At 37.5% G+C, this 288,358-nt stretch overlaps 4 protein-coding genes, 1 long non-coding RNA gene and 2 other non-coding genes across 7 annotated transcripts; 3 read left to right on the top strand and 4 right to left on the bottom strand.

Annotated features, from left to right (window-relative positions):
• Window positions 1-48,494: 48,494 nt before the first annotated feature.
• On the top strand, window positions 48,495-49,857 carry LOC134658457 (uncharacterized). Its single transcript, XM_063514138.1, has 2 exons — window positions 48,495-48,582; window positions 49,219-49,857. The coding sequence occupies exons 1-2, from the start codon at window positions 48,547-48,549 to the stop codon at window positions 49,801-49,803; spliced, it is 621 nt and encodes a 206-aa protein (XP_063370208.1). The 5' UTR covers window positions 48,495-48,546; the 3' UTR covers window positions 49,804-49,857.
• Window positions 49,858-68,845: 18,988 nt separating this feature from the next.
• Window positions 68,846-221,773, bottom strand: LOC134658410 (uncharacterized). The gene is made up of 3 exons (XR_010097700.1): window positions 221,497-221,773; window positions 183,081-183,354; window positions 68,846-69,230 (listed from the first exon to the last, which is right to left on the bottom strand). It is a non-coding gene; the product is annotated as an uncharacterized LOC134658410 (long non-coding RNA).
• Trnat-agu (transfer RNA threonine (anticodon AGU)) lies at window positions 101,642-101,714 on the bottom strand. The gene has a single exon. It is a non-coding gene; the product is annotated as a tRNA-Thr (tRNA).
• Window positions 186,364-186,436, bottom strand: Trnad-auc (transfer RNA aspartic acid (anticodon AUC)). The gene has a single exon. It is a non-coding gene; the product is annotated as a tRNA-Asp (tRNA).
• Window positions 221,774-226,469: 4,696 nt separating the features above from the next.
• Window positions 226,470-229,472, top strand: LOC134658468 (uncharacterized). The gene is made up of 5 exons (XM_063514150.1): window positions 226,470-226,478; window positions 227,118-227,268; window positions 227,501-227,595; window positions 228,137-228,223; window positions 228,935-229,472. The coding sequence occupies exons 1-5, from the start codon at window positions 226,470-226,472 to the stop codon at window positions 229,262-229,264; spliced, it is 672 nt and encodes a 223-aa protein (XP_063370220.1). The 3' UTR covers window positions 229,265-229,472.
• A 19,335-nt stretch (window positions 229,473-248,807) lies between these two features.
• On the bottom strand, window positions 248,808-252,040 carry LOC134658377 (zinc finger BED domain-containing protein 4-like). Its single transcript, XM_063514049.1, has one exon. The coding sequence runs from the start codon at window positions 251,089-251,091 to the stop codon at window positions 249,157-249,159; it is 1,935 nt and encodes a 644-aa protein (XP_063370119.1). The 5' UTR covers window positions 251,092-252,040; the 3' UTR covers window positions 248,808-249,156.
• A 9,361-nt stretch (window positions 252,041-261,401) lies between these two features.
• LOC134658406 (potassium channel subfamily K member 9-like) lies at window positions 261,402-282,378 on the top strand. The gene is made up of 10 exons (XM_063514089.1): window positions 261,402-262,059; window positions 264,768-265,199; window positions 271,581-271,736; window positions 273,502-273,628; window positions 273,891-274,081; window positions 274,705-274,892; window positions 276,302-276,404; window positions 277,510-277,521; window positions 280,047-280,134; window positions 281,632-282,378. The coding sequence occupies exons 2-10, from the start codon at window positions 265,073-265,075 to the stop codon at window positions 282,356-282,358; spliced, it is 1,719 nt and encodes a 572-aa protein (XP_063370159.1). The 5' UTR covers window positions 261,402-262,059; window positions 264,768-265,072; the 3' UTR covers window positions 282,359-282,378.
• Window positions 282,379-288,358: the final 5,980 nt, after the last annotated feature.

Below are 288,358 nucleotides of genomic sequence, written 5' to 3'. Positions count from 1 at the left end.
GGGTTAAGCGGTTAAAGCGTTAACCCAGTGTCAAATTGTACTGGTACTCTAAGTTTAATCGGTTAACCCCGGGTTAGTGGAATGGTGCAAGTGGGCCTTAGTAAGATTAAGAGTCTATTTATATAAAGCAATATTGAAATGGGTACAGCATAAGTCATAACAAATAATTATAACAATAATACAATTAGCAAGAATATTTCTTTACAAAACTGAATCGTCGAAATATGACTCGGACTAAATATAATGTGCTTATTTGAATTACATCATCGGTAAGTTATTTTAGTCGTATATTCTAAGAAACCCGCATACAATACCTATAGCTTCATATATTTGTATACAAGAATGCTTTGCAAACAATATGCTGTTTTTGTTACATGAATGCATGTTCTGCCTCACTTGGCATGCAAAACTTACACTAAGTAATACATTTAGCCTAGGTTTACGATAACATTAAATTTCTATAACTAATAATTCGATAATTAGGAAGCTAAGAAAATTATTATTATACAAAATTACAAATTTAAAATATTATTAGCCATACAATTTCTCGAAATATTCCTGCAAGGAGTAAGGTCTGTTTAGTAAATAACATTTTAACCTTTTTCTACTCCAGCACTTAAATGTGTCAATTAAATGACTGACAGTGATATCTAAAGCAATGTCATTTGAATGCTTTGTCTATAGGCAGCAGTCATCTTATGAGTATAATACAACTGCTTTATTTTTTTTAAAGATACAAGTTCCGATCATCTTGATTGAAAGAGGTATGTTTTCATTTACAATAATAACTCTTTTTTTTTTAATAATAACTCTCTTTTTTTTAATAATAACTCTTTTTTTTTAATAATAACTCTTTTTTTTTTTTTTTTGCTGCAGCTGTCATAGAAAAAGTAATGTATGCAACAGCTCATAATTGGTTCTTAAAATTCTCGGGTCTTTTTTTACAAAACTCGACTACGTCTCGTTTTGTAACTTCGACCCTTGAATTTTAAGAACCCTTATTATATCACTGTTGCATAAACTACTATTTCCTTTTCGTTCTTTATACTATTAATAAGTATAATAGTTTGCTATTATCCAGGTAGTTCTAAAATGTAAGGGCAGACGGTGAAAAATAAAATAGGCAATATATTTAGTTGAAGCAAAGAGAATAGAGTGTAAGGTAAATTCTCTTTGGTTAACCTTTTCGACGCCGTGTCAAACACAAAAGCTGTCACGCTGACGCCACGTCATTGAAATGTCAAAACTGAAGTTGAACTTTATGCATATGCACGTAGGTCTATGTTGCTCTGTGGTCTGTGACCGATTAATCGGTCTTTGGCGTTGAACCTACGGTGCGGATATATCGGTCATTGGCGACCAAAAGTTTAATGTGAGATTTCCTTTAAATAGGTATGGAAATCGATGTTCTAAGGGTCATTTTGTATTTGTATTAAGTATTCATTTGCTGAACATGGCTTTACAATGGTAAGTATACATTACAATAATATATTTTAGTTTAGTGTTTTAGTTTTGCCTGTGTTTGAGTCACAAGTAAAATCATGAATTGTTTTAAAGTACAAAAGTTTTCTTGTATCTAAGGCCTTGAACCTGTTAACATGGAAACACAGAAATGGCTAGACTGTGATGCGGAAGTATTCGTTGTCATCGGGTAAGTCTCGGTAGCTCAGTTGGCAGAGCGATGGGCTAGCGACCAGTCGCGAGTCTAGCTTGAGACAGTGAGTTTTCCACTTTTTCTTTTTTATAAGCATTATGGATTGACACCGTTGGGAATTAGTCAGCATTATGGTTATAATACAACACGCGACTAGGACAACACGTGGAAAACATTTACATATTATTACAATTTATTTATAGGTAATTATGTAATAGGTACTTACAATGTTGGAGAGGAGGCGTGGCGGACGATAAGGAAACGCAACCAGCTTTGTGCTATGAGCTGATTTGTATTGTGTTGTTGTTTTTTTTTTCGACATATTTTGATAAAACTTAGGTAAATTTGGAGGACTAATTCGGCCGGAATAGATACGAAATCTCAATTTGGGACAAAAAAGTAAGGTTAATTGTGACTACGGGATAACTATGGCTGGCTGTTTGTTACACTAAAGGGGCCCACTGATTAACAGTCCGCCGGACGATATCGGCCTGTCAGTTAGAACAAAAATTTGACAGTTCCGAACAACTGACAGGCCGATATCGTCCGGCGGACTGGTAATCAGTGGGTCCGTTAAGTAATGTTATGCCAATAACACGTAAGCTTTAGCCGTTAGTGCTGATTGATTGAAATAAATAAATGGAATGAAATGAAACACATTGGAAGCGCTGGTGGCCTAGCGGTAAGAGCGTGTGACTTGCAATCTGGAGGTCGCAGGTTCGAACCCCGGCTCGTACCAATGAATTTTTCGGAACTTAATTATGTACGAAATATCATTTGATATTTACCATCATCGCTTTTCGGTGAAGGAAAACATCGTGAGGAAACCGGACTAATCCCAATACGGGCCTAGTTTACCCTCTGGGTTGGAAGGTCAGATGGCAGTCGCTTTCGTAAAAACTAGTGCCTACGCCAATTACTGGGATTAGTTGCCAAGCGGACCCCAGGCTCCTATGAGCCGTGGTAAAATGCCGGGACAACGCGAGGAAGAAGAAGAAGAAATGAAACACATTGATTAAGGTATATTACGAGTTCATAGTACTAACCGCAAGAAGCAGTATTTAAAATTTAAAATTCGCTTAAATCACGGTTTAACATCAAATCCCGTTACGTACGTCGTACATACCAATACAGCGGTCAAATAAGGCGAGAATCACGCGTAGCGGAGAATGATATATAATAAGTAATATTTTCAAGGATTACCATCAAATCGTGTTACAAGCTCAGTGGGTGATATAAATCACAAAATTAGTACACCATCCCGTTAGAACTGCGCCGAGGTTTGAAAATTGGATTTAGTAAATATCTAAACCTTCATAATATTTGAATAAATATGAAATGGAAATATGATATGCATGAAAATTCAATGCGCTTTATTTGTATGAAAATTAACGCTAATACCTTATTGAAAGATGAGTAAAAATTCTTTCCGTTGTCGTGCTGCTTTAAAATCAAACACATGTTTTTTGTATAGGGTGAGTTGCGGTCGAACCGAGCGATTTTTTTATAAACTTTTTGAACTGTAGGTATTTTTTTTAAATTCGATATTTACATATTTTTAAGCCCCATTTCACCTTACGGGACCCACACGTGTTGGATATTGTAATTCAGCATAAACCGCTAAGCATTAGCACGGCATCCCGTTACGTTACGTAAGAGCACGTGCGCCCGCGCACGTTGCTGCTCGCGTGCGTCGTAATTGCAGCGAGGGACGAGGGGGGGTTGATAAGATAAGATAAGAAGGATATTAGTGTACACAAATAATTTTGCGGCTTTTTTTAACACGCACTTAATGATTTTACGTCCAAATTATTGGGCTAATCAAACGATTTAATCAATGCAAACTTGAAGGTTCTACTAAGACTAAGAGAAAATGTGGACACGTTCTATCTTCATTAACTTTTCGGCTTAATTTAAAATGTATACCTATGCAGATTTGATTGTTTACTCGGACCATAAGGGCTTTTATCTATTATCAAGGAAATAAAATCAATCTAATTGTAGTTAGATATTTTTACGGACCTCCGAATCTTCCTAAGGAGCTGTGCGTATAATTAAAAAAATCTTTGTGTAGGTAAATAAATGTTAGTGCTTATTATGAAATTTCGGTTCTGAATTGTTTTACTAAATATGTGTTATTTTCATCACAATTTCACCAGAATTTTTAAAAGACAATAAGTACTTATGCATTATTTCTTTCTTTGGAGCTCTTAACTATTTAACCCATTATAGACTAGCGGTACCATATGGTACCATTTATTTACGACTTTTATTTTCGCGTGATTAGCCAAATTGCGACGCGTAAGACGGGCTCTTGTTGGCGAAAGTTGATCTAGGAGACATAACGCTGCCGATTGTTAACCTAAAACAGTACTTATTTACATCAGTTGCGTGTGATTGAAGGTCAAAGTAGGTGCATCGCAAATTTCGCGGAAAAATGTTTACGCCGTTCAAGTAAGTTACAATATTTGGTTTACTAACAGATAAATAACGAATGTTATTGCAAAATCGTTTAATTTAGTAACATTGCTTTAGTTTAATTTATTTAACTAGTGCCGTTAGGTATAAATATTATAACTACCGCGTGTTAAAGTTACTGGTACCGTACGGGATCGCTAGGCGATTCCCGTGCGATATTTTCGTCAACCTTTCGTTTTTTATCTATTAAGTAGTTTTATTGTTTTTAGTAATACACGATAGTGATTTGACATTTTATCGAAAGATCAAGATGAAGTATTATTTAATAATCATATTGTATCGTTTTTTATAAAGTTTTGTCATATTTTAGATGCAGTGTACACGAGGCATTGGCAATTTTAGAGGATAATGAGGACATTGAGGCTGTATAATTTATATTGAACCTCCAGATCCCGCCATCGCTTCCGATGAAGATTCAGGCGAAGAAGATGCTGGTGCTTTAATAAATAATTTGAGCGGCAGACAACTCAACGCCCCATGTGAAGTTGTATTGCGTCAGTCCACACGACCGCGTCGGTCATGCCGCAATAAGAATACCGTATCTAGATACAAGAAGATGGAGAAGACAAGGGACTAAGAGGCCGCAGCAACAGCGTTTCTAGAGGTACAGTTAGATCACATAGTCGTGGACGGAGCCGAGGACGGGGGCGAGGCCAAGGATGAAATCGAAATGTGATGTAGGATTATGTGCTGCATGCAACTACCAATTTCATGTAAAGTAAAGTATTTTTTGTAACGTCTCGGAAGCTCATTTATTAAATAATTATAGTAAAACATACGGACTGTATGTTATTAAGTTGCAACCGAAGAGGCTGATTTATTAAATAAATAATATAAACATATTTGTACTCTTATTAATTTCATAGTATTTCCAAATTTTTACCTCAGTACGTGCCTAGCGGTCCCATATGGTACCAGCGTTTTTTTTCAAAACGAAAGGTCTCAAAAAAAATTTATTACTAAAACTTCGTTACATATGCTCTAATAAAGAACATATTAAAAAATCACAAAAATTGGACACCTCGAAAAAACTCAGTCTATAATGGATTAACTAATTTTAATCCCTTTCTTAAAAGCTGATTATTCTCTCACTAATGTCGTTAAAATGGACTGTCATCGTTTTAAATAACATGAATTAAGTATATTAATATTTTCTTCGGTTACCGCGATAGTTACCTACTCATGAAATAAAACTATTAAAACGCCACAAATATCACCCGTTGACCACGACCCCTGTAAAGGGTTCCAAATGTAGTATAAATTCAATATGCGCGATATATAATCCGTTTTAATAGTTTTATTTCAAGTATAATATTCTTTATTTTGCACTAACCAAAACGTTTTTCCCAATCTCTCCATCAGTTTATCCTTAGCTAGCTTAATTTCTAGTAACTTTTACATCTCCAGTTTACATGACAGCTAACCATGATCTTGCAAAATTAGCGCATAATAAATCTAGTGCGCAGCGCGGTGCATGCGCGGGCGCGTGTGGCCAATAATAGCGAGCGCAACGCGCGCGCTGTTGCGCAACGATCAAGTTCATGGCGCATGCGCGGCTGTTTACTATTAAAGGGCGTATGCGAGAGTATTAAACGTGCGGTCAGCGACGGAAATACTATAGTTGGTCAAACCAAATTGTTAGTAAAAAAAGAACAACACTGACAGTTTGTCCATAAGCCAGTACCATTTTACGTGGGGATTCTGACTGCCCCGAACTAGTAGCTTGTTGCTGCGTTACAGACTAACGGCGTTATTCATAAACGTCTGCCAAGTTAATCAGCTGATGATCGTCGTTTGTCCCTCTCTATGGCATAACGACAGATAGGGACAAACGATGACCATCAACTGATTAAGTTAGGAGCCGTTTATGAATAACGCCATATATATTTTTTTCAACCACGTTGTCGCTACTTCGTTAGCGCTGGCGCTGCCACCAGTAGGTACAAACAAGTCACGTAGCCAACGCTAATGCTCCGTAGCGATCGAAACGCAACTGTCACTGTCGCACTAATATGGAAGAGTGATAGAGAGACACAAAGCGTTTCGTTGTCGAAGCGATAGCGATTGCTTCTATTCTATAAATTCTAGCATATACAGTTCACACTCACACTTTGTTAACATAACTGTAAGGCGTTTAGTTTTCGACTACAGCGAGTAAGGGATAATGTATCAAGGGTCTGCCTGAAAACCAGCGTTGTAGTAAATAATTAAATATACTGCAACATTATGATGAGGCAAGCTCCTATTTAACACTCATGAATATTTCTCCCTTAGATGTACAACTCAATTTCTTAGTTTTTAAGTCTAAATTTAAGGTTTATCTGTAAAAATATGTTACACTATCTGTTAACTCTGCAACTTCATGTGATGTTGAATAAAACTTTTCTATGTCTATGTCTATGTCGATTGTCGCCTTGGCTAGGCGGGTCAAAAAGAATACTGTGTTCACGTCTTTCCTGTAGACATACATAAGAGTTAAGGGCTATAAAGGTTAATTTTCGTATTTAATCCTTATCCACGTGAAAAGGTTCTCCTTTTATTTAGAGAACTATGATAAAATCATTACTTACATGCCCGTCAAGCTGTTAACTATTGCCCACAGACGTGAACACAGTATTCTTTTTGACCCAGGCCAGCTGTGTCCCTCCGAAAATCATCGCTTGTTGAAGCCTTGCACCTGATAAACTCGCTCCTCGAATCGGCATCAGCACCAACCAAACTGTGATGTGTTTGCGAGTGGACGGTTGGATGAAAAATACCTAATGTCCTACTTTTCCTAGGAGAATGTCCTATTTTTCATTGCAAGCATGTTGCATCATATGCAATTTTATTGTGCAGTTATCATGGGACGCATGCCAAAGCGTAAACGTGCCGTAAGTGTTTTAAACACGTGAGAACTACTATGTAGTAAGTGCTGTCCTTGAAGATAAGGATACTAAATGTATATTTAGTACATTAGACGTTATTCATTTATTTATTTTTAACTTTATTGCACAATATAATTACTTACTAAAAATGGCGGAATGTCCATAATGAAACATGCATATTGCAACATATCTAACAATTAAATGTCAATCTGAACTTGATCTGCTAGCCCCGTGACTCATTGTAACGGTTAAGGAACTGGTTCACCGCCTTATTTAGTGCTTACGTAACTGTTCAGTATGTAAAGACTATCTGTGCTAATAGATATTCAAGACTATACAATATGTACGAGGGCTGTTTGATAAGTACCCGTTTTCCAAATGTATTAATATCACGGGCCGAAAATATGTATACAATCGTTTTAAGCCATTTTTCAGAGGTGGGAAAATTTTAAAAAAAAACAGCATTCTTTTGTTTTTTTCTCATTTGACAGCGATTCAGTGAAAGCGTGAACTTAAAATTGTGAAAATGGAGAAAGAGCAGTATCGGTCTGTAATTAGATTCTTGTTTTTGGAAGGAAAAACATGTGATGAAATAAAAGTAAGAATGCAAGCGGTTTACCATGAATGTGCTCCTTCTATGACAACCGTCAGATACTGGTTTAACGAGTTTAAGCGGGGGAGAACAACCGTCTTTGATGAGGATCGCCCAGGCCGCCCAATTGAGGTGACTACAGACGATATGGTTAAGAAAATTGAAAATATTGTTTTAGCCGACCGCCGAATTGAACTTCGAGAAATCGCTGATGCTGTAAATGTTCCAATCGAGCGGGTACAAAACATATTAGAAGAAAAATTGGGTATGAAGACAGTATCGGCGAGGTGGGTGCCGCGTTTACTCACGGAGGAGCAAAAACGGAACCGACTGACTATTTCGGAGCAGTGTTTGGCCGTGTTCAAACGTAACCCGAAGGAGTTTCTGCGTCGTTTCGTGACCGTAGACGAAACGTGGGTCACCACTACCCCCCGGAAATGAAAGGGCAGTCGAAGCAGTGGATTTTACCGGGTGAACCTGCGCGAAAGATAGCAAAAATCGTTCCATCGGCTGGAAAGGTCATGGCGACCGTTTTTTGGGATTCGCAGGGTATTATACATATTGAGTTCTTAGAAAAGGGGAAAACGATAACAGGGCAGTACTATGCCAATTTATTGGATGAATTTGACGCTGGGTTGAAGGACAAACGACCCCATTTAAAAAATAAAAAAGTACTGTCTCATCACGACAACGCACCAGCTCATTCGTCTAGAGTTGTGATGGCTAAATTAACACAATTACGCTACGCCCTATTGCCTTACCCCCCGTATTCTCCAGATTTGACCCCATGCGATTTATTTTTGTTTCCCAACCTGAAAAAATGGCTCGGTGGTAAGCGATTTGGATCAAATGACGAAGTCATTGCCGCCACAGAGGCCTATTTTAATGACTTTCCGAAATCATACTTTTTGGATGGTTTATTGAAGCTTGAATATAGGTGGAACAAGTGTATAGAGTTAAAAGGAGACTATGAAGAAAAATAAATGCATATAAACAAAAACAACTGATTATTTTTTTCATAAACGGGTACTTATCAAACAGCCCTCGTACCTATCCATAGGGATTGGGTACACTGTGCGATAACAATGCAAATAAGTATTGTGACTTGTGTCAAATATCTTTGCACAAGCACTCATGACGGGACTCATCTTCCTCGCGTTGTACCGGCATTTTGCCACGGCTCATGGGAGCCTGGGGTCCGCTTGGCAACTAATCCCAGTAATTGGCGTGGGCACTAGTTTTTACGAAAGCGACTGCCATCTGACCTTCCAACCCAGAGGGGAAACTAGGCCCGTATTGGGATTAGTCCGGTTTCCTCACGATGTTTTCCTTCACCGAAAAGCGACTGGTAAATATCAAATGATATTTCGTACATAAGTTCCGAAAAACTCATTGGTAAGAGCCGGGGTTCGAACCCGCGACCTCCGGATTGCAAGTCGCACGCTCTTACCGCTAGGCCCAGCGCTTCTTCGCACTAATGACGGGACTAATGTTGAGTAAATTTTAACTGTAAATGCCTAATGTCAGATGTTACCTATATACAGTCATCATCATCATCAGCCTACTCTCGTCCACTGCTGGACATAGGCCTCTCCTAGGAAATAGGAATAGGAGAGACCTATATACAGTCAGCAGCAGAAATTGCTAAGTGGACGAGGTGTTCAAAATTACCTTGACACGCTCTTATTCTCTTATGAATAAAGTCGCGTCAAGATAATTTTGAACTCCTGGCCCGCCTAGCAACTTCTGCTGCCGACTGTACCTACTCGTACTTGCCAACTTTTCCCTATAAAAGTTATAAAATATGGCAGGTTAGAACTTTGCTTATATTTATTAATATTAAAACTCATTAGAATTATACTCATAAACATTGCATTAGAACAGCATTTTCCAAACTTTTGAGTCGCGTTTGAGTGGGATTAAATATTAGCAACAACACTTTTTAGGGTTCCGTAGCCAAATAGCAAAAAACGGAACCCTTATGGATTCGTCATGTCTGTCTGTCTATCTGTCTGCCCGTCCGTATGTCACAGCCACTTTTTTCCGAAACTATAGGAACTATACTGTTGAAACTTGATAAGTAGATGTATTATGTGAACCGCATTAAGATTTTCACACAAAAATAGAAAATAAAAAACAATAAATTTTGGGGGTTCCCCATACTTAGAACTGAAACTCAAAACATTTTTTTTCAATGAAACCATACGTGATAGGTCTTCAAAAATGATATTGAGGTTTTAATATATTTTTTTTCTAAACTGAATAGTTTGAAGCATCATGATGATGTACATTACCATGCAAACTTCCACCGAAAATTGATTTGAACGAGATCTAGTAAGTAGTTTCTTTTAATACGTCATAAATTACGGAACCCTTCATGGGCGAGTCCGACTCGCACTTGACCGCTTTTTATTAAATCGGTGAACAATGAACATGTCTATAATTCGTACATAACAATAATCTATTCTGATTACATACGACTACTTTGTATGTCTATCCTCTATAAATATCTAGCCTCTACCGTGACCCGCATGGCTCCACGGAAGCGAGCGAAGGTCCCGACATTGGACCTCATCGATGTTGGCCGTGAGACCCTGCTGTAGTCGCTAGAATAAGGGACAGATCTCCACTTATATTGGTTTAATAATACCATAGACTAGGAATCCTCTAGACTGAGTTTAGAGCAATTATTTCATGAAACCGATGCTGCCAAAAATACGGGGGTGCGGGGGGACGAGATGAGCGAATCCCGTGCCGTGATTGGTCCGTTCAAAGACACGGACCAATCACGGCACGGGATTGACTCGAAGATGGAGTAAAATTACCGTATGAGGGGTTAGCGTTACTATGTTCAGTCTAGAGGATGTCTTGTCTGTGAATAATACATATATTATTTCCGTTTAAACTATAGTCCAAATCGTTCAACTATGGTCCAAAACTAACTCGAATATGAACGAAAAGATATTTTAGTTTAAAGCCAAATATTTTAATAAAAGTCAAAAATTACTCAGTGAACACCGAAAAGAATATTGGTATTGATAAAAAAATAGGTTCATGTTGAACTTGTGGACCATATTTGTAGTAAGTACAGGGGCCTATTTCACGAACGGTATTAGACTAATATTATTAGTGTATTGCCGTGGTAACCCATACGACTTGACAGTTCGTGGACTAATAATATTAGTCTAATACCGTTCGAGAAATAGGCCCCTGGACTATATACATTTACATAGTTGGGTGGTTAAACGGCAGTATATTAAAATACATGTGCGGTCATTTTCCCAATGATAAACCACACCATCATCATCATATGTGAAAGACGTTCGGTGCTGAATCTATAGATACGCTTCTAGTATATCCACATTCTTCTACTGCGTCCTCTGGCCTGAGGCCCATTTCTCGAACGGTTTTAGATTAATATTATTAGTCCACGGACAGTCAAGTCGTATGGGTTACCATGGCAACACACTAATAATATTAGTCTAATACCGTTCGAGTAATAGGCCCCTGATTGCTCAGTATAGTATGGGATCTATGGTGTCTACAATAATGAGTGTTTAGTATTCGTAGTAACGGGTCCATTAGCGCGAGCGCACAAGGCTGCGCAAGCGCTTGCATAACAATGTCCGCGCATTTCCTTACTTCCCGTAACACACACATATATAAAAGGACATAACAGACAAGATTATTGATGTATGTTAGGCTCGTGATTAGGAAAAGAATACATCTTATCTTACCTTTAAACGAGCAATTCTTGTATAGATATATATTTATATTAGGTATATTTCGCGGATGAAAAATCGATGTAAGTAGCTAATTCTTATGTCTGGGAAAACGCGTATTTTTGAGTTTTTATGAGTTTTCCGAACATAGCTCGGTTCCCCAGATATTTTTCATAAAAACACATATATCTTTTGGACGTTTTGGTCAGTAATAAGTAAATACTAATAGAGCAGTTATGCAGCAACTTGTAGCATTTCTTCTTGTCAAATCACAAGCATCTTTCGTACTTTTTAATCAGTACCTACTTATTAGAAAGAGACACATGGCTAGTTTATCTCGCGAGATCACCGTACACACTATTCGAAACATCAACTTTACCGTCATCTTCAGCATCATCATATCAGCCTTTTATCGCCAACTGCTGAGCATAGGCCTCTTCGAGTACGCCACTTATCCCGGTCCTGAGCCAATCTCATCCAGAAGTGTCCCGCAATCTTCCGAATATCGTTCACCCAACGAGCCAACGGACGCCAGGCACTCCTTGCGTCTGTAAGCGGCCATCACTCCGTTATTATTTTGGCCTACCTGCCATCACTCTGCCTGGCAACATGTCCCGCCCAGCTCCATTTAAGTTTGGTAATGAAATACCTATCCGACGTCTTGCACCTTTACCGTATAAAATATTAAGCACCATTATGTAATAACATTTCAATACGAATAACAGAACCCTATAACTCATGAATGATTTTCTCATTAACCCCCAGCTACCGCTCACCATTTTCCTGTATTTTATAAGGTTACTAAGCATTACCTATTCAATTATACCAATTTAACTTTCATCACAATTATTTAATAATGAACTCTAAGGACCATGATATAGGTGCGTAGCGAATTGAACTAATAAGATGGAAGGGTAAGAGGAAATGCGTTATATATTGTTATGCAAGGTACGCGTGGCCTTCTGAGTGATCTTGTAGCCGCCGTGAGGGATTTTTCCCTTTTTATATTAATAACATGGTGATCGATCGATTTGGCATCTGGCATTGGCCTGAAGTCATGAGATAATCTAAAAAAACCTTCTGCGATTTCGTTTATTGATTTTCTAGATTTAAACAATGACATAGGAAAAGAATGTGACATTTTGATTTTGAAGACGTATTTTATATAATTAAAGAACCAGCGAGAAATACGAGTTTATTTTAATAGACATACAATCCACTAAATTTTTGGTCCTTAACGACAACTCGCAAAAATTAAATTCATCAAACGGCAGGCAGAGCTAAAAATGGGAATACAAACATATTAACTACAAAGTGTTTAAAATTACCTCCATTTTTTGTAAGCTAAAAAAGGTCCCTGAAGCCAATATAACAATGTGCGTCCAGTAAGTTTATTTTTGACCGAGTGTACTTTTTTACCTTTTACCATTTAACTCGGGCACGTGAAGTCTACGCGGCCGCCACGTGAACCACGTGATGCTAATATTAGAGACCGTAGTAGGGTGGGTTCCTGTAGGTGTAGGTTGTAGAGATAGGTTAGAGAGTCGAGAACATGACAAAACCAGTGTCTGTACACTGGTTTTGTCAAGTTCTCGACTCTCTCTGCCGTATTCGAACTTCAAGATATTCACAAGAGACGACACGTACTAGATCCATTCTAGATACGTTATAGTTTAGATTTCAACTAGTTCTCTTTTGTAGCGCAATTCGAGAAATCAATGTCACTTTTACGTTAGATAGAATTAGAATATCTATTAGATGTGAATTGGATCTCTAAGCCATATCTTGTGGAAATCGTTCAAGAGTATCTCCAGAATCGTGCAAATGTCAAATTTGACAGGTTAGATCTTAAACATATCGTTATCGTATCTTGGTGAAGTCTAAAAGATATCTAATAATGTCTATTTCAAAATCAGAATCGGGCTCACACTCCGTGATTGTTGGGCCATTTAGGGTTCTAGCTTAGATGAGCGTTTCTTTCATATTTTGGCATTTTTATATATTGTGAAATTTTTGCCACTTTGTGTTATTTCTACTCATAATCACTAGCTCTTTCGATCGTGATGGGATAATAAAATGTCTTAGAGTTTGTTCCTATTGTGTTACCATTTCCCAATATTATTAAATTGTACAACAGGACTTAATCACGTATCTAAGTTTTAAGATTTACCTCCGACGTTTCGAGGACGGCGTTGTCTTGGCGTTGTTTGTGGACGGTCTCGGAGAAGACTGGCTTAAGTTGACATCAGCATCTTCTAACCGCGCGAGTTTTTCGAACTATCCGCACTTCGTCTTGTTTATCAGCTTGAACGTTTTGCGCACTATTAGGGATATCACGTTGACACACAACACTAACGATATTCGATTTATCGACTGTTGATATTCCTTTACGCTTACAAATTTACTAATGACTGGATTCCATGTGGATATCTTGAAACCGTCGTCCCGATTGAAATTACTGTTTTTATTTATTTCAAATGGCTTCCCGTACTTTCCTGCTGTAGAAATGACGATCCGTGGAAAGGATTTTAGGGTTATGCAGCTCAATCCAGTGGTTTGGTCCTGACTCCAGTAAATGCTCAGCCACGGCAGACTTGTTCACCTGACGATTTACGATGACACCGTCCTCGAAACGTCGGAGGTAAATCTTAAAACTTAGATACGCGATTAAGTCCCGTTGTACAATTTAATAATGTGTAAAAATCGTGAAAGTTTAAATCAGTGTCATTTCCCCATACTTATCCTTTGTATGGCGGTAACAAAAAGGAAAGTTTAAAAATTTATGGAAATTTTAGGACACTTTTTTTTCTCCTATAGGGATAAAAAGGACTCGCGATCCTGACTAGAAATAACACAAAAGTGGCAAAAAATATATAAAAGTGGCAATAAAAAAAGGAAACTCTCAGCTATGACCCTAAATGTAAAGTTACTGGATATAATTTTTAAAGTCATGAACCTTCTTTCTGTAGTCGGTTAAAATCCCGTAACTTCAACTTCAAACTTCAACCTCGACATTCATTCAGCAAATAGGCCACAAGGGCACTTTTACACGACCACATTGAATTTACATACAAGCAATAAAAAAAAATACATCAACAATTATAAAATACAACTAACAGCAACTACCAAATCAAACTAACGTATTACAATTACTAAGGGCCACTTGCACCATCCCACTAACCCGGGGTTTAGCGGTTAAAGCGTTAACCAAGTGTCAAATTGTACTGGAAACATGGTAACTCCAGGTTTAATCGGTTAACCCCAGGTTAGTGGAATGGTGCAAGTGGCACTTAGAGATGTAACAACAAAATGAAGAGGACCACCAGGGGGGCGACGGTCTGGCCGGCCGCAGCAACGTTGGGCTGATGACCTAACCCAGGCTGTGCGAAAGCAATGGCTGTCAATAGCTTTAGACAGAAGCAAATGGATTGAGTTGGAGGAGGCCTTCACCCAAAGAGGGGTTCACCACTAAGCACAGGACAATTAAATTTAAAACACAATTATGTAAACAAAACTTAGTGAGAATAAATGGCTTTTATATTTTATTTATTTTTTAAGGTCTCCTAATATCGTATAACATAAAAAAAACTATAATAATATTATTAAATTATACAACGGGACTTAAATAATAATCGTGTAATGTGTAAAAATCGTGAAAGTTTAAATCAGTGTTATAATAATATTATTTAAAAAAACAGATAGGTACATGGACTGGACACTTATTTAGAAGAGTAAATGGGACCAATTGCACGAACCCAATGCATCATCAAAATAAATAGTATTAAGTAGTTTTAGGTAGTAGTTTTGACTATTCTTTTACATATTGTACACTAACATAGATATAGGTAGTTCAATTATATATTTTGTACTAACACTATGGGTTCTATGCCTGAAATAAATGATTTCAATTTCAATTCCAAAATGTCTCTAAGTGTCCGAACTATAAGATAACACAGTTTATCGAATTATCCTTAGAGATGTATAGGGTCTCCAAGAGTCAGAATTCTGCACACATAACCTTGAAGTGAAGACTGGATTGGTCGGTACGGCGACGAAACGTGGCTCGTCCGCGGGTTCACGTGCCTTTACGTAACGCTCACGTTCCGGCGCGGAGACGACCCGAGAGAGTTCACTTATTAGAATTGCCTGTTAATACTTACCTAGTTTACGCCGCATCCTCAGCCGAAAGCCTCAAAATATGCGGCACTAGGTAGTAGCTACATATTTGCGGCGTTTGGGGTGGAAACCCTGGGGCCATGGGGACCTAGCGCGCGTAGCCTCTATGAGGAGCTGTCAAAGCGCCTTATAGAGGCATCTGGTGACCAGAGGGCTGGCCAATATTTTGCCCAGCGGATCAGCATTGCCATCCAGCGGGGCAATGCGGCCAGCCTTCTGGGTGCAACCACGACCTAGGCCAAATTTTTTATTTATAAGTTTGTACCTATTTTAAGTGTCTTTATTAAATAAATATAGTTTAAGAAATACAACAAATATTTGCATGTTGTTTGTGGATGGTTGAATTAGGAGAAACTTTATATATATATAGCAACTGTAATCTGACCCTATTCACGCAAATAAATTTAATCATTTATGATTTAACCTTGGCAGGGCACACTGTGGCCTGATGCGGCTTTTTCGAAGTCGAATTGCGAGTGTGATGGTTTCACAAAAATAATGTAGGTACTAACCACTACTTTACCATAGATCAATAATGCATGACTCATGATAGACCTGGCCGGGCCCGGGCCGAGGCGTCCAACATGTTATCTTCTATGATGGGTGATCGGTGATCAAGTGGTGCTTTACATAGAAAACGAAACTCCGGAAGCTACGGCCCGGTATACATTGATTTTGGTCGGATCAAAAACTACGTTATTAAGTTCGACTCACGCTTGACTGCACATTTCTAATAGTTTTTCCTGACATCTATTAGGTAAATAAGTATTTTGTGTATTTTTTCAAAATTTTAGACCCAGTAGTTTTAGAGATAAACGGGGGGCGGGGAATGGTCGGACAGACAGATAGACAGACAAACGAGTGATCCTATAAGGGTTCCGGTTTTTCCTTTTGAGTTACGGAACCCTAAAACGGTAAAAACAACTGCGCTCTCTCGGCGCTTCTCTCTGCCCGTGGCCAATTTCAGTATTTACCTACGTACAGCAAGTGTAGTGTATTTGTACATATGTCTGTATGATGATGTAATAATATCGATTACTGATAATGGTTAATGTTATAATTACCTATATTAATTTATCGTTAGGGTTCTAAAGGTTAATTATTGTTACTGAACATTTATGAATTATAATATAATTTAAGTAATATATTTAAGTGTTAGTAAATGATGATGATGATGATGATGATCCTTCCGGCCGATTTCTGCCATGGCGATGTGGGGTGGCCCTTAAGGCGCAAGTGTAAGGCCTGAGTGGATGCTCGAAGCGGAGCGTTCGGCGGGGCGTGCAGCGTGGCGTCGAGCTCCCAAGTGATTTGAGCACCGTGCACTAAGGCCGCTCCTATACGTTTGCATTTGTTTAACATGCACGCCCCGCCCCGCTGCACGCCCAACTCGAGCGTCCACTCAGGCTTTATACTAAGGCCTGAGTGGACGCTCGTAATGCAGTTGCAGCCGACATCCAAAATTTTAAAGTATTTTTCAAACTTGATGGGTACGCTGATACATAGGTGTCATTTCAATACAATTTTGCGTGATTTGGCCTTTTCAGGTTAAAATTATATGAAGACGACACCAAAAATAGTATATATAGTTTGTCAAAGGAATGTCTCATTTCAAACATAGACAGAGAGAATCATATTTTCTTTGTCTTTCACTAGTACTAGCACCCAAGAGAAAAGGATGAGTATTGATTTTTTTGTTCTTATTTACTGACAAATTGGTTTGACCAACTATAATAGAGGTGCAGTGTCGTTACCCTGGTCACACTGATGGTTATATTCGAAAACGTGATTCAGCCTCTCGCTCCCACAATGTGAATACAAAGGTTTTCAGCCTAGCCTTCAGTAAGGCAGACATACACGTGACAACAGACGTCACGTTCCGTAAGGGCGGATTCACACTGGTCACGACTGGCATTATATAAAGCTGACCGATTTAGCTTTGGACTCGGAGTTTATAGGGTCAACGTGCGTGGGACGTTTCAATCCGAGGTTGTAGTTCTGACCCCGCACAGTTGTTTTTTTTTATTTATTTTTTATATTATAAATGGGCTTACTTAATATGGCCACAGATTAGCCGAGACGAAGACATGGCCTACGATCCATCGGAGCGAGCCTGCCCAGAAGGTGCCTGTTCACCCTTCATTTGAAGGTCAAGGTTGCCGGGTTATATGAGCTCGGAAATATAGACGCCGGCAAGGAATTCCATTCCTTGGCAGTGCGCATAAGAAACGAGGAAGCAATGCGCTTCGTGCGAATTGGTGGAATATCTACCGAGTACGGATGGTAGTTACGTTAAATATTAACCAACACAATAATTCTAAAAGGCCTAAATTCTTTTCACACAGGCCTATTCGGATTTTATTAACAGGTTATCAATTAGATCTAGATTAGTTATGGATCTGATCTGTCAGTTGGGAGATTTGGGATTAGGTCGCCAGGTATAGGTAATCCAGAATTTACCACTAAGAGCTGTGCTGTGCGAGGATAGTCAATTGAAATGTTTCTATTGGTTCATGACAAACATCCCTCGCTACGCATGACGCACATCTCTGGTGGAAACGCAGCCTAAAAGAGCTCAGGTTCCACTATTGGTATCCAAACCTCATAAATTATTGCAAGCACTGGTTATTGCGTAACTTGTTATCATATAACATATTACAAGCCAGATGGCTTCCTATTCTAATATCTAATGATAATTCAACCATAAGTTCCAAGAAACTCTTTCGAACTCACGTCTTTCAATATGGAAGCCGCACGCCAATTCCCGGAAACTTTCAGTCTGACGTCAACGCGGTATGGCAATGCTAAGGTAGGATAAGGTTAGGTAAGGCACGCTAAGCCGTCACCACCACCTAAAAACGTTAAGGGCCGACGTCAATTCTCACATTTTCCCCAACAATTACATATAAAATCTTACAACAGGTTTCAGCCACTTCAACTCAACACGGTGTGGCAACGCTAAGGTAAGCTAAGGTTAGGTAAGACAGGCTAAGCCGTCACCACCGCTCTAGAACGTTCAGGGCCTTCCGGGCCTTCTGACGTCAACCCTCACATTTTCCACAACGATTACGTAGGGAAACTTACAACAGAGCAGAACACGTGAACGCGACACGGGACTGCCTCACGTTACCCGACTTAGGGAGGGTTGGTTGAGTTCTCATTGGTGGGAGAGTCCGGGCGAATTCACGGAACGTAACCAAGAATGTAAGACTGCCAATCAAAAAGTACTTACTACTTATTTAGAAGAAGAAATGTACCCATAGATAGATGGGCATTTTCATTTAACTGTGCACCTTAAAGCGCGACTTAAGTCGTGTTTTAGTAACGTCTAACCGTTACATTCCTGACAAAATGTATGGGATCTGACATTGACCGTCCGTTATGTTTCGTTTGGAAATTTCTATAAGCGATTGTCACTTGACCGCAGGCCTATTATGGATGTCTTTATCCACGTGACAAAATATCCGTCACTTTTTAACAGAGCGCGATTGAAATTGACGGATATACCGTTTTATCACGCTGTCACGTAGACAGAACGACCATCATATCCGTACGGTCTCCAATTCTTAACCTAGACGATAATACAGGTACAGATTAGCAAAGGTATCTGTCAGATTGACAGATTCTAAAGTATACCTACTCGTACTACTTTAGACGATCTCGAGGCGGGCAAAGAAAATTTGTGGTAAGTTTCTTCTACCACGTAATTGCGATGGGTAATCGCTTTAAGTGGGGTTGTAAACATTCATAGCTTTTGAAATATTACTTCGCAATGTAACAAATGATAGCTTACTCATTGAATAAAACACATTACCTAAAACATAGTAATCTATAGAGAGAGAAAAGTAAGTACTACGTTTATAAGAAAATATGACCTGAAAATATGAATGAAAGAATAAATGCTTAATAAAAGATATACAGAAAATAATTTTCACTCGAACTCTGCTAGTCAATGCAATGTCAACCTTGGTTATAACACTCGTTATATAAGTGTAATGCGAATTATAACGACTGTCAAACGCAGACCGGCCCTCGTGGACGTACGGGTAGTTATGAGGTTTCCATGACCGGGTGTGTATTACTAATTTTATAGTATCGTTTGCATCATGTTCAGAACATGAACTGTACGCGGGATACAGAACATTATGTACCACTGTACGGCTACCATCAGTTTGGTACTGACATAAACGCCGTCGAGAACGTAATTTACTTTCTATACATCTCGCTCGTACTCGCATATTATAGTGCAAAAGAGATGTATAGAAAGTAAATTACGTTCTCGATAGCGTAAATGTCAGTTTTGACACTGTCAGTGACTCATGGTACGGGCTCTAGTATACATTACTACATTTCATTCGATAGCGTGACGTGACGTAAGTCTTGTTTTGTATGAGATTTTGAGTTTCCAAAACGTTCCGCTTGGCGCGCTGTCCAAAATCTCATATAAAATGAGACAACGCAAACGCGTACGTCAGTCACGCTGAATGAAATTTACACTAGGGGTTCTGTTCTGGGACAATTCCAATGGCCTTCTATAGCGTTGTCGATATAGTGGCCTTTTGTACGAAGCAGGAGGTCTCGGGTTCAAGTTCAAATCCTGGTAAGGGCATTTCATCAGATGGTCAAATGCGGTTATTTTTTCGCAGGTGAAACATTGATTATTCATTGTAAATAGACCCAGCCTAGAGCCCGGGGGATGGGGTCCATGTCCCCCATGACCCCCTCGATCCGCCTATGGTTATAGCAAATGTTATGCACTAGTAATTACACCATATGAACATAATGATTAATGACAATTAAAAATTGCATTTTGTTTAACAATATATTTTCAAGCGTGTTTAAAAGGGGCCCACTGATTAACAGTCCGCCGGATGGTATTGGCCTGTCAGTTGTTCGGAACTGTAAAATTTTTGTTCTAACTGACAAGCCGACACCGTCCGGCGGACTGTTAATCAGTGGGCCCCTTTACTCGAAACTATGCATGTATAGATTCTGAGAGTTAAACGACAACTTTCTAGGTCAACTAACGACATCTAGGTGATCGAGTCTTCACCCCAGTTACCTAACTTCAGCGTGGAATAGACTGTATACTGTACTAGACAGAGAAGGTTAAGTCAGGTTCGCACTGCACGTGAGGAGGGCGGACTGTCACGTTCCTAAGGGTGGGTTCACATTACGACACTCGTTATATAAAATAATGGTCGATATTCGAGTTCTTGTGGCTTCTAAGTGTATGTGTAAGATTACGGGGAGTATATATGATTGCCAATATTGCAATATAATTATTAGCTCGAGCTAAGGCTCTACATATTTGTAAATATAGCTGAAGATTCGAAAGTGCTTGTTGCTAGGGCTACGTATCTTTGCTAAAACTCTTTGCCTCCTTTAATAATTATTATCGAAGGATAATAATAAAATTATCATCATAATACTTTGGTTACGTTAATGATTCGTAATATTTATTATGAAAAATGATTTTTAAATATGTTTGTACAGCTTGCCTCCAATTTGCTTGTTATTGAAGAATATGAGTAAATACGCGGTCACGTTTTCACAAGAAAAACAATAAAGGCCAAGCGTGAATACTCGCTAGTTGTTAGTAAAATACTGACTTAAAAAAGGGGAACTTAAATGGGTAATTTGTTTGGAAATTTAAGAAGATTCAAGTATCAGAATTCTTGCAATTTAAAGAGAGGTGAATGAATTTATATATAAACACAATATTATATATAAACGAATATAAAGATTTTTTGTCTAATTATATACAAAAAAACTGCTTCACTACGTGTGACAGTGACAGCCATTGGGAAACTCAATCGTTAACTGTATTTTTCCATACAAAGTTGCCCATACCATGGACCATGGGCAACTTTGTATGGAGCCTGGTTCAAAAACCAACAGAAATAAGAGTTAGGTCATTCTATAGGAATTTCTATGTACTACATTTCGTTCTATGGGCACCAAACGGAATTCCATTGCAGAACTGATATATTGGTATTTTAGTCTACCCTTATTACCTAGGCAATAGAGCTTCAGTGTGCCGGCTATGTATGTAATGTGAAATATTGAGGTTACGGTACGTGAGGGTATATATAATGAAAATTAGCTGTATGTTTATAAATATAAGGGTTTAATCAGAATATTGATCTTTGTAGCCCTTAACTTTGGTTATTTCCACAGTGATCTAAATTGATGCCTAGTATGGCCCAAAACCTTTTTGTTATACTTTCTTTGCCTACGGAATCCTAAATATTTCGTATGGAAACAGTTGTTTGAACACAACATCGCTCGGATTTCTACGTCGTGAGGTAACTGACACGTGAGCAACCCACGTTGCTCCATGACACTTGTTACGGTAACGTGATGTTTAACCTAGACCCAATACTGAGTAGAAAAAAAAGTAGAAATTACAATATCAAACGCTAAAGTAAAACAATTGAAGCTTGAAAGTGAAAAGTAAAGCATAATTATATCAAGCTTCGAAATAAATTAAAAGTGGAAAAATTCACTGTCTTGGGTGGGACTTGAACCCACGACCACTGGATCACTAGTACAGTGCACTGCCATCTGAGCTACCAAGACCGTACCCAATTCAGCGAATATTTCCACCATATAATATGAGCCCTAGGGAGGCTCATAATTATATCATTAAAACTATGAAAATACTTCTTTCAAACCCATCTTTATTATGATGTCTGATAAAAACGATAAAAAACTCTTTTCATATTAATTTAACTACTGTCAAAAAATTCTTTGAGACGCATTTTATGTAACATTATCATTTCTAACGTATTTTGCATCATTGTACCATAACCTATTTGTACATATTTTTATTTTATATTTGTAAACAATTTGTATCGATTTAAATTATTTGACACAATTAAGTAAACACAACCACAGACAGACTAGCACAGGCATAGAGCAGAGTTCGCTGCATTCGATGTCGCAAGCAACCTTGCACCGCGCATTGCTGCAACTCTTGCGCAGCCTAAACTCAGCTTTTGAGGTTATGTTGCTGCTTAGCTGGTTTATCTGGCTAGATTAGTAGTTAATGTTTAATCTTCGTACCTACCCATTCATGGAAATAGATAGTGGTTCTTATAATTGCTGATTTTAAACTATGAAATTATAAGACTCAATTCGGCTTACAAGTAATTTTTTTTTATAGTAAGTATAATAACTATTCGTCTATGATTAATTGATTATACCTAAAGACAATCCCTCAATATAATGTAGGTCATCGGACGTGAATGAAAAATGTGTTGATTCTTATCTATTTAAATAAACTCAGATGATAGATTAGATTAAGTTAGTTAATGAGATGAGATAGGAAAGCTATAAAAGCTATAAAAAGTCGGTGCTTAATGGTCATTAAATTAATTTACACGGGATTTTGGAATTGACATTATATGCCGTGAGCATAGATTAGTATTATGTGCCGTGAGTAGATCACAGAATTGGATCATTTCATGAAATGCCATTTTAGAATTTCACTTAGTGTCATGGCTTCCAACCTCCGTGGCGACCTGACATAGACCAACTGACTGACTGGCTGTCTGACATACATATTTGGAACTACGGACATTTAAATTTAAAATTAGACATGACAACGACACGACAAAATAAGATCAGTTCACGACGGACAGCCACCAAGACCTGACAGACTGTTCACTTAGGTTTCACTTTTTCATGATGTGACCAAGAATATCTGGCTACATTATATATACCTAAGTATATAGGTACACAAGATATACTTAGATTTTCAAAGGCCGTACGTAATACTGAAAAACAATCCGTCAAGTAAAATAAAGCACTAAGATAATTAATCTTTTAATCAATTTCTAACCTTCGCAAACACCATCACAGCTACGCAAATGTATCTTGGTCTTACTTATAAATAAATAGAATTATGTAAATAAACAAGGACTCATGCCATGAAATTATGTATTAAAAAAGGCTTTCCGACAGGATCAGCAATAACTAAATGAAAAAAAGTGGGATTCGTCATCGCCTGGCTGAGACAAATACTACTGTTTTGATACCAATAAAACACCAAATGTAAACGAAATTTCAATAAACATTCGCAACTCATTATTGGCTATCGCAATTATTTGCAAGCCAGATCAATTACAATACCGTTTCGTTGAGCAAGTTACCGTAACGCAACCCTTGCGTTACCGTTACCTCATTCGTTATGGTTGTCCTTGGCGTTACGTTTCTATATTTTGACATGATAATGTAAGCTGGCCTGACGGTGGGTAGGTTACTATATTTTTGTACCTAGCCATATATTACATTATACAGCACAAATAAATTTACAAAACACAATAACAATAAATTAACATACCAACACATTATTAAATAAATTAAATTATACAATTAAATAAAATTAAATACAATTTTTTTTGTACTATACTTTTGTTTTGTTTCGTGTAGTTGAAGTAGGTACCTAACTGTAAATACATATGTAAAAAAAACTTAACACTTGTAGCCAGACTGAGAGTAGGTACTTAAGGTGAATCTTTACGAACTTTAGCACTTATGATATTTATTAAATAAGGTAGGAGTTTAGATAGTTTAGGTGAAGGCGATCTATCATGACATACAAAAATGTAGTTTTTTATTTTTACATAAATTATGTCTAAATCAAATAAAAATCATAAATTAGTATTAATAGTATAACTATATTTATGATTTTTACAAAGATGATTTTTTTATTCAAATATTCAGCTTATTTTAAATAGATAATAAAAAGAATTGCTTGATTTAAGCTAAGCCAGTCTGTGCGATGCTGCCACCTGTTTCGGTGGAGGCAAATATCGGGAGGAAACCGGAATAATCCCAAGAAGGACTTAGTTTCCCCTCTGAATTGGAAGGACAGATGGCAGTCGCTTTCCTAAATGCTACGCCAATTCTTGGGATTAGTTGCCAAGCGGAGCTGGGACAACGCGAGGAAGCTGCTGATACAGCCACCTGTTTCGTCCAAAGTGGTCAAGTCCTTTGCATCTCATCTCTCAAACAAGAGCACAGGAAACAGCAATTTCAAATTGTCTAATTAATCACCAGTGATCGTTAATTTTCCAGCAATTTTTATGCAGCATTGTTGGTTAAAAGCATCTCTATGCCCTATTCTAAGCGGAATAGATAATTAGGGTTAATAACAGTAATATTAACCTTAACCAATCCTCTCCCTAGAAAAAAATTTAAGAATATCCTTTATTTTTACTATGCTGCACCAAAATTGCTGGAAAATTAACGATCACTGTTAATCACCTCATTAAACATTAACACCGCTTTATTAACCGCGATCGATCATGCGCCCTGCGCCCGCGCATGCTTGTCGCAAGCGGTGGAAATGCAATAGGCGCGGTGGCGAAACGGCTCCGGAAGGTCTGTAGCCCGTTCAACGAAACACAGTGCACCGTTTAACCATTTTTAGAGATCATTTGAGTAATTTGCTTTTTTTTTATATTGTAAATGGCCACAGACTATCCGAGGCGAAGACGTGGCCTACGATGGAGCGAGCCTGCCCAGAAGGTGCCTGTTCACCTTTGATTTGAAGGTTGCCGGGTTATATGAGCTCGGAAATATAGACGCCGGCAAGAAATTCCATTCCTGGCTAAATGCAATTATTATTATTTATTAAGCAGGCAGGCAGTTGATATAACTGATAATGCCTGTATCCAGACCAGAGTCATCAACAGAGTTTTCCGTGTTGAGTAGAATTTTCATTGTGCTTATCTAATTTAGTTGTAATAAATTTTAACAGATAATATACAGCCAATGAGGGTTGACTGCTGAACTTACCTTCAATATAGGTAGGTACCTATAATAAGGTCTAGTCTAGGTATAAGAACTCTGTGCCGATTTGCGCTATGCGCTAGATCCCCTAAGGCCCACTTGCATCATCCTACTAACCCGGGGTTAAGTGGCTAAACCTATACCTAGTATGAAATTGTACTAGTAACCATGGTAACTCCAGGTTTAACCGGTTAACCCCGGGTTAGTGGAATAGTGCAAGCGGGTCTAAAGGTACAGATAAATTACATTTATGGTCGCTTTCATCCTATGCCGCTGGCCTAGTCGGTCTCGGTGCAGAATGTACTTTAGGCGGACTCTATTAGATATATAAATTAAAAATATTATATACATAATATATAATAATAATAATAATGTGAGCCTATATGCGTCCCACTGCTGGGCACAGGCCTCCTCTCATGCGCGAGAGGGCTTGGGCTATAGTCCCCACGCTAGCCCAATGCGGATTGGGGACTTCACATACACCTTTGAATTTCTTCGCAGATGTATGCAGGTTTCCTAACGATGTTTGTTAAATATCAAATGATATTTCGTACATAAGTTCCGAAAAACTCATTGGTACGAGCCAGGATTTGAACCCGCGACCTCCAGATTGAAAGTCGGACGTCATATCCACTCGGCCACCACCGCTTTATACATAATTTACAAAAACCCTATCCATTAGGTACATGAGTACATAAGATGAAATTGCCATCGGCCCTCAAGTTACGACACAAAAAAATTTACTTTGTGGAAGAGCCAGTTTTTTTTGTCAGTAACGTACGGTGTTGTACCTTTTTCAGCCATACGGACTATGCTACTTATATGTATATTTATCATGTATGAAGTAACTGAACGTAAGCGCGTGTCAACATAGCTGCGGAACTGTTTCGTCATATATGTATGTTGCCAGTTGCGAATAACGCCGATGTGGCGAAAAACTTTTATGAACTAATCGCAGGACGTAGTTACGACGGTTTTGTAACTTATTGTCTATGCGCATTTATTTATGAACGATTAGGTAGCAATCAGTTCCTTAATTCCGTTAGTGTTTTATTGTATTGTACGATTGTTTGGCTACTGATAACTATAACAACTTTGACTGTAGTTTAATCACATCACGTACGCGGCACGCGTGCGGAATACGTACCTATACTTAAGTTACACTCATGGACCTAGAATATTACGGACGGACTGTCACCTAAGACAAACTGTGACACTGCAATGGCGGCCGGTTTGGATGTGTGCGTGTAGACGAGTGTTACCATGTAACACAAATTCTCCCCTAATGGTGAAACAATTATTTTTAATATCGTCCTAGTTTTTTTTAATTTAAAATAAAAAATTAGGACAGTTTTACGTTAGACAATAAAAAAGGTGTGTACGTATCTGATTTTATAGGTCTTGAAAATGCGCAATATTGCACAATTATTTTGTGCAAACATTATTTTCAATACCTAATGATATTTAGCATCGTAATGAAATCAGTTCGTCATGTTTTTTTAATTTATACATTTAACTTGAAACATATCTGGTTTTCAACAAAAAAATTATAATACATAACAAACGAACGTTAAGTATCGCTCCTTAGTATCGGGAAATTACCATACCGACCTAGTTTGAAATGCACAATCAATAATTTAACCATTTACCTAAATGATCTCTTAATAAATAATGATTTAATAAGAAGGGTATCAATTACCCTACTTTCGGGAAATTACCCTATTCATGTTACTGGTCACACTCCTGTTTTGCAGTTTGATAATTTATAAACAACAAATTATCGTGATTTTACGTACTATTTGATAAACTTAAGTATGAAAAGTTATTCCGTGACTTTTTTTTCTTTCGATCGGTACAATTCTAGCAGGATTTAACTACGCATGCCGGCATATTTTATATTTTTCTTCGACATGTTTACTTCAATGACGTTTCGATTCGTCTGACGGCAAACTGGTGGATGTGGGCTGTCAATGTGTGTGTGTCACGCGTAAATACTTAGAAACTGGTGGATGTTGGAATCACAGCTGTGTTGTAAGCGAAACTCTGTCCGTAATATTATAGGTTCATGGTTACACTACAGAAAAACAACAATTATTATTTTATTTCAAATCTTGCTTCTAATTATCAGATCTGTATTCTACGCATCTTATTTGGTAAATCTTATGCTTAATGCCCCACAGTCCTCACGATACAGGGCTATAACCGCGAAAATCGAAGTTCGCAAATTGCGGGCATTTTTCTCTGTCACTCTAATTACGCCTTCATTGGAGTAAAAGAGAAAGATCCCCGCAATTTGCGAATAACGGTTTTCGCTACCCTCTGCCTCGACCTAGTGTGAGGGCTATTGTGTGTTCTAAGAAGCTGTTGTACATATTCTGTAGTTAATTTTAATTTAATTACTAAGGTCTCATGTCATGTCAATTTGGAAAATAAATATTAGTATTTGTAACTAATAGGATGCGCAACATATCACTTGTAATTTACGTCCCTTAAGGAATTTAAAGCATAGATAATATAGCCCCGTAAAGTTATTTGTTTGTCGTAATGACTGCTGTTTCTGAAAATTAAAACGCTTTATTACAGGTACCTAGGTACAAATAAACGTAAAATAACTTAAATGTCCCATGCCTAAAGGGTCTTTACTAAAATCAAGGCGAGTCAAGGCGACGCTGTTCTTTTTACACCTGCAGTATAGGTCAACTACACGCAGAAGGCTTACAACGTTACAACGCTCTACGCGTGCAATATAACAATGCCTACAGGGTTCTGATGGAGTTGCCTCGTTTCTGTAGCGCCTCGGGGATGTTTGCCGATGCCGGAATAGATGGATTCCATGCCATCATGCGAAAGAGGTGTGCTTCAACCCTGAGCAGGATACGGGACAGCCCCAATAGAATCCTGGGCATTGTATCAGAGGCGTGGGACGGCCCCCTAATGAGGCACTGGCTTTTTTTGCATGCGCCAGTTCCTTATGTACCGGGTCATAGGTTAAGTTAATTTTGTTTTATTTTGTTATTTTATTTTTTAGTTTTATATAATATTAACCTTAACTTTAAGTTTAGTAATAATTATACTAACCCCGATGGACTTTATGTCTGAAATAAATGCTTTTTTTATGTTACATTGTTCACCTATAAGTATATCGTCTAAAACTTACTGACAATTATCTGAATAACCCGTATCATTCACTCATGGAAATGGCTCTACAAAAACTAAAGCTGAACAATAATATACTAATAACCCGTCTCACAGTAATTAGTGTTTAGTGTTGAAACGCTATGCAATGGCCGCGGTGACAGAACTGAGACCATTACGACATTTTAATAACGCTGGGAAAACTGTACCAGTTCTTGAATGATTTATAACAAACGTCATTATTACACATGCAGTGTATTTTATGGCTCCTCTACACGATGGGCCAACGCCGGCCACTCCAAGGGACGCAGCCATGCGGTAGAATGAGATAGCAATATCACTTGCTCCCTCTAACGCATAAATGCGTCCCTTGGAGTGGCCGGCGTTGGCCCATCGTGAAGAGGAGCCATTAAGAGCAGATAGCCGACAACTGGCAACATTTTCTATAGAATTAATTGATATTTTTTATTATTCCAGGATTTTCATGAATTTTAGGGTGAGACCATATTTATTATTTGAAATATGAAGACCATTCAAATTCATAGTCTCCGTGAAACATAGGACTTAGGAGTAAATATGTACTAGAACATGCTAATCCCATAAATACCTACACAACGTACGTTTCAACGTAGTAGTAATTACAGATGTGCAAATTGAGGAAAGTTCCAAAAAATGTTTTTCATTTTAACGGAATATTTTGATCCCCATACAAAAATTAGAGAAGTTTCGAGTTTTTTCAATGTGGAAATTTCGCAATTACGGAAACTTTCCGCCGACACATAACTATGTAGTGAAATAGCACTAAAACCATCTACAATTAGCTACCCAATAACCACCACCACCACAGTGGTTATTACAACATTTTGGGGGCGTACTTAGTTCAAACTGAGAAATCTTGACGAATTTGAGAACATTTCTCAGTTTCAAGTAGGCCCCCAAAATAGAATTTATAATTTAATTTAATTTATTTAATAATGTATATGTAGCTATTTTAAATTGTTTAATATAATATATGTGATGTTTGAATTCATAATTATTTAAGTTGTATGTTAATTTATTGTGTTTGTGTTTTTGTAAATTTATTTGTGTTGCATGTTAAACTATGTTATATGACTTATATGGATACCCTGTCCGAAATAAAAACTTTTAAATTTTTTTAATTTTAAAATGTTGTATTTTTTGTACAACCCTCACAAAGTTGATAATATTATTAGCTGTGGTACCATAAAGCTTATTATGTCGTCAAACATTTATTTATAAATAAATATATTAATATAAAATATTAGCAATCACACTGTAAATACCAGCTTCATTCATTCCTTCAGCCTTGGTGTAGTAAGTTAAACATTACCGCGCATTACCACAGCCAGCGCCTGCGCAACCGGCTATATGTAGCCGCAGTTGGTTAACTCACGATTTGAGGTGGTTAATGGTTGACACATCGTGATCGTCTTCGGTTCATCTTAGTGGAGATTTAACCCTGAGGCGGTTAATGAACGCTAGTTGTCCATATAGTACTTTTTATTCAATCAAATACTGGCTACTTGGTCGAGCAAATCTTGTCAGTAGAAAAAGGCGGTATATTTGAAAAATTGCGGGTTAGCAACACTACATTTGAATTGTTCGAAAATCGCGTGTCATTTATATCTTTTTCTACTCTCGTACTTTTATTTGTCATTTAAAGAGTCGTGCACACACCTTTAAAGTTTAAACCCCTACCTTACAGTTGTCAAGGCAAGTCTTTAGTCTATTCCCCAAAAAAGAATTTGTGCATACACGCAGTATCTTTTTGGCGATTTTACGATACTTCGTGTAATGACCACTTAAAAAATATTGAATGAAATACAGTGTTGCCAACCTTATTTTAAATATCATCTCTGACAAATAAGTGAACCATAGACATGTTTTTTTTTAATTTCATTCATTCATTCATTCTTTTCCCGCCCGTACCCTCCATTTTTTCTACTTCTTTAATTAAAAATATTTGTTAAATTTACAATTTTATTTCAATGTGCTTGGTCGTAGAAAAGGTATTGTATGCAACGTTGTTTAACTGAGTCAAAAAATACTCGTGGCGTCTTTATAACGCCACTCACCTTTTTTGACTTCTCTTAAACAACGGTTGCATAAAATACTATATCTGTGGAATGTGGAACTGTTTTGTTTACATTTCATCGTTACTGCTTTTGGTTCGTTTCCTAGGGATACCATACTTTAGTTTGCTTTACATTGCTACTGACATATCCCAGCTTGACAGACTATAATTTTAGAGTCGTGATCATGTCAATAATGTATTAAGATGGCCACTTAGAAGCTCGTATCAAAACCAGTTCAGGGCCGTAACAATTACTTAAATCCGAATCGGGCTCCTGATATAAATTAACGATAAATTAATGCAATATGAAATAAGTTTTACTAGGTCAGTTTCATTACACTGCAAAGCCTAAAACACACCTTTAAAACAGTATCTCACACAGTTTCTTTAATTTGAAATATTTGAATCTACTGCAGGTATTCAAATTCAAAAACCGGCCAAGTGCGAGTCGGACTCGCGCACGGAGGGTTCCGCGCCATAAACAAAAAATAGAGCAAAACAAGCAAAAAAACGGTCACCCATCCAAGTACTGACTCCGCCCGATGTTGCTAAACTTCGGTCAAAAATCACGTTTGTTGTATGGGAGCACCACTTAAAACTTTATTTTATTCTGTTTTTAGTATTTGTTGTTATAGCGGCAACAGAAATACATCATCTGTGAAAATTTCGACTGTCTAGCTATCACGGTTCGTGAGATACAGCCTGGTGACAGACGGACGGACGGACGGACAGCGGAGTCTTAGTAATAGGGTCCCGTTTTTACCCTTTGGGTACGGAACCCTAAAACCCGGCTAAATGCGGGTCGGACTATCTATTGTTTTTACACGACTGCTTTTTAGTATTTGTTGTTTTAGCGGCAACAGAAATACATCATCTGTGAAAATTTCAACTGTCTAGCTATCACGGTTCATGAGATACATCCTGGTGACAGACAGACGGACCATTTTATTTGGGTAGGAATCCTAAAAACGGACCCCTTATAGATTACTCGTGTGCTTGTCTTCATAGCCGCTATAGGTACTTACGAGTACCTATACTTTTAAATCTTCTAATGCAATAAAATTCAAGTAGGTAGATAAGTATAATTTGCCCTTTAGCAAAGGTAAGCCGATCCTGACCTCATTCTCATTGCAGTGCAGTTACTGAGGGCGTCTGTTATATAGTGTAGGGGAGGGCGGGGCTAGATGTTCCGGGTTTTATAAAATATAAAATTGCGGTATTAAAACAGTGTGATTACATTATGGCTTGAGCTATTTTAAGGAATAATTATAAAGTTAGTTACAGTTAGTGTTAAGTTATAGAAGTTATAAAGTTAGTTAGTTAGTTATTTTGTTTATCGTTAATCAGTTTTCTAACCAGAACATTTTATGAGATCGGTCGGAACGGAACAACTAACCTCGCTATAGGGCGGGTTGTTCTGTCGAATCAATGGTTCTCCTCTCGGCTCCTGCAGTGACATAGTATCCTAACCTTTCGCGACAAATATCATACGAATCGCTCTGTTTCTTACTTGTATGTATGCATGTAGGTATGTCACTTTATTGCCCATAAACAGGTTTACATAAAACGAATAAAACAAAACAAAAATAAAACTGTTATTTACAAAAGCGAACTTATCCCTAAAAGGGATTTCCAGCTAACCTTTGAGAAAATTCGAAAGGATCAAACACTAACAGGTGAAAGACGATTTTAATACTTCCGTTCCTACTCTCATCGGAACAACTTACCCTGACGGCACTTTTAGCCCCGATCTCCCCTAGTCACATTACAGCTGGGGGTGTGTGTGGTGTAGTCACATGTTAGTCAACGCGTTACATAAGCTGCTCTTCACCTTGTGATGCAACGTGTCAAGGTACGGTGACGCAAGCGTTGCAATATGAAATGGTTTTGCAGCTCTTATGGCGGTAATACTACTGTCAATGTTATGTCAGTAAGTAATTAATACAATAAAGAGAGTATCAGCCATTTCTTCTTTAAAGAAATACGTCACTTTTGACATTTGTTTGACACTGACATATCCGATCCATATCGTTTCAATATCTAATATTTGACGTATCTTAAAGTTCGAATATGGCTGTATGTCAGTATATGCATGGCAGAGTAAATTGCTTATTTTGTGTAGTAATAGGTACCCTAACAAATATTTTGAAATAAATGTGTAGTTCGTCCATGCGAACTCTGCACCTTGGCTGCGTTAGCGTAGAACAGGTGGCCACACCTACTTGTACCTAACCAAGATGACAATCATTGATATTTATGTATTCAAATCAGGTTGTTGGGCTTGACATATAGTTAATCAGACTGAGTGAGTGAGTTTTTGAAGATGTTTAGGAAAAATCATTAATTAGACAGGTCCATTCTAAGAACTCCACTAACAGCTGACAGATTCATAGCACCTCTACATATTTGTTGCTATCCATCACAGAAGGGTCCTGAGAATTCAAGTGCAATATCGACCTTTTTATCTAAAACAGGAATTTTGATAGAATGGTTCTTATTGCACATGAAGCATAAGGACCCTTCTCTGATGGAAAGCCACATTCAGTCAAAAGTATTCTCTTTAACTCGGTATATCTATCACCAACACTTCCCAGGCTTAGTTCTGATGTAACGCTCCGTCAAGGTCCACCGTGATGCGAGCGTTGCAACAGTTGATCTGCTCTTGTAAGAACATAATGAACTGCAGGCCTAGCACATGAGATAGACTACCCGTCCCTCTTTGATTAACACAGTTAGATAAAGACGGGTAGTCTATCTCGCCGTGAGATACTGTCGCGCCAATCGTGTGCTAGGCCGGCTGATGTAGTTATTGCATACCAGGTTGCTCTCATAAAATTTCAGAGGTGAGGTTATGAATGTGATTTGGATTTGTTAATGATATGTCAGTGTCAAACCTAACGTTTCTGGTTGAAGAAATGTCTGGACAGCTGAGCATAACAAATCGTGTGATGTTTTCATGAATCTAGCTTTCAACTCGTTTCATAAACCTTCATATTTTAATGTATTTCATTATGTAGCAGTCACATAAACTACTATTATCTAGAAGTCAAGGTCACATTAACCAAACACAACATAAGCAATCATAACATTGCGCACACTCGTTTCGCTTCGTCGATCAAGCAAACTGAAGATGGCGAAAACCTGCTGCCAGTGGAATGTAAGACAATAGCCCTTGACATGGTGAATGTGTGTTTTATTCGTCAATTGCCATTTTAACTGGAAGAAATTAAGGTCAATTAGATTAGGCTACTTAGGTTAGGTTACATTATTTTACAATATATATTATTTTATTTTATTTTGGTCATAACTCACAAACTAAGGACTGTATCGTTTACTATAACCTAGCGACCCACCCCGGCACTTTGCACGGATTAACAAATTATACATAAACCTTCCTCTTGAATCACTCTATCTATTAAAAAAACCGCATCAAAATCCGTTGCGTAGTTTTAAAGATCTAAGCATACATACGGACAGGCAGACAGCGGGAAGCGACTTTGTTTTATACTATGTAGTGATACAACTTAGCCATTATTTTTGTTGGTGTAACATTTTTATCTAAAAATATACATGTGTTATATACTACGTGCTTTAATAAGGTACACATTTCGTCCTCCCCGACGTAAATTATGGTTTAGACAAAATTTAGGTACTCAATTTCAGTCAGTCTTCAGTCCAAAAAGTAGGTGAAAATACGATAGTAAAAGATTATGATGCTATACACCTGTGTACCGCGTTTATTGTCGGATTATTTTGACTCAGAATGAAAGACATGAAAGTGTTAACGTCCTTAACCCTTTCGCCACCGTAACCGTATTAAGTTATTACCCACTCATTAGCGTATTGTGTGTAACGGTTACACCGAGCTTGCATAACTTGCACTGGCTTGACGTAAGTGTTGCGGAATCGTGTCAAGGTGAGATGCAATTGAAGAGCTTTTGAAGCTATTTGTCTACACGCCACTCACTCAAGGTCATATTAGGCCTGCAGCACACGAGGCGTAGGCGTGAGAGTCGCGTGTAACATTAGGCGTAGAGTTTGTAGGGCTAAGATGGCCGGCTCTTTATCATTTGACGGCTGTCACGTTCTAACAAATATGTAAGTGTGAAAGTGACGCAAATAAAAATGCGGCCATGATAGCTAGTCTGGGCACCAAGCGTCGCGCAAGCGTGATCGTTTTGTTTGTATATACAAGTTCTACACGCTTACGCCTGTCGTAATGGCGACAGAGATCTCACGCTACGCTACGACTACGCGTTAAAATCAACTGTTATTTTTATAGTTGGGTTGGTTTCATAGAAAAACTGGTTCAGTGTGTCCACAAGTACACATTTTTTTATTGTTCCGTTTGTTTGTCTGACTAACGGTCATAATCATAAGGTTAAATATTGAATACCTACCTTAACCCTTCAAGTGGTACGAACTAGCTTACAATTACGTCAATTAAATTTGAAATTTAAGTTCCAACACGACTAAAATTCAAGTTCCAACAACTCAAAGATGACGTAGGTAGAATTAGACCAAGAAAAGTCTGCAACTATTTTAATAGCACACGCAGTGCAAGTGTTATATATACGTCATCATTGCATAGAAGTCTGACGTTTAAAATAACACTTGCACTACGTACGTGTGCTATCTAAATCGTTGCAGACTTTTCTTGGTTTAACCACAGAATAAGTAATAGTATTATCATACAGAACGGACACGCACCGCCCCGCCCCGATTCGGATTACCTCGCCCGCGACAGGCCGCGACATGAATGTGTGCGTAAGTCGCTCTACTGAGAACATGTCAGGATTCCGTCAGAAACTCAATGACGCGTGTACAGACGTGCCGCGCACACATATAAACGCAAATCATTATTGATGTATGGCGTGTCCGCCCTGTGGTTTAACTCTAGCTATACGCCACTTGATGGAATATTTATAATATCGATCTGTACAACGCTGGCAGAGCGATGCATTCACTGAACTCGTATCCATTGCTCTCACCTTGACACAGTATCCTTTGTTACGTCATTCTTCAGCCAATTAGCAAGTCGCTACATTGTCAGTCTTTCTTTAATACCCTCTCTTCGAAATTAGTCAAATCGTCGTTCGAATATAACAACATGTTAAAGACAGCCATATTCGAACTTTAAGATACGTCAAATATTAGATATCTATTAGACATCACCAAGATATGTCAGTGTCAAACAAGTGTCAAAAGTGACGTTTCTTCAAACAAAAACGTCAATTTTGACACTTGTTTGACACTGACATATCTTGATGATGTCTAATAGATATCTAATAGATATCTCTGGCACAAGGATAACCTTTAAGTACAGCCATCAGATACATCGGAGCGCCCAAGGCGCTCACAAACATCTAAACACGCCTTTATTGTCAAGGCGTTAGAGTGCATGTTCAGATATTTTTGGGCACCTCGGCCGCTCCGACCTGATGGCGACTGTACAAATAGGTATGCTTAGGGTTTGCAATCCGGATCCGAAATGTATGAAATTATCCGGATCTGGATCCGGATCCGCGGATCTTCCCATACATTTCGGATCCGTCGTGCAAACCCTAGGTATGCTTGTTGTGAGTCGCCGTTCACGCTATCGGAGCAATAGTTGACAATAAGATCGATTGCAGCGTAACCTTGACACGGTGTTCATCGCAACCAGTTGAAGTTACATCACATTTCAGCTGCAAGCTTTATTGTGAAAGTGTTACAGAAAACGACATGTATTTATGATCTCTGGCACAAGGGTAACCTTTAACCACCTTTGGCCATCTGATACATCGGAGCCGCCAAGACGCTCACAAATATCTGAACACCTCTATTGTCAAGGGATTAGTGGATGTTCATGGCTCTGTAACAGGTTACATTCGTGTGGTGATTGTTCATCGCAACGAGCTAAGTCACAATTCAGGGTCAAGTTTTATTGTGAAAGTGACAGAATACAGGACATTGGAGTAGGCGTTATGGTATAGGGGTGTGGTCTACAACCACCAGGGCGGCGCCACTGTCTATTAATGAACTGACGGATGGAACCATATTGTCCTTTTTAGGGTTCCGTCAAAGGGTCAAAACTATTACTAATACTTCGCTGTCCGTCTAGTTGTCTGTCTGTCTGTCTGTCCGTCTTTCTGTCCGTCTGTCTGTCACCAGGCTGTATCTCATGAACCGTGATAGCTTGGCAGATAAAATTTTCACAGATGATGTGTATCTGTTGCCGCTATAACAACAAATACTAAGAGGCTAAGACCATAGGCCATACTGCCTCGTCTTCGGAGAGACCATATTGTCCTTCACCAATCGCCCACAAATAATAACCATTACTTAACATTTCGTTATTTATAATCGTCGCTCACATAATGTCATAATTGGATTACGCTTGTATGTCAAGGTGAGCCAATAACGATGCGATGCACTATCAGAGATAGGCGAGATTTGGGAGCGTCTGATAACGTTTGTAGGCTGGTGTCACAATTTGGTTAGATAGCCCAGATTGTTACTTTATTTAATACTAACGACCCGCCCCGGCTTCGCACGGGTTAACAAATTATACAGAAACCTAGGAAGGTTTCTGATAGAGTGATTCAAGAGGACTTGAATCACTCTATCTAAAAAACCGCATCAAAATCCGTTGCGTAGTTTTAAAGATCTAAGCATACAGACAGACAGACAGACAGACAGCGGGAAGCGACTTTGTTTTATACTATGTAGTGAACGGCAATGAGAAAAAGGTAAGCATGAAGTGCTTACTCCACATAAAGATAAAAACCTTTTTTGCCTGTGGAGCCGATGGTCCTGGGTTCGAATCCCGGTAATGGCATTTATTTGTGTGATAAACACAAATATTTGTTCCTGAGTCATGATTGTTTCCTATGTAAACATATAAGTATGTATTTATCTATATAAGTATGTATATCGTCGCCTAGCACCCATAGTACAAGCTTTGCTTAGTTTGGGGCTAGGTTGATCTGTGTAAGGCCCCCTGATATTTTTATAATAAATCTTATTCAGTTCGATGCAATTTAAATCATATTTAATTGGAACAGAGTTGAATTTGTTTTGTTTCGTTGAATTGTAAAAAAGGACAAAATCAACTCTATATCCTACACAGGTACAAATTTCAGTAGCAGATTTTGACTTGGAATTATAACTAACACTTATTATTAAGGTATAATTAGGCATAATAGGAGTTTGTTTACTCTACAATCGTCCGCTCCCGGACACTTTTGGTTTGCAGACAAACATTATAAACTTTATAAAGATTTTTTTACGTTTTTGTGAATCAACATAGTCATCATCACTATAGCTTAATTATTGTCATATTAATCATATAATTTTAGTACTTTAGCTTTACTATTACATATTTAATTTTACAGCGCATTGGCGCCCCTAGAAGTAATGCTGTAAAATTAGTAAAATTACCCCTGAATAAATATCAAATTATGGGTTCAGTAATACTTTAAGTTGTATTATTTTATCCAAAGGTTTCATAAGAATTTTTTTCTTTCTTAAAAGTAATAATATTATATTAGTATTTAATTATCATTACAAATCTACGGAACCTTCACCCCGCCGCCCGCCCGCCGCTTGCCCAATATTTTTCTAATCGAAACAAGATTTAGCGCGCGCTCTTTCAAAACGAACGTTCTAAAATTAACTAACCCACCGTTGTAACCTGACCTCCCCCCCTCCCCCTAACACCCGTAGCTCCTAACCCCCCGCGCGTTTCAATACACTCCCACGGATCAATCTACACTGGATATAATAGTAATGTACTGTGTTATGCAATTGTAGTGACCTTAAAATCTTACGTAATGACTCCTGGAGACATTCCCAAACTGAATTAGACTTTAAATCGGCTAAATAAGGTCGTATTTCGATTGTGTTTGGACGTATGATAGAGAATTAGGTTAGCTAAACTGTTGAAATATTGTGTTGAGTACGAGTGGTACTAAATATCGAATTATTACCGTTATGAGAACATTATTAGGTGGTTAGCTTTGTTTAGTGAGGTTTTAGTTGGAGCATGGTGTTCGTTTTTAGTTAGCTTGTTTAGCTTTAATGTTAGTGGGATTTTAGCAGGATCTTTCGATTCGTTTGTTGACGTATTTCCAAAAATGGTGAAGTAATTTGACAGATTTTTTTATCATATCTGCTGGTAATACAGGCCGGATATAATCAATCAATCAATCAATCAATATCATTTATTTGCAAGAATACTTAATAATTATTATAGTTACAGGATGTTCTTGTAGAAAATTGTACAGTATTCTATCGTAATTAAACGATACGCAAATTTTATAGTAACGTTAATTATTAGTCTAGCACAGTAGTTTTAGTAGCAACAGTTAAATTAGAGCTGATTTAGGTATACTTCTCGTGGAAATTAAAGTTTTTTTTTGTGTTTGGTTACTGAGGAGTTTATAAGTCAAATATTTTTTTAAAGATGCATAAACGCATACTAAATTGGTTTTTGACCCATTTAAATTAGTCAAAAACATATTTATTACCTACGTTTCAGGTTCTGCTCGTTCGAGGTGCGCGCGCGGCGGCCGCTGCTAGTAAACATCGCGATGACTTCTAGCCGACGGGCAGGGCCGGATTAAGCATGTCGGGGCCCCTAGGCAGTGCAATGCTCGGGGCCCCCTTACAGTTAATTCTGCATACATAAGTTTAGTTGTTCAGTACAGGGAAGCAAGTTTGCGGTTTTAATTTCATCCTTCAGGTGTCGGTTGAGCCGATCCGAACATGCCGAACGATGTCTTTTTCGCTCTTGCGTGGACATAAAGGTTTTTTATATTAGTTTATGCTGATTCCTCCTTGCGTCCAGTGTGGGGAGAGCTCTTTTTTTCTCAATAAGTAGTTAAATATTTTGCTAGGCTGAACAGCGATTGTCCGACCATACGAGCCACATGATTAAAATTAACCTAATAGTAACTATTTTACATGTATTTAAATGATTATTCATTAACCAGTCAAACTAGCATGTAAGTACAGGGTAAATGGGAAAAGCAATCAAAATCGCGAGCGCAGCGAGCGCGAAATTTTTTGTGAAAAAATTGTGTAAGCGTGTTAAAAAAGCCTAAAAATCCGAATTTACCCAGTGAGGCGAGCTTTCATGCGAGGTCAAAGCCGTGCTTCAGGGTAAGCTCAGCTAGATCACAGACGCCAACCAATGTCCATTGTATTAAAAAGCGAGACCGCAGGCCAAGCTTGGCGCAGCGAGGCCAAAGGCTAAGCTGAAGAAGAGATTTGGTAGACGAATCAAAAATTGAGGTAAAAAGTGAGGCTGAAGGTCGAGCTCAGCAATCTCCACATTACTGAACAAGCCTGAAGCGTACTTATAACCAGCGAGGTGAGCTTTCATGCGAGGCAAAAGGCCAAGCTTCTGAAATCAATGTTTATATTTGTTAAAAAGCGACGCCGAAGGTCGAGCTGTAAGAAAGCAGCGCTCTGATACGAATCAATCGTGAAATGTTACTCAACAATAATATATGTGTCATACAAGAGTTACTCGGAGGGCCGAAGTTTCATTAATGAGGTTTTAGGCAATTTAGGCCCTCGGGAGCCTGAAATTCGAGCTCGATTTACAGACTTTAAAAGCTATAAAATAACATAATTTACATAATCATGTGATGATTGTGTGTCTGAGAAACTGATATTGGACATTAGGTAATAAGTAGGTACCATAAAAAAATATTTATGAATTTTGGCCATATGAAAAACATTTTTTTTTGGCGCGCTCGGGGCCGCCGGGGCCCTCTAGCCGAGGCGGGGCCCCCTAGCCAAGGCGGGGCCCATAGGCAGTTGCCTACTCTGCCTTAGGGTTAATCCGGCCCTGCCGACGGGTGTGGTATTTTGGCGGTTCCGTGGGAATCTGTCGAACTTGAGTATTATACCTATTCATTGGTAATATGTAACTGTATATCAGACTCTTGTCTCGGTGGCCACTTCCGAGCTTTTACAAAAAAGGTAAGCGCCGAAAGGGAATTTAGCGCAGTAGCGCCTCCACATCACTTAAACACTAGGTTCTAAAAACATGTTCGCCGATTATTCCACTTACCCTAACCACTGCGTTTTCATCTCTATTCCCAAAACTTAAAGTCCAACTTCGATTAACACCCCGTACATACCATAGGAGTCAGTACGTCGTGATACTTTGCCATTATCCCATTTCCCAGCCATATTCCAAGGAGAGACTAACAGTTGAAATGCGACTTCAGCGTTTAAGAGTAAGGTGCATATTTACTTGAGAGGCTGCAGTACAGTATGCACTGGAATACTTATATTGAGGACATAAGGCAGTGTATTCCGAACGCTTGTGTAGTACAGGCTTACAGGGGAATGTAGTTCTTGGGAGATCCAGCGTAAAATTAACTCTAATGTACGATTCACACCGACCTAATTATATATGTACTATAGGCCCCGTGCAGGAACTATAGGGGGCAGCATAGGAGCTGTCAGATTTTTGGGGCAGAAAGGAAAGAACAGGAAAGAAAGAAGAGTGAGAACTTGTATGTGTGTAAGCTTGTTGTGAGGAGGGAGTGTAAAGTGTGTAAATAAGATCTAAGGATGTAATGAATGTAAAAGTTTGTTAGATTTGATTTGATGACTCGAACCTTCGTTTAACCACTCTAGCGCGAGCTTGGTAAGCCATAGAAATAACAGGAGAATGATGAACTTAAATGACTCGGTCCGGGTACAATTTGTTATAGATACCTGAGGGCTCAGCACGGTTCCATTTTTATCGACTATCACTTAGCCCGTCACTTTCGCACTTACTTACTTGTTAGAACGTGACAGGCATGGTGACAAACGATAAAAATACGACCGTGCTACTAGGGCTGTGTGAAGAGACCATTAGAGTATTGTGGTGTATAAATGAAGTTGGCCTTTGAACAATTTATCTAATGTACCGATTTGCTATTTAGTTTGACTCTATGCATTTAAATATACCGGTCATCAATGAACTTTGGCTGATAGGTATAAGTTGAAATAATAATGTTTTTAATTTTTTTAATTTAGGTAATTATTTTTAGGTTAGTTAGTTAAAAATAGGTTGTAATATTATTATTTTTACTATACGAGGTTTGTAAATGATCCATGTAATTTTTTATTGTATTTTAAACGTTTTATCTGCAATTTTGATTTTTATAACATATACATTACAGAACGCAGTTGAGCGTTTTCCAAAAAAAAGTGTACATTTCATTCATGTCTTCAAAATATTGACTTCTTGGGGTCATTTTACTCAGAATCATTTGTACATTCACGCCTCATACATAAAAAAATGTGTCCCAAAATTTTGCGTCACATTCATACAAATAAAAAAAATTCATACAAGAATGTGACGATCAGGAAAGGAAATTTTTGGACACATTTTTTTATGTATGAGGCGTGAATGTACAAATGATTCTGAGTAAAATGAGCCCAAGAAGTCAATATTTTGAAGACATGAATGACATGTACACATAGATGGTAGTATTTCTATAGATGTGGCCTACCGCGTGCCCCCGTAAGGGATAGACATAGATGACGTCACAAACCCGGGGATACCATATAGTTAAAAATTACCCCAATATTATCAAATATTGGGGTAATTTTAATCACGTTCGCGAGTTGTTCGCCTACGTAAAACGCAGTGATAAATAAAATATCAATGGGCCAATTTTCTTTTTTTTTTATTTATTTAGAAAACAAACAGCCTTTTACAAATAAGTCTTACAAAAATGACTAAAAATAGGCCTAAAGTTTCATACGTTACTAAGTTGACTATTACAATGAAAAGTAAATAGGTTACTTAATTATAAATTACCCGTAGGTATAGTTGTGAGTACAACACGCAAATAAAGTAAGAAAACAATGCAAAATGCATATTTTGTTTACTAGTAATTGAAACAATTTTTCAATTACTAGTAAACAAAATATGCCGAACTTTACTCTTGAAAACGGACAAACTATGAACAAAAATGTCTATATCATTAAGCGATTCATTATACATATTACAAGTACGCCTAAAGAAAGGATTTTTAGCATACTGTGTGCCACAGGTAGAAATAGAAAAGGTAGGTTTTCGTAATATGCTTTGAGCATATTCGGCAGTTTTGCGTCGGTGTCCAGTTTCTCCTTCCGGTTGCTAAAATCCATTTAGCACGCGTGCCTGCATCTTGTGGAAATCTGGAGGTAATAAACGAAATATTCATTTTGTAATCTGTCACTCTTATTGCAAAATTAAGAATTAGTGCCTGCAGCATATCAATTAGATTCTCTGAGTCGTGGCAAAACCCCCTATAACGTTAGAAAGAATCCGTAATGCTTAAATAAATATAATTTACATTCTAATTTAAACACAGTTCAATTTTATTGTTCGTATATGTCCAGTTCTACAGCAAAATTATTTATAAAAATGTTATTAAAATACAAAATACCCGAATTTTGGGGTAATTGTATGCATCACGGGCTGGTATCCCTCGAATAATAGCAATGCGACTAAATTGAATACACGTTATTAAAAGGGTGACGGCTTACTGTCAATATGCGTACGTAATTTGGTCGGTTAATTAGCAGGAAATATTTATAGGTTAATTTTTTTACCCGAGTTATTATTTACTGTAAATGCTTTTTCTACTCAGATTTTAATTGATATAGATTGTAGGATGCTGTTACTAAGCATGATAATGTGACCGAAGTATAAAATATTGTATTTACCTGTGAAATGTTACGTTGTCCTGTTTTTGCCGGCAGTCACTTGTACAGCGCAAAACTGAGCAATTCACCATATTTGTTGAATTATTAAGTACTACTACATGCACACGAAACACTGATTTCAATATTTTTCCTGATAATCTTTGCACTGTTCATATGTTTCACACCAATTTGACGTTTACGCATTGTTTGTATCCCACCATAAACTACGGTGGGGAATAAAAAAATATGAGACTGTGACAAAGACAAACAATAATAGCGCTTTCTCTGCTATTCCTAGTGAAAGATACATAAGACTATCCCGTTCTGTCAGTTATCCCCACCACTCATGCCATGCCCTCGCATGTACACTTTTTTTGGAAAACGCTAAGTTATTTTTGGTAAAAAACGCCTGCAAATGTCAGAAATATTTCAGTCACCTAAAAAGTAATCAATGATATTATTGAATATGGCTATTGAATATTTTCTTGAATGCTATTAGTCCTGTTAATAATGAGTCGTGTACAAACACCAATACTCCTAACTGTACATCAGTGGACCTTATTACAAAAGGCATAAGGTCCACCGATGTACAGTGTGGGCGATGATATCGAAGTAGAGCAGTGGGCCGCAGACAACACGACAAGCATAACATGGATACGACATGCAAAAGTCATTAGTAAATATACTTGGTCAAGCAGATCTTGTCAGTAGAAAAAGGCGGCAAATTTGAAAAATTTAGGCGCGAAGAGATAATCTTCCTATAGAAAACTTGAATTTCGCGCCTTTTTCTACTGACAAGATTTGCTTGACCATCTATGTTTTCTTATCATAAAAATTGTTATGTTTAATACTTTTTGTACTCGTCAGTTGACATGTGACAGCCCAGGAGTTGCAAAAGTTCTTAGGCTGCCAAAGGTTGGTAGCTGCTAAGGTACTGTATGCCACTGCCAGGTATTGAATCACATTACTATTAAAATTCCCTTCAAATTGTACTCATATTATTAACTGATACAGACAATTGGGTTTAAGGGACATGTTGATATCATGACCTGTTGCCATCATTTCGTGCGCCTTGAGCCGACTTGAGTCTCATTTTTAGCCATTTTATCGCTTTGATGTAGGGTAATTCCGGGGTAGTTGGCCATAGTTTTTTTAGAACGCGATAAAAAAATAAGTTTACATGTAATTAAAGAAATCTTTATTTCTTCATAAACTTTGATTAATTGACTTTCGAAAATGGAACAAACAAAAAATTATTTCTATTGCGATCAGCCTGAAAAAATGTTTCAAAAAAAATTTACAATTGGCCATCTCTCCCGAGGTGTCCAGGAGTGATGACCATACCATTACAGGAGAGACGGCCATGCCATAACTCTTAATTTTGGTATTGTTTATTTTTAATTTTTATTTCTCAAGTCCCTTTTCTTCTCAAGACCCCGTTTAGCCCACCAAATACCAGCAAACAGCACACTCAATGCAATCATGGAGGAGAAGAGGCTCGTGATATTTTTTCCCACACCTGCAATAGTTATCTTTCAAAATTAACTCCATTTTCCTTTTTTATTCGTTATCATGCATAGGGGGGCATCGTCACTGCTATATGATAACCTTGGGAATACCTAATTCGTGATAGATACATCTTCATCACTGTGTGCCTTCACGGCCATATGGCCATAATACCCCAACTTGAACTGGCCATCTCTCCTTTTTTTCCGGGGGCGAAGACCACGCCTAAAATCAAAACAAGTTGAGACTCGAGCTTCATTCTTATTCAGGTTAGAACAAAACTACAACCGTATACTTTGCACCAAAAGCAAATAACACCATTAGAATAAGACACTAGCATCACCACCATGTAAAATATGAACCCTCTAAAAAATATTTGCACTAGTCAAAACAATCAACAAGGATTTTATGTACTGCTACATTTTTTTACTCCAAAAATTTGGGCATATCTTTGCTCCCAAGCATGACGTGAAGCGTACTAAACAAGAACTAGTGACATCTAGCCATCAGAACCATGAAATATTTCGATGGGCAATCTCGCCCTTAGGGCCATCTACCCCGGAATTACCCTAATTTTAAGTGTGAAACTCGAACTTATCAAAAAACCTGAATCTTGTCAAGCGAAGCAATAATTCGACTACGCGATAACCCGTTTCAAATGACTTTAGCAGTCGTTTCCTCCTCATGGAGTTGATCCTCATATACAATTTTCCATCATAACAGAATGTTCTGTTGGCGGCAGATCCATAATAGCACTACCTTCGAGTCCCGTTACGTTGCAGTGGCGCACAAGCACATCCCTGAGATGCTGCGCTAGGGTTGCCCCTCGATGAGTTATTCATAGACAGTGTTTTAGTATGAAGAAATTTCAGTTTAGGGAGTAGTTCAACTGGTGGATTTATAAGTAGGTAAGGGTCTTAGAACCCATTTCTTGAAAGCTTTTTATGTAGGTATAGATTTCTTTCCGATAAAATGAGGTAAAACGACTTCTAGTTGTATTAAAAGTTAAAAACTTATATGAAATAAGCCACTAGTATTTCTAGATATAACGTGTTTGCATACAGAAATTTTGAATTTTGACTGTAATTTCTAATATCTTTCATGATTGTTCCGTTGTGACCCAGCGCTATTGAAAAGGATAGTATTATAACTTCAGTCACCACTTGGTACTGTACACATGCAATTATGTAGCATGTGGCAGTGGCAGCCCTAGTGCATCCGGCTGGGAGTGGGTAAGCGGGTTATGTCACGCGGGAACGAGGTTACTGCCAAGGTGGATCACGCGGCACAGACAGACGGGTTTACATAACGTATACACAGAGAAAAGAACAGTACAGTAAATTTTATTTATGTACCATTTCCCGCTGCTGCAATCTACACAGTAGGTACGCTGTTAGAGGACATCGCAAGTAACAATCCGAGTAATGGATGCCTCACTTTCGACCGGGCCGACCGGGCCGTGTCCGGGCCGGGGCTTCCGGAGCTTACTTTTGTATGATAGATGACAGGTGATCACGTGTTGCTTTCCATAGACAACGAAGCTCCGGAAGCTCCGGCCTGGACACGGCCCGGTCAAACGTGAGTCATCCTTTAGTATTGTTACTGAACTTGAATACTGAGAAGTGAGAATTATCTACACTTAACCAGGCGTGTCTCACTCCGCGATTTCGTCGCTTTGCTACAGGTAGCTAAAAGTACATCCGTTCGGCCCCAATTTTGGGGAAAGCCATAAGCCGCGCGTGGCACTGTCGCCACCTAGCGGCCATATCTGTGCTGATCGTGACAGAAGCGTTTTGTTAGAGAGTCTTCTGTACTTAGTACTATTATTTATTGTGACTTAACACCTTTATTTGCACGTGCGAAGCTTACTTGACGTATCATCTAATTAATATCTAATAAAGTTTAAATTTTGAAGGTTCTAATGCCACTCAGATATAGGTAGTAGGTACTTGAAGGGCATTTCTATTTAAAGTTGTACCCTTGAGTTTTTCGCATGTCCCCTTGCATTTTTTGCGATTTACTCTTAAGACGATTTTTTTAACTGGACAAATGTTTTTTATTGAAATATATTATATGGACACATCATTTATTAAGTTTAATGCTCAATAAATCACTTTTTTCTTACTTAAAATCAGGTTTTTAGATATGATAAAAACACCCCGTAGTACTGTCCCCTTCACCGACTTCAACTTTTGATGGACTTTTACACATATTTTTTCTATGAAGGCATCACCAAGTAATGCATTCCTGGCATAGTTTAAATGTTGAAAAATGTGTAATTGATGAAAAACAGCCTTAAAAACTTCAATAACAGGGTCTAAATTCGATAAAACCGTTCTCCCGCCGAAATCGCGAATCGGACATAGTCCGGGTTGGTTACGCAGTTTTCGCCAAGTAGCGAAATATTTTTTACCAACATTTTAGGTTTTATTTTATCCTGGCAAACCTGTGACCACAGATAAAGCTTATTCAAACGTTAAATTTGATTTGAAACGGTCAAAATCGCGACCATCGTGACCTGCTGTTGTTGACATGTAATTTTACTCAATATTTTGTCCGTTTTGTTCAAGAGTTTATGCAGCTTAAACATTAAGTAACTGAAATACTGTTTATATTAAATAAAACTATGTCTCATACAGTTATTTGTCAAGTAAATAAGTTGAATATTGTGGTTAGTTTTGTATTATTTTGAATATATTTAATTCTGGCCCAGACAAATCGTTACGTCCGTTTGGTAACAATTTGAAGCGTAACATATAGCCGGACTAGAAAAATGTAACCAAACGGACACAGTAAAGTCGCACGCACATTGAGTATATGTAGTTTTTACCGTGACTTTGTCTGTACTTATTTAATTCATGTGCAATTAATAAGTAATATTTTATGAAGTAATATTAAGTTTTTTTATGTTTAAAACTCTATCTACTGATTTTAGTACATATATTGTAGTCCTTTTTTTATTCACTGAGTATTTGTGTAAATTTTTGATTATTGTGATCTCGTCTTTACTTTATCCATTAAGTTACATGGGTGTCCATTTGGAAATGTCCCCTTGTTTTCAAAAGTATTTTTATTGTTTATTTAATGTTTAAAAGCTAAAATATTTATTTTTTTTGACAATAATCACATGTTTTGTTAATTCTAATGATTGTTATTCGTCACATGGCAGTAATACCAATAACTATTTAATAAACCTAAAAATAAGGTACGATTTGGGGTCACCTCGTAACCAAACCACCAAAAGTTCCCTTTTATGAAAAATGTTGGTTCTTAATCGGTCAATGATGATTGTTTTTAGTTTGTTTATTAACAGTTCTAAGCTTTGAACATAAAAACATTTGCTTCAAGTATGTCGTTTATTTACTACATCAAAAACCATTTGTAACCAAACGGACCACAAAAAACCTGCCTCATCCTATTAAATATTAATTTTAACTGGTTTATCCTAAAAATATGACGATTCTCTTTGGTGTTTGGTAAACTAGAATATATTTACTCATATAATTACATGAAAAAGTACCAAATAATGCAAAATATATTTTCAACTCGTCAATTGAGTCATGGTACAACTTTAAATAGAAATGCCCTGAAACGATGCAGTTTGCGATATTGCAAAGCATTCGCAATTTATTATTGCCAAAATTTGTACGTGTTTATAAAAGAAAAGATAATATATTTTCGGGAAGTGTGAAGACATGCATACGAAAATATTTGGAAAATTGGATATAAAGTGATTGGATCGACACTGGACATCAGTAGAACAAACTACATTAAACTGTACTTGGATATCAGTAATTGATCATTCATCAAATCAAATCAATTTTAGTGACACAATGAAGTTGATGAATTGCATTTCATTTTTAACACTGGTAAGTATCTCTAAAATGTGTTATGTACAGTCGCCATCAGATATATCGGAGCGGCCAAGGTGTTCACAATGTCTGAACACGCACTCTAACACCTTGACAATAGAGGCGTGTTCAGATATTTATGAGCGCCTTGACCGCTCCGATATATATGATGGCGACTGTACATACGGAATAATTTTTTAAGGGTAAAATAATTTTAACCTCCCCACAAAATTATATTCTATTTTAATTTGTCTCTCCTGTTGTAAGAAAATAAGGAAATTGCTGGACTATTCCAGCAATTTCCTATGAAAAAAAAATGAAAAAAGTTTATTGTATAAATTTAGACATACAGTAAATCACGTCCCTGTGTCCTGATCTAGGAAACCCTGTGTTACAGGACCCAGTTTCGTTACTTATACTAGTTTCTTAATCTATATATTGGTAGGTACAAATTGTACAGAGAGTTACACTGAAACTTACAGATAGCTATGCCTCTTTTAACATATATATTATTTTTATTTGTGAACTGCATGTGTACAAATGTCTATCTACAAACAAAATCTTGGATCTATATACAAACAAGAGACTTGAAGAACTTTTGTTTCCTTTGACTTTGTTCGATCCATTTGTAATTAACTTTTTTTTCCCCATCAGATAACATATATCGCAGCGATCCCTCAACCTGATACAAATATCCAAATACAACATTACGACGGCCCCGTCTACCTGGGCACTCCACCACCAAACTTCTGTCCCTTCTGTAACTCTATAATTAAACCAGAGGCAAAAGAATGTGAGAATACACCAGAAATCTGTCCCCAAGTCTATGGAAACACCTACGAAAACGAACCTTATGGTATAACTATATCTTCAGATGCAACAGATCCGTGTGAAAATGACAAAATAGCGCTTGGTAAGATCAATTTGGGAGAAAACTGCAAACCTATGCTACATACGTCAATCCATAATATTCCAGTGACTTGTAAATATGGAACGGGGATTGGAAATACTTGGTCACCGCATGGAACTTCTCTGTTGTCGAATTACCTTCCTATAAACACGGCGTGCCAAAATACTTGTCAAGTACCGATACTCACGTACGGTAACAGTGGTAACAGTGGTACGGGTAACAGTGATGAGCCGGTACTTGTTCCGCAGAAGTTTATGTACTCGCTGATACTCGATGGCGAGGTTGGTACCAATCAGAAGGGGTGCGATAGCAGGATGTATTATTATTGAGTTTGTTAAGAATTTATTAGTATTTTTTGCTTGTTCAGAGTTCCAAATTACTTTTAGGATGTCATATAAAGTGTGGTTTACGTATTGTTTAATAAAATGTCTAATATCTAACACAATAATACGTATTTTTTATTTACAAACTAACCTATAACTTGAATCTAGCTTACATTAAATGGGGTACAGTTAACAAGAGATTTTTAGCTAAAATTATTTTATATACTTACCTATCACAATATAAGCAAAGCCCTATTCATATCTATATAAAAAAAAAACATAGCATAAAACAAAGTCGCTTCCCTCTCTGTACATATGTATGCTTAGATCTTTAAAACTACGAAACGGATTTTGATGCGGTTTTTTTAATAGATAGAGTGATTCAAGAGGAAGGTTTATGTATAATTTGTTAACCCGTGCGAAGCCGGGGCAGGTCGCTATCGCTAGTTAATCATAAAAGCAGACATAAGTAAGCTATTTGTATCTGTTAAATAATTTCATTTGTTATTGAACTAAATGTTTTATTCTTTATTATGCATTAAACCCTTATATTTCCCAGTAATGCAGAACCTACTCATTCACATGCCTAAATTCAGCAAACGACGTACATTTCGTGCAATCCTAAATGCATTTTGCAAGCGGCAATAAATTGCAGTGTTTTGCAAACCTTACGACACGGTGAAGCCTCTTTTGTTAATTCGCCATAAGGTAGATTTAAAATTCTTCTACCTTAATAAATAGCTGCTTAATATGTTTTTTTCTCTGATAACGTCTCTGACGAACGGTCGGATGATTTTTTTTAAGAACGAAAATGTCAAAATGATCTCTCTGAGTTGAGTTTTAAAAGCAAATGAGAAAAAAAATAGATTACAATAGATTGCGGAAGTTTGACCTAATATAAATATCCCATGGCCTGTTTTTTTACCTACCTACACTCCTGCAGACATATGTGACGTTATCTATGAAAAGGGACCTTATTGTCGATGGCGGTTACGCCATTATTAACGATGCTCCGATATAAATACAATGCCGCGCGACGCTGTGCGGCGTAAGCGCCATCGACAATAAGGTCCCTTTTCATAGATAATGCCTCATATGGCGTTATTCATAATTGTCTGTCAAATCTAACATACCGTTGATAATTAGTGAATCCCTCTGTCGTTTTGACATTTCTGCTTATTAAGATTTTGACAATCGTCTGAAACCGGTTACTAAGTTTTATGAATACTGAACTGTCTATACATGCATTCATGAAATGTGCCCAGCAATGGTACGTTCACAAGCTCTGTTAATACTGATACAGAGTCATTCTACCTTTCCAATTTGCTCCCGCCATCTAATTCTGCTCACCAGGTTTTATTTGGACATCTTTCAATCAGCCGCTCGATGGAGCGTGCGAAAAGCGAGTTGCAGTTTATTTGTCGTTAATTAATTGTATTAGGTACTTACTGACACAGAAGCTACCCAATGTTAATTGTTTATACAAGATTTCTACACTTAAGAAGAATGAAAACGGGTTACATGGTGTACCTACATTCTTTTTGACTTTATCCTTCATCCTTTTATCATGAAGAGCGTAAGGCCAATGTGGCTAATTCCGTCATAGGGATTATTCCGTCCACGAGCGTAGGTATGTTTCTTTGATTTTCAATCGTAGGAAAAATAAACCATCTGCTTTTGATTGCTGAAACTAAACTATTTAGCTTCAGTACACTTACACCCATTTAGCTGTGAAAACAAATGGCTATTTCGTAATTGATACTATAAGTAAAATGGTTTATATTAATTTTTAACAAGCAGAAACGTCTGCGAACGATACTCTAGCGCTCTGCCAACTGAGCCACCAAGACCTCATCCATATCCTGCGAATCTTTCCACGATATGGGACTATTTAAGACCTACGTAATCACTTTGCAAAATATTATGACTAACATTGAATAAATGCATTATGTCATCCAATTAAAAAAATATATGTTCAAATTCAAATTCAAATTCAAAAATGTCTTATTTGCAAACATAGGTAGTACATACAGTGATGGTAATCTTATAATAAGTGGTGTCGCTATATTTGACCAACAGGCATGCAAAAAACATATGTAGAAATGATTAAAATTTTAAGCATATTGTTGTGTGTTGTGTATATGTGTGTCACAGAAAACTGCACAATGTAGATGAAAGAAGATAATACAACAAAGAAACGAGCATGCCAAGAATACATTTACGTATTTCTCTAGATAATACCTAGGTCTCAGCAGCCAAGGTGACTAAGGTATCCAAGGTTCGATTCCAGACTTCCTGTCTGCATGTAAATTAACCTTTATTCAACCGACTAAATAGTTACGTAATTAAATTATAAAATCTTTGTAAAAAAATTACGTCAATTGAATGATTGCAAGGCACAGCCGGTGCTGTATCTACTTTCAGATAATATATAAGAAACTGTCTTCGAAAAACATGTCTGTAGATGCCTGAAAATAGTGCAAAAAAAAGTTAGTAGTAAGTAGTAGTAAAACATTTTATTGTACAAAAATTTGAACAAAACAAGAAAAATAACATTATTCGTCATTCGTCAGTTAGACGCATATAGGTAATTTATTTATGCTACACAAAATATTATACACACTTAGTATTTACGTGTAAAAAAATAAAATTGTTGGCATTCTAATGGGTATAAGGAATGTAGTAACTTTTATTTATAAAACTTTTAGGTTTATACCAGAACCTGGAATATCAATACTTGGACGCCTTATTTATTTTATTCCGAGTAAGTAATAAAATGTAATATTTGTCTTTTTATTTATGTATGTAAATAGTATTTTTGTTTTTTAATAGGGGTAATTTGTTAGGTACGCACACTGTGACAATGTCGAAATACGAAGCGCGCGCCTAAAAGCAACGTATAAGTACCATTACTTTTTAGCGCGCACTGATAGCACCAACATTTTCTAATAAGCAAATCCTAGATAAGGGCTCAAATTGTATGAAATGTCGAAACCGGTCCCTGGCATTTATCCCATTGGCCAACGAATGGAAAGGAGCAGTGCCTTGACACGTTCCTTTCCTAACGCGAGACATTCGGGTGTCGCAACGTTGCGCTCCGCTGGCGTATCCTTGAGCCTTGCGTAACGTTACCTCATGGAACGGGCCCTTAGCTGATAGATACACAATGTTGCGCGAATGGGTAAAGTGTGTCAGGATTGTGCTTTGAGCGGGAATAACGTTGATGATCGACTAATCGAGTCAGTGTTAGTCCAGTATTACAACTATGGTCCACAAGTTTAATCCGTACCAACCTATTAAAATCGTTTACATTGGTAAACGATTTTAGGTACCTACCTTCCGTCCTACCGTCCTACCGTCCGTCTTTTTGGCGCTGCCAAAGCCTTTTCTCCCATTTATGAAAATATTTTGCCTTAGAACTGGGACATTCAAATAATATTAGTCATATAAATTGTGTTACCTCGCCTTGAAATAAAGAAATAAATAAATAACGAAGATTTTCGACTTAACTTTAGACTATAGTTGGGAGCTTTTGGACTATAGTTGAGTGAAACCACTCGTAATTGTTGGCGTATTAAATTTTCACAAATTTTGGTTTGATCTCTTTCGCTGGTGGATATCACATACAAAATGTTTATGGAAAAGGAACGTCAGGTCATCCGGATGAAGTTTAAAACGGCATCAACTTGGATTGGATCAAACCCAATTGTTGGACCATTTACTGACGTCAGGATTTTAGTGCCATATAAAAACGTCAGGGAATGATTGAAAATATTTCTTATTTTCCCCACGCTTGTATGGTGAAACAGTCGTCCACTTTCCTCTTAACATAAAACATTGACATTATAGATGAAACATCTATTTTATACCTACGCTTCATGTATGTTTGTTTGTTAATTGCGTCACAGGGAAAAAAGCATGATCGTTGGGAGTTTTGAGTTTGATAAATACTTCCTTTGAGGAACGAGAGCGGATATTAGGCAATGAGCACTGGAAAATACCGACCGCCATCGCCAGTAACGGTGCGGTAATTCAGTGAGATGGCGTTGTTCAACATTACCACTTACGTACTGTGTGGCTACCACCAGTTTGGCACTAACATAAACGCCATCGAGAACGTAATTTACTTTCTATGCATCGAGATGTATAGAACAGTACATTACATACCTAGGGAGGTGAATTCGTAAATGCTCTAGATCGCAGGTTTTGTGACCCGAACCGAAGGTGAAGGCCATAAATATGCGATTTGGGGCTTTACGAAGTACCGCCCGTGGTTTGTATAAAGTTTTACGTCTTGCCTTGGCCAGGAAGTGAAATTTTCTTCTCGCGTAGCGGGAAGAAAATCCCACTTACGGGCCTAGGGTGACGTATAGTAAATTACGTTCTCGATAGCGTACATGTCAGTTTTGACACTGTCAGTGACTCATGGTACGGGCTCTTGAGACATCCTTAATATTGCCCATCAGCAACCAAATAATCTGGCTCGAAAAAGTAGTACCTAATACTGAAATAAGCTTTTTTAACCTTTTAACCGCCAGCAATTTTTGATCGAGCGTGCTCGTGTCGCCACCGACAGTAATTGTACCACGCAGAGTAAGGTTGGCATAGTTACGGGAGTTATACATGTGCTGTAAAAACCAAATCAGATCTTTGTCTTATTTATCAGACTGTGGCGAAATGAGCTGGATATGTAATGTCTTATATATCAGACTCTGGCGGTTAAGAGCCAACAGAGTGGTCATTTCTCCATACAAACGTACTCGACTGTTTCCTCCGTGGGTTTTGAAGCTAGAGCAATGATTTTTTTTAACACAGATTAATATTGTCAATATCTGTGTCGGACCGTTTTGATTTTTTTGATATTTTTGTTTTTTAAGGCGCTAGAGCCCTTCAAGAATGGCCAAAATGGCCTAATTGACTATGCCGCAATGAGAGGCGTGGTATTCAAAACTGATATCAATTAGCCAAAAAAGCAAAACGGTCCGACACAGATAATTTCATAATCATTTAGATTTCCAAATTTGGTTACGATTGGTTAAGTTTTGGAGGAGGAAACAGTCGAGTACGAAACCTCGATATTTGAGATTTTTACGCAGGATTTTTCGCCTTGTCCTTATCGCACTAGTTTTAGGAGCCGCTTCCGTTAGCGAGACGGGTATATTTACCTAAAATATTTAAATCTCAGCTCCTGTTGGCTCTTAAAGGGTTAAAGTGTAGACGTGAACCGCTGTATGGTAAAAAAAATATAATCCTCTTCGCCGTGACCGACGAGGGCGACTCCTCCGACTGTTCTTAATCAGGAACATGGAATGTTCTAATATTACTTGGTAAAAAATGCATAGATATGCTATTGCATATACCTACTGTACTATTGCATATAGGTAATGTCTATGGTTTAAATTTACATTATTTATCCATTAAAATGTGTAATTGACTTATGAGTCTATCCTCGTGCCGCCCACCATACAAAATTATAGCCAAGGAAGTTTGAATCTTGTTGTATTTTCAATTGGGTTGAATTTCTTTTGTTCGAAAAATTTACGAGACAAATGAAATGCTACCTACTTTGTTTTTAATTAAGGTTGATATTCCATCGAAACTGAGTGTACATACTAATGTACATTGGGCGGCATGAGGATAAACATATGTATATATAGGTACGTATATAATTATATGAGTCGATTCGGCTTAAAATATCTAAAACATTACTTAAACATAATCAACATTTGTGCAGCTGCACCAGCGCCAAGTGCCATATCAGTCGTATACCATAATGTCGTGTCGTAACGTAACCGAACAGTACTGACGCAACCGCTCAATTGATAGATTGACAACAGAAGGATGTCCTGGGCTGTGTCGTAACTTTAGTCCCATCTGTGGTATATAAGGTATATACCTATCACTTACGGCCCGGTATAGTCTGTGCGGAAAGAAAAGAGTCGTGGATTGTATGGGGCCCAATACATTCCACGAATCTTCTCTTTCCGAACACACTCTACGAACTTTAGGATACAATATCTTCGTGACCGAGCACATATAAAAACTCGAAAATGTGCGTTTTCCCAGAGATAAGACCTAGCTAGATCGATTTTTCGACCCCGAAAACCCCCATATCGCAAATTTCATCAAAATCGTTAGAGCCGTTTCCGAGATCCCCGAAATACATATATATAAATAAATAAATATACAAGAATTGCTCGTTTAAAGGTATTAGATTAGATTAGATAGATGGATAGATTAGATTTTACGTCAAATATTACGTCTAGATACGATATGGATTAGATATGATATTTAGTGACAAAAGTGGCAAATTTGTTTGAAGTTTCGGGCCGTTATTCGGGTTTGTGTAGCTTGAAGGTAATAAGAGCCAACAGGAGTGGTCATTTCTCCATACAAACGTACTCGACTGTTTCCTCCGTGGGTTTGATTTTTTTGATATTTTTGTTTTTTAAGGCGCTATAGCCCTTCAAAAATAGCCAAATTGGCCTAATTGACTATGCCGCAATGAGAGGCGTGGTATTCAAAACTGATACCAATTAGCCAAACAATCAAAACGTTCCGACACAGATAATTTCATAATCATTTAGATTTCCAAATTTGGTTACGATTGGTTAAGTTTTGGAGGAGGAAACAGTCGAGTACGAAACCTCGATTTTTAAGATTTTTACGCAGGATTTTTCGCCTTGTCCTTATCGCACTAGTTTTAGGAGCCGCTTTCGTTAGCGAGACGCTTATATTTACCTAAAATATTTAAATCTCAGCTCCTGTTTCGTCATAAAGTAGAAAAAATACATCTTTGAATTGATCTTTGTAAACATGTTACTTGTTTACCTATCAATACGTTGCTAACAGAAGATTAACTTCACATAAAACTTCCAAAGTTTCAACATAGGTAATTTTCTATTCAGGGGTTTTTTCAGGGGAGCCGACGCCATGGAGAGGCTTGTTGTTCAGTACGGTTACCATCAGTTTGTCACTGACATAAACGCCGTCGAGAACGTAATTTACTTTCTATACATCTCGCTCGCACTCGCATATTCGTGCAAACGGGATGTATAGAAAGTAAATTACGTTCTCGACGACGTTTATGTCAGTGACAAACTGATGGTAACCGTACAGAACGCAACTTATGCTAGACCGCCAGGGCAGAGTGGGTGGCACAAGACCCAGATTGCGGCCCTCAAATGCGATGGACCGACCAAGTTAAAAATCTCACCTTTAAATCTGTGCGTGCGGAATGCAGGAAATAGAGAAGCATGGCGGGAAATAACGAAAAAAGCCGTACAACGACCCCAATGACCACGACTGCTCTGACTAGAGGATCCGACTGAGAAGAAGAAGAGAATTTCTATTAACGTAATAATATACGTATTTCCATATAAATTGCAAAAAATATACCTCCTCAGATTACATACCTATTTATCTTATCTATTAACTTTTTCTATGCTAGACGAACGATCCTCGATCTAAAGATAAAAAGATAACTATAACTATGGCGATAAAGATAGCGAAATCTATCAGAAGCCAACTTGGGTACAAGTATCAAATTTTTAAATATGTTTTTACTGTTTGAGTGGCGTTTATCGATATATGATTGTCATCTTGGCTACGACCCTAGGTAACACTAGAATAACATTGCTTAACCTTTTTGACGCCGTGTCAAACAGAAAAGCTGTCACGCTGACGCCACGTCACCGAAGTGTCGAAACTGAAATTGAACTTTATGCATATGCACGTAGGTCTATGTTGCTCTGTGGTCTGTGACCGATTAATCGGTCTTTGGCGTTGAACCTACGGTGCGGATATATCAGTCATTGGCGACCAAAAGGTTAATATGTAATTAAAACAAATGAAATACACAACAATGGAGCACGCGGCTTCCACTAAATCAAACACATAACCTTTGTACCAAAATGCACGACTCAATATACAAACATTATACTATATCATTCATTTTACCATTCAAAATTCAGTCTTACTCCGACGATATAAGGTCCTCATCCATTGTTATGATACGGTATCTAAAGTTAGAGTATCGGTTATATGTTATATCACGGAGTTACGTAACGTGCGTTATCTGTGTGTGTGATGATAACACACTTGTGAGGAGGGTCGCGAAAACTGTGGATTTGGGTCGTTTGGTGGCCTATTTCATCATCAAATTCTGGGTCATGCTAATAAGACTTTTTGAAATTATTTGATAGTTTTCGTCCAGTTTTTAGATTATTTAGGTAAGCCTCAAAATTTCCTACTATGCAAAAAATCTGGTTTGAAAATGTAGTAGGTAATTGTTGCTTTTGCCTCAAGCAACAATTTTATTTTAAGAATTATTTATTTACAGGGTGGCTAAAAATAACTGCATTCCCGTTGCCAGGGAGGTTTTGGGATAATACTGAGCAACTAAGCTTTTACTATGGGACCAACCCCGAAATCTCGAAAAAAAAATTGTCTGTTTCATACATTTTGGCTGGTCCATTTTGTATGGGAGGGTAACATTTTTTACTGCGATTTCAGGGTTGGTCCCATAGTAAAAGTGCGAAAGAGAAGAGTCGTGACATGTATTGGGCCCATACATTCCACTACACTTCTCTTTCCGCACAAACTCTAATATTAGACTAATATCGTTCGAGAAATGGGCCCCTAGGCTAATTTGAAGTATGGCTAAATGTGTCATCATCGGTTTTAGTGCAAAGTACTTTAAAAAAAACACGTTGATATCCGGTGAGTCCATCTGATGGGGAAACACATGTGGCCATTTTATAAGGTGTGAGATCTGTGGAAAAATTACGAACTATTTATAAGTGGTTGACCAATTCGTTGAAATTGCTTTTATAAATAGCGTTTTGTAGACATAACACGAAATACTGATAAATGTATTATTGTAGTACGAATTTGTATACTGCTTATTTATAGGTTGCCTAGCGCCTTGGTTAACTCTGAAAGATAGTTTAAAGATACTATTAAATATGAGCATTATTTTCTATATCATTTTTAGTAGGTAATGAATAAAGTTATGTAAAAATGTTAGGTACAATCACCAATTCACCACATAACAACTGGGTAAGTAGTCGTTTTATCTATTCAGTTGCTACACGCGTGATAACACACAGACAGACACGGGCTGGCGTGTCTCACTCCGCGATTTCGTCGCTTTGCTACAGGTAGCTAAAAGTACATCCGTTTGGCCCCAATTTTGGGGAAAGCCATAAGCCGCGCGAGTCGCGCGCGAGAACGCAACTCATGCTAGACCGCCAGATGTGATAATACTAGTGTTGGCGACTGGCTGGCGTGCGACCTCTTTTATACCTTTTTAATTTGTATTTTCTAATTCGAATCCTTGTCGATGTCAGTCTGCCTGTCACCGTACGTGTTACTAATATCATCCTTTGCGTTTGGTTTTATTTATTTAAATACATAATCATATCAATCTACGAGTTTCCATCATCTCCATAATACAGCAGTCCACCCCAGTAGCTATCATTTTGGTCCTTTTATTTCATCAGCCATTTTATCAGGCGCGGCTTGACTACTCTCGCCAATAGGCCAGTAGATACAGTGAGTAGTGTATAGTTGGTCAAACCAAATTGTCAGTAACTAAGAACAAAAAAACTATAATTATCCTTTTCTTTTGGATGCTAGTACTCGTGTAAGACAAAGATAGTATGATTATCTCTGTCTATGTTTGAAATGAGACAGTCCTTTGACACATCACACACTATATAAGGTGTCCCAAGAAGTAGTGATATACTGAAGCTGGGAGGTAGAGGACCTAGAGGGCTATCTGAATCACCCCCATGTATGTTCCGCGATTTTTCGTATTTTCGGAGTTATGATTTTTTTTTAATTTTTCACCTATCGCCGAGTACGATGAGATTTTTATTTATGGTGACGTGAATTATTGCGGTAGATGCTTGATTTTTTTTTGTGTGCTAAGCTGATAGATAGGCCAATTCAGTATGGTAACATTTACTATCGTTAGATCTCTGAATGGAATTAAAAAAAAATTTAATGCCAAGAAAGATAAAATTACCCAGTATGTTTTATTTTTCTAAGCGCCCTTGAAGTTGTGAACATACCATACTGAATTGGCCTATCTATCAGCGTAGCACAAAAAAAAAATCAAGCATCTACCGCAATAATTCACGTCACCATAAATAAAAATCTGATCGTACTCGGCGATAGGTGAAAAATTAAAAAAAATCATAACTCCGAAAATACGAAAAATCGCGGAACATACATGGGGGTGATTCAGATAGCCCTCTAGGTCCTCTACCTCCCAGCTTCAGTATATCACTACTTCTTGGGACACCTTATATAGTGTGTGATGTGTCAAAGGACTGTCTCATTTCAAACATAGACAGAGATAATCATACTATCTTTGTCTTACACGAGTACTAGCATCCAAAAGAAAAGGATAATTATAGTTTTTTTGTTCTTAGTTACTGACAATTTGGTTTGACCAACTATTCAGATAGCCCTCTAGGTCCTTTACCTCCCAGCTAGGGTTTGAGATCCGGATATCCGGATATCCGAAATATCCGGATATCCGTCAAATCTAAGATCCGGATCCAACGTCTCATAGGATCCGGATATTTCGGATCTCACGGATCCGTTAAATTTTGCTTTGGTCGCGTTATTGGTACGCGATAACGTCATAAAATAAATACAAATATTGCTTAAACTAAACAGCAGTAACAGTAACAGTATTAAAACGAGCTACCTGCATGCCTCCTGACTGGAATAAGGGTAAATATTTGTATGTTTTAAAGTAATTGTTATCAGGTTTTCGCTCAGTCGCCTTTGGGTCGTCTACCTGGAACATCATTAGTGCTTGTGCGTGTTGTTATCAGTTACTTTTTTGTGTTATCGTGTCGGTTCCCAGTCTTCTGTTAACATAAATAACATGTGCTTGATGTGCTGCTGAGTAACTAATATTGATATTTTTTTCTCGTTATTAAGAAGCTGTAGCCCAAATTTCTTAATTTCCCGAAACTTTTGTAGTAATTTTACATTATTTTGCAGTAATTAACTGGATTTATATATACCTATAATGGAAGATTGTTGTAATGGGGACTGAATAAATGAGTTAGACATTTTTCTCAGTCGAACGACTGAAGGTATAGCTATTTTACCAAGGTAAAGGAAGTACGTTTTTTAATAGTATAAATTATATCACACCACACCGGTATAAAATAATAAAAGTACATAAATGTAACTTTTTCTCCATTTTCTATTTTGTGAGCTTATAATGGCAAATTTAAGAAAAAACGCCGAAGTTAAAGCGATGTTTTTAGGCACCTTTAGAATTAATTCTTCTGAGCAGATATATAGAAATAAATTTGCTTTAATTATTTCATTTTTGGCGTTTTCGGTTACAAATCGACTATGGCCTCCTAAAAAAATGCATAATATTATTAATAGGAATACCTAATTAAGACTACACTGAATATCTTATTATACATATTTATATCGTTTTGAGATAATAATAATTATTATTAATAATTGTAATTAACTAAAATATGAACATTTTACTAGCTGTTCCTTGTATGTAAGTTGTAAATTTCGTCACCTTTCTTGATACAGATCCGTATTATCCGAATTATCCGGATATCCGGATCCGTCAAATTTTAATATCCGAAATATCCGGATCCGAAAAATTGACGGATCTTGCAAACCCTACTCCCAGCTTCAGTATATCACTACTTCTTGGGACACCCTGTATGTGCCTAATTAACTAGTTAACTTTAAGTTATAGTTTTATTTGAGACTCAAGTACTGAAAAAAATCACTTGCTCCCTCCCTCTCTAACGCATAAATGCGTCCCTTGGAGTGGCCGGCGCTGGCCCATCGTGTAGGGGAGCCATAAATAGCACCACGCCGGCGGCAATATTGGCAAGGTGCGAAGTCGGTGGAGGGGGAAGTGGCGCTGATCGTCACAAACACAGGTAATCTTATGGAATGTCCGCCATTAGTACTAGCGGCAGCCGCTTGAACTAATTTTACTCCATAAGATTTAACGTAGAAAGTCCGCCAAAATGACGGCAGCACCAGTCGTGCACCTAGCGAATAGACTCGTGGTAACTATTACTGCATAATTATGCAAGAACTATAAATAGACTACCCACTTCCAAAAGGTCTTATCAACACCACTGTCTATGTGACATATGACCTTTTACATTTTACGGTAATCTCCGTGACTAGTATTAAGCGAGGTCCTCCGGAACTGATACTCGACGTGATGTAGTCAAGGCGAAATCAATAGAACAGGAAATGACGAAAAGGACAGTTTGATATATTCACTTCAGTAATTGTTTTTAGGGTTCCAGAGTCAAGTAAGAACCCTTGTAATAGGACACTTTAACCCTTAAATGCATGATTTTTTTCTTTTTGCCCGAAATTAATATATGTGTTATATAATTGTTTGCTGATTATGGGAAAAATGGGAAAAAAGTTATAACATCGATTTTCACTGCGAAATCAGTGTTAGAAGTTGCATAGGCTAAATCATATTTGTGTAAATATATAATTTTCAGTAAGAGATATAGGTATGATAAATCCTACTATCATCAGAATGGTACACTATTTGTGATACACCTATAATAGAGTTTTTAAATACATAGAAAATAATTACAAAACCCAAAAAAAACATCCAAAATCACATACTAAAAATCATCAAATTCTGGATTTTTTCAAATTTTCCGACATTTCGTCTTAAAACGAATGTAATTTTTATAAATTAAAATATTGCGTAAAGGGTATAGCCGGATAAGCATGGCCCAACTGCCCTTAGCGAAAAAAAGAATTTCCTTTTACTGGATTATTAACCTATATATAAGTAGTGCTTTCACCAAATATTAAGCCTCAAATGCTTCAGATTTAAAAAAAATGCAAAAAAAGAAAAATAATTTTTATTTTATTACAGCCAAAGTACTAATCCGATTTCTTTGTAATTTGGGTATGTTGTATATACAATTAAGGTCGGTTTCTGAAAAAAATAATATTGAATTATCTTTTAAAATAATAGTAAAAAATTTAGATAAAAAATTTCAGAAAAATAAAAAAAATACATGCGAGATAGCGACAGTTATCAAATTTACATATTTTATGTAGAATTTAATAATGTTTAACATATTTTTTTTTTTTCAAAAATTAAATCCGGGATTAACAGTGTTAAAAACTCGAATTTGTAACATCCCATAATACCTTCTCGTCGGAATTTAAGGTAAAAACAATGAAACTATATCGCGGTAGACCCGTTTGTGTAATTAAACCCTTGTAATGCCTGACCAGCATTATATATATGATCATTGTCAATAGAGGGCGCTGATCATATATTCCTGGTCAGGCTTTAGATACTGTCGGCCTGTGTCAGTGTGTCAAATGTGACGTTTCTTAAAACAAAAACGTCACTTTTGACACTGACACATCTAATCCATATCGTTTCTAGATCGATTAATTACCGTATCGTAAAGTTCGAATCGGGCAGTGTCTTTCTGTCCATCCTTGGCTTGAAATACTTAGTTGTGTCAATCACACTGCCAAAGTGACAAAATAAAATTAAGAAATAATATTTTTTAAGTTTCGTCCCGTACCTATACATACATATTGGCCTATTGAGAAATGAAGTAGTTTATTTTTTGGCTTTAACTATACTAGTATTTATGGTGTGGTCTCGTTGCCGTAGCCGTCCTAAAATGCTTGTACTGTTAAAATCATCCTCCCAAACCATAATAAAACGATGCACAATTCGAACATAAACACACATAGGTTATATATACATACACAAGTAAATCATAACAGTAGTAACGGCGTAAACTTGACTAACAATAGTGTATCGAAACACTTATGCAAGCCGTGGCGCAAGTTTAGATACGAAACTGGGGCAGGTGCCGCTCCGCAGCGACGAATTCTAGAGTCCACATTTATACTTATAAGCCGCTCGCGCAAGTCGCGCAGGATATTGCAAAAACAAACACAGTAGGTAATAGAAAAAGGCACAAACTTATGGACGTTTGTGGGTTGGGACAGTGAATATAATTTAGAAATTAATACAGAAAAATAACACGACTTTAAAACATCCGTTCTATTTCCGAATTACAACTAGCAAAATATATAATTGAAATTTATAATAAGCTTCCTAATAATATCAAGCTATTGGATGATTTAGAATTTAAGACAAGATTAACAAAATTGCTTTAGGAGTCGGGTTTGCAATCCGGATCCGGAATGTATGAAATTATCTGGATCTGGATCCGGATCCGCGGATCTTCCCATACATTTCGGATCCGTCGTGCAAACACTATTTAGGAGCATTGTTTCAACAGAGGTAGTGCATAATTATTTTCCGTCGTACTTTTACGGAAACGTACGAATATGTCTTCCTATTTCAGTCAGTCTTGGTACAAAAAGTACTGAGGTTGATTGAAGTAGCATGACAAATACGAACGTTTCCGAGAAAATTCGAAGGAAAACAATTATGCAGTACGTCTGTACTCTGTTATATGGAAATGTAAATAATTTAAAGTATTAATTTTTATGTTCTTTGTTGTTCCGAGCTTAGTTAACTTGTGTGTATATGAGATATTTTATATTACTACGTCAAAGAAGAATAAGTGTGTGGGTTGGTTCGTTTTATATGATAGCTACCTCCTGTGGCTAATGGCTTATGAATGACAGTAAGTCGGAGAATAATAAACTGGGGTGAGTGCCGCTTAACAGCGTCGAATGTCATAAACAAATCAAAAAAATACAAATTACATTATGACTTCACGAATTGACTTCATTAATAGTTCCAAGGACGCTTCAGCATTCCTGAGTTATAATTAGTTATATTTTATGTATAAAAACTTTATTTGGTCATGTATATTGTATTACATTTGTTATTTAATAGATTATCTAAGTACCTACTTATATTCGCCACGGCCAATCATGTGTAGTGTAATAAGTAAGTGGTATAACCATTCATTGCGATAAAATGAATGAAATTAATCTTAAGGTACCTACCGTTCAGATTCAGACTACCTGCTGCTACAGTATCGCGGCACGATATTTACTGACGCAAATGTCAAAATTGACATTGATGTCCGTATTGTTAACATTTGCGGCGGCACCAACCTCGCACCGCCTGACTGCAGAGGCAATGCTGGTGTACTTGTGGAATAGAGCTACTGACAATAAGTACTTTTTTCATATAATTTCCATTTCGGGAGAAAACGCCCCTAACTGTTAATAAATCACTAGATTTTGATGTCGATCGCTTCAGCATAATATATTCTAGATTTATAGGTTTAGCTTTTTTTGTATTTTGAAACGCATAAACCTAGTTTTTCATTGTGTCAATGACATACTAAAACATGATGGAGAACAGAAAATATTTATAAGTGGAAAAACATTTTCTCTTTTTGTATGGACAAGTAAGTAAGTGGTATACTTCCCTCTTAAGGATGACTCACGTTAGACTGGACCATGTCCGGGCCGAAGCTTCGTTTTCTATGGAAAACAACACGTGATTACCGGTAATCTGTCATAGAAAAGTAAGCGCCGGAAGCTCCGGCCCGGACATGGCCCGGTCTAACGTGAGTCATCCTTTAAGCGTTATCATCTACAGCAACCGGTGGCGGTCACAGGTTAACTCTTCTTGCTTTTCGCACTATAAATACTTTATTTGCTCTTTACTACGTGAACTGTGTATAGGTATTTACTTAATTTGTCAAGAATTTGGCAAACTGCAGTGTCGTAAGGAATTGCCAAGCAAATGGCAGGCTGAAGGCCGCAGTTGCATCAAATCTACAATTTGATATCGTGGCGCAACCGAGATTAGAGAATATGCAAGTTTTTGTGGGCCCGATTCGGATTTTGAACTAGACATCTATTAGATATCTATTAGACATCACCAAGACACGACAACGATATTTTTAAGATCTAGCCTGTCAAATTTGACATATCCTTGATTCTGGAGATACTCTTGAACGATTTCGACGATGTCTAAAACGTCTCGTTATGTATTTTTAGATCACAAAACGATTTTGAAACGCTCTTAATACAAAAAAAAAGTGTACATTGTAAAAGTGACATTGGTTGCCCGAATTGAGCTGCAAAAGATGTCTAGTTGAAATCTAAACTACCAAGTATCTAGTACATATCGTATAGTTCTCTTCTCTAGAACGGATCTTGTTTTCCGAATACCGCGGTGTATCACGTCTGTGTTGCAACTTGCAATAGGGTAACTACGTTGACATGGCGACCCGAAGGACCGGAGGACAAGTGACATCGATAGAAAACGCCAATCAAAAGGAGGATGGCCAGATTCACGGCAGATTTGTATGGACTCTGGCCTAGAAACCAATAATGACAAGCCATATAACATTGGAAAGGTTTTTTTTTATTTTCTACAATTTTTTGTATGGCGGGAAATCTCGAATCGCTGTGTGAAAAAAGCCTGTAAAGCGATACAAAAACTCAAAAAAACCTACACGCTTCAGCTCAAACTACTTTTATGCCTCGATATTTTTTTTCACACAAAGATTTGGGACTACCTGTCGTAGTAAAACTTTTAGTAATTAGAATAAGCTATCCAATGACATATCGCTTGTCCTTATTGGTCATATAGACAAATTAGCCCACCCTCCTTTAAATGACATCTTGGCCTACCTATCCAAGATGACAATCGCTGATAGAAAATGCCCATCGATTAAATAAAGTATGGAAATATTCATGTCACTTTTCATAGCAACCGTCATCCCGATACATTTTTCGTTTCTTTTGAACTTTGGAGACTTATTCTGATTATTATAAACAGATTTGTATTGTTATAAATTTGATCTGGGTTGCTGTGCCATTACTCGTAATTTTTAGCTTGGGTTTAGGTTAGTATTTGTCCTGCGGGCGCAGCACGGTTCCATTTTCATCGCATATCACTATGCGCGTCCCTTTCGCACTTACATACTTGTTAGAACGTGACAGGCATGGTGATAAGCGATAAAAACGTGACCGTGCTAAGCCGCCTGATCGTTTACATGTTAACCTAAAAATGTGACTAACTTCAATTTGATTCGTTTCTCTCGGGTTTTTTTCCTAAGTTTACTACATATGCATTTTAGCTGACGTAAATTATCAATACAACATCCATTAGAATCAACTGAGACTCATTACCGAGCCGCGAATGAATAATGAATGAATGAACGAAATAGGTCAAACGTTCGTTCGTTGCGTAAGAAGACCCCATTCTGGAGACTTGTTGAACATAGTGTTACCAGTATCTAGGTACGAGAAATATCGTGAAATTGGATCCTGTCCATATGATACATTATAATAATAACATATTATAGTTTAATAGATAGAAAAAAAGATGCTCAATATACGGTATAGGTAAAACGATAGATTTCATAAAATATTAATTATAGGAATGTAGTTAGGTTGACTGCGACACTTTCTAATTCCAATCTAACTGACGGTTCCACTCAGGATGCCATCTCATTTCGGGCTGTCCTCCGAATCAGCCAGGAACCAATCCATTCAAGAAGCTGTTCAGGTCATTCAAATAAAAGTCACTGTATCGCAGTCAAACACACTCAAGCATAGACTACCTATTTCAATACTTACCATTCCATCAAACGCAGCCGTCATAAATCATAATAGACGGTCTGCGACAAATAAATAAATATTAAACGTTCCCTGCGGCATGCAAAAACCTTTACCTAAAATTCAGTGCGTTACGAGGCCTAATTCGCCCCGTAGTGGTTTACACCGTGGTGCGTTACGGGTATAAAAGTGCCCCGTACACCCAAGTCTGTTAAAACGGCTATAAAGTCCTGAAATATTATATTATGTAATTTATTTTTTGACAAGTTTGAAGACTATTAAATTACCTACGTCAAGTTCGCTTCGCATGTAGACACGATAAAAACACATGAAAATATATAGAAATGAAATCACGGGGTTATTTTCACCCCGTATCGCACTAAAATTGAAAACCTACGGGGCTTATCAAACCCCGTAACGCACATACCTTAGTTATGTCGATAAATCAATAGTGATGGGAAATAAAACAAACGATATCTTAGTGTTTACTAATATCAAAAATTAGATATAGTTTTTCAGGTTGAAACCTAAAGTTTTAATAATAAAAACGTCACTTTCCGACACACCATGTCTGGAACTCATTGGTGTCAAAATTGATTTCTGAGCAGCAGTCAACAATACGTAACATTCGGTGATATGATATGTCGTGAAGTATATTAGTTGTTCTAAACTATACCAATTGTTAACTACATTGTTTTTGCAATGAGACTATTCTAGCATGCCTCTCGAACGCATTATTTTTAATTTGCCGATAAAAACTCTTGCAATGATGACTGCACTAGTGACTCTGTGGCCATAACCCCGTACGGGCCAGCTAAAGTCTGTACGGGGTTCACTGGAACCCGTATCGCACTAGAAAGCATTTTTTGGTCCCTGGTCGGTACGGGGTTCCTGTGACCTCGTATATTTTGAATATATCACTTGGTTATACTTTTGATAAGAAACTCAAAACTATATTTGTCTTTATCGTAGTCATAAAAATAACCAAGATACAGCTTCCGCACCAGCGAGTAAGACACGATTTTTAGCCTCCGCACTGAATGATGACATCGAACGGGGTTCAAAAGCCTCCGTAAGCCCGTAACGCAGTGAACGTGTTAAAGGACATTCTTTACACATATATTGACTAAGTCCCACAATAAGCTCAAGAAGGCTTGTGTTGTAGGTAGGGACTCAGACAACGATATAATATATGTAAGATACAAATATTTCAATACATAATAAACACCCGTGACTCAGGAACAGATATCTGTAACAACATTATTTCCATTAAACTGACTTTTCTCTATTCTAGCCGCAGTCCTAACACATCGCGGATTCACCAGAAACATTCTTAAACTGTCTTTTTAGGGTTCCGTAGCCAAATGGCAAAAAACGGAACCCTTATAGATTCGTTATGTCTGTCTGTCTGTCTGTCTGTCTGTCCGTCCGTATGTCACAGCCACTTTTCTCCGAAACTATAAGAACTATACTGTTGAAACTTTGTAAGTAGATGTATTCTGTGAACCGCATTAAAATTTTCACACAAAAATAGAAATTTTGGGGGTTCCCCATACTTAGAACTGAAACTCAATTTTTTTTTCATCAAACCCATACGTGTGGGGTATTTATGGATAGGTCTTCAAAAATGATATTGAGGTTTCATATATCATTTTTTTCTAAACTGAATAGTTTGCGCGAGAGACACTTCCAAAGTGGTAAAATGTGTCCCCCCCCCCCCCTGTAACTTCTAAAATAAGAGAATGATAAAACTAAAAAAAATATACGATGTACAGTACCATGTAAACTTCCACCGAAAATTAGTTTGAACGAGATCTAGTAAGTAGTTTTTTTTTTAATACGTCATAAATCGCCTAAATACGGAACCCTTCATGGGCGAGTCCGACTCGCACTTCGCTTTTTTTTATTATATAGGAGGCAAACGAGCAGACGGATCACCTGATGGTAAGCGATTACCGCCGCCCATGGACACCCGTAACACCAGAAGGGTTGCAAGCGCGTTGCCAACCTTTAAGATGGGAGTACGCCCTTTTCTTGAAGGTTTGAAGGTCGTATCGGTCCGGAAATACCGCAGTCAAGAAAAATCCATACGTCTGGTAACCCCTTTGTACATAATGCAAGTTCCATTGTGCCGAACATATGTTTATTGGGTAATTTGCGTGTAATTGTGTTCAATGAGGAATGAATAACATTCAGCAGTGATCTATTTTAGCCATGTGTCAAATTTCATAATCGTCTTTAGATGGCGATATCGCTGAGGCACCTGTTAGGTAGTTTGATGTGAAATATGTCTATTAAAATTTAAATTTTGTAACTTGTAAGTAAGAAATGAAAGGGAACATTTATGGTCATTATTTTGTTCTAAATCTCGAATACGTATTAATAGGTAAGGTGTTCGTTTCACCGTAAAAAGAAATCTTAGCCTTATCGGAATAAGGAATATTACTATTCCTTTACTGCAATTAATTTAAAGTACTATATAGCAATCAAGTAAAAAAAGCTTCATAAAAAGTATTAGATTTATAATTAAGTTTATAACAGCGATTCAATATGAAAATGTTAGTTTATGCTGATGAATTGTCACTAATTTATCTGGGGATATTTCATTAGCTTTAAAAAATGTAAATAAATAAATAATAAATCTGTTCTGTATCTAACCACCACGCGGGTGTCTGCACACAGCCAATATCGGATATACGAGGGCTGTTTGATAAGTACCCGTTTATGAAAAAAATAATCAGTTGTTTTTGTTTATATGCATTTATTTTTCTTCATAGTCTCCTTTTAACTCTATACACTTGTTCCACCTATATTCAAGCTTCAATAAACCATCCAAAAAGTATGATTTCGGAAAGTCATTAAAATAGGCCTCTGTGGCGGCAATGACTTCGTCATTTGATCCAAATCGCTTACCACCGAGCCATTTTTTCAGGTTGGGAAACAAAAATAAATCGCATGGGGTCAAATCTGGAGAATACGGGGGGTAAGGCAATAGGGCGTAGCGTAATTGTGTTAATTTAGCCATCACAACTCTAGACGAATGAGCTGGTGCGTTGTCGTGATGAGACAGTACTTTTTTATTTTTTAAATGGGGTCGTTTGTCCTTCAACCCAGCGTCAAATTCATCCAATAAATTGGCATAGTACTGCCCTGTTATCGTTTTCCCCTTTTCTAAGAACTCAATATGTATAATACCCTGCGAATCCCAAAAAACGGTCGCCATGACCTTTCCAGCCGATGGAACGATTTTTGCTATCTTTCGCGCAGGTTCACCCGGTAAAATCCACTGCTTCGACTGCCCTTTCATTTCCGGGGGGTAGTGGTGACCCACGTTTCGTCTACGGTCACGAAATGACGCAGAAACTCCTTCGGGTTACGTTTGAACACGGCCAAACACTGCTCCGAAGTAGTCAGTCGGTTCCGTTTTTGCTCCTCCGTGAGTAAACGCGGCACCCACCTCGCCGATACTGTCTTCATACCCAATTTTTCTTCTAATATGTTTTGTACCCGCTCGATTGGAACATTTACAGCATCAACGATTTCTCGAAGTTCAATTCGGCGGTCGGCTAAAACGATATTTTCAATTTTCTTAACCATATCGTCTGTAGTCACCTCAATTGGGCGGCCTGGGCGATCCTCATCAAAGACGGTTGTTCTCCCCCGCTTAAACTCGTTAAACCAGTATCTGACGGTTGTCATAGAAGGAGCACATTCATGGTAAACCGCTTGCATTCTTACTTTTATTTCATCACATGTTTTTCCTTCCAAAAACAAGAATCTAATTACAGACCGATACTGCTCTTTCTCCATTTTCACAATTTTAAGTTCACGCTTTCACTGAATCGCTGTCAAATGAGAAAAAAACAAAAGAATGCTGTTTTTTTTTTAAATTTTCCCACCTCTGAAAATTTAAATCTTCTCGGGGCAGAGGTGTAGGGTTGGAGCCGGTCTACCTAGCTTTATTTGACGTTCATAAGCGCATTGTAATTATGCCTACTTGAATAAACTATCTTTTATCTTATCTAATGGCTTAAAACGATTTTATACATATTTTCGGCCCGTGATATTAATATATTTGGAAAACGGGTACTTATCAAACAGCCCTCGTATTTATGATTACACATCATTCGTGGTAATACTGGTAATGCAATTTTAATTATAACTCATTTATTTAAACCTATACATAATTAAATTAATCGAAACACTATGTAACTAGCATTACTCATGGAAGTTTTAGGTTTTTACACCTTATTTATAGATTGTTAGTAGTCACAATTCGAAGTGATGATCATTATGTAAAAAGTATTGACAGTGTTTTCATAAATATATATGTAGGTACGTATTGATTTCCCGTAAGTTACGAGTATGACATATAACTTGAATTACCTACATTGTTTACTATAATATGGCTGAACGTTACATTGCCTTGAATAATCACTTAAATTTAATGACTATGCAACTAAAAAACTAATTAATAAAATTTTTAAATATGATTTCTAAAGGTGCTTGTATTATACTGTCCGGCCAAGTTAAGTCTGCATCTACTTCCCAAGCGGAGAGTAGAAACTTTACAATAAACGTCAAATTTCAATGAAAATATATGACATCATACGGGTCTGGCAATTTTTGGTAGCTCAGATGTTACTGGTACTCCGAGAGGTCGCGATTTCTAATTGGCCTGTTAGAACGTGACGTCCAGCGTCAACCAGCGACCAAGGCCTAACTTTTAGAACGTGCTGACGCTATACGCAGCGGACAGCAGCGTCAACCGGCGACCAAGGCCTAACTTTTCCCCCGTCTAATGTTTATTTTAAAAACTCCCTTCAGCAGGCAATGTATCCGTTTCCAAGTTTAGCGCAGACAGACGATAAAGACCGTGAGCGCAAAAAGGCCGTGAATCAAGCAAAAAGGTCGTGAGTCAAGCAAAAAGGCCGTGAGTTAAAAAAAAAAGGACGTTAAGACGACGCCGGCGCACAAGGGAGGAATCAAGGACACTGGTTTATTCTCGGAGGACTTGGATGTCTTGAATCGCTGTACTTCATGTTATGTTTGGAAGATAAGTATTTTACGCAGAGTATACACCTCTGCGTAAAATACTTATCTTATACGAAGGCAAGTGATGGTTAGTGGGGTTTAAAATCCATATCCAAATTTATCATACCATGTTACCACACTGTTTTTAAAACGTTAAAACTAAGGGTAACATTCCATTTCTGACCGCAGCTGCACTACTGGTACTGAACGCGTCGCTGTTACTGTCAATTTCCATAGTAAAATGAACAGTAGTGCAGCTGCGGTTGGAAATGGACTGTCACCTTAAGGAGCACAAAGCACGAACAACGCGTCTCCGTTTCAGCTGGCCTGCTGGGGCCCGTTTCTCAAAAGCTTGTAACTTATAATACAACTGGTAGTCCCTTTCTAACAAAAGCTGTCAAAAACTGACATCCGCTTGTATTACAAGTTACAAGCTTTTTAGAAACATCCCCAGTGCCCTCTTTATCAAAAGCTTGTAACTTGTAATATAAGTGTCAGTCCCATTTTGACTTCCACTTGTATTACAAGTTTCAAGCTTTTGATAAACGGGCCACAGGTCTCCTCTACAGGTTGCATTTCTCAACCGATTCTCATAAAATGGCGAAGCGAAATTCGCTAGCGTACTGCGCGTGCGCTAAAATACACTCCGATAAGATAAGTACAATTCAATATAATTCAGACAAATTTGTAACCGTGCTAGTATTAAGTTTTTAGTACCTACTCGTACAATCTTGATCTCATTTCTAAAGCTCGTGGGGAAATTTGTAACCGTACTAGTATTAAGTTTTTCGTACCAACAATCTTGATCTAATTTCTAAAGCTCTTTGCGAGAACTATAAAGATACCATCCCACACATGGGTTGGTTGAACCTAACAAAACAAACGCGTTGCATAACGAGCTGAGTCAGCCGTCGTCGCGCCGAGTGAGTCAGCCTTGACTGCAAAATGTGCGAGGATACAGACAGAATAGATAGATTACCGCATACACCGTGGTAAATTGAATCATTTATTAAGAGCCCATCGACGTGCACAGTGTGGCGCTAGTGTGTACTACACACTAGCGCCACTGCTAAATAATCGTGATTATTTCAATTTAACGAAAGATATTTAAAAAACGGGGGGTTTTATATACTCAAAACAAAAACGGCCGTTTTAACTTTGGACGCATAGATTGACGAATCCAGCAACATAGAAACTAGTTTGATGTATTCAAAAGGTACTTTAATACAACATGCAGTACGTAGCGGCCCCTTTTTTGAAATATATTTCGTTAAATTTAAATAATCACGATTATTTAGCAGTGGCGCTAGTGTGCACGTTGATGGGCTCCTAAGAGCAGGTTAAAGTAAAATTTAATTGTAGTTTTTATATTGAATTATTAAACTACACGGAAATTAGACTATATTTGCAAGGGCAGGCTCCAACCAAAACCTTAAAGCAGTGGTTCTTAACCTGGGGGTAATTACCCCCGTGGGGGTAAAACTGGTATTTTACGGGGGTAATAAGCTAACCTAATATATCAATACAACAAACGTACACGTTTAATTTTTTTATTAACATTGGGAGGAGGAGGAAAACAAAATTAGAAATGTTTAAAAAAGGCCCCTACTATCGATGCATACTCGTAGCAAACAAACTACCCGAAAAAATAATAACCGAAATTGAAGACAACGTGTTCAAAAGGGAACTGAAAAATTTATTGCTAAAAAAATGCTATTATTCCATAGACGAGTACCTGAATGATGAATCATTGCCTAAATAAAATAAAATAATAATTAAATAAACAATTACATAATAATAACTTATAATGATAATTGAAATTAAATATACCTACCTATAATATTATATAATGAATGAATAATAAATCGATGAATTGAATATATTTAATGCTAATTTGTTAATGAATGATAAATTGAATAAATATTCTTAATGCTAATTTATTAATGAATGATGAATTGAATTAAACATTCTTAATGCTAATTTATTAATGATACTATGGAAGTGTATTTAGAAACAAATTAATAATAATAAATCAATGGTACCTATCAAAAATCATACCCAGATAAGTAATTAATGTAATAACATAAGTATAAAATAATAAATATTAGCTTTTAATCTTATGCCTTGAACATAAGTACCAAAATGCGTTATTTTAAATTATGTACCTACACATGTGCCTGCACTGCACCTCCTAGTTATAGTTTAGTTTTAAGAAACATTTGCTGTGCCCTAACAGGGTTCATGTGTGAACTTACCCTGATGTAATATCTGTCCTGTACTCGTACCACATGATTATTATGCAATAAATTATGAATTATGAATTATGAATTATGAATTATGAGGAGGGGTAAAATCAGGTTCCCTAGTTAGTCATAGGGGTAACCGGACTGAAAAGGTTAGGAACCACTGCCCTATAGGATGAAAGTTGGCTCGATGTAAAGAAATCACAAAAACATGTCTAATTTGCATGCTGCAATTATAGTTTCAGACTTATCGAGGTAAATCCCGCGCGATCACCAAATCCACATCGCAAGTTTCACGCGGTGCGCCATATCATTTGTTCGTTTCTAATTTCCTGGCTTTACATTATTAAACATTTGCCCTTAATAACATCCTAATATTAACGACCGGTCTTAATTGTTCATTTATTATATTTAAACTGTACCTACACTCTCACACAAATACATACTTATGTTATATGAATATCAGCAAAAGAAACAAGACGCATTCTCCGTGTGATCTTCTGTTAAGCTGGAGACATTTCGTTTCGAGACTGACCTAAATTAGTGCCGACGGACAAAGGACACTTATTTGTTTCAGTTTTTCACATGATTTATTTGCAAGTATTCTGAGGTTACCCTAACCCCCTCGAAGTCTGCATGTGGGTTTAATTATTAGTACTGCCGATTCTGTTGTAAATAATTGTTATGATTTTGATACGACCTTGAGTCATGTCAATGCGCATGTCTAACGCGCACCAATAAGTGCGAGCGAGATGCCTGTGTATCTAAGTACGTATACCGTCGCCTATTATAAGCTTTGCGTAGCTTAGTGCTAGGACGCGGTCGATCGATCGTATGCTTGTTTGCCACCTATGTGGTATAAAAAAATCTGTGTAAGATTGTCTCTACTGTTTTTTTACTCTTTCTAGACGATAGCTATTTTCTTACTAATGAAAAAAGCGGACCTAATAAAGATCTACAGCTCAATTGCAATGTACACTGATATCGGAATGATATCTAAATTATGTCAAATCATGAAGATATCGTGCATTTCGATCGTATTTGTCCGTGCAAGGCGCGTGCGAATCGCATGATAACTAAATGACACCATTCTGATGTCATTCTGATGTTTGACTTGGTCTGCTATGCACCACCAGAGGTCATTGACCTCGTGCAGAAAAACTGATCTCGACATGCGGTAGAGCTAAAATAAACTGTCAAAGAATCAAAACAAACAAACTGAGACGGTTAAGTCATCGGCTGATTCATCTGTCTGGACTCAGCTTAAGCCAATGTACTGTAAAAAAAAAATACTAGGTATGTATTATGTACACAAATCGACAACCATTGTGCGTGAAACGAGGTAGCGCTACCCCAGCTCCTCCACAAAACCTAACAAAGTCTTCAGGTTCCTAACTGCCTTCTTGTGTGCACGCATTCTATAATGTACAAGATTGCCTGTTAAATACTCGTACCACGAGTGCGACCAAAATCGGAATGATGTCAAGTGTTATTGAAAGTATTGAATTCAGAAATAATATGTGATTGTGTATATTATTTGCTTTTGTAACAGTACTTACCTATATTCGATATTAAACTTTCGTGAGACATATTTTAAACTGTTTAGACGACAACGGTTTCACTCAGTTGATTTTTAGTCGCTATTTGCGACATGTTTCGGGCCCTTCGGGGGTCCTTCCTTCAAGTAAGTGAAACCGTTGCCGTGTAAGCAGTACCTATATTGACTATATTCCAAGATATAGTCACCCACCGTATCCCCTGAATACAGCTTTTGAAGTCCTAAAGTCCGCTAACCTTGCGTTTTGGTACATTCAAGCAATCGTCAACGTCGTATCATAACAAGGGCAAACATTATCAAATTGTCAACATAGAATCGGCAACATTGTGTCTAAATATTAAATAGAATAAAAAAAAATATTCTTGCCAAATACAGTAATAACACGAATGTAAATTAATTTGCCATTATTTGTTAGCATTACTTTGCCAATTACTTTTGTTTTTGGCGATCAAAAGGTTAATATAATTCTGCATTGTACGGAAATAAGCCTATTGTTTTGACCGTGATCACAATTTGGGTGGTTAATATGCATCATTCTTAGAAACCTCAATGACAGAACACTCTCAGTGTCACTCGCATATCTCACAAAATCCGGAGTGGTATTAAGAACCTTATTCAATGGGAATAAAGAGGATATTCTCGAGAAAGATCTTGCGATGTAAAATGTCCATTGGATGATACAACCGGAAGGGTGATGTCAGTTAGGTACATATTGGTCCTATGTAAATGTGTTGTGTCTTCTTATTAATTTGCTATATATACTACCACCGCTTACTATGGTGTGCAAGCAATAGGGTATTTAACTGCATTTAAAATAAATTATTTCACACCATGCATGAAATAAAGCACCAGATAATTATTAGAAAACATAGATAGCAGTTATTTTTAAACACAAGTTCTATTTAATAAATCGGATAGAAATATAAAAAGTAGGCGAGTTGACCGCGACGTCACGATGTAATGTTTCATATAAATTCCATATTAGCAAATCGTTTTGACAGTTCTAAAAAAGAAACCGATTTGACTAGTAGGAAAATACCCTATTTCCGACAGTCGAAAACGGCGGCATATTTAAAAAAAATAGGCGCAAAATGTCGGTCTCCACATAGAAAATATGATACCTATAGCATTTTTTTTATACTGATTAAAGTAGGTAAATATATATATGTATCTTACTATGTACTTATAAGAAAGGACGAAGAACAAGTGTTTTTACGTCGGTACCTCAATTTATCCTTTCGTGGCAGGAATCAATCCTCAGAAGAACAAACTACTATAGTTCGTTTTTTTTAGCATTAGAAATAAGGTAAACAATCTTGATGTGTCTTTTAATTGAAAACACACATTTTAAAAATAAGTTACGGCAAATATGTAACAATTATGAATCTAATACGATCATTTATATTCTTCTGCTTTCATAAGTAATAGTTACTGATTTTTAAAAAGCGTTTTTCAATTAAAAAACATGTCAAGATCGCTTACCTTCTTTCAAGTTCTTTCTAATGCTAAAAAAAAACGAACTATGTATAAGCTATCTAGGCTTTGCCAGGGACACCAACGTGCAACGTTCCTAAACCTCATGAAGAATAAAGCTTGCAACATAGGTACAGTCAGCAGCAGAAGTTGCTAAGCGGGCCAGGTGTTCAAAATGATCTTGACGCTACTTTATTGTTAATAGAATAAGGGCGTGTCAAGGTAATTTTGAACACCTCGCCCGCTTAGCAACTTCTGCTGCTTACTGTACTCAACAAGTAATCCAGATTATTATTATGAAAATGAGCTTATTTTGAATGAGTCATACCTTAATTCCCTTTAAGCCGTATATGCCTTTTGGGGTGTGTGTCACCCTTACTAAAAAGGGTTGAGTAATAGGGAAAACCGGCCGAACAAGTGAATCGAGGGTTTTTCGTAATTTTGCGTCAAGCGACAGAAAATGGGAAAGGGATGAAACGCTGATGTATCAGAAAAATATAGTAGGTTAATCTCCTACCTATGCGTTGGTAAGAGAAAATTAAATGAAAACCTGACCTTCAAATCAGGGGTGAACAGGCAGCACCTTCTGGGCAGGCTCGCTCCATCGTAGGCCACGTCTTCGCCTCGGCTAGTCTGTGGCCATGAGTAAGCCCATTTATAATTAAAAAAAATTAAAATGTTTTCAAAGAGCGTCCCATACCTAATATTTTTCTAGTAAGTACTTAACTTATCTGTCTTTTGCTGACTTAACACAATCGTGAGGTCGCAATTCGGAACAAACTATAAGAAGTTAAGTAACCAAACAATACACAGAATCATTTCCAACAAAAGAAAATTTTAAAATGGACAAATATCTCCATAAACGGGCCATACACTGCAGTTAGGTGAAATTATTAGGGTCATGAGTACACTGAAATTGGGGACTTTAAAACGTCTGTTTGAACCCTTATCAACAGTCATTTATTTTATTAAGAATTAGCGACCCGCCCGGTTTCGTACGGATTAACAAATTATACATAAACCTTCCTCTTGAATCACTCTATCTATTAAAAAGCGGCCAAGTGCGATTCGGACTCGCCCATGAAGGGTTCCGTATTTAGGGGATTTATGACACATAAAAAAAACTACTTACCAGATCTCGTAAAAACCAATTTTCGGTGGAAGTTTTCATGGTAATGTACATCATATATTTTTTTTAGTTTTATCATTCTCTTATTTTAGAAGTTACAGGGGAGGGGACACACATTTTACCACTTTGGAAGTATCTCTCGGGCAAACTATTCAGTTTAGAAAAAAATGAAAAATGATATGTGGCCCGAACCGAAGGTGAGGGCCATAAATATGCGATCTGGGGCTTTACGAATTACCGCCCGTGGTTTGTCTAAAGTTTTACGTCTTGCCTTGGCCACGAAGTGAGATTTTCTCCTCGCGTAGCGGGGAGAAAATCCCACTTACGGGCCTAGGGTGACGTAATAGTTATTTGTACAACAAGAGATCAAAGTTTGATATTTCTTCGAGTGCTTATTTTGACTATTTTGAGTCCCGAGCTAGCGAAAGATTCTATACTAGATTCACGAGCGTAGCGAGTGAACCTAATTTAGAATCTTGAGCGTAGTAAGGGACTCAAAAGCGCACGAGATGTAAATAACTTTGATCTCGTGTAGTTCACAAAACTTTTCACCTCAGCAGTAGAGAACATATTAGAGAACCCGAAAAATGTATTCCTTCTTCATCACTTACCTCTATTCACTCATGGTTGCTTAAGATATACCAACAATTAAGTTTTCACCTCAGCAGCTCGAACAAGGGTACTTTACTACTTAAAAACAGTGAGCAAAATCGCATTTTGCTCACTGAGTCAGCAAAATTGCATTTTGCTCATTTTGTCTCACTCAGTGAGCAAAATGCGATTTTGCTTGTTCGAGCTGCTGAGGTGAAAAAATATTTGTCAAAGTAGGTATTATTGGGCCATGCTGTTAATCTTAAAATTAGAGTTTCTTCAAAGATATGGCAGGTTATTACATATAGGTACCTAAGTCGCATGCACTATCGATTCAGGTCTCAGACAGCCTCGGTCTAGACTTCGATTCCAGGAAGGGTCGGAATTATTCATAACTCGTTCATATTGCGTCATCGCCTTACCGCTTTAAAATACCTTATGTTTAATATGATAAATACTATATTGCGGTGGCAATTTATTTAGATAGTAAGTACCTACAATGTTTATGATACGATAACCTTGTTAAAACTGAAGGACGTTTAAAGTTATTTAACGTTTTTAGGGTTCCGTACCCAAAGGGTAAAAACGGAACCATATTACTTAGACTCCACTGTCCGTCTGTCTGTCACCAGGCTGTATCTCATGAACCGTGATAGCTAGACAGTTGAAATTTTCACAGATGATGTATTTCTGTTGCCGCTATAACAACAAATACTAAAAACAGAATAAAGTAAATATTTAAGTGTGGCTCCCATACAACAAACGAGATATTTTTTACCTTTTTTTTTGTGGAATGGTACGGAACCCTTCGTGCGCGAGTCCGGCTCGCACTTGGCCGGTTTTTTTATTGCATGTTATGCTTGCAGTTCTTGTTGTATTGTATATGACACCGTAAGATTGTGAACCCGTTAGTTTAATTAATTAAGTACCTAAGTAAATATTACCATCCCACTTTAACATTATTATTAATATTATTCTATTATTGCTAACTACCACGTGAATTCCTTGAAAATGGCGCCGAGATACAATTAAACTAAATTCGCATAAACAACAAACGTGGACCATTGCACGTACACGCTTTATTAATGACATAATAGCTATTAATACAGTCAGCAGCAGAAGTTGCTAAGCTGGCGAAGTGTTCAAAATTGCCTTGACACGCTCTTATTCTCTTAACAATAAAGTCACTTCAAGATCATTTTGAACACCAACTTCTGCTGCTGACTGTACATGCTATTATATGGGGCATTATCTGTGAAAAGGGACCTTATTGTCGATGGCGCTTACGCCGCACAGCTTCGCGAGGCATTGTATTTATATCGGAGCATCGTTAATAATGGCGTAAGCGCCATCGACATTAAGGTCCCTTTTCATAGATAACGTCATATATACTATCTTGCCGCCTGTTGTTTACCTCTGCTTGTGTTTCTGTTTTCTTTTTGTATTGTTTTCTTTTATTGAGGTGTGCAGTAAAGAGTATTTGTATTGTATTGTATTATTTGTATTGTATCTTGAATTAGCAACGATAATTTCTAAAGAATCAGCGAAGCAAGTTGATCGAAGCGACCAAACTCAGATTCGCCACAGAACAAGTAGAATGGCGATGCGAGCAGGGTACGTGTCGCCGCCTCTTTAATATGTTCTGTGAGATTCGCCCTAGGGCCCCGACAAGCCCTAATTTGAATCTCAATGTTACCAAACTAAATGACAAGACATCATAGATTAATTGACCGAGCGCTAAGCCGTATCCAGACGAGCTGGGCAAATCGACCGATTTGATCAGGAAAATAATTGGCGCCAATCTCATGTAGCGTCCACACGTACACAATTTAATCACCTATTTGCATTCCATAGATACTATTAACTTTTTTGCGTCCGCACCTACTGATTTGATCGGGGAATCAAATTGGCGTTTGCGTCCGCACGGCCTGATTCGATCGGACAATTTCATCAGATTGGCGAAAAATTGTCTCGTCTGGACTCCACTTTAGCGAAAAAAGCGAAGGAGACCCCCTTACATCTCGGGGGAAAAATCCTTTCGTATGTCCGGACGTTCTGCAGGTCGCATTTCTTAACCGATTCTCGTGAAATTTTGTGAGTAGGTTCGGTAGTTAGATAGATTTTTTCTATCGTTTCGTTTTTTGGAAAATGTTCTAAATGGTGGAAATTTGCATAAAGGACTGAAGTGCCAGTAGAGTCTAATGGCACTTTAATCCATTTTGAGTTCGTTGTGATAATAACTCAACGAAGTAAGTAATTTTTATTCTCACATTTTTAAGCTTGAAGAATGAAGCTTATCGCGAGGTCTACCGCTCATAGACCTTGAACTTTATTTAAAAAAAAAAGTAGTAAGTTCCAAAATACATGTCTACAAACATTTTACATGACAGCTAATCCATATAAAAATTAACTGTCATAAGGACCACCAGAATTATAGTCGCCCTTACCATAATACCATTTAATAATACAAGTCTGTAATTTAAGGTCAATGACCCGCAAGGTGACCGCGACCTGCCCTACCAGACAGTCCATGGTTTGATTCCCAGAAAGCATAATAGGACTACTATACTAAAACCGGGTCCGGGAACTTTAAACATCGTATTCACTAAAGTCTTTTTAATTTGGAACAGGCCGCTTCAGTGGTGGGACAAAAAATATAAGTCGTGTAAGGGTTCCTACACAGATATTGACACTAAATAGATCACCAAAATGCGCTCATATCGCGTGCTAGCGGAGCAGATCACATTTACGGTCTTATCAAATTAATTATGCCTTTACATGAACGTAAGCTCTGACGGTCATTACAGTAATGCGTTTTAGGTTTGATTTAAGTCAAATTTATATTGTATTTTATAGTGCCTGATTATTTTTTTCAAGCTATTTATGAACTTAGAAAGTGATTTTTTTATGCATTTTTGTAGGACTACGAGTATTCGGACTACATCTGAAATTCCAATATGAGTAAAAATGATTTTAGGCAAAAAAAATCCCAAGGTTCCAAAATTAGTTCGATATTCCGATGTTCTATTATACGTGAGTGGTAGTCAAAAATTGTGGGTTCAAACCTCCGTTGTCCTATAAAGACAAGAAAAATCCTTCTTGGAAAAAAAATGCAAAAATAAATTCTATCAGACGCGAGGTAAAGTTTTAAAACGCAGGTCCTCTAGTTATTTACGAGAATATCACATGTAATAAAATATAAATGAATTATGAAAAATGTTCATACAAAACCTACCTTGAGTGCGCTAGTTACTTCAACAGAAAAGTAAAAGTCCTGCACATTTTTTATTTAGATCACTCTCTTTGTGGTATCTATTTAGATACATATCTGTGAAGTCCTGGTACGATCTACGATTTAATAAGCGTAGACTCTAGGCCGTGGGATACTTCAAAACGTGCCATTTGACAGGTCTATTTGGTAACGGCTAACCGCTAACCTAACCTAACCTAACCAAGGTTTGGTTAGTTCACGGAAATTATGATTATGTCATGATATAATAGGCAGATAGGTATACAAAAGTTATAAAAAGAGGTTCGTTTTGTAAGGATATTTATTAATAACCGGTTTTCTATTACTGTGATTTAACGCGGCAAAACGTGCTAAACATATACACAGCCTATTTTCGAATTTTGATATGTAGTAAGCAAAAAAGACTTAGGCTCATAAAAAAATTGCTAATAACAAAACAACTTTACTTTAAAATAATTTTCATTTCTTTACTTAAATTAGCCGTAGAAAAGGCTAACGCAAAATTTTAGTTTTATTATTCAATTATACGCGTTTTTAGCATTTTTTTTTGGAGAACGATTTTTTCTGCTCTATCCAGCACAAACCAGTTTAAACCAACGATTTTTAACAACCACACACGAAGTGATATTATTCAAAGAGTATTTTTGTTAAACGATACCAAAACGAATTAGAATTCCAAAAACCAGCTACCGCTACACAAACAAAAGATATCTAAGGCCCATTAGTCCGTCCTGGCCTTGCCCTTGAAAGACCTTAGGGCCCCAGGCACCTTGGGGTCATTACCCCCGTTGCATCACGAAGACTGCACAAAGAATGCATGAAACACTTATGTATAAAGTATTTTTGCTAACGTAAGGATGATTCAACGAGATGAGTTTTTGTCCAGTCGCCATCAGATATATCGGAGCGACCAAGGTGCTCACAAATATCTGAACACGCCTCTAATGTATGGGCGTTAGAGTGCGTGTTCAGATATTTTTGAGCACCTTGGCTGCTCCGATATATGTGATGGCGACTGTCCAAAATGTCGGCGAGGTTTGTGAGCCGATAGGAATTCCTTTATTCAATGCCGCTTTTTAAAAACTAGGAAACTTTGTAACATTGATTTATGTGATTGTCCTTCAAATTTATTTGTCTACCAATTTACATTATTTAATAAAAATATTGTTCCGCGAATTTCGAAGTTGGTTAATATTTTTCCTCAAGAACTGAGAAATATACTTAGGTATATATGTATATCACTCAGAGTGTATGTGGAATATAAAAAGTATTTTCTACTTGACACAATGAATTTTACTACGAGATATAAATAATAAAATGTCTATAATAATATATTAAATAGCCCCTTAAAGTTCGGCTCCTGAAGTCTACTGCATTTTAATTTAATAAGTATATAAAGTTTTTTGAACACCCTCCATTTTAGAATCTGTCTCACAGGTCCAAAAGCATCCGAATTCACCGACCAAAATCGCATAAGTAAAGAAAACAAAAAACGATTGCGCAAGCGTTGAACGAACGGCCGCACAAGGTGACCTGAGGGCCTACCGTAAAATGGGGTGAGTAGGGTCAAAACTGAAATTCAAACCTCGATAACATTTTATTTTTACATATGAAAACTGAATGGTGTATATAATAAGTGTTCCGGACGTTTGTATTTTAGTTTTTATTTTATTTTGGGTACCTAGTTCCATTTCATAACTTTGACGATAAAGAGGAAAACCCACCTCACCCCGTAGTGCCTCGTATTTGGGGTGAGAGGGGTTTTCATACAAAGGTGATTTTGGAAGATTGTTGGATCGATTTTTTTTATTATGCGTATTACTATAGCTCCATTTTAAATTGGAATACATTATTTTTGTAGCAGTAGCCTTAAAATCCCTTCTCACCCCCCTCGCAAACCTTCTCTCCCCATTCATAACCCACCTCTCCCCGCGAAACCTACTCACCCCGTTTTACGGTACTGCGAGTATCGCGAAACCCTTAGTTCGTTCTATTTGCCTCTCTATAACTCAATATAAGAGTGATTTGTATAAATTGTTATTTTATAAATATGATTAATTACGGTTTTTAAATATTAAGTACACACACTATTATTTATATATTATTATTATTTATTAAGTACGCAGTAAGTAGTAAGTAGTATTACGCGACAAAATAAGCAAAAGAGGAAAATTACCTATCACTTGTGACAACCTAGTTACAGTAGTAGTTATTAAGTCCCGTCGTTGTAAATAATAATGAGTAAAAATCGTATTTGTAGGGCATATATTTAATATCCAACTCATTCATTACTGACCTAACACTTTTCCTTATAGCAATTAATATATGTTTACATGTATCCACGAAATATTTATGTCATTTCCCGTTACTGCTCAAACCGCAAAAGATAACCCTTTTTCAGCCAAACAATAATAACATTCAGAATTAAGAGGACATACGATTCACCATTTTAATTAATTATTTCATTGGCTTGGAATTCAGTTAATTAAATATAATTATGTCATATGTCATTGATTCTGCGAAGGGATTTATAATTGGGGACGCGCATATTGTTTGTTGTTTTAGGTCGCCACTGCTAAATAATCGTGATTATTTAAATTTAACGAAATATATTTAAAAAGGGCGCTACGTACTGTATCTTGTATTAAAGTACCTTTTGAATACATCAAATTAGTTTCTATGTTGCTGGATTCGTCAATCTATGCGTCCAAAGTTAAAACGGCCGTTTTTGTTTTGAGTTTATAGATTGACGAATCCGGCAACATAGGAACTAGTTTGATGCCCCCTTTTTTTAAATTTCTTTCGTTAAATTGAAATAATCACAATTATTTAGCAGTGGCGCTAGTGTGCACGTTGATGGGTCCTTAACTAAGTATTATTAATATCCTCCTAGCCTAGTCGGTAGCGACTCTTCCTACTAAGTAGGAGTCACGGGGTCGAATCCTAAGGGGCCACCGCGAAAACCGAAATTCGCAAATTGCGGGGATCTTTCTCTTTTCCTCTTATGAAGGCGTACTTAGAGTGACAGAGAAAAATGCCCGCAATTTGCGAACTTCTATTTTCACGGTTATAGCCCGGTTATAGCGCGGTTATAATCGGTGTTTAGTTAGCTAAGACGTACTCTATTTACATGTACGAGGGGCGTTCAAAATATTCTCGGTATTGATATCTTACAACCTCTTCTAAAATTTCTTTCGTTACTGGCCGCTAAGGTTTATTCATTGACATTAAAAAAAAGTATAATTCGAACCGAGATGTTCTTTTGTTTTTCTGCAATTGCTGAACAAACATGAACATCATGTGGGAATTGACAATGTTAACTAAATTAGAACATCGATGCGTGATAAAATTCTTGACAAAACAGGGTAAAAATCAAAAAACCATAAAAGAGGAAATGGATTGTGTTTACCGTGAGTCTGCTCCTTCTTTATCTACCATTCAAAAGTGGTCAAGCGAGTTTAAACGTGGAAGGGAGAGTGTTGAAGACGACCCTAGACCTGGCCGGCCTGTAGTAGCTACTTCACAAGAAAATATTGATAAAGTGGAAAAACTTATATTGGAAGATGGTCAAGTGAAGGTAAAATCTATAGCACAAGTAACCAATCTCTCTATTGGTACCGTACATGATATTATCCATGACCATCTTAATATGTCAAAAGTAAGTGCAAGATGGGTTCCGCGAATGCTGACTCGGCTTCAAAAAGACATGCGTGTAGCTTGTTGTTCCGATTTTATTGACCTGTGCGGTGAAAATCCTGATGAGGTGCTGCAAAGAATAGTTACTGGAGATGAAACCTGGGTTCATCATTATGACCCAGAGAGTAAACAAGAGTCCATGCAGTGGCACATTAAGGGTTCAGCTCATCCCAAGAAATTCAAGGTCATCCCTTCAGCTGGCAAGGTCATGGCCACGATATTTTGGGATTGTGAAGGAGTATTACTGATCGATTATAAAGAAAAAGGTGTAAATATCACAGGACAGTACTACGCTAACATTCTACGTCAATTAAAGGATGCAATCAAAGAAAAGAGGCGAGGAAAGTTAACCAAAGGTGTTATGCTTCTGCATGACAACGCCCCCGTCCATACTGCTCATATTGCCAAGGCAGCTATTGTTGAATGTGGGTTTGAAACTGTTACTCACCCACCGTATAGTCCGGACTTAGCCCCCAGCGACTTCTTTTTGTTCCCCAATCTTAAAAAGGATCTGCGTGGAAATAAATTTTCCGATGATGAAGCATTGAAGGCGGCAGTGGAGGAGCATTTTTACACCAAAGATAAAAAATATTTTTATGCAGGATTAAAAAAAATAATTGATCGATCTTTTAAGTGTATGAACATAGGGGGGGAGTATATTGAAAAATAAAAATATCAAACTTTTCGTACTTGTTTGTTTTCATTCTCATACCGAGAATATTTTGAACACCCCTCGTATGTTGCATACATAATACTTAAAATCCTGGACATAACAGCAGACAGAACCACGTCGCAAAATAATGTTGTTTACACGGGAACGATTCAGATGAATCACAGAATAAGTAATAGTACGAGTATTATCATACAGAACGGACACGCACCGCCCCGCCCCGACTCGGATTACCTCGCCCGCGAATGACCGCGACATGAATGTGTGCGTAAGTCGCTCTACTATGAGATTCCGTCAGGATTCCGTCAGAAACTCAATGACGCGTGTACAGACGTGCCGCGCACACATATAAACGCAAATCATTTTTGATGTATGGCATGTCCGCCCTGTGGCTGAATTTCGATACGACTTTCCGCATAGTGACGTAAGTATTTCGGTTGTACTATACTAATTAGTGCTGAAATAATTGCATAATAATTTACTGATAACCACCACAATTGTACATTTTATATGTAAAGAGCGCTTATCAATAACAGGGTTTATTTTGCGTATTAATGTAGGTACTGAGTTGAAAACAATAGCAGATGTTGTACCTAATATGTATTTTAAAAAATTCGTGATTAGGTGTGATGTCAATATAACATCAACAATACACTTGTTTGTTTGTAGATATGTTCATAATTATTTTTAAACCGATAAGTAGGAACCTGTATATAATTTTGCACAGATCGACCTAGCTATCCCACGATAAACTTAATAAGGCTTATATTGTGACGTGTACTGACGATATACATATAAAGTATGGATATAACTATATAAATACTTATATACATAGAAAACATCCATAACTCAGGATCAAATATTTGTGAATAGACACACAAATAAATGCCCTTACCAGGATTCGAACCAGGGACACCCTGCTTCGTAGGCAGAGTCACTACTCACTACTGACTAGGCCAGCCTCCTAGAAATATATTGTATTGTTCAAATATGTAAAGTTCCATTTTCACTAGATTTTTTTATTAATATGTTCACCGGTAGGTATAGGTACTACTTTTTGCACTGGGTACATAAAGTATAAGTGTATATGTAAATCTATTTAATTATAGTATATTTATGTAAGTTTATTACCGTTAGTATATTATTATATTATTCATCGCTATTATTTGTTTTAAGTTATCTATTCTGTTTTTTTTTTGTTTAGTGCCTGCACCTACTGTTTCTGTTTAGCTAGATGGTTGACTGGTAGAATATGCCTGTAGGCATTAAGTCCGCCATTTGCACTTTATTTGTTATATTGTGGCGTAAAGTTATAATAAATAGGTAAATAAATAAATTCTCTTGGGAGGTGAAAATGGGGTTGAAAGTTTTAACAACTTTGCAGATGAAGTCTAATGCAGGGATGTTGCGGATGCGGATGCGGGTATTTAAAGGCTCACAGCTGCGGACGCGGATGCGGATGCGGATGTCAAGATAGGTACATAAAAAAACGTCAAATATTACATTTTAGTAATTTTTATTTCAAAAAACCGGCCAAGTGCGAGTCGGACTCGCGTTCCAAGGGTTCCGTACATTAAGTCCCACTCACGCTTGACTGCTAATAGGTTTTTTTGGCTAATGACTAAATTACCTAGCAGTCTAGCACTTACGCCGATGCTAAGACGTTCCTGTACCGACCTGTTCCACACCCGCATCCGCATTAAACTCCGCATCGATGCCGATGCGGATGCAGATGCGGATGTTGAAAATAATGCGGAAGTTCCGCGGTTGCGGATGCGGATGCGGATGCGGATATTCGCAACATCCCTGGTCTAATGTATCCTCAAAACGAATTATCGGGCACAATGCCAACTAAATATTTAATTTATACTAAGTGCTAATAAATTTTATTATGAATCGTAGGCAATTTAGAGTGCATCGCACTAAACGTCTGCTTGCGCTGACCTTGTCATGGGGTCGCCAACCACTTCAAGGGCTTTTAGTTATTTTGCAGGAGCGTTATTCTGAAACCAAAAGTCAAATATAATATTTTTCAAATATTTTTACTAAACAAAATTATCTCGAAATACGCATTAATACAAGTATTTGTTTTGTAAGGGGCAAAGTTGTTGCTTATTTAAGTGCTAATATTGAGCACGCAAGGGATGCCAAAATTGAACCACGAACGTAGGTAGCAAGTGGTAAGAGAAGTGAAATCTTCAACGTTACGAGGGCACGAAGTTTAAATAAACTTTGCTACCTAATGTTATTACCTAAATATTTATCATCCAAAATCATCATTTAAAATTTAATTCCACTAACACGAGGTACCAATTCAAAACTTACCTATAAGCCTTATTGAGCTTACGATTTGTCTAAGTATCTGTCCTTATAAGTAATTTTTTTTTAATGTTGATATTATTATTTCTGTTTTTCGTTAAAACAAATATTTAATACACCGTCACCTGATTGGTCCACGTTTGTTCAACTGCAGTAACCTTGCCGTGGGGTCGCCGGCCAAGTCAAGGGCTTGACGTAACTGCAGTTATGGGTTACGGTGACCTTTTGGGACTGCGGTCAGTGCCTGTTCCCTAAAATAAACGTAAAATTATTATTTTGTTTGCACAATATGCTAACGAATTTTAGAGGTAAATTAGTATTTTTAGTACCTATATTGGCAAGGTGAGCAGTCGGTGGAGGGGGTAGTGGCGCTGATCGTCACAAACACAGGTAATCTTATGGAATGTCTGACATTAGTACTAGCGGCAGCCGCTTGAACTAATTTTACTCCATAAGATTTAACGTAGAAAGTCTGCCAAAATGAGGGCAGCAGCAGTCGTGCACCTAGCGAATACCTACTTCTTAATTGTTCATGGACTAAGATATCTTTAACTAAAATATTATGATAAACACTAAAACACTATCGCCAATAATAATATAATTGACATAACATTTTAAGTAAACAATTGTTTTTAAACGTCTTTATTCAGAACTTTATGGCAACTGTATTCCATGGGACTATTTAAGAGGTCGATTATGCTGTTAAACAAAAAAGACATTTAGATTAATTAATTAAAAAGTAATTTTATTTGTTCCCTATGTTCTAAATTGTCAATATAATTATATTTTACTACTACTAAGTTATTAGTCACTATTACGTTATTAGTCATAAATATAAATGTCTAAAGAAAAAAGTGACATAATTTTTTCCATGTATTACATCATACGCTGTTAAACGAAAACCCCCTGCATGACAGAGAGGGCGCAGTGTGCCCTTGACTAGGCCACCGACCCCACGACAAGGTTAGCCCGCTATTTAATAAGACGCATGTTTCTAGAACAATGTAAGTTTTAGGCCCTTTAAGCATTTTTTTTTTCATTATAGCATGCAACATTTAGTATTTACTAAGGCAGAAGCCTTTTCTACTATAGGTACTCTTAGTACCTAGTAATAGTGCGCAAGATGCCATTGGTAAGTTTTGCAGTAGCGTAAGTGTTGCCCAAGTATGAATTGTTTTTGGTTAATTAGTAGATAGATATTTTCGAAGTTACCAGGGCACCTTATGGCGTTAGCAATAGAGATAACAATAGGGTTTCAACCATAGTATTTTCAATCCCTATAGCTAGCGTGACAGGACCATGACACGATGTCATCTCCATATAATTAATAACCTAAAAACATCAAATTTCGCAATGTATTGAAATGAAATATGTCAGCGTATCCATCGATTAAAAAAAAATACTGTACTGGCCGTTAACCTGACTAGCACTGGACGTGTTAGACAAAAAAAATTGAATGATTGCAAAAGTAATTGGTGTAAAGTTATTTTAAATCGATCTAGATTTAAAATAACTTTACACCAATTACTTTTGCAATCATTCCATTTTTTTTGTCTAACAAATGTTCAACAATCGCAAACTAGCTTGTAGTTTCGCATATTTATTGGCAAGTTGAATTAAATTGTCGTAAAAAGTGGTATAGCAAGTTTCTAGGGCAGATGGTTGAGAAGCCTCTTTAATACGACACGGATACGATACGACTTACTATAAGGATACGAATAATCGTATCTGTCATTATAATATTTGTTCATGCAAACATGTACATTATAAAATGTGTTCATGCAATTTTGTAGCTCGCTGAACGACCTTATCGGAGGGCTCAAAAGTATGTGCAAAGAGAAATTGGCCTACTTACTGTGACTATAAATGAGTGTGCAAGAAAAATTACACACACATGTAGTAAATACTTGCTTATGAGTACTTAGAATAGTCAAGTTAATAAATAATCACCTGAACTTTTTTACTGCACTGGTTCAATATGAGCTCTACTATACGTTATCCTGCGACTAAAATCTTTAAGATGTTTAGTAAATTGAAAGAAATAAAAAACCATTTATATATTTTTTTTTCAATTCCCACTTAGACTGACCCACTGCATATTAATTTGTTTGCAGGGGGGTTAACTATCTCTGCAGCTGACTTACTTAAAATACTAAGTGATGATTTAAATCGCGGTTAAAAATATTCCGCCCCTCAAACGCATAAATTAACACGGAACGTTTACATTGGACACATTAATGTTAAAAACGTATATGTAAATACAAAAAAAACATCCTCTTTTTTTACTTCTCTTTTAAAAAGGATTTCATGTGTTTCATATACTTTTATATTTTAATGAGTTTTCGTTACTAAGTCGAAATTCGCAGTAATCTTTTTATATGTAACGACATGCATACCACTTCAAAAATCGTTAAATATAAACGTCGCCGGTTCCTGATTGCGTAGTTTAACAGTACTACGCCAGGTGCATTGCGGACAACTTAAAATAGCATATTTTGTAATAAAAATGTCCCATGTGCACATGCGACCTATACTCACATACGACATTGTGACTTTCACATCGCGAATGAGATCCATAAAATAGCAAAGTCATAAGTGTCTATGGGATTTACGGACGCATATGATTGTGTTGTTTTAAATTGGATAGTAAATTGCAATTAACGACAACCTGGTTGTTATACCGAGTAAAAGAATTTTGTTTAAGTGGCTACGTAATAATAATAAGATTAATACGGAGTCAGCTTTAACTACACCACACCTAAACAGATCTTATTTCCAGCCTTTAATGCTGTGAAATGAGTATCATACCTCATACCACAATTTTCCCCTAGGCAAAATAATTATGTGGTTTTCCATGAAAATAAAACCGTCTTCAAAAGTAGTGTACCTACAGAACTCACCAATATATTAACTTAATAACAATCATAATTATACAGTAAAATCACCCTATTATAGTCTAAAATCTTCAAACTAATGGTGCAAAATAAACACAAATATCTTCGGTCACGTATTACTATTATTGAGATGTCATAGTACCTATAATACCATGGCAACATTGACGTATATCTCAGGACGGGCCTTACGGGCACTAAATATGGTACTAGTTCAGCGGCGTCACTCACGAATTCGAGCCAAAAGTGCAGTCTAACGCAACTAGTTGCGACCAATCGCGCGCGTGATGCGAACTCATCGACTAATCGCGTTGTAGCGGTGTTACACTGCTGTACTGGCCCTATTCATGCTCCATTCTTATTGCCTGTAAGGCAGTGTTGGCCGAAACGTTAATGCAATTGAAAATATTGGCCATTAACCATTATAAATTGAACCGTAAACTGTAATCGTCCGTTACGGTTTAAGGTTCAATTTATAATGGGTTAATGGCCAACATTTTCAATTGCATTAACGTTTCGGCCAACACTGCTGTAAGGCCAGTCCTGTACGGATATGATGGTCGTTCTTGTCTACGTGACAGCGTGATAAAACGGTGTCCGTCACTTTCTTTCCCACGGTGTTAAACAGTGACAGTTATTTTATCACGTGGATAAAGATGGATAAAGCTATCCATAATAGGCTGGCTGAGATATACGTTAATGCATGGCAAAATATCTTTATAAACGGCAGAAAAAAATACAACAAAACAAAAAAGAACATCGGTATTTACACTTAATTAGTTACCTATTGAACTTGTAGAGTCTACAAGTTCAATAGGTAACTATAGTCCAGTGGTCTACAATGTAGACCATAGTTGTAGTACTGGACTATAGTTGCGTGCTTTTACGATACGTATAAAATAAGCCATAAACAATAATAATAGCACTAAGTTAATTATTCCTACATATTTTAATAGGTTACTAATTGCCTATCAATGTTCTATTTCGTACTGCAAAGTAAAACGTTGTATGTAAAATGAAACGCATACCAATGAAGACTGCGTAGGAAGATCTAATTAGTATAATATCGAACCGGTTTAGGACCATATATGATTACCACATTAACCTAATCCCGCATCCTGCTGAATAAGCGTGTTATAGCAGTCTTCTAAACGTGTTACAGCAAATCGATCACACAGGTGCATCTAAAAACAAGGAAGCATAAAGACGTAAGTGGCAATGCCGCAAGTGAATTTATGCCTAACTACTTTGAGGTTATGATATATAATTGAATGAGATGAAAAGGCATATAGGGCTTGTATGTTGTATGTTAAATGTATTTTTATGTTAGTAGGATTGTCGGTTAACTGTAGTCTGCCAGGTGTCTGAGCTGACATTATCAACCGGTTATCGGTTTTTAAGGAATATAGTCGTATGTGAATTGAAGTTGGATGCAGATACGACTTTGTCCAAAAAGGAGCTGAAACTCGTATGTACATTAAGATATAAATTTAATAAATATGTGCATGATTATCTGGCTATACTTATTACATATTGTAACGATAAAAACTATATCTTGTGACTTGTGAACGACCAAATTATGAAAAGAAATAAACTGCCCAACCACCGACGACAACAACGTGGTTTAAAAGAAAAAAAATAACATATCGTCGTCATTTCAGAAATGTGATAACTTACATAATGTCTGAAATACCACTTAGTAATACCACTAGCTGTATATATCTTGTTTGTGTATGCCTTAATATCGAAATTGTATATTGGACATAATAATAAAATCATGTTGCTCCACATGTTTCAGTAAACCTATAATAGCGATGTAACATTCATTCACACTTTCATTTCATTCACCCAAAGATGAATGAAATCACCATTCGAATTATGGTTTCAAATCAAAACAAAATACTGTCACGTTACTTCACACGCCACAAAACTATGTAACTATCCATTCACCCATTCGTTCAATGTTTACAAACTAACAATTCGTTCACCTGTGACCCCTTGTTGAATAAGACACGCGTACCTATCAATAGATATGTTTCACAATTACCAATATGGCGTGCTCAACAGGCTCCAAAGGTAAGTTACGTAATTGAGTTACAAAGGTTGTAAGTAAGTAATAAAGCTTCCAACTATGTTCCAAAATTAACTTGAACATCTTCGTTTCGGTGGATATATTATTAAAATGTAATAATATGGCTAAATACCTATTTTTATAGATAAAAAAACCGCAAACTAAGCCAAATATAACATTTGTAGGTACTTCATTACGTTATTGTTAAGAGAATAAGAGGGCGTCAAGATAATTTTGAACACCTCGCCCGCTTAGCAACTTCTGCTGCTGACTGTACTGCAGGCGTATGATGGATGGCTTTATCCACGTGATAAAACAACCGTCACTTTTTAAAACCGACCGATTGAAAGTGACATCGCTTTTATCACGCTGTCACGTAGATAAAAGGCGACCATCATATCCGTACTGGACTATTATTTGGGTCGTTTTACTTAGTATTTAAATAGTAATTATCAAATTGCCCAATAGGTGATAGACATTATGTAAAGTGCCCGAGCAATTTAATTATTTGAATAGTAATTATCAAATTGCCCAATAGGTGATAGGCATTATGTAAAATGCCCGGGCAATTTAATTAATTATCAAATTGCCATCTCATATTGGTTATTTTTCATAATGCCCGGGCACTATGAAAAATGCCCGATTCATCACTTGGTCCATAACCTACATATATTAAATACCTTTTATATATTTTGAAGATTAACAATAGTTTTCATGTAGCAATCCGTTTTCCTGCAGACAATAAGCAGCACATATTAGAAGTTTTATAATAAAATGCACCTCGGATTTGAAGTCTAGACTATTCGACCGGTCTGCGTTTTATACAACGTAGTATGCACTCGATAATGATGTCTACGATTACATTTTAGGACACACAGTCATGTGTGTCTAATCTTGTAATCCATACTAATATTATAAATGCGAAAGTGTGTCTGTCTGTTACCTATTCACGCTTAAACCGCTGAACCGATTTAGTCTAAATGTGGTATGGAGATAGTTTTAGTCCCGGGGAAGGACATAGGGTAGTTTTTATCCCAGAAATCATCCTTTAAGGGGGTGAAAAAGGGGGGGGGGGTGGAGTTTGTACGGGGAATCGATAAAAAGCAGATTGGATCAAAAGTAATTCTATTCTATTCTAATAAGATCATTCAGAAGAAAATAACAAAAGGATGCCGCCATCTTATTTCTATAACGTTGAAAGTCTGCGACACTTAAGTCGTTTTAATGGAATATGTTAAAGTACCGCAACGCATTGTGCACGCTCCGTAACTGACACACAAACACACAAACATACAGATCATATCGCGTGGGTACACCCTACTTACATCACAAAGTAAGGCATGGTCTTAACTAGACTGACATATGTTTGCAACAACTTATTACTTATTGGCTAGATCTGATGGCTTCATCCATGTGATAAAATAACCGTAAATTTTTAAAACCGAATATTGAAAGTAACTGACATCGCTTTTATCACGCTGTCACATAGACAAGAACGACCATCATATCCGTACTGGAGGCCTGTTTAAAACTTATAATTCGTGAAACGACATTAAATAAGCTCAAGTGAAAAAGTTTTTTTGCTGACAGTTTTGTTTCAGTTAAATTATTGTACCTAAATTAAATGTTTAAGGACATTTTTCTAAAGACGTGTTTAAAGACTTGAAAAATATTCGGAAAATATTTTGTCAACGTATTTAATGGGTCGTCCCTTTAAATATATCACCTTAAAAAAATGTGCACTATGTAGATATGTACCTAAGTCTAAGAACTAACATTAAAAATTAATTACTGTACAAAAAGTTATCGGGTCCATGCTACATTATTCTCAGCCACAATATAAGGCCGGGCGCAGACGGCCAATGATTTAGACGCTTTGTTGTCTGGCGCGACAATCGATGCCAGACGAACACTAACGCACTCTTAATTCACAAAACGTTGTAACTACACATACAGGGTGTTATTGGTTTTGAGGCTCTGCTTAGTGCAGAAATCTTTTATATACGGAATAGAAAAGATTAGCTCACATTTATAGACGGGTCTATCGCGAAAAGGTAATAAAACAAATTTCGCGATAGACCCGTCTATAAAAATGTGAGTTAATCTTTTCTATTCCGTATATTTTACCTCTCGCTCAAAATTCTATAAAAAGGTCACCCATTCCATTATAATTTGAATATTTATCTATTTAGTAAAATCACCAATTGCATTGTCTTGCGTTTTGATGTCAGAGTGGCAAGAGGTTAAGATCGTTCGTCGTTCGTTAAATTTCGATTCCATGATTAAATAGATTTTTTAGTCAATCCATTGTTAATTTTTTTTTTTTTAAATGCGGAAATTCTATGGTGCTAAGACCATTGTGAGTTCACTGTGATAACGACTCAACGAACTAAGTATTTTTTACTTTTACATTATCTAAGCTTAACACAAGGTCTAAAGCTCACGGAGCTTATAATATTAACAGTTTTAAACTTAAGACTGCATGCGCTGACTTGTTAATAATATAGCCTGATCCCCAAGAAAAGACGCACCCGGTTTTCTACAAAAAATCGTGCTTTCATAGGTAATGCAAACACTGTTTCAATATAAAAACGTCGTAAGTATCTAAGAGTTCCATACACTGTTACTGCGTTCTGTGTTCTATAATGGTAATGCAGCGACACACCTTAGTTAGACAATGTGACGTTGCGTCTGCCTTTAATGTACCTAATGAAATTAAGAAAATGGCTGTGTTATTCGACTTTAGATAAGACCCCCAGACATGTTTTTATAATGTTTTGGTAGGTACCTGAAGTGATAGACAGTATTAGGTATTAAGGCAAATTTAATTTAAACAAAGTTTTTTAGAAATACGCGTTCTTGTTTAAGAACAAAACATGGACGTAGTATAATTAAATCCGTAATATAAGTTTACCTAGAAATATTACGATGTATTGTTGCTAATATTATAATAAATTCGAATATTGGTCGCACTTATCTAATCGACATTATGTTTCTTGCAATCACGCGGTATTAAAAAGTGACGCTTATTTTATCACAATTATCACATGGATAACGACATCAGCACGACATTGATGTGATATTGACAAATTCACGTTTAAAGTCGACAAAAATCAATTCATAAACTGATTAAAACATAATAATTTGCTAGTCAATCAGTGCTACATTATACTTACTTGCGTATTTTTGCACGCAATAATTACCTAATATTACCGCCTGCCTACGCCGAAAATAAATAAATGTGCGATAAAGAGTTGTGTTATGCGTCATTTCTTAGCATTTCATTTGGGAAAATAGTGTCACATGATTCGGGTTTATCACGTCATAAACACAACGCTTTACAGACTGCTATCATCAACAAACTAACAGAGACTAATTTATAAATATTCAAGACGGACAATCGCCATACAACACCACGTTCCACGCGTGCATTTTTACTATTTTTCTATTTAGTTTTTATGGGTAGAGTCTGTGCGGAAAGAGAAGAGTCGTGGAATCGATGGAATGTAGCTATATGGGGCCCAGTACATTCCACGACTCTTCTCTTTCCGAACAAACTCTATAAAATCTGTTACCATAACTATTATGGGTTCTACGTAAAGTCCGTTTTCTTTACCGTTGTCATATCCGCACAAAAATCAAAGCATAATAAAGGCATTTAAGATAATAATATTTTCTTATTCAATGGCGCAATCTTTTCTCAAGGCTTAAAATGCTTTATTTATCCTTTAAATTTACTTTTGGGGCTCTAACAGCAATCAGTCAAGTCCAATTTTATGTTATAAATAGCAGTAACGTGTCATTTTTCATACGTAAATACATACCTAAAATGTAGGTAATAGGTAAATATATTTTCATTTCTCATGCTCTGAAAAAGGGTCATTGTTGTTCTAAAAGGTGTGCAGAAAATGATACGTTTCTGCACTAGAGCATTTTACGTTCAAAGTAGGTTTTTTTGTTATTTTACGATAAGCCATTGAAATTAGGGTTTAAATGGATTTGTTATTCATTTTCTATTTTGCTATTTAACTACCCATTACGGTTCTCGCGGCGTTGGCGCGCGGGTCTTCAGTATTAGTCTTCATTATTTACTAGTCTATATATTTATGCTAATATTGTAACAAAAGATAGGTAAGTTATGTAAAAAATTAGCAAATTACACGATCACGCGTGACGTGCAGTCTTATCAGCATTAATATTATCGTCCGTCGACCCCGCGATACCCTACTTTACGTTTTTATTGCATTTACGTAACACATTTCGTGCCGAATTTAATTTAATGACAGTGATAAGAGTTAATTGTACTTATGTATGTGGGTTGCGATTGTGTAAGGGGTTTAGTGAACTGGTAAATGTAATTTAATAATAACAAAGGCTAGTGAATGTTTCTACTCGTCTTCAGACCGACAACATCCACAAAACACCATGTCCCTCATCGGTAATTTATCACATTGTAGAAACGCGATTTTTTAATCGTCGGATTTTATATTAAATGTCACAAAATCTCACCATATTTTTTTTTCGGGTAAATGAAAATTTGATAAAATGAAACATCGTAAATTGAATCCTTAGTGTAAATTTCATTCGATAACATAACGAACATTTTTGTACGGGGTTTTGTGAATAAGGAAGCTAATTTCCTCGAGGTTCAAAACCAGCTACGGCCTAATTTACAGCAGTTTGAACACCAAACATTCTATCCAACTAGGGAACAAATCAAATATTTTGATTTAGGTTTTAAGTAGTCACACTCCTATATATAAATTATAAAGCGAAATAGATATCATACACGAAAGAAAAAGTGACCAAGTCTACCGGTAGACTTGGTTACTGTTTCTTTGGTGTATGATATCTATTTCGCTTTATAACTAAATATTCTAACACCTACATTTCCGATGACCTCTCGTTAACATTTTTAAGTCTTCTGCACTAGGCTTCACGAAGCATCATCGCGTCTAACTGCCGTATTCGAACTTCAAAATATTCACAAGAGACGACACGTACTAGATCTATTCTAGATACGTTATAGTTTAGATTTCAACTAGTTCTCTTTTGCAGCGCAATTCGGGCAAACAGTGTCACTTTTACGATAGATCGTGTTAGATATCTATTAGATGTGAATTAGATCTCTAAGTAATATCTTGTGGAAATCGTTCAAGAGTATCTCCAGAATCGCGCAAATGTCAAATTTGACAGGTTAGATCTTAAACATATCGTTATCGTATCTTGGCGATGTCTAAAAGATATCTAACAGATGTCTATTTCAAAATCCGAATCGGGCCCTAAGGCTCTAACGTTAAAGGTTGAAGTAAAATTGATTTTTCTTTTGTTAAAAGGAAGCTTCGTTCCTTGATTAAACACTAATGAGCCCTAACTTACAACAGTTAAAACACTAACACCTAAATTCCCGATCGTTGACCTCCCATTAAAACACGCGATAATAATTCGTCAACGCCTACGGGGTCATTGACCGATATCGCTACGCGCTACGGCCGTTGACTGGAGCGTAGACCCTCTACGGCGCAGGGGGTCTATTCTCGTAAGGCTGACAACGAATTAGAATTAGAATACTATCTCTACTACACCTCGTTGAAATGTCCTTTTACTGGGAATGGTATAAATCCGAACTAAAATTATAAATGCGAAAGTCACTCTGTCTCCCTCTGTTATTACTTCACGCTTAACCTTTTCCACGCCGTGTCAAACACAAAAGCTGTCACTCAGACGCCACATCATTGAAGTGTCAAAACTGAAGTTGAACTTTAAGTATATGCACGTAGGTCGATGTTGCTCTGTGGTCTGTGACCGATTAATCGGTCTTTGGCGTTGACGCTACGGTGCGGATATATCGGTCATTGGCGTCCAAAAGGTTAAACCGCTAAACCGATTTAGAAGAAATTTGGTATGAAGATAGTTTGTGGCTCAAGGAAGAACATAGGAGGTTTTTTAACAATCATCATCATCATTATCACCATCATTCTATTATATCATCGTTTATCAACTTGGCTATATGCCTAGGCCTATTCTGGACACATCTTAAATACATTGAATATGAATAGAATTGTTGTACGCAGTATGGATGCCATACAAATATTTTTTAGTCGTCATATCTAAATTTACCCTCTTCAAGGAACTCATGTCATTTATTTCCTGGTTTTTAGGGTTCCGTACCTCAAAAGGAAAAAACGGAACCCTTATTAGATCACTCTTGCGTCTGTCTGTCTGTCCAACGACCCCCCCCCCCCCCCCTTATCTCCGAAACTACTGTATCTATAATTTTGAAAAATACACAAAATAGTTCTTTCATTTCCTATGGTTTTTAGGATACCGTACCTCAAAAGGAAAAAAACGGAATCCTTATAAGATCACTCGTGCATCTGTTTGTCTGTCTGTCTGTCTGTCCGTCCATTCGTCTACTCGGTTTAAAATTTTGAAAACCTACATTGTACATTGTTTTTGTTTTGTTTGTTTAGATGCCAGGAAAACCTATTAGAAATGTGCACTCAAGCGTGAGTCGGACTTAATGTATCATCATCATCATTGGCCTTTGCGTCTGTTGCAGACGATTTATGGTATAACACCGGAGAGACACCGTTCTTGGTGGCTGAATAGATCCATCCCATCCCATCCGCCATCCGGTCACCTTTAGCGTCGTCATCTAAGGCCCACTTGTACCACCACTAACCAGGGGTTTAGCGGTTAAACCGTTAACCTAATGTCAATTTGTACCTACTGGTAACCCCCCAATAGAAATCTGTTATTTTATGGTAACTCCAGGTTTAACCGGTTAACCCCGCGTTAGTGGAATGGTGCAAGCGCTAAGCGACATTCGAAAACTCATTCAATTGTTTTCCGTGAAAAAGTTTTTTTTATACCACATCGGTGGCAAACAAGCATACGGGCCGCCTGATGGTAAGCAGTCACCGTAGCCTATGGACGCCTGTAACTCCAGAGGTGTTACATCCGCGTTGCCGACCTTTTTAAAAACCTGTACACTCCTTTTTTGAAGAACCCCATACTGTAGACCCTCGGGAAAACCTCGGAAGGAAGCTCATTCCACAGGCGGAACGTCCGCGGAAGGAAATTCCTCTTAAACCGCACAGTAAAGTTTGAAAGGTTCAAACGTCACTTACGGTTGTTCCACTCGCAGTGTGCATTTGGGAATTACTAGTGAACGACCCCGGGGCTAATTGCACCGAATTTATGGCCCCCGGGCCGTTACCCGGCGGGGTAACGATCCCGGTGTCATCGGGATTCATGTCTCCTGAGATAGGCTTTTACACGACAGTTTGGGAACCACTGGCTATTAAGCTTCGAAATTAAAAGTGGAAAAATTCACTGTCTTGGGTGGGACTTGAACCCACGACCACTGGATCACTAGTACAGTGCTCTTCCATCTGAGCTACCAAGACCGTACCCAATTCAGCGAATATTTCCACCATATATGAGCCCTAGGGAGGCTCTTAGCGACATCTACCGCAAGAGTACTACACTTCTTAAACGGCTACCAGAGTTCCAAATCACTGGCTATGTTTGTAATTTTTAACACATTCACCGACGCTGCGCTAGTACCTAGCCGATAATATTGGTTTCCAAGTATGTAGCGAAAATGCTTTGTACAGCAAATTACTAAATTACAGGGCCTCGGCCTAGACCCGGTCCGTTCTAGCGTAAGTCATCCTGTTGTCCAAAGGGGATACCTTTGGACAACCGCTTCTCTATACAAACGAATTTCTGTAACATCCCGCATCTTATTGCACTTTAAATGTTCCTAATTCTGACTTTTCATATTTTTTCTTTGCGCCACCTATATTCTAATTCTTTTGTCTCCGACACCCAAAGGTTGTCTGGAAGAGATCGCTCTTAAGCCATAAGACCGCCTGTTGTTACCTCTATTGTCTTTGTTTATGTTATTGTACATTTATTGTAAACTACGTGTATGTGAGGTGTGCAACAAAGAGTATTGTATTGTATTGTATTGTATTGTATTGTATAATAATGAAAAAAAAAACGATTGATGGGTTGTGTGAAAGAGGATATGAGAAAGAAAGGAGTGAGTGCTAAGGTGACGCAAGATAGAGGAGAATGGAAGAGAAAAACATTTTGTGCCGACCCCACATAACGTGGGATAAGGGCAGGAGGAAGAAGAAGGTATGTATAATCATAGAGAAAAAAATACATAGAGTGCTCACCCCATACATCAGTTTTAGTACCAAAAAGACTATTAGCATCTAGCATCGAGTAGCGGAACTATCAGTACTGCTACTTGACAATAGATGTAGCACCAACCGGAAAGTCTTATCTCAACAGCATAAGACTTTCCGGTCGGTGCTACATGTATTGTCAAGTAGCAGTACTGATAGTTCCGCTACTCGATGCTAGATGTAGACACTGAAATTAATAGTCTGAACTGATGTATGGAGTGAGCACTCTCGTCTTACTATATTTCTCTATGGTATAATGAGCCCTAGAGTCGGGTGTCGGGTCAGGGTCATCAACCTGTTTGGGGTGCATCGAGCCTTCGGTTTCTTTCAGACAAGGGAACGAACTTTCCTTTTCTATGACACAGGACAGGATTGGGCGGATAAATCTGTAGACAGCTGTATTTGACGTTCACGTATATTTTGTGTTTTTACGACTGAGCTTAAAGTAACTGTGGTAAGTACAAATTTTTAAATTAAAGAGAAAAGTCACCCATTTTTTCACTTAAAATTTTTTTTAGCTCTTTTTTTTATCAATTCAAGGGATATTTATTTCTTGGTAATATTGGTACATTCTTAAACTTGCTGTGGGACTTAGTCAATCTGTGTAAGAATGTCCTATAATATTTATTTATTTATTTATAATTAGACCTAAACTCAAAGCTTAGAAAGTTACTGCAATGATTAAAAAAACTTTCGAAAGGGTCCAAGCCCCCAAATCCGCGCCCTCCAAACTTTCAAGGCAGCATCCGACGGGGCGTCGACCCCGTCTGTACGCACACATGCAGCCACTTGTTGACACGAAGATTTAAGACTGTCCCATGAGGCAACTGACTTGCTGTTTTACTCATATGTCAATAAATCGAGTGGAGAATCGTTTACAGTATGCCGTTTTTCCGGCAGCGTCAGGGCCGTCAGGAGCAACTTAGCAAGAGTAGTTAGTGTTTACGAGTACACTATAGGTACCTGTAAGATTAAGACTACTGTGAGGTAGTTTATCGGGTAGCAGTCGGACCGGCAGCAGCGTCAGGAGCAAGTACAGTAGAATCCGCTTATAATGACATCGAAGGGAAGAGACAAACGTCATACTAAGCGGATGTCATATAAAGCATAGTTGTACAACTTCTTATTTTTGTTAAGTTTTCTGAATTAATCTCAAATTCCTTTGTGAGAGATGAGTCTTATTAAACTTGTAACAAATATCAACTTGTTACCGAGGATCAAAATTAAAATACCTTACACACCACGAACGCACCAATCGTCCTCGCAGGGAAAGACGTGGTGACGGCCACGAAAACCAGCCAATGTGTCATTATAACCGGACATTATTTCATGGAAATAGGATTTTTAGGTCATAGTAAGCGATTTGTCACTATAAGCGAAGTCATCTTATCCGAATTTGTCACAAAGAATTTTCTATGAAAACCAAACTTCGCACAGTAATTACGTCATAGTAAGCGGTTGGTCAGTATAAGCGGAGTCATAATAAACGGATTCTACTGTAACTACTCGTTGCAAGAACATTGAGTGCTTACATTGCTTACTCTATGCCAGTAAGATTAAGACTACTGCCAGAGGCGGTTTTCGGGCGGCAGTTCAAGGGCCGTCAGGGAAAGCGTCAACTATAATTTCCTGGCTTCACACCCACTCTTAACACAGATCTACCATTGCAGTACCTCGCGCGCTACATTGTAGGTCAAAGGTCATTTACCAAGATTGAGTTTACCCCCGAGCACTCCCACGCGTCCTCAACGTATTTAGTGAACCCTGGCAAAAGGCGTAGTGGCGGGTTTGATTAGATTTTTAACATTTTTAACAAACGAGTACCTCAGAGAAGTGTGAATAAACCAACTAAGATCACCATAAGCTTGCTTATTTTGTGACAATTGAGCACCTAACTTATCAGCCTTTGTACATAGAGAAAAATAATGAAGTCTTGTCATGGTCTTGTCTAAAGTATCATCCAGTTAGCGTTATTAAAAAAACACTTTCATCTACCCTCGAAACTGAGATAACTTTTTACCCGGCTTAATTTATTTCATAGTTAGGGAACCTTAAAAAAACCCCTTTACTTTGGGGAATAGTTACTAACAAGAAAGTATCAAGTGAACCGTAAAATTGAAACTTGAATAAATATCCTGATGTCGACGAAATAAGGACAGCTTTTTAAGGTCCTTTATATCTTATACCTTTAATACCTTTAAACGAGCAATTCTTGTTTATTTATATATATATATATATTTCGGGGATCTCGGAAACGGCTCTAACGATTTCGATGAAATTTGCTATATGGGGGTTTTCGGGGGCGAAAAATCGATCTAGCTAGGTCTTATCTCTGGAAAAACGCTCATTTTTGAGTTTTTTATATGTTTTCCGAGCAAAGCTCGGTCTCCCAGATATTAATTATATAACTGTAACATAAGTACGAGAAAAGTGTCGGTACAAAAAAAATCTGTATTCGAATTCAAACTTCACTAGCATTACTGTTGCAGGCATTAACATTGATTTTAACAGTTCCTGCAACAATGCAGTCCACAGCATTGCTGAGCAGATTACTGCAGTACTGCGCTGGTGCAGTTTGAATCGGAATGTCACCTTTAGGTACAATGTTGTCTAACGCACACATTACACGGATGAGCTTATTTCCGAAAGGTCGCCGACCCGCGCCCGCGGGAGGGTTAAACGACATTTTATTTCGTCGGCTGATGAGGCAATACCTAACTTATTTATTGTGGGTACAGTCAACAGTTAATTTAAAAATAAAACTGAAACTAATCTAGAATTAATAATAAATTGATGTTCCAAAATTAGGATGCTACGGAGTAAATTAGTTCCACAATTTATGCTAAACAAAATCATTTCCTCAAGATGAGAAAATAAATAGTTTTTATTATTAACTTTTCCAATAATAAAACTACCGAAAAACGTGGCATTATAAATTTGATGGGAGCCATTTTTTGAACTGCCAAGTTGTGTAAAGTTGGCGTGATAGGCTACAATCAGAATAGGTAAACCTCTTAGTTCTTCACACTATTTTAAAATGTATTAATAATTCGTCAAATCATTACAAATAATTACAGCTTTAATTCCAATTGGAATGTTTTCAAAATTGCTCCCCCACGTCACGTAAGATCGACCGGACATGTGTATTTTACCTTTGAGAATAGACCGTCCTAACCTTTTCTACCAACCATAAAGTAAACAATATTTCCAGTATAATCTACATTCTTTACAAAAGACTTAAGTCTCATCACTTTTCAAATGCATTTACGACGTTTTGAAAAATAATCTGAAAAACATTTCGTCAAAAATCTGAATTCTTCAAAAATACTTAAGCCTTATCACTTTCCTAAGGCATTTACGATCTTTTGAAAAATAATCCAGTTGAACCCAACAGATGTTCCTGATGCTTCCTATAAAATCGTGGATATTTTGAACCTTAACGCGCAAGTGATAAAGGTTAGTTTATAGGATTAGGCACGTGAATCACGAGACCCAATAAACACATGAAATCAAATCATTTTGTTTTTATGACCGTCGCAAATACTTTAGTAGAGTTAGTGGTTTTTAGATCTGACTTCGATAGGTTAAGTTAGTGTACCTATTACTAGACTTAGGTATTTAAAATTACTAAAAAGTGTCCAGTAGTTCTAAGGTTGATTGGAAGATTTCGATTTTTAGCCGCTAACAATTTTTTATCATCATTGTTTGATCCTCCTAATAATCTTCGCTACCTATTCTATAAGTTTTATAAAACTCAATCTGTTAACGCTACCCTCAATATTCATAATGGAAGCGGCCCTCTTTGTTCGAAACCACCCAGACTTATTCTCGATAAAACCGAAAACGTCAAAAATTTATTGTTTATTTTTCTATTTTTGTGTGAAAATCTTAATACGGTTCACAGAATACATCTACTTAATAAGTTTCAACAGTATAGTTCTTATAGTTTCGGAGAAAAGTGACTGTGACATACGGACGGACAGACGGATATACAGACAGACATGACGAATCTATAAGGGTTCCGTTTTTTGCCATTTGGCTACGGAACCGTAAAAATGGGCCACAATATAATTTTATTTCAATTTTCAATAAAATTCCGGACAGTATCAAACTTGAACCAAGTGACAAATTATTTAAAAATAAATTAAAAGACATGTTAATTCACAAATGCTACTACTCACTTGAGGAGTTTTTAAATGATGACGGAGTAAAATAGCACAAATACTTAAAATACGTCAAACTTAATTTGTTGTGACATTTAATTTTAAATTATTGCATGAAATGTTAATGTATGGAATGTTATTTAATTTTATCTTTTATTTAATTTTACCATGTTATTATTATTTGACTATTTCTTTTTTACACACTGATTACGATAGATATGTTATGAAATGTTTTATAGGTAGTAGATAATAAGCTAAATATTGTGTGCCCTAACAGGGTGTCATGAATTGACCAACTTAACTGTAACATCTTATTATGTAATTTATGTTCATGACTATGCAATAAATGAAATATGAAATAAGTGTGCAAGTCTATCAAGTTAAAATAAAAAGACAAGTTTATCTCAAGAAATCATCGTTCTTGATCCAAATTACTATCAAGAATTAAAAGAGTAAATATTAGAGTGTATTAATTATTACATTAGTGGTACTCGTAGTACCTACCTACGCCTAATACGCACTTAAGTAACAACAAAGATCGAATTTGTGAGTCACCCTTAGTGTAAGGCCTGAGTAGACGTTCGAAGCGGAGCGTTCGGCGGGGCGTGCAGCGTGGCGTCGGGGTTAGCAGTAATTTGAGCAGCGTGCACTAAGGCAGCTCCTATACGCTTGCATTTGTTTAACATGCACGCCGCACGCCCCGCCCCGCTGCACGCCCAACTCGAGCGTCCACTCAGGCCTTACACTTATCCAATGATATCACTAAACCTTATAAAACAACTGTCCGTCTGTATGTTCGCGATAAACTTAAAAACTACAGAACGGATTTTCATGCGGTTTTCACTCATCAATAGAGTGATTCTTGAGGTTTACCCGTGCGAAGCCGGGGTGGGTCGCTAGTAATAACTATAGATAGGTTATACTTTTACATACCTACATAAGGAGCACAAAAAATACTTCCACATTTATTTCATTATCTTCGAAGAAATCAGTTATTTTTGATTAATTTTCGCATTCTCGCATCTTTGTCATACTCGTTATTAAAACATAAGCTTGTCTCTCTCTGGGCTTGTTTCTGTGTGCGTGAGCTTGTTAGCGCGTGCACATTTCTCGCTTGCCTAGGGGCGACTAGAGGCAACTTGTACAATTTGTACAAGTTAAGCGCTTTAATAAGTTAAACTACTAATATATTATGGAAAAGTTTCTGAAATAAATAATTATTTTATTGTATTTAATATTTTGTAATGCCTAGATAACCTATCTTTAGTAATAATATCATTGGCATTATCTTCATAAATCTACTTTGACATTGCCATGCCGGGGTTTTTAACTTGAGTACTAAGAAACGTTTGTTTTGACTGCATTCTGTTTTGTAAATTTGTAGATAAGAATTATCTAAGATCTATATTTAGATTGTAAAAAGATAGTCGCAATTACAGACGAGGATCAATAGTCTGTTGTCCTTAGGATTTATTTTTAAAGATAATACGCAGTAAGGGAATATTATACCCGTACTACGTGACCTATATTTATAATTGTTTACCTGTTCAGTAAAAAAGCATAGGAACTACCTATAAAAACTCTAATTTATACTTTCAAGATTTTTACTTATTCCAACGTTTCAAGGACGGCGTTGTCCCGTGGTCTCGGAGAAGACTGGCTAAAGTTGACATCAACATCTTCTAGCAGCGCTAGTTTTTAAAACTACCCGCACTTGGTCTTGTTTAATGACTTGAACAACGCCATCCTCAAAGCGTCGGAGGTAAATTTAAAATTTAATTTCAAGCGATTAAGTCCCGTCAAACATCATCATACATCAACATTTATTCAGCATATAGGCCACAAGGGCAACTTTTACACGTCAACATAATTTACATACACGCAAATAATACCGTCCGTTTGAGAATAATACCTAATCAAATAAAAACTTCCAGACCAGACCAAAGTTACACAATTAAACAATTACCTATTTACCTTTTTATGACAATAAAGATAAGCCGAGTCTGTCTGCGCGTAGGTCTGTCTGTGTGGAGCAACGGCCGCTCGCCCTTGCACCGACCGCCTCTTATGTAAAGCCAATGCACGCGACGCGGCTCCATTGTGCAATCCGGCACGATTGATTGATTGATTGATTATTTATTCATAAAACATAATGTTTTACATGTCAAATAAGGTACATAAACAATTTATACACTAGATCTTACGTAGATAAGTATTTAACACGTACATAGGTACTAATTTACTTCTGCATGCATGACGAATGCACCAAAGATATTAAGAGCCCATCAACGTGCACACTAGCGCCACTGCTAAATAATCGTGATTATTTCAATTTAACGAAAGATATTTAAAAAAAGGGGGCCGCTACGAGTACGTACGTAGACGTATCCGATGTGCACAGGCCTAAAGTTACAAAAATAAAACGGGTCCCTTTTTTACAGTGAGAAGAATGACGTCATAGCACCCACCAATCCAATGGGAATGCGCGCTAATCCGGCTGCGCCCGCGTTCGTCAGATCATCGCTGATTTTATCTCATTACCGATGCAAACAAATAAAAGAAGGTAACGTATTGCCTTAAAGGAATGCAGGCATTCAAACGAATATACCTACATAACGTAATTATGTGTTAAATCTTAGGTACAGTTAGGTGCAAAAATATTAGTAATATTATGTAAAAAACTAGTGCCTACGTAAATTCTTGGGTTTAGTTGTCAAGCGGACCCCAGGCTCCCATGAGCCGTGGCAAAATACCGGGATAACGCGAGGAAGATGATGATTACCTATGTAAACGAAATAATTCTTATATTCTAAGAATAACATTGTCAAAGAGTCTAGAAAGTGACTAATAGATGCATGACCAGTTTTAAAAACGTTCTTGGGCTATTAATGTGAAAATCAACATTGGTGATAATCCATCGTAATGAAGAAGAGATGTAAATTATGTAAAACCGATGCTATTGGTTGATTCCCGCACGTCTCCTCGCATCTCCACCTTTAGAATATAATAGAATTATAAAATAAGAACTTATGTCCTATTAAACCTTGTAACATTTGCATACTGTTTAAAACAGTTAGAAAAGGTGAAACAATATTTTACACTAACACATGTAATATTTACCCTTTTTTTGCAAATAAATTATTGTTTGTTTGTTTGTTTGTTTGTCAGCGGAAAAGCAGCCTAAATAGTCAATTTTCTCTCGGAAAGCAACATAAAGTAAAATGGATCTTTTGAAGATCACAAAATGATGGCATTGTACATTTTTATCCTCCAACCTCTAGCCGCCCAAAGACCTATAAAAAGGTCTCCTATTCCATCGTATTTAGTTCATTTTGACAAATCAATTTTTGTGGATGGCTACAGGTTTAGAAGTCGGTTCTCTTTTATCAAAGATTTTGACTTGCTAGATTTTATTTTATATTTTTTTAGCGACCCGCCCCGGCTTTGCACGGGTTAACAAATTATACATAAACCTTCCTCTTGAATCGCTCTATCTATTAAAAAAAAACCGCATCAAAATCCGTTGCGTAGTTTTAAAGATCTAAGCATAGGTACATACAGACAGAGAGTGGGAAGCGACTTTGTTTTATACTATGTAGTGATAGGTAGGTACACAACTTTTTAAGGTAATGCGACTTTCCTGTAGACATTATAAAATGTAATAAACGGGCTTTAAGTTTATTTTTCGTTCTTTATCCTTTGGATGACGAAAAATTTGGACAATTGTAACCAAATCGTTAACTTTTGTAATGTCCATAGAAAAGAGCCCATTTTTCCCGAGCGTTTTTGACTCATGTCTACAAATGTTTTGCAGGTCTAAATTGGAACTCCTCGGCTGATGTCGCCTGCTTGTAACGTAAATTGTTTAATAATGCATCAGAAACAAAACAAGACCTTGGTACAACATGTGCCAACGTTGATGAAACTTCCTGCTTACGTTACAAGTTCGGACGACTCCTTTATGACATGATAATTATAAACGTCTAATGCATTTTAGCAAGAGAATCAAGGTCTACGGCTTTAAGGGGCTAGGGAGGATATAATTGTCAACATGTGCCATCATCCGGGTCTCTATTGTTGTTAATAGCCGTTTGCCTAATGTTAGATTTTACTGTAGTTATCTGTGTACAAATGTACTAGACAAATGTGGAAGAGCGGGGCTTCCTGTCACAGGCATTATACATACTTACTAGGAAGTCCCAACCATGACAGTGCTATGTTGTATCTTGTATCATGTAATGAAATAAATGCTTTTTGTTTTTTTTTTTTTTTTTTTATTGTTTCCCATAAAGTTTTATAAGTAAGTCATATTAATGTTAAGTTTGTCCGCATTTTCGTTAGCCATATTTTGGTTTTTCTCAGAACCGCGTAACTTTTCAGGATTGCCATAAAACAAACCTAACCTAACCTATCTATAGGATAACCTTACGAAAATCTTGAAAAGTAATCGGTTTCAGAATTATGGCTAATGATAATCTGACAATCATTACGTTATGACTTTCAATAATTATGTCAAACAAAGTGATCCGGCCATCATCCCTATCCGTTAGCGTTTCATAATTTTATTATAAACTAAATGTGGCTTTCCATTAGAGAAGGGCCCTTATGCTTCATCTGCAATAAGGACGTTTCTATCGGAATTTCTGTTGGAATTTCAGATGTAAACGTCCTTATTGCACTTGAAGAAAAAGTGATGGCTGAAGAAGCAGTGATGAATGTTTGAGGTTTTGTGAGATGGATGCACGTCCTTCTTAAAATGTACCAATTATTTATTTTTAGATGTTAATATTGTGATTTGTGGTGAATTGTATATTGTTTTCTTTTTCTTTTGATATTCTGTTTAAGTTAGCGTGGTTTGGTATTTTTACTATTATGCTGTGTAACTTGTTTTGAAATAAATAAATAAATAAGGACCCTACTGGAAAGCCACAAATAGTTTAATTTTCCAAGAATTAAGATTCCGGAATCCCATTTAAATTACGTTTTCCGCATCGTACCAAATAGCATTGATGTAAAGTCACGGTCAACGCGGTGATATTTCTGAGAGTTTCTGGACGCGGTCCAAAGATGGCGGGAAACGGGAAATAGTTACGAAATGGTGACTACCACAAGAAGTTACAATGAAATGCCACCGTCATTCTCTGAGTAATGTTTGTTGATTTGGGAAAATTGGGATAGCTAAAGTTTCCTCGTGTGCATACAAAATTTGAATCGGAATGTCCTTGCCAAAGATATATTTCAAAGAAGATAGACGTTTAGGCGAATATACTGAAGGATAAAGGCTATATGATATTCCAAAATTATACTTTGGACCTTATTCCAACTTCGGCACTTTTTTGTAAAAAAAGAAAAATATTTCATATTTTTGTTAATTCATTTAATTTTTTTTTCTTTAAATAATTTCAATTAGGTTGTCAGGAAAACTGTTAGCTTAGCACCCCTGCGTAGGGTTGCCAACCCGACTATATTATATAATATTTTACTATATTTTGGCTCTCTGTACTATATATTTTTGGAAAAATATATAGTACGCTAAAATACTATATTTCCGATTAAACGTATGTTTAGTATTTTATCTAAAAGTACTATATTTTTTGAAATGGTACTATATTTTTGATGCCTTATTCTGGAAAATACTATATTAAAAAAATAGTTGGCAACCCTACGTGCAGATTTGTATTACCTACTTTTTTATATAACTATGTAGATAGTACATATTAATGATGCTTTCGCGTTTTTTGTGAACTTCGCCGCTCCCGTCTAGAAACGCGCATCCAAAAAACACACAGACATAATTATTGACATATTTTATCCATATTTTATCATGTTTTTACCTTGCACTAAGCTTGCACTTAATGCTAAAAGAGTTAATGACTAACACATTAAGATATCACAAAAACAAAGGAAAAAATAGCAATTTATCAGTTACTCAATAAAACAGTCGTTAACGTTAGCACTGACCAGTTACAATACATTGTTCAAAACAACATTATTATAAAGATATTATAACATCGACTTATTTTAATCGAACACACACACACACACAAAGATGTCCTTCCTTGCAGGATGTGTCCACAAGCACACATGTCTCGACACGGCGTAAACATAAATTTCCTGAAACTGCTTCAATGTGTGCGTACCGACAATATACCTATTTAGAGATGCGGTTCTTTTTACTACACATTCTAACGCGAAAAACAGAAATTTTCCTTAAACACTAAAAACGCGATAATATTATAAAGAAACTGTTTACATAATTACATACATTAGATGTTTTTGAGGCAAAAAAGCTCACACATTATATTGCATGTGTTAGTGCAGACTGCAGCTTACAACAGTATGCACCGTCTGCGTTAGTTAGTGTGTGTGCACCCTTTTCGTCTCGACAAACTCCCATTACATTTCACAGAAATCTCGACAGCCCTAACACGGAGACATAAAGCTCAATTTTGAAGGAATCTTTCTTTTTTAACGGCATAAGGATATTGTCTAGTTCTTATTTTGAATCGAATGCCCGTGTGCATACACGGCGGGGCGTTGCGTGTGCCCCGTGCGTGTTATGCATGTGTTGCATCTTTGTTTATGTGTGTGTTCACCTTGAAATGCGCCAGTTCTTTGTGCAATGGGTTATTCGGTTAATGGCACCAAGAGAGTCAATGGCGCGATGCGCGGAGCGTCAGCAGATAAAAGAATGTTAATGCATATGAATATGGGCCCGATTCGGATTTTGAAATAGACATCTGTTAGATATCTTTGATGGCTCCTCTACACGATGGGCCAACGCCGGCCACTCCAAGGGACGCATTTATGCGTTAGAGGGAGCAAGTGATATTGCTATCTCATTCTACCGCATGGCTGCGTCCCTTGGAGTGGCCGGCGTTGGCCCATCGTGTAGAGGAGCCATTAGACATCGCCAAGATACGATATGTTTAAGATCTAACCTGTCAAATTTGGCATTTGCGCGATTCTGGAGATACTCTTGAACGATTTCCACAAGATATGGCTATATCCAATTCACATCTAATAGATATCTAACTCTATCTAACGTAAAAGTGACATTGGTTGCCCGAATTGCGCTGCAATAGAGAACTAGTTGAAATCTAAACTATAACGTATCTAGAATGGATCTCGTACGTGTCGTCTCTTGTGAATATCTTGAAGTTCGAATACGGCAGTATGTCTGTGTGGGTCACTGGCTGGGTCTTAATGGTGTAGGGTGAGTGAACTTTGCTTTTAAGGTTTTTCCTTGTTGGCTATTCTTCGATGATACCTAATTTGGAAGGTTTCGATTTTCCTCTATCCTTGATCAGTAAGAATGAGTCTACTTGGCATGCAATTAAAGGGAAGACTCTTTTATTTCGTTTGCATTTTAAGTATTGATTGAAATAAAAAAAAAATCGCACCCTACTGAAAAAAAAAATTATGAGATTTTGTTCTTTTTAATTTCATTTTATTACGTACGTACATAATTAAACGTTTACACAATTGATTTTTATAGATTCCATTAGAATGTAGGTAGATTTTAATAATATGTATGCTAGTTATAAGGCATTTAATAATAGTTGCCTGAAAATAAAGATTTTCATTTACATTTCATTTTATTTAAAAGACAGTCATTCAGATCACGATAATCGACAAATATTAAACTCTTTATTGGATATCTCGATACAACATAAAACATAAACACTACTATTAAACACAGCAACGATCAATGATCTACCGGGGATCTATAGATCGTGCTGTCGGTACGCGCTCGAAATACCGCGCTGGTTGGGGCAGGTCCGGTCCCGTAACCGCCGGGTTACTTTAACCAGCGCACGCGCAACGCGATACTGCGGGCCCGATTCTGATTTTGAAACAAACATCTAGGTATTAGATATCTTTTAGACATCACCAAGATACGATAACGATATTTTTAAAATATAACCTGTCAAATTTGACAATTCCACGATTCTGGAGATACTCTTGAACGATTTCCACAAGATATTATTACGATATTTTAACGTAAAAGTGACATTTGTTGCCCGAATTGAGCTGCAAAAGAGAACTAGTTGAAATCTAAACTACAACGTATCTAGTACATATCGTATCGTTCTCTAGTCTAGAACGGATCTTGTTTTCCGAATACCGCGGTGTAGCTCTACCGTTTAACTGAGTAAGTTGGTAAGAAGTTATATGATCAGCTCCATGGTTGAAGGCTTAAAAGCTGATTTGTACGACCCTTTAAAGCACAAATAAATAAATAAATAAATAAATAAATATTATGGAACAATCTTGCACAAATCGACCTAGTCCCACAGTAAGCTCATAATGGCTCGGCTTGTGTTGTGGGTACTAGACGACGATATATATTATAATATATAGATACATATAAGTACTTAAATACATAGAAAACATCCATAACTAAGGAACAAATATTTGTGATGAACACACAAATAAATGCCCTTACCGGGATTCGAACCCGGGACCTCCAGCTTCGTAGGCAGGGTCACTACCCACTACGAGGCCGTTAAACAAATAAACAAATATAGCAATAGATAATTAATAAATAAAGAATAAAATAATTTTACATTCTACCGATAATTTTTTATGCATTATTTTTTAAAGTATACCGTAGTAAGTAGCAATCTCAGCAATCAGCATATACTTAAACATTTGAATGCTACCATCATTTTAATTTTATTTTCACTTCTCATGCTCAAAAAGTGCACCTTTATGTCGTGCGTAGACGACATAAAATCGCATTTTATGCTCTAGAGCATAAAAGTAAAATTTTCTTCTAAGACTAAGGTAATCGGTCTCAACAGCCAAACAGTTAAAACATATTGCACAATTTTACTGAGCAATAAAATTGTGTAGATGACAAAACTTGTTATATTATTTTATTTTTGCTACAATTTATTAGAAATCCGTATTTTCTGTCATTAAATCGATTCGAGTCGATTATCGTTCATAAATGCTCCGAAATGTTTGACTTGGCATAAAACCAAGCGTCTGAATCTCTGATCACATGTTGAAAATTAAAAAAAAAAATTAAAAAGTTAGTTGGCGGGAATTGGTTATGTATTATGTTCTTTCGCTTTATGACAATTTCGTGGTGTAAATTGCCGTGAAAAATATAATTTTCCTCGCAATCGAAGTGAAAAGCAGAGTGTACAACAAGGGCATAAAAAAATTGCCTCGGGTAAAAATGGGTCACTTTATGCCCTTGTTGTACAATCTACTATTTTTGAATTGCTTGTATCAAGATGACTTACACTTTGCGCCAAAAAAAGTTGCAACGAAATTTATAGTTTCTCAGAAATTGGCAAAAAGAATAAATATCTTTGTTGTGACAACTCTGAAACAGACTACAATCAATTTACTCAGCCGTATGTAAAAAAAAAACAATTTCAAGGTCTTAAAACACTTTTAATTGACAGCTGGCTAGTCCGGTGCACACGCATAATATTCACAAAATGTACAAACCGTGCTCTTATCTTTCTGTTTCACTCCAATGAAGGTGTAATTAGAGTGACAGAGACAGATGCCCGCAATTTGCGAACTTCGATTTTCGCGGTTATAGCCCAGACCAGATATCATGGTCGCATTTTTATCACCTGTCATGCCATGCGTCACTTTCGCACTTACATATTTGTTAGAACGTGACAGCCATGGTGACAAATGATAAAGAGCCGGCCATCTTAGCCCTACAGACTCCCAGAGCATAAAATGGCGTATTACGCGGGAAATCGCATTAACTGTGATGATATCAAGAGTCATACGAACCCGCCGCCAAAAGCCGCTTCCATACAATTGAAGTTACGTTCGAATTTTTTTAAACGACATGTTTGAATTACATGAAGTTTGGCATGAACATTGACGTAAAATTGTTATACAAAGAAAATAGAGCAAGTAGAAGATTTGTACCTATGTAATCAACTGCATTACTTTTGCGACGTTACTGCTGCGGCCTTGACAGATTAAACGAATGTGACGGATTGAACAAATGTGACAGATTGAACGAATGTGACGAACTGAACTAATGTGACGGATTGAACTTCATAATCGCGGCAGTTGCAGTAATGCGGCGGCGAACGTTACTCATTTTATCAAGGAAATTGAGAGATACAGCGACGATATCAACGCCACTGCAGCAATTTCGCAACAGTAATGCAGCTGCAGTTGTCATAACCTCTAATCTCCCATACATTTAAATTGCCAAGACAAATACAATTTTGATTTGTGAAACTAATGATTCAAATTGGAATGGCACGCTAGACCTTTTTATAGGTCTCTGGGCAGCGTGAGTTAAGAATGTAAGGTAAACTGGTGCTCACCCCAGTACATGTCATCTTGAAACTTATGTCATTGTCAATAGAGATGACAGCGCCGGGGGGGTTGCCACTGCTGGCCGGCGCCAGCGTGGTGGCCACGAGGATGACCACCTCTATAAAAAATCGCAAAGGCAACCTGAGGGGGTGGAACCCGGGGTTTTTCTATCTCCTCCCGGCGTGGAGATTGTCATGAGGGACCAGTGTGTGGTGTCGCCCTGCATACTACCTTCGAGAGGGGGAGCTTCGGCTCCAGGGGTCCAAGGAGGGGACAGCTTCGGCTGTCGGCAGCAGGCGGTGTTCGCGGTGGAATGCTCTGCCGTCCCGTGTCACCGCCACCATTACTGCGAGACGGGCAAACCGTGGAGGGTTTAGTCGGTATTTGGCCCCTTGGCCACGAGTCCGACATATCCGTCCTAGTTCCCCGGCTAGGCGGAATGCCTAAATGCATTACTCCACGTAATAAAAAAAAAGGGTGTCCTCTATTAGGGCATATACATTTACCTTACTTGTTGTTGAATGTAAACTTGGATAGGTACTGAGAATTATCTACAAAAAGGTAGAATCCGATGCCAAATCGTGCGGCGTAGATGTCGGCGTCATCGCAAAAGTATCAGTTCTGGGAAAAGTATTTTAAAAGGTCACTCGTTTTGTTTCCATGAATATAGTTTTTGAAAACAAAAATGGGTGTATTGGCTACTATCCAAAGATACATTTAAAAGGTAATAATTTGGAAAAAGGGCTAAGTATATTTAAAATCTATACTTAATAGTTATATTAGCTATTAGAGAATGGCAAGTTCAGTAAGGTGCAGAGATTTAACTGACCCTTGCTAACAAGTTTCTATGCAGGGGGGTCAGTTATCTCTGCAGCATACCTACTGTACTTACCATTTTCTTATATAGCTTTATAAAAACTGTAGGTGTACTGTTTTACTGAACTACACGCGTCGCATGCGTCTTTTCATGCTGACTGTACTCATAAATAAATCCAGATATTTAAGTATTTATTTAAGCCATTTAATTCCTTAATAAAAAATATACATATTTAATTATTAACTTAAACAATAATACCTACATTATTAAATCAAATTAAATATTTAATAATTAAGATATTTAAGTATAAGTGCGTACCTATAATATACGTACTATACGTAGGTATTTAATTATATGCACTGTACAAAAAAAAAAAAAAACAGGAAATTATCGTAAAAAATTGCCTTTATTAACGTCTAAAAATGTCGACAGTCGTCGCAAACGAGGCTTGTTTGATAATTTCAACCTTTAAAAAGACTTTACTGAAAATGGCGTCGCTGCGCAGTCGCCCCTAAGATCCACCCCACACTAGCGTCGTCCGAGCGTCGGCGTCTAGCCAACCCCATGGCTGCTGCTCGACGCAACGTTGGCGCACGTGTCGGCCTGGCCAAGGTGACAATCGCTATCGCTTCGCCATCGAATCGCTTTGTGTCTCTCAATCACTCTTCCATATTATTGTGACAGTGACAGTTGCGTTTCGTTCGCTAAGTAGCGTTAGCGATTGGCATGTTGTCTACGGGGCCGCGCCCTATCCAAGGTAACAATCGCTATCGCTTCGCCATCGAATCTCTTTATTGTGTCCCTCTATCACTCTTCCATATAGGTGTGACAGTGACAGTTGCGTTTCGTTCGCCACGGAGCGTTAGCGATTAGCATGTTGTCACTGAGCCTGCGCAGAGACGCCATATTCCATAGCGCTGACTAGACGCCAACGCTCAAAGACGCTAGTGTGGGGTAGACCTTAGTTCACGCATCCTTGCATGCGATAGCATATTTAATATATAAAAATACTTGTAGGTCTCCTACACCGTCTGAGCATTAAAATAAACTCGTCACACATACAGATAAGAGTGTATTTTTATCATCCGGCCCATTAATGTCCACAAACAGAAACAGAAGTGTTGGCAAACCATAATCTCTGTTACGAAAGAAAAAATTGGAGCAAGGAGACAAAGAGATGTGGCGGTAATACAATATTATTATATCAAATAGTTAAAAACATATTAAAACTTGAGAAAAAGTAGGTGTTGAGCATCGCGTTGTAGCAAAAAAAATCTACAAAATGTATGACTTCTACTGTTTTCCGATTTTCTTGCCCTTCAATGAGTGATAGTAAATAGGTATCGGACCAAGCCCACTCTGCACAAAGTTTAATAACAAAGTGTGGTAGTGTCGGCATAAACGTAAATTTTCTATGAAAATACTTTTACAGTACCGTAAAACGAGGTGACTTTAGGAAATTTTGGGGATACTTTGATAGTTTTAAAACTGCCACTAAATTATCATTATTCATTATTTTCTCGAACTGTTCGTGTAACAAGTTAGATTATTATACATACTTGTTTACCTACTACTAAAACATCCGAATAAAAATATGTAACGGCTGAAAAACTGAAATATCGAAGTCGCCCCTGCATTTGAAAGTCACCCCGGTTTACGGTACATATGGCCCTATTTTCACGCACTAGTGCGTAAAATAGCACTTTTCGTGCGATGTCAAAAGTTTAAAGGGCCATATGTACTGTAAAACGTTGTTCGATACACGTGCGAATAGGTAATTCGCAACTCGTGTCGATTTAAAACACTCCCTTCGGTCGTGTTTTAATTTATCGCCACTCGTTTCGAATTTCCTCTTTTTCGCACTTGTATCGAAATTAACTATTATTATGGCACTCTGCAATGCACAGAGTAGAGTAGCTATGTATGTATGTACCTATTCAAGCTAACCAAAACAACGAACAACAACAAACTCTTATTTATAAATAAGTATGTATAATTACTGCTTTTTGAGTTTTAACAGGTAATTATCTGGTTCATAATATGTAGGTAAGTATCTATTTTTAAACGCACGTCGCGTCGTCTCATCACGTTACTCATATTAGTATGAACGGAATGTTCTAAGTATTTGATCTCATTAACTAATGATCTTGTAAACATTCACTTGTTATTAATTAATAAAAAGGAAGGCATTTTTAATAATTATTTTTGTTCCAGTAAACTTAAGAGCGGGCTAATGCATAGTTTTTATATTGAATTTTACACGTTTTAATCAAGTAGGGCCAATGCCGTGAATATAATAACAGGAAAACTAAACTATATTTGCAAGGACAGACTCCAACTAAAAATAGTGATATAGCCCAGGGATCTGAAGAGCCAAATTTTAAAAAGACACCTATTTTTTCAGAAAAAAACGCGCGGAAAAAATATCTTAAAAGTATCTTCCATCACAAGATAAGCGCGGCGCACCATATCTTTCGTTTTTTCAAATTTTCTAGCTCTACGCCCCCTCTTAACAGGTATCTAGTATAAAGAATTCATAACCGATACGAAAAAATTGCCATTTGTTGGCATTCGATTCTATTAAAATGCAAGTCCAGTGTCTCTACAAGTGTACCTATAATTCAACTCCGTAATAAAACAGAAAAAAATGTTTGAAGCGTGTTTTACTATATTAATTACTGTTAATTAATTAATGAGTTATGAAATTGTAACGCACATAATCTTTATTCTTTATTTCATTATAGTCATTTTCATAATATCTACTGTATAAGGTGTTACAAACATAAAACTGTAGGTACATGACACCCTGCAAGGGCACACAATATTATTGTCCTTAAAGGTCTCTGCCCACTACACCGTATCATACCATGACCGTGCTATGAACGTATCAGGCACGGAATGTAACGCGACACGGACTACTATGCCCACTACACCGTGTCTACATCGTTTCATATCCGTGCATAACGGGTTTAGTGCCCGTAGTAACTGCGTATCATCCCCATAGCATCCGCCTATAATCCCCGTAGCATCCGCGTTTCATGCCCTTAGTACCCATTTGCGAGAGCCAGATTCATCAGAAAGAGCAAGCGAATGGTTATTATACTGGCAAGAGCGAGCAACAGATACGGCAACCCTTATAACGGGCCTAGAACGGTCACCATACGCGGTTGTAACCCGTATGCTCACCGTTTCGCCGCCTGCACGCACCGTTCTGGCAACGTTGTGTGCCATGCACGGAGCGTTTCGGCACCGGCAAAATATCCTCGCCGACAATTTTTGACAGTCCGTGCATGGCACGCTACGGTCGGTGAGGGAACGGGCTAGTGGGCATATTCTCATACTTTTTAATACAAAGATATTTTTTTGCCTGACACGTTCATAGCACGGTCATAGTATGATACGGTGTAGTGGGCAGAGACCTTAAGACTAAAAACATATAATTATGTACATAATTATAATACATTTTAGGTACTTAATTAAATAATTAGATATAATACCTAAACACGTTATTTTACATCGTAATATCAATAATCAAAACAAACATGTATTTTTATTCGCAACAGCGATAAGAGCCATAACATCGCAATCGGTAATAACAATAACTCAATCGCAAAACAATGATTGCGATGATTTACCGCCACACTGACCTTGCGCACTGTGGAATGTACTGACGCCATTTTGAATAATACAATTACAACTCAATGACGAATTAATTAATTTTTACAAGGAGGCAAGCTCCTGGGCTAGGGTGTCCCTTCTTTTACGAATTTCAGAAATAAATAACGCATAACCCCTAAATCAGATTCTTTTATCCCAAAACACACTGTAAAAATCAGGTCATTCCTGTAAGTAACTGTAACCCGTGCCGACTCTCATGAGATTTTCCCGTACAATGTATGAAAATGGCTTTTTTTTCTTTTTTTTTCATATCGATTTTGTATAATATTGCACAATCTCGATGCGAACACAAAACCAATGAAAAATTATCAAATTAGTGTCTGGTCAAATTTCTCCATAGTAATTTGTATGGGAATTTCAGTTGTAAGTCGGCACGGGTTCTTGTTTGTGGTACAGGAATATCCTGAAAAGAAAATCAGGGTGTTTTGGAGTAGTATCGTTATATTTAGGGGGTATGCGTTTTGAATTTTAAAAATCGTAAAATAAGGGACACCCTAACCTGGGCCCCGTTTCTCAAAAGCTCGTAACTTGTAATACAAGCGGATGTCACTTTTTGACATCTTTTGTTAGAAAGGGACTTCCTCTTGCATTACAAGTTACAAACTTTTGAGAAACGGGCCCCTGGTAGGTACACAAGTGGAAAAATATGGGCGCATACAACTTACTCAAAAATATGTCCCATAGTTCTTAATGCGCTGACATAAGAGGTATAGTATAGGACATATTTTTGAGTATGATTAGAGCACCCATTTTTTATACTTGACTGTACCTAAGCAATTATCGTCGCCCATGGACACCTGCAACACCTGAAGGAAGAAGATGGACAGGACAATATTTGGGGGTGGGGGGGATAAAGATATTAGTTTAGTTTAGTTTATTTATTTATAAAATAATAATTTTACACGTCACATTAAAAATAGGTACATATATCACAATTATTAATAGTAAATGAGGGCTAATTGCAAATATGGGGCAAATGCAACTATGTACTCCAATAATACAAGAAGTGAGTGGAGCTAGAAGAGCCACTTATGGGTCAACTCTCTTTTATGACTAGCGGAAGTCTGCCATGAATATAAATAGCTGACTTCCTTTATTCTTAGAGTAGGTACTAGCATTCGCCTCATAGTTGCAAATGTTGCAATAGTTCTGGCCGACCTTACTTCGTTATTCTGTTCCTACGGACCACTAATATCCAAAAGAAGTACCTACCTAGGGTGATACATACTGGAACCCTATGAGTAGGGTTTGCACGACGGATCCGAAATGTATGCGAATATCCGCGGATCCGGATCCAGATCCGGATAATTTCATACATTTCGGATCCGAATTGCAAACCCACAGACACAGAGCATTAGGGCGATTGTGCACTACAATGAATTTTACTGTCCGGCAGTCCGAGTTTTTACGGTCCGATATGGCACGCCATTGAATGTATATAGTAGCTTGTGCACTAGACGTAATTTTACCGTCCGACATTTTACTTTTCCCCATTCCGGACAGTTTTTTTCCGGTCCGAGATGACAGCCATGAAAAACGTGTTTATGCTTGTGCACTGCGTCTGGAATTAGTATAATTCATGACTTGGCCGAGCGGGGGCGGGCCTCTCTTTTAGTAAAAAGACGGACAAGTGCACAAGCCAATCATCCGTTTTTTTCATGACACTGCGCCGCACCTGCGAGTAAAAAGACGGACAAGTGCACAAGCCAATCATCCGTTTTTTTATGCCATATCGGACCATGAAAATTCGGACTGCCGGACAGTAAAATTCATTGTAGTGCACAATCGCCCTTACGGCCCAAAGAATCTGGAATTTCCTGGATTCAACGGGCATTAGTAGTGAACTTTAAAGGGCCGTCACAATAGATCACAGCTTGGTCGAAGTGGCATTCAAAGCCCCACAACACCCCCGATAATAATAATACGAGTATTTGATTTGACTGTTTTTTATCTTGTTTTTTAATCCTTAATTATAGTATGTATTTTATAAATATGTGGTAATTTATATATGTTTTATTTATTTATGTAATTTATAAGTATAGTTTGCTTTTTTTTTAATTCACTCAATATATTTTCTCTCTCTGCACCAATTGAAGGTATCTCTGTTTGGCCCTATGGTTGACTGGTAGAGAATGCCATTTGGCATTAAGCCCGCCATTTGTACATTGTTGTATATATTTTGTGCAATAAAGTTTAAATAAAATAAAAATAAAATAATCCATACATCTTATGATTAATTCGGCCCTTGATTTGACTCTTTCTTTCTAGAAAAACTTTTCTTGTGTACGACTAATTATTAAAATTAAAAGTCACGTGCTATGCTTTTACTAAGTTGCTTATCTTTTTCTTCATACCAGCAGCGAAGAATTCTGAAAAAAGATAAAACAAGGAGATAAAAAAGGTCCTTGCCAGCCAAGAGTAAACACGCTTCATGCCTTGAGCGACAATACAATGAAGTCATATAGACTTAGCATATAGACTGACCTAATCCGCCTGTAATCTTTACAACAAAGAGTAAGTGCATATTTCGCAATACAATGTTATTCGAGACATGATGGTAAATAAAAAATGTTATTTTGTACGAGTATTTATTATTGTAAACATGTTTTTTCCATATCAAAGAACTTACCTTTTGTACTTAGAGTTATTTAATTAAAGCCTGATCAAGATTATACTTTGTTGCTTAAGTGTAAATTATAATTAATGAATGGTTTGGTCCATCATATTTGCTTGCTTAAGGCTTTCTCAGTCGGCATTATACTTGTAAGATGATTAGATACTGTAACTTCTAGATCGTATACTTTTTTGTACCCAAAGCGTAAAACCGGGACCCTATTACTAAGACTCCACTGTCCGTCTGTCTGTCTCTCATCAGGCTCTCATGAACCGTGAAATTTTCACAGATGATGTATTTCTGTTGCCGCTATAACAACAAATACTAAAAACAGAATAAAATAAATATTTAAGTGGGGCTCCCATACAACAGCGTGATTTTTAGGGTTCCGTAGCCAAATGGCAAAAAACGGAACCCTTATAGATTCGTCATGTCTGTCTGTCTGTCTGTCCGTCTGTCCGTCTGTCTGTCCGTCCGTATGTCACAGCCACTTTTCTCCGAAACTATAAGAACTATACTGTTGAAACTTGGTAAGTAGATGTATTCTGTGAACCGCATTAAGATTTTCACACAAAAATAGAAAAAAAACAATAAATTTTTGGGGTTCCCCATACTTCGAACTGAAACTCAAAAATTTTTTTTTCATCAAACCTATACGTGTGGGGTATCTATGGATAGGTCTTCAAAAATGATATTGAGGTTTCTAACATCATTTTTTTCTAAACTGAATAGTTTGCGCGAGAGACACTTCCAAAGTGGTAAAATGTGTGTCCCCCCCCCTGTAACTTCTAAAATAAGAAAATGATAAAACTAAAAAAAATATATGATGTACATTACCATGTAAACTTCCACCGAAAATTGGTTTGAACGAGATCTAGTAAGTAGTTTTTTTTTTATACGTCTTAAATCGCCTAAATACGGAACCCTTCATGGGCGAGTCCGACTCGCACTTGGCCGCTTTTTGTTTGCTCTTATAGTACGGAGTGGTACGAAACCTTTCGTGCGCGAGTCCGATTCGCACTTGTCCAGTTTTTTTACAATATGTTGTCTTTTGTTTTTGTTTTTACTGATCTAAATCCGACTGTTTTTTTCAACCTGTCTTTACATAGGTCGTCGATCGGTTAACGCGTCTGCGATCTCAGTGCCCTTGGTGTCTGATGCCCTGCCTCGTTGCTTTGCCTGCTTGTGACAAACATTGGGTCACTGTTTAAATAAGGGTTTAAGGAACTTGTGTTGCAATCGCGACTTTAGGGCGTTTTCACACTATCCGGTATCCTGTTTGCACGACGGATCTGAAATGTATGGGAAGATCTGCGGATCCGGATCCAGATCCGGATAATTTCATACATTTCGGATCCGGATTGCAAACCCTACCGGTATCCAATGTCGGATCCTTGGAGAATGAAAGATCTCTAGCCTCCTAACCTAAGACCCTGCGTACAAATTTTTGTACATATTCCAAATTCTATTTTGAACTTTTATTGTGTAACTAATGTTTCCAAATTCAAGAACAAAATTGCTTCTGAGTCTCAGGAGGCTAGAGTGCTCTGACTGAGCACAACATTTTGAGTTATCGCGGTTTGAAAAGAACGATGTACATAACTAACAATATAGTTTTCGTTTTTAAAGTGCGAAAAAAAGGAGTTATATACAGAAGTAACAGAAGCTGCAACAAACAGTACATTGGGAGCTCTACATTTTGAGATTAGAATCTCATTTTCGAAAAAAATTGACTAGCCATGTTCTTTCCGTGTAAGGTCAACCGAGGTAAATGCGTCACTTGAGATAAATTTATGCGTCATTTAAAGATTTCTTCTAATCGGAACATATTATTATATTATAGCCGTCTGCATTAAAAGTTCAGTGACCACACTTCAAAGAGAGAGGGTTGCAATACTTCTAAAATGTTCCGTTTAGGAGAAATCTTTAAAAGACGCCCTCAAGTGACGCATTTACCTCGGTTGACCTTACCCTTTATTTACTATGCTATTAGGTGATTCGTCTGCTTGTTTGCCACCTATATCATAATAAAACTATATTTTACGCAGCATTAAGAGTCAACACATTGATAAAAACTAGGTCACAAGTGTTGTCCGAGTAAACAAAGACACCCTTAACACAATGACCCACTTTTGATAAAAATGAGCGAACCACGATAAAGTTTGTGTAATTTTACATAATCGAGAACGAAGATAGTTTATCTTTGAGTGTATTACGATATTTGTGTCAATTTTTGTAGGCCAGTCCATGAAGAAATATCGTTGAAATTGAAACGCAGTTGCCTAAATCACCGTCATAAGTGTCACAACACACTACAGTCAATCCAGGTAGAAATATCATATTGATGAAAGGCCTAACAGGAACCGAACATACACTGATATCTAACTGATATCATTATATTTCCGTACTTGTCCGTACATGTATAGGCGCGGGCGAGACGCACAATAACTAAATAATATGAATCAAATATTATTCTAATATCAGTGTACCTATTTACGTTCCACTTGGCCTGTATGAAGGATACTCATTAAGAGGAATTATTCATTAAGAGGAAAGAGAACTAAATCACGTGACAGCTTAAATTAATTATAAATTCGAATAATAAAACGTTAGTAACCAGCAAGTGATCCTACAAACTGTTATAACTACTATGACTAGTGGCTCTGTGAGCTGTAGACCTCGCGAGCAGAGCTTAAAACTGAATAAATGTATGGCAAAAATATTTATTAGAATATAGGTATAGTACATGTAATATAAACAAAAAATTAAAAACTACATAAAGCTACAAACAAAAATTAAACGAATACGCTTAACCCGCGCTTGATAAATAAAAAATACGAAATTTTTCATTTTTTCAAAATAAAAAATAAAATAAAAAACAACGATACGAAATTTAAGTATAAAAAAAAATACAAAAAGTTATGTAGCAGTATACAATTACTGGGGATGGAACCAGGGACCTGCCGATGCAAACAAAAAAAGCGAACGTTTGCAAAATACGCCATTATAGTTCTTACTAAAGCTGACGAAATTTAGCTACTCATTCTCAAGTAAAAACTAAATATCTAAATACCGCCAAAACCAGCGATACAATTTTTCTGAATTTTTGGCCATTTAATCTATAAACATATCTCAAAAAGAAAAAAACTCTTATGATACCGATACGACTATTTGTTTAGGCGGGAGCTATCACGACTCCGCCATTTTGAAAAAATTCCAAAAACCGGATCGACAAAATTTTTTTATTTAGTCATAGAATTCGATCACAAAATTTCACAAAAATCGGTTAAGAATTGCGACCTGTAGAGGAGAACATCCGGACATACAAAAGCAAAATGCCCGAGTCAAAACGTAGACCTTCGCTACGCTTCGGTCAAAAATAAATCATTTATAAATACTCTCTGATGATGACATTTCATAAGTTAATACAGCTAAGAGTTATAAATAAATAATCCTTTAGGGCTTGAGCTACATATCTTGCCTTATTAAGGACCTAGTGCTATGTAATGCCACTTTTTGATGTCATTGCAATATTGTCCTGTTTAAGAGACCAGTGAATAAAAATAACTTTATGAAATGAAGTCCATAGATAGAGTTGGCTGATCCAAGACCAGCTTTTTTATGATGAAAGATATGATTGCCTTGATAAAATAAGTACAGCTATATTTATTTTAGTATTAAATCATCTATGCTATGTATCGTGCTGAGTAAGTACCCTTATGGCTTAGTTGGAGCCTAACATTTGTTTAATTTACATCCTTCCTAACGCCATTCGTACATGGCGACCCTAGTGTTAGCGAAAGTTTTAGCGTTATAAAAGTAATCATCAATATTTTTAATATTTGTCTGATGTTGTTGTTGTTGTTTCTTGTCACATTTTTGTTTGATAGTACAAACTTAACCGAAACCGAACCTACTTATACGACGACCTTTACAAAAATCATGAATACCATAAGTAAAATATCAAACAAAAAAAACGCCAGGTTGCCTAGATATCCAGGGCGTTAGTTGCGCAAGCTAGTAGTTATTTGTTTTACAAGGGGACAAAGTTGTTGTTTAACCGCTCGTGCTAATATTGATACCCGAGCAAGCGAAAGACTCTAAAATTGAAATTCGAAAAATGGAATCTTGAGCGTTGCAAAGGTTTCAAAGCACGAGGGTTAAACAAAATTTGCCCCCGAGTGAAACACAACATTTTTCACCACACCAACCCGAAGCAAATATTAAATGTAAAATATCAAACCAAATCAAATCCAAATGAATGTTGTTAAATATTTATCATCCAAAATCATCATTTAAAAGTCAATTCTACCAGCAAACATAAGAAAACAACTCAAAATTTGCATTTGATTACTTTGCCTCACATGTGAATAAAATGCAACTTTGCTATCAGTTTTGAAGTGCAAAGTAAGCCTTTCTGAGCTGGTGTGGTGAAAAGAATTTTCTTTAGTACATATGACGCCTATTTCAGTTAAAATTACAAAATTGAAGGACACCTAATAAAAGCTTCATTGTATTTAGCCAAATGACCATAAAGAGTATAAGTAATGTACTAAAGTATCATTGAATTAGGTCCAGTAAGTATTGCGTGATTGGCTTCCGTCCAGGACTAGACAACAATGTCGGTTCTGTCGTAATATTTGTCCATTCGACACCGAATTCATTAGAATCGCTTACACAATATCCTATAATTAGTTACTTTGATGTATTTAGTGTCTTTTATAAACATTATACAAATTCTAGGCAATTAAAAATTAGGCTTAATGTCAAGACATTATTTGCCATTTTTATAGGTACCTACCTACCGTACCGTTACCGTTTAAAATATATAACCTGATTATTTGGGTAGAGTAAGCAGTTGGTAGGTACCTAGGTATAGTAAGTACCTAGGTACCTAGGTACTGTTAACATATTAGTTCAATTTTCTTGATATTCAGATGTTTGAAGGGTAGTTTAATTTACCCTCCACGGCAAAATTGGACAGTTTCACTGTGGTGTTAAAAAGCACCATGCAGAAAAGTAAACTTTAGACTGCTTTGGTGCACATGCTAAACTACGCAAATCAAATCAAATGTATTTTGGGATCATTAAACACGACCGAAGAGAGTGTTTTATATTGACACGAATTTCCTATTCGCACGTGTATCGTACAACGTTTTACAGTACATATGGCACTTTAAACTTTCAACATACGCACGGAAAGTGCTCTTTCCCGCACCATATCGGGAAAGTAGCACCATATGTAGGGTCAGTTGTCGAACATTGAAACAATCGTACACAGTGAAACTTTGCGATATCTCGGAAACTAGGTGTTATCAGCTAGTGCCGTCTGTCAAGCAAGGGCAGGCTCAAGGACCCCCAGCACCTCCCCAATACGCGAGCGCGCCTCGGAGAAGGAGCACGTTGCTACGAGCGTTATTGTGAATTCGTGTGACAAAAGTAATATTTTTCATTTATGTTTCGCAATTTTTTACCAAGATATAGAGTCTAGTTTGGCGTTATTTAATTTTTTGTTGTGTTCTATGTGTATTAAAGTTACTTTAGAGCTAAATATTTTTAAATTTCTTTTACTCTTTGGTGCAGTTTTTTTTAATTGTTTCAAAAAACACCCCCTAGTCTCACAATGAAACATAATTATGTAGTAAACAATGAAACATGATGTTCACTGAACACCAGTATTAGTACACAATGAAACAAACTCATTATTTTTTAATTAATTAAAGACTATGTGCGAAATTTGTGAAATTAAAATACCATGAAAATTGATAATAATTTGTCTATCATATGACAAAATATAAGATACTTAACTTTAGAAATGGCTGAGATAGGATAGTTTATATGTTGAATGTTTCATTGATGGCAAGGTTAAGGTCACATGTCTAACATTGAAACAGTCGTTTATAATCACTATGTTGCAAGAAAGTGTATGATATCAAGCATGGAGATGCTTAAAACCCTCCCTCGTCCACCTAGTTGGCAATCATGCTCCGTGGACAAAAAAAGGCGCCTTTGAAACTTAGGTGTGCGTACAATGAAACAAGTCTTTCGCTTTTAGATATTTCAGCAATCTTATGACGATTCCATATTTTGGAAACCTTTTAAATAACAAATTTCAGCCTACCACTATTTTCTCCTTTCCTTTCTCATTAATTGATTGAAAGGATGTATGTATTCATGTAACTTATTTATTACAACGTTTCAATGTTTATTAAGGATGTTTCATGGTAGACTATATATATTACACCTGTTTCACTGTAAAAATTAGTGTTTCATTGAAACATGCACAAGTACATAATGAAACAAAACTCATTTTTCAAAAAAAGCTTTATAATACAGAAACTGTTAAAAATAAGTAGAAACCAAGAACGCCATATGATAGCCAAATAAATTTTTTATCTTCATACGAAATATCACACTCATAACTTTAAAAACACCAGAGATAGGAAGGCTTAAACTTTTAGTGTTTCATTGATCAACAACTAACCCTACTGTAAAACATTATAAAAACAACTATTTGGTCTAAACGCTCCACTGTAGGAGGTCCATGTTACCAAAAACTTATATCAATTCTTGTAAACTAATTTAAAGCAATCGAAACATCAAAGCGTCAAAAATAACCGCACATTAATTTCGCAAATGAAGTGGGCGATAAAAATGTCAGTTAAATATAATCCGCAGATATAAATCCAGATAAAATGATGGGGGCAAAGATCTGGAGTCCTTGAACCAATGCCCTTGCAAACGCGCTCGCTGTAAATACTGATCAATATCTGTAGTACCCAGGAGCTCCATTCTACACTGAAATAAAGAATTAGACGAACACATTGAGTTATTTGCAAAATAACTGAAGTTAAGTAATAAAATGCTGAGACAACGCGAGGATGCAGAAGAAGTAATTGTTTTGGTCTGGTTTTGATACGATCTTGACGACCTTCTTGGCGATTGGCGCGCATCTCACGCACGGAGTTCACTTTATTTCACATACCTACACCAACCGACGTGAGCAAATCCTCAAGGTCATATCAAAACAAAATCAAAACCATTACAAATCTGAATCGGGCACCCGATGCATTACACAAAAGTCTTTATTTTGACAAAATGTCTTTGAAAAGCATTGGTTATTGAATCCACTCGTATTCTTTTTTAATATGAGTAAAAAGTTAAAAACGTCAGGTCAAGAGTAGGCGTTGGCTTGGGTGGATCTATGAAAAAAAATCTTCATCTCGACTTTTAATTTTTTTGTGAAGGAAATCAGACAAACATGCACTTAACGCATATGTCTATATTGAATCACAGAGTATCACGATCCAAGTTTCTTTGTCATTTAGCAGTTTCGCCAGTTGTGTCACTAGACCTTGAACATCGCCCTTTTGAAGACCAGCGTGCAACGAACTTTCCGAACGGCCCGATCGATATATTTTGGTTAGAATTGCGCAGTTTGGAAATTGCGTTGTAGCGTTTATTTTTATTGGATAGATTCGGTGACTATTTTTTTGTTTATGAAATTGACGAATTGCGCAATGATATGCAATTACCGTCGACCTACAACACCAGAAAGGCTACAAGTGCGTTCCCGGCTTTAAAATGAGAATACGGTTTTTAAGAGGGTTTGAAGGTCGTATATTGGCGACAATTCATTACACTGGAGAAATGCACAGAGGACTAACGGCCCGATTCGGATTTTGTAATAGACATCTGTTAGATATCTTTTAGACATCGCCAAGATACGATAACGATATGTTTAAGATCTAACCTGTCAAATTTGACATTTCCGCGATTCTGGAGATACTCTTGAACGATTTCCGGAAGATATTACTTAGAGATCTAATTCACATCTAACAGATATCTAACACGATCTATCGTAAAAGTGACATTGGTTGCCCGAATTGCGCTGCAAAAGAGAACTAGTTGAAATCTAAACTATAACGTATCTAGAATGGATCTAGTACGTGTCATCTCTTGTGAATATCTTGAAGTTCGAATACGGCAGTGGCAGTGAATCATTTAATCCAATCCATCTGTTTTTTCAAGGTTTTAATCTATTGCGCGCAAAATTGAATTAAAAGAATGTACTTAAACCATACATTACTGCATTTATTATATAGTTGGTGATACCAAATTTGTCAGTAAATAAGAACAAAAAAAACTATACTCATCCTTATCCTTTGAGTGCTAGTACTAGTACAAAAAAAGATAATATGATTCTCTCCGTCTGTTTGAAATGAGACAGTCCTTTGACTAACTATAGGTACTTACATCTCGAATCGTCTACGCCCGGCTACCAAAGAGACCAAAACGTTGCCTTACATAGTAGAACTCTCCAGAGCGTGATTCACTCCTGAGCGATTTCCGCCGCGCCAGCCGTTCTAAATTTAAAATGGAACCCCTTTTCGAAAATGGAATAAAATCCGGCGCGTGCATCCTCTCATTATTTTAGACACACCGTAAATGGAGTAAGTTGGAAATACCAGATTTCAAATTAAGATAAAATTTGATTCATTTCAGAGGATAGCTTTGAGCCTACATCGACATTTAAAAAAAACTGCAAAAAAATATTGATATTGGTTTCTTCTTTTTACAATTTGCTTCTATTTTTTGAGCCATATTTTATAACTGATTTGCCAGCGCTAACATCGAATCTTTTGGATTTTTTACGGCTATTTTATTGACATTTCGAATTGCAAATGCAAATACGCCTAAGTATTTATTGAACCATAAACATAATACGCAATAAAATGGGTCATCAAAATAATTTAATTTTAAAACAGTAAAAACTAAAAGTGGCCAGTACCTACGTAAAATAGACAACCTTTTTCAAAAACCACGCAACTAAATTCCATTGCGCATACACGAGTAACCTTCAAAAGCTCGTAACCAGTTAACCCGTGCTATTTCAACCTCAACCGTTTATTTAATGAGTTAAGGTTTAATTTGTATTGTTGGTTAAAGTTGCGTGTATAGGGCGGTGACCTGACAAGGCCGTCAACGCATCGCCATGCAGATGGCGAGTGTCGCGTTCAAAACGCTGCGACCGCAAAGAAATCCAGTTTAAGTCTGGTCTATGATTCAACATAGTTTTAACTGCTGCAGAGGTCAAGCTACAGTAGTTTATCAAAGTGAGGTGTGTCTGGTGAATGAGATAGCAGCTTGATTGTGTTAAATATTACCTTGTTGCGTAGGTAAGTACTTTAAATTTAAAAAGATGCAGACTATGCGTTGAGACCAAGGTGACGTTACAAAAACCCCACAAGGCGTAAAGCCTTGTGGGGTTTTTTTTATGAGACGATGAAATGGCTACAACTTGGGAACATATCAAATCATTTTTAATAAACGTTTTAAGTACCTAATCACGCTACTATATAAATTATAAACCGAAATATATGTCATATCCTAAGTGTCATTCAATAGAACTTGCTAACTATGTAAACAAAAGTTACTAGTAAATTGACATTCAGTGTCAATTTTAGTATGGCGGTTTGTTTACATAGTTAGCAAGTTCTATTGAATGGCACTTTATAGAAAAAGTGACCAAACCCACCAGTGGCCGAGGCCGCAATCGAACCGGCGGCGTCAGCTAACGCGGCTAACGACGACACACAGGCGTAGGCGTGAACATACAGGCTAATTCGAACGTACCACTGACATCAGAATGACATCTAATCTAACTCAGTTATCATGCATTTCGCTCATACTTTTCGGTATATGCATTGGCGCGGAAGAGACACAAGATGACTAAATAACATGATTCAAATATCATTCTGATGTGAGTGTAAGTACGTTGAATTTGGCCGACCGAAACCAAGTATTTTGCCAAAACCAACCTTCGGCCGAAACATGATTTTTATGCTGAAATCTGCCAAAACCGAAACTAGTTAGGAATTTTCAACAGCGCGCAAAACGGAAAATTTAGGAAACTCAACATGACACTTAAAAACGCGTACGTCACGTCGCGCTATCGAATGACGTGTCTGTCCGCCTAGGGGCCTACCAAAAAGAGGAAAGAGGCCTCTGCTTGAGCTTCGTATTGGCAATGTGCGAAGTCGGTGGAGGGGGAAGTGGCGCTGATCGTCACAAACACAGGTAATCTTATGGAATGTCCGATATTAGTACTAGCGGCAGCCGCTTGAACTAATTTTACTCCATAAGATTTAACGTAGAAAGTCCGACAAAATGAGGGCAGCACCAGTCGTGCACGTAGCGAATTGGTTGAACTGAGAACGAGCAGGCTGTGAGAATAACAGAGGTGCACGCAACAAAATTAAGATGGCGACGGCCGTGAACCTGCAGCTAAATATACGCGTCATCCGGTGCAGCAGAGTAGTGATACAGACGCGGCAAACTTAGTGTAAGGCCTGAGTGGACGCTCGAGTTGGGCGTGCAGCGGGGCGGGGCGTGCGGCGTGCATGTTAAACAAATGCAAGCGTATAGGAGCGGCCTTAATGCACGCTTCTCAAATCACTTGTGAGCCCGACGCCACGCTACACGCCCCGCCGAATGCTCCGTTTCAAGCGTCCACTCCTGAGTGCACAGACTCTACCACACAGACTCTACCAATACTAAGTGTAAGGCCTGCCTTACACTTAGTACTTAGTATTGGTAGAGTCTGTGCGGAAAGAGAAGAGTCGTGGAATGTATGGCCCAATACATTCCAGGACTCTTCTCTTTCCGAACAGACTCTAAATAATTGAGCGTTCTCTAAACAGAACTCAAGTCTCTTTTAAAAACTCTGGTCTCTAGCAAATTGAAAAGAACGCAAGCTCTCGCTAATTATCTACAGGCAAGCTAAGTACTTATTTTTTCTGTTTTTGGTTTTATAGGTATCTACCAAGTAGGTAGTAGGTATAGGTAGTACCTACATACCTATGTGCCTATACCAGGCGTGGCTCACTCCGCGATTTCGTCGCTTTGCTACAGGTAGCTAAAAGTACATCCGATCCAATTTTGGGGCTAGCCATAAGCCGCGCGTGGCGCTGTCGCCACCTAGCGGCCATATCTGTGCTGATCGTAACAGACGCGTTTTGTTAGAGAGTGAGTCTTCTGTACCTAGTACTATTATTTATTCTGTGCCTATACCGACTACTGAGTCTCTCTACAGATAAGTGTCATGTCTACGCTATTCTCGCAGTGTCAGTTCCAACCCCAGCCGTCGTCCGTGTAAACGAGCGATTGTTAAACCTCACTGACTCCTCATAAATACCTATCATACTGAACCACAGGGTTATTTCAATCCTGGTCGGTACTACGCATCATAAGTAGTTACAGTCACGCTCCGTCATTTAGGGTTCTAGCTAAATTGGACATTTCATAGCGTAAGTATGGATCAACCAATTTAGCTAGAACCCTAAATGGCGTAACAATCCCGTGAGGTGGCTGTACCTATCTACCATTCGCTAGTAACTTAACAATAATAGATCAGAACCCCTAATGTAAATTTCATTCGATAGCGTGACGTGACGTACCTACGCGTTTGCGTTAGTAATAAGTTTAATTTTGTATGGGATTTCGAACACCCAGGTAGCAAATTGACGTCAGCGACGCACAGGCGACGTCATTTATAGGTCATAATAAGGTCGGTCATTTATTCGTCGAGAATAGACGTTTTACTGACGTCCATTTGGGGTCACTATCAGGACGTACCTTTTTGTCACAAAATTGACGTTTTAATGACGTCTATTTAGGGTCACTATCAGGACGTACTATTTTAGTCACAAAGTTGACGTTTCACTGACGTCTATTAGGGGTCACTATCAGGACGTACCTTTTTGGTCACAAACAAGACGTTTCAGTGACGTCTATTTGGGGTCACTATCAGGACGTACCTTTTTGTTCACAAATACGACGTATCACTGACGTCTATTTGGGGTCACTATCAGGACGTACTATTTTAGTCACAAAGTTGACGTTTCACTTACGTGTATTTGGGGTCACTATCAGGACGTACCTTTTTGGTCACAAATACGACGTTTCACTGACGTCTATTTGGGGTCACTATCAGGACGTACCATTTTAGTCTAAAGTTGACGTTTCACTGACGTCTATTTGGGGTCACTGTCAGGATGTACATTTTTGGTCACAAACATGACGTTTCAGTGACGTCTATTTGGAGTCACTATCAGGACGTACCTTTCACATAATTCATTTATAGATTATGGTTATTTTTGTTGGCAATTAACTCTAAAATATTTGTAAAATTATTTGGAATAACATGTTTGTAATATTTTGCATTAAAATTCACAATTTAGCAAATGTAAAATTTTGTTGTTATAGAAAATTTATTACCAAATAAGTCAAGAGATGGCGCTTTGTTCCCAACGCGTCTGTTCTACAACGCGGTGTTAAGATTTTTCCGGGCTTATATATAAGGTTCGAGGAACAATAGGTCGTCAATTCAAAAGCATTAGTGAGTGTTGTACAGTGTACAGTAGTGTAAATAGTAAATGAAGTGGTAGTTTTATACAGTGTTATTTTTGAACCTCGTACATGGTCCTTCGAACCGGATAGTTGGCTATTCGGTCTTAGGATTCGACAGCAGAGCGCGTTACTCCAATTTCTTGGCTGCCCTAATACGTACGGCCCAGTAACGTCCCTATGAATTCAGTATATGACGTCACTCCAACGTCAGTGGCTGCCCTAATATGTACGGCCCAGTAACGTCCCTATGAAGTCAGTATATGACGTCAGTATTACGTCTGTAAACTGACGTCTTGAGGCTGTGACAAATTGACGTCATCTGCTGGGACCCCCCGACGTCAAGAAATGACGTCTCTTACGTCGAGCAGTACCGTAAACGGACGTCATAATGACGTATAAATGCTACCTGGGCAGCGTGCAGCGCGCCAAGCGGGACGTCTTGGAAACTCAAAATCCCATACATAATTATATATAGAACAATTAGAGTGTAGCAAATATTTAGTTTTGGACGAGAAAGATAGATATATATATCCTTAATTGGAAAAGCACTCCAGGGCGGTAGATACTTTTAGCGCTACTACTGACGCAGACTATAAATACATATTAAAATTAAATATCATTAATTATCAGGCAACTAAGGCCCATAGATACATACCTTACAAACTAACAAACAATAATAAAAATCTTACAAGCTAAAAAATATTTCAGCTACACGGTGGTTTTCTGTTCTGGTACATATGTATGTACCTACATCAAATCTTACAAATATTACTTCTTCTAGAAAACATATCAACAATTACATGAAAAAATACAGTTTCTTGTAATAGAATAGGACAATGCCATGTAGAAAATGCGATACAATAATAAACCATGTGGACAAATATCCAAGTATTATGTTTATTACATTGCGTATGAACGATGAGAAATTTTGTATGCTTATTGCAACATTTTTATTTTATATTTAAATGGATATACTTACAATATATTTGCAAGTGTTTATTGTTTATTTTTATGAGCTACTTAGTATGTAACTACTTTGAATATGGAGACTACTATGATCTAACTACGCCTCTTTTTGCAGTCATATAAAAAATACAACTTTGCAAGTAAACTTACTTAAGTAACGTTAATATTTTATTTAGGTACTTACTCGTACTACCTACTCCTGCACTTACCTATCCTTTATAAAGTGTCAAACATCTTCACTCGTCTCTAAAACCCCAGCAACTCGCTAGTCTATATAAATAAAATTGTAATAATTAAGTACATCCAATAAAATGTCAACTATACGATCTCAACTAAAGAATTCTAGAATTCCTTGTGCAACTAGTTCCCATACCAGAGACAAGTAAAAAATAAGGTATGTCATAAAGTCACGTACGTCACCAATGTTGCAGATTAGCGCTACTTAATGTGACAATTGTATTGTACCTATACTATATTTTACTTTCTGAGAGTATTAAAACAGATAACTTTTTATGCCTACAATCTCTGTTAGTGCCGTAGGTGTAGTTATAGTGTCTCTTACAGTGCTGCTATATACCACAATAATAATGCATGCTAATATAATACATAGTTACAAGCTGTTGTTTTTGAATAGCATACCTCAGTTACATTTTACATTACAACTGACCATTACATTTTGCCCTAAACTGCTAACAAAGTCGTAATCTATGAAGGATTGCGCCGTCAAACATATTGCCGGCTAAATGAACTATGCAAAATTCGTAGGTAGGACGCAGATTTAAAATCAACATTAACATAATTTATACCCTAGATACATTAATTGTTGATGGCGGGTGGTTTTTACATGCAGATTAACAGTTCCTATTTCCACCTGTCTTCCCAAACGGAACAAAACAAAAATCCAAGATGGCGCGTTTTAAAGGTTAACAATTACGTTGAACCTCAGAAGTGGGTAACATTGAAGAGTTCGTTGGTATTACCTGCGTGCGCTTCCTGGCTACGGAGGCCGCCATCTTGGTTTTTTGACGTTTATTTTTGACGCGCTTTTGTTTAACGACGCGTTCAGAAATGGTAAGGACGTTGTTTATTTGTCAGATGCGTTATGTATCGAATTGCAAAACTGCTTTACAAACCTGTGTCTTTGACTGTGTATCTGGCATAAGAATGCTCTTGGTGCCTAATTTGTATGGCGAAATCCGGGAATTTGACGGTCCCGCAACTGATTCTGTCTAGAGAACCAGTACCGGAAGCACTGTGCTGTGCTAGCGGCAGACATTGACGTTGAAATCATAATATTGCTATCGAATTTTAAGTATCTGTCAGCTTAAGAGCCCATCAACGTGCACACGCGTCCAAAGTTAAAACGGCCGTTTTTGTTTTGAGTTCATAGATTGACGCATCCAGCAACATAGAAACTAGTTTGATGTATTAAAAAAGTACTTTAATACAAGATACAGTACGTAGCGGCCCCCTTTATTAAATATATTTCGTTAAATTTAAATAATCACGATTATTTAGCAGAGGCGCTAGTGTGCACGTTGATGGGCTCTTAAAATGGTCCCGCTTTCATCGTCGGTCATTGTGGTGTAAATTTTTAACAAGTACTTAGCATACCTACCTAGTAGAGGTTGTATCACTTTTTAATAAGTACAACTATACTAGAAAATCACCACGCTTCTTTAGCAACCGACTATAACTTTTAGGATTCTTTCTTTGTTCTTTGTTTATGGTAGGAAGAGCTATTTATTTATGTAAATATACAATGTAAAGTCTGAGTTGTACCTACCTCAACGTAATGTACTTAATGTGGTGCATATACATTGTAGGTACGGTCAATACGGTTAAGTGTGGCTGGGGGGTAAGTGTGGCTAGCCTTCACATTGGGACTTGTTTACACATTAATTAGTGTTTATTGCGAGTTCATACATTTGCTACTTGCGTTTATTCTCTATTCGGAAGGCAGATACTTTTGGCGCATTGTTTCATAGGCCACTATTGCTGCTGACTGTACACTACAATCAAGTAACAAAACTAGCTACACCAGTGAGGTGTTCAAAAGAATCTGAACACATATTGTTAAAAGAATAACAGCTAGGTGAACTTTATGATACTTACGTCAAATTTCTTCAAACAAAAACGTCACTTTTGACACTTGTTCGACACTGACATCCGATCCATATCGTTTCTATATCTAGTATTTGACGTATCTTAAAGTTCGAATATGGCTGTAATAGTACCTATCTCCATTTTGGACACCAGTTCTGTTTTTTATTAAGCATAACAAAGATGTCTGTTTTCAACAGCACGTCTTACGTCTCTTTGTTAAAATGTTGTGTATTTTGCTTTCAAGTGTTATAATGCATATGTTACGCATAACGCATTATTGTCTGAAAGCGTCGCTACAAAGAGTGCCCGGCCTTGACGTTGCCCGCGACTGGAACAGCGCCGCGCGTGGACGTCTTTATTTTACATTCTTTAAACTTTTTTCATATAACAAAAGGCGGATTTAGTACCTTGAGGGGTCGTCCACCAGATCTTCCAGCATCAGTTGCGATCTCGCGCGCGACTCCATACATCTAGCGCAAATTCAAGTCCTTATAGACTCGCGCGCGAGAACGCCACTCATATTAGCCGGTCAGTTAGCAAACGAATAGAAACGCCTCTAGCCCAACGTGGGTTATTAAAGTCAAGAACCTAAAACGAATAATACCAGAAAATTTAAATTAGGTACATGTAATATAGCACTCGTACCGGTCTTGTTTTTACAAATTACATATTTGCAATACGTACCCATTAATATGGTATTTTGGACACAACTTACATGCTAACCACGCTGACACTTCTATGTCACAACTATGTGCACACATTAAAAGTCACTCTAGTTTAAATTGTGTTACTATTGGTAATTAGGTAATTACCAACTTTTCACTATTTCATCTTTTTCACTGATTTTTGTTGACGTGATCTTGGTCCTGGCAGAATACCAGTGCTTCTCCCAATGGGTGAAGCGTAATCAGTGTTGGCCGAAAGTTAATGCAAATTGAAAATGCTGGCCATTAACCATTATAAATTGAATCGTAAACTATAATCGTCCGATACGGTTTAAGGTTCAATTTATAATGGTTAATGGCCAACATTTTCAATTCGCATTAACTTTCGGCCAACACTGAGCGTAATACTGAGCCAGAACCCTTTTGTTTTGCTGCGATGCACACAGCATTTACTTGTATGAAAAGTGTTTTTATGTATGTTTTCTTTCTTTTTCTGTTTTGTGTAAATCTGTGTGACTATATATTATCTGTCTTTGTAATTTTCCATTTTTCTCTGGATTGTTTTTTGTATACTGTCATTGTTGTAACTTTGAATATCTTGTGTGTATTGTGGCAAACAAATAAATGGACTAATAGAATCAACAAATTGTCATCTGACGTCATCGTAATAGTGCAGTCAGGCAGGAATAGACTTAGGTAAGTAAATATTCCTATGTATTTTCTACTGCCTAAACATACACTCACGGATAAATTTAGAGGAAAACAAAAAAAAGTTTGATTACAAATTTTGAAATTACTTTAGGTGCTGTAAATTTGTCCATAAGTAGGTATGTTAAGTAGTGACTAAATAGTAACAAATACAAAGTCTTAATAACGGGTGTCATCAGAGTGAGGATATCATGAGACAAGATACAAATTTTTAAAAAGATTATAAAAGATTGTGAAACAAATATCGACTCCACACATTCGCTGTGCGCCCTTGAGCGTGCGGTCACACAGTTATAGCACGGCGGGCGCCGGCCGACGTACGTGCAGCGCGCGGCATCCGCACGGTTTCCGGTTAACTGCGGTGCATTCTGGGGATGCAACTGAGAATCTCACGAAGGGATTATTATTATTACCTCTTCTTAAGGGGCCCACTGATTAACAATCCGCTGGACGATTTCGGCCTGTCAGTTAGAACAAAAAGTTGACAGCTCCGAACAACTGACAGGCCGATATCGTCCGGCGGACTTAGGGTTGCCAGATCAAAAGGCGCTATTATCGGGAAAAAATATAAATTTTTCGGTATTTTGGGCCTTAAGTCGGGAAAAAAAACCATTCAAATTGAATTAATTGTATTAAAAACAACGATATTTTACATTATTGGCACTACGTCAGCTGCTCTGTCCAATTTCGACACGCGCGCCTCGCGCGCGCGCTGTAGGGCTCGACGCGGGTCGCTTGCTCGCTCAACGACAGTTCGGGACTTGAAATTATTATTTTATAACGTGAGACTGTTTTTCGGGTCAATTTTCACTTTGTCGGGAATCGGGAACACATGCTAAAAATCGGGAGAATCCCGCCGAATCCCGACCATCTGGCAACCCTAGGCGGACTGGTAATTAGTGGGCCCCTTAAGGATGCCAAAACCCCAAAACTACCACTCGCTCAAATTTCTTTGTACTTATCACAATTTTTTAGCAACGAAAACTAGTACCTCCCAGACAATTATCTGCTACTTGAATTTAAATGTCAAATACCATATATGTCATTTAAGAATCAGCGCTATCGGTTCGCCAAATAACGCTGCCAATTGTGTTGAAAGCATGAAAATCGGTACGATTGATCTTTAGGCCATTTGAATCAATTTGACCCGAAGCACCAAAAAAAAGTAGTAAGTCGACTCCATCGACCCCTTTTTACTTGAAAAAGGGGTCGATGTAACGCTTTGCCTTTCTCAGCAGAAAGTGTCCGACGAATAACGGGGCCCACTGATTACCAGTCCGCCGGACGATATCGGCCTGTCAGTTGCTCGGACGGAACTGTCAACTTTTTGTTCTAACTGACAGGCCGATACCGTCCGGCGGATTGTTAATCAGTGGGCCCCTTTAGTTTATGTATGTAACTGAAATAAAGAAATGAAGAAATATTGGTCAAACCAAATTTGTCAGTAAATAATCTAGAACAAAAAAAACTATACCTAATACTCATTCTTTTAGGTGCTAGTACTAGTTAAAGACAAAGATAGTATGATTTTCTCTGTCTATGTTTGAAATGAGACAGTCCTTTGACAAACTATAAATAGTTACATACATGCATACAATCTGTATCTGTATCATTGGTGGATAGATCATTTTGAACATTTCAACCATTTAGCTACTTCTGCAGCTGACTTTACCTATAGGCTGATGACATTATATAACAACGAAACGTAAGATAAATAAACAAACGAAAATACGGTATAAAATATGGAATCACTTAAATGTTTACGGTTCCTGAATAAATCACATTATAATATCTAAATACAGAACAGTACAGAAGATTATACAGAACAGTAAATGTGACTATAAAATGTTATACCATTATTGTCTGTTGTGTTTGTTTTGTTTACGTTACGTTACGCCGCAGCTTCGCACGCGCAGGAGAGTTTTTTAATTGGACCCCTATTTCACCCCTTTAGGGGATGAATTTTGAAAAATCCTTTCTTAGTGGACCCCTAGACCTTATAAAGAACCTACTTGCCAAATTTGGACTTTCTAGTCCCAGCGGTTTAGGCTGTGCGTTGATTTAAGTCAGTCAGTCAGGTCTTTCACGTTTATATATATAGATTATGTGCTTTACTCGATTTCGACTCGAAACCTATTTACTCGATTTCCATCGACCACTTTTTCCATCATTTTCAATAACAATAAATATGTACCATCACACGTCACAGTCACACCCTAGAGCCTAAATGGTCGCGCACTGTGCGGTATAATGATTATTTCTTACTTCTAAATACACGAGTGGATAGATATTTTTTTTAATTTTTAAACTAAAGGAGTGCCTGGCGTCTGTTAGCTTGTTGGGTGGACGATATTCTGAAGATTGCGGGTCACTTTAGGATGAGATTGGCTCAGGACCGGGATAAGTAAAATAATGCAACTTCTGTGTAATAAAAAACTAAATAAAAAAAATAAGTGTCGTACTCGAAAAGAGGCCTATGCTCAGCAGTGGGCGACAAAAGGCTGATATGATGATGATGATGAATCTTTAAACTCCGATAACCCTTATCAATGACCGCGTTCCCTCATCCACAGCCGCCTAGCAACGCTCGCGCTTGGCCGGTTCAACGCCCGCGACTAACACACTTTTCCCTCTGAAACTGAAACTGGCCGTTGACCTCAGTTACGTGTTACACTGACGTACAGTTACCGGCTGTACACCGTTTTTTTTAAATAATTTTTCTAATTTCTAAAGTAGTGCTAATTAACTTTTTCTTCCAAAATACTAGGGTTCCTATGATATATCTTATATTGTGGTAACGGTATATTTTCAAGCAAATTTCTTGTAGCCTAAACTGGCTATTGGCCTTTGTGACTGACATACAATTGTTAGTGAACTATGTAGTTGCTCTAATTAAGTGTCGGTTAATGTAACATAATAGAGTATTTGACAGTATTTCAAATAAATTCTTTTACACGATGCATGAAATAAAGCACCGGAAGAATAATAGAGAAAAGACAGCAGTTATTTTTAGACACAATTTCTATTTTTAAACCCGTAGCATAGAGAAAAAAATACATAGATTGCTCACTCCTTAAATCAGTTTTAGTACCAAAAAGACTATTAGCATCTAGCATCGAGTAGCGGAACTATCAGTACTGCTACTTGACAATAGATGTAGCACCGACCGGAAGTCTTATCTCAACAGCATAAGACACTGAAACACTACTACTACTAGATGTAGACACTGAAAATACTGAATTTAATAGTCTAACTGATGTATGGAGTGAGCACTCTTGTCTTATTATATTTCTCTATGCCCGTAGGTATAAAACTATGAAGAGTAGGTAATTTGATTGTGACGTCACATGTTAGTGTTCCATATAAATTAGTGGAAAATAGTTTTGACAGTTCGAAAAAAAAACTGATTTGACTAGTAGTCAAATACCCTATTGTTATAATGATGCGTACCTATTATGGCACGAAAAAGGTTTTAATTATAGCTGGTCAACCAAATCTTGTCAGTAAAAAAAGGCGCGAAATTCAAATTTTCTGTGGGACGATATCCCTTCGCGCCTACATTTTTAAATTTGCCGCCTTTTTCTACTGTCAAGATCTGGTTGACCAAGTATATATTTTTACTGCCAAGTAATTGTTGCTTAGTGACTGGACTGTCAATAACGCTCCCACGTTTGAAATTCGAACGTTTGCTCCAAACGGCGGTTACTTAACTTGTGACGTCAGTTCCGCGCTTTCCTCGCTTCCGCCGCTTTCCCGGGGTCACTGGCCGCGCGGCCGCGAATGTGCAACGCAATACCGCGTATGTGCTGGAAAATAAGGCCGGCGCTTTTCTTAAGGGGCCCATCTGATTAACAGTCCGCCGGACGATATCGGCCTGTCAGTAGTTCGGAGCTGTCAACTTTTTGTTCTAACTGACAGGCCGATACCGTCCGGCCGACTGTTAATCAGTGGGCCCCTTTAGTCCCTTTATGTTCAAACTTCAAACGGGTTGTTTACACGTAGAAAAACAAAAATTTGTGTCTTTTGTTCTCTAAACTTAGGAATACGGGAGCCAAATAATTTCAGGATGTGATTTATAGTCTGTCAAGCGGTATCCGTCAGTAGAAAATAGCGGCAATTTTTAAAAATTTAGGCGCGAAGGGTTATAGTCCTGTAGAAAATTTGATTTTCGCGCCTTTTTCTACTAACAAAGTTGTTTGACGGAGAATATATACGAGTGCGTGGATATTGTGAGTGTTGCGTGTCGGACTATTGACAATAATTAACATTATGTGTAGTGGGTGGTTTAAAAATGTGATGTCTACCCCAAAATTTTCATACACTTTTCGTCGGGTAGTTGCACAAATCTCTGTTTTGACATTTTGCTGAGACTTTAGTTGGCCGCGACCATGACCAGTGAAACCTGTGTCGAAACGTCGGTATATAAAGGTAATTGAATAAATTTCGCGTTAGACCCGTCTATAAATGTGAGTTAATATGTGTTCAAAACGCGAAGGTTTTAAATATTATAATATATACGAGTCCAAAACGGATCTCAATCTCAACGTAGGTATAGTTTTGTACTGTAATGTCCATGACATTGATTCACCAATGCCTATTCTTAACTTTAGGAAATAGGAATGTACCTACAGAAAACCGCCTTCTGTGCAGGAATAACAATTCATTTTACATATATGTAGGTACATATAATTTAAAATTTAAATTATTATGTTATCATTATTACATTGTGTAAATGAATTTAAATTTATTTATTAATAAAAATATTGATGATCAGGGCCAGGCAGTTATTAATGCAAATGTGTCGTATTTTTTTACTAATTTGGGTACGTACTTTTCTTTCATTTAAACCTGTAGAATTTCTGCGAAGTGAACCGAACCGTAGGTAGCTACTGTGTTTTTTTAATGGACATTTTGAATTTGAACCCCTTTTTGCGACCTGCATCACCTGCAAGAAAAATATAAATATAAATTACCTGCTCAAAATAACATTCTAACCATAGCAGGTTAAATAAAACTAACATCGATCGGCATACGTCCAAAAACAAAATAAAGATCGCTAATTAAAAACAAAGCAGCCAATTTAGCGACTTGTCGATGGCACTAATTCGGACCCAGTCTACAAACTTACATTTGCAGTTAACTATGGCGCCACCAGCTTTAATATCCCTTAAATTTCTTTAAGACTACTCAAGTTCTTAATTTGTCCAACTGTGAAAATAAATTGGTAAGGTCGATGTAACTTTTTTAGGCTGTGCCACTGACTTAATATAAAAGAAATAGACACACAAAGCAGAACAAAAACGTCAAGAAATGTGGATCCCAATGACGTTTCGCACCATTTGCATTGATGATAAAAACGCTTACGTAAATTTTGAGTCAAGATAAATGTTTCGTACAGAAAAGAGCTTAATGTCGTAAGCATTAAGTGTCAAATTTGCAAACATAAGTACCAACACTGTTAAAAAATTTAGTCCGATGGCACTAAACGTAACGTATTTACGTCAAACAACGTCAAACGAGACTAATGAATGAATGGAGTCACTTTGGTAAACTTTAATATGTATTACTGTACAGGAAAACCAATTGAAGTAATAAATAAAACAAATTTAATTTAATCGGGAGCTCAAATAAAATTAATTCGTGGTTCAAATTCAAACAAATTAAATTTTTAATTCGTAAGTATACGTCTTTAAATACTAATTTCCTTGAAATAAATTCTACTTATTAAATAACTGTGTATTTAAGATCTACATTTACTCATAGCACGCGTGCACGGGGAAATTTAGATACTGATTGGATTTTTTTTATAAAGTCTACCTATACTTTATAAAAAAAATCCTGTGGTTGTCACTGTGTTCCGACAGGTTTAGCATTTACAGTTAGTCGATATAAGCCCTTATTGGTGGTGTATATGTCGGAAACAGGGAAATGGGCCGAACACACAAGTGCCGTTTTGCCTTGTTTAAAACTGCATCACCCCTATCTCTTGCTATAATTAAATAGCAGTCCACTTTGCACGTCGCATAGGTTTTCTTGGAAATCTTCAATTTAAACATAATATTATTTCTTATGAATTCCATATAAAAATAAAAAAAAATATTGACCTCACATCGACTCATTAGAATTTTGTTCCTTGACATCCCTTCTTTGGTACTAACAAATTAATTTATTCAAAACCATAAAATTACCACCAGATTACATAAATTATGTAATGCTATCCAAAGAACTAACCGAAAGAAATACATTCCATCCTTTTTCCTTGCTTTATCATTGTTATTTTTACATATTTTAACGGCACATTTCGTAATTGTTGACAACTTCACATTTGAGCGTTTCAAACAAGACTAAACGAAAAAGTAATGCATGATCTGTTTTGACATCACTTTCGTGGGGCCATTTTTGGCGGCTGATTGGGTATCCAGTTCTTTATACTATATCAATGGGCTGTGCTTTGAACTCATGATGTCATTTGCAATTTGGTGTAATTTTCTGAATGACGATATCGTGTGTCATAAGCTTATAAGTGTTATTTCATTTAATAAATTACGTTTTTAAGCTGTCAACTCGCCTGTTTTATTTTAAAATTACTTTTAACTTTAGGTACTTATTTATTTCTGATAAATCAAATATAAAAAGTATTGTCTTTTTAGTGATAACACCGGCTGCCTCAATTTTTTTTATCAAATATGTTTTTCAGAAAGTGTTTGTTTTTTGAGGTGTGCGGGTAGGTAGGTTAGTCATTCTGTCTATCTGTCATCTTTAATATACCCGAAAACAATCAATATCAGTGAGTACAGTTTTTAGAACTGAAAATCGTTGCGAATCTCTAAAGGATCAGCAACACGCATGTGACACTTTAGGTGTAATCTACCAAACAGACTATATACATGTACTATGCTATTAATTCCCAACTTTTCTATTATCTTTAAAAAAAAATGGAATCCAAATAATGTACAGTCCGCATCAAAAGTAGCGTATTATTAGACTATGCGTCAAAAGTTGGTCAAAAGTATCTAGACGTACAGATAGGTACCTTACTCAAAATTTGATTTTGTCGCTTAGTTCGTTATCCATAACGCAGTCCAAATAGTTTATCAAACTGCGTCTAGTTTTTCATACACTTTTCGTCGGGCAGTTGCACAAATCTCTGTTTTGACATTTTGGTGGGAAATCAGTTAGCCGCGACCATGACCAGTGAAACCTGTGTCGAAACGTCGGTAAATAAAGGTAATTGAATAAATTTCGCGTTAGACCCGTCTATAAATGTGAGTTAATATGCGTCTAGTTAATTTAGAAGTTGGTGTAGAACAACTAAACTGAGGCAGACACGTTTGCACACGTAATGTAGGATATATCTCCATTTGTAAAAGTTTTATAGGGTGGCAGATACGTGTTTCATCTTTTACTATTTATGAAAATGAAATCTTTATTTCAGGCAACTAGTGCCCCATACATAAATACCTTAAAACTAGCATAGATATTATAAAAATATAACTAGACACTAAAAAATCACATTATGATTGCGACACGCAACCCCGCACTGTCGCAATTTATGCTAGCTGTACGGCTTAAACAGTTTCCAAACATACTAGATGTGTAATAAATTGGTAACCTACGTCAATCATGTAATAAAATATAACTAGGCCGCCTGAGGTGCTTCACCTTACGCCGTAATTTCAAATTATTATGTTCTCTTATTTTTAGTCTTATGCCTTGCCCTAGTTGGCTACCGGGCTTTGATTCTCAGACGTTGAACCCGGGAAATTCTCTAAGCTAATAGGGCCTAGACAAGATGACTACAGTTGATAGAAAACACCAATAAAAACATAAATTATGTATGGAAATAGTCACGCGACTATTCGTAGCATTCGTCATTTTAATACTTTTTCCAGTACATATGGTGCTACTTTCCCGAACTAGTGCGGGAAATAGCACTTTCCGTGCGTATGTCGAAAGTTTAAAGTGCCACGTACTGTAAAACGTTGTACGACTTGTACGATACACGTGCTAATCGGTAATTCGCAACTCGTGTCAATTTAAAAAACTCCCTTCGGTCGGTTTTAATTTATCGCCACTCGTTTCGAATTTCCCCTTTTCCGCACTTGTATCGTACCATTCGTACCTAAATAATTATTTTTTGTCTAGAACTCGAATAAACGTTCATTCCTATTTTATGCCTCTTAAGAGTTGAATTTCCAAAAATCCTCTCTGGAGGTCTACAACACTACAAACATTATAATTTCAAGGTCACTGCCAAAAAGCCGCTACCATACAAACTCATACAAAGCTACGCTTTCATTTTAAAGGAAGAATAGGTTACGAATGTAAAACTTCTACTCGCTGTATTTTCTAATTTCTAATTATAAGTATCTAAATTCTAATTCTATCGACTATAACGATTTTTAATCTATTTACTTTTAAGATCGTTAGGTACATTTATTTTCCCTCGACTAGATAAATCTCCTTTCAAATTCCAACAAACAAAATTAAATAGTTACAAGCGTATATCACAAGCCAATTTGCAAAGTTAAAAAAACTAAAATAGTAAAACACCTGACCCACAAACGTACTCCGTACGCTGACCGGCAAATATGCCGCGTCGGGGTTTGAACCCGGAACGTAAACTAGGCCTATTTGCTAAACGCTAATAAATGAGATGGTATCGAAATAGATTTAAACGGTTTTGAAACTGTAGGTATCTAATAGGTTCCTACTGAAAGGCGGGTTGGCAACACTAATCTAATACCTTTAAACGAGCAATTCTTGTATATTTATTTATATATATATGTCGGAGCGAGACACCAGAAGGACGTATTGCAGTGTTACAGTTCATAGCTTTAAACGCCTGTATAAAATTGATTAGCAATGTTTGGCTACATATTATTTGCTTGTAACGGAATCATAAATAGAGAGTAACGCCACCATCTATTGGCGTATTGATGAACTAAGATGACAGGTAGAAGGCTTTGGAACGTCAAGAGGGGTTGAGTGAACGTAGGCACGAGCAGGCATTTTTGTCGTTATGTTGGTAGACTGGTTAGGCAGGTTTACCAACTTGAATTGGAGGCGGGAGCGGTTGGCTCCGCCGCTGGAACTGGCTTCATTCTTCTTGATCGGACCGCGCTAGAGATCGGACGTTAGCCAAGCTCGTGCCTAATTCGCTACGTTCCTGAAGGCTTACACCTGAAGGATTATTCTGAAAGCTTATAGATTCTCACGTTGTTTAACCGTTTAGCTAAGTGTTTTATTCCAAGTGTTATTTTGATTTCTTATGTGCCATTAGAAGCTTACTTTTGTAAAATAAAGATTTGAACGGTTTCATGTGATCTTTTATTTTGATTCAAATAATTTTGGAATAGTGATTGGTCGTTTTGATTATTTAGTACTAAAATATAGTAGGCACTAGTATGGGTAACGAGTCTGAATGTTTATTACATGCGTTGGTAGCATACCTACTATTTTGGCTGTGAAGTAATACATCTAGGTACTACCCCCACGCGCCCACCGCCATCGGGACCATCCGTCGCCGACATCAGCAAGTGGGATAGATGCGGAGTTTCATGTATTGCTTACACAGCCACGTGGGAGCGCAGGTGTATTTCCGGTTTGTATTTCTAGTGACCTACATTCCATAATCTGGACACGTGGTAAGGTAAGCTCACGTGTCTAACCTTGATTGAAAGGTGAGTGTAATTCATTGTTATTTGGTGAGAATTATTGTGAAATTGTGAATTATGATTGAGGCAGTCGAGCATAGCGGTCGTTACGTGACGTTATCTCGGTGATCGTTACGTTTCTTTGTAATTTATTTTTGTAATCCATTTAAATCGAAGCGATCTTGAGTTATTTTGATTTGAAATCCATACTGTTAATTAAAACCAAGTATTAGCTATCACGATGTGATATTATTTCATCACTCACTTGTGAATCTACCCTCAATAATTGTTTTTCATGAAAATACAATTAATTTTTAAAATCCATTTAAATCAAAGTGATCTTAAGTTATTTTGATGTAAAATCCATATTGTTAATTAAAATCAAATATTGGCTGTCGCGACGTGATATTATTTCATCGCTCACTTGTGCATCTACCCTCAAAAAATATTTTTTTTTCATGAAAATACAATGCACCGTTAGAAATTGATCCTGCTGATTTGCCAATGCAAGGATTATGTAATCTTTACCCTGTAACGTTTAGTAATTAATAAAATTGCGACAAATTATTGCTCGTAATGCCGTGATAGATCACAAATCGTGCATACTATGGAAACATGAGCTACGCATATGAAAATTAATGTTACAGTGTCCTGCAGCCAGAGCCGAGCGAACTTTGCAGACACCATTACGCCCGTGACACAGAAGCAGCTGTGCAGTATCTTCTGTGCTGGAGATTTGGAAATAAAAGGACAGGTTTCGTTCTAATTGTTTATTAGTGAATTTTATTTTGAGTGTAATGGCGAAGCATAACAGTCGAACGTAACTAATAAGCTGTCACTTTTCGTATTGGCCCATTTTACCGTGTTACTTATTTTTGGAACAAGTGTTTGTTTGTTCACGGAATTAAATAAAACGCACTCATTGAAGTTTAAATTTTATTCTGAGATTTTTGAAGTCCCGTATACATTGGAAACATGTTTTTGTGTCTGCTACCTTGCATTTCATAAACCTTTTGAGTTTAGCCTGCATACACGATAAACCTGATACCGTGCAAATGATGATTTCAGTAACAGCCAGCTATGTTGAACCACATCGTGTCTCTCGCAATCTGCCGCAGCAACGGCAAGCGGAAAGGATCAGCCTCCGTGCTTGGGTTGGACCTCACCACCACCACCTTTGACTTGGTCGCGTGCATCATACTTTATTAAGCTGGTGAGCAGTTCCCATTTCGTTGGGATTATTTTGAGATGTTTTGCTTCTGCATAGAAGTCTTGAGCGAGTTTCTGTTGTTAAAGCTAAAGAAGAAAGCTATCTTTAGTGATTTTGATCAGTAATGTTCAGTTTCAGTTGATCAGTTGACGCTGATAGTACCAATGGTTCTGAGTAACATGATTTAAAGACCTGTTTTTATTTTCTTTTTTTTGGAATTCACGGTTAACATTGTTTTGCTTTCGACGGACTGAAAGCTTGTACTTTCGTAGGACTGAAATTATGCCCGATGGACTGGGCACTACTGTTTTGCTTTCAATAGACTGAAGGCACGCCCGATGGACTGGGCAATACTGTCATGCTTTCGATGGACTGAAGGCATGCCCGATGGACTGGGCAATACTGTTTTGCTTTCGATGGACTGAAAGTACGCCCGATGGACTGGGCACTAGTGTTTTGCTTTCGATGGACTGGGTATTGTTTAGTGACCGCATCAGAAGTGCCGGAGCATGTAAGAGGTGCACGTGGTCTGCTTTTTATGTGCAGAATGCTCTTTGCGAGGAGTAGCACTAACGCGGCTGAGATGGTTACTTCTGACGAGGGTCTGGTATCTGCCGAAGGACTGGCAATGCACCGAAGGACTGGTGTTGTTTTGTTAAAAATGAATTCCTGTTTATGTACTGTGTTCATATGAGTAAAATTGAAACTATCAATTCAGAATGTTATTTATTTTAAGATGTCTTACAAAAATTTAGATCACATATGACCATTTTTTTTTTTAATGCCAGATAATTTCCCTGTAAATTGATATTGACGACAATAGTAGTGATACTGTCGAGCAATGAATTAGAGCTGTTGTGATTTGTGTTTTTGATGTTTGGGATTGTTCTGTTTTCACACAAATTTGAGAGTATCCGCCAGATGGAGGCGATGATTATTGGAGTGTATCCGTTAGATAGCGGCGATGAGTACTGATGATTATTTTTATTTAGTCGTTGCTCGATGGACTATTTTTGACTAGAGAATTGAGAATTGTTAAAGTAATTTTGAACAATTATTTTTTCTGGTTTGATTGAAAACAAAGTTTGATTTTAATAGTAATTTGAGTGAGACCCAAATTGTTGGTCAGGAATGACCGAGCGATGAGATACTGTGCTGTATGTTTTGTTTCAGTATCAAATGCATACACCCACACACGAGGACGTGTGTAACGCAGGACGGCCGTGTCGGAGCGAGACACCAGAAGGACGTATTGCAGTGTTACAGTTCATAGCTTTAAACGCCTGTATAAAATTGATTAGCAATGTTTGGCTACATATTATTTGCTTGTAACGGAATCATAAAGTTGCGTAGAGAGTAACGCCACCATCTATTGGCGTATTGATGAACTAAGATGACAGGTAGAAGGCTTTGGAACGTCAAGAGGGGTATCTTGAGTGAACGTAGGCACGAGCAGGCATTTTTGTCGTTATGTTGGTAGACTGGTTAGGCAGATTTACCAACTTGAATTGGAGGCGGGAGCGGTTGGCTCCGCCGCTGGAACTGGCTTCATTCTTCTTGATCGGACCGCGCTAGAGATCGGACGTTAGCCAAGCTCGTGCCTAATTCGCTACGTTCCTGAAGGCTTACACCTGAAGGATTATTCTGAAAGCTTATAGATTCTCACGTTGTTTAACCGTTTAGCTAAGTGTTTTATTCCAAGTGTTATTTTGATTTCTTATGTGCCATTAGAAGCTTACTTTTGTAAAATAAAGATTTGAACGGTTTCATGTGATCTTTTATTTTGATTCAAATAATTTTGGAATAGTGATTGGTCGTTTTGATTATTTAGTACTAAAATATAGTAGGCACTAGTATGGGTAACGAGTCTGAATGTTTATTTCATGCGTTGGTAGCATACCTACTATTTTGGCTGTGAAGTAATACATCTAGGTACTACCCCCACGCGCCCACCGCCATCGGGACCATCCGTCGCCGACATATATATTTCGGGGATCTCGGAAACGGCTCAAACAATCTCGATGAATTTTACTATATGGGGGTTTTCCGTTTTCGGGCGCGAAAAATCTAGCTAGGTCTTATCTCTGCTGGGAAACCGCGCATTCTCGAGTTTTTATATATTTTTCGAGCGCAGCTCGGTTTCCCAGATATTACATGTTATGCAAGAAATGTCGTTTCTAAGCGATTTCAACAAGAGATCGACGGGGGGCTAGCCAAGACGACAACCGTCGATCAATCGACAAATGCCAAACAAAAACAATGTATCCGGATGACAGATGCAATGCAACGAAAAGTAACGTGACTATTTCCATACATAATTTAAATTTTGATTGGAATTTTCTGTCAACGATTCTCATCTAGGCCCCCAGACGTTGACTCTAGTCTCGACTGATGAAAAGTGAAGTTTCAGACTAGTGAACTAGTATCTAGTTTGGTTTTACAGTATGTGCGGAAAGAGAACAGTCCTGTCGTATTGGACCCCATACATTCCACAACTCTTCTCTTTCCGCACATACTCTTTATGTATGTATTCATTACAAAATAATGCACTTTGCACTCGTGTGAACCTTTTTATGATAAACGTTAAATAACGTGTTTTTCGAAGCTATACATGTTTTCCGATATTAACAGCGCATATCTTGTTTACTGCACATTTGCTGAACATTACGTGCATAAAGCAGTCGAGATTGTCGGCGTGTGTGTACATGTACACCAAACAGCCGGTGCCCGATAAACTGACCTTTCGAAGGACAGTCAAGTCGGCGCGTAAACTACGGGGTTAGAAGCTTTTGCACTGATATAAAGGGGCCCACTGATTACCAGTCCGCCGGACGATATCGGCCTGTCAGTTAAACGCAAAAGGTGACAGTTCCGAACAATTGACAGGCTGATATCGTCCGGCGAAGTGATGGCTAAGCTAAGTCTTCTTTTTCGAGTTTATCTGACGCTCCACCCCTACTATAATTACCTACAGAATTACCACTGTCTACCAAAACCGACGTTTGACAGCGAATGTAATCGAATAAACACAGTCACTCCCTATCATATCAGTCATATCACCAGTGATCGTTAATTTTCCAGCAATTTTGGTGCAGCATTGTTGGTTAAAAGCATCTGTATGCCCTACTCTAGGTGGAATAGATAATTAGGGTTAATAACTTAACCAATCCTCTCCCTAGAAAAATATTGAAGAAAATCCTTTATTTTTACTATGCTGCACCAAAATTGCTGGAAAATTAACGATGACTGCATATCACACTCTACTAATTGTCTATTTTAGGCCTCAGGTTATCTTATATCATACTCTGCTAATTGTCTATTTTAGGCCTCAGGTTATCTTATATCACACTCTGCTAATTGTCTATTTTAGGCCTCAGGTTATCTTATATTACTGATCGGAACAATCGCGAGCCGAGCGCATAAAAAGTTAAGGGATATCAGCTTGGGCCGTTGCTACATCCTTTACCTAAGCACAGAATAAATAATAGTACTAAGTACAGAAGACTCACTCTCTAACAAAACGCATCTGTTACGATCAGAACAGATATGGCCGCTAGGTGGCGACAGCGCCACGCGCGGCTTATGGCTTTCCCCAAAATTGGGGCCGAACGGATTTACTTTTAGCTACCTGTAGCAAAGCGACGAAATCGCGGAGTGAGACACGCCTGACCTAAGTGGTTATTAATACATCTATCTGGTCACAGCTAGGACACTCTGGTAAAAATGACAACGAAAGGTATTATGTTATGTTTATGTCCCAGTCACTCTTAAAAGCAAGATAGCAGAAAATATCCGTCGAAAGAACAGATCTAAGGATGATATTCCACCTGTCCAATTTCTTGGTCGAATGTGTATTTGCGTCTCACATTTTAGTTAGTGAGAGAGTGAGACGCAATGCACATTCGACCAATAAATTGGACACTAATAACCGCTTTTAATAGTGGAGATGTTGGGATGCCGAAAGCGGCTCCGCTCTTTCTTTCCAAAAATAAACCAAATCTATGAAAAAATATTGAGTTTATACCCTTTAAGGGGCCCACTGATTGCCAGTCCGCCAGACGATATCGGCCTGTCAGTTGTTCGGAACTGTCAACTTTTTGTTCTAACTGACAGACCGATATCGTCCGGCGGACTGTTAATCAGTGGGCCCCTTTACAATATAAACATCAGCAGTAAAACGATACCCAAATGTTACTTTGGCACGCCTCCATACAGTCCATACAATCCGTAGGTAATCGGCCCCCTTTGCGTACACTGCCCCTAAAAGTTAACATGTATTTGCGTCATTGCCAGCACATTGTATTTCCAATAATCCCGAATTAGATCCACTGGAAATAGATTTATTTATATTTTTACCTACATATGTATAAGTAGTAAATTTTTCATTTTATTCTGATATAGTCTGAATCTGATGAATAGATAAAGTTCCCTATTCACAACATAAGCCCGATTTCACCGTATGTCCTTCAAAATTTTCCCTGAATTACGAAAGCGTATGGAATTTTTGTAACTCCACGGAAAGTTTACAATGTAACGTAGTTTAGGTTAGATTAGTTTGTAATCTTCCCTACCGTATTCTTCTCCGTAGTTTAGGTTAGGTTAGTTTATAATTTAACTAGCAAGATTATAAAATGACGAGTGTTTACAATTTTATGGTTACACATACATTTTTTTCGTCACAAACTGGGATTTCGTTTTTATTCCGCCCAGAATAAGGAGCTCTTCAAACCTACCGAATTTTATGAAAATCTATCAAAAAACTGAAATCGACAAAAACTAAAAATCAGACAATGTTTAGGTACTTTAAAAAAAATAGGTGTTCATGGAAAAAAGTCTGGGGTACAGCATAGTTTAAATTTTCATGTTCTTCGTAGATAATTAGGGCTAATAGGTACTGGGAACGTATTTATGTCATTTGCTAATAATAATTAAATTGTAAAAATCCCAAATTTAAAATTTTCCTTTTTCTACCTATAGAAGAGCTGGCGTGTTTTCCTTTTATTACAAGTATTTTCGCGGAGCCCCTGAAAAGACTTAGGGCTGCCATAGGGCTTCGCGGAGTACACAATTGGCTTTTATACTTACTACCTGCCAACTATACAATTATGTGGAAACTAGAATAAAATATTATATAATCTCTTCACTACATAGTATAAAAACAAAGTCGCTTCCCGCTGTCTGTCTGTCTGTATATATGCTTAGATCTTTAAAACTACGCAACGGATTTTGATGCGGTTTGTTTTTAATAGATAGCGTGATTCAAGAGGAATGTTTATGTATAATTTGTTAACCCATGCAAAGCCGGGGCGGGTCGTTAGTGAAGCATAATTCTGTAAGTAATTTATCAAGTAAATGACAATACCCCGAAAAACTCAAAGGTCAAAATACTCTGTCAACATCGTAGTGTATTTACTTTTTCGTTTTTCGACCCCGCGCCGCCCTTTGGTACCCTCACGCATGGCCGCGGGGTCAAAGATTGAAGGGCCAAGTGTTGACCTTTTTTATCGAACGTTAACGTTACCCTATGCGGTTTTCATTTAGTTTATATTTGAAATTAACTTGCGTTTTGTTTAGATTTATACTCTCTAGGAGACCAAACTTTGCTCGGAAAGAATTAGATTTGGTTGAACAAACCTATTCGAGCTGGTCTAATCTTAGGTATTTGTTAGGTAAGTATTACCTATCTTATGTACCTATATCCTACAATAAACAAAAAACGTGATAAACAAAGTCTGACGGTGTTGACAACAATAAAAATACAAAATTGATAGAGCTATTACGATAGCGGGCGCGTTTTTGGGCTTTTGGCACCAAACAGGTTCCGCAGTCATTGACTAAGATTTATAAATGTCACCGCGGCTGGTGTTTTGATCTAAAAATAAACGATTATGTTGAGATTATAGAGAGGCTCCGCTATTTCAAACAAAATCCAAAATGAAACGCCAAAAATTCATGTAATTAAAGATAAAGATAAAAGTTTATTCAAGTAGGCATATTATAATGCGCTTATGAACGTCAAATAAAGCTACACCAGCTCTAACCCTACACCTCTGCCGCGAGAAGATTTAAATCCCCCCTCAATTTGAGGAGGGTTTCCCAATATGGGACCGGCAACAAACAATTATAGAGTTAGACCAAGCTCAAAATTGGTAGCGATTTTGATAGCCCAGAAGACGGGGCAATGGTTACTTCAAACGTCAAACTTCTATGAATGAGATCATGACGTTTATATAACAATTGCCCCGCCTGGGCTATCAAAATCGCTGCCGACTTAGCTTGGTCTAACTCTAGGACCTGCTCACAAAATTTCAGAAAAGCCGGACGTACGAAAGCATGTTTGCTGAAAACGAGGCGCTTCGCACTCGCTCGGCTAGCGCATAAAGTTTTGAATAATACACATTAATTTCAAATGACAAATAAAGAAATATTTTTAAAAATAATTTGCCAACGCGTTTCTGGGCCACCCTATGTCAATAGAAAAAGGCGGAAAATTTTAATAATGCAGGCGCAAAAGGTCAATGTCCCATCGAAACCTTTTTAGGGTTCCGTACCCAAAGGGTAAAAACGGGACACTATTACTAAGACTCCTCTGTCCGTCTGTCTGTTACCTGGCTGTATCTCATGAACCGTGATAGCTAGGCAGTTGAAATTTTCACAGATGAAGTATTTCTGTTGCCGCTATAACAACAAATACTAAAAAGTACGAAACCGTCGCAGGGCGAGTCCGACACGCGCTTGTCTTTTTGGAGCTTTTCTCCACTGACAATTGGTTTTCCATACGACAATTCCACCTTTCAGAGGGCCTACCGCGAACCACGTTCGACGTGTTGCCTCCCTGTCACACTTACGTACGAATTTACAAGTGCGACAAAGAGGCAACACGTCGAACGTGGTTCGCGGTAGGCCCTCTGAGCCCCAATCGCAACCGACTTCCTACCTCAAAGGACCTCACGTTGTTTTGATGGCGGTTCATCGCCCCGGCGGCCGACGACCTTGCATCCGACCTTGCCGGGCCGACGCCCGTATATTTTCGGCAAACGGGCGTTTTTCTCGACGGAAAATTCTTATCGACCATTTTAGTTGACCCCCCTCCCGCCCCATAACGTCCTGAGATGCTGAAGTCGAAAGGGACAGTAAGGGTATCTGTATAGGTCTTCGTTGGCTGGTTGGTGCTGAGGGCAATGTTTTACGCACACCCACAGGGTTCAAAGTTCTCGGGGCGATCAAGATTTGTTTTTTTACCGGTGATGGTAAAGAGGGTACTATTATATGAATCAATAGTACCAAGCATAGGTTTTAGTGAAGGTGGGGTGAAAATTGCGTGAATGCAAATGGTTGTATTCCGTATTCCAGAAAGAATGTCCGTCCATCTGTATGTTTATTTGTGCGTCTGCGCGGCTTAGCTCATTAAGGCCACTTGCACCATCCTACTAACCTGGGTTTAACCTGATAACCCAGTGTCAAACTGTACTGGTAACCATGGTAACTCCAGGTTTAACCGGTTAACCCCGGTGGGATGGTGCAAGTGGCGCTAAGTACCCTTGTCTGACGAAGCAAGTTTTTGTTTTACGTACAAGTGCAAGGATAAATAAAAATTGCTATGTCGATGTCGATAACATTCAAAACATGTCAAAACATACAGTGTGTAAGTCAAATACGGGCAATAAATTAAACCAGATATAGAATTTACTCGTCTTATCATTAATTAAGATGTTTTTTTAAGTTACACTTAATTATGACCCCGTGATTAATTTTTTCCACATGTACCGAGCAGCAATGTACTGTAAACATTAAGAAACAAGATGATAATGACATTACGAGATACGAGCTTTTCATAGTAACTGCCAACAAGCGTTGACAGTTACTTTAAAAAGCTCGTATCCCGTAACGTGTGTGGTGTATTACATTGCGGGCCGAATTATTTTGTATGGTCATAATTTTCAATGCATTTCTAAGTAAAATCTATCTCAATATACTTTTTAGGTCCTATGCTAACCACCGTTTAAATATTCGCCCGTATTGGATTTACACACTGTATAACTCTACCGTTACGTAATTCTTAATTATTATAATCAAGTTTGATTACAATATAAATTAATATTGAATGTAGGTATTTTAAAGGTTTGTGAGTAGTGATTTAAATCAATGTCAAATGTTGGATACGTACCTACTTATAGTTCATATAGGAACTAGGGTTTGCAATCCGGATCCGAAATGCATGGAATTATCTGGATCTGGATCCGGATCCGCGTATATTCCCATACATTTCGGATCCGTCGTACAAACCCTAATAGGAACTCTACCTGTCATTCGTTTTTCCCCCTAAACTGCAATGTCTGGTGTTAATTAACGTTTGGTTTGACGTAAATAAATGTATTTTCTTTCTTTCTAATATTTAAATACAGTAATATACTGGCCCCTGTTTCACCATGCTGACAATTGTCGGCTGACATTGACAATTCACCGTACATTGCTGGCCCAACAAGTTAAACATGCACGCTATTTAACAGTCGTTACTACTTACAGACCCAGAATTGTACTGGAAATTGTCAATGTCAGGTATCAATTGTCAAGTTGGTAAAATAGGCTTAACAAGAATTATCGTAGCCAACTCGGAGGGTTTTAAATTATTATTAAAAAGGGAATTAACAGTCATAATTTATTTAAATATTTATCTGCAAAACTGCAAACCAGTTTGTTGGCAGAAAACTCATTTGGTTAATGTTTTTCCTTTTTTTCATGACTTGTAGGACAAAGTTCAAAGAATATTGATAAATAACAAACATGATATTACGCATTTTACTATATATCATAAATAAATAAATATCTCTTTATCATGGTAATTTTTGATTATCTTATACAGTGTGAGTTTATTGGCATGTTAATTTTTAGTGTTCTTTTTTCATTCTTTAGAATGATTTTTTTGCTCTATACTTCACAACTTCACAACCGAGATTTGAACACATGATTGCTGACCACCCAACTTCTATTCTTAAGGGGCCCACTCATTAACATTCCGCCGGACGGTATCGGCCTGTCAGTTAGAATAAAAAGTTGACAGTTCCGAACAACTGACAGGCCGATATCGTCCGGCGGACTGTTAATCAGTGGGCCCCTTTAATTTATTATATGAAATATTGTAGGCCCAAACACAGTCTTTTGCTACTTTACATACTTTGAGATATTATATCGTAACCGATCTTCATAAGTGGAACTTTTTGAAGTTTAGCACTTTCACACACTGTCTCAGTAAATCTTTCATACGTGTGTGGTGGTCAAAAATGGTAGGTTAAATTCTCAGGTGTGATGAAGAAGAGAGCGATAGAGCAGAAAAAATATTTCCAAAAAAAAATACAAAACAAGTAAAAACTAAATATCTACCGCCAAAACCAGCGATACAAATTTTCTGAATTTTTGGCCATTTAATCTATAAACATATCTCAAAGAGAAAAAACTCTTATGATACCGATACGACTATTTGTTTAGGCGGGAGCTATCACGACTCCGCCATTTTGAAAAATTTCCAAAAACCGGATTGACAAAAAAAAATTATTTAGTCATAGAATTCGGTCACAAAATTTCACGAAAATCGGTTAAGAATTGCGACCTGTAGAGGAGAACATCCGGACATACAAAAGCAAAATGCCCGAGTCAAAACGTAGACCTTCGCTACGCTTCGGTCAATTATGACTTAAAAATTGGATTAGGATCCTTATCATACAGTCAGCAGCAGAAGTTGCTAAGCGGGCCTGGTGTACAAAATGATTTCGACGCGACTTTATTGTTAAGAGAATAAGAGCGTGTTAAAGGTAATTTTAAACTCGCCCGCTTAGCAACTTCTGCTGCTGACTGTACACAGCCAAGAGGATAAGCGAAGCGTCCTGTATCTGTATTAGGTATTATTAAGCATATCTTCATATCACTAACGTCAAATATATAATTAAAAATAGGAGGTAATCATTGTGTAATCATAAACATTAATCAATAGGTTATATCTTTATAATAAATGCTTATAATTATCTAAAAAGGATGTGTCTTTCGGCAATATGGTTAGATAAAAATGTGTACATATATTTATTTTGATAGGTATTTTTAATTTTTTGTAGCTTTACTTATTAGTTGTAGTTAATTTTAGTTTTATATTCATTTTATAACACTTATCTAATCTAATACCTTTAAACGAGCAATTCTTGTTTATTTATTTATTTATTTATATATATGTCGGAGCGAGACACCAGAAAGACGTATTGCAGCATTACAGTTCATAGTTAGACGCCTGTAAAAGTCGATTAGCAATGTTTGGCTATGTATTATTTGCTTGTAACGAAATAATGAAGCTGCGTAGTGAGTAACGCCGCCATCTATTGGTGTATTGTTGAACGAAAATGACAGATAGAAGGCTTTGGAACGTCAAGAGGCGTATCTTGAGTGAACGTAGGCACGAGCAGGCATTTTTGTCGTTATGTTGGTAGACTGGTCAGGCAGGTTTACCAACTTGAATTGGAGGCGGGAGCGGTTGGCTCCGCCGCTGGAACTGGCTTCCTTCTTCTTGATCGGACCGCGCTAGAGATCGGACGTTAGCCAAGCTCGTGCCTAATTCGCTACGTTCCTGAAGGCTTACACCTGAAGGATTATTCTGAAAGCTTATAGATTCTCACGTTGTTTAACCGTTTAGCTAAGTGTTTTATTCCAAGTGTTATTTTGATTTCTTATGTGCCATTAGAAGCTTACTTTTGTAAAATAAAGATTTGAACGGTTTCATGTGATCTTTTTATTTTGATTCAAATAATTTTGGAATAGTGATTGGTCGTTTTGATTATTTAGTACTAAAATATAGTAGGCACTAGTATGGGTAACGAGTCTGAATGTTTATTTCATGCGTTGGTAGCATACCTACTATTTTGGCTGTGAAGTAATACATCTAGGTACTACCCCCACGCGCCCACCGCCATCGGGACCATCCGTCGCCGACATCAGCAAGTGGGATCGATGCGGAGTTTCATGTATTGCTTACACAGCCACCTGGGAGCGTGGTGTATTTCTGGTGACCTACATTCCATAATCTGGACACTTTGTAATGGTAAGCTCAAGTGTCTAACCTTGATTGAATGGTGAGTGTAATTCATTGTTATTTGGTGAGAATTATTGTGAAATTGTGAATTATGATTGGGGCTGTCGAACAGACTGGTCGTGACGTGACGTCATCTCTGGTATCGCCACGTTTCTTTATAATTAATTTTTGTAATCCATTTAAATTGAAGCGATCTTGAGTTATTTTGATTTGAAATCCATACTGTTAATTAAAACCAAGTATTAGCTATCACGACGTGATATCATTTCATCGCTCACTTGTGAATATACCCTCAATAATCGATTTTTCATGAAAATACAATTAATTTTTAAAATCCATTTAAATCTAAGTGATCTTAAGTTATTTTGATGTGAAAACCATATTGTTAATTAAAATCAAATATTGGCGTCACTACGTGATATCATTTCATCGCTCACTTGTGCATCTACCCTCAAAAAATATTTTTTTTCATGAAAATACAATGCACCGTTAGAAATTGATCCTGCTGATTTGCCAATGCATAGGATTATGTAATCTTTACCCTGTAACGTTTAGTAATTAATAAAATTGCGACAAATTATTGCTCGTAATGCCCTGATAGATCACAAATCGTGCATACTATGGAAACATGAGCTACGCATATGAAAATTAATGTTACAGTGTCCTGCAGCCAGAGCCGAGCGAACTTGCAGATACCATTACGCCCGTGACACAGAAGCAGCTGTGCAGTATCTTCTGTGCTGGAGATTTGGAAATAAAAGGACAGGTTTCGTTCTAATTGTTTATTAGTGAATTTTATTTTGAGTGTAATGGCGAAAGCATAACAGTCGAACGTAACTAATAAGCTGTCACTTTTCGTATTGGCCCATTTTACCGTGTTACTTATTTTTGGAACACACGTTTGTTTGTTCATAGAAGGAAATAAAACGAACTCATTGAAGTTTAAATTTTATTCTGAGATTTTTGAAATCCCGTATACATTGGAAACATGTTTTTTGTGACTGCTACCTTGCATTTCATAAACCTTTTGAGTTTAGCCTGCATACATGATAAACCTGATACCGTGCAAATGATGATTTCAGTAACAGCCAGCCATGTTGAACCACATCGTGTCCCTCGCAATCTGCCGCAGCAACGGCAACGGCAAGCGGAAAGGATCAGCCTCCGTGCTTGGGTTGGACCTCACCACCACCACCTTTGACTTGGTCGCGTGCATCATACTTTATTAAGCTGGTGAGCAGTTCCCATTTCGTTGGGATTATTTTGAGATGTCTTACATCTGTTTAGAACTCTTGAGCGAGTTTCTGTTGTAAAAGCTAAAGTAAAAGGCGATTTTCAGTTATTTTGATCAGTAAAGTTCAGTTTCAGTCGATCAGTTGACGCTGATAGTGTCAGTAATTCTGAGTTACATGATTGTAACGCCTGTGTTTATTTTCTTTTCGGGATTCACTCTTAACAATTTTTTGTGCTTTCGATGGACTGAAAGCTTGTACTTTCGTAGGACTGAAATTACGCCCGATGGACTGGGCACTACTGTTTTGCTTTCGATAGACTGAAGGCACGCCCGATGGACTGGGCAATACTGTCATGCTTTCGATGGACTGAAGGCACGCCCGATGGACTGGGCAAAACTGTTTTGCTTTCGATGGACTGAAAGTATGCCCAATGGACTGGGTATTGTTTAGTGACCGCATCAGAAGTGCCGGAGCATGTAAGAGGTGCACGTGGTCTGCTTTTTATGTGCAGAATACTCTTTGCGAGGAGTAGCACTTACGCAGCTGAGATGGTTACTTCTGACGAGGGTCTGGTATCTGCCGAAGGACTGGAAGTGCACCGAAGGACTGGTGTTGTTTTGTTAAAAATGAATTCCCGTTTATGTACTGTGTTCATATGAGTAAAATTGGAACTATCAATTCAGAATCTTATTTATTTTAAGATGTCTTACAAAAATTTAGATCACATATGACCAATTTTTTTTTATGCCAGATAATTTCCCCGTAAATTGATATTGACGACAATAGTAGTGATACTATCGAGCAATGAATTAGAGCTGTTGTGATTTGTGTTTTTGATGTTTTGGATTGTTTTGTTTTCACATAAATTTGAGAGTACCCGCCAGATGGAGGCGATGATTATTGGAGTGTATCCGTTAGATAGCAGCGATGATTACTGACGAGTATTTTTATTTAGTCGTTGCTCGATGGACTATTTTTGACTAGAGAATTGAGGATTGTTAAAGTAATTTTGAACAATTATTTTTTTTCTGGTTTGATTGATAACAAAGTTTGATTTTAATAGTAATTTGAATGAGACCCAAATTGTTGGTCAGGAATGACCGAGCGATGACATACTGTGCTGTATGTTTTGTTTCAGTATCAAATGCGTACACCCACACACGAGGACGTGTGTAGCGCAGGACGGCCGTGTCGGAGCGAGACACCAGAAAGACGTATTGCAGCATTACAGTTCATAGTTAGACGCCTGTAAAAGTCGATTAGCAATGTTTGGCTATGTATTATTTGCTTGTAACGAAATAATGAAGCTGCGTAGTGAGTAACGCCGCCATCTATTGGTGTATTGTTGAACGAAAATGACAGATAGAAGGCTTTGGAACGTCAAGAGGCGTATCTTGAGTGAACGTAGGCACGAGCAGGCATTTTTGTCGTTATGTTGGTAGACTGGTCAGGCAGGTTTACCAACTTGAATTGGAGGCGGGAGCGGTTGGCTCCGCCGCTGGAACTGGCTTCCTTCTTCTTGATCGGACCGCGCTAGAGATCGGACGTTAGCCAAGCTCGTGCCTAATTCGCTACGTTCCTGAAGGCTTACACCTGAAGGATTATTCTGAAAGCTTATAGATTCTCACGTTGTTTAACCGTTTAGCTAAGTGTTTTATTCCAAGTGTTATTTTGATTTCTTATGTGCCATTAGAAGCTTACTTTTGTAAAATAAAGATTTGAACGGTTTCATGTGATCTTTTTATTTTGATTCAAATAATTTTGGAATAGTGATTGGTCGTTTTGATTATTTAGTACTAAAATATAGTAGGCACTAGTATGGGTAACGAGTCTGAATGTTTATTTCATGCGTTGGTAGCATACCTACTATTTTGGCTGTGAAGTAATACATCTAGGTACTACCCCCACGCGCCCACCGCCATCGGGACCATCCGTCGCCGAGATATATATATGTCGGAGCGAGACACCAGAAAGACGTATTGCAGCATTACAGTTCATAGTTAGACGCCTGTATAAAATCGATTAGCAATGTTTGGCGTATTGTTGAACTAAAATGACAGGTAGAAGGCTTTGGAACGTCAAGATGTGTACCTATCTTGAGTGAACGTAGGCACGGGCAGGCATTTTTGTCGTTATGTTGGTAGACTGGTCAGGCAGGTTTACCAACTTGAATTGGAGGCGGGAGCGGTTGGCTCCGCCGCTGGAACTGGCTTCCTTCTTCTTGATCGGACCGCGCTTGAGATCGGACGTTAGCCAAGCTCGTGCCTAATTCGCTACGTTCCTGAAGGCTTATACCTAAAGGATTATTCTGAAAGCTTATAGATTCTCACGTTCTTTAACCGTTTAGCTAAGTGTTTTATTCCAAGTGTTATTTTGATTTCTTATGTGCCATTAGAAGCTTACTTTTGTAAAATAAAGATTTGATCGATTTCATGTGATCTTTTATTTTAAATCAAAAATAGTGATTGGTCATTTTGATTATTTAGTACTGAAATATAGTAGGCACTAGTATGGGTAACGAGTCTGAATGTTTATTTCATGCGTTGGTAGCATACCTACTATTTTGGCTGTGAAGTAATACATCTAGGTACTACCCCCACGCGCCCACCGCCATTAGGACCATCCGTCGCCGACATCAGCAAGTGGGATAGATGCGGAGTTTCATGTATTGCTTACACAGCCACCTGGGAGCGTGGTGTATTTCTGGTGACCTACATTCCATAATCTGGACACTTTGTAATGGTAAGCTCACGTGTCTAACCTTGATTGAATGGTGAGTGTAATTCATTGTTATTTGGTGAGAATTATTGTGAAATTGTGAATTATGATTGAGGCAGTCGAGCATAGCGCTCGTTACGTGACGTCATGTCTGGGATCGTTATGTTTCTTTATAATTAATTTTTGTAATCCATTTAAATCGAAGCGATCTTGAGTTATTTTGATTTGAAATCCATACTGTTAATTAAAACCAAGTATTAGCTATCACGACGTCATATTATTTCATCGCTCACTTGTGAATCTACCCTCAATAATTGATTTTTCATGAAAATACAATTAATTTTTAAAATCCATTTAAATCTAAGTGATCTTAACTTATTTTGATGTGAAATCCATATTGTTAATTATCGCTCACTTGCGAATCTACCCTCAATAATTGATTTGAAAATACAATTAATTTTTAAAATCCATTTAAATCTAAGTGATCTTAAGTTATTTTGGTATGAAATCCATATTGTTAATTAAAATCAAATATTGGCTGTCGCGACGTGATATTATTTCATCGCTCACTTGTGCATCTACCCTCAAAAAATATTTTTTTCATGAAAATACAATGCACCGTTAGAAATTGATCCTGCTGATTTGCCAATGCATAGGATTATGTAATCTTTACCCTGTAACGTTTAGTAATTAATAAAATTGCGACAAATTATTGCTCGTAATGCCGTGATTGATCACAAATCGTGCATACTATGGAAACATGAGCTACGCATATGAAAATTAATGTTACAGTGTCCTGCAGCCGGAGCCGAGCGAGCTTGCGGACGCCATTGCGCCCGTGATACAGAGGCGGCTATGCAGTATCTTCTGTGCTGGAGATTTGGAAATAAAAGGACAGGTTTCGTTCTAATTGTTTATTAGTGAATTTTATTTTGAGTGTAATGGCGAAGCATAACAGTCGAACGTAACTAATAAACTGTCACTTTTCGTATTGGCCCATTTTACCGTGTTACTTATTTTTGGAACACGTGTTTGTTTGTTCATGAAATAAAACGCACTCATTGAAATTTAAATTTTATTCTTGAGATTTTTGAAGTCCCGTATACATTGGAAACATGTTTTTTGTGTCTGTTACCTTGCATTTCATAAACCTTTTGAGTTTAGCCTGCATATATGATAAACCTGATACCGTGCAAATGATGATTTCAGTAACAGCCAGCTATGTTGAACCACATCGTGTCCCTCGCAATCTGCCGCGGCAACGGCAACGGCAAGCGGAAAGGATCAGCCTCCGTGCTTGGGTTGGACCTCACCACCACCACCTTTGACTTGGTCGCGTGCATCATACTTTATTAAGCTGGTGAGCAGTTCCCATTTCGTTGGGATTATTTTGAGATGTCTTACATCTGTTTAGAACTCTTGAGCGAGTTTCTGTTGTAAAAGCTAAAGTAAAAAGCTATTTTCAGTTATTTTGATCAGTAAAGTTCAGTTTCAGTCGATCAGTTGACGCGGATAGTGACGGTAATTCTGAGTTACATGATTGTAACGCCTGTGATTATTTTCTTTTCGGAATTCACTCTTAACATTTTTTTTTGTGCTTTCGATGGACTGAAAGCTTGTACTTTCGTAGGACTGAAATTACGCCCGATGGACTGGGCACTACTGTTTTGCTTTCGATAGACTGAAGGCACGCCCGATGGACTGGGCAATACTGTCATGCTTTCGATGGACTGAAGGCACGCCCGATGGACTGGGCAATACTGTTTTGCTTTCGATGGACTGGGTATTGTTTAGTGACCGCATCAGAAGTGCCGGAGCATGTAAGAGGTGCACGTGGTCTGCTTTTTATGTGCAGAATGCTCTTTGCGAGGAGTAGCACTTACGCGGCTGAGATGGTTACTTCTGACGAGGGTCTGGTATCTGCCGAAGGACTGGCAATGCACCGAAGGACTGGTGTTGTTTTGTTAAAAATGAATTCCCGTTTATGTACTGTGTTCATATTAGATATGAGCGCCGCGCCGGCGCGCCGCCGCCGCCGACAAAATTGTCGCGCCGCCGCCGCCGACGCTGCGCTATCGGCGTGGCATCGGCGTGACCTTGGTAGTTACTACTACTTTCGGCATCAGATAATATATTTTTAATCGAGTTTAGATCATTAACGGCGCCACTTCGAATAGTTTATAGGCATTCAAAAGGTATTTTAGGCCCCTATAATTCAAAATATGACGCTGCGCTATCGGCGTGGCATCGGCGTGACCTTGGTAGTTACTACTACTTTCGGCATCAGATAATATATTTTTAGTCGAGTTTAGATCATTAACGGCGCCACTTCGAATAGTTTATAGGCATTCAAAAGGTATTTTAGGCCCCTATAATTCAAAATATCGAAGGCAAATGCAAACTTATCTGACTAGTAACCGCGCTACTAGTCTTGGGGAAACGAAATTATTTAATATCAATTTTAACATCAATATGCTTGTAATAAACATACTGATTTCCTTCCATTTTTATTGTGGAACGTTCCACATTACAATTTATAGATTGTATATATACACTAGACATATGTCAATCACAATGAAAAAATTAACTGTGATCAACTCTGGGTAACGTGACACTCGAACCCAAATCTTTGGATTACCGATACAATGCATAACTAATTTTGCCAGCTAACTATCCGTCATTTACCGCGAATTTAACCATTGCAAGCATGGTTAAACGTCTTTAAAAGGTATAAAATGGGGTTAATTTTGAGATATTAAGCGTTTCCACGTCCAAATGTCCGGCCGTGGGCTTCGCACGGAATGGCGTCGGAATCGGGTCTCAATTAAACTTGGCCACTGTTCAAATTTCAAGCTTTGCTCTCTCGCAGCTCAATCTTTGGCCTTGCATCGCTCGCATGGAATTAAGCCGCTATCTGAACCTGCAAGTTTATGGCCCTGTTTGGAGCTCTACTTTCGGCCTGTTTTAAAACGCTTGAGCATTGGTCCTTATCCGATCTTAGCTCCATTGCAGCTCGGCCTTTGGCGTCGCACGAATGCGCCCGCAGGAAAGCTCCAGATCTTTAACACTATGGCTTCAGTCTTTATCGGCCTGCGCCCTCGCTCTGCTCTCTTGCAGCTAGGCCTCGCACAGAAGCGCGCCGCAATCGGCGCTCCAGGCGTTCGGCCGTCAGCCAAGCTTACACTTGGCGTTCGATTCTTAGCTGTATGCTTACCTGCAGCTCATCCTCTAGCCTCGAATTGGGAGGCGTCGAAATCAAGTCTTCGGTTACATGGAGCTCGGCGTTGGGCCTCACTTTCTGTCATACATCGGTTTTGTTGAATCGATATTGGTTAATGACGGAGCTCGATTTCTTTGGACTGTCGACAAGACGTTTCCCTGATACAGTCAATCCGCAATTTTTAACTTAGCACAAAAGATAAGGGCCTCGCTAAGATCTTCCGGCCAGAGCCTCGCCAAGATTAAGATCGCTTCTGATGCCGCGCGATACCGCTTATCCACAGTTTATACGATATAAAATTTTTTTCGTACCATTATTCAATAAATTATCCTTGAAACTAAAAAATGCATTTATTTCATAACTTTCTTACAGCAAAAACATGTTTTTTCGGTAAAATTTTGGTTTGAATTCTTTTTTCATTAATCGAAGGTGTTTCAAGGCCACGCCGCCGATTCGCCGCCGCCGCCGACCAATTTTGACCGGCGCGCCGCCGCCGGCTATATGCCTATCGGCGCTCATATCTAGTTCATATGAGTAAAATTGGAACTATCAATTCAGAATCTTATTTATTTTAAGATGTCTTACAAAAATTTAGATCACATATGACCAATTTTTTTTTTAATGCCAGATAATTTCCCCGTAAATGGATATTGACGACAATAGTAGTGATACTGTCGAGCAATGAACTAGAGCTGTTGATTTGTGTTTTTGATGTTTGGGATTGTTCTGTTTTCACATAAATTTGAGAGTATCCGCCAGATGGAGGCGATGATTATTGTAGTGTATCCGTTAGATAGCGGCGATGATTACTGATGATTATTTTTATTTAGTCGTTGCTCGATGGACTGTTTTTGACTAGAGAATTGAGGATTGTTAAAGTAATTTTGAACAATTATTTTTTCTGGTTTGATTGATCACAAAGTTTGATTTTAATAGTAATTTGAGTGAGACCCAAATTGTTGGTCAGGAATGACCGAGCGATGAGATACTGTGCTGTATATTTTGTTACAGAATCAAATGCATACATCCACACACGAGGACGTGTGTAGCGCAGGACGGCCGTGTCGGAGCGAGACACCAGAAAGACGTATTGCAGCATTACAGTTCATAGTTAGACGCCTGTATAAAATCGATTAGCAATGTTTGGCGTATTGTTGAACTAAAATGACAGGTAGAAGGCTTTGGAACGTCAAGATGTGTACCTATCTTGAGTGAACGTAGGCACGGGCAGGCATTTTTGTCGTTATGTTGGTAGACTGGTCAGGCAGGTTTACCAACTTGAATTGGAGGCGGGAGCGGTTGGCTCCGCCGCTGGAACTGGCTTCCTTCTTCTTGATCGGACCGCGCTTGAGATCGGACGTTAGCCAAGCTCGTGCCTAATTCGCTACGTTCCTGAAGGCTTATACCTAAAGGATTATTCTGAAAGCTTATAGATTCTCACGTTCTTTAACCGTTTAGCTAAGTGTTTTATTCCAAGTGTTATTTTGATTTCTTATGTGCCATTAGAAGCTTACTTTTGTAAAATAAAGATTTGATCGATTTCATGTGATCTTTTATTTTAAATCAAAAATAGTGATTGGTCATTTTGATTATTTAGTACTGAAATATAGTAGGCACTAGTATGGGTAACGAGTCTGAATGTTTATTTCATGCGTTGGTAGCATACCTACTATTTTGGCTGTGAAGTAATACATCTAGGTACTACCCCCACGCGCCCACCGCCATTAGGACCATCCGTCGCCGACATATATATTTCGGCGATCTCGGAAACGGCTCTAACGATTTCGATGAAATTTGCTATACGGGGGTTTTCGGGGGCGAAAAATCGATCTAGCTAGGTCTTATCTCTGGGAAAACGCGCATTTTCGAGTTCTTATATGTTTTCCGAGCGAAGCTCGGTCACCCAGATATTTATACAATAAATGAGTTATATCTTTCCACATTTTATTTACATATCATTATCGTTGGTCTTTTTATTAATTAAAAACTTGTCTTATGATTAATTTTCTCTCCATGTTTAAATAAATCTAATTGTTCTCCTAAACCACTATTTTCTGAACCTTTGATAAAGACATCGCGTAGACCCATTATTTACGTTAAATAAGTTCATATTCTTTGTCTTTCTAAACATCCAAACAATTCAAAATATATATACTTACTCGTACTTATTTGCAAATGAAACATTTGTCAAAATTACTTTGGAAGTCTGACCTAACCTAAAATATGTAAATTATAACATACATATCAAGTCAGATAACTCGAATGAAATTTGCAATAAGAAAGTGTGGAAATTTCACCATTCATGTAAAATTTCTATGAAAATATGACGTTTATAATGATACTCCTTCACTTATGGACTTACTTACACGGACTCTAAGCCATCAAGTCACATTCACATTAGCGACCTTTTTAAAATCTAAGCAATTAGATACTCGATGTATGAAGACTTTTGTAAACTCCTACATATACATACCTACTTAATTTTATTAATTATTGTAATAAGTAGACATACAGGGTTACTACTGGAGAGGGTAAATAGTTTTAAATACCTAGGCCATATTGTTACATCCGAGATGAGGGATAATATGGACATAGAGCGGGAACGGAGGGCCCTATCTGTGAGGGCGAACATGATCGCCCGTAAGTTTGCTCGATGTACAAAAGAAGTTAAAGTCACATTGTTTAGAGCCTTTTTTGTACATCCTTATACACATGCAGCTTATGGAGGTGTTATACGCAGAGAGCATATGGAGCCCTTCGGATCCAGTATAACAACGCGTTCCGGGTGCTGATGGGGCTGCCCCGCTTCTGTAGCGCATCTGGGATGTTTGCGGAGGCGCGTATGGATTGCTTTTATGCGACCATACGTAAGCGATGCTCATCCCTGGTGCGTCGGGTGCGGGCCAGCCCCAACCCTATCCTGCGCTCTATTGCGGACAGGTATGACTGTCCATACTTGAGGCACTGCTGTGAGATGCATGTTTCTTGCAGTCCATATTATGTGTAATTTAATTTATTAATTAGGAACTAACATTAGAGTTAAGAATAAATAATGTATACTAACAAATTATATGAGTCATGTTACTTGAATTGAATAAATGAAATTAAATTGAAATTAAATTATATATGTTATATGTTCTCGCGGGCTTGGTTTCCGCAACTCGACGTTTTATTATTGCGCCTATTTTGCGTGACGGGTTGGCGGCACTATTCCTGCCAACCCAGCTCTACCAGGAAGCCTAGCAGACCCTTGACCTTGCCGACGACTTCTGGGAGAGACCCCGGTGAGCCGAGGTGGTGTGCCCGGTACTCTGCCACCCCTGGGCATTCGAGAATGACGTGGACGGCTGTCTCTTCTGCCTCCATGCAGCTCTGCAGAGGGGGCTGTCTGTAACACGTAGGGTTAATAGGTGTTTGTTTAATTAGGCGTGGCCAGTTATGGCCCCAGCTATGAGCCGGAGCTGTGGCCTCTTCAGCTGTCGCAGCCTCATAACCTGAAAACATTATATCAAATAACATTTTATAGACTTGAGTTCAATGTTTTGAGTCCCCGCTAACAAATCGCAATTAACAACTCGTCAATCCATTGTTCCGAATTAAAAACATAATTGCCGCCCATAAATTATAGAATTAAACCGCCATTCGGCCTCATTAAAGATCGTAACTCCATTTTCGAACTGAAACCCACACACGCGCACCCACATTCGTATTTCGGCGTGAACACACGCGTGCATGTGTGTGTCTAATGTACAAGATAAAAGATCGTCGCGATGCTCGTCGATGTGTGCGTGAGGGCAGCGACCGGCGAATTTTAGGTGATATTGAACTATTGCGCAATTTCGCGCCTTTAGACCAAAAAAGCCTGGACTCCCCCTTTCCCTTGAACCAGTACATGAAAGGAGCAATAGGGACAGATCCTTTTAAAAACCGGCCAAGTGCGAGTCGGACTCGCGCACGGAGGGTTCCGCACCATCAAGAAAAAATAGAGCAAAACAAGCAAAAAAAAACAAGCAAAAAAACGGTCACCCATCCAAGTACTGACCTCATCCGACGTTGCTTAACTTCGGTCAAAAATCACGTTTGTTGTATGGGAGCCCCACTTAAATCTTTATTTTATTCTGTTTTTAGTATTTGTTGTTATAGCGGCAACAGAAATACATCATCTGTGAAAATTTCAACTATCTAGCTACCACGGTTCATGAGATACAGCCTGGTGACAGACGGACGGACGGACGGACGGACAGCGGAGTCTTAGTAATAGGGTCCCGTTTTTACCCTTTGGGTACGGAACACTAAAAACGAGTACCAACTTATAATGGCCCTTGTGCTATCTACGTATCTACTATGGAAATGGTGGTCGTTATGTGAAATTTGCATTGTCTTTTGTAATGAACGACAACAGATATTTGAACAAAGCAAAACTTGTAAAATTAAGATGATTGACAGCCAAACGATTAGGTATCTAATAGTATAATAATGACAACAGGCAAAACCTATACAAATGTATTTAGCCCTAATAGTACTTACTAACGTATTGTAGTTGAAAATTCAATTACTTTAATAATTGGCCAGTACAGAACTAAAATAATAAAATATTAAACTTTTACGTCATTTAAAAAAAATGGTGTCATAAATCGTAATAAAATATAGTATATCTGTCTGACAAAGATATCATCAATATACCATTTATTGCTTTTATTGTTTTTTTTTATCTACCTCATTTACCTTATCCACGATAACGTGGCGAGAAAATAGGAAACAACTGTTATTGAAATAAATAATACCTTATATAGGTTATGATATGTATAAGTGTCAGTTACTACAACATACAGGGTGCCCGGTAATTAGTGGATAACCTTCTAACCACCGACAGAGCACCTTAGGCTGGTCCAGAAAATGCACTTATAGGTCTAGTAAAAGTTTCGTGGTTTTCGAGATAATCGAACTTTTCTGTCTTTTTTAATTTTATTGAAGCTAGCCATTAAAAAAGACAGAAAAGTTCGATTATCTCGAAAACCACGAAACTTTTACTAGACCTACAAGTGCATTTTCTGGACCAGCCTAAGGTGCTCTGTCGGTGGTTAGAAGGTTATCCACTAATTACCGGGCACCCTGTATAAAGTTCCTACTTAACATGATAAATGCGAATGTAACTCCTGTCTGTCGAAAGAATTAATTATGAACACAATTTCAATCCCGAGAACCCACTTAAATTCTAAGTGGTAAAATTTGATCTGGCAAACCCTCTGGTCAGTGGAAAAAGGCACGAAATACAAATTTTCTATGGGAAGGCAAGCTCAGTCCTATTATTTTTTAATTAGCCGCCTTTTTCTATTGACCTACATGGCTTGCCAAACTACAGTGTGTGGCCTGTAACACGGGCGAAAAATTAAAACGTAGATTCTACTCCTCAAACTAGACAATGTTTGTTCAGCGACATTGTATAATTCAATTTCCTAATTTAATCATTGTTTTGAGCAGCCAAAGTCATCTACTTTTTTTACCTCGTCCAAAACCATAAACAAAAGAGTCCATCACTTCATTTCCAATGTTGGTTTAGCCCCACATTTGGTCACGTGGACGGTAAACACAATATGTATTCAGGCGTAGCATCTGGCGGGTGGCGTATGTTTTGAATTTGGAATACGATGGTAAACAACTTGTTTACCGAACGTTTCACGGCTTGTTTCGGTCGTAATAAAATTTCAAATTAAAAGATTTAGGGCCCATTTACACAGTGCAAGAACTCACATGCGATTTTCATTACATTGCGGCAATTGATCGGTCGGATGAATTATTGTAACCTCAATGGTTCGCAATGTAACTAAAATCGCATGCGAGTTCGCGCCATTTAAATGAGCCCTTATATCGTTGGATTCATAATATTTCGGTTTCGGTCGAAGCAGACGAGAGCATAATTAACCGAACCGTTTCGGTTTCGGCAAAAAATCCGGTTCCGGTCGGACACTAAATTAAATATACCTATCCTAATTTTCCCCCATCATGCACGCACGTTGCCAAAATCACCCTCGTTACGTCATCCGTCAATGAGTGCTAATATCCCCCTCACAACCTAATCGCCATTTTAGTTGTGCAATAAACTAGGTATTTGTAGCAATGACATAGCAGCGTCATTGGTAGCAATGACCAATTGATTAGTATTGTTTAGATTAGAGTCTGTTCGGAAACAGAAGAATCGTGCAATGTATGGGCCCCTAACATTCCACAACTCTTCTCTTTCCGCACAGACTATAATTTAATTCATTTTCGTTAGGTTTTCAGATTCTGAGGCTAAAGACTACATCATCACTATCACTACATAGTATAAAACAAAGTCGCTCCCCGCTGTCTGTCTGTCTGTATGTATGTATGCTTAGATCTTTAAAACTACGTAACGGATTTTGATGCGGTTTTTTTCAATAGATAGAGTGATTCAAGAGGAAGGTTTATGTATAATTTGTTAACCCGTGCGAAGCCGGGCGGGTCGCTAGTTTCATATATAAAAAGAACATTCTCGGCATCCATCAACAAGTGCTAATCTCCCCCTCCCGATCTAATCGCCATCTTGGTTGTGCGATAAAGTATGACCGCAACGTCATTGGTAGGTAGCAATGACCGGTGACATTCGGCGACCTCCGTCTTACAAGGAATCACGTAATTGATTCTTACAAGATAATGGTTTGTGATTGATCTGACCGCTGCTTTTTGACACGGCAGGCGTGTCTCACTCCGCGATTTCGTCGCTTTGCTACAGGTAGCTAAAAGTACATCCGTTCGGCCCCAATTTTGGGGAAAGGCATAAGCCGCGCGTGGCGCTGTCGCCACCTAGCGGCCATATCTGTGCTGATCGTAACAGACGCGTTTTGTTAGAGAGTGAGTCTTCTGTACTTAGTACTATGTATTATTTATTCTGTGACGATAGATTATTAAATTATAAAACCACGTATCACTTTCTGCACACCTTTTAGAACAACAATGACCTTTCAAAGCATGAGAAATGAAAAATATAAACAAGGCTTAGAAACACAATCAAAGAGAATTCACAATCAAATTGCTAATACTGCCCTGCTGAGAAAGAGTATATGTACTTGGTATAGCGCCTAAATCTATAATAAGATACCAATGGGAATTAGGAATAATAGTATTAAATTGTTTAAGCGACATTTAACGAAATTATTATTGGAAAAATGTTATTATAATGTCAATGATTTTATTAATGATATTAGTTTTTAAGTCCAAAGTATATTAGTACCTAGTAATTATTGTTAAATTTGTATTTTAATTTTAAGGAATGCCCATAGGTTAAACTGTATATACTTAGATTTATTATAGATAGGTTTACTATATTTTGTACGCCGAAAGGCAAAGCATGAAGGACAACTTTGTACAATATAACATCTCTATACTTAATATTTTACTCATGTTTGACAAATAAATAATCTTTATCTTTATCTAACAAAACGCCAAAAACTTATCAGACCTTCGCAACGCGCGAAATATCTCGTGATACGACAGTTCATTCACCCCGTAGTTTAGGTTCATCGGTTCATCGACCCCGAGTAATAACATACTTTATATAACCATTGTAAGTCGTTTTAATACGATAACGAGTTATATTATTAATAATATGCGATTCATAGATATTTAAAATAAGCAAGGCGTAAGAATAACAATAATGCCCTAGGTTATGGTTGGAAATATTTGATACATTAGTAATTAGATATTAATTTGGTATTGTTTATAATTGTTTCTACTCCCATACTTTTATTTGTTATGTAAAGGGTCGTGCACACATCTTTAAAACCCTACCTATAGTTGTCAAGACAAGTCTTTAGTTTATTCCCCAAAAACGCATTTGTGCATACACGCAGTATCTTTTTGGCACTTTGCGATACTTCGTGTAATTACCACTTTTAAAATTATTGTATGAAATACATTGTTGTAAACCTTATTTTAAATGTCACCTCTGACAAATAAGCATACCCCGCAACCCCGCAACGGAGCTAGCAAATCTGTAGCAGTTGTACGTCAGGGTTATCACTACTACGCATAAACTAAAGTACAAAAAAAATCTTTGTTTTTAAACACACCAATATTTTCAAGCAATGAAAATTCCATGTTAATAGGTATTTGAAAGAAATGCGAAAAAAAAACGTGATTTTATAAACAAAATAACAGATACATTGAAACGCATCTAATATTGACATTGACCTGTTAATTTATATTATTTGACAGTAAATTAAACCGGGTTATATCGGAAGAGGGTCAACAAGGTTCTCGCTCAATTTTATTAATCTTACATACAATAAAGTTAAAGCAAAATGGTTCATCATAATCGCCAACCCTGGCACAAAACTGTCATATGCTACGGTTTTGCTAGCTCCGTTGCGGGGTATGCAAATAAGTAAACCACAGGCATGGTTTTTTTATTTCATTCATTCTTTTTCCGCCCGTTTGCTACTTCTTGAATGAAAAATATTTGTTTTACAATTTGATTTCAAAGTAAGTGCTTGGTCGTAGAAAAAGTATTGTATGCAACGTTGTAAAAATCGAGTCAAAAAAATACTCGTGGCGTCTTTATTGTTACTCACGCCACACGCCTTTTTTGACCGCTCTTAAACAACGATTGCATAAAATACTATAATTCATTTTCGTTAGGTTTTGAGATTCTGAAATGGGCTAAAGGACTACATTTCATGTACACCCTATCCTATAGGTACTTACTTGTACTTGTGCACCAAAAAACATACTTACCTAATCCAAAAGTTTAATAAGAAATTAGGTACCAATCAATATCAATGTTCCGTTTGATTTTGTCTGTTTTTTTCTGCCATTTTTAAAAATATCTTATGTTAGAACTACACAATTCAAATAATAGTCACATCACACCTGTTCAAAGATATAAGAGTTCATTTTGGACCATTAGTTGGGAACTTTTAGACTATAGTTGGGTGATCCTACGGTAGGTACATGAGAAGTCTCAGGTCACAACGTTTTCCCAATATTATACTTGGACAACGCTATGTCTTCAGTGTTGTGAATAACGCTTATTTTTAGGCTTAAAGGCTCGAGCCCTCAAGACCCGTAAGTCTTGAAGACTCAACTATATTTGAGAATTGTATTTATTTATTTTACGCGTATGGATGTAAGAAATCGTCTTTGCCGCCTTTGAGGCGTTAAGCCTCGAGACGAGTCTTAAGGGTTCGAGTCTTTAAGCCTCGAAATGAGCGTTATTCACAACTCTATATGTCTTCCATAATTGTCATATTGTATCAGGTGAAGTACTTTGAGACTATTGTAATGTAACATATGAAATACATACGATGTGGTTGTACTTAATAAAGAGGGTGTATTTTATTTGTAGGTTTTTTTTTTTGTTATTTATGTGTATTTTTAGAGTAAGTGAGTTGACGAAGCCTGTTGCGGATTTTATCGTTGTAGTTTTTTGTGACGATGCCTGTAGCTGATTGTAAGTTTGTGTTTACCTGACGAAGCCTGCGTTGCGGATATAAAAGTATGGTCTCTGAATAAATTTGACATAATTACTTAATAAATAAGATAAAATTAAAATAAAAAAACAACATAGGTATAGGCAGTAATAAAAGATCTAAAAAACATTATTCTCAGAACACAAGCGGCGGCGTTATTTGAACAAATTTTCCTGTTACAAAGAGGCCGCACCACAATGGATGCGTTAGGTTAGGTAATGAAGGACGGCTCAAGTCCAACATTAAGAAAGCCGATTTTACCTTCTGTCATCTTCCTGGTCACCAAGCCTGTCACGTTCTAACAAGTATGTAAGTGCGAAGTGACGGGCGTAGTGACAAGCGATAAAAATGGAACCATGCTGCGCCCACTGCTAGAGTTTTTCGGAACGAGAAGAGTCGTGGAATGTATTGGGCCCCATACGTTCCACGACTCTTCAGAAGAGTCTCTTCTCTTTCCGCGCAGACTCTATTGCTGAATGACTTAATTTTGTTCACAATACCTGTGTACAGTATAAGCTGCAGAGATAACTGACCCCTGCATAGAAAGTTGTTTGCAGGGGGGTCAGTTATCTTTGCAGCTTACTGCTTTGGGCGTCATTCCTATGGACATTAACATAAATAGGTAACAAATAATTTGGATTCAGTTTTACTATGACTTTTAAGTCATAAAAATGTTTGATCATGCGTAAACGGTCCAGCGGGATAGGTTGAAGTGACCTATGAATAAAGTTTACGAATTCATTAATAACATGAGTAAATAAATTCAATATAAACAATATAATCTACGCAGTTGTAACAGGAATATAAGTATTCTGCAAATCATGGATTAGCGTTGGGGAGAGGTGATTCCCCATAACCCGACTGCAGCAAAAGAAGTATTGTGTTGGTACGTCAATGAATTACGTAGTAGGATTTAATGATAGTGACGAGGCGAGTAACGTGAGTAACAATTTGAGCCGTAGACGAAATAGAAGAAGAAAATTGTTAAGACATTTTTGACTTCCTAAAACTTATAATACATATAACGTTGTAGACAATACCTTTTCTACGACTTATTCGGTTATACCAACTGCGGTATTCGGAAAACAAGATCCGTTCTAGACTAGAGAACGATACGATATGTACTAGATACGTTGTAGTTTGGATTTCAACTAGTTCTCTTTTGCAGCTCAATTCGGGCAACAAATGTCAATTTTACGTTAAAATATCGTAATAATATCTTGTGGAAATCGTTCAAGAGTAACTCCAGTATCGCGGAAATGTCAAATTTGACAGGCTAAATCTTATAAATATCGTTGTTGTTGTATCTAATAGATGTCTAGTTCAAAATCGGAATCGGGCCCCTAACCTACCTACTTATGTCACTTTGAGTGTAAAAAGTCCATTATTTCTTTTTTTTTTCACTTTTTAATACCATATCGACGGCGATGGCTTATAAACATGCAACCCGCCTTATGTTAAGCAATTAATGCAGCTTGTGACATACTTAAACGCCTGCAATTCAGAGGTACCACATGTGCGTTGTCGATCCTTTAAAATCCTCAAACATCAAGCTCTTAATGGCTATATTGCATTTTAAAACTTTTTCTATTTTAACAAGAAATTCAATTATCAATTACTAAAAGAATTTGATTATCTTTCTAGACGTCATAATGAGCGTGTAATGAGTGTTTAAATATAGGAAACAAAAATTATTGTATAAACTTAAATATAAATACAAACTAAATATATAAAAAATAACTACTTACTAAAACCCGTCCCGGGCTGTCCCCGACGCAAAGGTGCCCATCACGCTCGCTCGCTGCGTTACTAAATGTCCCTACAGAGTTCATTGTTCCAATTCATTCAACTATTGTTACCTACCAACTACTGCTACCTATCTGTTTAAAAAAAATCGTATGTGTCTATAAGTATCAAAGGCGGATAGGTCGTTGTTCTAGAAGTAATGTTTATTTGGGGCCGCGTATATTGACCCCAGGGTCAGGGACCTTAGGTTTTTTGCGTCATAGTTGCGTCAAGATCTAAGTTCCTGTCATGACATGTTAATAACGTGATATAAGTAGGTAAATACTGTAAATTGACGTTTCATTCGGTCACAATTAGGAGCTACATGAATATAACATCAGCGTTGGCAGCATGGTTCCATTTTTATCGCCTGTCACTATGCTGACGGAATATATGATCAATTGATCAAGCGTTCTATTGCGTAATTTCACTGAAACTTTTTTTTTCATACTATACTGAACTGTCATGAGAATAACAGCGCCCTCTCGACAATGATCATATCAATAAATTACTGGTCAGGATTTACATACTTGTTAGAACGTGACAGGCATGGTGACAGGTGATAAAAGTGCGAATTTGTTTAAACCGTTGTGGAAATGCGTTTACGCATACCACCTAGTCTGGGTGAAAGAGGAGGGATGACGGACTAACCAGTAGTAGGACTAACGTCTAAATATAGTGGATATGATATTCAACTCTATTGACAGCCATAAAAGTTCAAATTTAAACAAATATTTTGTAGTACACGTAGTAAGGGGTAAACACAGAAAGGAAGAAACAAATGTATCTATAGACTTTACTACACATCTTGTACAATGAATTAGTATTTGGCATTAGATAGGTATAGGCTACTACAGATTTATGGAAAGTTTCATAAAAGTTAGAAAAGTTCTCGGAAATTTCAGGAAAAGTTCATAGGAAATTAAGGAAACTTGCATTTTGGAAACGGGAAATTTCGATCCCCCATACAAATGTTTTCGAATTTTTTTCAATGTAAAGGGGCCGACTGATTACTAGTCCGCCGGCCGATATCGGCCTATCAGTTATTCGGAGCTGTCAACTTTTTGTTCTAACTGACAGGTCGATATCGTCAGGCGGACTGTTAATCAGTGGGCCCCTTAAGTATAAATTTCGCAATTTTGGTAATTTTCCAATGGCGCATCACTAGAAACTGCACAACATTAGGGTCGAGGACCTTATTTCGCGTCACAGTTGCGTCGTGGCCTAGGCCGCAGGTTAATAACACTATACTAATATACGCATGATTGAGCTCGCGTCACGAGACGGGCCCCAAATGGGTTTGAAGAACAGCTGGCTTTTTCCCAGCAGTAACTTTGAAGGTCGTATTATTTGGATAATTACGAATGGAGGTTTTTTTTTGTTTCCCAGATTTATTGATAAACATATTTAAATTTATTCGTTGACGGTATACGGAAGTCTCTGTTGTACGAATCAGGGTTGTGTTTTCAAAATGATAGGCGTTTTTAGGGTTCCGTAGCCAAATGGCAAAAAACGGAACCCTTATAGATTCGTCATGTCTGTCTGTCTGTCTGTCTGTCCGTCTGACCGTCTGTCCGTCTGTCCGTCTGTCTGTCCGTCCGTATGTCACAGCCACTTTTCTCCGAAACTATAAGAACTATATTGTTGAAACTTGGTAAGTAGATGTATTCTGTGAACCGCATTAAGATTTTCACACAAAAATAGAAAAAAAAACAATAAATTTTTGGGGTTCCCCATACTTCGAACTGAAACTCAAAAATTTTTTTTTTCATCAAACCTATACGTGTGGGGTATCTATGGATAGGTCTTCAAAAATGATATTGAGGTTGGTAATATCATTTTTTTCTAAACTGAATAGTTTGCGCGAGAGACACTTCCAAAGTGGTAAAATGTGTGTCCCCCCCCTGTAACTTCTAAAATAAGAGAATGATAAAACTAAAAAAAATATATGATGTACATTACTATGTAAACTTCCACCGAAAATTGGTTTGAACGAGATCTAGTAAGTAGTTTTTTTTTTATACGTCTTAAATCGCCTAAATACGGAACCCTTCATGGGCGAGTCCGACTCGCACTTGGCCGCTTTTTCTAGCTTTATTGGTTTGTTATGTTAGTCTATTCTCGAATTATCTCAACGCTCACCTTGCCACCACGTGAAGGCCGGGTCTTTGACTCGTTGCGCAACCCGTGACTCACGCGTCTATGATCGCCTGGTCGAAATCGCGAAGTTCATTCACTTTGCTATTATTTAGGTTTGAAATAAAAAGTGGTGTTTTGATAAGGTATCATGTGTTATATCATGCTATAGGGTATTCTCCTCCTAGTCAAATCAGTTTCATTTTTAGAACTGTCTAAACGATTTGCTAATATGGAATTTATATGAAACATTACATCGTGACGTCACGGTCAACTCACCTACTTTTTATATTTCTATCCGATTTATTAAATAGAACTCGTGTTTAAAAATAACTGCTATCTATGTTTTTCTTATAATTATCGGGTGCTTTATTTCATGCATTGTGTGAAATAATTTATTTGAAATACTGTCAAATATAAGTAAGTAGGTAATATATTGTTGTTTTCTGTACATGTGCGTACATGTTTTGTGATCGTCACGCATAAAATCTTTTATCTTATCTTATCTTTATCAAATACCCTATTATGTAAATACTATGAAAAATGTTGATATGTTCGAGTCTCACGGGAGTAGGGTTGCCAGATCGAAAGGCGCTATTATCGGGAAAAAATATCAATTTTTCGGGATTTTGGGCCTTAAGTCGGGAAAATGAACCATTCAAATTAAATTAATTGTATTAAAAACAACGATATTTTACATTATTGGCACTACGTCAGCTGCTCTGCCCAATCTCGTCACGCGCGCCCGGCGCGCGCGCTGACTGGCTCGACGCGGGTCGCTGGCTCGCTCGACGACAGTTCAGAACTTGAAATTATTGTTTTATAACGTGATGCTGTTTTTCGGAACAATTTTCACTTTGTCGGGAATCGGGAACACATGCTAAAAATCGGGAGAATCCCGCCGAATCCCGACCATCTGGCAACCCTACACGGGAGTGTGATGCAACAGGAAAATATTTTTTCCTTAAAGTAGCGGTTACGTACGATCTATTTTTGTTGATGACCAAAGTTGTTTTCCGACCAACTAGGTAAAAATCTTACTACGTATACGTAGGTATTTGAAAGGCAAAGAAGGGTAATTCTTATACCTACATGAAGGCGTAATAAGAGTGACAGAGAAAAATACATCATCTGTGAAAATTTCAACTGTCTAGCTATCACGGTTCGTGAGATACAGCCTGGTGACAGACGGACGGACGGACGGACGGACGGACGGACGGACGGACGGACGGATGGACGGACGGACGGACAGCAGAGTCTTAGTAATAGGGTCCCGTTTTTACCCTTTGGGTACGGAACCCTAAAAATGAACTTCGATTATCGCGGCTATAGCCCTGTATTAATCTCATCCAGAAGTAAGCCACAATCTTTCGAACCTCCTCCTCCTCCACCCAACGAGCCAACGAACGCCAGATGCTCCTTTCATCCATTTAGTTATCAATATGACATGATTACTTCACAAGAACATTTTTATATAACCTCCCACATGACGACAGTTAACAATCTTATCACGCGTACGTATGATGTATTTTTAACAATATCATGTGACGAAAACGTTATAGTAATCATGACGTCTCCATGCTTGTAGTTATCAATGACATGGGACTCATTTTATTGTGTACCTACTTGCAATTCACGTAGGTTGTCAACTTATTTACAAAGTCAGATAGATCTTTCTTTAACCTGTTCTCTGTGTATGATAAAAATCCTGATTTAATTGTGATAGTCATCTTTTTACCATTAACGTAGGTAATATATCTCAGGCCTTACGGGTAAAAAGAATGGGGTATTGACATTATTATATATCTAAGGACTGGCTTTACGGGAAATAATAATTAGGCATGACGTGGGCCAGTACAGCGGTGTGAAATCGCTACAACCCGATTGGTTGATGAGTTCGCATCACGCGCGCGATTGGTTGACGAGTTCGCATTACGCGCGCTATTGGTCGCAACTAGTGGCGTTAGACTGCACGATTGGCTGGAATTCGTGAGTAGCACCGCTGAACTAGTACCATTTTTAATGCCCCATTAGCTCGTCCTTAGATATTATACGTCAATGGAATGGGACATGAATGGGGCCAGGCCAGTACAGCAATGTGACACCGTTACAACGCGATTGTGATTGGTTGATCAGTTCGCAACTAGTTGCGTTAGACTGCATCACGATTGGCTCGAATTCGGGAGTAAAAGCGCTGAACTAGTGAATACCCGTAAAGCCCGTCCTATGCTTTTTACACTTTTTTCGAAAATTACTCGTAAGTCGTACCAAATGAGCAAACGTATCACCTTGGAAATTCCTTCAGTTACCACATACCTACTAAAGTAAGGTATTTTTACAAATTGGTTAAGTAACATACAAAAAGAACTATATCCTGTTACATTGATACATTTATATAAATATAATTAATGAAATAAAATATGAATGAGCTGAAAGTTATTTGGAGTATTTTACCTCTTTCTCTTTGGAGTATTTTGAAAGCAAACAAGGAAAAAAAGGATCCGTAGTTATTTAAAAAATTTCAGCGCTATTCACCGCACGTTGTCGTTTTGCCTCTACTAAGCATTTCCGCTACATACCGGGAAATCTATGTTATCGGCTACGATATAGTGCTACGACCGTAGCTCAGCGGTGAATGTGTTAACCTTGAATAGTTGAATACATATTAGAATACATTTTTTTAGAACCTGTCTTACTTTATACTCTTGTATGTGTATAAAAAGGATCCTTGCCGAATTTTCTGCACTATACAGCACTACCGAAGATTCAACTCAGATTTTTTACAACCACATACATAATATGAAAAGTTAAAAGAAATTCAATCTGACTTTTTATAATTAATTCTAGATTTAGACCGATGCTATTAAGCTTAGAATAAATTTAAAAGCGGAAAAATTACTGTCTTGGGTGAGACTTGAACTCACGGCCTCTGGATCGATACTCCAGCGCTCTACCATCTGAGCCACCAAGACATCTTGGAGAGGTCTTGGTGATGATGTTATTTATTACACTATCTATATCAATTAAATATAGTTATTTGTAATGCAGTATTTATAACTTCCTTAAATCACTGGAAGGATAACGTCTGAACTCGCGTGAGTTCAAGGTGCGTGCGAATAAACTCACCAAGGATTTTACATCGTAAACATACGTATCCTAAATAAAGAAGAGCTTTTCCTGTTCAAAATATATTTATCTTATGAATAGTATGAAATTATCAAGTAAAAGTTTATTGAGAATATATGGACCTAATACCTACTTTATCAAAAATACCTATAGATGAAATAAAGATAACAGCTCTAAAACACAAAAACTATATATCGTCGAGAAACCGTTTGAAGTTTTCACCTGAACCATAAAACATTAGATAAATCCAAGTTCTAATAGGTGAACTTCTAATAAGTCTAGGTACCTACTTAAGTAGTTTTACCTAAGTAGGTACCTACCTATTACTTACCAAGTTTGATTGTTTTGTAGGAGAAACAAGTTTTTTCTTAAAATAAATACAAACTTTTATCGCCGATTTTTTTTTTTTTCATTGAAACGATTCAAACAAACCCTCACTCAATGAGGTTTCATTGTTATTATCACAGGATTTCTATACGAACATTGCAAATTAAATAACTTGTAAAACGAAGGATAGAAAGTATTCTCTTTATTTATACTTACAATTAATTAAGCAATCTAATTTATTTGTTAACTGTTGGTAATGTTTTATTTCTGGATTTCTTCTTTGTATGTTTTTGTTATTGTTATAATATTTTTATTGTTGACTGATTGATTAAGTATTTATTTGATATTTTATTATTGTATTTGCATGGCTTTTGTCTATATTCGCAAATAAAGAACTGAATACTGAATAAGTACTGAATTGATAAATCGAAACAAAATATTACAGAGTTATGTGCAGTGGGCCAAGAAAGTGGTCTACCAGTTTTGACAAAAGTTTCTGCGAGATTTAACGATCGCTAAGGTTGACTTTTCTAACGGAGTTTAAAGTAAATCGACCTTGTTGTCTCATGACGTTCAAACGAACCTCAACCGTAGCGTGGTAGACCTCTTTCTTGGCCCACTGTACCTATTCTACAATTAATCAATGATTTAACTACAATGGAGGATAATTATAAGGAAAGGGAAAAGTCTCGCTGTAATTCCCCAAATTCCGCACGTGGCACCTCAGTACATTTAATATTTAAATTAAATGCAATTTATATTATTTACCGTATAGGCGTACCTACAGCTACTTATATAATTGCCTGTAGTTGCGGTCACATACCTACTATTATGGTTATGAACTTATGACCACAATACTACTAAATTCTGCCAAAATTACTATATTGCCGTAAAAACCCAGAAGACAAAATCTTTAGAACGCTGTAACAGACAATAGGGAAAAAGAGACGATTTTGAGTTTCAGTTTTTATGATATAGGAGGCAACGAGTAGACAATTACTTGATGGCAGGGATCGGATACCGGTATTTTTTGTATGGGAACGGAAACGGTATTTTTTCGTTCTTTGTTAATTACTTCATTTCTAATTGGGCCATCTAATAATACGAAGTCGTAACCTAAAAACACAACTGAGTGCTACATTTCGAGTATAAAATAATTCGAAAAATATGGTTATTTCTATGTTTTTGCAAAATACCGGTTCCGATCCCTGCTTGATGGTAAGCTATCACCATTGCCCATGGACACCTGCTAAACCAGAGGGGTTCCAAGTGGCCTTCTTTTAACTGCCATATAATTTTTCATCGAGCGTGCTCGTGTCGCCGGCGATACGAAGTTACACGAAGTTTGTCTCTTTTATAGGACGCAGAATGGTTCCATTTTTATCGCTTGTCACTATGCCCGTCACTTTCGCACTTACATACTTGTTAGAACGTGACAGTCTACGACGGTAAGGTTAAGATGGGAGTACGCTGCTTGCTGCTACGGAGGTTTGAAGATCTAATAGGTCCAGAATAACGCAAGCGACGGTTCATTCACCAGTATTGTAAAAGATCGTTAAAATAAGGAAATATAATGTATGGTCCCTTTTGAGGTTGTGAGAAAGTGGATAAGTGCCTGCCAAACCATTGATTGTGCCTACTAAAGTTCCTTCTGGGAAGTTAACCAAACTACGAGACATCATTCAAGCCAGTTTAGTACATAATCACCGATTTTCTCTGACAGTTTACAAGGATACGCTGTGTTCCACAGAACCTCTCACAACCAGAAAAGCACTACACTCTAAGTACATATTTAGTTTATGTATTAAGACGCGACAGACTCAGACTGTCCGAAGACACGTCATAGGTTCAATGGCTGCATTCGCAGATGTGTCAAAAGGACCTATTTCTTTTTAAACTTACCCTCTAAAAGCAACCATAACATGTCATCTTCAAGGTCTATTTTCAGATAACCACTCCGATGGAAATCAGTTTACCAAGGAGCATGAGCATTGCATTAAAGGGACTTTTCTTTTGAAACTCGCCCTCAATAAGCAACCTTAAGATATCATTGTCAGGGTATATTTTCAGATAACTAAAGAGATGGAACTCAGCCATATTGGCTGAGAACTCTCGCAAGGACAAGGTCGCAGTCATCGCTGGAAAATTGCACAACATTCCATTAACATTCGGACTCTTTCATATGGAAATAATAATAACAAGGAAAACGTCTGTTGTTTTGATTCTTTGACTAGTTTTTTTGCGACGTAAAAATAGATGTTTCGTTCAAAGACTTTTTACACGTGACTTGTTCTGTAGTTGGCGCGAAGCTACTTAAAAAATAGCAGAATAACAGAAAAGGGATTTCATACAAAAATTTACGGAATGAAAAAACATGCAGTCTATTTGTCCTAAAGGCTAAAACTGGCTAAAAAGCAGAAGAGGTATAGTCAAAAAATATTTAATACTATACATATATAATCATCAACATCATTTTAGCCTTCAGTCGTCCACCGCTGAGCATAGGCCTTCGTGTAAGGTGTCATTCTTTGGAACTTGCTAACTATGTAAACAAACCGCCATATTGAAATTGTCTCTGAATGTAAATTTACTAGTGACTTTTGTTTACATAGTTAGCAAGTTCCATAGAATGACACTTTACGCCACTTATCCCGGTTCTAGGCTAGTCTCATCCAAAAGTGCCCCACGATTTTAGGTTTCAAATTATCTAGGAACGGAATATTACAGAGATATGTTAAAACTTTTCCTTTTCTATTCCAATGACAAATTCATAAATATGAATGTATTATAAGTATATTATTATGGACCTTGACTTGACAGTGAAGTGGTTTGTGGTCAATGACATGCAAGCAAAGGGGATATTTGAGTCATGAAGTCATGAAAGAATGGAGATTTTTATTGGTAAGGGCTACAAAGGCCTGGTAGGTAATCATTAAGTTATATGCGTCACCCTGTACCTATACTATGAGTCATTTTTCTGCTTATCAACGGTTTTTATTTAATTTATATTAATATTCTACAAATGCTTCTGTAATAACAAGTTTAAAAACTCTTTATCTATTTTGATTAAGAATGCGAACATTTGCGAACCTTTGAATTTAAGGACAAAGAAAGAATTTAATATTCATAATATGTAATTAATTCATTATAATTCAATCGAGTTTAAAACTTATTAATACAAATAGTACTCGTACGTTTAACCATACTTCCCATACAACTTATTATTTATTAAGTAGGTAAGGAAACTGATGTATGTAGTGGGTACTCTAAGCTTAGGTACTTATTTCTCGATGGTTGTAGATAAAACAACAGAATCCCAATGCGTCACGATCGTACGCCGCAATGACGTCACTGTTTGAATCATGAGTCAATCCACAAGTGAAATGTCATGAGTGCGGAGAAAGGTCGAATGTTCCTAGAATTGTAGTTCGATCGTGAATGCTTACTTTCTACTTCTACAGGATAAAAAAGGTGATTCTCAACGTTTTATACGTATATTTTTGGCGATTTTCGTAGTACACGCACCTTTTACGTAACACCTTTCACTATTGAACCAACCCTTAATAAAATTAAAAAATTAGCTAGAAAACTACGAAACTTAATCAGTCGAAAATTATGCTATTTAGGGGTTTGTTCAAAACGCAGTTTTTAATGTAATTTTGGTTTCATCCTTGCGGAGGATGATTAGAGATATTGAAGACACGCGCCTGTAAGTAGATTGTATAAACAGTCTCAGAAAACAAAAAAGTAACTTCATAAACTACTTACCATTTCACAGTATTTCCCACAAAATTGTCTCATTTGCGAATACGTTATGATATTTTTCGTAATTAAGCCGAAAACGATATACATTTTTTGGGACACATTGCGATGTTTTATTTATTTAGTCCAAAAAGAGAAGCTCTTCAATGTAACGAAATGTTAATAAATAAATAATCAATAAAGTCCTCAAATAAAAAAATCCCACCTATGTACCTACGTAATCTAAGAACATTGGTACACAGGTAAGTATATGTAATGTTTCATAATGATGAAACTTTTCACTGAATTACAGAGGTGCGCCGAATAACCGGTAATTATTCGGTATTCCGCACAATCGGCATATTTTCGTTCGTTCGTAATCGACTGAATAACTTTAAAAACACTTTGAAGTATCTTTTGTAACTACATGTAACATGAAATGCTATATGCAACAATACACATAGGAACCATATTGGAACAACATTGGAATTAGATTAGATGTGAATTGGAAAAAGGAATTGTTTTTTTAACGCTTTCATCATGTATTTCTGTTAAGGTTTCTACCATATGGGGCATTATCTATGAAAAGGGACCTTATTGTCGATGTCGCTTACGCCGCACAGCGTCGTGCGGCATTGTATTTATATCGGAGCATCGTTAATAATGGCGTAAGCGCCATCGACAATAAGGTCCCTTTTCATAGATAACGTTACATATAATTTAATTCTTAAGCTTTCGTTCTAAAATCAACTTCCTATGTCTCAAAAATCGATGATCAATGTTTCGTCCCGATTTAAGGTAACCCCTTTTTACGGTACTGTCAGCAGCATTTGCTAAGCGGGCGAGGCGAGGTGTTCAAGATTACCTTGACACGCTCTTATTTCTCTTAACAATAAAGTCGCGTCAAGATCATTTTGAACACCTGGAACGCTTAGCAACTTCTGCTGAGAACTGTACCTAGTTTTATCTATGTATACCTAGCGAAGAAAGCCTTTTGTGTACAACATTACGCAACCTTACTAACACATTTCACATAACTGACCTAATTGCCTTCGGCGCTCCGTTTACCTTATATACGGCTTATTTACTACCTTTATATAAAGCTAGCCTCGTCCTGTTGACCGAGTAACCTAGATAATGCTTTACTCTATTCTTCGCAGTTGGGCAACGACTTATTTAACAAAGTCATAAGTCCCCATAGACTAGGAATCCTCTAGACGGAGTTTAGAGCAATTATTTCATGAAACCGATGCTGCCAGAAATACTGGGGTGCGGGGGACAAGGTGAGCGAGTCTCGTGCCGTGATTTGTCCGTACGACACACAAAGACACTTTGACTCGAAGATGGAGTAAAACTACCGTATATTTGTGGCAGAGGGGGTAGCGCTACTATGCTCAGTCTAGAGGATGTCTTGTCTGTGTAAGTCCCCAGCTTCGCCTAGTCATTTTTAAATTAGGCAAATCATACTAAAACTTATTCCAAATCCGAATAACTGTTAGTTATGGCGAACAGGCCAATTTGAGTTTTACTTATTAGATCTGTTTCCAATATGATACTGATATATGATCAGTATCATATCGAAATCAGATCTAATAACTAAAACTCGAATTGGTCTGGAAGTTAATTAGGTACAAGTACTAAACTCCAATTTAGGGTACGTATTTTGCCAACCCTTATTATCAAAGAACTGCATCATTGATAAAGGGGGTGTTACGAAACGTTCAAAAATACACTCATTGATCCTTGTTCGTTGTAACGGAACGTATCTATGTTTGTGATAAAAAAAACTTATTTAATTTCTATACAACTTTCATTTAAACTAAACAAAATATTTCATAATTAATATTATTCAAATTGTCTATTTTTTAATTAAAATATGCAATGAAATGTATAAATCTAATCATAATTCAATGTCTCTATATGTTTCAAATTTAACTATGGCAATTTCATATTCAAAGCTTTGACAGTTAGAGCTTTCAAAAAACTTACTTTGTCATCTCTCGATTCCCAACGACAATCCACTTTGCCACCTTTTTGTATTTTTGTAATTTGGAAAGTAAACCAGCGTTAATACTACAGTCCACTTATTATTTCACCACCTTTACAACACCTGAGACCAGCGAAGATTTTACAGGGGGTTTACCTATAAATTGCTCAATAATACTTATCACAACTCCGTAACATGAATGTGACGTCCCTGCTACGCCATAACTGTGACGTCATCCTTCACTCATAACCAATTATGAGGTCAATCACGTGACGAACAAAAGTTATTTTTATACGCCACATCTAAAGAAAAGTTTTGGAAATATTTTTCGTTACGTAAATCAAATATATAAGTCGGAATTTTTTTATTATTAGATGTTATGACTGACTACAAAGCTATTTCTTATACGAAAAGTTTGATTAAGCTTGGTTACGTAACGGTTTCGGGGTAGCAAAGCTTTATGTTTTCTGTATTCTGATTTACATTTAGGTAAAGTTTTTTTAAAAGCCTTTAACCTTGTTATTATTATTAATAACCTGCGTTATTGTAGTAAGTATAAAAGGATAATATAAAATACTCTCCCCAGGCAGGTTTTATTTGTGTATAGGGACCGAAGTCTAATAAAAGTTGGCTAAAAGGAACTCCTTTTAGCCAATTAGACTTCGGCATTATATTATTATTTATTATTCGGCGTATTTATGGGCAATTTCAGTTAAAAGTACTTACATACCGTCAAGTCTAAAAATATGGGTGCACACATCATACTCAAAAAAATGTCCCATAGCTCTTATTAATATAGCAGCGAATTAAAAACTATAGGACACATTTTTAAGTAAGTTATATGCACCCATATTTTTACACTTGACTGTACCATTTACGATTTTCAAAAACCATCAACTTTTTAGTTATATTTGCGCGAGTACTATTGATTTAAAATGTGAAAAAATGTGTTTGAAAGAATTGTTAATTTAGTGACGCATTTTGTATCCTGGACAGTCACAAAACTGACACCCAAAATGTGAATGAAAAAACTGGGAAACTTTTTTCTTTGTTTTAATCAATAGTCCCCCTGATTTAGAGGCGATTTAACCCAAAAGATATTAGAGTTTCAAAAAAAGTAAAATGATACATTATTTTCTGAAATGCCCCTTATAGCAACTAGCATTGGGAACTCCGTAAGCGCGATGAAGAAGATGAATGCCGCTTCATAGAAGGTTGCACTCTTTCTATAGGATGTGACTGTAGGGCTATACTAACGCCATCTGTTTGCCACGGTTGTGTACGAACCAATCTACTATCATAATTATTCTTAATTACACATCCTCATGACGGCGCTAGAGGCTCGTCTAATGACGCAAGGTGTGACCACGCCTTTACTACAATGTTAAGGTAAAACCTAACTACTGCATACGCTAGGGAAATGCCATTATTTTCCATTTATAGTAATTTCCTTATTCTAAACATTAGGCATAACTGAATAACTAACCAATTAATCTGACAATCTAATTGTTCTCCATTAGAGATCTGGGAGACCGAGCTTCGCTCGGAAAATATATTAAAACTCAAAAATGGGCTTTTTCCCACCCCACCTAGCTAGCTCGATTTTTCGCCCCCGATAATCCCCATAAAGCAAATTTCATCGAAATCGTTAGAGCCGTTCCCGAGATCCCCGAAATATATATACTTAAGTGTTTTTCTTAAGCTGTTAGAGAATGGTAGATACTTTAGACGCATAGCCTGATACGCATCTTTTGATGATAACTTTGTTGTAAATATCAAAATATGCATAACTGTCGTTTTATTTTAAACGTTACGTAAGAGGTTGGCCCACTATAAAATTATTTGCGCTTTTTACATATTCTTACCGAATTTCATTCCCGGCTGGATGTATGGACTTTTTGATAATCGCTGAAACCTGTAACGCCTGTAACAGATGGGCGTACCACGTACCAGACTGCGACTTTGGTCCGGTCCGAACCCTGTTCGATCGAGTGGAAGGTGGTGCGTTAAGGACCCAGCTATAAATGAGAGCGAGCAAGAGATATGCTGACCGGACCAAGATCGCGATCCGGTATGCCCGTCTGTTACAGCTTTTAAAGTAGGACTCGTGATTTCTAAAACCTAATTTAGCTAAGTATCCCATATAGTTACTGCTTACACCAGTAGGGGAGCGGGGAGGAATTGGAGCCTACTAAGGAAAATTGTTAATAAAAACGACATATGTTTAAATGATAATATATTTCAATTATGAACATAAACCTTGTTTATTTGAGTATCAGATAATCACGTTTTGAACCTGCTAAAGATATGCTTTTTGGAAAAACAAATCAAAATATAAAAAAGTCATTCGCTCTCATTACCCCACACTTCGGGAAATGAGAGCCTAATAAATTTTCATAAGGGTAATGAGAGCCATAATTTAGAATCTTGCTGGATATGATTTTTACCATAACTAAATCAGCAAAACCTTACTCTGCTAATAAAGATAAATCTTTAGATGCTTTAGATCCTTCAGATCTTTAGATAGATCTTTAGATAAATCCTAGGCTCCCATTACCCGCTTACCTCCATTTTGATAAATAATTACATAAATATTTTAATCAGCTTTCTATCAGAATCGATTGAATGGCACTTGATAGATGATTAATTTGTGTATGCAATTAATACAAACTTGTTCAACAATATCATATTTCCATGCTTACAATTTGAACTTTTTTATAAGCACGGAACGAAAAACAAACAACCGTCTCCTGCGACTCAATGCTGCACACCAACGAGTCGGCCGCGTTACACGAACATTCCCGAAGGTCGAAGAACACGCCCGAGTGGTCACTCGTGCGCCAATAGAGGTAGTTTTCGGTAAAATACCATGCATCGCTCTCATTACCCGATGGCTCTCATTACCCCCCGTTCCCTACCAAATGAGCCATATAAATTAAACACCCCTATGTTATATAACACAACACAGTGTATATAACACAAGACTTTGGTTATGTAATAAAAAATAAATATTTTAAGAAACAACCAACCATTATGAACAAATTAAACCTTTCAAGACCGAATCTAATAATGTTTCTTCACTAAATTATTACGTTATAAATATACATACAATGATACAAAACGTTTATACAACTTTTAAAAGTAAAATCATAACCAAATTCATTTAGGTAGACATTTTTTACGTAATGAAATCCTAAAACGTCTCCCTAAAGTATTAATAAACACGTGACTTTATTATGTAAGAGATTATACTTTTACCATGACAGTTAAATCGTATCGACGGAAAGTATAAAAAATTAGATAATGTTAAGTAAAGCTTTTTTTACAAGCTTTTTATTGACTTAATTCCCGACTTCCAATGAAGCTGAAAATTTGCATACTTACATATGTAAAGTCGGGTTTTCAGAATTGTCTCGATGAGTATTTAGTTGCCGGTGGAAAGAAAAGTACAGTCAGCGATAGAAGCTTATTGTAATCTAACAGAAATTACGTTTTTGCCATAAACTTCTAACGTATTTAGTATATAAATACTATTTACCTAATTATACACCGTGTTTTTTTTATTTCCGTTAATTTCAAGGGTGCATTCCTGAGCTTAAAAAGTAACTTTCTCAAAGACACCGATATTCTAATTAACTCCATTTCGGAGATAATCAATAATTTATTTTTTTCCTTTATGGCCTCTACAAGCGTGTACACTTGCCTTAGGGCCGGTTTACATATTGATTAGTGTTTAGAATGAGTTCATACATTTGCTACTAAACTTAAGTAAAATCTCGGTCGATCGATGTTCGAAATGACATATCAATGTCACAGATTTCAATTGTTTGGTTGAGTTAAATGTAAAGCCCGTGTTACAACAACGCTATATGCTACATTTAATTAGTTTTTAAACTTTATTTTTCTTTTTGTAAAAAAAGCAAAAAAATATTTTTTTTTTTAAATTAATTATGCCGTTTAGTTCTCTTAAAGGTACTTAACCATACCCCGAAGTTAACGGAATTCAATAAAAGCACGGTGTATAGAAATTAAATTTCACATTTAAGATTTGCAGACACATAAATCACATAATTTACTGAACTTGTAGCATAGTGACAAGTTGACAACGTTCAATCCGTTTATCATTTTATCAAGGAAATTGACAATGATAGTACCAGAGGTTGCTATTCGAATGTCACCTTTATTCCTAGTCTTGTATGCAAGGAAGCTTGAAATATGTATCTATTAGTAGGTATTATTTATAGTTACTGATCAGTTACCCTCACTGCCCCTTACGAATTAAACACCATGTTCTTTTACTTATGTAATAATATAATTTAGTTATTTATGCAATAATTCCTAAATATTTTAAGAAACATCTCAACTCATTGAAACTTTCAAGACCGAATCTAATAATGTTTCTTCACTAAAGCATTACGTTATAAATACGAAACCCACACTTTTGACGTTTATACAACTTTTGAAAGTAGAATCATAACCAAATTGATTTAGGTAGACTTTATTTTACGTAATGAAATCCTAAAACGTCCCCTAACGTATTAATAATCACGTGACTATAGGTATGGACATATTATTACGTAAGGTACTCGTATTTTTGTTTTTACCACAGTTCAGCCGAATCGAATTGAAAGTACCTATTGAAAAGTTGAAAAAGTTAGGTAGAGCCCTTCTTACGTGTATGATTATAAATTCGACATTAAAAATTCGTGTTACAGCGGGTATTTCTTGTTAGAAGCCCTTCAATAAGTGATAGAATGAGTCACGTTCGAAATGTTGGGGGAAAATTATGACGTCATCGCAGCAGTCGCGCTGTTGTGACGTCACGCTATATCTTGACTCGCTTGCTCGGTATTTTCTAGATAGGTAATATTTGTATTATTGTCGTTAGAACACAGGAATAGAGACAGAATGGTTCAATACATACATACGCCTATTTCCCGAAGGGCTAGGTAGAGACCACGGATTTCCACTTGCTACGATCCTGACATATAAAACTCTTTCGCTTCCGTTACTTTCATAACATTCGTCATACACGCTTGCCGTTTGGGGTGTTCTAGACCTGAGGGCCTACCGCGAACCACGTTCGACGTGTTGCCTCCCTGTCACACTTACGTACGAATTTACAAGTGCGACAGAGAGGCAACACGTCGAACGTGGTTCGCGGTAGGCCCTCTGGCCTTTCTTTAGTGGTTCAATTTCTAACATCAGATATCCAGTTACAATAATTTGATAGTAGTTACTCGTACGACAAAATGTTACTAGCGGATCTATTTATTGGGCTAACATAATGCTTCGTTGACTAGACTACACCGAACCGGTGTCTGCAATACTCGCAACCGGAATACGCAACGTTCCGCTCGGCGGTCGCGGGTTCGCTTCCCGGCGAGTTCAAGGCCCGCAAGTTACGTAAACTCGCTTCCTAACCGCACCCACTACATACTCGTATACCTATACAATAATTATACAGTATTTTAACATGTAAATTAAATATGTCTCTCGCGTCGAACGGTGGTTCTTATTATGACACTTCATTTTTATATGGAGTATCTGTCAATTGTATATCGCACTAATGTATTTAGAAATAGTGTAAAAATCGTGACTATTTCCAAGCATTATTTAAGTTTCGATTGGCGTTTTTCTATCAACGATTGTCATCTTGGCTACGCCCTCTGGCCGCGTTGCCAACATGCTAATTGCTTACGCTCCGTAGCAATCGAAACGCAACTGTCACTGTCGCACTAATATGGAAGAGTGATAGAGAGACACATAGCGATTCGTTGTCGAAGCGCAAACGATTGTCACCTTGGCTAGGCCGGCTGGTCCCACAAGTAAATATTGACGCAAAGTACCTTTGTTACTTATCGACCCGGAAGTCCCAGAACTGTATATCTACATGAAATATGCATTATCAGGTGAGAATTGTTAATTTGTAGATATGATAATTATTATTATAAAGGTATGTGTCAAAATACTGTTTGCAAGTTAGCTGTGTCGTTTCCGCTGGTTACGTAAAGTTAACTGCTAGTCGTGAGCGTACCTTATGTAAGGTAGGGGCGATGGAATCAGTGGGTAAGGTTCAAGGTTCGGTTCTGGCCATAGTTCTCCCATATAAAAAAAAATTACATTTTATTTTCTTTGTTCGGGAAAAAACAGATACAGGCCAATAATACTTACAGGCAAAATTACAGAATGGTAGATATAGCCTACATCCTAAAATAATTCCCACTAGGAGGTGTGACAATAGTTTTAGGATAGCATTGTGATCGGAACTAAATAAACAGTACAAAAAAATTTAACAATGCGACTTTTCACACTTCCAAAGCGACATTGAGCACATCCATGCAGCTATGTGCAATACTTACGCAAAGTCCAAACGGAACTCTTCAACAACACGTACCTATTTCACGTTTGGCGTTTTCTAAAACAAGTAAAGTTTTTAAGGAACATGTGTCGAGATCTAGTTTTGATGATGGGATGGGTTTCATAAGGAATTGAGGAAACTCCTCAAAACTAGATGGATTCAAATCCTGATTTTGAAACTTGAACGTACCCGAAGCATGCCACTTTTTAGTGACATGACTGTTTGACCAGGCAGGAAAGAGTCCTGCAGAATGCTGTCACCAAAAATAAAAATATAAACCTAAATATGGAATTAAACCTAAACTAGACAGACCCGTGTTGTGGCCCTCGTCTCCTAAGCAGTGAGAAGTAATAGTACATTTAGGCTGTAATCTGTAATAATACAAGATTCATTGTAATAATGGAATAATTCGTTGTTACAATGAATCTGAATGAGTGAATGAAATAATTCTTTGTTTGCAAACAAGGAATTTTACAAACAAGGCCATTGGATGTCATTTGCCGTTCAATCTGCAAATGACACAACGCATTTCAACGATGTTTCTCCGCCATATTGAACCTCATGTCACTATACCTCCCTACACTTCTGTGCCTCACCGTTTTTTACACCATTACGCTACCGCATTACAGTTTCCCCGCCAATAATCAAGTTTCCCTGTCATAATATCACAATAGACACTAACTTCAACAAGACTTAAAAGCTGTTAGGGTTAGATCGCTTACGCCACTTTGTGCGGCAGCGGTGAAGTCACAGCTAATGTGGTTTTCCATTAGTTGTAATTCATGAGTTTCCGAGGCAATTTGCATGTTTCGCAATAAGATGCAATGAAGTGATATGTAATGAAAGCAACAAGTTTTATCAAGTGTAAGGTTAAAGTAATTCCCTTTGTTTTGAGCCCTTGCTTTTTGATATAACATGCAAACTCGGCAATAACTTTGAAGGACACACTAACTTCTTAAATGTTCTGCACAATTTTGTGGCCAACACAGAGTGATAATAGTAGTTGGGGAACCGAAAAACAGGAACCGGACTGGAAGAAGCTTATTTGAGATCAAAGAGAACGTCTACAGAGGATAACAGATGTAAGGGCATCAGAATCTTCTTCATCTTCTTCTTCATCAGATCTTCTTTGTAAAACCAAGAGACTTATACAACGTATCCAGAACGCTTGTGCTCGCTATTGTTTCTGCATTCCCTTGCGGGGCCATGTGTCACCATTCCTTAATCAGCACAATATCCTAAAAATGCACCACCGCTGTAAACTGTACCTTGCTTCTTTACTCTTTGGAGTAATTAACTACCAGACACCTATTTATCTGTACGAGAAGCTGTCCATATGCAGGCCACGCGAGGGTCGGCGGTCTGCGACTCGACTTCTTACTCCTAGGCACGCATCGGCTACGGCAGTTTTGGCTACGCCGCCAGCCGCTGTTGGAACAACATCCCTCCTCCTATCAGGAACCTGCAAAGTATTCACAGTTTTAAAACATCCTTAAAAGAGTTCATGCTCGAACACCATCTTAGCGAGGAATGCCTCAAACTGGAGACAAGCTGCATTTAAATATTGATTTCGTATATGTATGTATAAGTACTTACCATCTTTTTCTGTCCCTTCCGCAACTGCCATTCACACTCATTTTATTGTTTTACGTAGTTCTTAATATAATTCTTTTTTTATTTTTTATTTTTTTTATCTCTCTTCCTTATTTCCATAATATATGAATGTATTACTGTTATTTATTTCTGAATGTAATTATAATATGAATGTATTACTGTTATTTATTTCTTTCCAATTTGTTTGTTTTATTGATGTTGTGTACTTTCCGTGCTTCACTCGCCCTTGGCCCCGACGGAAGACCAGCGTTGGCCCATCCAGGCTAACACCATGCTGAGTCGGGACCATTTCGTGGTTATTTTACATGTTATGTTTGATATGTGTTGTAATGTTAAGTATAAGTTTTACTTTTGTTCCCCTGTTTTATCTGTTGTATTTTTATTGCCACGAATAAACTATTTCTATTCTATTCTATTCTAGAAGAAAGGGCCTACCTAAATTTTAAAGGGTTTACGTTCTAACCAAAGGCCCGTATCACTTGACATTGCTCGACTCAAGTACAGATACATACGAGTAGATATAGTTTGGCCAGGGACTGTCGCATTTCAAACATAGATAAAGAGGATCATACGTCTTTGTCTTACGCTAGTACTAGCACCCAAAAAGGGGGACGAGTATAGTTTTATTTTCTTATTTTCTGAAAATTTGTTTTGCCAGTTTTTACAAAGTTTATTTTCTTTCTCCTTTACTTGTAGGTACTTAGCCCCTTTTTTAAAGATCGGTGTGACCGTTCAAAAACCGTTGTCTACTTGTAATGCACGGGGCGCATCACTTTCCTCTGCGCATCGCGCATGCGCCACGGCACCTGTTTGGAGAAACGCGCTTTCTGACCGGATCCGAGGTTTTGAGTTTAGACAGAGTCAATGAACTTGGTGTAGGTTAGGCCTATTACTTATTCTGTGGTTAGGCTTTAAAAAGCAAACAGAGATATATACTCTGGCAAATCCACTGTTAGTAGAAAAAGCACGAAATTCAAATTTTCTATGTGAGGTCCACCCTAGACACGAAAATTTTAATTTTTCGCCTTCTTCTACTGACAAAATGGTTATGTTATATACCAACAAAATATTTTTCCCATAATAAGTAATGTAGGTGTATGTACCTACCTAATTTTCCAGCAAGGCAAAATTACACTACGTTTGTGAAAAGAAAAAGCTTATCCACTATCCACTTAATTTGATTTGAAATATTCTATTATCATCTTTAAAAAAAATTGAATTCGATAACCAACTAATGAAAATTTAGGTGCTTTAACATGTGTAGTTCTGAAAAGAAGGTCACATTACTCCTTAGAGTTAGAGGTACGTCATGTATATAGGTACCTAACATACTCGTAGGTTAGGTCTGTTACTCCTATTTTCGATAAAACCGATGTCCGAAATTACCCGTTTACCCGCCATACGGATACGGACCTCTGACCTATCCCAAACTCCATTGTAACTAACATAGAGGAATTTTTGCATAACGCGCTGTCTGGAAGACAGCGCAAATCTGTTTCGTGTTTAGAACACGAGTTGATGAGTTCAATGACCCCAGTGTGGGTTAGGTTAACGGCTTGCGCAAATTTTTTTAATTTTTAACAACCTAGCAATCATAACAGGTATTTAATTATAGTTAGAGATTCTACGTAAGTATGTATACAAGACGAGGCGCATATAGTTAGATATTCAATACAAGACGAGGTGGATTATAGATTTTTCATACTGACAATCGCACATCGACAAACGCCAAGCGTCAAAGAATGCTTCGAAAATTTACGTGACAATTTACATACAACACTTTAAACTCTCGCGTTTTGTACACATACCTATTTAATTACACAAACGGGTCTGCCGCGATATAATTTCATTGTCTAATATCTCCGTTGACATTTGTTGGGACGTCAGTCTTTCCGTGACCACAGCTGGTGCAACTCAGCTGAAACGTCGGAATTAAAGGTAAAAACAATGAAATTATATCGCGGTAGACCCGTTTGTCGAATTAAATAAATTTACATACATTAAGTCTCGATTGCCGTTTTCTATCACCGATTGTCAGCATGGCTAGGCCTTCAGGTATTTGCGTCCTTGCGATAAACTTTCACTGGATAAGTGTCGAGGTGATCGACCGGGTGTGGTTCTTTGCATAACGTTACAGTCGTGACGTAAGCACTCAAAGTTGACCGCTGCATCAGTAAACTTGCAGATAGGGAATGCAACCGGGACACCAGGGTCCCGAAATACTGGGATACCGCAGGCAATTTGCGGGATTAATCCCGCTCGTAAATTTAGCGGGATCCCGCGGGATTTGCCGGACTGAGGAGATATGCAAAGCACGCGCCTATTGGCGAAAACTCTTCACGGATCCTACATGCATCCAGGTGGATGAAGGGAATAAGGACACGGAAGGGAATTTCGTCCGAATTTGTCTGTATTGTAACTTCGCAGATGTATGCAGGTATATGAAGTCCCCAATCCGCATTGGGCTAGCGTGGGGACTATAGCCCAAGCCCTCTCGCCCATGAGAGGAGGCCTGTGCCCAGCAGTGGGACGTATAAAGGCTGAATTATTATTATTATTGTAACTTGTTATTACGTTAAGTTGCAGATTATTTATGAAGACTAGAAAAGGAGAAAGATAATGATGAATAACTTGTTCCCTCCCCTTCCTTCTGAAAGGGGTTTTTTCAACGAAAGAAATTATCCTTCAGGCGATTAGCAAAAAGAGTGCATTTGGAATTGGTTTGTAGTTATCTGAGAAATATATTAGGGGTACCTACGTGGAATTACTCATACTCGTATGTGCTTGAGAAATCAAACCTATCCTATAGAAATTAGCTGTTCCCCGGATGCCCGTACACATTGGTGTACGAAGCGTACAGCGTCAACTGGGATCCAAAACTTTTTATTCTTCCGCTGCGGACTGACGATAATAAGTATTAAATGGTGTTAAGCATGTACCTACCTATACCAGCTAGATTACATGACTGCCTTTACAAATCATTAACTCGTAAGGTTACAATGGCATTAGCGATTCAGTTCCGACAGTGGTTCCGCGCAAGCGCGGTCGTCGACCGACTCGCGCGCAGACGGAGAAAGATTTACGTAACCAGGGCCTTGAACTCGAGTAATCTCAGTCTAGTTTTCATTAAGTATAGAATTTTAATGTTGGAACAGTTATGAATGATAATCGGAAACTAAAACAGATTGAAGGATTCGATTCCATAAGATAGAGGGGTAGATTCCTAGAGATGGCGGGACGTCCCGGAGCCTAGCTTATGGCTCCTCTACACGATGGGCCAACGCCGGCCACTCCAAGGGACGCAGCCATGCGGTAGAATGAGATAGCAATATCACTTGCTCCCTCTAACGCATAAATGCGTCCCTTGGAGTGGCCGGCGTTGGCCCATCGTGTAGAGGAGCCATTAGACGGCTATCGTTCATAGAAAACCAAATCGACACCGACTGCCGAATTCGAACTTCAAGATATTCACAAGAGACGACACGTACTAGATCCATTATAGATACGTTATAGTTTAGATTTCAACTAGTTCTCTTTTGCAGCGCAATTCGGGCAACCAATATATCACTTTTACGTTAGATAGAGTTAGATATCTATTAGATGTGAATTGGATCTCTAAGCCATATCTTGTGGAAATCGTTCAAGAGTATCTCAAGAATCGCGCAAATGTCAAATTTGACAGGGGAGATCTTAAACATATCGTTATCGTATCTTGGCGATGTCTAAAAGATATCTAACAGATGTCTATTTCAAAATCCGAATCGGGCCCTCACACTCAAATAATGATGAGAATAGTCACGTGACTTTTCGTAGTATCTGTCATCCGAATACATTTTGAAGTTAGTCGATGTATGATTGTCATCTTGGCTAGAATTTTCGGAAAAAAGGAAAGACTAGAAAGAAGAAAGAAAGAAAATACATTTATTTAACGCCACAACATATTACATAATTGAAATGAAAACATACAGGCATAAAAAAAAACATTGGACGCTAAAATAGGACCCCCACTCAGCATAATGCCGCGGCAATCCGTGGCGCTGGTTTTCAGTGGGGACCTGACTTAAAACTATGAGACGACACATACGCCAACGACACAAAAAATAGACATAAAAAGAGTAAGGTACACAGAAATTTATACATACTAAACAACAACCGAAGAAAACAAAAAGAACATACTAATAACAGAACTATAAAACACACACTGAATTATAAAAAAAAAAAAAATAAAAAAAAAAATTCAAGGAATCACAAAGAAAGACTGTAACCTAAAAAACTACTCACAAAACAAATATTTATTATTTTAACAATATGACTATATAAATAAAATGTAAATGTACAGATACTTAACGCCGCACCAACCCAAGGAACTTGTACGAACTTGTACGAACTTATTTTCCACGTGTACGTGTGTTAGTTATATTGCAGTGACGTTTCAATTTGTGTTTGTAATAAGTGTGACCGACATTTTGACTTGAAGACTACGAATTCAAAAGCTTACGAATTTTTGTGTCCACCTATCTCATATAAGCAATAAAGTCAATAAGCACTTTAGAAATCCTATTGTTCGTCTTTTGTCCCATATCTCTTTATCGTGTAGTCTGAAGTGTCTGGACGGTCCAGACTCCAGACTGGTCCATAACAATTAAGATCGCAATTTGTGAATTCAATGTGGCAAAAGTACTTTATTAAGGAAGATGTACTTACTTACTGTACTTATTACGCTTAACAATATTTACAATTATATGTTATTACATGTAACAACCTTGATTATAAAACTTCCGTGTTTAATACATATTAATACCTAATAAACTCTTATAAGTCTTATAACATCTCTAAAAAGTCGCATATGCCATTAGCTAACATAACCATGTAGCTATTTTATATCTGAAGCATATTTATCGACTACTTCCGATACCTATTACATATTTGCAATTGATCCCTACTAGTAGTACCCTATCCCTACTAGTATGTATGTCTGTCTGTTACCTCTTCACGCTTAAACCGAAAACTGATTAATATAAAACTTGGTATCGGCGTAGTAGCCATAGATTTTATTAATTATCATCATTTGGTATGGAGATTGAGGATAGTTTGACAGAGTATTTTTGATCGATCATCATCACCATCATTCTACGCAGGCGAAGTCGCGAGTAGAAGCTAGTATAGAGATAAAACAAAAGGAAGGAAGCTTATCACAGTCATTGTCACATAACTGGAATTACAAACGAGTTATGCGACATGAGATTATGTGTAGGAGCGTAATAGTGAGCAAAACATAGTACTTCGTGTAAGTATATATACTCGTAGTTTAATAAGGCATTTTTGTCAGTGGAAAAAGGCGGCAAATTTTAAATGTAATAGGCGCGAAGTATTGTCCTCCCATAGAAAATTTAAATTTCACGCCTTTTTCTACTGACAAAGTAAATTTTCCAGAATATCAGATACATTCGTTATACCAATTACGCAACGACATTTTTATGGTTTCTTCCGAAACCGTAATTGTCGCGACTGAAGTGTTTCTTTTTAGGTTGAACTTAGTGCCATTAGCGTCTTCTTAAGTTCTTACTACTGACGGCAAAATGTATAATTATCCGCTTCCATTATATACTCTTCAGTGTTTTTTAATATGTGGTAATCATTATTCATTAAATAATTACTTTAGATTGGAACTTAATGATTCCATTCTGACGCCTTGTTTTTAATTCTAAATTATTAACAAAGGCCTGGGAACCTACCGGAAAATTCGAAAATCGAAATTTCGTTATCTGCTTCTATCGTTCAAATTTGCCATAGCGACAGAGGCAAATAATTTTCGCGGTAGGCCCCAGTATGTCGGCCATCACACCTCGTATCGTATTGTACGTTGAACCTGATTACGGTGTCACCTCACGTGGGTGAAACGCGCGGAACTGACGCAACCAGGGCCTTGAACTGGGGAAGGAACTTTCGCTGGGGGCGTTTCCTTCCAGTACACGATTACAGTTGGAGACAAATTATACTGTGGCACATCCAGTTTGTCAGTATAGAAAAAGGCGCGAAATACAAATTTTCCATGGGAGGAAAACCCCTAGCGCCTACATTTCTTAAATTTGCTGCCTTTTTGTACTGATGGAAATGGCTTGCGAATCTATATTTCCCTACAGGATAGCAAGTACAATTGAACGTAAATTAGCCAAACATCCATCCTTAAAAAAACATTCTTATGTCTTTTCTCTTTGACAGAAAGTTTAAAGGTCCTTTTCCCTAAATTGCATCCAGTTGGATGCAACTAAAATCACGAGAGATTTGAACCTAAGAAACTTTGGAGGAAAGAAGTAACTGTTGTTTTTCTATCGGTGGTCCATAGAATCCGTCTACGCTAACTCGGCACCGACTTGAACAGAACAAAGTGAGGAGTGTCATTGTAGACACTTCTCACTTCATATTTTCATAATAAATTTGCCGTTAATGATGCCATTTCATGGCCACACTTTGTCATTGTAAATACCATGCAGAGTTACCTTGGTCCGACTCTAACGCACTCTGGATCTCTTTCGTCCTACCACATGACACATTCTCACGTCTGTAGAACCTCTCGCCGAGAGTCTCGGCACCGCTTCTACCCAATCAGAGAAGGGCGAGTCGAGAAGAGAGCCATACACACTTGTTCTCGGCCTGTGTCGGGTCTCGGCGAGTGTGTACAGCCGGCATCAGACGTAGCATCGCATGTCGCATGTAACCTAGTTCCCTCTACATTGACATTCGCGAACGTTGCCCTCACTTTCACCGCGTTCCTGTTGCGCAAGCGCACTGCGCAGGAAGTGCAGGAAGTGCGGGACATTGAATTATTTATTAGAAAAATGTGAGAAGTAATAGTAAGTTATAATATTAAAAATAAAATAAAATAAATAAAAATAAAATGTATTTATTTCAGACTTATAAGTGTCCATAGTTTGTTAGTAACAACAAAAAAAAACTAAAAATACTTAAACAACTAATATATTAGTACCTAAACCTAAGTGAAGCGAGGACGAGTGCCTGATTAGGCCACTGTCCCACCTTTCCGCTACTACGCTCAGGAGGCTGTGGCGGCTGTCACGGACTCTGCGGAGCGTCGCGGCGCAGCGCTTGCGCAGCGTCGCATAAAAACTGTCAACGTGAGCGTCCGCGAACATGCCAGACGCGCTGCAATGCCGCGGCAGCCGCAACAGCACCCTGAACGCGTCATTATATTGCACCCGCAATTTATTGATCGAGCGTTGCGTATATCTAGCCCATGAGCTGCAGGTATACAGCGATGTACAGTATCATACACCAATAAAACTTATGTTTTTAATAGAAAGCTAATGAAATTTCTCGTATATTTTGTAATAACATTAATTGCGGTAAAGTTATAATTTATTGAGTTAGACGCATGTTTTGTCAGTACTTATGCCATCCATGCACGGTAAAAAATCATAAATATTTTAATAGTATTTTATGCAACCGTTGTTTAAGAGGGGTCAAAAAAGGCGAGTGCCGTGAGTAACAATTTGAGGCGAAGCCGAAAATTGTTAATAAAGACGCCACGAGTATTTTTTGACTCAGTTAAACAACGTTGCATACAATACTTTTTCTACGACCAAGCACTTACTTTGAATAAAATTTGTAAATTTAACAAATATTTTTCGTTCAACAAAAATAATAATTTAAACAAGTGGAATCATATAGGACATATATGTATACGCACGGAATAGTGTAATTTTAACTTGCGCTGTACACCGACTGAACCTGCGAGATCGCCAGAGCTCTTCGCTCCCTCTCGATATCCGAATTGTCGCGCAAGTCGTCGGTTACCAAGTGCCCAAGGTATTTAAACGAATTAACCCTCGTAAGCTGCTCGCCATTCAAGCGAATGGGTGGGACATGGGATGGGCACTTGGTTCCCGCCTTGAAAACCATATATTCGCTTTTCGACACATTATACTTTAAATTATGTTTTAAAGCATATGACTCACAAATATTGATGAGGGTTCGCAGTCCGCCAACCGATGGGCTCAACAGCACCATGTCATCTGCATAGCTTATGTTGTTGAATGCTACCCTGTTCACTTGGCATCCGACATGCGTGCTGCTGAGCTCACCGATAAGCTCGTTAACATACAGATTAAATAATTTTGGCGAACTTAGTCCGCCTTGCCTGACGCCACAATCCAATCCGTACTCATCAGACAAAAAGTTTCCCACACACAAGACACTATTTCTCTGGCTGGCCTGACTTCAAATTTACTGTGACTACAAAATTTACTATGACAGGACCCCTCTATACTATTTATTCTCTTTGGTAGCGGTAATAGCGAGATAGGTATACACCTATCAAAAATCTGATTATACCATTATCCCTACCTCATATTATTGTCACTGTGACAAAATACAAAATGGGTAGGAATATAAATTTGACTGTACTTATACTTGCTCAATTAATTAATTAGTAGGTAAACCATATAGTTGGTACCAACTCTTGAGTCACAGATAGTAGGAGGTATGAAGGATCTTAAAACACGGGGCAAAAATTCACCAACTACGAGTAGGTACTAATGAAATGACAAAGCGTTGACGTATTTAACACAAATTGTATTACGTCAATGGATAGGTGTACGACTGTTGTGTCAGGTGGAAACACAACAACAACAACAACAACACACAATTAATTAAGTGTTCGCATTAATTTTTCCATCAGAATGCAAAGTGCAACTAGGGCGTAATTTGTAATTTTATTCAAAGAGAAAATCAACGTAGTGACGTATCAGAAGCTCAAAACAGGGGCAGAGAGAAGAAAGGAATGGCCGTTACTCCACCGACAAGAGCCAGGCTCTTAAGAATTATGATGATGATGATGCTTAGCCATAAGTTTTACCATTTTTAACAAAATTCTATAATTAGAATGAAAATGTAAATAAAGTCCCGCTCTACAAGCAAAGTATTTTTCGCCCAATCTAATTAAATTTTCTAATCACTCAGGTGCATGGTGTGGACGTAAAAATGAAATTGGCTCGCCGATCGCACTTGATTCGATTGTAAGATTTTTACCGATCAATAGAGATACGCGACGCAAGAATGCCAATTTTGAACATTTTTTTTAAATATCGAGCTCTCGAATTTCGCAATAAATCTGAAATTGGTGATTAAATTGTGTACGTGTGGATCCACGCTACATGAGGTTGGCGCCAATTTTTTTCCTGATCAAATTGGTCGATTTGATCATCCCGTCTGGCTGGGCCTTAAACATCACAGCGGGTTCTGCTGTACTCCTAATCCGCCTTAATAATGTTAATGCCACAGACAACATCTGAAACAATACATGCGCGGACCGTTAGACTGCATTCGAGGTCGCTTTCGCGGGTTTCACCGCCCGGCAACGCGGTCACCCCGTTTTGAAACTGTTTTGTCTATGGTGCTAAAGCTGTGGTTAGAATCGAGCGGATGCATTTTTTTTTTTGCCCGTTTTCTTTTTTAAGTGCAGTAGGTAATAATGTTAATGCTAAAACATTGTCCTACAAAACTTTAGAAACTGTAAAAACTGTGGGATTATAGTAGCTCAGTAGTAGCTTGGGTACGATGACAGCTGTCATGTCAACATGTCACCGTACTCGTGCTAAAATTCTATTTTTAGGTTTGGTTGTAATTTAGGTTAGGTCAGTTTTGCCTTATCTTTTTTTCTCTAAATATATTGCCTCGTTCTTATGTGAAGAGCTGTAGTAGTGCTTCACGGTTTGGAAAAAAGGTGGAAGGAAAAACCGTTAAAATAAAACTAGAAGGCTGGGTAGCCTTTAGGAATGTCTATTACAAGGGTTTTTATAGATATTCCTAAAGTATGCAAACTACAGGTACTAGTAATAAGATTGTTTTTGTTTTTGTGATTGCTATTTTAGTTTCCTATATAAAGGTTATTGATTAATGAATGATCTGAGGTTGCTTTCAAAATTATTTAAAAGTGCAATAAAGGCATCTAAGCATTTGGTCAGTATAAATATACCTACTATTAAAAAGTGTAAAGTTTTTGACGTTAAACGCTGGTTCTCCTTATTCAGAATCTGATTCTAATTAATACTTTTCAAATCGCTCGTCACAGTCCTTAACCCAGAATAAGATATATTATCTTTATCATCCGCGGTCTCATTGGCCACAGATCCTCAATCTGTGTTACTCGACATTCTCAACAATGGGTAGTCACTGGCAAAGTCGGCCATTTACAGACTTCAATGTACTCCATATTTGTACTAAAGAGAGTTGACATCGTGTACTGACTGGGACCTTTAACTTTGCTGTCTAAGTATTGAATTGCTTTTTGTATGGTAAGTAGTTAAGACCGTATAAGTATCAGTGCATTTATTACTGCTGTATGTACTGCGTGAAGTTGAAAATAGAATTCAGTTAAAAGAATATCTATCTATTCAGCATTCTTTCAACTCGGTCTGCCTGACCGGATTAAACCTGTAGTAAAATCCAGCATTTAATAAGAATGAGGCAAATAGAGCATATTTTTACAGCACTTCATACTTGTTTAAAAGTTGTGAACAATTTGAACTTTGTCTTTGCCAATTGCCTTAAACTGCAAATTTTAACTTTGCGTTATATGTATTGTATCTTATTTACGTATTGATTTTCAGTAGTTAAGTAGCATGTATGAAAAGCAGAAGTATTTTTTGCCATAATTGGCCAATTCTCACTTCTGCAGTCATATATACGCATTACGCATTTACCGACATTAGCAACCTGCAAAATTGCATCTCATTAAAGTGTCTGTTAGACAGACAGACAAGAAACGTACGCGTCCATTAGTAGATTTCCAGTAAAGAGATAAACTATTTAAGAAAGTCTATGAAACCTGGAGATGTGGTAGTATGTAGGTAATTACCTACTTTAGAACGCTAAAATTCTCCTGCTTAGCTCCCTATTGTGATTTATCAATCTCATCATCATCATCTATTTTAATCTAAAATTGACCAATAGACAATTTATATTGACGACAGTTAAGACACAAGTATAATAAATCACGTTTACAGACTTAAAAACACGACCATCATATCCATATCCACATCGTACATGCACGTATCTTTTTTATTCTGAATTAATTACAGTAGAGTGGGATTGACAAAGTGTGGCATTGTCATAAGTAATGTAATGTAAACATTCTATGAAAATGTCACGTTTATATTTTCTTACTGCGGTTTATCGGTGGCGGTAGAAAGTTAGCTTAGACGGACTCTAATTTGTTTAAAATGTCCTATCTAGACGGGTCTCATCAGTCTCATGTCCTACCTAGATCATTAAACCAGCCCTGCGCTTTACCGTGAGGTTTTGAGTTCAAGAGAGAAGGCGGATGCATTATCTAGGTCTATAGGCAGCCATCACACGGCTGTTCGCGTTAACGTGAGATTAGCCAAAGGTCGGCATGTGTCGAGATTCTCTTAACGCTTCTACAGATGTCACAATACATGGCATGCGATTATAGGTAATTGCTGGCTAAGTAGGACCCACGAGCTCAATCGAACGACCAAATACCGCAATGAATTGCAAATCATATGCGATTATCGATGACGTATAATCGTCACGAGCAATGATATTATATAACCATAGATAGGTTATACTCATACTTGAGGAGCACAAAAAATACTTCCATAAATATTTCTGTGCCTACGAAGAAATCTGTTATTTTTGATTAGTTTTCTTATTACATCCATATTTGTCACACTCGTTGTTAAACATAAGGTCGTCTCTTTCTCTTTTGGTGTGCGGGAGCTCGTTAGCACGTGCACAGTTCTCGCTTGTCCAGCCGCGTCTAAAGGAAACTTGTCAAATTTGTCACAAGTTAAGCGCTTCAATTTTGGAACGCCTATAACCTATCTTGAGTTATAAATCATTGATGTAGAGGCCATTAGTTTAATCTTGTATCCTCTTGTTTTTGTTTTTACCAAGACATAATTAGGTATTTTCCGACTACATGTTTCTTGGTTACATTGCACCTTTGCAGTACTCATTTGTTTTTTTATTTATTTATTTACTGTTGTACGAAACAACAAACTATTTATGTTGTAATTTTTCGTAAAATCTGATAAAATTGCCAATTTTATTTATAATTAAATTGGCAATTTGTTTGTCCCATAATTTGACTGCCCTTAAAGCTCTACAAATTTCAACGTTGTCTCATGATATACCTATTTATCGTAATACATAGCACAGAATAAATAATAATACTAATACTAAGTACAGAAGACTCACTCTCTAACAAAACGCGTCTGTTACGATCAGCACAAATATGGCCGCTAGGTGGCGACAGCGCCACGCGCGGCTTACTTATGGCTTTTCCCAAAATTGGGGCCGAACGGATGTACTTTTAGCTACCTGTAGCAAAGCGACGAAATCGCGGAGTGAGACACGCCTGGTAATAGCTAGAGTATTTATTATCTTTAATAAGTGAAACTCCGATAAAAGTGTCCCCTAAGATACGAAGGCCCCATGGGCAAAGTTTCACATAGTAAAGATACAGTATATTGTTACTACTTTTCTCTACATTGAATACTATTTACTTTCAAGTTACATATACAATGCTTTTGAACATAAACATTGCGCAGTTTCTGTAAATAAATCATGTAGTGTAGACATGCCTTGCAAAATTAATGTAAATAGAGTCTGTCGAGACTTGGAACGACGATAAATTATGTCCATTACTAGACATTTCATGACATAAAGTCGAATAATTGAATAAACAAGACAATTTTCATTCTCTTTTCTTTCACTAAGCACGTGTTACAAGTACGAGTATGTACGTAGAACACAGTAAAAAAGTAGACGTGAATTTTGTTTTCCTGTAGCCTTTTTTAGGGTTCCGTACCCAAAGGGTAAAAACGGAACCCGCTGCCCGTCCGTCCGTCCGTCCGTCTGTCACCAGGCTGTATCTCACGAACCGTGATAGCTAGACAGTTGAAATTTTCACACATGATGTATTTCTGTTGCCGCTATAACAACAAATACTAAAAACAGAATAAAATAAAGATTTAAGTGGGGCTCCCATACAACAAACGTGATTTTTGACCGAAGTTAAGCAACGTCGGGCGGGGTCAGTACTTGGATGGGTGACCGTTTTTTTTTGCTTGTTTTGCTCTATTTTTTGTTGATGGTGCGGAACCCTCCGTGCGCGAGTCCGACTCGCACTTGGCCGGTTTTTTTTAATTCGCCGCCTTTTCTAATAATGCGTTATAAATAGGTGTTGCCTTCTTTAATTTTGCCCGCAAGTTGGTTTGTTCAAAAGTGGTTTGCATTTCACTATTCAGACATTACTTACTTGGTTTAAATATTTTAAAAATTGATGAGAATATTTAGAAGAATTGAAATTCGTGTAACTTTTATTTAACTTTCCGGCCTAACCATATAAAATAAGGACCCACAAACGTCGGATTACTCCAGCTGAAATACGTACGTACGTACCACACTGAAAGAAGGAAAAGGTTGATTTTGCACGTGTTGGCGACAAATTAGTTGAATTAACAAAATGATGGGTTAAAGCAAAATGAACAAATTGTTGTTTTTACAGAAAAGTTTTTGTTGATATGAAAACAGTTGTATTTACCTGTTTGTACATGTTGGCGTAACAATTCATGCATAGTTCAATAGGTAATTGTTGATTTTACTGTTCAAATTATTGAAATAACAATTTAAATAGTAAAGTTAACAAAACAAATACGTTAAAACAACAAAAGATATTCAACCATTTGTTAATTACCAGAAACAACAAAATAAATTTGTTAATTATGCCTGTTCACAATAGTTGACTTTAATGTAAATGTTAATGTTGGAATTAAGCTGATTGGCATAACCCTTTCAAATGTTTCTCCCAACCGTTCCACGAACAATTGAGATAACAGTATAAGCAAGTAATACCACAGCAAGCCATAAAGCTAAATCAACACGTTCGAATGGTTAAATGAACACCCGAATTATGGTTAACATAACGATATGAACAAGTTAAATCCTTACCAAAAAAAGGCAATTGACACAACCCTTTGAAATGTTTGTTTTATTCGTCACACAAACAGTTGAGATAACAATATTAAACAGGTAAAAACTACAGTAACACATAAAGCTAAATCAACATGTTCGAATGGTTAAACTAACTCACACGCCGGAGTTAAACTAACTCATGTGCTGGGGTTAAAATAACAATATAAACAGGTACAGTAAAATACAAAAAAAATCGATTGACATAATTATTTCTAGTGTTTGTTTCAACTGTCACATTGGTAGTTGGGATAACAATATACACAGGTAAAAACAACATTAATACAAAAAACTAAATCAACCTGTTCGCATAGTTAACCTAGCCCTTTCAAGTGTTTGTTTCAACTATCACACAGACAGTTGGTATAACAATATACAAAAGTAAAAACAACATCATACGAAAAGCTAAATCAACCTGTTCGCATAGTTAAACTAGCCCTTTCAAGTGTTTGTTTCAACTGTCACACAGACAGTTGGGATAACAATATACAAAAGTAAAAACAACATCATGCGAAAAGCTAAATCAACCTGTTCGCATAGTTAAACTAGCCCTTTCAAGTGTTTGTTTCAACTGTCACACAGACAATTGGGATAACAATATACAAAAGTAAAAACAACATCATACGAAAAGCTAAATCAACCTGTTCGCATAGTTAAACTAGCACTTTCAAGTGTTTGTTTCAACTATCACATAGACAGTTGAGATAACAATATACACGGATAAAAACAACATCATACGAAAAGCTAAATCAACCTGTTCGAATAGTTAAACTAGTCCTTTCAAGTGTTTGTTTCAACTGTCACACCGACAGTTGGGATAACAATATACACAGGTAAAAACAACATTAATACGAAAAGCTAAATCAACCTGTTCGCATAGTTAAACTAGCCCTTTCAAGTGTTTGTTTCAACTGTCACACAGACAGTTGGGATAACAATATACAAAAGTAAAAACAACATCATACGAAAAGCTAAATCAACCTGTTCGCATAGTTAAACTAGCCTTTTCAAGTGTTTGTTTCAACTATCAGACAGACAGTTGGGATAACAATATAGAAAAGTAAAAACAACATCATACGAAAAGCTAAATCAAGCTGTTCGCATAGTTAAACTAGCCCTTTCAAGTGTTTGTTTCAACTATCACACAGACAGTTGGGATAACAATATACAAAAGTAAAAACAACATCACACGAAAAGCTAAATCAACCTGGTCGCGTAGTTAAACTAGCCCTTTCAAGTATTTGTTTCAACTGTCACACAGACAGTTGGGATAACAATATACAAAAGTAAAAACAACATCATACGAAAAGCTAAATCAACCTGTTCGCATAGTTAAACTAGCCCTTTCAAGTGTTTGTTTCAACTATCACACAGACAGTTGGGATAACAATATACACGGATAAAAACAACATCATACGAAAAGCTAAATCAACCTGTTCGCATAGTTAAACTAGCCCTTTCAAGTGTTTGTTTCAACTATCACATAGACAGTTGAGATAACAATATACACGGATAAAAACAACATCATACGAAAAGCTAAATCAACCTGTTCGAATAGTTAAACTAGTCCTTTCAAGTGTTTGTTTCAACTGTCACACAGACAGTTGGAATAACAATATACAAAAGTAAAAACAACATCATACGAAAAGCTTAATCAACCTGTTCGCATAGTTAAACTAGCCCTTTCAAGTGTTTTTTTCAACTGTCACACAGACAGTTGGGATAACAATATACAAAAGTAAAAACAACATCATGCGAAAAGCTAAATCAACCTGTTCGCATAGTTAAACTAGCCCTTTCAAGTGTTTGTTTCAACTGTCACACAGACAATTGGGATAACAATATACAAAAGTAAAAACAACATCATACGAAAAGCTAAATCAACCTGTTCGCATAGTTAAACTAGCCCTTTCAAGTGTTTGTTTCAACTATCACATAGACAGTTGAGATAACAATATACACGGATAAAAACAACATCATACGAAAAGCTAAATCAACCTGTTCGAATAGTTAAACTAGTCCTTTCAAGTGTTTGTTTCAACTGTCACACTGACAGTTGGGATAACAATATACACAGGTAAAAACAACATTAATACGAAAAGCTAAATCAACCTGTTCGCATAGTTAAACTAGCCCTTTCAAGTGTTTGTTTCAACTGTCACACAGACAGTTGGGATAACAATATACAAAAGTAAAAACAACATCATACGAAAAGCTAAATCAACCTGTTCGCATAGTTAAACTAGCCCTTTCAAGTGTTTGTTTCAACTATCAGACAGACAGTTGGGATAACAATATAGAAAAGTAAAAACGACATCATACGAAAAGCTAAATCAAGCTGTTCGCATAGTTAAACTAGCCCTTTCAAGTGTTTGTTTCAACTATCACACAGTTGGGATAACAATATACAAAAGTAAAAACAACATCACACGAAAAGCTAAATCAACCTGGTCGCGTAGTTAAACTAGCCCTTTCAAGTATTTGTTTCAACTGTCACACAGACAGTTGGGATAACAATATACAAAAGTAAAAACAACATCATACGAAAAGCTAAATCAACCTGTTCGCATAGTTAAACTAGCCCTTTCAAGTGTTTGTTTCAACTATCACACAGACAGTTGGGATAACAATATACACGGATAAAAACAACATCATACGAAAAGCTAAATCAACCTGTTCGCATAGTTAAACTAGCCCTTTCAAGTGTTTGTTTCAACTATCAGACAGACAGTTGGGATAACAATATACAAAAGTAAAAACAACATCATACGAAAAGCTAAATCAAGCTGTTCGCATAGTTAAACTAGCCCTTTCAAGTGTTTGTTTCAACTATCACACAGACAGTTGGGATAACAATATACAAAAGTAAAAACAACATCACACGAAAAGCTAAATCAACCTGGTCGCGTAGTTAAACTAGCCCTTTCAAGTATTTGTTTCAACTGTCACACAGACAGTTGGGATAACAATATACAAAAGTAAAAATAACATCATACGAAAAGCTAAATCAACCTGTTCGCATAGTTAAACTAGCCCTTTCAAGTGTTTGTTTCAACTATCACATAGACAGTTGGGATAACAATATACACGGATAAAAACAACATCATACGAAAAGCTAAATCAACCTGTTCGAATAGTTAAACTAGTCCTTTCAAGTGTTTGTTTCAACTGTCACACTGACAGTTGGGAATTATATGGCATGGCATAACAATATAAACAGGTTCAGTAAAATACAAAAAAAAATCGATTGACATAATTCTTTCTAGTGTTTGTTTCAACTGTCACACTGGTTGGGATAACAATATACACAGGTAAAAACAACATTAATACAAAAAGCTAAATCAACCTGTTCGCATAGTTAAACTAGCCCTTTCAAGTGTTTGTTTCAACTATCACACAGACAGTTGGGATAACAATATACAAAAGTAAAAACAACATCATACGAAAAGCTAAATCAACCGGTTCGCATAGTTAAACTAGCCCTTTCAAGTGTTGGTTTCAACCAGGGATGTTGCGGATGCAGATTTTTTGACATCCGCGGATGCGGATGCGGATGCGGATATTTAAAGGCTCACATCCGCGGATGCGGATGCGGATGCGGATGTCAAGATTACGTACTTAAAAAACGTCAAATATTAAATTTTTAGTACTTTTTATTAAAAAAAAACGAAACGTTTAGTATTTGTGCAAGAATATAAGTGCGTTATATTTAATAAACAGTAACTTGGCCGACTTTTCTGGATCTAGACTATTCTAGACGATATCGTTATAGGTAATGACGAAATTACCTAGCACTTACGCCGCCGCTAAGACGTTCCTGTACCGACTTGTTCGACATCCGCATCCGCATAAGCTCCGCATCGATTTTATGCGGATGCGGATGCGGATGCGGATGTCGAAAATAATGCGGAAGTTCCGCGGTTGCGGATGCGGATGCGGATGTTCGCAACATCCCTGGTTTCAACTATCACACTGACTGTTGGGATAACAATATACAAAAGTAAAAACAACATCATACGAAAAGCTAAATCAAGCTGTTCGCATAGTTAAACTAGCCCTTTCAAGTGTTTGTTTCAACTATCACACAGACAGTTGGGATAACAATATACAAAAGTAAAAACAACATCATACGAAAAGCTAAATCAACCTGGTCGCGTAGTTAAACTAGCCCTTTCAAGTGTTTGTTTCAACTGTCACACAGACAGTTGGGATAACAATATACAAAAGTAAAAACAACATCATACGAAAAGCTAAATCAACCTGTTCGCATAGTTAAACTAGCCCTTTTAAGTGTTTCTTTCAACTATCACACACACACACAAATGTAAACTTTGCCTCACATGTGAATAAAATGCAACTTTCTTATTCGTTTTTGAACAATCAAAAGAGCCTTTGCCATCTGGTGTGGTAAAAATAACATGATAATTAGTGTTGAGTCGCTCACTCGTGAGGCACCTCATTTGTACCACTCATTTTGTTAATTTGTCGCAGTACTTCGCACCGCAAAAATGTCTTACTTCACTCCTCTATTCATTTTACTTGATTCTAAAATTATATTTCTCCTAAAAGTTCTATTCTTAACCTCCAGAATTGCACTCCAATTAAATGTTACTATTTATTTATTTATAAAGGAAGTGATGAATACATAAATATGTATATACATTAAATATTTTTGTCGCCGTTGGAATTAATGGAATAGTCGACGCTGAAAATATGCTAGTACCTCACCTCATTTGAAGTAAGACATTGTAACACCTCATTTTAGAAAATGAGGTACTCATACAAACTCATTTTAAATTGATGTCCTATCCATCACTAATGATAATACTCGTTTCGAACCTAGAAATGAGCCCGCGCGAACGTTTAATTGTAAGTAGGTACCTACTTACTTACTTACTTTGTTTTTTTACCATTAGAAAGAATTCCATCGAAGTAAGCGTGCAGTTTTTATCAGGTTCTTTAATTGTTAATAATAGGTAATGGAATTATCTAACGTAGCATGGTCAATACTTATAATTTACTTACTTACTTCAAAATGTTACCCTAAAAATGCCTGATTTGGAACCATAAGCTTTTTTCTGTGAAGTTCTTTCTAATGCTAAAATAATGAAGTAGGTAATTAAGTATACGAAACAGGTCATCAGTCATCACCTGCACGACGCGATGATGCGCATCTGCAAAACTCAAAATGTTCCGGCGAGCGAATATTCGACCGACGGTCAGGCCAAATGTCCGGTATCCTGTTAATTTCCGACCAAAAAACTATCCCTTGCATCTCTACATTCGATTACAAATAGAACCTAGAATAATTTTCACCAGAAACTCAGAATAAATAACAGTACCCAGAATTCACACAAACAGTTGGGATAACAATAATATAAACAGGTAAAATCGACATCAATAATATAGTTGATACTTGCTAAGCTGTATTAGCAAAGTCGCATACGTATTTTTTGGTTTTCCTTATTATTATTAATATCGGAACTCTTTTCACATTTTTAAATTACTTTTACAGTAATACCGCTTTAAGTACGCGATCCCGTTATTAGGCGCGGTTTCGCTTTAACGCGAATTTCAAATTTCGCGCTAAAATGCCTCGCATTACGCGGATTGTATATGCAGTCATTTATTTACATGTTTTTGGTTTCTGAAATCCCCGCTATCTCTGACCATTCTGATTGAAACTTTGAAGAATAGTTATTTTAAATGACACAAAGGTAGGTATTTAAAACCGAGTACCCCGGGTCTATCGCGAATCGGGGACGCGGACGTCGGAAATAAATGTAAGTACTTACTTACTTACTTACTTACCTAACAGAATAGATTCGCGGTAGACCAGGGCCGTGTTGCATAATAAACTACTTACAACTAATATTACAAGCGGAACTCCTATTCTAATTTCTCTTATTAGAAAAGGAGTTCCGCTTGTAATATTGCGTGGTGTTACTGGTGTTTGAAATTGAACAATTAAAGCTTGTAATATTTAATAACTAAGTATTATTATATTTTGTTAAATCATTTTGTCGAAGCGGTTTTATTCGCTGTTATTAATGTTCACAATGTTAAGTCACGACTTTGCCATCGCCACCGAATTTCTAGTGTAACTCTGACCTCCAAATACGCGGAGTTATTTTTAAATTGGATATCAAGTTATAGTGGTTATTATGGTAAAAAATAAGACAAAATAGGTGTCTTTTGAATAGACTTCGCCGCCATCTTAGCAGCGAAGGACGCGTCGAAAGGGCGCCACACACGGTACAATATTTTATCTTATAGTGGTAACACTCTATCGCACCGTACCGCGACCTTGGTGCGTCGCACCCATAAGTGAGAGCGAGAAAGAGATATCTGTTTCTCTTTTAAGATGCCGTTTGTATTTTAAGATACTGTTTGTAGTATGTTCATATAAGAATTTTGCGATATTGGTTTGTATCTTAAGATAGCATGCTAAGATATATTTTGCATCTTAAAATGCATCACAAGATACCTTAACATAAAACTTCCATATCGTTCGATAGGTTAAGAAATATAACAATAATATAAACCGGATAATATAGCTGGTCAAGCAAATCTTGTCAGTAAATAAGGCGCGAAAATCTAGTTTTCTTTGGGACGATATCCCTTCATGCCTACTTTTTAGGGTTCCGTAGCCAAATGGCAAAAAACGGAACCCTTATGCATTCGTCATGTCTGTTTGCCTGTCTGTCTGTCTGTCCGTCCGTATGTCACAGCCACTTTTTTCCGAAACTATAAGAACTATACTGGTGAAACTTGGTAAGTAGATGTATTCTGTGAACCGCATTAAGATTTTCACACAAAAATAGAAAAAGAAAACAATTAATTTTGGGGTTTCCCCATACTTAGAACTGAAACTCAAAATTATTTTTTCATCAAACCCATACGTGTGGGGTATCTATATATATGGATAGGGCTTCAAAAATGATATTGAAGTTTCTAATATCATTTTTTTCTAAACTGAATAGTTTGCGCGAGAGACACTTCCAAAGTGGTAAAATGTGTCCCCCCCCCCTCTAACTTCTAAAATAAGAGAATAATAAAACAAAAAAAAATATATGATGTACATTAATTACCATGCAAACTTCCACCGAAAATTGGGTTGAACGAGATCTAGTTAGTAGTTTTTTTTAATACGTCATATATCCCCTAAATACGGAACCCTTCATGGGCGAGTCCGACTCACACTTGGCCGCTTTTTCAAATTTGCCGCCTTCTTCTTCTGACAAGATTTGCTTGACCAGCTATAGTATCTTAGCAGTCTGTGATATTTCATAAAAACTGTATAGAGTCTGTGCGGAAAGAGCAGAGTCGTAGAATGTATACAATACATTCTACGACTCTTCTGTTTCCGAGCAGATTATAGTGAACATTTTTTTATTTTAAGAGGCTGTTAACACCCAATTTCGTTGAAATTGATGTTGCTTAAGCAGTTTTTTAAGAAAAACTATTTGTTTTAGAAAAGAAAAAAAATGTGTAGGTATTCATCACATTTCAAAGACCGTGGCGGTGCTCGATACATTATGATTGGACGAAATCGGCTAGATAGAAAATAATTGTCTTCAAGTCACCATTAAACGCTTCTGTCCTTTTTTTTTACTTATGGGTCTGCAATTAAAATCACAATTTCAATTCTAAATATTAATACCTAACGAGTAATATTACACAAATAACCCTCATTTTTTTTATTTCAATAGTTATCTTATTATTCCCTTTTAAAGCCCAGTAATAGTGCCAGTACTATCTCATTTATCCAAAAGGCACCAATAGAAAGTATGCGCTGACGCGCCGTGCGTTGCGTGTATGGAGCCCTTTATTCAAAACTCGTGCGCGCCAACAACGAGGTGACGCTTAGGGTATACCGGCCCCCGCCCCACCGCCCCCACGGCGACCGCCTCACCGCCACTCGCCAGTCTATCCGAATTTTTGCAGGAACAAATACGCGTATTTCTGTCAACAGTGTTAACTAGTGATACAGAATGACGGGAATAATGGATTTAAACATTGTTGGGTAAGAACATATTATAATTGTTATGTAAATAACTCTAATTGTTATAAATTAAGAAGGTAATAGGGTTTTAATTTTTTAAGGTCTCGTATATTTAGCCGAATGGGGCATTTCCGCGGATACCATTAAACGCTTCGAAGGTACGTGTTTGTTATTTTCGTTGTCGGATTATTTTCGTTTTTTTAGCGTTAGAAAAAAGGTAACCAATGTTGGCGTGACTTTTTATTGGAAAACGCTTTTAAAACATTAGTATAAAAGAAAGCGAGCTTGTCGGTCGCCATCTTGTTTAGTTGTTTACTTAGATCAGTACGGTAAATTTCTGTGTTGTTTTACCTCATGAATCTTATACCTTCAAACGAGCAATTCTTGTTATTTATTTATTTTATATTTCGTTGATCTCGGAAACGGCTCTAACGATTTCAATGAAATTTGGTATATGGGGGTTTTCGGGGGCGAAAAATCGATCTAGTCTAGATCTGCGAAAACGCTCACTTTTTGAGTTTTATAATGTTTTCCGAGCAAAGCTCGGTCTCTCAGATATTATTGTTAACAGTGCAATACTTAAAATATTTCAGATAACAATATATCCCTCGAATTAATGAAAAGTATGAAATCTGAAGAGCTAAAAGAACTCGTACCAAATATAAGAGACAGAATTTTGTTCAAATCTGGGTTGGAACAGCTCTACAAAGTTATAGACGTACGTACCTATTGTTTACTTACCTATCAACCTTTACTTATTAAGTAGTTGAATCAAAAGCTGTGCTTTTGTTGAAATGACACATTATTATTAGTTAAAACCACAGTTTTCCTTTCTTTACTGAAATGGTTACCTATGTTTGCAGGAAACGTCGACGGAAGCGGCAACAACAAGTGACATAGATAATGATGTTATATCAGCGCCGTGTAGTCCGTCAGGGCGTGCGTCCAGTTTATCCATAGTGTCCAGCTGTAACGAGAACCCGAGATCTAGAAAAAATCCACGCGTAAGTGTTTGAACATTACTTAACTAATTTATAAAACAAAGTTCTCTGCTGCATCTGTCTGTATGTTCGCGATAAACTTAAAAACGATTGCACGGATTTTCATGCGGTTTTGACTTTTGACCAATATCATTCGAGTAACGCGACTCTTTCTTTGGTTGGGTTTGGAGCAAAGAGGGGCTGGGACTTTGGTTTTTTTTACAGTGGTGTCATTACTAAAAAAAGTGATTATTTCATCAAAATCTTTTAAATATATCGTCGTCTAGTACCCACAACACAAGCCTTATTGAGCTTACTGTGGGACTAGGTAGATCTGTGTAAAATTGTCCTATAATATTTATTTTATTTTTATTTTAAATTATTTAGTAATAATTAATTCGATTTGCAACCCCTATGTTTTGTTAAATTTCTAAGTCCCAGAAACGGCCCGACGGCCGCTCTTTGGTACAGTCTGTTGGGCATCGGTTTGGCATGGGTTGTGCATACCATCTTTACAATAGGTTAAAACAACATGTCCAAATTGTTGTTTACACGAATTTTGGTCAGACTGTACGACAAAGTGGTATCATTATGACACTATTTTAAATGATTGTAATGTGTAGATCACGCCAAAATAAGCATCTTTTACTGGAAAAACTTTTCTCTAAAATAAAAAATGGCCGAGTTAGACGCGACCAAAGATTGATGTTTTTAAAGGGAGCTGGGACTTGTAAAATTTTATTATTATAAAAAAGTCGGTTCTGGCGCTTCGCCGGCCGCTGCCGCGGCACGCTCGCTTCGCTCGCTCGGCACGCGCGCTGTAAGGTCGCAGTTCTACCTAACACTCCTCCTCGCTTCGCTCGTCGTCGTACCTACTCCGACCTGCCTTAAAAGCCTGGCCTGCCTTGAGCTCTATCTCCGCCATTTTCAGTTTTAGTAAAAAGTTTTCCAAGTAAAAGTTGCTTATTTCGATATGTTCTATACATTAAAATCATTTAAAATATATCTCAATGAAAGTCCCAGCTCCCTTTCGTTGATCCGCTCACTCACTCACTCAGTCCGCTGCCTCGCTCGCCACGCCGTGCGCTGCGTGCGTCCAGTCCGCGGCCTAAAGGTTCCGTCACACAGGCGCGTTTTCCGGGCTGGGCGTGAGCGTTTTGTATTGGTCTAAGAGCTAGCCACGGCCATAGGTATGCAATTTATAGAGCAACGAAATCCCTCTAGTTAGTATGCCAAACTATCATTATTAATTAATCCGGGCGCCTGGCAGCTGTTTAGCGGTGGGTGTGGGAGTGGATGGGCAACAAGATAGAGCTGATGCTAAACCCTGGCTGTACCTAGTGGAACTCAGGTTTGGTGCAACATAGGTCAACGCTATTTTGGTCATCCATCACCTCTTGATGAGCACTTGGGAGAGCAGTACCCAAGATAGAGCTGATGCTGAACCCTGGCTGTACCTAGTGGAACTCAGGTTTGGTGCAACATAGGCCCACGCTATTTTGGTCATCCATCACATCTTGATGAGCACTTGGGAGAGCAGTACCCAAGATAGAGCTGATGCTGAACCCTGGCTGTACCTAGTGGAACTCAGGTTTGGTGCAACATAGGTCAACGCTATTTTGGTCATCCGTCACCTCTTGATGAGCACTTGGGAGAGCAGTACACAAGATAGAGCTGATGCTGAACTCTGGCTGTACCTAGTGGAACTAAGGTTTGGTGCAACATAGGCCCACGCTATTTTGGTCATCCGTCACCTCTTGATGAGCACTTGCGAGATCAGTAGCCAAGATAGAGCTGATGCTGAACCCTGGCTGTACCTAGTGGAACTCAGGTTTGGTGCAACATAGGCCCACGCTATTTTGGTCTTCCGTCACATCTTGGTGAGCACTTGTGAGAGCAGTAGCCAAGATAGAGCTGATGCTGAACCCTGGCTGTACCTAGTGGAACTCAGGTTTGGTGCAATATAGGCCCACGCTATTTTGGTCATCCATCACATCTTGATGAGCACTTGGGAGAGCAGTACCCAAGATAGAGCTGATACTGAACCCTGGCTGTACCTAGTGGAACTCAGGTTTGGTGCAACATAGGTCAACACTATTTTGGTTATCCGTCACCTCTTGATGAGCACTTGGGAGAGCAGTACCCAAGATAGAGCTGATGCTGAACTCTGGCTGTACCTAGTGGAACTAAGGTTTGGTGCAACATAGGCCCACGCTATTTTGGTCATCCGTCACATCTTGATGAGCAGTTGGGAGAGCAGTACCCGAAATAGAGCTGACGCTGAACTCTGGCTGTACCTAGTGGAACTCAGGTTTGGTGCAACATAGGCCAACGCTATTTTGGTCATCCGTCACCTCTTGATGAGCACTTGCGAGAGCAGTACCCAAGATAGAGCTGATGCTGAACCCTGGCTGTACCTAGTGGAACTCAGGTTTGGTGCAACATAGGCCCACGCTATTTTGGTCATCCGTCACATCTTGGTGAGCACTTGTGAGAGCAGTAGCCAAGATAGAGCTGATGCTGAACCCTGGCTGGACCTAGTGGAACTCAGGTTTGGTGCAACATAGACCCACGCTATTTTGATCATCCGTCACCTCTTGATGAGCACTTGGGAGAGCAGTACCCAAGATAGAGCTGATGTTGAACCCTGGCTGTACCTAGTGGAACTCAGGTTTGGTGCAACATAGGCCCACTTTATTATTTTCCCCAATTGGCAATGTTTGGTGTTCGTTTGGTGTACTAGTTTACAGAGTCAACACCAAATACACTTAAGATCAATGTAATAGGGTCACTATGTATGGAAAATCCTGATTTCATTGCTCAGGATGAGATCAGACAAAGTAGCCAAATGTATATCGTAAGTCGCAACCCATCTTAAAGGGGCCCACTGATTACCAGTCCGCCGGACGGCTGCAAACTAGAAAATATCGCATACAAACAGATTACAAAAGCTCCACCAAAAATTTGCAAGACATATAAAAGAAATACCCCTTGTTAAAGCAGAGTTTTGGCTTTCAGCTTGTAAATATACATTTTTATTAAAACGGTAAAATAGTTATTCCTGTGAAAGTTAATTTAGCGCCACTTGCACCATTCCACTAACCCCGGGTTAACCGGTTAAACCTTATTTACCAGTACAACTTGAGACTAAGTTAACGTTTTAACCGCATAACCTTGAGTTACGGGACGGTGCAAGTGGCCCCAAACGATTAAGGGCCACTTGCACCAGTCACTAACCCGGGGTTAACCGGTTACTCATAGTCATTTATTTATAATATAATTACATATTACACGTCAAAATTGATATTAAATTAGGTCAATTAAGTTAAACCTGGAGTTACCATGGTTACCAGTACAATTTGACACTGGGTTAACGGTTTAACCGGTTAACGCCGGACTAGTGGGATGGTGCAAGTGGTGCTAACGTATTAACTATTTTGTGACAAATATTGTCTTTCAGCACTGATTAGTATTTAATATCTTATATGGTTTGCAGATTGAGTTGGACTTTCAATACAGCCATCATAAAAGGGACATCTCACTGTTTGTGAAGTTTCCAGAGTTTTTAGAAAAAGCTAATGCTGCTTTTATTGGCGTGAAAGTATTTCAAGATTTGAAGATCCTCTTCAACAACACAACAAAAGAAGGTAAATTTTGCCTTTGGTAACTCTTATCGCGAGATAGAGATAGATTTGTCTTATGTGGATGGATCGAGAAATTGGGCCACTGCAGGAAAAAAACATTAGGTTGCTTTTACCTTACCTGATCTTATACATAATAATCGTCTTTATTTTTTTACATGACCATATTTTATAATAAGCTCTAATAAGTAGGTATAGTAAAATAAAAGTCACTAATAAAATTTAAATTTAATTTCAGACACGAAAACATTTATTGCTTTGTTCCTACTTTGTGGGAAACTTGTCCCGACTGTCGGCAGATCTGATAATAGAAGGAAACATAAAGACGAAAAGGTAAGATAGCTGATAGGTTTTGATACATTTATTATAAATTAGTAAACACCCCTACAATGGAACAGGCACCAATAATTTAAACACTGGCAAGATTTTACCATAAACAGGAGCCATAGAACTGCTTAAGTTTGATGTTTCATTGATTATTCTTTGTTTTAAAATTAATGGCACCATACATCCCATCATGACTGGAACAAAAAAAAACATAGTTTTTATTTGTTATAATAATATTGAAACCATAAAACATAATGGGCGAATAGGACATTCAACTTTTAACTCGTAAAGTGGTAGAAATTTTACAGGTGCCGAGAAAATATCAAAATGCTCCAAATGTTCTTTTAAATGTCACACATGTCTGGTTCCCCTAACATAGGTTTATTAATCGACCTCAAAAAAGTAGATGGTTCACAGATAGTTCACAGTTCGTGGTCTCTATTTTATCATACAGTTATTTACTCTATGTTTGTTAAGATTTTTATATTATTTATTTACCTATATTACATAATATTGACCCTTTGCTTATAAATGTTTCTGTTTTTAGCGATCGTCAAAGGATTCAGCTGAACAAAAAAAATATAACAAACCGACCATATTAGAATCACGTGACAGGTTGATATTGCATGTGAAGGTAAATATTTTTAATTTAATACCTTATTTTGTATACAATAATAAAAAAAAAATCAGCCTATATACGTCCCACTGCTGGACATAGGCCTCCTCTCATGCGCGAGAGGGCTTGGGCTATAGTCCCCGCGCTAGCCAATGCGGGTTGGGGACTTCACATATACCTTTGAATTCTTCGCAGATGTATGCAGGTTTCCTCACGATGTTTTTCTTCACCGAAAAGCGTCTTAGCTAAGAATATAAAATAAATATAGATTAAAGGTGACAATCAATTTCCAACGACAGCTGCACTACTCTTCATTTTACTATGGAAATTGACAATAACACCGACGTGTTCAGTACCAGTAGTGCAGCTGCGGTCAGAAATGGAATGTTACCCTAAGCTAAGTACTCCAAGCATGTACCTATTGAATATTTTTTGTAAGAAATATACCTACAGTTTACATTTTAATATTTTTTAGACTGCTAAATATCAAATGATATTTCGTACGTAAGTTCCGAAAAACTCACTAGGACGAGCCGGGGTTTGAACCCGCGACCTCCAGATTGAAAGTCGCACGCTCTTACCGCTAGGCCACCATTGTGTATACTAAACCTGTAAAATGTAGATATTTCAATCGGCATATTCGGCAAACCATGAAGCAAACCCAATTTTTGGGTTTGTCTTATTCGGAATCACTGATGTCAAATGTGTAATAAACTTTTTTTGTTTTAGACTCAGAGTGACATTCAGAATTGCCTTGCAACACGTCGGGATATCCACCTTAAGAAAGGACTCACATGCCAACCAGTGGTAATTTGCATCGAGCCAGACGTCGAAAATATTACAGAGTTCTACGTCTATTTTGATGACGTCACTTACCAGCCGGAGTCTCTTTTAAAAGCTGTTGACATTTGCTTCAAAACCTTTCATGTATTTGATATAAAATATCCCCGCGAGAGTATTCAGCCGTGGATGTTCATACAATGGTACTTTTATGAAATTCACACGCCACAAGATCATACATTTCCGAGTGTTGCCACTTTAATTGCAGATTTAATGTAAGTTACTATCAATGTTTCTTTAGTGAAAATGACGTTTAATTGCTTTATCTGTAATTTCGAGTTAAAATCCCTGAAAGGTTTGTTTTTACATTTCGACTTGAAACATAATAATTTATCTGAATATAGTTGTGCACAGTCTACATGCAACAGACGCTTTCAAAATATAAAAAGCTATAAAAGACATCTACTCAGTCACAATATCTGTAAGCGGAGTAGCAAGAAGTTATATTTTACAAAATTGTTTATATACTTAAATTAGAGCCAGTCATTATTTTATTATGTAAAATTCTTATTAATATTGGTTTCAATGACCACCTTCAAGCGTATCAGCTACACGAAACTAATTGCACGAGTAATTTTGAATGCCTTGAATTAGAGAACGTTACAAGTCTTCCAATAGTTCCTCATTTAGTGCCTATTGGAGATATGTATTGCATGATGAAATATTAATTAACCGATTTATACTTCGTATCTTATCGACAAGTACCCAGATACATCCTCCGCTCTCCGCTCCACTCCTCTCCTCTGTTTTATAATATTCTGAATAGTTATACCTGTTGGGTATTTTATCATGTTTAACATATTTCAGAAAACGAGGTTTCCTTCAAATTAATGTAAAGTATGTAATCTGAGGAGCTGAAAGAACTCGTACCAAATATAAGATAGAAAATTTTGTCATTCAAAGTCCAACTCCATCTGCAAATCATTTTAAATATGAACCAGCTGCTTACAGTCATAATTCATACATTTTCATAAGATAGTGTACATGCAGGTTCATACAGGTTTACATATAAGTAGGAATCAACTACCTCATTTGGTACAAAATTATTAATATCTCGGTTTATGTTCTTGTCTCAAAACTCTGGCACTTTGCTTCAACATTTAATATACCGTTAGAAAAGAGTACTGTTTCACAACTTTCAAACGCTATCATTTCTGTGTTTTATATAAATTTTGGTATATAGGCGCCACTATCTAAAGAGCAATAGGGCACTTTTCAGCCGTCCTAATATAAGGGAAAAATAGGGGTTATTCCCACTAGTTACCACCAAGCAGTTACCAGTGGTAACTACTGGGATTTTTTTTCCCACCTTTTATTACCTTTTTGTTAAAGTTCAAACCTAATAAAAACAGTATAAATTATATCAAATAAATACAGAGTAGTTTAATAAATAATGATATGTCCATTAGTGTTCCAGTAAACTACCTTAAAGTGATAAATAATAGTTGATTTTTAACTGATTTGTATGTTCGTCCGTATAATAAATTCAAGTTACAACTAAAAAGCTATTTCATTCAAGCGTTAATTTCTCATTGACTATTTTAGTTTTTGCATTTGCACCGGTAAAACTGTTTTTATTTTTATTTTTAATCACTTTTAAGGCAGTTTACTGAAACACTAATCGGCTAAGTATAATTATTTATTAAAGTACAATATATTAAATTTATACAACAGTATGTACTGTTTTTATTAGTTGTTGCATTTTAGTGGTTAGTTGCCAATGTTGCCATGAACTCAGTTTGGTTCGATTTGGTGGTAACTACTGGGATTTTTGTTTCACTAAAAAAATCCCAGTAGTTACCATTGGTAATTGGTGGTAACTAGTGCGAATAAGCCGAATAATGCAATAACTATATATTATATGAGATTGATACATAGTTACTGCGTATTATATTAGGACGGCAGCTTTGTGTAGTAAATTTTTTATGGCAGAATTGCTTGTAGGGGTTGGCTACCTTTTAGAGTATTTTCCATAATAGTCTATTTTATAATAAATTATATATTGTTAGAGCCAGCCATATATGACTGAGCAAATACTAAAAAAGATTAATGAATGATACACAGGCGGTCTAGCATGAGTTGCGTTCTCGCGCGCGACTCCATACTTGAAGTCGCGCCAGATGTATGGAGTCGTGCGCGAGAACGCAACTCAGCCCACCTACCCCATTGCGATTTTGTAGTCGTTTCGCAGTTGAAATCAAGGCTCTGAACCGGTTTTTTCTTCATAAAAAAAATACCGGTATTATTATGTTCTTTTTCGTTCTTTGGTTTATTATTTCATTTTTAATGGGACAATCTAATAATAAGAAGTTGTTACCTAAATACATGATTCAGTCCTACGTAAAGAGCATAAAATAATTAGAAATATTGGGCTATTTTGGGTTTTACAAAAAACCGGTTCCGAGCCCTGGTTGAAATGCAGTCGAGCTATTAAATCTTTTCATTTTTAGATTTAAACATATTTAATCTAATATTGTACTATATAACCCACAAACCATTTTGTTTTTCATACTATGACTCATGTTCCTTGGGAAAAGTTGTTCAGTTTTGTGAGTACCTACTGTACTGTCACTAGGTTTCGGGTTAAGTATACATCTAAAATCTAAATCTAAATCATATATATATATATATATATATGTATAAAGTATCATAATATGCGCGCCACCTAAATCTAATTCGATTTTTTTTCTACCTGTGGTAGGTTCAATTGTTTAAGAATAAACTTTTTGTCGTATGAATCGTTTTTTAATGTTCTTTTTACAGTACTTGCTATGCCGAACCAACTTGTTTTCTTAGTTAGGCTATAATTAACCTCAATTTTATTTTATTTGGCTGAAAGCTATGTGTACCTACGTATGCAGAAGATATTTTTGTTTAGTGTCGTGTCTATTTCCTATCTGTGTGAATTTGACCAATGTGTGTAAATTTTTCAAAATATTCAAGAAACTTGTGTAATTATGTTGTATTAACCTAGAATCAATTTAGTATCTTTAACAAACCTGTTTTGCAGTGTCTTCTACTAATTTTGTTGCGAACACTAAATGTTTTGTATTGTACCTAGTATTAACAACCTAGACATAATAGTATTGTCAACACAACAGTTTTGCTGTATCAAGTTTGCATTTGTGTTGCACGTTATGTACCTGCTCCCCTAGTCTGTTAGGTTTTATGTCCGACGTAAAGCATTAGTCCTCTACACTCGCATATTTGCCAGAAAGGGACGAATGCTTTATGTCCGTCATACAATTTAGCGTACTAGGCTCCACAGATAAAAAAAGCCTTGAATTAACCTTTCGAAGTAAAGGTTGGCTCAACACGAGCTACAATGTTGAATCAACTTCCGCTATAAACAAGTTGTAGTCCTAACGACTATAGCGAAAGTTGATTCAACACTGTAGCTCGTGTTAATCCAACCTCTACTTCGAAAGGTTGATTCAACAATATTTTATCAGGTAGATGCAACACAAACGCACTTATTGACACTACAGAACTGTTTTGTTGAAAATACTATTTTATCTAGGTTGATACTACAAAACATTTTGAGTATTCCCAATAAAATTAGTATATGTTGACACAACAAAACTGCTTTGTTGAAAATACTATTGATTCTAGGTTAATACAACACCAAGACACTTATTGCCTCAACAAAACTATAGTGTTAATATTATCATTTAATTGAGGTTAATTTAACAAAACATACATGTAGATCTAACTATTAAAAGATAAGTTGGTTCAACATTGCAGGACTGTTAACTCTACCCTTTTTTTTAAGTACATTTAACCTTTAAAGCGGGTAATATCAACATCAATACATTTGATTGAATCAACACAACGAGTTTGTTAAAATTACCATTTAATCGAAGTGAACCCAACCTATGCTTTAAAGGTTAATTCAACATTAAGATTAGGTATTTTTAACACTAACGCACTCATTGACATAACAAAACTGTTTTGTTGAAAATACTATTTTATCTAGGTTGATACTACAAAACATTTTGAGTATTCCCAATAAAATTAGTATATGTTGACACAACAAAACTGCTTTGTTGAAAATACTATTGATTCTAGGTTAATACAACACCAAGACACTTATTGCCTCAACAAAACTACACTGTTAGTTTTATTATTTAATCGAGGTTAATTCAACAAAACATACATGTAGACCTAACTATTACAGCAAAAGTTGGTTCAACAGTGCAGGACTGTTAACCCTACCTCTTTTTGAAAGTACATTTAACCTCTCAATCAGGTAAATTCAACACCAAAACATTGATTGAATCAACACCACGATTTTGTTGGCTATATTTAAAATATATTGGGTTGACCCAACAATATAGTAAGAGTTGATCCAATATAGTAACTCAGTTAACACAACCTTGAGTAAAAGGGTTAATCTAACATTAAAAACACGTAGATTTTACTGACATGGTTTGTTGATTTTACAGGTTTGCACCAAGTGCAAACTAGTAAAACTAACCATTGAAAGTAAGTAGATTCAACACAAATATACTTGTGTTTTTAACATTTCAAGTACGTTAAACCAAACCTTGTTAGAGAGTTAATTTTACTGTCATGGTTTGTTGTTTTTACAGATTTGCACCAAGTGCAAACTAGTAAAACTAACCATTGAAAGTAAGTAGATTCAACACAAACATACTTGTGTTTTTAACATTTCAAGTACGTTAAACCAAACCTTGTTAGAGAGTTAATTTTACCGTCATGGTTTGTTGTTTTTACAGGTTTGCACCAAGTGCAAACTAGTAAAACTAACCATTGAAAGTAAGTAGATTCAACACAAACATACTTGTGTTTTTAACATTTCAAGTACGTTAAACCAAACCTTGTTAGAGAGTTAATTTTACTGTCATGGTTTGTTGTTTTTACAGGTTTGCACCAAGTGCAAACTAGTAAAACTAACCATTGAAAGTAAGTAGATTCAACACAAACATACTTGTGTTTTTGTTGTTTTTACAGGTTTGCACCAAGTGCAAACTAGTAAAACTAACAAAAATGTAAAGGTTAAGTAATGAATTAATAGTTTGCTAGACGGTTAAATTAACCATTGTGCTACTTATAAAAACAACTAAAAATCGAAGGGTTGGTGCTATGTTAACCCCTTGTTAGAGGGTTAATTTTACCATTATATTGAAATGTTGAATCAACAAATATGCAATAAGTTAAAGTTACCGTAACTGATCAACAATACAGTTTTTGTTGACTCAACAAAACTCAAGGGTAGGTGCTATATTAACCCATAAATTTTGTTGAAATATGGTAAAACCAACTAAAAAATTCTTTCAGTGCATGCAATAAATTTCTTTCAATGCAAGACTGAAACCAACACGACAACTACATTAAACAATTAAAAGCAATACAAACAAACAATGCAATCCCATTGTCGCTTCCACTTTTCCCGCGCGTATTGTCTATGACAAAAATGGCGTTCGGCCGTCAATATCTCAATTAAAGAAAGTGTCACACGCTACCAACGTAACGACGGTAACTGTGACCTGCCGCGGTCCCCTTTCGCCGAACTTTCACCGTGTGACCCACATTGCAGTGCAAAACACCGCTTTATTTGTGTTTACTAATATTACCGCTGGCAACACCGGCTGTTTAATTTTAATGAGCTGTAATGGCGTTTCCCGCGCAAAGCGACAGATGAGCTGCGGATTAGAAAATGAGGAAAAGCTGATTCTGTTGTCGATGGTTTCGTTTTTTTAGTAGAAAATTAAAAAAGATGGTGTAAAAAGGTTGGTATTGGCAAGGTGCGAAGTCGGTGGAGGGGTGATAAATGAAACGAAAATTAACAGGAATCTAGTAGAGATTGCTTTAATTTTAGGAAAAAACTATTGTAAAATACATGTGCCACGGAGTACAAGAATATGAAGTGACATTGACATGAGAACCGTCAAGTGTGAGACGGATTCAAATAAGGCGCGAAATTCGAAATTTAAAATAAACATTTAACACTCCCTTTGAATTCGAGCCTTTTCAAAATAACAAAATAAGATAACAATAGCACAATATAGTTGCTTAACAGAAATGCAACATAAGGCACATTTCAAAGAAATAACAATCATATAGATCCAAGTGAACACATTCCAAGTTTGAATCTAAGAGAATTGAATTTATCTTTTGACAAAGCTTTGGTAAAAATATCAGCATATTGATTTTCACTGGTAACAAATTTTAAAGAGATAATCTTTTGCTGATACTTTTCTTTAATAAAGAAGTATTTCACTTCAATATGTTTACATCTTTTATGAAAGTTCACATTTTTAATAACACTAATGGCACTTTGATTGTCTAAGTGAAGGCACAAAGTGTCTTGTTGATATTCACCAATGTCGGTGAGAAATTGTTTAATTCACATTGCTTCCTTAGTAGCTGCGCATGCAGCCATAAATTCGGCCTCAGTTGTCGAGAGAGCCACGGTTTGCTGTCTTTGACTGGACCAAGTTATTGCTGCTCCACTCTTTAGGAAAACATAACCGGTCACAGAACGACGTGAGTCTGGGTCATTGGCATAGTCAGCATCACTGTAACCAGTCACTTCTGAGGACTGATTAGTGTTTTTGTAATATAAACCATAGTCTTTCGTTTCTTTTAAATATTTGAAAATTCTTTTCACTGCATTCCAATGTGTTTGGTTGTAACAATTAAGAAATCGACTCACCAGGTTGACCGCAAACGTTATATCTGGTCGACTCACAGTTGCCAGGTGCATGAGAGATCCCACTGCTTCTCTGTATGGCAGATTCCTCTCAGGCTCTTCTTCTCCCTTTTGCAATTTCATGTGAGGGTCGACAGGAACACTGTTGGGATTAGCATCATGCATATTAAATTTATTCAACATTTGCTCTATGTATTTTGTCTGGTGAATAAATATATAGTCATTACACCTTTCAATTTGCATCCCAACAAAATTGCTAGGCTTATCCATAACTTTAATTCGAAATACTTTATTCAGTTCCTTAGTTACTGTTTTTAAAGCTAATTCATCAGTTGAGAATAATAGTCCATCATCAACATACAGACATAGATAACATTTCTTGTTATGAACTTGACCAATGTAAACACTTTGGTCAGCTTTACTACTGACAAAGCCAAACTTTTTCAACACCGAATCAAATTTGCTGTTCCAACATCGTGGCGCTTGTTTTAAACCATATAATGATTTGTTAAGTTTACATACCATATTTTCTCCATGAGGAAGTCCTTCTGGTGGAGCCATGTATATGGTCTCTTCAAGCTCGCCATAGAGAAAAGCTGTCTCGACATCTAGTTGGACCATCTTGAGATTTTGTTGAACGGCTAGAGAGAGTAATAACCGAATTGAATCATACCTTACAGTTGGTGCGAAGGTTTCTTGGTAATCAATACCTGCTGTCTGTGAAAATCCTTTCGCGCACAAGCGTGATTTGTAACGCTGACCAGTTGGTTCTTCTTTGATGCGGAACACCCATTTGCATCCTATAACTTTTGCATTTGGGGGTTTTTCTACCAATGTCCAGGTATTGTGTTCATCATGGGAATCTAATTCTTCTTTTATAGATTTTCTCCACTTTTCTGCAGAAAGTGATTTAATTGCTTGTTTATATGTTTCAGGAACATTTTCCGTAGGTTCTTCGTCATAGCACAGGTAAGTATTTTCTTCTAACTTGTTTGTACCCACATTCTTTCTAGGTCTCAGCTCCATCTTATTGACTGCAGTTATATCCAGAGTTGTATCAGGTGCATAATCACTTTCTGAGGTAGACCTGTTCTCACATACTGTATCATATGAGCTGTCTAGACTTGTGACATCGGTGTCACTGACACTTTCATTTGATTCTTCCTGGATATTATTATTTTCTGTCAGGTCACTTGAAGATAGTTCTAAAAGAACGTAATCTCTTTTCACAGTAGATTCTAGAAATATAGCATCTCTGCTCTTTATTACTGTAGTGGTATCTGGTACTATAAATCGGTAGCCCTTGGTATGATCACAATATCCAATAAAGATCATCTTGAGTGCTTTGGGGTCCCACTTCTTACGTTTCTCCTTGGGCAGGTGGACCATAGCTTCACAGCCAAATATGCGCAAGTGTTTCACATTCGGCTTTTGTCCAGACCACATTTCTTCAGGAGTTTTGAATGATAAAGACTTAGTTGGAGAGCGGTTGATCACATAAGCAGCGGTGTGTACTGCATCAGCCCAATATTTCTTTGGTAAATTGGCATTCTGAAGCATACATCTTGCTCGTTCCACAAGGCTTCTATTCATCCTCTCTGATAATCCATTGCTTTGTGGGCTATACGGTGTGGTTGTTTGGTGTATGATACCTGCACCTTTTAAGTAGTCAGAGAAGTTTTTGTTAACATATTCGGTTCCACCATCGGTACGAATCACCTTGATCCTGACATTGAGCTGGTTCTCAACTTCGTTTCTAAATTCTTTAAATTTTTCTAGAGCTTCTGACTTGTTCCTGAGAAAGTACACGTACACTTTCTTTGAGTAGTCATCAATAAATGTAATAAAATATTTTGCTCCGCCAAGCGTCTGAGTTTCCATAGGTCCACATAGATCAGAGTGAACCACTTCAAGCAAACTTTTAGCTTTTGGCCCTTCACTTTTAAAAGGTAATCGAGTCTGTTTACCTTCTTGGCATGTTATGCATGTCACATTTTCTGTTTTCGCCGAGAAAATTACATGATCAGTATTTTCTGTCATTTTCTTTAGACTCTGAAAGTTGAGGTGCCCCATTCTCTGGTGCCACAAGTAAGTATCTTCTTGTTCTGCAACGTCAGACATGCATGCATAGCCTTTTCCAGGCATATCTAGCCTGTACATGTTGTTGATATGGGTGCCTGTTGCTACTATCTGACCTCTATTGTTTATAATAGTACACCCGTTGTTATCAAAATTTACTTTGCCACCAGTTTTTGCAATTTCACTCACTGACAGGAGATTGTTAGCAAGATCAGGAGTATAGAGCACATTTGTAAAAAGCACCTTGTTTGCTTTACCTTTATCATCATATGTGTCTAAAGTTAATTGCCCTGCGCCCTGCACGGATAACACTTCCTTGTTGGCAACCTTTATATTATTTATCGGAGGAGCAACTACATTCTGTAGCAAATTTCTGTGCTTTGTAAGATGATAAGCTGCTCCTGAGTCTACATACCACACATCATCTTGACTTGATGTAGCTATAAACACAGCAGCATATGATGCACTGCTCTGCTTATGACGCTGTGTATCCTTGGGCTTTTCCTTGCATTCGGGGCTTTTATGGCCGTATTTATTACAGGAATAGCATCTTGGCCCTTTAGACTGCTTCTTGTGGCCTCTGTGCAGCTTCTTGCTTGCGACAAATACTGAAGCTGAGGAGTCGGTCTCCATACATCTAACATCTTGCAATAATTTTGCTTTTACAGAATCTGAGGTTATTTTCACGCCGGAGCTTTCAATAGCTATGATCATAGGCTGGTATGACTCAGGTAGACCAGAGAGTAGCAATGTTCCGAGCCACTCGTCATCTACCTTGAAGCCTATGTTCCGGAGCTTATGGGCAGTATTCATTATTTTGCTCACATATTCTTCTACATTTTGACATCCGGTTAACGAGGTATTGCAGAGATCACGCAGTAAGCCGACTTTGCGTGTCAGCCCAGAGTCGTCGAACACTTTTGACAAGTTCTCCCATACTTCTTTGGCGGTGCCGGCCTCTTGAATATGTACATAGTTTGTAGGATCAACTAGAAGGATTATCTTCGTTTTTGCTTTTGTGTCTCGTTTTGTAGGTATTACAGCGTCTGCCGCCGGTTCAACACAATCCCACAACTCTTCGTGTTGAAGGTAAGTTTTTACCGCAAATCGCCATGTAGCATAATTCTCACGGCCGGTTAGTTTTTCAATTAATGCCATTTGATTATTTGATGCCATTTTTCAAACACTTTTTACGAAGAAACAATTGCAAGTCACGAAATTTTCTTGTCAGTTCAATGTACACGTTTTTATTCTTTTGCACTGAGAGTTTTGCACTGCCTTCTTTTCTAGGCTTTACTGGGCACTTAACCTGATAAATGAAACGAAAATTAACAGGAATCTAGTAGAGATTGCTTTAATTTTAGGAAAAAACTATTGTAAAATATATGTGCCACGGAGTACAAGAATATGAAGTGACATTGACATGAGAACCGTCAAGTGTGAGACGGATTCAAATAAGGCGCGAAATTCGAAATTTAAAATAAACATTTAACAAGGGGGAAGTGGCGCTGATCGTCACAAACACAGGTAATCTTATGGAATGTCCGCCATTAGTACTAGTGGCAGCCGCTTGAACTAGTTTTACTCCATAAGATTTAACGTAGAAAGTCCGCCAAAATGAGGGCAGCACCAGTCGTGCACCTAGCGAATAGTGTGTCAAAGGTCTGTTTGATTTCAAACATAGACAGAGAGAATCATACTATCTTTGTCTCACACTAGTACTAGCACCCAAAAGAAAAGGATGAGTAAGTATAGTTTTTTTTGTTCCTTGCACGTATAATTCATTTCCTCCTAATTATCACGAACAATCCTTTATCCAAGCTGATGAGGATAGCTACTGTTCAAAAGCATTATACCTTCACAGAACGCTTAATATTCAGTTAACGTTATAATTATATACCGTTTATACATTTAAAGTGATAAATATGAATGCTTGGGCGCTTTTTATCATGTGGCCTACTATTAAACCTTTCTTTTATAAAAAACAAGACCAAATAACTGTCGATAGTGACGTCAAGCTGAGCTGTCTGCGTCAGAAACATTCGAAAGAAATGCACTGGAAATATTGTCTGATGTTTACTGCTGTGTTTTTCCGTTAATTTATTTCTTGGTAAACAAAATGTATAAATAGTTTGAGTGTGTTTTTAATTTTAGATAGGTACCTATTTTCATGTTGAATTGTTCCTTTATGACGCGGTCAGCAGGTCACCAAACTGAAAATGTTTACAAATGCATGTTACCTTAATTTTTCTTACAAAATTAAATGATTATATTGTATATATAATGTGTATTTATATAAGTACTAGCTTTTGCCCGCTGCTTCGCATGCGCAGGAGAGTTTTTTTTTATGAATTTTGAAAAATCCTTTCTTAGTGGACCCCTAAACCTTATAAGGAACCTACTTGCCAAATTTGGACTTTCTAGTCCCAGCGGTTTGGGCTGTGCGTTGATTTAAGTCAGGTAGTCAGGTCTTTCACGTTTAGGTATATATATAGATTTGGATGGACTTTCTAGTCCCAGCGGTTTGGGCTGTGCGTTGATTTAAGTCAGTCAGTCAGGTCTTTCACGTTTATATATGTATATAGATTACGGAGTATGCTTGCTTAACGGTACAAGTTATTGATTATAGGCCTAAAAATCAATTTTTGAAACGGAGTGCCTAATGCTAACTAATTCAAACGAATCTAAAGCTTTCTGCATTTTTGTGTTTTTTTTGTTTATATGATGCCTAATACGTAGGTCACAGCTTAGTTCTTCGTACATATACCTACTACCTTAGGTCATGTGTAGAATTTTACAGGAACAGACTAAAAATTTATAGAAATCCCTATATAAAATGCAGTATGAACAACGTAGTGCGTGAAGTTAAAATATATCACTGCTGAGCATATGCCTCTCTTCTAGTACGCCACTTATCCCGGTCCTGAGCCAATCTCATCCAGAAGTGAACATGTATCAAGTACCTTATTTTCAAAACTTGTCTATTATTTAAATATTACAAACTGCGATGAAGTTGACACAAATCGTCTGCAAATTAGAAAGAGCTGCAGCCCCGGTAATTGCATAATTTACATAGTCGGTGCAGCGGCCGTGGCCGCCACTTTCACCATAACGGGACGCAACTGGGACATCCGCTGCAGCGTGTTTCTATGCTAATCGCTTCAGGCACGAGATTTGATAGCTTTGAGATTATTTGAATGAGTCTTTAGAAACGTCTCGTCCCATTTTGATAGCATTACAGCTTCTTTATTGTGTGGGAGCCGTGTTTACAAAGGATTTATGGGTAAAGTAGTATTCATATGTGGCTTTCCATCACAGAAGGATCCTTATGCTTCAAGTGTAATAAGGACGTTTTCATCTGAAATTCCAACAGCAATTCTGGTAAACACGCCCTTATTGCAAATGAAACATAAGGACCCTTATTTATTTTAAACTTTATTGCACAGTCAAAAATATACAGTGACAAAAGGTGGACTTCATGCACGGCATTCTCTACCAGTCAACCTTCTCTGATGGAAAACCACAATCAAGTTAGATAAATCTTAAATGTGCTAGAATTAAGGTCGGGGTGTTAAAATCTGCTTACACTGTATTTACTTTCTATCAAACTTACTCTTTACACGAAATTAAAACTTAAAAAGTTAACGTTTTAGGTTAAAGGTTAAATAAATAAAAAAAGATCCTAACTATTGCTGAACATACACTGTCTATAGGTAAAATATCACATCAATCCTATTTGTCATCTCGCATAATTATACGCATTAAAAAAATATGTTTAATCCTAAAAGTAAATACAAAATAAAAGTAGGTAGGTAGATCAATGATTTATAACTCAAGAAAGGTTATAGGCGTTCCAAAATTGAAGCGCTTACCTTGTGACAAATTGGACAAGTTGCCTTTAGACGCGGCTGGACAAGCGAGAAATGTGCACGTGCTAATGAGCTCCCGCACACCGAAAGAGAAAGAGACGACCTTATGTTTATCAACGAGTGTGACAAAGATGGATGGAATGAGAAAATTAATCAAAAGTAACAGATTTATTCGTAAATAAATATGGAAGTATTTTTTGTGCTCCTCAAGTATGAGTATAACCTATCTATGGTTATATAATATCATTGAGGTAGATAAGTAGATTAAACTGAAGAACATTAACGGTTAATATAAAACCACACCGGTAGAATGACCATGAAAAAGCATTTCATTACCAGAACAAAAAAAAATAACCGCAGAAAATCCAGCAGAACATGAGCGATTACAATTACATCATTTCTCTCCAGTGGTGTACAGTTATGCGACTCCGATTCTAAAGCAGAACAGCTTTCGAACGTCTAACAAGAATGATCTAACGTGACAAAGCGAAAAAATAATGCCACCCGCCATATTAGTGTAATGGCTGCCACAAAAAAACTAACGGAATAAAATACCTAACCAGAGAAAGGCTTTCGATTGTCCCACATTTCATCGCACGCGAATCGCGGCGCGCCCGCCAACCGGCAACACTGGCCGTTAAAAAACAAACAGTCTTGTGTCTATGAGCGCAAACTGTCAAGTCGTTTGGCGGGAAACCGGGCAGCTCTGCCGCTTCTTAATTCAAATGTCGCTAACATTTGCACGCAATAACATAAAGTGGCACGTCTCTTTCCTTCCTTTGTCGGTTTTGTCTTTTGTTTCGCTCGACATTGAAAAAGAAAGCACTAGATTTTTTTACCGGCCATTTTACTTGAGAGTATGCCGAGGAAAGCTGAAATGCATGTGTGTAATATTAGAAACGGCGGTTTTGTTGCATCGCTCGTTGCATAAGTGCGTTTCGCCGCGACACTGGAAAATGCGCGATTTCCCGTAAGCAGAAACGCGATTGTTCGCTGCGCACGCACGACCAATGTCCGGCTTTGATGAACCTTTCTCTATTTGTTATTATTTATGCCGATATTGGCCGTGCAAGACCGTGGCGGCGGCGCCTGGCGGCTTATCTATTTAACAGTCGAGATATATCAAATAGTATGAAATTTTTTAGCCCATGAAAGTTCATATTTTTGCCACAACGTGGGCTTTAGGTACTTACTTACCATGTCGCATGTAGCCAAATAACACCCAAACAGCCACGGATTGCACCCATGGACAGCTGTAACAGGGTAGGGTTGTCAGTGCGCCGGTGCCAGCCTTTAAGATGAGAGTACCTACGCTGTTTTCTAAAGCGAGCCACTTAAAAATACAGTTAACCAAGTATATTGCGTGTAACAAGAACGAGTATTAAACGTGCAGATTCTCTGATTTGGGTTGACAGACACAATGCGGTGTTTGTATACGGGACATTACATTCACTATACCTACCGGTACGTTTGTTAGAAAAAGAACGTAGGTATATGAAGTCAATGTACGTCTCAATTCAGGTCATGAAAGAATACGAGCTTAGATACTTACCAAAAACTATTTTTAAATATTATAGCGAAAAATAGTAGGTAGATAGTCATGTCTGTGAGAAAGTCAATGAATGATTATGTTCTCGGCATAGTATTCTACCTTAGACAGGATAGGAACATTTAGAAACCCGTGGGAGACGAGTCAAGATCGGGATAAGGCGAATGGGAGGAAAGAGGCCTTTGCCCAGCAGTTGGACACCCTAGCTGGACTTATATAAATATACTTACAATATAAATATTACCATTCTACAAATACAGATTTAAAAGAAAATTCGTATTTTTTTTTTATTTCCCCTCTGTGTTGCCACAGATTGTATAATATGAGCCTCGTTACGTGGCATTTCTTTTCGCTGTGGTGTAACGTATTTCCGCGCACTTTCTTTGGACGGCGCGGCGCTGTCGGAATAGCGGTAAAACTTTCTTTACAATCATCGCACTGTTTATATTTTCGTTGTATTGTGAGTTGTATTTAACAATATTTCTCTTGGATGTACACTTATGATTCTAAGTAATATGTCTATTATCAACCGGTCCAAGTGAGGTCTTGCAGTTTTCAGTGCTTCGGATTCAGTAGATATAATATGCTTCTTTCTCTTACTTACAGTCTTACATACTTATTAGAACTTAAAATCCACGGTGACATCGGCCATCTTACCCTCAGGGTGTCGAGCTAAGATGCCAATCGTTTGCGCTACAACGAAACGCTATCTGCCCCTGTAGACTAATATTGTCTGCCAATCGCTAACTCTACGTAGCGAACGAAACGCAACTGTCACTGTCACACTAATATGGAAGAGTGTTAGAGAGACACAAAGCGATTCGATGGCGAAGCGCAAGCGATCGTTACCTTGGCTAGGCCGCCAGGTCTCTTTATCTCACTTAATATGTCAGAGCGACAGAGAGACACAAAGTGTTGTCGTAGCGCAAACGATGGTCATCTTGGCTAGGCCCCCAGGTCACGAACCGTGCCATACCTGGCCCCGAACTTGACCGCGACTTTCGGCGGAAGTGGCACGCGGCCTCGAATCGCGCGACCCAGATGCATTGGCGACGGCGCGCGCGCGTTACTCAAGACGGGGGAAAGGTGGCATCCATTTCGGTAACATGATGATGTGGTTCAACGATAGCTGAAGAAGCTAGCGAAGCGCCTTATGACCTCTCCAAACGTCACGATTGATCGCATACGATTTGTAATACGTTACAGCATTTGGTCTATCGATTGAATTCGTTACTCCTACTTAGCGAGCAATTATCTAAAAACCCCATGCCATTGTTGCAACGTCTGTAGAAGCCTTTAGAAGCATGATCAAAACCAGTATTAATCTGGAATATATAGTGCAAGAATACGAAAAACTCAATATATAGTGCAAGAATACGAAGAACTGTATGATTTTTCCAATGGCTGTTGAATGATAATCTGTTTCCCTCATGCTTTGAACCCTTCGCAACGCTCAATTTCGACTTGAAACCTTGGAATTTTGGAAATTTAATTTTTAACAGCAGCAGCAGAAACGTCTGCTACCGATGCTACATTAAATAAATATAAATAAATTAAAATTAACATTTATTCTAAGCTTAATTTTGGAAATGTTTCACTTGGTAAAGTTTCAATGATAACACTAAGGTTAAATGAAAATATTTCTCCCTTGTTCAAAAAATAACGTATTACACTGTTTTTTTTTTTTAGGGTACCGTACCAAAAAGGTACAAAAGGAACCCTTATGGTGCGACTCTGTCCGTCCGTTTTTGATTTGGTTATGATAATACTTATGATGTAACAGCGTTTCAAAATGATCATTTTTCTCATCACTTTGTTTGTCGGTCCAGGAAAACACCCTAATTTATTCTAGAAAGTACCTAACTACATATCTGCCTATACGTCCCGGCACTCATTCGATCGGCGTATGTCAGCTTTCACAAATCGATGTTGTATGTATTATACAGTTCAGCTTTTAATCGTGCCAATTTCATAAAAGATGATTATACATCATGTGTATCATTTGTTTAAAAACGAGGCAATGTTTAAATAACTATTTGAATCCAAGTTTACCACTTAACTCAAATATTTCTTACAATCTGCATTGTGCTGCCATCTAGTGGGGCGCGGTGAAAGTCGGCGCTTCTGTAGACTCACGCGAATGTTCCAGATGGGAAAAGTACCTACAGCAGTAGGGCAACCTCTCTCAGACTCGCTTAGCAAATGACTTATTATATAAGAGTCTGAAGTTTATGCTATGTTGCCGCTAAGAAAGACTGGGAAATAACATACAATGTCAACATTAAATCCTTTATAAGGGCCTCAGGGACTCAGAAACTTCCTACAAGTTTGATAGCGATTCAGGGATGAATCATGCTGCCCTTTTTAATGTATGGCACTATCCCTTTCGGCTATTTAGGGTTGTCAAATTTCAAGGCGCCCCCCTGTGGCTATATAATGTAAAACATCGGTTGACCGGCCAACCCCATTGCTTGCTGAATTGGCGCCCACCAATTTCATCTGTCAATCGTCATCTTTCCCGTGATTGCGAATTTTTTCAGTCGCTCTGAATGAGAAATGTGGTTAATCGCGATTGATCATCTCGGAGCCGCTTATTAGTTACACCTTAACGTGTCATCACCGTTACACCTAAATGGATTTTTTGTGTCGCAAATCAACCCAATATTTCTAAGAATCGACCGCCTCCACACAATGTCAGTTAAATAACACCAATAGTCCAATACACATAATACAGTTACAGAGCTTTTGTATGAACCGAGTCATACATTGCGCGCAACGATATAACATTCATCTCCAAAGTATAGGTCATAACTGTGTATGAATATTATAAACAGTTACTACATTTTTCTTCTAAGTTAATATTAACAAGCCTACGCTATTTGGGCGTTCCGTTACGCGTACGTATGTTTGTTAGTGCGTTCTATTTGAATTTTTATCTACCAATTTGCATATAGTTGTGCTTAATTGATGTTTTACGAGTTTATTAAGATGAATATTGAGTTGTTCCTATTAATGTCATAACGGATTAATACCGATTAAATATTAGGTACTTAATTTTGTACCGATGCGTGGGTTTAATTGGAATGTTGGTGTTAAATTGTAGTAACTATAAGAACGAGAGATTACGGACACATAAAACTACATATTATAATTATATTATTTCATTAGTAATGCTGCCTATATACAAGAGGGTATTCTTATTACGAATTATATTATGTTGAATGTTCCTTCAGCTCGAGTCCAGTATTCCAGTGTCTGCTTTCTAAATACAACCAACATAGACAAACAAATAAGTAAATACACTGATCTATTACCATGGTCCATTTGTTACAACCTATGATTCATAGCGCCAACATAATAAATAGCCAAAGCGTCCTACGTAATAGCAGATAAGTAACTACGTGACTTTGAAATGGCTTAGACAATTTCTCGGCAAAATCAGAAAGCGCAGCAAACCAAGCCTTTACATTCTAAACATTTCTAGTCTATTCCACGACACAACATAACCGGCACACTCATTCATTGCTGCGTTGACACACATTTAGGTTGTAGAAACTCGTGCAAAGCCGGTAGTGTATAGTGCGAAGAGAGATACTAACATTAAGGTTAGTTCAGAAACCAGTTGCAAGATCACAGCGAAAATGTACAAGTGTTATGTAGGTCACTGCCGCGCGTATAACGGCCTGTGCTGGATGGCCGCCCGCGTAACGTTACGTGTGGGAAATTATTTGAATTTGGAACACCACTTTTTTTTAAGCGACTTTTATCAAGCCAGTTGCCATTGTTCTTTTATTTTACGTTTATTGTGTTGGCTGCACTAGTTTGCGGTAATAATTACACCGATTCGAAGCGTTTACAGTTAGGGGATACATTGTATGTATTCTAGGTCTGTGGTTCAACCTGGTGATTCGGCCTATTAACGGCGATAATTGATTGTTGATGCGCTTAGCCGGGTGTATGTGGGGTAACACGTTGAGTAATTTATGTTTTTGCAATAGCATAGATTATTTTATATTTTAGCGGACTTTACGCTTTTTACACATCACTATTTTGAATTTAAATTAAACGCTGAAGGAACTAGGTAAAACTGTTGAAAAAATGAAGGTAATATACGAAATAAAATTCGCTGGTATTACGAGAAAGCTTGGAATGCCCCTTTTACCAATAAGACACAAAATATAAGTAATTATCTCAAACATTTTTAAGGAACACATGATACGATCAAGATCAATTTTAGATCACATACCTACGCTACCAACACAACTGTGCCCAGTCCGTCGTAAAGTCTAGATACAGATCTAGGTATTCTAGCTTGTGGGCTGGCCCAGTAATTGCTGAAGGGCTAACGGGTACGTTAGGCGCAACTTTCCCCACTTTTTGATCTCCGGTTAGCTATCAAATGCTACAAGGGATTGAGCAGATTTGGTACTTGAAATCTAAGATGGGGCCTTCTCTTACAAATTCGAGCGATAGAGTGGCAGACAACGAAATGTCGATTTCGCGTTTCGCGGTAGGCCCTCAGATTTTATTAGGCGTTGGTCACCGGTTAATAGTTAACGGCGTTATTCATAAGATAATCAGCTGATGATCGCCGTTTGTCCCTCTCTATAGCATAACGACAGATAGGGACATCTTACATTACATATACATATAGGTATTAGTGCGATAGAAAGACAGATAGCGTTGTCGTAGCGCAAACGGTTGGCATCTTGGCTAGGCACCCTGATGTGGATTGTAAGGTCCGACCGAGAACACTTTTTTTGTCTCGGCCGAGACCGAGACCGAGACCGAGACAAAATGAAATTCTCGGCCGAGACCGAGACCGAGACCGAGAATTTGAGAAAAGAAAGAAAAAATACGTATTTTGCAAAAAAAAACTGTATTTTCATAAATACTGACTAAAAACATACAAAACTCTTCTCGGGCCCACTTGCGCTAACCAGGGTTAAAAAATTAAACAGCTAACTTAGGATTCATCACGCCATGTACGAAACTGAAAAGTAAATGCGAGGTTTACCATTTATTTTTTTAACTCTGGTTGGTGCAAGTGGGTCTGATAAAAGACGACGAAAAGACATTAATAATCAAAATTAAATAGTTCTATATTATAGCACAAAAACAATAACTTTTCAGCGTTGTGGCCAGTTAAATTGTGACGCCGCTCGTCGCACAATTGACCAGCCCTGCTAAAAAGCTGTTCGCTAGCCACACTTGTTGGTGGAGCAGACAAAAATTTTTTTGCTGCAGGGCGCAGGAGTTGGTAAGGCGATGAATGCCAGTATTCGTAGATATTTGCATTCCTATGCAGCCTTGGCTCTCTCAGATAATTGTCAAGTGACGATTCAAGTGAGTTGTCCGTCATTGGGTCGTCATCAGACTCGATGGAGTCGTGAGCTGCCCACAAACTTGTCTCATTGACGGATCTAACTGAAGTTGACGCTCCACCCTGACGCTCTCCAAGTCCTGCCGGTGTACCTAATTGTAAAACTTCAAAAATTTTAGTCTTGGCTCCGTTTACCTCGTTTTCGGTCAAATATTTTGTTTTGAATCGGGGATCCAACAATGTTGCACAAATTAAGGGGCTCGATGTTCGTATTAAGGTCCGACCGAGAACACTTTTTTTGTCTCGGCCGAGACCGAGACCGAGACCGAGACAAAATGAAATTCTCGGCCGAGACCGAGACCGAGACCGAGAATTTGAGAAAAGAAAGAAAAAATACGTATTTTGCAAAAAAAAACTGTATTTTCATAAATACTGACTAAAAACATACAAAACTCTTCTCGGGCCCACTTGCGCTAACCAGGGTTAAAAAATTAAACAGCTAACTTAGGATTCATCACGCCATGTACGAAACTGAAAAGTAAATGCGAGGTTTACCATTTATTTTTTTAACTCTGGTTGGTGCAAGTGGGTCTGATAAAAGACGACGAAAAGACATTAATAATCAAAATTAAATAGTTCTATATTATAGCACAAAAACAATAACTTTTCAGCGTTGTGGCCAGTTAAATTGTGACGCCGCTCGTCGTACAATTGACCAGCCCTGCTAAAAAGCTGTTCGCTAGCCACACTTGTTGGTGGAGCAGACAAAAATTTTTTTGCTGCAGGGCGCAGGAGTTGGTAAGGCGATGAATGCCAGTATTCGTAGATATTTGCATTCCTATGCAGCCTTGGCTCTCTCAGATAATTGTCAAGTGACGATTCAAGTGAGTTGTCCGTCATTGGGTCGTCATCAGACTCGATGGAGTCGTGAGCTGCCCACAAACTTGTCTCATTGACGGATCTAACTGAAGTTGACGCTCCACCCTGACGCTCTCCAAGTCCTGCCGGTGTACCTAATTGTAAAACTTCAAAAATTTTAGTCTTGGCTCCGTTTACCTCGTTTTCGGTCAAATATTTTGTTTTGAATCGGGGATCCAACAATGTTGCACAAATTAAGGGGCTCGATGTTCGTATGAATGAAAAGCGATGATTGAGTGAGCACAACAACTTGCTTTTCATCTCAGCAGCAGCACAATTTTGAAGAGCATCACTTTCATTGTTTTCTATATCTGCTGACATTGCAGTATCTGCCGACGCTACAAACTGACTTTGCCCGCTAGTTGACGCAAGTTTTCCACTTAACATGGCTACTAAAGGTATCACCAAGGAGACACATGATGCATCTGACGACATGTCTAATGTGGCCTCATAAAAACATTCCAATACACTGACAGCATCTTGCATCGTCGTCCATTCTTCGTTATTAATTTCATTGATTGAGCCCCTTTCGACACGGTATAGATTAATCGCATTTTTTTGCTCAATCAACCGTGACAACATTAAGTACGTGCTGTTCCAACGTGTTTCCACGTCTTGGAATAGGGTGTGTTCTGGTAAATTTAAAGTTTTTTGGAAAGTATTTAAATACCTCCGTGCCTGCTCACTTCTATGAAAGTGTCCGACTACTTTACGACACTTTTTTAGTATTGTTATTATGTTTGGCACCGATAAAATTGCGTCATGAATCACCAGTTGTAGTGTATGAGACACACAGCCCAACGAATCGTACTCCGCAACCCTTGTAGCACGGGCCATGTTCCCAGCATTATCGCGAAGAGCAAGGTGGATTTTAGAGCCTATATTATAATCTTCGACTACTTCTTTCAGTTTCTCGGAGATATAGTCGCCCGTGTGGTCATTTTCTAAAACTGATGCACCCAAGATTACTTTTGGTCGTTGTTCATTGTGCACAAAATGGGCCGTAAAACTCAGAAGTGAACAAGTTTTAGTAGGATTTGACCAAATGTCTGTAGTAAAACTTATCCACTCGGCCTCACATAGCAAATTGACTACTTTAGTTTTAACTTTTTCAAAAGTTTCCGGCATTAGTTGGGTGCGAAAAAATTTTTCAGATTTCAATTTATATTTTTTTGGTCCTGCAGGGTCCGCAAAATTTAAGCGCTTAAATCCTTTTCCTGACACAGTGTTATAAGGCTGCATGTCAACTAATATATAATCCATGATAGCCTTATCTATGCGTTTTGTTATGTCATGGTCATGGGGCCATTGGGCTTTTGGCGGATTCGCCAGCAATTGCTGCATCGTAGGTTGAGTCTTCTTGTCTGTTTCAAGAAGTACAGGGCCCGCTGATTTTAAATTATTTTGCTTTTCAGCTGCTTGGTTTTTCAGGTCATCTATTTGTATTAAAAAATGTTCGTTTTCTGTCAAATGATATTTCGATAAATGTAGTTTTAACCCTTTAATAGTTTGAAGCTTAGGTTGCAAACTTCCCAGAGACACTGTTTTCCTGCAGAGCTTGCATTCTGCCTTAGATGGTTGTGAATTTTTTTTTTCAAAATACTCCCAAATAGGGTTTATTACTTTAGGCATTGCAAATGCAAAATGTACCTGTAACAAGGTAGTAGGTATCTTTTGAAAAATAAAATTTTCATGTTAAATATCAAACATTAAACAAAAGGAAATCAAATCAAATCAACGAAGTAAAAAGTAAGTCAACTAAGTAATTTTCTGATGTTCTTGCCTTTTTAACAATTCATATCAAATAAAATAACAACAATTTCTAGATCCAAAGCAACACGAACTTTGTTGAACGAACACGAACCCACGAAAACAGTATTTAGTTTTCATATTTAAATTAAGTTCCAAATAGTCTCCACTATTACTACTATTACTAATATCGCTACTGCCATTTGAATATGATTTTTAACTAGTAGGCATAAAGTTCAAATAAGTCATTTACTTTCATTCATTTAATATTAGTACCCAACCCACCTATCGTTAAATAAAAAGCTTTAAAAGTCGTCGCAAAATCTATCGTAATAACCTAAAACACAAAATAATGTTTAGTTTACGTACTTACCTACGGTTTAAAGTTCACTCGTACACAACACAACACACAACAATGTTAGCAAATAACTCTTAATTTTTTAAGCACTGTGCCTAATGTGCCTTTATGTATCTCATTTAATGTTATTCTTTTAGTAGTACACCAAAACATAAACAAACACAACAGTGGTTACTTGATAATCCTCCGCCAATTCACCTACTTAATTGGTTTAGATGTTAAATTAAACACCAATAGAAATCAAGTGAACTGACACGAAGTGTCGCAGAAACCCACCAGGCAGCCAATGAGATCGTACGACAAGCTCGCCACCCGCGCGCGAAAGTTTAAATTCGCAAATCGGAACGGTTTCACAGTCTCGGCCGTGGCCGAGAATCTCGGCCTTATTTGGCCGAGAACCGAGACCGAGATCTCGGCCCGAATTTCGGCCGAGACTGCCGAGACCGAGACCGAGACCGAGATCTCGGTCGGACCTTAGTGGATTGGAAAGCAAATAGAAGAATGCTTGTTCGATTTCATATTGAATTTAAAGGTTTTAAGCAACTTCAGGACGCAAGATGTTACCAATGTATTTAAATAGACATAAAAACATATTTAATAATAATAACCTTTTGAAATAATCTTCACAGATTTCATCGGATCTTACAATAGAACGACTAGCATTGCAAGATAGCGTTGGTCTGGTAGAAACCATTTTGGTATAGAACTTTAAAAAGAAATGAAAGCTTTGCAGACAGACGCCGTTGTCAGCTTGTTCCATTTACATGTGCAGCATGCCTGCAAATAAGTGCATAAATAAATCAAGTATCAAGACTAGTAGCGTGTGCATTCGCTGCACCAGACCGATGCAGCTTTCACTGCAGTCGGAGCCTCAGTGCTGTGGATATTGTGAACAGTACGAAAGATAGAAGCTAGCAAAGACCCTACCGCTAAAAACGAACATCGAAATTTTGTTTCCTGCTTATTCCTTATCTGTCGCCGAAATATGCAAGAGTGACGTAGGCATATAACGCAATTCCGATTTTTAACGCTGGGTAGTAGTGAACATTTTTGAATGACACCTATGGTGATGATCTCTGCACAGTCTGCACTACATCGATGTAGCGAACGAAAAGAAATAAGAGCAAAATAATACAAGCCTCGGTAATTCAGTTGGTTAAAACAATTGCACCAGTGTTCCCGACGGTCACGTCGCAACTTCAAGTTAGGTGGTTTTAAGTAAGTAGATTTTTTATGGATTGTGAAGTCGTGCTTAAAATTGTTCTGAAGCTGGGCATTTCTGAAAAAAAAATGTTTAGGTACTGTAAACTGTAGAATATACAAATATGTATTTGTGAACTCCGCGAATATCAGATGTTCCGCCCCCAACCAAAAACGGAATGACCCAAATTACTAAAATAAGTATATACTCGTAGGTACATATGGGCCCAATTCGAATTTTGAAATAGACATCTATTAGACATCACCAAGATACGATAACGATATGTTTAAGATCTAACCTGTCAAATTTGACATTTGCGCGATTCTGGAGATACTCTTGAACGATTTCCACAGGATATGACTTAGAGATCCAATTCACATCTAATAGATATCTAACTCTATATAACGTAAAAGTGACATTGGTTGCCCGAATTGCGCTGCAAAAGAGAACTAGTTGATATCTAAACTATAACGTATCTAGAATGGATCTAGTACGTGTCGTCTCTTGTGAATATCTTGAAGTTCGAATACGGCAGTATGTTGGTCTTTTCCAAATACTGCAAATACGAATCACAGTTAACTTGAGATTTATACATCAAAGAGTTTACTATGTATATATACCTATGACCTTACTTATCATGGCCTGAGGAGAATAACGCAGCCAAATACAGAACGAGATGACGGCGCCCTAAGAGGACAGTAAAGGACTTTATTGTAGAAAAAAACCTTACTGTCTTTAATCTATGTGCTGTGTAATACGGACTGCAGTAAGCGATATATCTGCTCTATTACTAGATCCGGCCAGTAATGGTGAAATAACTTAATGCCCCTATTACCTCCCCGGCTTAAGTATATGCAGCCGTACCGTAACAGTAATTATATCATAGGACAAACACTACATTATAGTGTCCAGATTCTCGTTTCTCTTTTAAATGTGTATAATAAGTACATATAGTTGGTCAAATCAAATTGTCAGTAAATAAGAGCAAACAAAAACTATACTCATCCTTTTCTTTTGGGTGCAGTGTAAGACAAAGATAGTGTGATTCTATCTGCTATGTTTGAAATGAGACAGTCCTTTGAAAAACTATATTTTTAGTAAATTTTCTATTTGATTATTCATAACGTGCCTTGTAGATGGAAACATACAATATATATATATATATAATTAAACATACTAAGACAGTTTGAACTAATAACTCAAACTCGAGGTTCTTAAAAAAATGTTAGACACTTGAATTTTCTCTGATTATTTTTAGAGAAGATTCAATTATATTCTAGGACTTGAGTCCTTTTAAATTGAGTTGCGCTCCAGAAAAAGACTCGCAACTTAAAATACTAACGATTAGAAGCATAGGTGGATCCAGAGAGTGTCATGGGGCACATCTACAGTGGGTCTACTATAAATAAGTTTGAATATGTTATTTGCAAAATAATAATTAGAATCTTAACATGTGACCAGACCATAGCTGGATTCGCTCTTGTTAGAAAAAAAGAAATAAAAAATAACCTCCCGTAGTCATGGGTAATTGTTGGTTTCAAGACACAATAACCTATTTTAGTTCTTAGTAGGTACAATAATAATAAACAATGCAAATAGGTATTAACAACTTGTACCACAGAGGAAAATATCCGATTTAGGTAAATAGTTTGGGAAACACCCATGGAATAATTTTATTTAACTAAAACAATTGAATCGCATGAATTACTAAGGTTACAGGAAATTATTATGATTAAAATTTGTCACGTTTTGTGTGGTTTGAAGTGCCTATGGTATTGTATGAAAGATTTTATGCGGTGGGATTCTCTAACGTAGAAATTAGAGCAGGAAAAAAAATATCATGTTGACCTCTGGATTGGAAACAAATCAAGAAGATGAATTCAAAGATAGCTATGTAATACTTACTATTTTCACCTTTAAAAAACAAACTTCACGTACCGGAGCATAGAATAATATTAATTTCACGCAATATGTTATCATATAAAAGATAGGTCTAAACAAATAAGTTTTTGTCATAACTTTCTCATACCTACATACATACGTTGGAAAATGTTGAAATTGCTCTGCGTAAACCATTCAGTGTTGTCTGTGCACAAATTAGGACAAGCTTGAAAAACTTCTAAACAACATACTTAACTTTTTTGCTACAACGTAACAATAATATAGAAAATGATAATAATATCACTTACATCGTAACTACCTAACTTACCTTCCTCCTTTTTTCCGCTCATGTAATATCAACTAACTTTTACACAGTTTTCCGCAACTGCCATTGGCATTGCGTGCGTATACGCAACACGCACACATTCACACTTAACCGCGAATCCCTACTACAAACCTCAAGTAACACTTTTATGCACACAGGTTAAAATTTTCCTATCCATGAACACTCACACTAGAGGAAAACCTGTACGGATATTGGCGCACACTAATAAACGTAGTGTATGACAGTGTCATACTTTCCTTGTGGCTGTGTGCGTAAAGAAAGGTGTTTTACTAGGTAAAATGGGAACAAACATAATATGTTTGACGGTTCTTTAGCGGAACAGGTAATTAAAACTATCGATGTTAAAAAAGCTAATCGTGTAGGAAATTTATTGATGCAATTATTCTATTTACATTTTAGGAAGTACGATATAATTATATGTAGGTACTCACGGTAACGTTAATTTAAAAATATTGTAGACCTCAATTTTTGCGCCGACAGAGGCGTAAGATTTGATCAGTAAATCGCCTCAACATTTGACCATTGACAGACCGAGACGACACAGTAAATGAAAACGAATAAATGGTCTGAATTTGCAATCTCTGGCACACTTTTCTCATCTGAGTATTATTTGAGTAGGTATAAGTTTTACATTAGTTAGACAGTCTTGGTAACCCATTTTAACCATTTTAGATCGAATTCCAAATAAGTACTCCACATTTAGTGCATTCCGGCCCAGATTTGCGGATAAAAGTACCTACTACTACCTAGATTACCTATTATTTTCTGATACAGTCTGTGCCTGACTATTAGTCACATTTAGGGGAAAAAATACCCTTAGGCAATTAGCGTACGGCAATATTTTTAAATTCCCTGACTTCTGAATTCAACCTATTTTTGATAAATTATAATACGTGTTATTGTATAGCTTCCTACCATTAGTGTACCGCACAAAACTTTGTTCGCGGTAGGTACACTTATTTTGTAAAACGAGATATTTAGGTAGTGTTATTTTGTAGAGCTCCAATAGAGTTCTCGATATTTCGGCGAAGTTGAACATCATTTGAACATGCTGTTTCCTCACCTACTTTACCGCGGCGAAGTTTTCTTTTGCATTTAAAGTAAACATCGTACAACGTGTTTCTCTATTTTATTGGTGAAAGGGCAACCTAGAAATTTCTACGACTGCCCAAGCAATAAGTAACTGCAGTCGGTTACGACTTAAGAAATTGTATAATTTCTAATAGACATTTTCGATTAAGTATATCTCTAAAGTCGTTTATTTAACACTAATAAAATAAATTGAGTTAAGGATGATGCTGGGGATTGCCTTGAATCTTGGCTACTAGAAAACACCGGAAAATTAAAAAATTGAACTTATTTATTGTAATAACCTACGGTTTGCAAAGTGAGACTAACCTACTAACCTAACCTAACTTACCATAAGTATTATTTTATCTCTATTATCTCCATTTGGTATTTTCTTATCTACGATATAAAGCTATAACATTTGAAACTAAACTCATTATATTCTCTTAGGGCTTATTTAGATGATACGAGAACGCCCATGAGGGTTTCATTACATTGCGTCATTTGATCGGTCGGCTGAATTGATGTAACCTCAATGGTCCGCAATGTAACTAAAATCGTAGGTATACGAGTTCGCGCGCCGTGCAAATGAACCCTTTATAGAACCAAATTGTACCAAAATATAGATATTACTTTAGCCTCTCCTTATTTAAAAAAAAAGCTTCATCAAACATCCAAAGACTTGATCCCATTCAGCCAAGCATTTGTTTTCGTTCGTCTTCAGCTTACCATAGAGGCATAGAGTACAAGCGTAGTGGTGTGCGTAAAGCGCAGACCTTTCTCTCAAGTTCTGGGTCACGTTTATGCAATCTTATGTTGGTACTATACCTATATTGCTTACTTTACACCTTATTGGTGACTAACAGCTTTCTTTTCGGCCAATGACCTGATGATCAATAAATTTGCATGTGTGTATTATCGGTTTGTTTTTTATTCATATTATAATTTTGTGTAGGTACCTATATAATCCTAAGTTTTACTTTAACCTCCTTCTTTTATTCTTTTTTTTTAATCTATGAATTTCTATCCGTGATCAAAAGCAAACTAAAAGACCCCCAAGTTGTGAAGCTACGATTAGACCATACATAAGTAGGTAGCTAAATCATATAAGTATTTTTTTCATTAAAGTTTTTTGAAGTGAAAACTTCTTTAGCGGCGCTGGGCACTTTTAGAGGTGGGGAAAAATGATAAACTCGAGACAGCGTAAGGCGATCACGTGACCGTCAGGGGCGTAAGGCGATCACGTGACCGTAAGCCCCGTAAGGTGGCCACTCATAATTTAAATGGCATTTAAATTAATAAAGAAAAACTCAATGTTATTTGACATTTATGTTACGGACTCCTTTTCAAGGCTTTTACCTATGTTCAAATAACGTTGTCTCATGGCTGTATGTAAATAAACATGTCAATGAAAAAGTGTGATCTTATTTGAGAATGATAATAATATATAATAAATAAATAGAATACCTCCGCTAAACGTATGTATCGTGTTACCGGGCGTCGGTAACATAGTGAGGTGAGTTTTCACTTCTATCGGCACTCCCGGAGTGCAACCGTTGTTGCTTGTTATTTACTATCATGGTGCGTGAATACTACAGACCACTACCAAAACAATGACTCAGAATTGTGCGTATTCCTATTGTTCCTAGTAATTCACGATGAGCAATGTTTGGTTTGGCTGCCCAGTCATTGGGTGACTGATATTTTTTTATATCGGGAATCGGAAACTTATTTCACAACGCAGTAAATTATTGTGGGAAAATGACAAATCGAATTATTTAAATGTGTTGTAAGTCTGATTCTACGTTGGGACTTGTGACTAAGGACAGGGGAGATTGGAGTACGCTCTTGTGAAGATGTGTTGGATACTTAATGGATGAGGGCAGCACATTGACCGAACTTTGTGCATGGACTAAGGGTTCAGAATCGAAACATATTTTCTTTTTTTTTAACATAATAATTATACAGAGGGGCATTCATTATAATATCTATTTAATAAGTCCGCGTACCGTACATATGTGTGGTACCTACTCGTAGGTACTACTACTGGTACTCGGTACTATACAACATTCTGATAATTTCATAGTGCAATGCGCATAGAGACTGTGGTTTACGAACCTTGGCTTATGGCTAATAAATAAATGGAAAAAACTTGCAAACTACAATTGCAGCAAGGGTCATGTTACAATGATATTGTGTGTATCAGTCATAAAAACTTTGTTTCTTAACCGCATTGGAAACATACAATTCATAGCGAGTGGCCTACGCGTAATATCACGCGTAGGTACAACTTCAAGGCTGTCTCATGGAAAGATTTCCTGTGTTCCTTCTCCTGTGGTATCAAACGCAGGTCCCTCGCTGTAAGAGCGCATCCGCAACGTTTTATAGTTTTTGAGATAAGTATATTATTAAAGTTAGCAAGCAAATTATGTCAGTAGAAAAATTTGGCGCGTAGGGCTTGCCTCCCGTACAAATTTGGACTAAGCGACTTTGTCTACTGCGAAGTTAATTTTTTCAATGGTGAATGGATAGAGTCCGTCCATTAGCTATAACTTTGCATTGATTTGAAAAAACAAAGTGCGGGGAGTGTCATCAACTCATCATACGTCATTTTTTCATAGAAATTAGACATAATGATGTCATTGCCACACTTTTGACAACATTCCAAATGCCATGTAGAGTTATCTTGGTCTGACTCTAACAGTACGAAATTTAAAAAAAATGTAGGTACCTACACTACCTACAATAAACTTGAATAGGGTTGACGACGCGCACTTACTACTACAGAAATCGTACGCATAACGCAATGTTTACCGACCGCGGCGTAATATCTATAAAATATCCAAGAGAGCTTTCACAATGTTGATAAACAAGCTGATGCAATGTTTGGCTCACAGGGCTCATTGTCACGGCCAACCATTAAAAAAACAACCGGCGCCATTTTTACCCAATTCCATTAAAAAGTAAAACTTGTCTATGGCTGCGTTCCGTTCTCTAGCCCTACGAGAAAGCGGGCCCTTGCAGCTTTCGCTTCACGGCCTGGTAATCAGGGTTGCCAGATGTAAGATTTTCCTAACTTATAGGGAATTTTGATAAATGTAAAAAATGTAACACACTATCAGCTAGTCAACTTTGTCAACAGATTCTTATATTATTGCAGAATGGAGGAATCTATCGCCAAATTTAAAGAAAGGTATGCGAGAAGGGTCAATCTCCTATCCCCCATGCAAAAGAAATTCGCGCCTTTTTAAACTGACAAATTACAATGAGACAAATTACTGCCGGGGGAAGATCAAGTTTTACAAGTTTACATAGTTATTTTAAATTTATACATGGTAACCCTGTAAGCGTGAATGTTAGCACGACTGTGCTGAGAATTCATTCATACCATTTCAGACACGAAGCGATTACCGTAAATTAGAGTTCAATAAAACTTGAAGGGCTTTCACACGTCCAGATGCAGGTGTGAAGACAGGCACCATGCAACGGTGCCAGGCGTGTATTATTACGATACAAGTGCGAAAACTAGGAAATTCGCAACGAGTCGCGATAAATAAACAAAATCGACACGAGTTGCGAATTAACTATTCGCTCGTGTATCGTACAACGTTTTACAGTACATATGGCTCTTTAAATTTTCGACATACGTAGGTATAGTGTTAATTGCCTAATTACCGCACTATTTAGAGCGGTAAAGTAGCACCATGCCTATGTTCGTACATATTAGTTAGTACTGTAAAACTTTACGCCCCCTAAATTGCACGCTCGCTAGTTGCGCTACCTACAGGTTCTGCCATCTTGTGGTCTAAATCGGAAACTAAAACCGGACATTTACACTGCGCCAATAAACAAGGGGCTCCTGTGTCGCCCCCTACAGTTCATACACGCTCCCTATTGTATAACAGCAACACCGTTAACTGAGCATTTGTAGACTTAAGAGTAGTGTCCGACTAAAGATTCGGTTTCGGTTTCGGCCAGTTTCGGCCATAAAATCATGTTTCAGCCGTAGTTTCGGTTTCGGCCAAAAAACGGCCGGACCTTTCGGCCGGGCCGAAACTTACGAAATGATCCTTCGTACTATGAAACTAAACTATGTGACAAAGACCAACAGTTGGGGAGCAAGTAGGACAACAATATTTATGTATACATATACAGAAATGAATTGGTTTATTAGAAAACACAATTCCCCTAATGAGCTCGCCACTGGACGGTCGACGCAGTCTTAACATGTGTATAAAAGCGGTTTAATGACATTTTTTTAACGATTTTAAGAAGTTTGCAATAGTTTCGGTTTCGGTTTCGGTTTCGGCCGAAACTAGAGCCAAAACCGAACTTTCGGTTTCGATTTCGGTTTCGGCAAAAAAACATGTTTCGGTCGGACACTACTTAAGAGCCCATCAACGTGCACACTATTAGCGCCACTGCTAAATAATCGTGACTATTTAAATTTAACGAAAGATATTTTAAAAAAGGATGCCGCTACGTACCTACTGTATGTGTCCAAAGTTAAAACGGCCGTTTTTGTTTTGAGTTCACAGGTTAACGAATCCAGCAACATAGAAACTAGTTTGATGACTTTGATGTATTCAAAAGGTGCTTTAATACAAGATACAGTACGTAGCGGCCCCCTTTTTTTAAATATTTAAATAATCACGATTATTTAGCAGTGGCGCTAGTGTGCACGTTGATGGGCTCTTAATACGCATTTAAGTTAAAAAGTTAAATGAATACTCGATATAATTCAATTTTCAGCGGGCTAGGTAGGTAGGTAGTAGGTACTTATACGTTTCAAGAAAAGATTCAAAACTCTATAACTTCGTAAAATGTCCCTAAACGAAAATTCTGCAAATTTTACAACAAAACCCCAATAAAATAAATCACCCAGAGAATAACTGCCAGATAAGACATCCTTTGTAAAGGGCGTTCCTGGCACTGCGTTATTTACTTATTTACTCCAACCGCAAAGCGGAAAGCACTCGTAAATAATAAAATAAAGTTTGTTCAACCCCTCAAGAGAGTTTCGATGTATTATAATATAAATAAGGCATCAAGTTACCAACATCGAATCGAGCAAATAAGTAAGGAGTAATTAAGTAAATAACGTTAGCAAACATCTCGGACCCAGGCAGGACGGAAATTAATGAAATTAAATTCAGCGGCATTAGTTGACGTCATAGCCGCGCCTTGCGCCATCTAGTAGTTATGTTACAAACTTAAACGACGCGTTGACAGCTCTTGCATTAAGATTTCCGGACATGGCAACTTTTGGCTTCAAGATTATTTTTCGTTTTCTTTTTTATAGGCGATTAATATCTCAGTTTATACACAGATAATGGAAATAAATATAAATTTCATGTTAGTAAACTTACTTTACTTACCTTTTATCGTTTCGAGATGTTATGCCCGTTTTTCGAGCCTTTCAGGCTTTCAGCCGTCCTGGCGAATATTTTGTAATGGCAACACTGACATCCAGTCCATCAAGGAAGTGCAAGGAGGCTACTCGCCAAAAATAATACATTTTCGTTATTTTTATTTTATACAAATCTAATTATTTGTTATAAATGTAGTCGCAAACGTTACTTAGCTAGTCAACTAGGTTTCACACAATGTTAAAAATTGAAAGTGAAATTGTGTTTGACAGAAGAAAACTAGGCAGGTGTGACAGCAAGAATACCGCATAGAGGATTTCAAGGGGAAAAAATATAGAATCTGACCCAGTTTGGTTTTTTAATGCTGAATATGGGTAAAAGTGAGCTGAGCCTGGATTCGGCGAGTGTTTCAGTCGGGAGCGCCTTGGCAAATCGTCGTCATAACATTTGACCCAGTTAGTGGCTGTGCGTTGACCTATACCATGGAACTGTATGCGGACTGAGGCACGATGTTATTTTTAGGATACAGCTTTGCAGATAATTAAATATTTATAGATGCTGTACGCGATACTAGATCGGAAAACAGATAACAAACGAAAGTTTCCTTGACCTTTTCCTCTGCAGAATGGTAAGTTCTTTGTTTAAAATAAATAATAAATTCGATTTTGTTTTCGGAATAGTTTCACTGGTGTTTTAAATCACAACATATTGAAAATAATTTACAAGTTGAAAGCATTGTTTTATTAACTTGATTACTACTTTTGATTTTATTTATTAAATGTAGAAAACATGATGAAAACTGTATTTGAAATTTTAACCACACACATAATATTAGGGACTCAGAAAATCTATTCTTTCTTTAGGTACATTCTGTCTCAAAAATTTTAGCTAATTGAGATTTTCATTTTGTTTTAATGAGTTGTTGTTGTTCAATCATCAACAAATGAGTGGTGCTTATTAACACAGGTTTATGTAATTTACAAATTTATTTAATTTATATTTAAACATTATAAACGACCTATCTTTTACAAGCACAAAATATTTGGATTTGACTTATGTTCTTTTAATCTATTGAAAATAACAGACGGACAAAGAAATGATCCAGGGCTATAACCGTGAAAATCAAAGTTCGCAAACTGCGGGCAACTTTCTCTGACACTCTAATTTCGCCTTCATTGGAGCAGGCGTGGCTCACTTCGCGATTTCGTCGCTTTGCTACAGGTAGCTAAAAGTACTTCTGTTCCGCTCCAATTTTGGGGAAAGCCATAAGCCGCGCGTGGCACTGTCGCCACCTAGCGACCATATCTGTGCTGATCGTAACAGACGCGTTTTGTTAGAGAGTGAGTCTTCTGTACCTAGTAATATTATTTATTCTGTGATTGGAGTAAAAGAGAAAGATCCCCGCAATTTGCGAAATTCGGTTTTCGTGAACGGAACTCCAGTTTATACATTCATTTGTAATTGCCTTTATTTTTCATGATGAGCACATATTTTTAAAAGTGAGAATGGGTCATCAATTTAGCATATTAGTAGAACTGACTGAAAAGATAGAAAAACAACAAAAAAATTATCCACTTACCTAGAGTTAGCGGAGGTTAAATGAACACTTGATGTTAAGAATAAAGCTGATCTTATTTTGTTATCACTTAGGTATTTTTAGTTGGAAATTTAGAATTCTAAACATTTTCTTAACTTACACACAGTACACTTCACATAATAAATCACAAAACTTACTGAAAAAATGTTTTTTTACATACTGACACTGACATGACTGACTTGCCATTTATTTTTCTTAAATTAAAATGTGGCATAGATGAAAAGTCACAATAAAACAGAGTAGAATACTAAACTAGACTACTTACATAATAAGATGGATTGTATGGGGCCCAATACATTCCACAACTCTCCTCTTTCCGAACAGACTATAATTTTTATTAATAAAACAGAGATTAAATAACAAAATACATAAATCATAAATCTAGCCCAAAATTAGCCTGAGGCGTTGTTCCCAGGACACTGGCCGCGTTCCCCCTCTGGACAGTGAGGCTGAGTTTGTGTGCAAAAAATGCGCCAGCTCGTAGGTCGCCAGACACCCAGACTAGTTTGGTAGAAATTTCTTTTACTATAGATGGTCAAACCAATTTGTCAGTAAATAGGAACCAAAAAAACTATACTCATCCTTTTCTTTTGGGTGCTAGTACTAGTGTAAGCACTTGGCAATTTGGACTATAATGAAATAATAAAAATTTATAGGAGCTGAAAAAGGGAAGAAAATATTTAATATTATTCATCTCAGTAGAGTTACTTAATGTATTTTAACAATGAAAAGATTATTAATATGTGCAAATTACAGAAAAAAATGCGTAAAGTAAAAATAAAAATGGTTCAATCTTCAATCTTTACAGTAAACATTCTTTCCAACAAACCTATTTTATCTGATCATCTCGGCCCTTTCTTTGGATACATTTTTATCTGTTCTGAGAATCTTTTGTAAACACCCTTTGTTTGTTGCATTTACTTAATGAAATTTGCTAACATCTTTTATTGGTTGATTGGATTTAATCCTCCCTGATCCTCTCAAAAGTTTAATCTTCAAAAATATAGAACATTGTTTGATATTATAGGCTCTTTATTTTATTTTTTGTTTGATATATGGAGGTAGTAAATGAGCTGAAAACATTTACTCATAGGTACTTTCTTTACGGTTGTACAGTTACCTGCAATAATATGTAACACAACGAAGGCCGCAAAAATATCTGACACGATCTTATTTGTAGAGCCCTAAGAGCGTCTCACATAGTAACATATTATTGCAGGTGTTTGTACTCACAGAACATGAAGTACATAATGGATAACAGTGGACGTAATTTAGCGAAAAGAATTAGACCTCAAAAATATGTCTCTAGGTGACATTAGAATGGCAACTGCAGCTGCATTACTATTGCGACATTACTGCGGCGGTGTTGATGTGCGTAGACGTGCACGTGCTCGTGACCGTAGCCGCTGTAATTTGTAATATTTTATGAGAGACGTCACACCACTTGCGTGTCGTGTGCGTGCACGGCTCTAACATTTTAGTGCATGCTCACGTGCACGTCTACTTGACGTCTACACACAGTCATCCGATGTGCTCTGGCCTTCACAGTAGGGACGTTAAGGAAAAAGGACAAAGGGATAATTTGCGAGCTAGTATCTAACGCCAATAATATTTTACAGAGGTTCATTTTCATTTGGAATTCAAATTTGGAATTCTATTTTTAAAATTAGATTGTCAAGCCAGTGTCGATTGCTCATAAAACCTCTTCACACTAACAGTTATGTTTCCTTTTGTTCCAGGTGAAGAATGTACATATAATGGGATAGCTATAAGAAACTCCTGGCAAGAAATACCATATAATGCACATAGAAAGAAGATGACTTCCTCACAAGGGATCAATTTACTCATAGCACTATTTACACACACACACCGCGCAATTCTATGACTGTAAAATGAAGGAACAATTCTAAATTCGAAAAGTCATATCAAATCCAAAAGTTATAACTGTTCTTACAATGGTTACTTAGGTTTCAGTGTTTGGTGTAGGGTTTGTGGCTCGCCTGGGCTGGTATAGGGCCAAGTGCCACGTGGACCCGCAGGAGTTATGAAGAAGCAAAATGTTCGAACTCTATCGTTGATTGTGTGTACATTCACATACTTGTTGGTTGGTGCGGCGGTTTTCGACGCTCTCGAGTCTACTACGGAGAGGAACAGATTTGAAGTTTTACAGGGTAAGTTGAGTTCTCACATTAGCGCATTCCCGGCAGTTGTTGTTGATTTCAATATGTTTCACGAAGGATCAAGAATGTTTAATCCATCAATATAGTGCAAGCGATAGGGAAATGTGGTAGAAGGGATCGGCATACTGAGCTCGCACGGCCTGCCGCAGCGCGTAAAATACCTAAACTCGCTCAACGCCGAAATGTAATACAGCTCTTAAAGGAGCCCAGGGTCTGCGTTTGGCAACCTTAAGGTTTATCGGGAAATTATCAGCCTCTATCGCTCTAATATGCAAGAGCGCTTTAGATAATGAGATTACGATATTTCCCACATATTTCCTCTTACCCTAAGAGCTCTTTCCCACTGACATCCAGTTTTTTGCCGGTACGATTTTATGCAGGATCCGTTTTAGACTTTTAGTAGTATACGTAACGTTCAAGAAAAGAGCGTACTCCCATCTTAAAGTACGGCAACGCACATACAACCCCTCTGGTGTTGCGGGTGTCTATGGGCGGCGGTAATTGCTTACCATCAGGTGATCCGTCTGCTCGTTTGCCTCTTAAATCATAAAAAAAACACGAATATTCTGTTTATACGCATCATACTAGTTCTGTAAAATAGTTACCTTCTACTGGAAAATCACCGTGCAATATCTCTACCGGTTGGTAACGATCAGGGATGTTGCGGATGCAGATTTTTTGACATCCGCGGATGCGGATGCGGATATTTAAAGGCTCACATCCGCGGATGCGGATGTCAAGATTAGGTACTTACGTGTAATATTACATTTTTAGTAATTTTTCTTAAAAAAAAAACGAAACGTTTAGTATTTGTGCAAGAATATAAGTGCGTTATATTTAATAAATAGTGACTTGGCCGGCTTTTCTGGATCTAGACCACAGATTACGAGGGGTATTCAGAATATTCTCGGTATGAGAATGAAAACAAACAAGTACGAAAAGTTTGATATTTTTATTTTTCAATATACTCCCCCCCTATGTTCATACACTTAAAAGATCGATCAATTATTTTTATTAATCCTGCATAAAAATATTTTTTATCTTTGGTGTAAAAATGCTCCTCCACTGCCGCCTTCAATGCTTCATCATCGGAAAATTTATTTCCACGCAGATCCTTTTTAAGATTGGGGAACAAAAAGAAGTCGCTGGGGGCTAAGTCCGGACTATACGGTGGGTGAGTAACAGTTTCAAACCCACATTCAACAATAGCTGCCTTGGCAATATGAGCAGTATGGACGGGGGCGTTGTCATGCAGAAGCATAACACCTTTGGTTAACTTTCCTCGCCTCTTTTCTTTGATTGCATCCTTTAATTGACGTAGAATGTTAGCGTAGTACTGTCCTGTGATATTTACACCTTTTTCTTTATAATCGATCTGTAATACTCCTTCACAATCCCAAAATATCGTGGCCATGACCTTGCCAGCTGAAGGGATGACCTTGAACTTCTTGGGATGAGCTGAACCCTTAATGTGCCACTGCATGGACTCTTGTTTACTCTCTGGGTCATAATGATGAACCCAGGTTTCATCTCCAGTAACTATTCTTTGCAGCACCTCATCAGGATTTTCACCGCACAGGTCAATAAAATCGGAACAACAAGCTACACGCATGCCTTTTTGAAGCCGAGTCAGCATTCGCGGAACCCATCTTGCACTTACTTTTGACATATTAAGATGGTCATGGATAATATCATGTATGGTACCAATAGAGAGATTGGTTACTTGTGCTATAGATTTTACCTTCACTCGACCATCTTCCAATATAAGTTTTTCCACTTTATCAATATTTTCTTGTGAAGTAGCTACTACAGGCCGGCCAGGTCTAGGGTCGTCTTCAACACTCTCCCTTCCACGTTTAAACTCGCTTGACCACTTTTGAATGGTAGATAAAGAAGGAGCAGACTCACGGTAAACACAATCCATTTCCTCTTTTATGGTTTTTTGATTTTTACCCTGTTTTGTCAAGAATTTTATCACGCATCGATGTTCTAATTTAGTTAACATTGTCAATTCCCACATGATGTTCATGTTTGTTCAGCAATTGCAGAAAAACAAAAGAACATCTCGCTTCGAATTATACTTTTTTTTAATGTCAATGAATAAACCTTAGCGGCCAGTAACGAAAGAAATTTTAGAAGAGGTTGTAAGATATCAATACCGAGAATATTTTGAACGCCCCTCGTATATAATAGTTCTTACGAACAGATATTTATCTCTCAAAGAAAACGCAAATACCTACCGTTTTGATACCTACACAAAAATACAATGGAGTGACCTTCAACGCGCCGCTCCCCACACCGCGCATGCCGGCTCAACGCTAGGGTTGCCGACGCTTAGAAATGATAAATAAAATACCTACTTATACAGCGGAACGAATTAACATAAAATCTAAATCTACAATTATGTATGTTATCATTAATTTATAATTGTTTTACATAAAATTGTAATGCATGTTTTTTTTCTTTCTCTAAGAGTACTTTCCGCTGTAAAGTTAAGAACGTACTGTCGTTAAAATAAACTTTACCTACCAAACGAACTTAAAACTTTGCTTCCTATTTCAACTATGTCGATATCGAACGATAAATGTGTCATAATAAACACTACATGTCTAAAGAAATTCAATAGTACCTACCTATACCTACGTAGCTTGTAACTATCGTAAAAATTGGCAGTGCGGCGCGCGGTGACGTGCGTGCGTGAGCGCGTGTGGCAACCAACTGGCTTGCTTTTCTACCGTGAACGAGAACAGATTCGTAGGTATAAATCCGAGCTCGCGCGGAGAGTTCCATAGGCCTGTCTAGACTATTCTAGACGATATCGTTATACGAGGGGCGTTCAAAATATTCTCGGTATTGATATCTTACGACCTCTTCTAAAATTTCTTTCGTTACTGGCCGCTAAGGTTTATTCATTGACATTAAAAAAAAGTATAATTCGAACCGAGATAGTCTTTTGTTTTTCTGCAATTGCTGAACAAACATGAACATCCTGTGCGAATTGACAATGTTAACTAAATTAGAACATCGATGCGTGATAAAATTATTGACAAAACAGGGTAAAAATCAAAAAACCATAAAAGAGGAAATGGATTGTGTTTACCGTGAGTCTGCTCCTTCTTTATCTACCATTCAAAAGTGGTCAAGCGAGTTTAAACGCGGAAGGGAGAGTATTGAAGATGACCCTAGACCTGGCCGGCCTGTAGTAGCTACTTCACAAGAAAATATTGATAAAGTGGAAAAACTTATATTGGAAGATGGTCGAGTGAAGGTAAAATCTATAGCACAAGTAACCAATCTCTCTATTGGTACCGTACATGATATTATACATGACCATCTTAATATGTCAAAAGTAAGTGCAAGATGGGTTCCGCGAATGCTGACTCGGCTTCAAAAAGGCTGCAAAGAATAGTTACTGGAGATGAAACCTGGGTTCATCATTATGACCCAGAGAGTAAACAAGAGTCCATGCAGTGGCACATTAAGGGTTCAGCTCATCCCAAGAAGTTCAAGGTCATCCCTTCAGCTGGCAAGGTCATGGCCACGATATTTTGGGATTGTGAAGGAGTATTACTAATCGATTATAAAGAAAAAGGTGTAAATATCACAGGACAGTACTACGCTAACATTCTACGTCAATTAAAGGATGTAATTAAAGAAAAGAGGCGAGGAAAGTTAACCAAAGGTATTCTGCTTCTGCATGACAACGCCCCCGTCCATACTGCTCATATTGCCAAGGCAGCTATTGTTGAATGTGGGTTTAAAACTGTTACTCACCCACCGTATAGTCCGGACTTAGCCCCCAGCGACTTCTTTTTGCTCCCCAATCTTAAAAAGGATCTGCGTGGAAATTAATTTTCTGACGATGAAGCATTGAAGGCGGCAGTGGAGGAGCATTTTTACACGAAAGATAAAAAATATTTTTACGAGGGATTAAAAAAAATAATTGATCGATCTTTTAAGTGTATGAACATAGGGGGGGAGTATATTGAAAAATAAAAATATCAAACTTTTCGTACTTGTTTGTTTTCATTCTCATACCGAGAATATTTTGAACACCCCTCGTAGGTAATGACGAAATTACCTAGCACTAACGCCGCCGCTAAGACGTTCCTGTACCGACTTGTTCGACATCCGCATCCGCATAAGCTCCGCATCGATTTTATGTGGATGCGGATGCGGATGTTGAAAATAATGCGGAAGTTCCGCGGTTGCGGATGCGGATGCGGATGTTCGCAACATCCCTGGTAACGATGTACCTCTAGTAGTAGATGAAATATTTATTTACAAACAAGATATATATACAGTGGTATTACTAAAAGATATTAAAAACTAGCTTAAATCTAAAATAGGCCCTTGAGGCATTGTACCAAGGATGCTGGCGACATTTCCTCGCTGTATCGCAATGCTGATACGTTGTGCGAGGTAGCCGCCAGCTCTTCGGCTAAATAAATAAAAATGAAATATAAATTGAAATATTCGGTTGCAGTAGACATGAGCCTGAAAAAGCTCTTTTCAGTTTGTAAAAAAATCAATGTTTGCTACGTCCATCCGTTTTTACACCTCCACTGAGTCGCGGCAAATCGAATCAAAATCTGCTGCACTAAAAATTTGCCGGGCGATGCATGAGAGATTTGAATACGGCTCAGTTAAGAGGCGAATTGTGTTAAAAATACTTGATTACCGTAAAATGGGGTGAGTAGGTTTCGCGGTGAGAGTTGGGTTATGAATGGGGAGAGAAGGGATGAAAGGGGGGTGAGATGGGATTTTAAGGCTACTGCTACAAAAATAATGTATGCCAATTTAAAATGGAGCTATAGTAATACTCATAATAAAAAAAATCGATCCAACAATCTTCCAAAATCACCTTTGTATAAAAACCTAACTCACCCCAAATACGAGGGACTACGGGGTGAGGTGGGTTTTCCTGTTTATTCTATATCCTATTATGAAATGGAACTACCCAAAATATAATAAAAACTAAAATACAAACGGCCGGAACACTTATTACACCTATTACACCTACACCACTTATTATATATACACCATTCAGTTTGCATATGTAAAAATAAAATGTTATCGAGGTTTGAATGTCAGTTTTGACCGTACTCACCCCATTTTACGGTACTGTATAGTAGTGTAAGGTACTAGTGCTCGACATGCTAATGCCCCATAGATGACACCCTGCTGTCACCTCTATTGACAATTAATGACTTAAGTTTCAAGATGACATGTACGGGACCGCGTCGAGCACCAGTACGTTTACCTTATAGGACGAACTTTTAATCCCTATTTAGACGTTGCGAGAACTTGTATCCGATATTCGTTTCTTAAGTACCTAGTCAGCAACGTATCGAAAACCACATGAAAGCTGTCGCCGTTTTTGAAGTGAAAACTTCTTTAGCGGCGCTGTGCACTTTTTGAGGTGGGGAAAAAATGATAAACTCGAGACAGTGTAAGGCGATCACGTTACCGTAAGGGGCAGGCGATCACGTGACCGTAAGCCCCGTAAGGTGGCCACTCATAATTTAAATGGCATTTAAATCAATAAAGAAAAACTCAAATGTTATTTGACATTTATGTTGCGGACTCCTTTTCAAGACTCTTTACCTATTGTCAAATAATTTGACGTTGTCATGGCAGTATGTAAATAAACATGTCAATGAAAAAGTGTAATCTTATTTGAGAATGATAATAATATATAATATAATAAATAAATAGAATACCTCCGCTAAACGTATGTATCGTGTTACCGGGCGTCGGTAACATAGTGAGGTGAGTTTTCACTTCTATCGGCACTCCCGGAGTGCAACCGTTGTTGCTTGTTTTGTGTCATTTTAATTCATCGATTCTGTCAATAATACAGAGTGGCGATGGTAATTAAGAAGCCCGATGGTACCAGGTTGAAAAGAAATGCCGTTATCCCCGTTCAAAGGCGAATGTATCAAAGGAAACTTCAACAGGCTGGTGGGAATAACGGCACTACTTTTTAGCCTAGCAACATCGGGTTTTCTGAAGCCTTGGAACACCACTACAAGCATCAAAAGTGAAACATCAGTCCAATAATTATGCATACGACACAGTTCCAGAGATCCTGGTCTAGTACCTAACCTATGTTTATGTCCGTGTCTGTCCTACAAGAAACATTTCTACATAATCGTTTTAGTAGGTGTAGTAGTGTGGGTAGTCGTGAAAAGCAAGCAACGCCCATTGAAAAACTGCGTTCGTTCTACGGACGTCATTGGGACATATTTAAGCGTTGACATTTAAAATGACGGGTGTTTTCTTGGTGTTTTTCCGAGCCTTGGTGATAGGTAACAAACAGGCAGACAATTATATACACGCTACATCTACTCATCTCTAACATTTTTCCAGCAATTGAAGGCATGATAATCCGGAAGTACAACATAACGGAAGAGGACTTCCGCGTGATGGAGACGGTGGTGCTGAAATCGGAGCCGCACAAGGCCGGCCAGCAGTGGAAGTTCACCGGCGCCTTCTATTACGCCACAACCGTGCTTACTACCATTGGTAAGTTTCAGTACTGCCATAGAGAAAAAAATACATACATTGCTCACTCCATACATCAGTTTTGTACCAAAAAGACTATTATTTTCAGTGTCGACATCTAGCATCGAGTAGCGGAACTATCAGTACCTACCTACTGCTACTTGACAATAGATGTAACACCGGTCGGAAAGTCTTATGTTGTTGAGCATGGTCATGAATCTAATATAAGGGCTCATTTAGACGGCGTGCGAACTCGGATACAATTTTAGTTACATTTTTTTTATGATATAGGAGATAAACGAGCAGACGGATCACCTGATGGTAAGCGATTACCGCCGCCCATGGACACCCGCAACACCAGAAGGGTTGTTAGTGCGTTGCCGGCCTTTAAGATGGGAGTACGCTCTTTTCTTGAAGGTTTGAAGGTCGTATCGGTCCGGAAATACCGCAGGCGACAGTTCATTTCATAGTTTAGCTGTGCAAGGCAGGAAGTTTCTGGAGAAACGCACAGTTGAGGACTGCCAACCATCCAAGTGGTGCGGACCATTGAGATTACATCAATTCAGCTGACCGATCAAATAACGCAATGTAATGAAACTCGCGTGCGAGTTCTCGTCCCGTCTAAATGAGCCCTAACTGGATCAGGCATGAAGGGTGGAGGGAAATAACTGAACGGGATAGTCTTATGTATCTTTCAGTAGGAGTAGCAGCGAAACCGCTATTATTGTTTGTCCTTGCCTCAGTCTCACTTTTTTAGGGTTCCGTACCCAAAGGGTAAAAACGGGACCCTATTACTAAGACTCCGCTGTCCGTCCGTCCGTCTGTCACCAGGCTGTATCTCACGAACCGTGATAGCTAGACAGTTGAAATTTTCACAGATGATGTATTTCTGTTGCCGCTATAACAACAAATACTAAAAACAGAATAAAATAAAGATTTAAGTGGGGCTCCCATACAACAAACGTGATTTTTGACCGAAGTTAAGCAACGTCGGGCGGGGTCAGTACTTGGATGGGTGACCGTTTTTTTGCTTGTTTTGCTCTATTTTTGTTGATGGTGCGGAACCGTCCGTGCGCGAGTCCGACTCGCACTTGGCCGGTTTTTTAAATTCCCCACCGTAAATTTAGTAGGTACTTATGGATTATGGTGGGCAACAAATAAATTCTACCAATCATAGTGTCGCATTGCATGTTTTGCACCTCACGGACAGCACATCTATAGGATCCTACCATCTATGCTTATGGTGCATTCACAGTATACACACATCAGTTAACTTTTGTGAAGCAAACTGTGCAACTTGTTGGTCCTACGGTTCTTTCCAGTGAGCATGGAGGATAACAAACAAGACAGAGGATAAGATCACAGCGTAATCTTTCAGTAGCGCCTTCTTTTCTTACCTTTCAAAACCATAAGAGCCTAGCACGAACATGGAAATAGTTATTTACGATACAAGTGCGGAAAATCGGTCGTGTTTTAATTTATCGCCACTCGTTGCGAATTACCTATTCGCACGTGTATCGAACAACGTTTTACAGTATATGTATGGGCCTTTAAACTATCGACATACTTACGCACGGAAAACATACTCGAACGGCGCAGTACAGCGCCAAAGTTTACAGTCGTCACCTCGGGAGCACTATATTTTTTTTCTAAGACTTTATACATCTTAGACAACCAAATGAATCTTTGGTAGTAAAACTAATGGCTAATATTACTAACATCTACAATTGATATTTAATATAATATTTATCTAACTTGACTAACCTAACTAACCTTTACTAACAAGGCTACGGGCACTCGACGCCCGCGACGGTCGGCGGCAAGTTGTTCACGATGTTCTACGCGATCGTTGGGATCCCCCTCGGCCTCATCATGTTCCAGAGCATTGGTGAACGGGTTAACAGGCTTAGCAGGTAATTGACATACCAAAGGCCTTTGAGACTGTTTCTATTAAGCTTACTTCGGCGTCCCGCAAGGAACAGTTTTAGGACCAACACTTTAACTCGATGATATCTAATACACTATGTAACTGACCACATGTTTTGTTTTCAGCATGATAATAAAGTCCTTTGACACTGTTTCTATTAATTTTACATCGGCGTCCCGCAAGGAACAGTTTTAGGACCAACACTTTAACTCGATGAAACTTAATAGACTATGAAACTTTTTTTTCAGCGTCATAATAAAGTCCCTGAAACACGCGATGAACTGCAAAGCCACCAGCGCGTCTGAGGTGGACCTCATATGTGTGGTGACGACTTTATCGTCGCTCACAATCGCTGGTGGAGCCGCGGCGTTCTCCAAGTTTGAGGGTTGGAGCTACTTTGACAGCGTTTACTATTGCTTCATCACGCTTACAACTATCGGTAAATGTCCTTAAAGATTATTATTATGCAATTATCCTAAATATGTAAGCTTAAGAGACTCTTGGTCTTCGAGAATGAATGAATGAATGAATTTATTTGCAACGCCACTCTTTTTCTTTTGTCCATTGGTTTACGCCAGTGGATCGAACAGTCTTTCAAAGATCGATCTGGTTTTTATACTACTACCACCGCCACAGAATAAACAATAGTACTAGGTACAGAAGATTCACTCTCTAACAAAACGCGTCTATTACGACAGTTATGACCGCTAGGTGCCGCACACGCGAGCAGGCGTCCCTTCCGTAGCGGGGCGTGGCAACTACTATGGCTAGACACCAAAATTGGTGTGAGCCGCATGTACTTGTAGCGACGCGACGAAATCGCGGAGTGAGCCACATCTGCCACCGCATTGCATCGAAAAGATTACCCTACTTTCACTTAGGGCCACTTGCACCACTCACCCGGAGTTAACTGGTTAATCCTGGAGTTAACATGGTTACCAGTACAATTTGTCACTGGGTTAACGGTTTAATCGGTTAACCCCGGGTTGGTGGGATGGTGAAATTGGGGCTTATTCAAACAAATACCAATACGGTTACCATATTTTGTAATGTCACCAACAGGTTTTGGCGACATGGTAGCCCTACAAAAGGATAACGCGCTCAACCGGAAGCCCTCGTACGTGATGTTCGCTCTCATCTTCATCCTGTTCGGGCTGGCCATAGTGGCCGCCTGTCTCAACTTGTTGGTGCTGCGGTTCGTCACCATGAACACGGAGGACGAGAAACGAGACCAGGCTCAAGCGGAACAGGTAAAAACCTATAAATATTAGCTTTAAAGGTGTAGTGGATCCTACCGACCGCGCCAGATACATCAGCAAATAATCAAGGGTATGTATAACCTAGAAAGTTGAACAACTGATATGGTTGTAGTTGGTTGATAGAACAATTTTAGGACCAACACTTTAACTCGATAATGCCTAATACACTATGAAACTTACTACATGTTTGTTTTTCAGCGTTATATTATAATAAAGTCCTTAGACACTGTTTCTATTAAGTTTACTTCGGCGTCCCACAAGGAACAGTTTTAGGACCAACACTTGATACCAACGAGTTGGTTGATAGAATCATGTATTTTTAAAATAAGTACGGTCCTACAGTCTATCTGAGGGTCAGATTTGTGATAGAGAAAGACTAGGCCACATGTGAATTTGCGTGATGTTCGCGGCCATCTTCATCCTGTTCGGGCTGGCCATAGTGGCCGCCTGTCTCAACTTGTTGGTGCTGCGGTTCGTCACCATGAACACGGAGGACGAGAAACGAGATCAGGCTCAAGCGGAACAGGTATAAACATCAGAATATGTACAATATTTGTTTTAAGGGTGTATGAAAACCTACCGACCGCGCCAGATACTATGAAGAATCGGTAGTAACATTATTAAATTATGTATGTTACGCTGACACGAGCGTAACATATTCTCTGCCATAACCCTGTGACCGCCAAAGACGTCAACTGACGCTCACAGTGACAGCCCAATATCAACCTTCATGCCTTCGCACAAAACTTCAAAACCTAGACATATATTTTACATTTTATGCATTTAAACCAACTTCAAATACCTAAGTAGAGGATACCGAATTTGTTTTTAGGTTTCCGTACCTCAAAAAGAAAAAACGGAACCCTTATAGGATCACTCGTGCGTCTGTCTGTCTGTCCGACCCCCCCCCCCCCCCCCCCCCTATCTACGAAACTACTTACCAATAGATAACAGGAAAACCTATTAGAAATGTGCTTAATGTACGGAACCCTTGGATCGCGAGTCCGACTCGCACTTGGCCGGGTTTTTTGGCCGGCACAGCGACTTTGTCAGTACAAAAACATTCACAACAACAAAACACGATTCTCCCTAAGTGAACATCGGCACAATACCACAGGGCGGACACGATACATTAAAAATCATTTGCGTTTATATGTTTTTTTTAGGCGAGGTAATGCGAGTCGGGGCGGGGCGGTGCGTGGCCGTTCTGTATGATAATACTATTATAGCTGGTCAACCAAAACTTGTCATTAAAAAAAGGCGCGAAATTCAAATTTTCTATGGGAAGATATCCCTTCGCGCCTACATTTTTCAAATTTGCCGCCTTTTCCTACTGTCAAGATTTGGTTGACCAAGTATACTTATTCTGTGACAATACCAATCTACATGAATGTCCACAGGCGCAGCAAGTGGCGGTGCGATTAGAAGGCGACGTGATCACGGCCGACGGGGCGGTGCTGCGCGGCGTCGCGCGCGGCACGCGCCTCCCGGCCTCCGGGCAAGGTAGATACTACCGTAGGTACTTCACAGACTATCGAGTTTGGACTCCAAGCATGGCCACCGGGATGGATCTATCAAGTGTGATGTAATTTCCTTCGAGTTATTCCCACTAGTTACCACCAAGTTGTTACCAGTGGTAACTACTGGGAATTTTTTTCCCACCTTTTACCACTGGTAACTACTGGGAAAAATTATTCCCAGTAGTTACCACCAACTCGGTTTGGTGGTAACTACTGTTACCTAAATGTTACCTACTACCAAAATTTTGTTTGAGTTAAATTCTAATAAAAACAGTATAAATAGTATATAGTATAAATATAGGGTGATGTTAAATTACCTAATAAAATCACTTGAAAAATAATCTAAATGGATTTTTACATTTATCCTTACATATATTCAAGTTTTTGTACTAGTACCGGTTAATAAAAATTCCCAGTAGTTACCACTAAACTGAGTTAGTGGTAACTACTGGGAATATTTTTTCCCAGTAGTTACCAGTGGTAAAAGGTGGGAAAAAAAATCCCAGTAGTTACCACTGATAACAACTTGGTGGTAACTAGTGGGAATAACCCTTTCCTTCCTAACCAGCATGCACAGACAATAGGGAATATTGCGCGAAACTCTGCGTAGGGGGCGCCAAATTCATAGTAGTAACCACCAAACCGATTTTTCCCAGTAGTTACCGTAAGGTGGGGAAAAATTCCCAGTTACCACTGGTAACAACTTTGTGGTAACTAGTGGGAATCACCCTCATTTTTGCATATTCGAGTTATAAAGAGGCAGATAACTAAATTTAAATATTCGCGTTTCCCGCTAAGCCCGCAAACAAACCGCCTTGATACATCAATGTCATATTTTATTATCTGTGAAAACTCAAAAAACAGTTTAAGGCACAGTATGTATAAGTTACTCTATTGTTTACGATAGTTATGTGATGTTTGTTGATTTAACCTGACCTGATTGTTTTTGCTTTATTTTAATCTTTAGACTATGTTTGATTCCAGTGATTCTAATTGTATGTATGTAATGTATGTATTGTCCCTACCGCATAAGCGTTTTGGCATCCCTAGCTGTAAGTTTATGCATGTGAATTAAATACAGAAATAAGAAATAGGCACTAGTGTTGCACTCTGGCGGCAGATTGCAGTAATACCCCCTATTTTAGATATCCAAATGGCCCAACCGCGAACAACGAAATTTCTTTATCTACCTCTCCATTGCTCGAATAGTCAAAAGCTACCGAAATTCCGACCTTCAATATTAGCTGTAAGCTCTCAGTGTTGGATCGCGACAATAAACATATACCACCAATTTTAACTGTTTCTATGCCTTTCAAAGTATTTTTTCACACCACCTATTCGGAAAAGAGCTTTTTCACCTCAGCAGCTCGAACAAGGGTACTTTGCTACTTAAAAACAGTGAGCAAAATCGCATTTTGCTCACTGAGTGAGACAAAATGAGCAAAATGCGATTTTGCTCACTCAGTGAGCAAATTTAATTGTTGGCATATCTTAAGAAAACATGAGTGAATAGAGGTAAGTGATGAAGAAGGAATACATTTTTCGGGTTCTCTAATATGTTCTCACTGCTGAGGTGAAAAGTTTTGTGAACTACACGAGATCAAAGTTATTTACATCTCGTTCGCTTTTGAGTCCCTTACTACGCTCAAGATTCTAAATTAGATTCACTCGCTACGCTCGTGAATCTATTATAGAATCTTTCGCTTGCACGGGACTCAAAATAAGCACTCGAAGAAATATCAAACTTTGATCTCTTGTTGTACAAATAACTATTTCTTCCCTGCTAGAAGGGATCAAAGTGGCACTTTTCCTCCCTGCTGCACACTATTTTTACAATTTTTTTGCACATTATTTTTTTAGCTTAAATAATCTGTTTAAGCATCAGATTGTGTCAAGACTAAGATTTTTTTACTTTTCTCATAGTTGATGTGAAAAGCAGTATGTGTCACACGGTATCAAAATTATTTCGTCTTGGACGTTAACACTTCAATCCCTCATTACGCTCAGGATTTTACTTTAGACTCCCTCACTACGTTCGGGATTCTATTGTAGAATCCATCGCTTCATTCAGGATTCAATGTACGCCCTTGACGGAAATATATCATTTTGATCCCTTGTAACACAAACTACTATTATCTCACTGATGTGCGTGTGCGTTATTTTCCTTTCGTGTCTTATGTAAACAATAACGGTTTGTGTTCCTACTTTATATACTTATTTGCCATAAAGACCTGGCCCCTATTTCACCACGGTGACTGGTGCGACAATTCGACAAATGTCACTGTTGCTGACGTCACAGGGATCCATAGGCTACGGCTACCGCTTACCATCGGGCGGGCCGTATTCCTGTTTGCCACCATCATTGTATCATTTAAAAAAACTTTATTATATCGGAAAAAACAGGTAGTTCTCTTTCGAAGTTTATGATGATGATGATGACAATTGTCACACGATTTAATAGAACTTTCGGTAATGCTTGACAGGAAATGAGTTCTGTGTCGGAATTTCGTGACAATTGTCGTGTTTCTTGTGACAATTGTCATTACCTTCGCAAAATAAGTACTTATTTATTGGCGATATAATGGAGTTTTTTTTATAAATTAATATGTTGGTGGCAAACAAGCACACCGCCCGTCCGATGGTAAGCGGTTACCGTAGTCTATGGAGGCCTGTGACGTCAGTAACAGTGCTGTCGACAATTGTCGCACCTGTCACCATGGTGAAATAGGGGCCTGTTCTCCACTTTCGCTCTCTCCCTCTCTCTTGAATTTCTCAGTTTACTTTTTTTAGTTGTTCAGTTTTTTCTCTTGTATTTTGGCAAACATTATTCATAATCGCGCTACAAGACTCAATTACTTAGCTAATAATCGTTTGTCTTAATCTGTCGTTTTAACTTATGTATTTGTAAGAAAGGGATAAAACATAAATAAACTAATGAAGGCTTGTACAGATGCAGTGCATAATTATTTTCCATCGTGTTTTCACGGAAACGTACGAATGTGTCTTGCTATTTCAGTCAGTCTCGGTACAAAAAGTACCGAAGTTGACTGAAGTAGCATGACAAATACGAATGTTTCCGACTTCCGAGAAAATACGATGGAAAACTATTATGATTACATCTGTTCTGTAGTGCGTTTTTGAACAAGGGGATAAGAATGTGGTACCTACTTGTTATGTTTTTTCGGGAATAAACACAAGTAGTTTTTACATACGTATGAGTAATATTACATATATAATATATTATATGCACATGTATATCGTTCTCTGAGTATCCACAACACAAGCCTTCTTGAGCTTACTGTGGGACTTTTTAGTGTATTTTCCCCATTCCTTTTTGTGTAATATATGTATGTTTATTTTGTATGTATTTATATCCTTTATCTTTCTGGTACCTTGTTGTACATTTTGCTGCATTTGTCACCCTCTTTTCACTTTCTCCTCTCATCTACTCAAAGGTTAACTGGAAGAGATCCCTCAAAGGGATAAGTTCGCCTTTGTATTTCTTACTAATTGTATGTTATTTTTAATATGTCTTTTTGTACAATAAAGAGTTTACTACTACTACTACTACTTAGTCAATCTGTGTAAGAATGTCCTATAATATTTATTTATTAATATGTTGCAGGCGACACGTCCATGATGCCCCTGTATGTCGACGACGAGTACCCTCCGAGCGTCTGCAGCTGCGCATGCAACTGCTTTGGACCTAACAAGTACGTATCTTTCTTTATAATGTTTAACCCTTTGACCGCCGAAACGGAAACGGACGCGCGCGGCTACATCCCAATATCAACCTTCGTGCATTCCGACAAGGTTCACAATGACGCGCCGCGCACGATAGGCGTGGTGTCCAAACTTAGAGGCCTTAGAGCACACATAAAACCACCGACCGACGACCGGTCTGGCCTAGTGGGTAGTGACCCTGCCTGTGAAGCCGCGGTCCTGGGTTCGAATCCCGGTAAGGGCATTTATTTGTGTGATGAGCAGTTAAGCACAGATATTTGTTCCTGAGTCATGGTTGTTTACTATGTATTTAAGTATTTGTATATTATATCTATCGCTGTCTGAGTACCCACAACACAAGCCTTCTTGAGCTTACCGTGGGGCTTAGTCAATTTGTGTAAAAAAATGTCCATTAATATTTATTTATTTATAAAAGAACATACACTCTATTTTATGTACATACATGGTCTAGAAGCGTCCAAAAGGTTGACCTACTTGTTTGACTAGTGTCAGACTAATAATGCAGCAATTTTGATAGGACAGACTGTGATAGTGTTAATTTAAACGCCAAACTTCTATGAAATTTTGACGTTTAACATAACACTTGCACAGTTTGTGCTTTAATAAGTGGATAGATGGAGTAAAATAATACTCGGGTTATTCCCACTAGTTACCAACAAATTCTTACCAGTGGTATCTGGTAAAAGGTGGGAAAAAAGTTTAAAAATAATTCCCAGTAGTTACCACCAACTCGGTTTGGTGGTAACTAGTGGGAATTTTTATTCCCAGTAGTTACCACCAACATTTTGTTAGAGTTAAATACTAATAAAAACAGTATAAAAAAATAAAAAATAAATATAGAGTGATTTAATAAATCATTATTAAGTCGATTAGTGTTTTAGTAAACTGTCTTAAAAGTGACGAAAAAATATTGAAACAGTTTAACCGGTACTAGTACAAAAACTATAATATATGCAAGGATACATTTAATAATCCATTTAGATTATTTTTAAGTGATTTTATTCGGTAATTCAAAATCACTCTATATTTATACTATACTATTTTATACTGTTTTTATTAGTATTTAACTGTAACAAAATTTTGGTGGTAACTACTGGGAATAATTTTTCCCAGTAGTTACCAGTGGTAAAAGTGGTAACAACTTGGTGGTAACTAGTGGGAATAACCCGAATACTCGAGTGGCAACCATGGGGAGAAGAACGTCCTCCAAGTAGACCCAATATGCGTTGGGAAGACGACATCAAAAGGGCTGCGGGGATGAGATGGCTCCAGGTTGCGCAGAACCGTGACGAATGGCGAAGAATGAAGGAGGCCTACACCCGAAGGGTAGAAAAGGGCTAAAGAGAGAGAAGTGGATAGAAGAAATCCTAGAATTTATTATCAGGATTAGTTCAGTTCCTCACATTTTCCTTAGGCAACCAGTACCTAAATGTCAGCATCTCACTCTAATCTCCAATTATTTCCAGATCAATGCTCTACCGGGACCCTTTGTCCCCCGTGCCGCCGACCAACATGAAGCAAATCAAAACCAAGAGCTACCGCGAGCTCGGCAACCTGCCGCGCTACATCGAGAAAGCCTCCAAGGATCGCAGCCAGTCGCTGCGGCTTAACTCTGCCTCCGGCTATCTGTACATGAACGCTAAAACCAACAGCTTCCAACTCGAACCCGACGACTTTAGGGAAATCGTTGCCAAGCGCAGAGAACAACTCCGGAAAGGCATGATGATGTACGAAATGAGCTGCAACAATAATGGACTCCATCCGTACAGACACAGCGCTAGCACCAGAGTCGAGACCAGCCCGCACAGCTCATCGCTCTACTCCATGAACATGAGATCAGACAACCGAAGCAATGATCCGCTCGTCGATGACTACGACTCAGAAAAATCTAGCTATGCCCGGAAGAAATTATTAAAAAACATAGCGAGAAACACTTGCAGACAGGAGAATTATTTCTACGACGATGCGGTGTTGCATTTTGATGATGAGTACGCCTTCGATGGCTCGATACTGTTCGCTAAGCGGAGAAAATCAGTAGATAGGAACTGGGATTTTGCCATGCCGAAGCAAGATCCGGACCAAATATCCAACGAAAGCTTCGGGTACTACCTGCCTGATGATGACGACTTGGAGCAGTACTACGCTAATGACACTCTAACGTTCAACCTGCCACCACACCGTGCGAGCATTTAGTGATGTGCGAAACAGTTGTGCCAAAGCATAGAGAAATATAATAAGACAAGAGTGCTCACTCCATACATCAGTTCAGACTATTAATTTCAGTGTCGACATCTAGCATCGAGTAGCGGAACTATCAGTACTGCTACTTGACAATAGATGTAGCACCGACCGGAAAGTCTTATGCTGTTGAGATAAGACTTTCCTGTCGGTGCTACATCTATTGTCAAGTAGCAGTACTGATAGTTCCGCTACTCGATGCTAGATGCTAATAGTCTTTTTGGTACTAAAACTGATGTATGGAGTGAGCACTCTATGTATTTTTTTCTCTATGGCCAAAGATAGGTTAGTGTTAGTTCCAAACTAAAAATGGGCCAATTAATACTACGGTTAAAGTAGACTTTTACAATTTTGCTGTAGAATTTGAACGTTATAGCTTTTACACATAGTGTGTAGTCGCGTTTTTTATTAATGTTCTATGGATTGAGCTTGGCTACCTGTAGATAATGTACAGTATTTCAACCGCTTCATAGTGTGCGTGGACAAGGCCGGCCTCTCAGTCTGGCAAGTACCTAAAGTGTCATTATATGGAACTTTTTTTTGAAGTGAAAACTTCTTTGGCGGCGCTGTGCACTTTTTGAGGTGGGGAAAAAATGTTAAACTCGCGACAGGTCACGTGACCGACAGATTCGACAGATTGAAAATCCGTAAGACGGACACGTGACCTGCGGGCTCAGCACGGTTCCATTTTTATCGACTATCACTATGCCCGTTACTTTCGCACTTACATACTTGTTAGAACGTGACAGGCATGATAAACGATAAAAATGCGACCGTGCTAGGGCTGATCGAAAAACTGTTACAATGTCATTGAGTTTTCACTTCTGCCGGCACTCCCGGAGTGCAACCCGGCCAATTTTAATATGGCGGTTTGTTTACATAGTTAGCAAGTTCCATAGAATGATACTTTACTGTTTTATTCTTTTATTAACCATTGGCTGAATGTAATTACTACCTTGAAAACCTTGTTTGAAGGTTCAAAATAAGGAAGTCTCTCTTAAATGCGAAATCTCTTTGCCAAAACATTTAATCTACAACATTAACTGGTTGTCTTCCATAAAAGCCAAAGTAATCAAAACATCATTACTTAAAGTAATTATAAAGTGTGATTTGTTTAACAGAAATACTTATCTTTATACCTATTTGATGTTATGAATCTGATCAAAGTATGATTGAAAACTACATTTTATTATTCTCTAATAGAGAAAATCAGTGGAAATATTTCAGGCCAGTATAACCAAGTGCCAAATTTACTTGTTATTTATGAAAACTCAACAAACAATTGTTACAAAACAATATAACAAATTTATTAATGGCCTAGCCATTTAAATAAATCAGCTGATTGGCGCAATATTGTTTCAAAAACATAATTAAGTACAACCACCATCAGCTATATCGGATTTATTCGCGCTCAATAAACACGCAATCTAACACCATGACAATAGAGGCGTGTTCAGATATTTGTGAGTGCCTTGGCCGCTCCGTTATATGTAATGGCGACTGTTCAAAGAAAATACTTTACAAATATATTTAATTAGCAGTCTGGTGTTTAATATACTATACATTAGAGCTTTGTTATGTTATCAAGACAAAAGTCTAAAAACTAAATTGTTTAAATAAAACAGGAAATATTCAATGACTTGAATGCCATAAAGGTGATAAAGGTATTAATTTAAATAGGTATATTAAAAAGGGTCAATCACGTATTTCAAGTTGAAGATTGCTCGACATGTTTTGCTCCATTACGAGGAGCCTCAACGGGAGCTCACGATGGCGGATTGATACGTGAGTGACCCGTTTTAATAAATTTAATATATGTGTCTTACAGAAGTTTTCGTATTATTTTAATATCGCTTGCTGGCATTATTAAAATAATACGAAAACCTCAATTGAGCACAGAAATGCACCTTAAGCGAATACATTTTGAGAGGGCCGGCCCTAGTTATGTATGTAAGTAGCGCTTTCATATGTTAAAGCGATTAGCTTTGATAGGTCCCAATCCAAATTAATTCCAATTGGACCCCTCTTTAGACTGGTCTTTCATACTAAATCTCTTCAATTTTGAAGTGAAAATCGTTGAAAATAGGTACCTAATTAGTTTTTGAAATATTGTGTAATATGTATGATACTAGCAACCTTGCCATAGAATTCCCCGGCTCCCTTTAGATAGAAATTTTTAATATTTAAAATAATATTACAGAATATTTCAAAGATTCGAAACAAATCACAAGATTTTTAACTCAAAAATATCATAAACATATATTAGATAGCCATTTCATGTTAAATACTAGTCTATTGAGGGATACGCCAAATCAAGAGTTGTGAAAAAGACCACTTGTTAAGTGTAACGCATGAGTGCGTATAGTGAGGTACACCTTCCTTATTCAAAACAAATAAAAACTTAAAATGTTTATGTTCTTCTAAAGTAAGAACGCTGTACACGATGAATTTAGTGCACTGACCCGCCATTTCCTATCTCTATCGCGCGCGCATAATTATATTACTGTCTCGCCTATGATACCGGCGGTCAATGCCGCTGTGCGAGCGGGACAGCGACATAATTATGCGCGCGCGATAGAGATAGGAAATGGTGGGTCAATGCGCGAAATCTTCGAGTTCTGTGATGATCTTATATGAGTTATATGTGAATAACTCTTACCATCCTCGTTTTTGGACAAAATGATAGAGTCAGTGTACCTCGCTATCAGATAATGTGCATACGGGTGCTTAGTGATGCCGATTTGAACTGAATATCTATACAAGTAATGCTGGGAGACACTAATGTATGTACAGTCAGATGCAGAGAGAGGTGACCCCCCCCCCCTCCCTGAATAGATTGTATGTAGAGGGGGGGGGGTCACCTCTCTGAATGTACATATATATTTGGTTCATAATGACATGAATTGTTTCGAATCACGATGTCAGCTGTAGATGACAGTTGCGCTTAAGTACGCAACTAAATCTTTAAGGTGTAATTCCAATTCCGAGCGCAAGCGGTCTCAGCACATTCTGCCGTAATCTAAAATAAACTATATGAATAGTTAAATTTGGAGTGCTAGCGGAACGTCCTGCTTCCAGTCGGAATTAGAATTATACCTCAATTTCAAATGGTAGTTACTATAGCAACCGTGTGCCTAAACTTCTAGTTGTAAATCTTACATGTAATGCATAAACCCAGCTCACTCTGAGTTATGTTAACTCATTGCTTAGATAAAGACTATGGGTTCAACCAACACATAGTATTGTTAAAATTTCCAAATCATTTTAATACTAAACAGTAAAACTGACAGAATTAATTATTATATGCGGATAATTAACCTAATTTTAAATATTTAAATATCGCCTTCAGGGCCTTTAAACTATGAAAAATAAACTACGTATGTAGTATCTAGTCAAACTATGTTTTAATTTACCGAAACTGGGATTGTTGTAGTTTCAAAAACGTTTCGAAATTTTATTAAGAGTTAATTTGGTTTCTTACTCGGACCAGAAGTTGAAAAGAGAATGAATTTTATGAATCTTAATTATTGTCAGATCTCAAAATTATACTTAGCTGCCCCACGGCAGCCCTAATGTCACATGACCAAATAGACCTGTAGAATTAACTGAGACTGTTAGAGTCAGTCTAAGGTAACTTGGCAATCTTGTCATCGATTCGAATGTATCAGAGTGAGTGTCATTATAAACGTCACTTTATATAGCAATTTGACTTTAGTGATGACATTTCCACACTTTGTCACTGAAAACGCCATGTAGAGTTAGCTTACTCCGATTCTATCTAACATAACATCTGGTCTGATTAAACTATCTATTCGAAACGGTTATAGATTTTAAATCTTGCAAATATTAATAAAGTGATATTAAAAATAATTATTTAAGAAGCTTATTAGGTTTATTCGCACCTGTGAAAGATATTATTTGTGTAAGTTAAATAAATGAAATCAATATTATTGTAAGCAGATAACAATCAAACCACATTATAATTATCTTAAAATTAATAAACTGTCACTATTGGTTAAATTTTAAAAACTGTTAATGACTCGCTTGGAGAGACGGACCACGCTAAATTTTCATGTCAAGTGCTGCGTCAAGTATGGAGCTTATAGGGATATATTATAATTATGTATTATGCATTCTTACTACCAAGTTTGTGCAAAGTTAGCGTGATTAGTCTTAATAACATCTTCCTGCCTCACCACACAGTTGTATATCTCTACCCTTGAACATTCAAAAACCGCGTAGTTTTCGATGCACTCTTGAAAGTAAACAAAAGGCGGGTTTTACTTTTAATTTTTGGGTTCAGTTTGTAAGATTTTAAATATTTGAGATATTTAAGTAGTTTAGATGAATAAGTTTAGTGGATTGGTCGTTAGCTGCTTACTGAAATTTAAAAGTAACTTTGAGTTGCATCGGTATTAATTGTTCTGTGATTCTCATATCGTGGTGTGGGATAAGGTGACAGCTGCAAAGAAAATTAACGACTATTTATAATAGAGTTAGACCAAGATAAATATGCAACGATTTTGATAGCACACCAAAAGAAAAGGATTAGTATAGTTTTTTTTTGTTCTTATTTACTGACAACCAACCAACCAACCAACCCACCAACTATATTTTTGTTTGCAGCTCGGAACCTTTTAGAGCCCGACCACTACGTGCCAATGTCTTGCATATAGATAGAAAATAAATGTCTGTTACGTTCAGTCCGCGCGTACAGTGATCAACAAAAGTAGACTGAGACCCTGTAAATATTAAATCTAAGTATAATAGTTTAACAAATATTAATTCTGATTAAATCGTGCGCCATGTGAATGTGATGATACTTAATACTTTTGTTGTTGACTGTCCGTGTGTTGGCTTTGGCTGAATTGTTTTCTAGACCAGTCAATGAAGTTGCAACGATAATTCTAAACCTATTTAAAGTAAAACTGCCGAGTGTGCGTAAAATTATTCCAAGGTAAAAGGGTATATTTAAATGGTGTTTAAATGTGTAATGTTAAATATTACGGGATGGAATTATCGTGTGTATAATACTTCATTGATTAAGGTATTCTAGATTTTCTTTAAGGCTTAGCAAATTGTAAATTTTATTATAATATTGTTTTATAATCTGTGGTCATTACGATATATGCATATAATGTGCATTTATCTATGATTGTTGTTTTCAAATGAATTTCGTGTTCCGAAGTGTCCGTCTAAGCTAACTTCGACCCGATTTAAATATACCAAAGTGAGGAGTGCCATTATAAACGTCATATTTTAATAGAAATTTGGCATTATGTTGACATGGCCACACTTTGTCATAAATGCAACACACAAATGCAAGTCTTCGTATTGTACTGGAGATAAAACAAGAACATAACAGTTACTAAAACATAAAAAATTACATTATAAAGGCAAACTAATCCCTAAGAGATTTTTCAGTGACAGAAACGACTAAAAAGTACCAAATCACAGAAATAAAAAGGCATATTCTAATATTGACAAATATAAGAAAAATAGGTCCCTTTCTCCAATGATATAGGGATTGGGGATTCAACATTAAATTAATAAAATTCAGCCTATGCGTCCTACTGATGGGCACAGGCCTCTATGCACGAGAGGGTTCGGGATATAGTCTCCACGCTGGCCCAATGCAGGTTGGGGACTTCACATACAGTTCATACTTTTGAATACATATAAATATAATTATTTGAACATATATAAATGCATATTATGAACAGCGTAATGACCTATCTGTTATCGATTGTAAGAATTTTGACTGATATTATATTAAATATGTCGGGCATCTGTGAGTTGTCATTTCTTTAATTTGTGGCTAGATCGGTACTATTTCTGGTTGTTGAGGTAAATGGAAAACTGTTTATTTAATAATGCTCAGTTGCACAAAAAAATTAAAACCAACTCGTATTCCTGTACGGATATGATGGTCGTTCTTGTCTACGTGACAGCGTG

The sequence above is a fragment of the Cydia amplana genome, chromosome 22, assembly GCF_948474715.1.
Source record: "Cydia amplana chromosome 22, ilCydAmpl1.1, whole genome shotgun sequence".
Lineage (NCBI taxonomy): Eukaryota > Metazoa > Arthropoda > Insecta > Lepidoptera > Tortricidae > Cydia > Cydia amplana.
Note: the sequence above shows the minus strand (reverse complement) of the source record. Positions and strands in the feature narration are given on the sequence as shown.

What these genes read in the sequence shown, in the direction of transcription:
- LOC134658406 (XM_063514089.1), top strand. Translation starts at nt 265,073, where the DNA reads ATGAAGAAGCAAAATGTTCGAACTCTATCGTTGATTGTGTGTACATTC. An exon ending in CAGATTTGAAGTTTTACAGG is followed by an intron (nt 265,200 to 271,580) that starts GTAAGTTGAGTT and finishes ACATTTTTCCAG; the next exon opens with CAATTGAAGGCATGATAATC. An exon ending in ACCAGGCTCAAGCGGAACAG is followed by an intron (nt 274,893 to 276,301) that starts GTAAAAACCTAT and finishes GAATGTCCACAG; the next exon opens with GCGCAGCAAGTGGCGGTGCG.
- LOC134658468 (XM_063514150.1), top strand. An exon ending in CAACAACACAACAAAAGAAG is followed by an intron (nt 227,269 to 227,500) that starts GTAAATTTTGCC and finishes ATTTAATTTCAG; the next exon opens with ACACGAAAACATTTATTGCT. An exon ending in GGTTGATATTGCATGTGAAG is followed by an intron (nt 228,224 to 228,934) that starts GTAAATATTTTT and finishes TTTTTGTTTTAG; the next exon opens with ACTCAGAGTGACATTCAGAA.
- LOC134658457 (XM_063514138.1), top strand. Translation starts at nt 48,547, where the DNA reads ATGAAGTTGATGAATTGCATTTCATTTTTAACACTG. An exon ending in GCATTTCATTTTTAACACTG is followed by an intron (nt 48,583 to 49,218) that starts GTAAGTATCTCT and finishes TTTCCCCATCAG; the next exon opens with ATAACATATATCGCAGCGAT.
- LOC134658377 (XM_063514049.1), bottom strand. Translation starts at nt 251,091, where the DNA reads ATGCCTAAAGTAATAAACCCTATTTGGGAGTATTTTGAAAAAAAAAAT.